The sequence below is a fragment of the Cottoperca gobio genome, chromosome 14 (assembly GCF_900634415.1).
Source record: "Cottoperca gobio chromosome 14, fCotGob3.1, whole genome shotgun sequence".
Lineage (NCBI taxonomy): Eukaryota > Metazoa > Chordata > Actinopteri > Perciformes > Bovichtidae > Cottoperca > Cottoperca gobio.
The window spans coordinates 10,247,263-10,514,543 of NC_041368.1; the positions used below are offsets into that span (position 1 = coordinate 10,247,263).

A 267,281-nucleotide genomic window follows, 5' to 3' on the forward strand; every position below is an offset into this window, starting at 1 on the left:
GTTACAGTTCATGTGCAGGAAAAGAGGAAATATTTTATTACAACGAAACCACTTTCAGGTTGTGAGAATCATTAACCCTTTATAGTCCTGGCCGTTAAATATTAGCCTGTAGTCCTGTGGTTGAAATGACACAAAACATTATCTGACATCGTGTCCCAGGAACATATTCATGACCTGATGGGCTCAGTCGATGGGTTCACGCATTGTCAACTCCTCACAGTGTTATCACGTCTGATGTCACCGTTATTTCTCAAAGCCTCCGTCAGGTCCTGACTTGCTCCTGTCGACGAGACCGAAAGAATGCCTCGGAGGGAGTGTCTCTCTTTTGTTGTCAAGGAAACCTCCTGGATGTACAACTGTGTGCTGAAACTAAACACAAGGGACAAGAGTCACTTCCACATGTCTGTATTTACATATTCAACTATCAGGGGGAAAATGTTGTGATGTGTCATGACTTGCTTATTCCTCCTCTTGACATGTGTCTTGACATGAAACTCAACAAAGAGGAAGAGATTTACATTCCACAGCTGCCTGGTTCACTTTCAGACACACAAACATTACCAGTTTGAATTAAGGCAATACATAATCTCCTCCATGTGCTTCACTGCTCTCTAATTACTGTAACTCCTTTCCTGTGCTCCTTCAAAATGCTGTTTGGCAGGATTTTTACCATCCCTCCCTCCTAATGCTGCCTCGTTCTTTAGTGGTAGAGGAAGAAATTTGGAGAATTCTTTTCAGTGACCACACCAAACTCTCCAGTCACATGCCCTCTTTTTCCCTTCCCGTCCTTCTCCTAAATAAGGAATTACAATCTGAGTGAGGGAAGAGAGAAAGAGAGAAAGAGGCAAAGTGGCAAAGGGGCGGGCCTTAGAGTGAAATAAGAGGACGTGAAGGCATATCTCTCTCTCTCTCCTTCTGTTGAATGTGGTGAAGTCGTATATTTCAGACAAGGGTGTTTGCTGTATTTGTGTTGCACTCTGTACTGTGTTGTAAGGAAGAAGAAGAAGAAGAAGAAGAAGAAGAAGAAGAAGAAGAAGAAGAAGAAGAAGAAGAAGAAGAAGAAGAAGAAGAAGAGTGTGAATACAGCAACACAAGCCTACCTGTGTTCACCTGAAAGCTACTACACAAAGTAAGCAAACATTTTTTATTCTTCTTGTTTTCTCTCGGCCTCGTTCATCGATCTCAGTTTTCTGATTTCCTGCTGGCAGTCAAAAGATTTCTTCTTTGTTGCTTTAAACTCGTGGCTAACTCTGTGCAGGAAACGTATGTAACATATCACACACCCCACCCTCCCTCTCTGCCTAAGTTTTTTAAATGTTCTGTGTGGATTAATCTACTAGTCTGTACATTCTTGTGTTATATAAGTTTCTTATCTTGGCAAAGGTTTTCTTTCTGCACTCATGTGTGAGGCTTCACAGCTTCAGAAGGAGAAATCTCACATTAGAGAGCCTTCATGTAGCCAGTACTGTCTAAAAGTCATTTTCTAGTTTACTACAGTCTCTGAACACCAGGCTGCTGGTTCAGGATATGGCAGTACAACTGTGCATGTATTTGTCACATATGTTGTCACATTTATGGACCATGGTAACGTTTTATGTGCAGGCGAGCGTGCTAGACATGTGAGATAACTTAAAGACTTGGTTGTGTTTGGGCTGGTCTCACTATCTTTAGTGATAAGGTGATAGATTCAAAGAATTAACAGTTAGGGTCAGAAGCAGCTGGTAAGAAATAATCGGTAATCCATTGTGTTCACATCACAAAGGTTTCCACATGACCTTTTTGCCTTTTGCTGGAGCGAAATGTTTATTCACAAAAGCTGCAGAATAATTCATTGCAACACATTTAGACACATTCAGTTAGACGTGGAGACTGAAGACAGTCATTTAGAAATATGTTGATGAGAAATGAAAATGTGCTACCGTATTTCTCTCGTTGCCAAAGCATGTATGAGCATGTTTATGATACTTGTTTAACCGTCTTCAACCTCAGCACACCTCTGATTATCGACATCTTGGTTTTTGTGGGGTGTTGCAGCTGCAACACAATCATTACTAGATGTAGGCAGTAACTACTAGGACACTCCCAGTTGATTTCTAAAGAGTACAGGAGTACACAATCTTCTAAAACACGCACTCAAACATCTTTACACACGTGCTGCTTGAATGGCTTGTGCTATCATGCTAGTTTGCAGCATTTACAGTTGCTTTCACAGTAAAAATCAGTTGTGCTAATGGTAGCTATGCTATTTGTAGAGTGACAGTTATATGACCCAATCAACAGTATACATGTGTAGTTCAGAGATCAGAGAGCTGGTAAGACTTAATCTAGAAGAGTAGACACACTGACTTCATGACACTTGCAGAGATAAGTCCTAATGTTTGTTTCTTTGTGCGTGCAAAGACAAAACAGATGGAACTCCTCATGTTGTTTGAGAGTTTCGAATGTTTAGATATTTACTTCGTCCTTGTAATTGAAACAAACTGGTGTTGGAGTCACTCAGAGACCAGGAAGTCGCTTCTTCTCCACATAACCACTGCAACCTCAGACAATAAACAGAGCCATAAGTGTGATACATGGCAGCAAGGGCTCCAGTGTGGAACTGTGTCGACACAATGAGGATTTGTCAGATTTGTGTAAGACTGAGAAGCTTCTGTTTTGCAAGATATGTATGAGGTTAACCTTTATGCCCTTATATTAAACCCAGCTTCAGAATTATAACTCAGATTCTTGCACAATCTTACATGGTGGATTTTCCTATCAGCTAAAAATATCTCCATATGTTATCTATTTCTCTAGTTTTTGGAAATGTCACTGAATGTTATGTTGCATAACTCAGATCTGCAAAAGCCATCACTGCAGCGCGGCGGTTAATACCGCTAACCGTCTCATACGTTCATGTTTTAACAGGCTCGATGGACTGTCTTGTTTTTTCTTTCTGCTTAAAGGATGTTCCCATAGTGATCAGCAGTGTGTTGTTTTGTTTAGAGTCCTGTATACACACATAGCTACCTTTGTCAGGGAGGAAGGAAGGATGTGACAGCCGAATGAGCAAACAGGATGCAGGGAGCGGGGTGGTTCTGCTGAAGCCAACAGGAAGCTCAGACTGCATTAATATGTGAGATAGGACAACCATAATTAGTAACAGCAGTGTTGTAATTCTTTAAGACATTAACCATGTTCAGCTTCCAGGAGACAAAATGTCTTTGTTAAATAAAGACACTGACATGGTGTGGATAATGGAATTACAAAGCTTTAACACACAAAGGAAGTATTAAATGTGCATATCGTATCATAATGGTTAATAAAGAAGATGGAGGATTCCATTAGAATTAAATGCCCTGCTGTATTATAGAAAAGCATTTGTTTGCAGGTGAAGAGTTAGAAGAGAACATCAATACCAGCCACGTGTAGGTTAGCTTATTTTAGCATAAAGACTGGAAACAGGTAATTTGGATCTGTTATCTTAACCTCATTAATTAACACGTAATGTCTCATTTGTTAAATCCATACAAAAAACAAAGTATAAAAATTACAATTTACAGTTTTACTGGAGATTATGTGCCATTGTTTGGCTGGGAGTAGTGACTTCCTGGAGTTGAATTGTAGGTTTTGAACTTTGTTTTTTTTGCAGTGATTAAAAAACCAGATTAATGTTCTGAGTGAGCGTTGGAACTGCTGGTTAGCAAACTTTGGACAAAGCCAGGCTAGCTGTTTCCCCCTGTTTTCAGTCTTTATGCTAAGCTAAGCGAAGCTGCTTCTGCCTTTAGCTTCATATTTAACACACAGATATGAGAGTGGTATCAATGTTTTCATCTCAGCCAGAAAGAGAACAATTATATTTCTCAAAATGTTAGACTATTACTTTAACCATCACCACTAGACGTCTGATTTCAACACTTATACCTTTGACTTAAACCTTTTTTTTTATATAATATAACAACCCAGAACAAGTGAGGACCAGCCCAAAAAACTAACTGTCCTCATTCGAAATTAATAGGTTCTCACAAAAAACAGGTCTAACGCACAATAAAAACACATTCTCGCACGCATCAGGAACAGAGTGATTACTATTTGTTCTGACTGCAGGCCAGGACTGTGGGTGTGAGCAGGGCAGGGACTTGAATGTGAATGTTGTATCATCTATCAGATATCCATATTGAATAGAATATTTGCTGCCAAGGAGTAAAGTTTGCTCAGCTACCTGCCTATCTAACACTAACTTTCCCTCCCAACAGGATCAGCATGTCAAACAGAGGTCCTGCCTTTGGTATGTCCCGGGAGGTTCAGAGTAAGATTGATAAGAAATACGACCCGGAACTGGAGGAAAGGTTGGTGGAGTGGATCGTTGCCCAGTGTGGCTCTGGAGTGGACAAGCCTGAGCCGGGCAAGACTGAATTCCAAAACTGGCTCAAGAATGGATGTGTGAGTGTTGGATTTGCATAGGTGTGATTACAGAATTGTAGAATTGTGTACAGTATATTTAGAGGGATCTGCTTTGTCATGGGTAGATTACTGAAGGGACTACCAGGCCCAGCCCATGCTGGCCTAGGTAGTCAGGGAGTTCCCTGGCCTAAACCTACAGAATGTCACTCAGAGACAGGTACAACCAGGATGAGACTACAAATCATCACAAAGAGACACAACATGACTACAAAGACATTACAAAGTATTACAAAGAGATTCAAAATGACCATAAAGAGACACAAAAAAACAACAAACAGAGACTAAACAACTATGTGTGTGTGTCTTCCTGGGGCAAATTGTCTCATAATCCGCCCATGTGCTTCTTCTAGGTGCTGTGTGATTTCATCAACAGCCTGTATGGATCCAACAAGCCGATAAAGAGCATCAAGAGCACCAGCATGGCGTTCAAGCAGATGGAACAAATATCCATGTTCCTCAAAGCTGCAGAAGATTATGGAATCACCAAAACTGACATGTTTCAGACTGTTGACCTCTTTGAAGGTAAGACAACCATCAGAACAGTTATGGGGAGACACTGCAGGTGTAAACATTATAACTAATAGATATCACTATGAAACTTCCCCAGTTGATTACTTACATTAAGACAATTATTTACTGTATTACAAGTTTTCCGAAATGTAATGTTTAAATATGCAAATGGAGCATTATCTAATACTATCTTTTGGTGAACTTAAGAGAAATCTAAAGACGCAAATAGACAAAGTGTAGTTAAATGTCTTATTTTTTATGTTTTCTTTCATAAAAAAAAAAAGACATGTTATGAAACTCAAAATTGACCAGTGCATGAAAGAAACAATGTTTTTTTTTGCCTCTTGTGTCTCACCTTAAGTGTTTTGCAAATTTCCTGCAATATAAGCGAGGATATTAAGCTGTATCTGGTGAAGAGCACGGGTCACTGTCCTCTTCCCTGTATTTGGTGTGTGCTCTGTTCATGTGAGATTGCTGCATGTCTTCAGGCAAGGACCTGGCTGCTGTCCAGAGGACCCTGATGGCTCTGGGATGTGTGGCTGTCACAAAGAACGATGGGTGTTACAAAGGAGACCCCAACTGGTTCCACAGGTGAGTTTGACTGATTTCCCCCCATGGAAGAAACATGTCTCTGAGTTGGTAAAACCTATTTCAGTGCTGAAGAATGAGATTGTGGACTGAGAGATGTCCGTATGTCTGCAGGAAAGCCCAAGAAAACAGGAGAGATTTCTCAGAGGAACAGCTGACCGAAGGTAAAAGTGTCATCGGCCTGCAAATGGGCACAAATAAAGGAGCATCTCAAGCTGGAATGACAAGCTACGGACAACCCAGGCAGATCAACCCCTGAATCCCAGCTGTGCTTTAACCCTCCTCCCAGACACTCCTCCTCCTGCCCTCTGAAAAGGCCAGCGAGGACGGAGAAACTCTGACTCTTACCTTGGCCATTAGGAGAAATGTTTCCTGAGTATTTTCAAGGCTAAACTGGACCGAAACAGGGACCAATGAGAACATATGCACATAAGTCAACTTGAGCACACATACATAAATAGATACCTTTACCAGTGCGAGTAAACAATTAGACAGAGCATTTAACATAGTAAATTGTAAATGATAGTTTTTCTTAAAGGACCATTCCAGTTGTTTTGCATGTTTTAACCCACTACCTAAAATGTACTTCACGTCACCGCAAACCTTAAGTCTTTACAAATTGTTTTCAAGGCTAAACTGTAAACTTGCTTGAGATAACTCACATTCAACTTTTAGTTGACTTTTGTCTTTATTTTAACACCTACACCATTGCAGCATGCAAAACCCTTCCTATTGGTTCGTTCAAGTCCGATATCTGACATTTGAGAATCTTTAATGGATCCATTTTGTTTTCCACAGTGTCCTTGTTTGCTTTTTGTTTATCTGCCAGCACTGCTCTCATGATAATGCAGATATCAATTATTGGACGTCAGGGTGGACTTGAATGCATCACTATGGAGAGTTTTGAAAAGGTTCACTGCTCACAACTGCAACACAGCTAAAAACAAAAAGTGAACACGTAAGACAAAACGATGCTAATTGTTAACGTGATCTCAAGCAAGTTTCCAGTCTCATTTGTTGCGTACTGGAATGAATTGAAAGTGGCAGCCTGGAGGGTAAGAAGTGTACGGAGTGGTGTGGTTTACAATCATGTTAAGCACAAAAATGTAAAGTTAATAGGTTACAAAAAAAACAAATCCACAGGTCTAGTCAAGTATAAGTCATTTTTGGAAGTGAATTGCCTGGTTTTAAAAAGCTTTTTAAGAAAAAGATAAAATGCAGTCGTGTGTGTTCATCATATATAGTGGAGATGATTTTGAAATAAAGTTTGATTTACCTGTAAAGACTACTCTTTTGTGACGAATAGATTAACCAAGATAGTATTAGGCTTTGTCCACGTACCACTATTGATCACACACGATCCCTGTGCTGTGTGATCCTCTGGTGGTACCATGTGAACAGTAACAGAGATTAACTAATGTAAATAGCAACCCAAAATATACATACCAGAGTTTCTCCAGGTAACATAACACCGCCTTGTTTGCTTTAAACCTGAGCTTTACTCCACAAAGAGATAAGCAGATGTAATAATGTCTGTGAAAGAAATACAATCTGCACACGTGGGAGGAGAGAGAACCTGAGGGAGTGATGATGGGTGGGGATAAAGCTCAGAGTTTTCCTGGCCGGGCTTTGCCTGGTTGGATGATATGAGAGAAAGAAGGGGGATTCAAAGGAGGTATGTCACTATCTCCTGCCAAGGTTTTGTTTATACTGTTTTAAGCTGTTCAGCATGAACTGACTCAGAAGAAGGCCAGAGATGCAGAAGAAAAGCAGGAAGGAGAATAATAAAGAGACAGAAAGAGAATAAGGTTTGAGGGGAGAAAGACATAATAAAGAAACAACAGGAAGAAGTGGAACTTAAAAGAAAAAAAAGAGAGAATGAAAAGAATACAAAATAAATGTCCATACACAGTAGATCAAGGTGGACGGGGTCAGAAGGAGAACAGGTCAAGACCAAACAGAGGACCTAAGAAATCAGAGAGCATTTCCAAAAAAGGACGGATCATTGCAGAGGGAGGGCGAACAAAAACACTACCTTTTCCTCTCCCTTCTTGTTCTTTGTCTGTTAACAGGAAGCTGTGTGTATACGTGTATAAACAAGTATGGATTTAAAACAAGTGGAAACAATACAGTAAACAGGTTTTCTGTCCAAGTGGTGGACTCCTCTCACCTGCTTGATCACTGTGCAGTCACAGTTATCAAACAGTTCATGAGTTTCTATAACACCTACTTGTCTCTCATGGACAGAGATCTGCTCTTTACGATGTCCTCAATAGCAAGCACATTCTGATCTTTGGTTTCTTTCATTTTTAGTTTATTTATTACAACAAGCATTAGAAAAGTGCTGCTCTTACTTTCTTGATCACTGTGCAGTCACAGTTATGAAAGAGTTCATAAATACCTTTTACAGCACCTACTAACCTCTGATGGAGCGAAATCATTTGCTGTTTATAACGTCTTCAATACTAAAAATGACTCTACTCTGGATGCTGCAGGACATTAGTGTCTGCGGGATGGCGGCTGTTTTTCTCAACGGCAGTTCCAATAACTATAATTATTTATTATTTATTTCAACACAATGTTTTATAACTTGTGAAAACTATACTATGACTTTTTTATTACATTTGTTTATTACACTTAATTTATGACTTTTTTTATTATTTAAAACTACAAACTACCCTTTCTGTTTATAATCCAGCTCTTCATATGTCCAGAGATATCACGGATTAACAACATACAGCTCCTGCTGCATCCGTTCTCTGAGCAGTGGTGGGCCGTCATCAGACTATACTTTTTTTTTTTTTTCACAAATATGTATTAAATTATTCCCCATAGTGTATTCTCTTCATTTCATAGCTTTCCTCTTGGTTGCGCTGCTTCCAGCCTCAGATTGAGATTTGGAGGTCTGGCCTTTATGTTAGAGATTTTATCCAATCATATTTCAGCCATGACGTGTTGCCAGGGTCCAAGAAATCTGCCCTGAGGCCTTCAGAATCAACAGTGCGGGCGCCTGTCGCTTAAAGTGAACGGAGACAAAACTGTGGCGTTAACCAATCAGATTTTGAGTTGGCGACACCTGATTACTGTTGTGAGAGACCATCTCCACCTTAAACCTGTGAACTGCACTGTAGACCTTTTCTCTGCACAGCTGGTTTCTGTGTCATAGCATTATTAGGTGGGGGAGGAAGAGAGCAGTAGATTTATATGGACATTTTAGGGGTCACAGTTTAGAAGAGTGTCAGAAGAGTGAAAATTGTGTTTAGTGTTTAGGATCACACTGAAACACAGCGCCTCCAAGAGGACCCCACTGCACACCACAGCTCATGAAAGAAAACGCATGTAAATTATGCTATTTCCATGTTAATTATATGTAAAAACAGTGTTTCTTTCCACGGCAAAGACTTTATACGTAAAATATGGAATCAAACTCCAACCGTAACCTTTACATAAGCAGTACTGGTATCCTTTTACCAAAATAGTTGAAAAAGTTCTATCAAATTTATTGCAAAAAATTGTGGCAACGACAGTTCTTTAAAGTGAAAACAACAGGGTTTCTTTACGGTGTAACTGGTATAATCAGATTGTCATCAAGCATGTAAAGAGTGTATCTTCTCTACATCTGAGGTCACACTGTACAGATGTACTACATCTAACCACACACACACGCTGCAGTGTTTTCCTGGTTAAAACTGCTGCAGTACTGTATATTGGGATTACTTGTCATGTACTTTTCTAAGAAGAAAAAAAGACTATAATATAGTGGCCACCTGGCACAGATTCACAGACTGAAAGTGGAGAGAAGGTTGTGAATAAATGAGGAATTTTAACAGATGTTCCCTGCTGAGTCTAACTGGTATTTTTGTCCTAAAGGATCAGGCACTGCTGGGCCACCTGTGGTCTTAATCTAGACTTCTTTATTCAACCACATATCTCATCAGCCCACCACCCACAGCCCACTGCTGCTGATGATCTGCGGCTGTGTGCATGTGATGTCTAGATACAAAGGTTTACCTGCACACTGGTTCAAAACATTGTCTGTTTATCAATACAACATCGACAGTGCAAAAGATCCTTTCTTTATTATGTGTTGTGCTGGTTGCTTTTCCAACAAGGACATGAAATATGAAATGTTCTGAAAAAGTAGAAAGGAAACTGAAATATTACAATTCCCCTTTAGATGACACACTGCTCAGGACTTGGAGACCCATTTTCAAAGTCCTAAAGTACAGAATCACGTTAGCATTTAGTTTCAAGCTGGCTTTTGGCCACAGGAGCTTTTACAGAAATATGCAAACATAATCAGGGCCTGCAGTCTCAAGCCTAATACAATGAATGGAGGCAATACATTACAATACATTACATGTCATTTAGCAGACGCTCTCATCCAGAGCGACTTATAGTGAACTAATTACAGGGACAGTCTCCCTGGGGCAACTCCGGGTTAAGTGCCTTGCTCAGGAGCACAATGGAGGCAGCTTCTGGTATTGAACTGACAACTAAACCTCTAGACCACCTCCACCACATTTACGAAGGTTATAAGCAACATCCTGGGCTTTCTTCCAAAAAATACAATGCTCTGTATTGTTTTCATATTAGCATCATGACATTTTATGCTAAAAGACAAACCAAACTCCCTTTGTTGTACAAATCACATTTCCTTATTATTTTTTATTTAATATTTGTCTTTACAGCTAAGCAACATAATAAGCATAATTTTATAAATGGGATCTTTTTATTCAGTCAGTAAAAACAAGTGTCACAGCAACGCTAGCAGCTATGTGAGCTAAATGCTAACATTCTCACAATGCTAACATTCTCACAATGCTAACATTCTCACAATGCTAACATCCTCACAATGCTAACATTCTCACAATGCTAACATCCTCACAATGCTAACATTCTCACAATGCTAACATTCTCACAATGCTAACATCCTCACAATGCTAACATTCTCACAATGCTAACATCCTCACAATGCTAACATTCTAAAGTTTAGAAGATATGTTTTCCATGCAATTTGCTTATTAGCATTAAAAACAAAGTACAGCGGAGGCTGTTAGGAATGTCATTAGTTTTGAATGAATTTGGTGGTAAACCAAAGTGTTGAACAATTAAAAAATGTGCATCTGATGGCGCTAGACGAAAGGTTATTACAATTCAACCTTTGGGGAACATTAATGTGTGCAACGAATTTCATGTCTATCCATCCAACAGTTGTTGAGACATTTAGTCTGGATCAAAGTAATGGACCCACAGACTGACATTGTCATAGAAAGCCTAAACCCTTACGGGAGAGTTAAGTCTACACCACAGAAGAAGAAGCCATGAGTGGATGTCTGCTATCTGCCCCCCTGAGCCACCAGATGTTGCTGGAGTGCGGAAACAGTCTGTTGAGATTCATCGCAGGGCCGGTCGGCATGTGGAAAGAAAAAACTGCAAAACAAGCTGTTTTTTATACTTCCTGCAAAGGCAGCATTTTGGAGGTGCGAAGTTTAAACAAAAAAAAAGTTTTGACTCATAACACAACACCATCAAGTGGGGGGACAGGTACATCTGTCTCCTGTGAGAAAAATGCAAATCCAGAAAGGACAAATTCTTAGCACTTTAGATTGGGGATGAAAAAGTATTTTCTCAACCACATGTGGAATTTCTCATCTTTCACCATTTACAAGTTTACTGGATAATGTTCCCATGTTCTCCCACACACACACAGCTGTCACAGTCAAATGGTTGAACATGAGCAATCCTCTAAGTAACACCCCTCTAACTCCCCACCCCACTGTGTCCAACAGTTCCCTGTATGGGTTGTTACCGCTCATGCAAGAAGTACTCAGATCCTTTATTTAAATAAAAGTAGGAATAGTGTACTATGTCGTGGCAACTTAAACTCAGTTGCTGTCCAGAGAGATGAGTAAGGCAACAAACCTATAATCCTATTCCAGATAATGCGTGCACACATGGTGTCCTTCTAACAAGTGACCACATACAGCCATTTAAAGCTGGGAAGGTCTATGTGAGGTCGCATAAGACAATAAAAAAGACCGCTCTTATGCTCCTGAAGTCTGCATCAGGGCAATGTAGAGGTGTAGTGACCAACACAGGTAGAAGGACAGGACGTTACATTTCAGAGTGTTTCAGAGTTTATGCTTTATATTTAAATTATTCGACGAGTTTTTGACCAATTTAACATGCCACTTTAGGGCCTCTATGGTATTTGCGACAGCATTTCTCACTGTATTTGGATTAAACGTTTTCTTAAAAACAAAACACATTTTAAAAAACACCTATACCTATTTGAAGCTAATGTACTTGCAAGATTCCCGCTGTTCAGAGTTGTATCCTCATGATTGTCACTTTGGGCAAAAGCGTCAGCTAAATTAACTGTAATGTAATGTGCAGGTAAAGGGTTTGCAAAGCACCTGCAGGGTGTGTGAGAACGCAACTCCTTCTCCCTGTTTAGGTATTAGCCTGTAGTCCTGTAATTTAAATGGCACAAAACATATCTGACACGATCGTGTCCCAGCTACATATTCATGACCGATAGGCTCAGTCGATGGCTTCGCACGTTGTCCAACTCCTCACAGTGTTTTCTCTCGGCCTTGTTCATCAATCTTAGTTGTCTGGTTTCCTGCTGGCAGTCAAAGTATTTCTTCTTTATTGCTTTAAGCTTGTGGCTAACTCTGTGCAGGAAATATGAAAAAAAGGTGTAATGTATCATACACCCCAGCCTCCCTCTCTTTCTCCTTCACTCTTGCTCGATTTTGATCATAATCACTGTCAGTTTTTAGTTTTTCTGTGTGGAGTAGAAACCTTCTGAATAATCCACATGTTCAGCTTCCAAGGGACAAAATGTTTTTGTTAAATAAAGACAATGACATGGTGTGGATAATAGAAACACAAAGCTTCAATAAGTGGTTATTTATTACAAAATTAGTTATTAAATGTGCACATTGTATCATAACTTAATAAAAAGATGAGGGATTCCATTATAATTAAATGCCCTGCTGTATTATAGAAAGGCACACTCACACGTGTATACGTACTTGTTCTGTCCCTGACTCTTAATTGGCTTCATTTCCTATCGTGAGTTGAATTTATAAAGATAAAGATATAAAGACATAAAGATATGTGTAGATATAGCGTGTTTATTTGTGAGCTTTGGAAGTGCTGGTCCCCCTGTTTTCAGTCTTTATGCTAAGCTAAGCGAACCAGCTTCTGGCTTTTCTGACCCAGTGGACAGGCCTGACACAAAACAACAACAAAAAGAGGCTAAACAACTGTAAAGTCTGTGTGTCTTCCTCCGATGTAGGAGAGGTGGTGGGGCCTTTTACATGTCTGTGCCCATGCCAACTGTCTCATAATCCGGACATGTGCTTCGTCTAGTTGCTGTGTCATTTCATCAACAACAGAACAGTTAAGGGGAGACACTACAGGTTATAACTAATAGATATCACGATGTAAATTCCCCAGTTGATTACTTACATGAAGACAATTATTTGATGTATTACAAGTTTTCTGAAATGTAATGTTTAAATATACAATTTAAGCATTATCTAATGCTAACTTTTGGTGAACTTAAGAGAAATCTAAAGACTAAGTGGCGTAAAATAAACACTTAAATATTTTTGATCATTTCTTGTCTGAAAGAATACATGTTACAAAATCAAAAGCCCAAACTCAAAATTGAGCAGTGCATGAAAAAACAATGTTTTTGCATGAAGTGTTTTGCAGATTTACCACAATATGATCAAGAATATTAAGCTGTATGATGGGTGAAGAGCACAGGTCACTGTCCCCTTCCCCTACACACTTGGTGTGTGCTCTGTTCATGTGAGATTGCTGCATGTCTTCAGGCAACGACCCCAACTGGTTCTGTTGAAATTCATTTCTTGAATGGTCTTAACAATATGTTGATGCTCAAGTTAAATAATCAACTGACAACCATGTATTTCTGTAATACAACATTTATTTTTATTATATAAGAAACCACAAAAATGTTCCTGTATAAACCCGATGTGAAGGTGGGAGGTGGATAGCAGGATTAACCATCATGGAAAGCGATAAATGTCTCGGGAGAAGCAGGAGGAGTAGAACTGGATGATACCAGTATTGTTTGATGACTCTGTAAGCAGGAGAAGGTAAAAGATTATCCATTGTAGGAGAAGTTAGAATATAAATGATGATTTTTATGTTGTATGTCAGCTGCTCTCCAGACCAAATTGGTGTATTGTACTCTGTTTGATCTACAGCAAACCTATAAACCACATCGAATTCTGAGACCGTCTCGTTTTTTAGTTACGCCTGTTTCATTGGTAGTGAATCTGAAACCATCTGGCCCAGTTGAAGATTAATTACCACGACAGTTCCAAAGGTGACGGTGCTCGAAACTGACTGGGAATGCTGGGAATGAAGTCACAACCGAGTTCACCGCGTTCCGGTAACAAGTCGGAAAAAACATTTAGCCTTGCTAGCTATTGTTAGCAATACCAGTTGATTACAATCATGAAAAACGCATTACGTAGTATTTTCTGTACATAAAAACACCATCGCTACATGTCCACGGATAAAACTTGGACAGTACTGTGTGTATGTCTGATTTAATGAGGCGCAAATAAGACAGAAGTGGTAATAAACAGTGTATTACTATAGCTTTCACTTAGTGGATGGGCGGTGCAGCTGAGGTCGGGGTTAGTGAGGACTTTCAGAGTCGGACATCAGACTTCAAGGGCCGGGAGGGAGTGATAATGGGTGGGGATAAAGCCTGGATTTTTCCTGGCCGGGCTTTGCCTGGTTGGATGATATGAGAGAAACAAGGGAGATTCAAAAGGAGGTATGTCACTATCTCCTGCCAAGGTTTTGTTTATACTGTTTTAAGCTGTTCAGCATGAACTGAGAAGAGAAGATGGAGAAGAACAGCAGGAAGGAGAAGACAGGAAAAGATTAAAGTTAGGTTTGATAAGAGAAAGACATTAAAAAGAACAGGAAGAGAAAAAAAGAAAGAAAGAAAGAAAAGAAATAATCAAGGTGGACGGGGTCAGAAGGAGGTCAAGACCAAACAGAGGACCTAAGAAATCAGAGAGCATTTCCAAAAAAGGACGGATCATTGCAGAGGGAGGGCGAACAAAAACACTTCCTTTTCCCCTTCCTTCTTGTTCTTCGCCTGTTAACAGGAAGCTGTGTGTACAAGGTTTGTACCCAAAGGGGTCAATTGGTATTTTGTAAATTGATGAGAAACAAGAACGAATTTAAAGCAAGTGGAAAGAATACAGTAAACAGGTCTTCTGTGCAAGCATATTCTGACCTTTGGTTTCTTTCATTTTTAGTTTATTTATTACAACAAGCATTAGAAAAGTGCTGCTCTTACTTTTTTGATCACTGTGCAGTCACAGTTATGAAAGAGTTCATAACCATCAAAGATCATTTAAAAATGACTCTGATGCTGCAGGACATTAGTCTCTGTTTTACTCAGCTGTAGTTCAAATAATTATGATTGTTTATTCCTTCAACACTAATATTTATTTCAACACTCACACAGTCAACACTAACTGATGTTCTTTGGCTTAAGTGAGCTCTTTGAGTATCACACTACTCAACACATCAGGTTTATCTCAAGGGGCCATTAACGTGCCAGCTTTGTGTCCTTGCGAGACCTTTTTGGGCACCAGTATCTACAGCAGACACACACATATAAATGCGTACAATAGTATTTTGGTTTGTATTAGTATTTAATTGTTACTAAGCAATTCATTATCATTGGAGGATCATTCCATCAAGGAAACACATTTCAGAATTGTATCACCTTTTATCTAAGAGGAAATAAGAAGTGATGCGATCAGATATGTGATTCCTTTATCATTATTTTTGTCAGGAGCAATGCTGCATTTAATCATCATTTATTGACTCACTGAGTTAACAACCTTTAGCATATTTAATTTACACCCTGACTTTACAATCTTATCAGCTATTGTTAGTCACACTGTAGCGAATGCAACTCGTTAATGATGAATTTATGAATCGGTTAAGTGACTCATGATTAGTTAAGTATTAATTTTTCATGAATTGATCTTTTAAACAAAACTATAATTCCCCTCTTTTGACACATCATTGAGCAAGGAAAAGCACTGTGGATGTGCGAAACTATCTCGTTTCTGCCTCACGGTTGCTCAGGTAGAACTGATAAACTCATATGATGAACTCATAATTCACTTCTGAGCTGCCGGTCTGGAAGACAACTGAAAATAATAAGAGTGAAGAACACATTAGAAATATTCCTCAAACAAGCTGAAGTAAAACATGTCACTCTCTGCTTGCATTCTTTTTTTTTTTATCTTTTTCTCACAGTCTCGATGTTTTAAACATTTCTACAGCTCTTTTTTTTTTGGTGGCTTTTTGACACAAGAGCAATTTTTTTACATTCCATCAGGGTTTTAACGAAAGCGTGGAAACACCAACACACCGCTGGCCTCACTGCTGTGGAATGCACTCTGCTGCCATACAGGGGCATAACAGGGGCGACGATTAGCCTCGAGGTTAAAGAAGTGGCCTTATGACTGGAGAGATGCCAGTTTGAATCCTTAATCTGTCTGTGAAAATGTGAATGTGGGAGCTGATGTAGCACCTTCTCCTAACACTGTGTTTTCCGGGCAAGGCAAAAGGCGGCTCCAGTAAAGGACTACGACAAAACTAAATTGTTACGGAGCTGGTGGAGGGGGGTTAATATTCAGAGAAATAAACTGTACTCTGTGGTGTTGTGGTCGATCCAACCTTACAAAGTGAAGCAATGTGGTTCCTTTACAAAAACCCCACAATTTTTAGTAAATTTGTGACTTTAATCTCAGAGAATAGTCAAGCGTTTCCTCATAACTTTGTCAGGGCTTTTTCTCATACATTTACCAATTTAATCTAAGAGAACATCCACGTTTTATTCTCATACATTTACGAGTCTAATCTTGGAAATTTAGAGTCGGAATATTACCCCCCTTAATTTATTAATTTAGATACAATGGCTTTAATACGCTGTCGTACAAAGATCATTTGAAGGTCATTTAAAAGTTCTCAAAATTAGTTTTTGGTTGTGTCCAAAATGGCCCAAATTTGAACCTGTCAGGATGAACTGAAGTAAATGGCCTTCAGTTTGACAGGTCTGGCAGGACACTGATCAAGGCATCTGAGTGACGTAGTGGAAAAAGCTGTCGCCTGGCTGCTGGGCTTCTGGCTTGACCCGCAACACAACCTATGAGAACAAGAAGGACTGCACCAGTCATTTCAGCAAGTTACCCAAAATGACATAGTTTATATTCAAGTGACAAATGGATGGTCCTGGCGTCAAATCAGAAAATGCGTCTATGTGTTGTTCTAGAGGGCATGGACACATTTTGTTGTATTTTGGAGGATGTATTGTTACTGGCAGTGTTAGTGTTAGTGGATTACAACAGATCTTTCCACAGATGAGAAGGCAATCCAATTCTAATTTTCTTCATAGGCATGCATGGTTTGTGTCAGGAAGAGCTGTCAGGCCTGAGGTTATAAGTGACAACCCCTGTTATGCTTGTACATAAACCTTAAAATGACGAAGGAGGACAAGTGAGAAAACCTGATTTGCAGGAGTTTAAATCCTGTTGAAGAACAAGACTGCTTAAGACACAGTGATTGGAGCCAGAATAGGCCAAAGGGCAGCTCGTCCTACAGAGTATTTAGCTCTGAACTATATTTAAACACAGAAAATGCAGCCATTAATTGACAGCAAAAGCAATGCCAGGCTGCTTTGGTTTGTACTCAGTCCAAAGTCATTAAGTGGCACAAATCAAGAAATGATTGTCCTGGACAGCCTGACCCTGACCTGAGACCTGCTGAATTAGCTTTGGGACAAACATAATGACTGAAAGGTGCAGTGCAGAAATCAATGGGACTTAATGAATTTTGATGACCTGGTCGCAGAGTAGTAAGGCCCTCTGCAATTCTGCACTGTTCGAGTGAGGTAGAGATGGTCTTACACCAACCTCAATGCAGGTAAAACAGCTCCTTTGGCTGCTCGAGTGGCAAATGATGAACCAGATTGGTTGTCATGTTTGCACTGTAAAGCTCAATGAGGTATCATGGACGTGTCATTTGCAGTGGAGATCCTCTATGCACGAGTGTGGTTTTTAAAATGGTGACAAGCAACTTTGTTTACAAAATAGAGAAATAGGTTTTGAGAGTCAGAATGGATGCATTAGAACATGGCTGTGTGTGTGGATGACTCATAGGCTTGAATATGGTTGATCCGGGGACCCACAGAGGAAGGTGCAGCGGTGTGACTTGCATGTGTTGTGTGGCTGCATTGAATGATAAAAGGGTGAAAAAGGTAGGTCACAGGAGTATCAGGTGTAAATGGTGGGTAATCGGAGTCAGGAAGCAGATGTTTCCCCTCGGATCTGTCGGTTTGAGGCCAAATATTCTGAGATCTGAAAGGTGAACCCTCCATTTAAACGCCATGAGAGGAGGACAAAGCGGTTAAGGCAGCGTGACAAGTTGAAAACTAAGAAAGTATAGTTTGATATTCACTTCAATCCCTCAAAGCTCACCTTGAGGAATGCTGCCTTGGTTAAAACCATCTTTCAGGTTTTGCTATAAGCTGCCAAAACCCACGTTTTCATTCCACTTTGTCCTTCAATTTATCACCTAATCAACCAATCATGACGGTCCTTATCTGCTGCAGTGAAGCTGCAAAGTGCTTTGTACAGGGGAGGGGGAGTTCCTCAGCGAAAGCGATGTGGCTTTTTGTCTGTCTTGTCTCGCTGTTGATTTATATAAATGCTTCTGTTAGACACCTAGGCCCTCACCTGGCTGATACTGGTTACTACCTCTGGCAGAAGAACATTTCAAACACCTGAGAAAAATCCCACAGTTCTGTGACAGCAAATGCACATTGTGTATGTAAAATAACTGTTCCTGCTGATTAGCACAAAAATGAAAATGACTTACTTCTTCTTTTATGTTGGTAACAACTTCTCTATTTAATTTCCTCTGAAATCATATAATCTGATTTTGAAGTGATTATGAAAACATGTGATGGATTTATTTGAACTTTCTTTCTTTCTTTTTTTTTACGGGTTAGGGTTAGGGTTAGGGTTATACGACAATACGACATCATGAGGGTTACAGCACATGGCCAAGGCACAAGCATGCACTTATCATTTATGAAATCATAACATCTGAGAGAAATAATACGAAACGATGCCTCACATTGCATGGGCATCGAAAACACTGAAACACATGAGGGAAATTGTGACTAATTTAGACCTTGTTTTCAAAGAAGTACATTTGATTATATATTACAATGTTTTATTACAGAGAATGTCAAGTTAGACACTAAATCAATAGTAGACCATGTACCGATGTGTGCAGCTGTTCAAATTGTGTTCGCTTTCCACTAACGCTTATTAACTTGTGATACCCGTGCTTTGTTATTGAAAATGTCTAAAGGTCTCAAGTGCACGTTGTAACCACTGCAGCATTTATTACAAACCCCGAGCCCACAGGTTCATACACAAAGTCAGAACATATATATCTAATTGGGATTTAATGTTTTCCTCTTGCCTTCGCTGTTCATTCAGGCCCTTGAGATGTTGTGTTTCAGATGGACCAACACTGCGCAGCTTGTTCACACTGAAGTACAGCCAAATATCAAACAGGTCAATAGAGCAGGAGCAACACACAAGGCCAGATATAGATTGCATCAGGGTGTAGCTAACTCGTCTCTGACGCCTCAGTCTCTGATAATGCCTGTTGGGATTAGAAACTTATCATTTCACATTTTGTGTGTTGATAAACAAAAGGGTTCACATATGTATCCACTGCCAACATGGCCAGCTGCAAGACATTTGAAAACATTAAGTGCATATTTAGATTGGGATTACAGGCAGTCTAAACATATTTGGTTTAGAAATGTACAAGCTGTGGACAAAGTGCCAAAGTGTTTTTTATTTCCCTAGATGTTTAATGTACGCAGAGAAAAGTGTCTTTTAACGTTTTACCATCTCATTATGTGACATAAACAGTTGTTTTCCTTCTTTTTTTTACAGCATATACTAGAAAAAACTAGTAAAAATAACAGCTTTAATTCCTCAGTCAATCCAGCTTTAAGTCGTTTAGTTTTGGGCTGAGCTCGAGGTGTTAACGGCGCTTCAGACTTCATACTCAGTCGACAGTACGGGCCTCCAGATGGACCAACTATTTTAGCTGCACTGGGACAGTTTTGGGTCATTTAAAATTAATGAGTAACATCAAACGTGAGCAAATGGTTTATTAACTCTGTATTTTACAACTTGCAACAATCATATAAACTCCAGCACACCTAACTGCGTGTTTAATAAGGACGTTTAACAGGAGTCTAAATTGCTTCTGTGATGTTGGTGAATTATTACATAAGAGATAAACGTGCTTAAAGCTAATTAATCAGGCAAGTAAGAATGATCTGGCTGAACGAGAGGAGGCGGGGAACAAGCAGTGAGCCTTGTTAGTGTCTCCTTAAAATGGTTTCCACTGCTGGTGAGTGTGTAACACAGCACTGCACATTCATAGCCTTGCTTCCTGTTTCTTTCTTTAAAATTCAGATATGATCACGATGGAAGCCCTGAGAGGCAAATAAATCTGTTTGTGTTTTCACAGATGAAAAACAAAGAAGCAACTTAAAACCTTTCACAGTTTTCTGTCCTGGTTTCATGGAACTTTAAAAAGATGATCCTGGTTAAAAACTTGTTTCTTCACTCGTTCTTAAGCTGCAATCACATGAGAGATCTTTTGTGTTTGTCCCTCAGGGCTTCCATAGCTAAGTCATCACAAGAGACAGCTTTAAATAAGGAGCAAACTGAAAAGATCACTCCCAACACATGATTAGATTTCATTTTCTTTAATGGAATGCTTTACCTCAATAACGTGACAACGAGCCAAAACAGTGCAAATGCTGTATCGCACCAAACAGACTCCCACAACCTGACCCCCAGTCAAACATCATTTCCTCAAGCTTCACGTCTTATATACAACGGGGGTCACTTCTAAAGACACTCATACGTCCAATTTACACAATCCAGTACCAGACATACTGTATACAACCGTCCCCATGAACACTTAAGGCACACACACATACACTATTTATATATAACACAGCACGCATATGTGCAGAGCTTAAGACAGCAGTAACGTCGCATAATTTGACTCTCAGAACCGAAACCATGAAGAAACAGTAGAAGCTCACAGACAAATTGTTTTCTTTACATGACCTGTGATTGCTTTTGAGCATTTAGCGCGAGCATATTCAGTATAGCTGTGTTCAGCAGCTTAACCATGTGGCTACTTTTTATTCCTAAAAATATTCAGTAGCTACAGAAGTGAGGGCCCGGGGTGGGAGGGCTGGTGAGAGTCGACTACACATACAACAGGGAGAGAAACAAAGAGGTGAGAAACAGAATAAAGAGAGAAAATACTGTATATTCATGTATTTAGGAGGGAGAGGGAGAGAGAGCTTGTGTCAAAGTGTCAGACTGTGAATATTTGGATATATTAATGTGAGATACACATGAAGAAAGAATTGTCCCAAATCAATCTGCATTTTCATAAGGAATGCCTCATATTACGATTAGCAATGTGATGAGAAAGCATTAGGACGTGACGAACACCAGATTATCACAACTGTTTTTACTTTTTTGTAAAATATTGAATCAAGTGCAGTGTTGCACTGTAAACCTACTGAAAACCAGTGCACACACAATATCATTGACATGTTTCTATTAAATAATGTCCTTCAACAGATACAGGACACCGTCTAGAAGTCGTTCGGAGCAGTTTTAAAAAGCAGGTCTTAGTTTTGGCAATACAAAACGTTTAAAACGCTTGTTTTAGACATCAAAATGAAATGTCATAGTAGATTTATCTGCTAAATGTAAAAGTAAAATGTAAATACACTTGCTGGGTGTGATAGAAGTTTTGCTTGAGGGTGTTTGTAAGACATCAGTAGATTATCAGACAAGTAGATTCAGCCTAACATCATCAATGAGTATGTATTCATACATGATTTTGACTTGATATTCACTCATTTAAAGACAGAAGCAGAAGTGTGTGTGTGTGTGTGTGTGTGTGTGTGTGTGTGTGTGTGTAGAAGTAGTTAACTCTCCCGATATATATCTTTTTCATATTGATTAAGTTTCAAAAAAGACATCTAATTGGTGACACACTGAATTCACAAGTGAACTGTTATCAGAGTAAGTGCTCCTTGTTTTGCTGAGTGTATGAAATAGTACTCGAAGGACTGAACAGACGAAACTATCAGTCAATTTGTGTAAATTATTTTTTATGACATTTACTTCACTGGATTATTCTTGAAGCAAAATCATCTAATAGTGAGAGATATTTTTAAATGCTGCTCACTGCGATACATAGTGTGCATCTCAGCAGTGGTTTCCAACCTTTGTAACTAGCGGACCTTTAAAAGCACACAATGCCTCACCCAAGAGGGATTTCCACTTTTCGGATTGTTTCGATTTAGCCTGAAGAGGTCATTTGGCAAGAAAAAATTAATCTGGGAACATGATCAGAAATATTTTTATGTTATTCCTTAAATTATCGTGTGACATCTTGTGACATCTTATGACATCTTGTGACATCTTGTGACATCTTGTGACATCTTGTGACATCTTGCGGTTGGGAACCACAGCTCAGACTCATAACAGTGTACAACGTTGTTTAACGTTCTGCCGACTGTGTGTGTTGTGCACTGGACTTCTCATGTGTTAACAGAGAGGCCGCACAGTTAACAGTTTTGCCGTCATCAAACAAAACACGGAGGAAAAATGTGATTGTTTTTCTGTTCTGCGTCACATCTCCGTGTGATCTCAGTATATCCGTCTGATTCAGAGAAGTCTCAATCACTGCAATCACAGTGTCTACGTCTGTAGTGAGGTCTCTCTCCCTCTTCAGCACCTCTCCACACCCAACCCTCATGAATGTGATCCCGCACCCCTCCGAGGCCCACTCACATCAGTGTGCCTCTTACCCCCCTCCCCCCCCCCGATAAGTAAGCCCTTCCTCCTCCAGATACCAGAGACATGTCTCCCCTGTCTCCCACAGCAGTGGGTGAGACATGCCTCTGGATAAATGTGCTGCTCGGCCACGGCCCCTCAAATCAGCGACGCCGGCTGCTCCTCTGGCTTCTCATCCAGTATCTGGAGCAGCAGGTCACTGAGGGGCTTCGCTATGGTGCGGTATCCTGTCTGCGTCAGGTGGAGGAAGTCAAACATGTCCTGCGGGCTGATGGCTCCATCAGAGTGAACGAAGTCCCCGCTCACATCCAGGACCTGAGCCCGACCCAGTCGCGGCAGCCAGGAGAGCAGAAACTCGTTAACCGCCGCGTTTTTCTCCCTCAGGGGGTTGGGTCGCTCCCCTCGAGGCAACAAACTCTGAAGGGCACAACAATTATATTTTTGACTCATTTATTCAAAAAGAAGGTTAAGAGAGGATTTCCCATCGACACCCGGGGAGAAGATAATCTGCCACATGATAAACAGACATTCAATACTTGATCTACATTTTAGTTTTATTTAGGCTTTAAAATAGCACCCTTTATCATTTATATTTATTTGGACTATTATTCTAATTATTAATCGTTATTGTAAACTACACTAACTAATCACACAGACAGTTTGTTTTGTTTCTTATATTCTACATTTCTTATTTACGGAAGCGAGTAAACTGTAACTGTGAGCTGGCAACTTGTTTTGGTTTTTTTATACATCATGCGAAGTTCATCACATTGAAGTAGTTAACTACTTACCAGTACAACTATCTTCGCCTTGGGGAGGCTGGAGGTGAGCAGCTTCGCAATAGCAAGAATTCCTCCAGCAACTTGCTCTGCTGTGTGTTGGTGATTGTTGGTTCCAACCCACAACACCACCACCTGCACAGGACGCAGACAGACGCTTAGTTCACTTTCACTGAACACATTTTAAGTGTGATCAAAGCATTATTACAGTAATAACTAAGCAACATTATGTTAGTTGTGTTGAGAGAATGAGCTGTTCCCAATGTCTATATTTATATAAATATCATTAGCACAAAAACTTAGTAGACGACTCCAATACCAGTGAAATGCAACGATTCTCGATGCCACGGTAAAAAAAACAAAAGAAAACAATAAATCCCATGTACTTCAACATACACTCCCACACGACCATTGGCATGCTGGTTTAGCTTCTTGTCAAAAACTATGTTTCACAAGACCACATTTGAAAACATCATGAACATTTTATAATTTTCCCGAGCCCAATATTATTTTTTACTGAATAGAGCATGAACGCAACTCTAAAGGAACCTCACTCCACCAGCTGCGAACAGCTGACGTGAACGAGCCGAGGTGAACGAGCCGACGTGAACGAGCCGAGGTGAACGAGCCGACGTGAACGAGCCGACGTGAACGAGCCGACGTGAACGAGCCGACGTGAACGAGCCGACGTGAACGAGCTCTCGTGGCGATTTCAAAACGGATTTTTTGTTCACAATGTTATATTATAAAAAGGGAAAAAATAGGCTGCGTGCTCTGGACGCGTCAATAGTTAGTTTATTGTGTCTCATACACATTTTCTATTGTCTACGTGACGATGGGGCGCCGCTGGGACGACTATCAGTTCTCGTGACATCCCTACCTGCTGCATCCAACCAGATGAGGAGGGCAGGGACAGCTACATGGTGTAAAAAAAAAAAAAAGGTGTATGCACATGGTGTTTTGTGGAGAACAGAAATAAAATGTGTATGTAGGGAGTTTGTTCTGCCCCTGAGATGTAAAAGAGTTTACTGTGTGTGAGAGGTCTTAGCAGGCTTGTCTCACCTTGGGACGGATGTTCTCCAGTTCTCCATTCTGCAGCCTCCACAGCACGTTACAGGTGGTGTCCCCTCCAATGGCAAAGTTGAGCGCATGAAGAGGAGAGAATAACTCCCTCCAGACCTGTGGACAGGAAACCAGAAATCTGCTTTTCATATGAGAATTTCTGACTTTTGGTGACTGATATCAAACAGCTCACTGATCAGCAACGAGACTCATTACAGCGATACGCATACCAATATAAGAATTGTAGCAAGGCAACATAAACATATTTACATTTACACTAAAGTATTGAGTGAAAATAATGAAATAATGTTTAAAAGATAGTCTGTTTTGCTTAGGAAGGTTCCTAAATGAGTGAAATGACCAGAAAGTATTAAGTGGCAGCCATGATAAATGCTGTTTTAATTCTCTAAATGCTTAGGAAAGGTGCTTCAATGCTTTCTTTTAAAATCGATTTTAGCATAGGGTACACTGGACCATCCTTTATGAAAGGATGATGCCGTCCCACAATCCAATATACAGAGAACATCTCTTTTAGGAGTTGTGCTACAGTTTTGGACAGGAATCCATAGTTGAAATGTACAGCATTCCCTATGTGTTTAAAAAATATTTTAAAAAGACAAAAACATCCACTCACCTCATACTGCTGCATTAGTTGTATCATAGAATCTCCCACAAAAAGCACGTCTGGTTCAGCATCCTTACACTCCTGCACAAATCTTGTGTGCTGTAAACAAACAAACAAAACAAATGCACAGCCTCATCACAACAGAGCTTGTGATATAGTCCATAAATGTGAGAGACAAATGAAAACAAACAAACATCCTACTCACAGAAAACAAGACAATGTATTCAGTTTAATATTAGGAATATCAGTCCGAGTTAACGCCTTTGTGTCTAAATCTTTGGATAATGCTCATATATTCAGATAAATCCTGCAACCTCATCACACAACGAGACACATCTGGTGCCTGGGAGTAAAAAGGAGACCGTCTCAGTCCTATTAGCTTTGGAGGATTAACCTTGCATAGACCTACCAGATGGTGCCACTAAATAAACAAGAGAAAGTGATGCTCTGAAAGAAACACAAGTCTTGGGAATGGTAACGTCAACCTTTACCCCACATTTGTGACAAAAATGATTAAGAATATTGTCAAAACTTCATCTCATGATAATGTGCTGTTCTAGCCTGGAGACCACAGGGTCACAGCACAATGGTGAACATCACTGGTAGAAATGAAATGCAATATGTTGTTGCTGCCCTAATAAATGTATTGTAATTGGTGGCAGATGACCTAATAAAGCAATCTAAGAATAAATTCATAAATTCTAACAAAATGTGATGATTTCCATGTCAATAACTTGAGCATACATAGCCATGGGAAACGTATACTATATGGAATAAGCTTTAATGTGTATTATGTATGATATATGAGTAGAAAGAGTCAGACAGCGCCACAGTGGGATGTTGTTCTCTGTTTTACAAAACTTATGAGGAATAACGTTAATCCTACAGGCGATAAAATGCATTATACATAGGGAATAAATATATTATTTATTAAATGACACATGGGAATAAAGAACGAATGTTTCCTAATAAAAACCACCAACCTGTGACATCCACCGGTCATCTCCATGTACATCCTCGACTGACTGTGCCACTGCAGCTGGGTTCAATGCATCACCACTCATCCTACAGGAGACACCACCACTTATTCACAAATAGAAAAACAACATATAGCTTTAAAGTTACAGTGACATGACGCCTATACAAAAACAGGAAGGGTTCATTTTCAGGTTGGTGTTGATGCGGTATGATGGGGAAAGCATCAGCACCAGCTAGCAGAAACCATCGCTGTGGTGCAGCAGCTTAACGTTTCAACAGCAGACAGACTGGCCTACTAGGGATACAAGCTAAAGTACTTTCGCTTTCAAAGCGGGTGCTTATGGATCACAGAGCAGATCGAAATAAACCGGCTGGGTTACTATGTATCTGACGTTAGCTTGTTAGCTAGCTAGCCTGCTAATGACTGGAGGCTGTTATGGCTGCATCTCTTGATACTTTGATTTGACACGCCCTTCGTTAATATACAAATGTTAAAACATATTTTGTTTTTAATTTAGAAGATAAACTACCTGGCAGGGTGTCGGCCGTCACTTATCAGCTCCCTCGGCTTCACAGTAACTCTGTTGCCCTAACTTCACTTCACCGCTGGCGGGTAGTCGAAGCGGGTGATGCTCGCTAGCTAGCAATGGTTAGCCGACTCTAGCTAGACGAGACAACAAAAGGTGTGTCAAGAAGGCAAACTACAGAGAGTCTATTAAGAGGAGAGCGCCGATCCGCTACCATTAGCCGTAACACTGTTGGAGGGTACGGCAGTGCGCTAAAGTGACGAGGGGTTTTTACCCTGAATACTACCAGTCAGGCAGCTATTTCTTACTGGCTGCATACATTCCCGGACTCAAACTCTTATCACGGCCATAACTAACCATCTGTAGCATGAACTAAAACTGTAAAAAAAATGTGACATTACAATGTTCTTCTGTACATTTTGGAGCTTGTTGAGGCCGAAACACAGCTTTGAGCTGCTCTTTCCTGGGAGTTAATCCGCAGGGCAAAATATACCTAATAACGCTGGTTCCGCAATGGATCATGGGGGGGTCGATGTTTTGAAAATGCTATAAAAACTTTATCAAACCTACAACGTTTTACTTCGGATTCCCAAACAACATAATACTTATTACTATTTTACATAACTTTAGTGTGTGTCAGACACTAGTTATGGATAAAAGTACCTCGAAGTGGGAGGGTATCATTTCGTTTCCACAACGTACAGCACTGTCGCCATCTTTGCTGTATGACATACTGATCTCTAACTTCCATCCGTAGCCCATTTTAAAATACTATCTCTGATCTCAGCCCAGCCCGTCAGCTGATCGCAATGCATCATGGTCAAGTTAGATCAAATGCTACATTCCTGTACTGTATGGAAATATCTTCCTATTTATTTTAACTCTTGACATTTGAAGGAAGTAATGTATGCTTTAAATGCAACCAAAATAAATTATGCATTTTTACAAGGTCATAACTATAGATATAAAACATTATGTCTGTGTTCACAGCATCTTCTGATCAACAACCTTAAATTACGGATCTAATTTAAATTCTTACGGTCAAGATTACAACAGTTTTATGCAAAAAAGAATACATATTTAAAAAAAAAAAAAGAATTGAACATGGTTGTTTATTACACTTGTCAGTGAATCTTAATTTAAACATTTAACAACCAGATTAGCACAATATTTCACCCAGACTGTTGAGTTCCTCACTCTGCCATACAGACAGGAACATCCAACCCTAAAAGAGGCCACACTACATAGTATGTTAGTGTAATTACTACTGTAACAATCTCATCAGTTTAGATTCTTTTTTCACTTATGGTACATTTTGGTTGCTGGTAACATCTTATCTGCTGCAAGCAACCTTCTTTTAATGATACAAATGAAGTGATATAAGCATATAACACTTGTCAAATAGGTGTCTCTATACCTGATTCATAGTGCACTAACATCACAAGAAGCGTTATGGTTTACTTATAGCATGCACAGTACTGAGATGCATTCAGACTCTGAAACAAGCCAATGTGTGTTAGGTCTCATGGATTAATGTGTCTTGTTTTACAGAGATGTGTGTGGCTAATAAGACGTATTTCAAATCTTTTAGACACTTTTTTTCAGCACAAACTGCCTTCAAATATGAATATGAGTTCAGAAACTGCATTATTTACTCTTTATGAAAACAATTAAATATTTATTTTTAAATGTAATCATGTATTTGTATGGCTTTATATATGTAAACATTTTCTATAATATACATTTCTTGGGCTTTAGTGCCTACTTTTGCCTACTCTTGTTTCTTCTGATTAAATCTAGCTAGTGTTTTCCTTTTGACAACGTGTACTGTGCTCTGCATTTTTTTTTAAAACTGTACGGATACCTGAAGATAAGTCTTGCATTACCCGATCATCAGCGGTGCTGTGTAAGTGCATGAGGAAATATGTTAGTATTAATCATGAGATGATCGTGATAACCGCCTACTATACGTGCACAGACAAGCCCTGAAAGCACAGTACAGTAATGAAGAAGTGTCCTTATAGGCTTAATGTTACTCCACCCATCAGTAACTACAAAACATTTTCACCACCAGCATTTAGTTCCCTCAGTCTGCGAAGATCTGCTGAAGAACTTCCAAGGCTACATGTTTAATACCATGTATCAGATGATTCTGCTTTTTGTTTTCATGGGAGGATTCTTGGTGCGTGGTAAGTTTAAATACCTACATCTCTCCTAAATGCTCCAACAGGTAAACAGTAATACTCTATGATAGTATATAGACATAGAACCTGGGGTCATTGCACGAAGGATGTAAGTTTAGTGCACTTAATAGAAAGGTTGGCATTTGGACTTCCATATTACTTACACAGTATTTGAGAGTATTATTTTAGAAATGTACACATAAAACCTAGTTTTGTGTAAAAATGTAGTAGTTTCAAGGTAATGTCATTTTATTGTTTTTTTTTATCATTATACTTATTGTTACTTATTGCACCTTTCTATATTTAACTACTTCATTTTAGAAATGGTAACAAAGCATTTTATTGCACTGTATTTGTACAATTGAGTATGTAACAAATACAATTTTAATTTGAATATGTATTTTAGGCTTTGATAATGTACAGCATACGAAAGATAATGTCTAATTCTCCTCGTGAATCTTCCTTTTGTGTTATCTCGTTCCACAAAGAAATGTACCAAGTGGACAGAAGGTTTTCTGACTTAAGAAGACTCAAATCTTTTGTGTGCACTTGATGGAGGTCATGTTACAAATGGGTGTGTAAATACAAAATGTCGCCAGGCTGATCAGTGTTATTTGTTAAACGTATGCAGTGTCCAGTCAATCATTAACCAGCAACAGAAGTAGAGCATTGACCAAAATGCATTGCAGGCAGTATAAAACTCCCCTGATTGTGTTGCTATTTTCTCAATTATGTTTAATTGTCACGGTGAATTCTACAAAATGTCAAAGACAAGTTATTACTTGATGTAAATAAGAAGATGCCAACGTGTTTTCTTGTTTACTTGCATCAATTCCTCCAAAACCGAAGGATCAAATTGGAAAAACTCATTAGAGAGCAGTAAGAAACGTGAGTTACGTTTCCCCGACCTTCAATGGTACTTACACCTGCAGGGTGCTCAACCCGCCCGACGTACACGGCTGAAAAGGAAAGGTTGTCCTCAGAGTGCTCAACGAGCCAGCAAGTAGGCTATTTTTCATCCCTAATGACACTTTGACATTCACAAAACTATGTATCAATGTGGAGTTCCAGTTATGCCACTGGTATTTACCAATTTGACGGCCATTCACTGCAACTTATTTCGGATAAGCTTGGAAATATCCAACTTTGGTCTCTGTAAGGCAGAGGGCAGGAATTGACTGTCATCATAGTTTTAATAGGAGGAATCTCCTGGATTGTGACATGTTTTACAACAGCTATTGTTTCCCAACTCTATTTCCTTCTCTTTTCTTACAATTGAAGGTTTTCACGCATTTGACTGGTTCAAGTATTATTATGACAACTATTATAACTATAAATGAGGCATTGGTACAATATCGTGTTCAGTGTTTCCCCTACCATTGTCTTGGCAGGGCGAAATTCAAGGTGTTTTTTCTCTCGAATAAAATAAATAAATATATTTTTTATTCACAACTCACTTTTCACATTGACAGGTGCTCTTCTATTAAATAAACTAAACGCTTATGCTATTGATCTAATTTATGTGCACGTTTCAGTTTGTGCTGTCTACTTTGCGCATTCACATTCTCTCCTTCGCTCTGTTTTACGAAGGGCGGGGCTTCGCAGCTGACACACGCACACATGTGCGCACACACTTACAGAGCGGAAGTAAGGAGAGGGGAGAACTAAATAGAAACCGCGCCGCGCACGCAATCTCCCCGCGCCACGCACGCGCACGCAATCTACCCGCGCCACGCACGCACGGTGAGCGCTCCTCCAAAGCAGTAAGGGGGAAACGCTGGTGTTATAAGTGGAGGATCTACTTTTCTCTTGTACAACGGCGACTACAAGCCTGTCAACTTTACTTCTAAATAAATATTCAGTTTTATGGAAATCTGTGCGATCTCCTTTTTATTTTTCCAATCCACTGTATTGTGTCAGTGAACTTCTTACCTTCATCATGTTCTTTGTTTTTACATACCCAGTGTTTATAAGATTGTATTAATTATTGATCTCTGAGGAATATTCTGCTTGTGAGCCGTGAAACAGGCAGATGATCTGTGTCATGCTCAGGAGCAGGTTGCATGCTTACTTGACCCTGAATCAACCAGTTGTAGGACTATTTGTTTAACCACTAGGACATTAGAAGACTGTTTTCACAATCATCTGCTGAAGGAGGAAAGTTTCTCACCTTCAATATGAGAATAAGTCATGAATGTACAATTTGTGTACCATTTGTACAAGTTTTGGAGTCAATCGTGGTTCAATATGCAACTAAGAATGGACTTTTCAGTGAGGGAGACATCCCGTGCCAAGCCGATAAACATATTCATATAATAAATATAATATTTGCATATTCATAGATTCTCAGTTTTCCAACAAGGAAGAGGGACTAGTAGCCTAATTCAAAAAAAGAAAATAAGGTGATTTAACTTTTCTTTTCTGTTATTCTAACATCTTTTATCTGTCTTGAACACATCTAGTGGAGAGGTAAATAATATTTGTGATTTCTTTATTTATTTACAGAGATATGATATGTCATATACAGGTGTGTGATCACTGAGAAAATGGACTCATGATGTTTCTTTTCAAGCCTAATTAAAGATTGTTCCTGCAGAAGGCGATATTATATATAAAGCATAGGCTACTTGTCAAATGAAGTAATTCAGAGTCTTGTGTTGTTTTTTCTTCAGAAGAATTCAGTGAGTGCCTTGGGGTGACAGATTTAGCAAATGACTCAGAATCTAATTATGAACTAAAAAGACTTAGACTAATAATTAAAATAACAGTGATGCTACGTATTATGACATAAGCTAAAATCTTGATAAGATAATTTATCTGAATTTTCAGGAATCAGCTGTAGGCCACTATTGTCATGCAAAATAAACACCTTTAGACACATGTTCTACTATTGACAATACTTGAATATAACTTATAGGCTACTGTCTTTGTTTTGAGTGAACACTTACTTTTTGTGATACGATAGTGTGGCCACAAGATGGTACCAGTCAGCAGAAAATTAACTTCATAATTCAAATTTTAACTTTACCCTCAGTTATGAGCGTTGACTTCTCAACCAAAACCCGAAGCTCATGTTGGTTAAAGCCCCACGTTCACGCTTCGCGAGACGTTAACAGCAGAGCAGAGCAGTGGAGGTGTTGAGTGGCAGGTCGTGTTGTGTCGGTGAGCTAACAGGTTATTCAAGAGGTGGCGAGAGTAAACGCCGCCCATCAGGTGTGTACGCAGAGTGACTCACATTTTCACCACCGAGACACGGCTCTTTTACTCCGACAGTCTGTGACGACATTTGCGTTCATGACTCCGTTCAATAAATGTGCACTGAGGAACTTTTGTACACAGGAATTAACCGCAGTATAAATGTTTTATCCTATGTATCGGATATGGCTTCTGCTTTTCCTGGGAGGATTCGTGGTGCCAGGTGAGTTTCAACAACTTCCTGTGGAGAGTAGGCTATATGTATCATGTGCCATGTCACCTGAGGCAGAACAACAATATCAAATAGTGTTTTTTAGGCTGGTAAATATCTTACCAGGTGTGAATTATAAGGAGTTGTTTGGACAGGCAAGACTGCGAACAGCTGTCGTGTTTTGGGCTATGGTGGTTGGTTGTCTGGTTGTATTATTTAATGGTGACTAGCTCTTCGCTGGCATTACACATGAGTGTATGAACTTGTGGTTGAGTTGTAGAACATCTACCATGTGAGCACTCCTGTAGATATCTGAACGTAGTTACTGTTGAGGCTCTCTGTGTGTAACACAAGTTATTCCTCCGGTTCCCAGGATCTTTCTGTTGAGGGACAGGGAATAACTGAAACTAAACGTCTGTTGCACGTAGCACAGACCTGTTTTTATTGGTAGCATTCACCTGTAAAGTTATGGAAAGGGCTGGAAAGCTTTTCATTTGAGCTATCCGTCATATTTATTTGGACAATTGGGGTTCTGAATGTATTATCTAAATCCCCAGTGGTGGAATGTCACTGGGTGCATTTACTCAAGTAGGCCTACTGCACTTAAGTATAATTTTGAGGTAATTATTATGCATGTATGTATGTATGCATGTACAGTATATATGTATGTACAGTATGTATGTATGTATGTATTTATGTATGTATGCATGTACAGTATATATGTATGTACAGTATGTATGTACAGTATATATGTATGTATGTATGTACAGTATGTACAGTATGTAAGTATGCATGTATGTATGTACAGTATGTATGTACAGTATGTATGTATGTACAGTATATATGCATGTACAGTATGTATGTATGTATGCATGTATGTAAGTATGTATGTATGCATGTACAGTATATATGCATGTACAGTATGTATGTATGTATGCATGTACAGTATATATGTATGTACAGTATGTATGTATGTACAGTATGTATGTATGCATGCATGTACAGTATATATGTATGTACAGTATGTATGTATGTATGTATGTATGTATGCATGTACAGTATGTAAGTATGTATGCATGTATGTAAGTATGTATGTATGCATGTACAGTATATATGTATGTACAGTATGTATGTATGTACAGTATGTATGTATGTAAGTATGTACAGTATGTAAGTATGTATGTATGCATGTATGTATGTATGCATGTACAGTATATATGTATGTACAGTATTTTTATGTATGTATGTATGTATTTATGTATGTATGCATGTACAGTATATATGTATGTACAGTATGTATTGTACAGTATATATGTATGTATGTATGTACAGTATGTACAGTATGTAAGTATGCATGTATGTATGTACAGTATGTATGTACAGTATGTATGTATGTATGTATGTATGTATGTATGAATGTATGTACAGTATGTACAGTATGTATGTATGCATGTATGTAAGTATGTACAGTATGCATGTACAGTATGTATGTATGTACAGTATGTATGTATGTATGTATGTATGCATGTATGCATGTATGTACAGTATGTAAGTATATATGTATGCATGTATGTATGTAAGTATGTATGTATGTACAGTATGTATGTATGTACAGTATGTATGTATGTATGTATGTATGTATGTATGTATGCATGTATGCATGTATGTACAGTATGTAAGTATGTATGTATGTACAGTATGTATGTATGTACAGTGTGTATGTATGTATGTACATTATGTATGTACAGTATGTAAGTATGTACAGTATGTATGTATGTACAGTGTGTATGTATGTATGTACAGTATGTATGTATGTATGTATGTATGTATGTACAGTGTGTATGTATGTATGTATGTATGTATGTATGTATGTATGTACAGTGTGTATGTATGTATGTACAGTATGTAAGTATGTATGTATGCATGTATGTATGCATGTACAGTATATATGTATGTACAGTATGTATGTATGTACAGTATGTATGTATGCATGCATGTACAGTGTATATGTATGTACAGTATGTATGTACAGTATGTATGTATGTATGCATGCATGTACAGTATATATGTATGTATGTATGTACAGTATATATGTATGTATGTATGTACAGTATATATGTATGTATGTACAGTATGTAAGTATGTATGTATGCATGTATGTACAGTATGTATGTACAGTATGTAAGTATGTATGTATGCATGTATGTATGTACAGTATGTATGTATGTACAGTATATATGTATGTATGTACAGTATATATGTATGTATGTACAGTATGTAAGTATGTATGTATGTACAGTATGTATGTACAGTATGTAAGTATGTATGTATGCATGTATGTACAGTATGTATGTACAGTATGTAAGTATGTATGTATGCATGTATGTATGTACAGTATGTATGTATGTATGTACAGTATGTATGTACAGTATGTATGTACAGTATGTATGTATGTACAGTATGTATGTATGCATGTATGTATGTAAGTATGTATGTAAGTAAGTTATGTATGTACAATATGTACAGTATGTATGTAAGTAAGTTATGTATGTACAATATGTACAGTATGTATGTAAGTAAGTTATGTATGTATGTACAATATGTACAGTAAGTATGTATGTATGTGATTTGGTGAAAGAGATGCTTCAGAGAAGGGCTGCAACTAACGATTATTTTCATTGTAATATATAAAATGGTGGAAAATGTTGATCAGGGTTTCCCAAAGCCCAAGATGACGTCTTCAAATGTGTTGTTTTTTCCACAACTCAAGGATATTTGGTTTATTGTCATACAGGAGTAAAGAAACCAGAACATATTCACATTTAGAAAGCTGGAATCAGAGAATGTTGACTTTTAAATATATATATATTACTCAAACCAATTAATCGATTATCAAAATAGTTGACGATTAATTTAATAGTTGACAACTAATCGATTAATCTCGTTCAGAGATGCAGTAGTTTTTGAGAATTGTAGTCATCATTCATCATGGCTGGCTACTGTACTGTAGAAAACTAATCAGAAGCTAATATTTTTGCCTATTCGACCACAGCCCCAAGCTATTTATTGGGGGAAGTAACTTCATGACGTATTTGTTGGTTTCCTCACAATGATATCAACACTTTAATCTTTGCTCCAAGCCAAGAAACATTCACATAACCCCCGTAAAACTGCATAAACGCATTTCACAAAATGTTGAATAATTGCTTTAAAGCAGACTGACACTGCTGCACTGTGAAATTGATTTGTACTCTGTATTCATCTTATTGTGTTTTCTATTCCCCTTCCTCCTCAGGTGTGTGGTCCGTTCAGTCCCTTGAGATGCTTGTGGGGAAGATTCCCTTCCTGCAGGCAGTGAATGGCAGCACAGTCATGTTGCCTTGCACGTACGCCAGCTGTATCGGCATCAAAGACCTCTACTTCAACTGGCAATTCAATGAGAACGGCACTATGCAGAAGGTAAGAACCCTCTGTTTGAGAGAAAGGTTAATGTTCAGGTAACTTGTTTGGTAGTTTAAGATGATTGACAGCTTGTTGGTCCCGTCAGGTGTGCGATTCAACGATAGTGTCAGAGTCGTCGGTGCCACATGTGAGTATATATCGAGATCGGGTGGAGTTTGTGGGGAACAACATTAAGAACAACGTCTCCATCCTGCTGTGGAACATCACCTTCGATGACGGAGGCCAGTACACTTGTTTTGGACGCAACCCTAAAGAGAAGGGCAGGAACCACAGTACCATCTTTACCCTCATTGTGGTGGACGAGTGTGAGTGGTCAAGGTCTATGTTGGTAATGTGTGCTTGTATATGTGAGGGAGGGGTATGATTTATCCTTTCCATATATAAACGGGGACTTCAGGCAAAATGGTATTCTTTTTAGTTGTTTGTATATATATGTAGTAGATAGTTTTTTTGAAACCTGCCCAAATTATGTTAAACCAGCACATCGACCTGTGCAAAAATATGCATCAGTTTCAGCAACAAAAATGTCCCTAATTATGTGGAAAACTGCCCAATTTGATAACACATCCCTATAGATATTATTAGTTTAACTATATGCCCTGACATACTGTATATTGGCCAATCACAAATGTGGGACAACTCGCTTCATGGCCCCAGAATGTGCATACTGAAGTGAAAATAAACTGGAACATGCATTCATTTGTATGTTGATAAGATAAATCAGGCCACATATACGGACAGTACTGCTGAGGAAATAAAAATTAATAATAATAACATACCGCAGAAGTATAACAAAGTATAACAAGGTATCCCCAAGGTTCAGTACCCCCTCATCTTCACAATCTACATCCTCCCCCTCGGTCAGATTCTCCGCCACTTCAACCTGGACTTCCACTGCTATGCCGACGACACTCAGATCTACCTCAGCACCATATCCCCCCATAACCCACCCCTCTCCCACATCGAATCATGTCTCACAGAAATAAAAAACTGGATGCAACACAACTTCCTCAAACTTAACAGCAACAAAACTGAACTCCTCCTCATCGGCTCCAAATCCACACTCAGCAAAACCTCTAACCTGACACCATTGACAGCACACTTCCCCTACTATTGTAAAGCGGCTTTGAGGTCTTGAAAAAGCGCTATATAAATTCAATTTATTATTATTATAACAAATTCTGAGGTGACAGTAAAAGATCAAATATAGAATGTGGAATTATTTTATGTCAGTTTGGATTGTATAATTGTATAGCTCTTTTGTGCATTTATTCACTTAAAAATAATGAGTCAAGTTTGGACCTTCACACACACACACAAATACACAATCCAGGAGAGCTGATAATCCTTCTTTCCAACTAAACCATAAGCATTCTCTAGTTTTTAAGCATAAGGTAGTTATAATCATGCAGTTCTTGTTCATTACTTTAAACGACCTTTGGTGCTCTTTTGATTAGAAGAAATAAAAAATTAATAAACCTATAAATAAGTCTCTCATCAAAATTGGAAACACATCACAATTTGTTTAAGTAGAAACTTTGGACAAATCAACAAAAAGGTTCCACCGCCCACACGTACACTTTTCTCAGCGCATTTGATACTAACAGCTGACAGGGTGTAGAAATTCAAAAGGTCTGAAAGGACCAACGGTCACCAGATATGAACTCCCTATCATGTTTATACTGTGTATATTTTAAGTCTATGTTTTGGTGTCAGGCATAGCCAGGGCCACACTCCAGCTCTAATCTCTCGTGGAGCCTCGCACCTTTCTGGAATTAGAAGGCATGTTAGTGGCACAAAAGTTGTAGAAAAGGGTCATTTTCTGGAACCTCTTCGTTAACTGTCTATATGTAGATCATCATTCCTCTGGTGTTTTGTTCATGTCTGCAGTGAGGGTGGTGGACAACACGCTGACCATCATGATAGCCTCAGCTGTGGGCGGATCCATCGCAGCGTTAATGGGCTTCATGTTGATCAAGAACTTCACTCTCTTTGTTCTTTCCAAGATTGAGGAGAAAAAGTGAGTTTTCACCACCACCTGGATATTGACCAATCATTTCATACTGTTTTGTCAGATCACATTGTTGGCAGCATGTTCGGATAGCTCAGATACTGTACATGCTGAAGTAGATTTTAAATTGAGTGAGCTCTTGATGTTTGTTTGAGCTGCCATGCAGGTACAGTTCTAACTGTGTCTTCTTTCCCCCCCCCCCAACGCCACTGCAGTAAAGAGTGCCTTGTAACTTCATCAGGGATCGACAACACAGAGAATGGCCTCTCAGGATCCAAACAGGATTCAAAACCAACACCAAAAAAGAAATGAGAAAGTGCACGTATATAAACCATATGACTACTCATATTTATGTACCTTCTTAGCATATATTTGTATATGCCCATGTGTTTGCACACAAGCAAATTCATTATGTTCAGGTTGGTTCCTAAAAACTGCCTGGCTGTGGCCTTCAAAGGGTAATATATACATGTGCACACAATGCTACTGCATGTGCACGGAAAAGTAACTGTGCAGATGGTATACAACTAAAGCAAATAAGTGTGCACATATTTATTTAAAATGTGCTCAGAATTGATTAATTTACATCTAAATGATAATTGCACCTACCAGAGACACTCCAGCTTGATTTATTTTAGATTAATGTCTTAATCTTATAATATTTACATCCCACCTTCCACCTGATCTCCCATACATCTACCTCCTTTGCCCACTTTGGTTAACACTTTACCAGAAACAAATATGTGTTGTTATCTTTGTATTTCTTTGGGTGAGGCCAGTAACTGTTACCTGTTAAACTTCTGACAATTTAAACTGGAGTGCACTTTTCTTAATGAAATGTGGCCTGGTGGCACTCAGAGCACGAATATCAAGTCCAAAAGGTCTCTATGGAAAACATTGTTCCTAAATTGTCTCTGGTTTGACTGTGGGACTGAGAAGTCATCTGACAACAGCTGTGCAGGACGTGTAATCTTAAAGGTACTTTCACGACAGCAAGAAAGCATGACGCTCTACACCAAAAAATCTGGAACCTTTTCAACTGGTTGATTTCCCACTGTTTCCGCAGGCTCTGTATAATATAAACATGAGCAATTTGGATGAGATTTGTTGATCTATTGGTGGATGTTTGGTCCTTCTATAGAGTCCCACTGGTAGTCATCATCTAATACATCCAGATCAAGCAAATAAGCAACATTTAGCCTGTCATTTCTCACTATTTTCTGTGCATTTTTAGAAAGACCCCACTTAAAATGCTGTGTAGACACAGGGAGCCGCTTATCTTGCTGGCAATGGTTGTTTGTGTCTACAGGTATTATGCAGTGAGTGTAAACTAGGGGAAAGCATGCTTGTTACTGCACAGTAAGATGCATGTCTCTGGTAGATGGTTTCTTGTTGAATTAATTACATTAAAACAAAATTATGTGCACATTTTATTAAATTATGGGGATGTGTGTGTGTGAATTTGTGTGTACACGTTATTAAATTGTGTGTGTGTGGGGGGTTATTTACCAAAAAGAAAAGTTGTATATCATTTTCCACATATATCAATAATTGTCTATGGCCACAGCCAGAGTGCATAAAACATTTTAAACTTGTCTGTTTTTCATCTGAAGTCAAAACAAAAATACTTTTTGTTCAAGTGCTTGAGACAGGATATAATGCAATGTAGTTACAGCTGGTCTGAATCCTTCTTTAACCAACACTAAATCCACAGTAGCCCTAAATCCAATGATCTATCTATCAAATCTCCTGATCAATTTGTGGCTACTTTCGACAAAACACTTTGCGTATGTTGTCTGATTTATTTAAACAACTGTAGTAAAGCAAAGAGTGCTTTGAATAGTGCTAACACAAATGGTACTGACAAAATGTTGTAGGACTCAACCCAGCTATTCATCCTGTACCTTCTGCTTCCTAGTGCTTCTATGCTCCTCTGCCAGCGAGGATAACTACATATCGCATAACAGTTTATTAAGCTCTGTAATAATACAACAAACTTCTGAACTGATATGATAGACAATCCCTTAGAACCTCCCCCCCCCACCCCCAACCCCTAGAAAATGAATGACCCTCTGATGCTGCTGCTTTTAAGACAAATAACCAATGCATTTTAAGCATGCGCAACACGGGCCAGATTTTAGATACAATGCTTGAAAACAAAAAGACTTCCTTTTTGGATAGAAAACATGCTCCACTGTACTAACACTGGTAGAGTCAGCTCTGAGGTTAACTGTAAATCTCATTGTATGCCATGCTATTTCATTGTGCTAACTATTGCTAAGGCTAAGCACTATTCGGACACTGTATGCCTGAATCAGACTCGACATAGTTGCGTAGTATGTGCAGCTTCATAAAAAATGGCTTGTTTTCCTAAACACTGACAAACAGTCAGTGTTTTACTCTTTGCAATAAATAATCTTTACCAGCTGCACTGCAGTGAAAAAGATAAACCTGGTAGCTCTGCCCATGCATAGAGTAAATGACCACCCATTTCGAATGTTATCAGCCCATTAAATGGCTGTTATCAGTTGTGATCACTGCCCTTTATAATGCTTCAGACGAGGAAAACTGCACCTACCCGCATGTTGTTTGCAGTTTGCAGTTTTATTCACGTGCTTAATGTTGTGAATTTAAACAAAACTGCTTACTTGTAGGTTTAGGAAACAACAATACTTGGTTAAGTTTAGGAAAAGATCATGGTTCATTTTAAAATAAGTACGTTTGTAAGTTAGGTATGTTATGTACGTTGGACAAAAAGGCATATTAACTTGCGTACGTAATTAAAATTAAGTCAACCTTGAGTTTTGGTTTCATACAAGACATGAAGAGGGGTTTCCTAGGTGAAAATCCTGTCTTTGCTTGACCCAACCTTCGCAAACTTTGTTGCTCTTTACACTACGTCGCCTGACTCCCTCTTTTGCTCCCTTCATAATAACTATGGCCAGTAGGTCGGCGCCTAACAATTTCGAACCTCCCTGCAGTGCTCCAACTTACCAATAGATGATAACGGCCTACTGAACCAACTAGGGGGTGGAGTAGGGCCATACCACCTGAAATCTATTCTCCTGATGAAATCTGACAATGGCCATTTAATCAACTGATAATATTCGAAGCAGGTCCACAATATTCATTCAGACAGTGTTTTACTCTTTGCAATAAATTATCTTTACCAACTGCACTGCAGTGAAAAACATAATCCTGGTTGCCCTGACCATGCATACAGTAAATGATCCATAAATGCATTACTTTAAATGATCATGGGATCAGGTCTCAGATAGCAGGCTGAGTATGGGGGCTGTAGTTCAAGTATAAACTCTGTTCAAGCAGGAAATAAGACATGTGGGGCTCTCAGTGTAGCCCACTGACAAACAGGGATGATTCCTACTGAGCATTATATTAGGAGATGAATGTATCTGCATCACACTCAAACAGTGAAATACAATTTCACCTACATTTAATGTTGCACATTCAAGACACTGAATGTCTGGCTTTAAAAAGAAATACCTCTGGAGAGTGGAACAGATGTGTGGGTGAGGTCCGGTCGGATAGGAATGTACCTCCCCAGTATCAGCAGGTGTTAGCTCAGCGTACTGTACAGTGTGAGTTTCTGGTGGTTTCTGAAGCTCACTGTTATCTTAACAATAATGTGCCTCCACATTAAAGTGACTCCAGTCTGTAGTCACTGGCTTGAAGCAATATTATAAAGGGGATGTGTTGGGCACTTTAAAAACATAAATATTTTTGTGTATGTATAATGCAAATCAGTGTCGGTTTGTCACATTGATCATCCAAGTGAGATCAGAAGAAACCAAACAGCACACATGAGAAAATATTCAGGGTGCTAAGATTCTTAAAGGTCCCATGAAATTATATTGTCAGCTTTTCAATGGTCTGGGAGTGAGGGATTGATCTTAAAGGAGATAATAGGTTAATACTTATCATATCAAATCATTTGACATGACTATTAGCTATGACACGTTTTAGTCAAAAAGGCAAAATTGCAGGAAAAGCTCTGACTTCGTCGTCACATTTCATGGGATCTTTGAGAAAGATATTGCTGGTAACAAGATGCAAGAAGTATTATGGGTAATATATACATTTATCATATGTGTGCGTTTACAATAACATGTTTGACTCAAAAGAGAAAATCCACCGTGGTGCAGAACTACTGTATGAATTGTGTTGTCAAGAAATCAGGTGTGACTTACAAAATGTTTTGCAGGATCATACGATCAGATAATTGAATCGCAATAATGTTATTTAACTGTGGAAGAGTTCTGTCAGTTGTTGTCTAATTAGACTTCAATGAATGAATGAATTGAGAAAACAATGCTTTTGGGTAATGTTGAGATTGTGGGTGAGGGCCTTATGATGACAACCAACTCTATGCAAATCACAACAGAAGTGACAGTTTGTCATGCTGCACCTTTGAGTTACTGTGACAGTTCTGTGAGCAATACAACAGTAGGAGATATCCTGGATCAGGAAGCTGTGATGATGGGATGCAAACTGAATGGGGAACATCCAGAGAGGAGCATAGAGTGGACTGGAGCCCCTGTACTCGATCTGACCCTGCAGAGCGTATAGACTCACCAAGTCATGCTCCACCGCTGTTCTCTGCACACAAGTATACTGTACAGCTTTAATGCTCTGGCTCGCCCTCAAATGATGTCTCCATTTCCAACTTCAGCTCTTAATGTCTTTATTATAGAAACACAAAATCTAATAAAGTTTTGAATGAAATGAGCTCTGTCATGGTGTTTGTATATGAAGGAATGCACTAGATCTTTGACGTCTGCACTGCCTCTTGCTGGGCTGAGGGAGGAAAAACAATGAAAACAGATGACACAGTTGAACCTTGTCAACAAAACAAATGCCTCTACAATGGTCACTTTAAAGCAACATTATGTAACTAATGTATCTTACCTTAGAATTACAGCTTTAAAATCATTTTGCCTGTTATTGCACTATGTAACTTTGGTGAGCGGGTTGTATTTCCAGGGCAGTGTTGGGGGAGCTACTTTGAAAGCATAGCTTTACAAGCTACCGATTACTTCACACTGGAAGAACTACATCAGGGACTACAGCAAAGCTACCCATGGGAGATCTAGTTTGGTTAAAAAGTAGTTCAAACTACTTTGTAAAAATGTTTTAGCAAATTGTCAATGTACATGTGATACAAAGTTATAACTAAATTTAAAAAGCCACTTGCCAGCAGAACATGTCACTAAATTGAGATGATTTCAAAAAGTGCCCAAAATGAAATACTCCACTAATACATATTTAGCTTTTATTAATAGAAAAGGGATGGGGTTTGTTAAAGGGTTACAGAAGAGGTGGTGGGTGGTGAATTAAAAACTAAATAATTGTGGGACAACATTGTTTGTAGTTTTAATAACACAAAACATGGCAAAAAAGAAGTAATTTAACTACTTGAATCACTATGCAAATATGAATACAGTTGAACTACCAGCAAGCTAATAAAAAATGTAGTTAAACTACTAGCTTAACTACATGTAGTTCACTACTCCCTAATAGGCTACTGCTCCCAGGAGAAGTGCGTAAGGCTTTACACTAAGTTGATTTTGGTGAAACTGGATCATATTTTATAGAGAAAATGTTTTCTGGTGTTTCCTCTGATGCGGTTAGGCTCCTCTGCCTCGACTCTCTGTGATTTATGGAGTTTCCTGATGGACAGAACATTTTGCTTGTTGATAAAGTAATGCTAACGCCGCTAACTGCTGCTAACAGTAGCTGCCGTCAGCTAGTTAGCTGTTAGCTGAGTTAGCTGTTAGCTGAGTTAGCCGTGCTGCTGGGAGGACTGGCAGCTCGGAGCACCGGGGGAGTGTTGGCTAATGTAAGTACCGTTAAGTAATACTAGCTGTCTTTACTTTGTCTCGTCTTGTGTTGATGCACTTGCTTGATGTTTGTCTGTGTTAGCAAAGTTGTCAAGTAGCTAGTTTTTGATCACTCATACAGTGTTGGGTAACGTTACTTTCAAGAGTAACTCGTTACATTACAAGGTTACTGCCGATAAAATGTAACTTGTTATGATACAGCTTTACCTACTGACAATAATAACTTTGTTGGAGTACTTTTGCATTACCAAAATTGAAGACCCCTTTTTATTATGTGGAGGCTCTGACAGCTGTTCCCGCCGTGTTATGGGTCTTAGGGATTTTATTAATGATTATACTAAAGAAATGGAAACTCCACAGATGCTTATCCCCCAGGCACAATTACAATTGTGTAATGTTCTTATTTGAAATCCCTACGAAATTACTAAATACTTCAATAAAAAATTGTTACATTTCTTGTTACAACAACAAATAGCCTACATCTGAGGAGGCCTAAAGTTAAAATTAACTTTATGGTCCACCGGCCAAATGGCTAGTGAATGTTCAAATTTTACCAGCCTGTCAATAGATTACCATTGTTGTTTTGGTTGGTGAGTGATGCAAAACTGCTAGCAACATGCATATTTTACCAACATTTGGTTGGTAAGTGGTGCCAATTTTGTACACTGCCCATCATCTGTCAATATACCATGTCAATAAATTTATATTATAATGATTGAATTACTTCAATTGGTAACAAGCAAATGAATTAGGTTTGTTCAAATTAAGAAGTTAAATCAACCAAATTGCTTTAGGTTGAAAATTAGCAATATTTGGGTCAATTTTATTCAATTCAATTGATTTGGAATAACTTGATTCTAGGTTGGATTAATGCAAATGATTTATTTGAAAGCAATACTATTATTAAATACATCTGACTTAATAGTATGGTTACAGGGAAACTAATTTGTGTGGTAACCCTACATTGAAATTTTAGTTTGTTAAATATTATTAAAATACTTTACTAAGAATTACAATTTGAAGTTAGCTGGAAGAAAAAAAGCAGATTCATATCAGATGGTTTTTTGAGTCTTTATTCTACAAATGACAAACACATTCGTAAGCATTAAACTGCATAATAAAATTTATTATTTATGCATTTAATTAAAAAAACAAAAACATATGTACAACAATTCTGAACCAAGTTAAGCATATTAGCACAACAGTCCCAACACATTACCTTAACACTATGGAAGAGTACCAACAGAGTTGAGCCACATATCTTATGCGCAGAGAAACCCCTTTAAACAACTAGTGCAAACTGAACTGTGTAATGTATGGGGCTATTGTCACAAAAGTATGTGGAGCGATATATAGCCGTCTCAATCCGTGTGTGCGTAAACAGATTAGTAAATGCGTGGAAAATCTGTAAATGCGTACTGAGATTTGTGAATGTGTTTAGTAATCTGCAAGGACATATATTCGATAGAATACAAGAATTAAAGCATATCCTAAAACAAACACATCTGCAGCGCCAGAAGTGTAGCAAGAGTCACATGTATTATTTTATTACAGAAGTATAATGCATTCACTTGAGAGAAAGAAAGTTAACTTTTCTCAAGTGAATGCATTATACTTCTGTAATAAAATAATACATGTGACTCTTGCTACACTTCTGGCGCTGCAGATGTGTTGTTTTAGGATATGCTTTAATTCTTGTAGTTATAATCGATAGTATGCAATTGCAGTTTACTCTACACATTTACATAGCTCAGTACAAATCTGTTTGTAGACACACATATTAAAACAGTTACACATCTCTACACACACGCAAATACTTTTGCTACAATAATGGCATCTAACCATTAACGCAGCATACAAAGGGCCAGCATGTTTACACATCACATATAAACACTATTGTTCTTCCACAATATGGCACTAGGCCAGACCAGGGCATTGTACGGCCCGCGGGCCACATCCGGCCCTGTCCGGCCCGCGTGAGGACAATCGTAAATTATAACATATATGAAAAAGTATATATATATTTTTTAACAGCACCCTTTTCAAAATAAAAGCAACACCATTGTATTGCGTGCATGGTGTAAATAACTTTCTAACTGTTGCTATTATTTTGAAAAGGGTGCTGTTTTTCTTTATTGACGTATGCGCACCGCGCGCGTGAACAGCTACAAGTGATGCTGGCCGGCTAGCCCTCAAAATGTCCGCTCACGGCAAAATAAGAAAGATTGATACAGAATGCCGCGTTTTCAAGAAGACATGGACTGCTAAGTATTTATTTACAGAAGTCAAAGGTAAAGCCGTGTGCTTAGTTTGTGGTGCGCAGGTCGCTGTGTTCAAGGATTACAATTTGAGTCGCCGTTCAAGAACTTGTCTGATGAAGAGCGGGAAAAGGAGTCGCGTGCTTTGCTAGCTAAACTGCAAAACCAACAAGGACTTTTTACAAAACATTGTACATCCAGAGATGCAGCTGTCAACACAAGTTATGTCTTATCTCACAAAATCGCTAGAAAAAGTTTATCAAGGAGTGTTTGGTGGATTCTGCAGCACTCATATGCCCGGAGAAAAAGGAGGTATTTGAGAAGCCATGCAGTCAATGAAAGGGACAACAACAGGGAACATGTGTTCACGGAGGTAAATGCATGTATGGACAAGTTGGGACTGAAATGGGACAAGCTGGCAGGCGTGACAACGGATGGTTGTCCAAATCTGACGGGGAACAATGTTGGACTTTTGAAGCGAATGCAGTATGAAGTGACAGAAATGAACCCTGAACAGAAATGGGTATATTTGCATTGTATTATACATCAGGGAGTGTTGTGTAAGTCAGTTCTACAAATTAACCATGTTGTTGATATATAGTTAAAATAGTTAACTTCATCAGGGCAAGAGCATTGAATCAGACAGTTTGTTGCACTTTGAGGAAGATGAGACTGAACATCGTGACATAGGCCAGGGTTTTTCAAAGTGGGGGGCTGCCAGAATTTTGAGGGAAAGGGAAAAATGGGGGTAAAATGTAAAAAATAAAATGTAATATGTTTTTTTTTTTAGATGTTATTAATAATTGCATATCTATCAATCTGTGTCATTTGATGCCCAATCGTTTAATATATAAAACATTTTTTAAACAACACGACCGCCCTTCAAGCCAATCAGAATCGAGCTGTCGCTACTGAGAGTGTACTGAGTTGCTGTGTGAACACTAGCTAGCTACCTCCTGCTAAAGGATCAAATGGACAAATATCTTAAAGAAAAACACCATCTGACGATCAGAATGAAGATGCCCCCGCTGCAAAAGATTCACAGCCACGGAATACCTGGCCGTCTAAAACTCGGAGGTATGAGCGATCATACATAAAGTTTGGCTTTACCGCGGCAAGTAAGAACGGCTGTGATGTACCTAAATGTGTTCTCTGCCTCGAGATCCTCGCCAACGAGTGTCTAAAGCCATCGAAACTTGATCGACATCTCAAACAAAAGCACCCAGCTGAAGCTAATAAATCAATAGACTTTTTTAAAAGAAAAGAAGAGCACCCAGTGATGCAATCGGCTACTTTTAAGCAGCAAGCCGACGTCCCTGAAGGCATCATTTTTAGCATCATACCACATCGCCCGTGCAAAAAAACACACACAATAGGAGAGGATTTAATTCTACCAGCTACAATTAATATTGTTCGAGAAATGCTAGGTGAGGATGCTGCCAGAAAAAAAAGAAAAAAAAGCGGAGTGACAGCTTTGATAAAGCAGAAGGCCCCAAATGTAGTGGCAACACACTGCATGCTCCATCGCGAGGCACTTGTTGCTAAACGAATGGATGATGAACTACATCAGATACTACAGGAAGTTATACAAGTAGTGAATTTCATAAAAGCTCAGCCCTTAAAACACCAACTGTTCGCTATTTTGTGTAACAAGATGGGCGCAAAGTTTGAGGGGTTACTGCTTCATTCTAACGTGCGCTGGCTTTCCCGTGGGGCGGTGCTGAATCGTGTTTTTGAACTGCGAAGGGAGATCGGTGAATTCCTCTCTTCTGAAAATCCTCAATTGGCTGGCCGTTTTTCAGATGCCTCATGGCTCCGGAAACTTGCATACATGTCGGACATATTCCAGCATCTAAATGTCCTGAATAAGAGCATGCAGGGGCGTGAGACGTACATATTACATGTGCAGGCTTTTATAAAGAAAATCGCCCTGTGGTCGACCAAACTCAAGGAGGAAGTGACAGAAATGTTCCCACAGCTTCACCAAGTGCTTCTGTCATCTGGTGTTGATCCAGGCACCATTTCACCACTGATCCAGTCGCACCTAGCGCACCTGCAGGGATATTTCAAAGAATATTTCCCTGACCTGGAAGACAACTTTAATCAAAACTGGATAAGAAACCCATTTGCCCCAGAAGTAGGTGAGAGTCTGGATCTTATGTCCCAAGAGAGACTCATAGACTTAGCGAATGAATGGGAGTTGAAGGTGAAATTTCAAGCTGTTTCACTCCCTCAGTACTGGCTTTATGTCAAAAAAGACTATCCTAGCACTGGCTGAGAGAGAGCTCTCAAATCCCTGCTTCCATTTGCTACCACATACCTCTGCGATCTGGCTTTTCTACATTGAAGGTATTGAAAACAAAGCACAGAGCACGTTTGCAAGTGGACAATGACATTCGTCTGGCACTGAAACCTAGGATTGATAAACTGTGCAGGAGCCACCAAGCCCACCCCTCCCACTAGTGAGGGAACAGGCATACACAAAGAGACACGCATAGGGAAATGACAAGTACTGTTTATAACTGAAGACACACTGAATGTAATGAATAAATGGCAAAACAAACAAACAATACTGTACATGTTAACTATTGATATTACTGTTATATTATTAAGACAGAAATCACTTAAATATGTACTGTTGATATTACTTTTTTATATTTTGTTAAGAATATTTGTAACAGAAGACACAATGAATGTAATGAATGAAAAACAATATCTGATTATTAATTATTAATAAAAAAATATATTAAGAATATTTAAGCTGTATGTTTAATTTCTTACATTTGCCATCATAATGTACACATCATTTAAAAAAAATTGCAACAGGGGGATTCCTGCCAGAGGATAATAATATATGGGGGTCCTTGGCATGGCAAAGTTTGGGAACCCCTGACATAGGCTACCACGCTGCTGTCAGGTGGCTCAGCCTGGGCAAAGAGTGTGGGACCTGAGAGAAGAGATTCAAGACTTCTGTGTGAAGAAAGGAAAAGACGTCCCACAGCTTTCAGATGCCGACTGGATAGCAGACCTTGGTTTTGCTGTAGATGTGACTGCACTAATGAATTAACTAAATGTCAAATTGCAATGCAAGGGCCATTTTGAGCATGTAATGTACAGCGCAGTGAAGGCTTTCATGAGAAAGTTGCAGCTTCTCTCAAGCCAAATGGAGGACAACATTCTCACCCACTTGCCAACACTGAAGGAAGCCACACCATCAGCTGATCACCTCCACAGGAACTCATCCATGTTAGAAGCACTGCATGGTGAGTTTTGGAGGCGATTTTAAGACTTTAAAACAGTTAAGAATGAAATGCACATGATTTTTCCCCATTTACATGCAATGTGGATGATGCACCCAGTGATATTCAGCTTGAACTCATTGACCTGCAGTCTGACACACTTCTGTCAGAGCACTTTAGGTCAGTCTCACTGTCTGAGTTTTACTCTTCCCTGAAAGAGGAGAACTTTCCACACATGACGAGACATGCTCAGAAGATTCTGGTCCTCTTTGGATCTACCTACATATGTGAACAGACATTCTCAGTGATGAAGGTCAACAAATCCAGATCCTCCATCACTGATGATCACCTGTCAGCTGTCCTGCACATATCCACCTCAGACATTCAACCAGATTTCAGTGCACTTGTTCAATCCCAAGACAGACTGGATCTTTCTCACTGAACAAGTAAAGTGAACTGAAAAACATCAAAAGCACTTATTGCTTTTTGTATAAAGTTGATTACTTGCTTATCTTTACATACTGTGAAACACCTTTTCAGTATTGGTTTGTGAAGAATACTGATGTAATGATTGTTTTTACTGTTTATTACTTCTCTAGGAGTATTTTCCTATTTGACCCACTCCACAATTTCATATATTTATTGGAAGATAATATCCTTATTCTTTTGATTACCAGTAGCAGCTAATCAAAATATATAATGTACTGCTTTTGAGAGAAAATTAATATTGAGCGGAATTAAGTTCAATTTATTGTTGATTCGGCCCTCCAACACAGCCCGGGTTTCTCATGCGGCCCCTTATAAAAATTAATTGCCCACCCCTGCACTAGGCCATAGATATTCAACTGGCGGCCAATATTTAAAAAATAATATATATACATTTCTTTTATAATAATTAGAATTAATGTAAATATATGTTCGTTATGATGTTATCAGAATTATATCAGCACAAATTACTACCGGGACATTCCCCGGAAGTGTGTCAACTTGTGTTTACCAGAGCCAGCATTTACCTCCAAAACTCTGCACAAAATGAGCGAGGAAAAACGACAGAAAATTGTCGGTATGATTTTGTTTGATGTATAGCTGCTGTAGGTTATTCTTATTTGGACTGTGGAGAGTTGTGATCTTAGAGCCAGCTATCGTTTATGCTCGTAGCAGATTAACAGGTGTGTGTTTCCCAGTGCGTAGTTTTGATAAAGTGGTGCAGATTTTTCCCTGGTAGGCTGTAGCGGCATTCCCTTTGGGTTTGTCGGAGGGATTGTTGTAGTGTTGTGGTGAACGTGGTTGAAGCGTTGCTTGGGAGCATGTCCGTGGTTTCGGGAGGGTTGCTAGCTTGCTAGTCGCCACCCTGAGTTAGTGCGTAAATACCCACCGCAAGTAGCTGCATGAAGACTAGGAGGGAGTTTACTTAGTGGGGCTAATTTGAGATAGTGGGAAATATCCAAACCGGCTGAGGGTAAACCTCTTGTTATATACAGGGAAACTTCACTGTGTAGCTGGTCTTGTTTTGTCGTAGAAGTTGTGTTTTGCTGGTTGACTGTAAAAATTTGGAAAACATGTTGGATCTTGAGGCCTTTATTGCTAGTCCATCGGAGGAGGCATTACAGAAATTTACAAAGGAGCAATTGCTTAAACTGTCTGAGCATTATTCAGTGGTTGTGAGGGACAAACGTCTTAAAGAAGATATTAAAGTGGCTTTGAGGTTAAAACTGATTGAGATGGGAGTTTTGACGGAGGATCAGAAAGAGCCTGTTCCAGAGTCCACTACTATGTCTGCCCAGACGCAGGGGTTGACTTTTGAACAACAACAGGAGCTTCTTGCATCGCAAAGGGAGCATGAAAGATATATGCAAGAGTTGGAAATTAATAAGCAAATTGAGATAGCGAGGATTCACCAGCAAACGGAACATGCAAAGATAGATCTGGAGATTCGTCGGTTGTCTATGGTAAAAGGTGGCAAGGGGTCCACTGAGGATCAGAGGGGAATGCATAAAGTTGGTGTGCGTCCTTTTGATATCAATCGTTTGCGTTTGTTGCCGCACTTTAATGAGAGGGACCCAGATGTGTTTTTTGCATTGTTTGAGCGAGCTGCTAAGGCTAGGGACTGGCCTGATGCGGACTGTGCTCTAATGCTCCAGTGCGTCCTTACAGGAAAAGCACAAGCATATTCGGCATTGAGTTTAGAGGATAGCTCTAGCTATGTAAAAATAAAAACTGCCGTGCTTAAGGCATATGAGCTTGTACCAGAGGCTTATCGCCAGCGTTTCAGGTTTTGGGAAAGAAGAAGTGGTCAGACGTAAGTGGAATTTGCGAGAGGTCTGACAACTCACTTTAAACGTTGGTTAATAGCCCTTGAAATCGTTAATTTTAATGATTTATGCGAGTTGGTGATTTTGGAGCAGTTTAAAAACTCGCTTCCTGGTCGAGTGGCCACCTACATTACTGAAAAGAAGGATGCAACTGCTGCTGATGCTGCTGTGTCAGCAGATGAATATGTGCTGCACCATAAGGGTTCTTTTCGAGAGCGCACAGTGCGTGATGACGTTGGCTGGAGAGGGAGTAAGTCTGACGCTGCATCATTTGATCCCACACGGTCTTGGAGGTCTGGTTCGTTTAAATCTGAAACCAAAACTCGAGGAAGTTTTGATAAGAGTAAATCATGCAACTATTGTCACGAGGCAGGACACTGGAAGGCAGAATGTCCTTTGTTACAGTCAAGGAATAAGGGTATGAGACCTAATGTTAAACCTGCTGCGTTCGTTGCGCCTGTGAGTACGACTGATGTCTCTGAGGTCCTTACCACTTGTTCTTGTGAGCCTGACATTTTGACTGCGTATGCTCCTTTTATTAGAAGTGGTGTTGTGTCACTGGTAGGAAGTGAGGTTAAAATACAGATAAAGATCTTGAGGGATACAGGGGCCTATGACTCGTACATAGTGGACGTCGGTGAACGTGTTCTCTGTCGTGGGATAGGATTAACAATTTTGCCTATTCCTTTGCATAAAATGATCCTTGACTGTGAGCTTGTGCAGGGTGAGGTTGCTGTGGGGGTTCGGCCAGCGTTGCCCATTGAAGGGGTTCACTTTATTTTGGGCAGCGGGTTGGCTGGTAGCCGTGTGTGGGCTGATACTCCTCCCTCACCTGTGGTTACACTCTGTCCGGTAGATGCTACTTCTGATGAGAGCTCTGGTGAATTCCTGGAGGTCTTTTCAGCCTGTGTGGTTACGCGCGCAATGGCGAAGTCAGAGTTGGATGCGTTATCTGACAGTTGTGGTGACGTCAATTTGGAGGTTCCGTCTGTCGGTTTTTCCGCTGTCAGTTTCACGTAGTGAGCTTTTGCATGAGCAACGGAGTGATCCCTCCCTTAAAGAGTTGTTTGATCGTGTATTGTCTGCCTCTGAAATAAATAGTACGGCTAGTGGTTATTTCTTGCAGAATGAGTTGTTCAGAAAATGGATTTCCTTGGGTGGTGATATTGTTGGAGAGGCCGTTTTCCAGTTGGTGATGCCGGTTAATTTCCGCTCCCTGGTGGTCAAAGTGCCCCATGATGAGTGGACACTTTGGCGTAAGAAAAACGTATCTGAACGTCCATAAACATTTTTTTTGGCCGTGGGTGAAAAGAGACGTCTCCGCGTACATTAAACATGCCATGTATGCCAGCTTACGGGGAAGCCGAATCAGGGCATTACGCCTGCGCCACTTCAACCTATCTCCGCTATAAATGAACCGTTTGAACATCTCATTGTGGACTGTGTAGGGCCGTTACCGTGCTCTAAATCGGGTTGTAAATATCTCTTGACAGTTATGTGTCAAAGTACCAGGTATCCCGCTGCGTACCCGTTGAGGTCAATTACTACGTTATTACTATTATTACTTTTCTGCATTACTTGCCGAACTCAAATCTACAGATTACATGTCACTGGCTATGGATGAAGCCACCGATGCAACAGATACGACACAGCTCTCGCTGTTTGTGAGGTACTTTAATGGTGACATTTCTAAAGAGGATTTGTTGTGCCTCATACCGCTGACAACCAACACTACAGGTGAAGTGATGTTCACTGCAGTTAAGGCTTTTTTCGAAGAGCATGGTTTGGATCTAGGCAAGATAAACCTTCTGGTTACTGATGTCTGCCGATGTCTGTTTTGCACACAAAACTTATTGGTGTATGATGCAATGCAACGTGTTCTTTCCCAATCATGCATCCATGGTTGGGAAAGAACGGGGCTTTGCATTACGCTTACGTGCAGAGTATCCGACATATCATATCACATCATACACCAATCAGTTTTGTGTGCAAAACTGTCAGGGGAGTTGAAAGAAGCAATGGAGACAGTCGTAAGCATTGTGAATCACATTCGCTTGACATCAACTACTGCAACACAACGATGTGCGCTGGCTGAGCCGTGGACGTGTTCTTGAATGTTTCTTTGCTCTGAAAGAGGAGGTGGGAGAATTCCTCTCTGGCCATAAATCCAGCAAAGCTAAAAACCTGCTTGCACACATGAAAACACCCGATTTCATTGTACAGATTGCTTTTTTGTGCGACATCATGGCCCACCTAAACAATCTCAACCTGCAGATACAGGGGAGAGGGTCGAGTGTGGCTGAGATCCTCGAGAATGTTGCTGCGTTTCAGGTGAACCTGGGTCTCTTTCTACCTGACATAACGGGAGGAAGATCCACTTCCCAACATTACACAACGTCCCTGTGAGCAGCGCAGCACTGGCTGGAATGAAGCGACTTTTGAAAAGCCTCGCTGAAAACTTCAGAGCGATTCAACGACTTTAAGATTCCCAAAGAGCTTCTTTTATTTGTGCGCAATCCATTTGCAGTTGATGTTTCTGGGTCATGTCCAGCCGAGGCCAAAGTCGTGATGCCCAGTATTGACGAGGTCGCATTCCAACTGGAGTTAGTGCAAATTCAGAGCTCTGATGTGCTGAAAGCTAAATTAGGAGAAGATGGACTGTGCGAGTTTTGGGCTCATTCTACTCAGCAGTTTCATCATTGCCGGAGACTGGCCATCTACCCGTTAACCATGTTTGGATCCACGTACATATGCGAGTCTGGATTTTCAACCACGAACTTGATAAAGAATCCGCAACGCAATCGACTCACGGATGATCATCTCAACCACTGCATGCAGCTTCCTTTGACCTCCCAACAACCTGTATTCAACAAGCTGGCACAGTCTCGGAAATGCAACATCTCACTGAATTGTCATGTGAGGTAAATCTATTATTTTAGTTATTTTTCTTTTTGCAATGAGTGATGGACAATGCATATGCATGCATAATCACAGGACATTGTTTGCACTACTTCAGTTCAGAAGGTATAGCTTTTATTTTTATTCAATATATTTTTTGTAATGCGTGGAGAATGCATATTGCATATTTGTTAATCTAAGTTGGGTAGAAACGTTGCATTACTTCAGATGGTAGCTTTTTCATTTGTTTGTAATGATTCATTGGACAATGCTATGTGTACCTTGTTACTCTCTGTTGAATAGAGATGTTTGCACTACTTTAGATGGGTAATTGTATTTTTATTTTATTTCATTTCATTTTTTGTAATCATTGGACAGTTCATATGCTCGTCACGGTAACCGGAAGGCTCACCCCCATTTTTTTCCGCTGACGGCACGTTGGGGCGGTTCTTGTATTTGTTTTACTGAGGATAAGGTTAGAAATACCTTTAGGGTTAGGCATAGTTTACTGAGGTTAAGTTTAGGAATACCAGGTAGAGACCGTTCCGAGGTCGCCGGATTTGCGCACGGGGCGACTGTTTTGGGCGAGCGTTTTGGTATTCCTTGTCACAATATAATTGTTAACCTCCGTTACATTTCCAACGGCCTTCTAGGGTCGTCTTATTTGCTAGGCCTGGCATTATTTTCAGTTTTCCTATCCAGCGTTTTGTATTGTACATACAGTATTGTCAATCTCTGTTGATGATAGAGAAGAGGACATTGCAATTCTGACGGATTTCTAGGCCTCTTCTGACCTCATTTGCTTATATGCCTGGCATCTGTTTTTCTACACAGCGTTTGGTACTGTACATTTGTCAATCCCTATTGTAGAGAGAGAGGACTTTGCATTTACAGACGGACTTCTATGCCTCCTCTAATTTTCATGCCATTGTTTTGTTTCCCAGCGTTTTGATATAATGCACAAATGTGTTATAATAAAGAGGCCTATGGTTAATATTTTGGTTGCTTATTTTATAACAGCAAACTGGCTACTATGGATTGAAATGCTTGTGCTCAATGCTTAATATAATATTCAAATAACAAATCTTGGTGGAAAAGTGGTGCTTGTACAATGCATGATCACAAAATTAACTTGCATTTCAAATAATATTTATTTATTTGAATATTATGTTTAGCATTTCAAATGACTCATATGCTTGCAATCCTTTTTTCTGATGAGGTTTGACCTTATAGCCGCCAGCAAGGCCTTCTCTGCTGGCCTAAACATCATCAGAATATACATTTAATTTTGATATATTTTTTCCACAAATATGTATTAAATTATTCCCCATAGTCTATTCTCTTCATTTCATAGCTTTCCTCTTGGTTGCGCTGCTTCCAGCCTCAGATCGAGATTTGGAGGGCTAGCCTTTATGTTAGAGCTTTTATCCAATCATATTTCAGCCATGATGTGTTGCCAGGGTCCAAGAAATCTGCCCTTAGGCCTTCAGAATCAACAGTGCGGGCGTCTGTCGCTTAAAGTGAACGGAGACAAAACTGTGGCGTTATCCAATCAGATTTCGAGTTCGCGACATCGGGGCCAGCTAGCAGGCGTACGAGAACGTCAGAACGTGCACGTCTTTTGATTGGATACGCACTATATATATATATACACTATATATACTATGCAATATTGAGAGGCAAATTATTTAATAATTATTATTTTTCCCAAATCTCTCAAGACAGTCGTCTTTACTCTTACGGCCAAACTCCAACACATACTTCATATGACAGTACATCAGACATTTGAAGTTTTGACACAAACTTAATGATGTAGCTTCGAGGAGCTCAAAACATTCCATGCATATTCCTTGTTATGAAGTGGAAAGAGATGAAGCAGAGAAGACAGAGGACAGGGGAAGAATAAGTGTATGGAAATGAGAATGAGAAATCAAATATGTACATTCTTAGTAAGCAGTGTTACACATAAAGTGATAGTTCAGCTCTTTTGAAGTGAGGTTGTATAAGGACTTAAACTGATGCTGGTGCTATGGGACCTGCTGACCACCAGCTAGTAAGACAATGACTATGATTAAGTATCTCATACAACCCCACTTCAAAATAGTAGAACTAGCACTTTAATTTCAGCCATATCAATTTCTGACTAGCTCACTTTAACAAAACCTGAAAGATAAAGACTGAACGCGTCAGTTCCATTATTACCTCTTTCTGTTGGAACAGTGCAGGCCATCTGTCCTTGAAGTCCTTAATGCTGGGTTCTTGGTTTACCACCTCCTGTCGTCTGTAGGCAAACGTGCAAAGCATTTTGTCTGCGATGACCCTTTCGTTGTTTCTTAAGGTGATCTCTGTCAGAAGTTCAAGTCTTTCTTTTTCAAGGCTTTCCAGCGTCTCACCAGTAGGGAAGGATGGATAAAAGTTTGCTTCAGCTCTTTTTGGCTTTTTTACTTTTCTAGCAGGGAAACAATCTGCAGAAGCTTTGCATTTTAGGGAGTTAAAAGACAGCTCTGGACACCCCTGCACTTTGAGCTGAGTCCTGTAGTTTCCCATCTTATATATTAATCGTTGTTTCCAACCGTAGCAGCCATTGAATGAGCCTTGTTCTCTCAAGCAAGGGTGCTTTTTGATAAAGGCCTCTGCAACTGCACAGAAATGTTCATCTTCTGGGTGGGCCTTGTATCTGTAAATGTCTTCTGCTAATCTATTCAAGATATCCGACTTCATTCGGGTCCCGACAGTCAACATTTTTTGGCTCACATGGTAATCGGAATTCCCCTTTACTAGCTGCAGCTGTGTCGTATGAAAATTGTGGAACTGTAACTTCCTCTGGCCACTGTTGTGTTCGACATGAAAACAAACTCAGGGGACAAGAGGATTAGTGTGTCGCTTGATGCCAAAGAAACACTATCATCAGACTCATGTGAATGAGATGAGGTGTCCCCAAATCCTGAAGGTCAGTGGTAGAATTCAAATTTAAAAATTGATGGGCAAAATTTTTATCCATATACTGAAGTCGGATGTCACCCTTTAACCTAAAGGTATGCTTTACCACGCTCAGAAGGTCCTCAAGTGAATCTGGTATTCCATTTTGGAGACTCAGTTTCTCAATGTTGTGCTGCCCCAAAATGACTCAGTCTTGCAGGTGCCATGTTAGTCTGAGAAAAGAGCAAAAGCAGTTAATAAAGGCTGCAGCGTAATCACAACACAATATAATAATTTTATGATTTTTACACTATCACAGGTTTGAAATACAGACCAGTCATTCAGCAGTTGTTAACAGATGTGTTGTTTTGATTACTTCTTTAATTTGTATTTGCTATTCATGCCAGACATCGTGTATTTTGGGCAGTTCATTCCATAGTGAGATTGATCTGAAATGTAGCAAGCCTTCTCTAAAAAATAAAAAAGGTATTTATACACACAGTTAAAGACTCAAATCCCATGCACTTCACCTTTACTGTTGAAATTACTTTCAGTTCAGTCTCTATGATCAAAAGTTGTATTCAATTCAGGACACAGACCTGTACATACAGCCGCTTTAATCTTATCAATAGCAAGAAAGCACTCTATTATAAAATGAGAACTTACCTTAGGTAACGTAATTCCAGCCCGGAATTATGTCCACCACAAACAACTCAAGGAAAAATCTTGAGAAGAACATTTTAAATACATTAATATTAGGTAGCAGGGAAATGTCTATTCAGTTTAAAGCTTTAATCAGACCTGGTAACTGGTTTAAGACCGCGAAGACAGTGGTGTCTGTAGCACGTGTTAGTATGTGCTTATTAGCACGTGGGAGTTCCACAGATCGTGGATGAAGCGAGGCCCTGACTAGCTATCATTTGCCTCACCATTTCTGATCTGTTTGATCTAGTGTGCTAATAAATAGCTAACTTGAGTTACACCAGTACAAAACTAGGGCTGTCAAGCGCGATTAATCTGCGTTAATTTCTTTGTCACGTTATTTTTTTTGTGATTAATTATTCAAAATTAACGCTCTAATTTGACAGTCCTATACAAACATAAATACACAGACTACCACCACCCTCAAACGAACTAACCTACTTAGCATCCGCTTGACAGTTTGCTAGCTCCAGGCTCGCTAGCAAAATGCTAACTGGCATTAGCGGCAGGCCACCATAGCGATTCTAATTAGCTACTGACTAACTTAAGTATCACGTTTAACTGTAATTGGTACACAGTGGATTTAATATAAAGTTGTACCAATTATTATTTAACAGAAAACCAGCTAAATGCATCCAAAATATGCTAATTTATGCTAATAAAATATGCTAATTTATAAAAAGCTAAAACTAAATTGACGATTCAGGTGGATAATTTTATGTCTAACACATTACGTTATTTTTAACTTAAATAAAAAATGTTTAAAACAAACTTGCATTAAACTTACCTTATTTCCAAATCCAAATGTAAGTGGCCCAACCAGTTGTAGTCACGAGGGAAAATCAAGATCTGAAAACGGACCTGACGTGATGACGTCACGACGTCAGGCGCACCTGATACGGGTTCACTGATAGTAGAATATCAGGTTGAGGGAACAAAGTATAATTTCAAATTGATATAATCCACAAACGTAGATTGCCATCACTAAAGCAGATATTTAAATTAAATTAATTCAAAATATTACTTTACTTCAACTACTACTGAAATACACTTTTTAGAGTGTAACAACAACATCCATGATTTATGATTTTAAAGTTGTCTTATCTTCATTTTTTTCCATGAACTGCAACCCCTCTGATATTTGGAGGAGTTTGCTCAGAGGTCAGTGATCATGTATTTGGTTGGAGTTGTTATGTTCAGCCAGTGGCAATAAATGGATTATTCAATACAACATGGTTAATCCCTGCATGCATAAGTAAAGAGATTTTGCACAAAGAAATATAAAGATTTGTTTAAAAAAAAGGAAATGTTCACATCATAAATATTTAGAAAAATGGCCTACAAAGTGACACACACATAATCACATACGTCGACAAGTTTATATACCACTAAATCATTGTGCAGAAATGTGCAAAAATGGGCCCATATGCACTGGCATGTTTGAGTCTAACCAGCAGATGTCAGCAGTGACCCGCATGTGGAGCCAGAGGCTCGACCTCCGGTCAGATCTCCAGACCGCAGCGAGGAGAGAAGGTGAGGCTAACCTTTTCTTGAAGTTATTTAAGTTTAAGGACACCCATGTTTTCAACGAGATAATTCTTACACACAGGCGTCAAAAACACATGTCTAGATATTATTGATTGCTATAAGGCTACAGTCATATTATGTGTTCTTAAAAGTGGGCAGAAAACGTTTGCTCCCATAAGAGTCTGAGCTTTATTTGACTTTGAACAAAACAATTATTAGAAGGATATGCTTAAAAGGAATTATTTTTATTTTTAACATAGGCTTTAGTTAATGAATTACACGTAAACCAATTAAATACACTTCTCTGCTGTTAATTTGATCATTTCTGTTAGTGGTGTAAAAATAAAATCTCCTTCTTCAAACCATCTGATTCAGTCCACATTCTTGCTTGGAGAATGGGGCGTGTGTACTAAAATTATATTACAAAATAATGCCAAATACTTATATTTTATTGAAGATATAAGAGTGACGGTCTTCTACAATGTGAGTTAATCGATCAGACAACTTTTCTCCTAAAATCACACTGAATTCATATATATTCCTTTTCGAAATGATTTTACTGGTCTTAGCCTGAAGGCTGTGCGGCTGGTACAACAGACGATCTTCTCAGATCCACCACTTGCATCCACAGTGACTTTAAATATTCTATGAACTGGGAGTGTCCTGCAACTTGCCGTCCTAATTTATGCTTATGCAGGGGAGCTTTTCACATCAGGCGCAACAGAGAGCTGGGTGAAATGGGAAAATAGCAATGTAGAAAGTTGCTCACTATGTGTTAAGGATTAACTGAAACCCTTTGGTAATTGGTTTGATATACCTGCTGTGTTATTCACCTGATGTGTGTGGAAGTGTCATGCCCCACACCCCGCTACTCTCTCTCTCTCTCTCTCTCTCTCTCTCTCTCTCTCTCTCTCTCTCTCTCTCTCTCTCTCTCTCTCTCTCTCTCCTCTCTCTCTGCAGTGCATATCTGTGTGCAAATGTCTAAGCACGTTAGCTCCGAAAGACAAAGAAAAACAGTCATTAGGTGGTGTAGCTCCAGGTCCCTGTGATTAAGGCCCAAACTGCAGTGAAAAATACATTAATACATTTTCGCAGCAGCCTGAGTGGCTTTTGTAGATCCATATTGCGCAAAGAAACGCGGTCATCAGGGGCGCACAGGTGGGTGCGCTCTCCAAGGTGCCAACATATCTGTCTACGCAGCTCCACCGCTCACACAAACTGGCAATTTGGACACAACTGGACCAAAATCCACTGTTGAGCTCACATCAACCATCGGCTTTGCTGTGCCCCCTCGTTCCTCGGTGTTTGATTAGTGTATGAAGGATGGATTTGCATGCACAGTAGTCTTGGGAGGAGAGGAGGGGACATGGGCGGGGCTGAGGCGCCTCTCATTTCCCCTCCATGCTTAGCGGGGCAGCAGGGCTGGAGAGACCTCCGGGGAGCACAGTCGCCAGTCCAGCACGGAGACCCGCCTGGCCAAAAAACCGCGCCTCACACTTGCCAGGATTGCCAAATATTCCTGAAAAATATACCTGCTATTTATGGCATGTGGCTTGTAACTTTACTCCTGCTGTACTCTCTCCAAGAAGGTAAGAGAAAAAAAGAAATGCTTGAAATATTTCCAATCCTGTGAACTGGGTGCTGGAGTGTTGCTGTGTTTTAAGTTGAATGAAAAGTGATAATTAATCGAAAGCTTAATTGATTTGTGGCGGTGAATGATATGTGTGGCTTGTGCTTTGATGTATCATCGGAAGCCTTATGATGAGGAATTGATTGAAAATTATTCTATAAATCAAAATGTGTAAACCTGCTGCGGTTGAACTAAATATCGTGAAAGTAAAAGGTGTGAAGTGATTTTTTTTTTACCTGACTGTTTTGTGGTTTTATGCAGTGGCCTCAGATGGTGCTGATAGCACGGATTGTTTTCGCATTACCAACTCCAGTTATGAATATGTAAAATGGCTGAATAGGGAGAATGAGGTGCAAATACAGAGGGAGGGTGAGAGAGAAATGAAAACATGTATCGGCCTGCAATTATAGCAATTGATTACCAATTTTAGAACAAATTCACTCGAAATGTGGCAGTCCTGTAAAGTTTTGATGGGAATTCTTGAGATTTATGTTATCTAGATGCTCTCGTTGTGTAGCCTTTGCTAATTGCAGCTGTTTTCATGGACTATATTAGGCACAAGCGCTCCATTACACAGAGATGCTCTTTTTTTAGGATGAGATTTGTTTTAGGGTTTTAATTATTTTCTGTGTGATGACAAATTGTTGCCTTTTTAAATTGGATGAAAATATAAGGCCCCCTTTTTTCCACAACGGCCTTAATAGTTTAATGGATCTACTCCCACATAAAGGCCATAATTGGTGCATTCAGATTTGTCCTCTTTATTTAATTAATTTGGTCTCCTCAGTTTCTTTCTTTTGTTAAATTGTGTATATACATATAAAAGACATGCTATTTATTTAAATGGATTCTCTCCTGTTCGGTGTATGCAGTAAATCCCTGACCCTACTGCAAAGTTGATCTTCTGCTATTACAGTGCATTATAATAATCCTGAACAAATCTGCGTCGAAAATAACAGAAATTCAACACCATCTCCCCATGAGAGCATTTTCTAAGGCCTTTGTGTTGCCTGCCTGTTTGGAGCCATGTTTACATATTGTTTTGTTCTTATTAACTCAGGGCCTGATAAGGTGTACATTTATTTAGCAAAAAGTCTGGGGTATGGTGAATATAAAGAAGGAATATGGCTGTTCTCGATGCAAACGAGTTGATTAAAATAGGCCATTTTAAGTTCTGGCATTTTCTCATATTGTTTTTTATTTTTATATCAATTAACAATTAGTCACATATGTACTGTGTTGTCCGTGCGGTGTTTTCTCTAACTCTTAAATTCACTACGCTTTCCCAATATTTGCTATTGATTTAAAGCAATTATTCAACTTGAAAGCTGTGAATTCAGAGCCTCTCTGGGTTTTGCGGAATCATAGTAATTTGCGCAAATTTATTTCACCAAATGAGAAACTCCAGGGGCGTGGGTGCAGATTATAGACTTGCCCGGTCATGTTTCTCACTAATAGCGCACCTGGACCCCGCGGACGTGTTCGCGCGTGCGTCACGGCTCGTGTGTGTGTGTGTGTTTGTGGGCGCGCGGATGAGGGGACGTGACGGGGACACCCCTCTTTGGTTTTGTTGTTAAACGTTGGACACTTTTGGGGTGTTATTTCTGCAGGAGCTAACCTGGATGTTCACTCATTTATTTATTTACAAGATTTTTGAAATATATACTGTTGATAAAAAATATTTCTAAATTGTGTCAGAGACATAAGGAGGCAATCAGGGTGTAGGGTAATTAACGGATTTTTAAAAAAGCTTGAAGGTTAATAACAGTTAACCAAATAGAGCACAATGCCTATAATTTTCTTAAGTGATTTTAAATATTATACCTGATTAAATGGTTGTATTGTGATTTTTAATTGGTCATTTATAAACAGAAACATGTGTTTTATTCTAGCTATCGTTTTAAATGAAATTCACAGACTAGTATTTCCTGTAATTGTGGAATAATTATCAATCAATAAAATCCACTGTAACATAAGGCCTGCTGTAGGCCCATTCTGAATTTTGAATTTAAAATATAATTCATTAAACGAAATAAGAAAGGATTTGTGTGACATTCAAACAATAAAACTTGAAATTTAATTTGAGGTGTGTAAAGCAATAAGGTGATCCCTCACCCTGGCACACTTCGTCCTCTCCACTGCTCACCCGCTACAAATAGAAATATGCAAAATCCATCCCCCCCCCCCCCCCCCCCCCCCCCCCCCCCTTCCCTCCCCAGTCCAATTCCCTGTGCTGCCTTTGCAAGGCTGCACAATTAAAGCTGCAATCTGAGCTATAGGCAGTACTCAATGACAAAGCCCTGTGGTCCACAGGGGTGCCAATCATTACTCAGGCAGGGCACAGGCCTACATTTTTTACCAGCTGAAACCCGGCATCATTTAATTTTACAAAAACACCCAGTTTAAAGAGGGTTAAAAGAGAAATATCGAGCTCTCTGTGTGCTTTTGGTTGTAATTTGGTCCTTTCAGCGATTATACATGATTTTGATTTATTTTAAAATGAGGGAATTGTTCTCCAACAATAATATGAAATATGGAAATGTCTAATGAACAGATGCTCTAATGTTGGCCATTTTTAAAAGACAATCATTAAAGAAATCAAGGTCTGATGATTGCTCAAACAATTTGCTTTGCATCTCCTACACTTTTCACTCTAAAAACCAGCAGTTCAATACAAGTTAACAACAAAAATGTCAGTTATTCTTCTGAAATTAACAAAGCAAAAAATATTTGCACACAAATATCGATCAATGTTGTTGCCTAATGGTGGGCAAAGTGTGCTTGTGTAAGAGAAACGGAGCTCATTGCACTTTGCAGCTCGCCAATAGGATGCCACAGCTCTGTCACTGGCATCCCTGCTCTCCCATTCGTCCTTAAATCTATTATAAATCCCAACGAGATTACGAATAAGAACTAATCATTTAAAACAACAACAACAAAAAAAGATGTAAATGAACACCGTAGACAGTAAGAAATGTTTTTTCCCAGCGAGAACTGCTAAATTGAGCCAGACCTCCTCCAAATTGTATTGGATGCTGGGGCTGCATTTTCAGAAGGAGGGTGCGTTCAGCAAATGTCAAATCTCTGAAGCAAGTAGTTGTTTTTGTTGGATCTCTCTCTCTATCTCAATCTCTCTCTCCATCTCTCCCTCCCTCCATCGCTTCCTCTCGCTGTAACTCCCCTCCCTCTCTCTCCCTCATCACTAGGCAGAATTAAAGGCTGGGGGAGGGGCAGTTTATGCAGACTGTGCTGGGACTTGTGATCCACAGATTTGATATTCACATTAAGAGAGAAACTGGCTGCTTTGATGTGAGGGGGAGCAGGTCCCAGGGGACTGCTGAAGTAGCACACTTTTTTTTTTACTGACACAGCACAGGCCGGGGGTGTGTGTGGGGGGGTGGGGGGTGTGGGTGTTAGTGGTGTTGGGTGGGGTGGGGAGCAGATTGTTGGGGACAGGGTGTACAGAGAGACAGTAGGTGGGGAGCGGCGATACCCCTTTGTTGATTAGATGTAACCCCGACAACCTTCCCCCCTACTTCTCCACCTACTTATGCCAGACCCCTGAGGATTATCCATAAGCTTACACCTATCTTCATCCTCTTGCATCTCACCAATATTCAATTCACACCCCTTCTTGCAACGCGTTTCCTCCCACTTCCTCATCTGCTGCTGTATGTTTCCACAATCCTCTTATTAAAAACGCAACTTTCTGTCCAAAAACACCTGACGGAGGTGGCAGGACAGGAAGGGACAGAACACAGGAGTTACAGTGGAAAATGAATAGCAAGCGCTTGAGGAGAGGAGGGAGAGGTTCTTTGACAGTTCTCATGTGCATGTCTTATCTCTGTTAAGTTGAATCCTACTTTTGACCTTTACTGTGTCTCCTGCACTGAATCCAATAAAGGTGAAATGCTGTAAAGATTTTATTTGACCATGATAAAGAATTTGAAAGACTGAGATGGGTGCGAGAAGAAGAGGCGGAACATGTGGAGGTATTATCCCATCCCTCTGGTCGGGCACAGGGAGTGTGAGAATGTGTGTATGTGAAACATTGAGGGGGTTCTGGTGTTTGTTTACCTCCTCATCACAATACAGTTGTGAGCGTTGAGGGTGTGTGTGTGGTGCGTGTGCACTCTTGTGCGCACTCACATCCTGGAGAGGCGTAGATCAGCTGCATTATGCATGATGAAACCTTGCATAGGTTATGACTTCTGCCTCTCCAACATACATATTCATGCGCAGCTCTCTGGCAGGATGTATAAAATAGTGGCTGCGACTCTGACAGCCTAAGCAGCGCCGTCAGTGCTCCAACACCTTCCAGTGAGGGCTGGTTTTCTCTCCGGGGCTGTGTCTGAAAGAGGTTTATGAAGCCTCCTGGGTGCAGGTGTGAACTGCTGCAGCAACACAGTAGCCCCTACAGCTTTGGTCATTTCAGTTATCAGGGCACTGACTGTCCACTCGCTGTTGGGGTTCTTCGTTGATATGCATCACTTTGAAAGGTGGTGTCACCGAAATGAACAGGGGCACCATGTGCGTGGGATGGAGTTGACCCAAACTTTTAAAGCCCACCTGCAGGTATCATTGTATTTGTATTTGGTAGAAGTAAAGCTGCAACGTTTAGTTAATTATTAATCATCTATTGCCAACTATTTTGATGATCCATTAATCGTTTCCGCTCCACATTCCCTGTTTCCAGATTCCCTCTTGGGAGGATTTGCCATGTTTCTCTGTTTTCTAACATTGTAAGCAGAATATCTTTGGGTTTTAGACTGTTGGTTTGACCTGACATTTCTAAGTCTAAATGATTGATCACATAATTGAAAATCGAAAGTATCAATAATGAAAATAAATTGTTATTTGCAGCCCTTGATAACATGTAGCATTATTTCTGTTTATTTAGGGTAACCTATGAGTTGATAACAATATATCTATTACATTTGTCATTTGATGTTATCTTATCATTAAGAAAACATTGACATATAACTGACAAGCAGTGTCTGTTATAGGTTGATTTCAGAGAGGAGTAAAACTCAGTACCTGCTGTATGTCCACTGTAGTACACAACATGCTTTTGTAATGAACACATATCTTGCCCATTACCCTAAAGATCTCTATCTAGCAAAGGTTTTGTAAAAAAAAATGAATCTTCCATATGCAAAAGTTCAATAATAGTTAGAAGACCATGAATTTAGACAAAAGTTTATGTTAAATTGATCTGTTTGGCTTAACTGTAACAACCTCACATGTCATCGATGTGTTCATTGGCTAAATGTTGCCTGAGCTGTCATTTGATCATCGGCGTGTGTTTGAGGCATATTATCAGATTCAACCATATAAACATGTTGAAAGGCTGTGCATTAGGGAGAGTGCATCTGGCCCAAGTTGAATTTCATCTTTGACATTGACATTTTAGTACTTTTCCATTTGGATTCAGCCACGACAGAGATGTGTTCACCATGCAGTCTCTGTCGTTTACCTCACTGTTGGCTGTGGCATTTTGTTTTCTTGGCACACATAGACCGCTTGTCTGTACAGGTTGGCACAGGTGGTATGTAGTGTTTCGACTGTTGGTTTTAAGTGGAGTGGAAAGTCCGCCAGTCTGGCACAAACCAGGACTGCGCCAGTTGAGTTTTGGAGCGTGCCCAGTGTGATATGCCTGACCACACCTAACCAAACAGCAATTTTTCTTTAAACACTATTTTTTACCAGTGGTGGAAGAAGTACTTTTACTTCAGTAAAAGGAGCAATACTACAGTGTAAAAATACTCTGTTACAAGTAAAATTCCTGCATTCAAAACGTTACTTTATTACAAGTAAAAAAGTTCAAGCATCAAAATATACTTAAAGTACGAAAAGTAAAAGAAGTCATTATGCAGAACGGCCCTTAAATAATATTATTACTGGTAAAGCTGGAGCTTTGTATACTGCTGGGTAGCTTAACATACTTTATAATGTATTAGTTGATATTTTTATTAATAATCTAAGTAAAACGCAGATAAATGAAGACGAATGAATGAACAAGATGTTTGAGATGTAGTGGGGTAGAACAATAAAGTAGCATACAATGAAACTACTCTACAAGTAGAGCACAATAACCTCAAAATTGTACTTAAGTAGAGTACTTTAGTAAATGTAGTTAGTTACTGTCCACCACTGATGTTTACCAAACCTGTACGGTGTGCACACTCAAATGCACACTATTTGCATACACTCATTCACCTCTACAAACATGTCTTCAGCATTTCTTTATTTGCAACTCGAAATATTTGGGACAGTGTGACAGAATTTGGGACTTAGTGACTTGAAGGTTTCTAAATGTAATATTGTTCATTGGGTCACTGTTGTTAGATTAAATTGTTGCATTGTTCTTTATTCAGTCACAGCTTTCAAGTGCCAGCGCCACCATGGCAACCCACTCTGTCTCCTCCCAGTGTGACTGAGCGCTGAGAGCTGCTTTTGGAGTGTGTATGTGTTTATGTGTATGCATGAGTGTGTATGTTTGTGTGTGTGTGTGTGTGTGTGTGTGTGTGCTGGGTGAGTGCACGTGTGGTTCGCCTGGTTTTGACAGGCTCTGAGTGGTGGGAGTTTGCTCTGATCCCCTTTCTATTCCACTTCCCGCTCCATCAGTCCCAGTGCTCCCCAGCCCCCCCAGTGCCCGGGCCCCCAGGCCATATAATCTACTGTATGAGAGGTTCTCCTGCTGCCCCCCCCCCCACCCCCCCACCCGGGCACTCAGAGTGACCCCCACACTCCTCCACTTTAGTCCTGTCCCCCCATTGGGAGATTATAGATATTGCAATCTTTAATATGGGCTTTATGCTCAGGGGCCATTATCAGTAATCTGCAAAGGGGAGGGAGTCTGACCTGGTTTTTGCAGCCCACCACTGGACTGCCAGACATATTTTCATATACCATCTGTAACATTCTGCCCAGCTTTATCAATCTCTAGTCTACTTCTTTGAAAGGAATTATTAACAAACCCTCCTGGATGGGACAAATCGCTGCGTCTTTCTTCGATCTGGTGCTTAGTGGCAGCACAGTGACGCTGTTGACGGTGGTGATTGATTCTGTTAATGTTTTTCTGTATTCATCACCCATAGCTTAAAGCCACATTTCTTTAAAGACATTGTCTAAACAAAGTCTAAATGGTTGGATGATCAGATACAATATTTTCTCTCACTCGTGATTCCTTGTGTTTGGTGTTAATGCTCCAGAAGGTCATATCTGATGGACTTTTTGATTCTCTGCAACAATATCACAAACTAAACTTAACGTCACTGTTCACACAGATGGTTTTGATTCTCACAACTATTTTGGGTATTGTGCTTTGTGGACCTGTGAAATCCCTCAACCTTACAGTTCATGATTATTCTAAAATGATGTGAACATGACCATCATTTAGCTGGTAATGACACTCACATATTGTAATGATCAATCTAAGTATTGAAACTTCTATCTGCAGACGTTGAATATGTCTGACTCTGTACAGTGTCACAGAACATAATAATGTCTTTGTACACTGAGTGCAGTTAACAGCTGTGATTGGTGATACTGCTGTTGTAAAGTCGGAAAACAGATAATGTGGACCACGGGGAGTCAAAACTTATTTGATTTTGAAAAAAACATTGGTCAATTATCAATTAGACAGAAATAACGGCCATCTACTTTGATAATCAATGAACCTTTTTTAAAGAAAATAATTCCCGGGTTGTAGCCTCTCAGTTGTGAGAATTTGCTGCTTTTCTTTACCTAACGTGATAATAAATGGAAGATCTCTGAGTTTTAAAGTGTTGGTCAGACAAAACAAGCAATTTGATGGCATCACCTTGGGCTGTAGGGAAGGGCCTTTTATCCACCAAAATGATTAATTGATGGTTTAATCATCGTCCTGATTTTAAAAAATCATAAATTCATATTGTAATAACTCATTATGCATTATCCATTTTGCATTCAATGATTCCAGGATAAAAGAAATTATCAGATATGTTTTGTAACCGCACCACAAAGAGTTTATGAAATCAACTAATGATCATTAGTAAGGATTAAACATAAAAGCACAAAGACCACCTTACAAAAAACCTTGATGTGGCCACTTTGTCAGAAGTAAGATGTTACAACATGTCAGTGATAATAATTACATTTTACATTAAATCATTAAATCAAATGCTATTTAATCAATTAAATAAAAGGTAATAGCATTATATTCAAACTGCATTTATTCATGTATAATAAATATTGGCGTGGTTTTTAAAATTCAGATATTTCTACAAGCATTATTTAATAGACGAGAAACAGCGGAAAAATCAATTTGATGCATTTTTTTAAAAAGAGGAAAAAAACACAGTCATGATTTAACAACAACCACAGTGTGCTGAGTGCTAATTTCATCCAATTTGGATCAAGATCCTGGATCTTTCAGTGTCTGTTAGTATCTTCCATGATGTGTTACAGACTTTCTGAGCTGAACATTAACAGGGTGAACATGTGGCGCTGTGGTGTTGTATTATATATCTTTCAGAATCAGTGATGGCAACGTCCACATCTGTCCGTCAGCAGTGTCCCCCCCACTCTTCTTTCTCTTCTAATCTTTCCTATTATGACCCCAAATGTAAGAGTCCCTCCTCCTCCTTCCCTCTTCTCACTCTCCTTTCTCTGATGGAGCTGTATGTGTTTAATCTGAGTGCCAATGAAGAACATTCCTGCATGTGAGTGTGTGTGTTTGTGAGTGTGTGCTTGCGTGTGTGTGTGTGTGTGTTAAATATGTAAGGAGATTAAATAGACTTAAATCTCTGCGTCTGGCATAGAAATTCCAATCACATAACCTATCATCGAGTTCCCTCTCTCTGTCTTTGTTTGTGTATGTGTGCACACACTGTATGGAGGTAACAGGCTCCTCCTCCCTCCGATCCATCTAAACCATCACAGGCTTTAGCCCAAATCCCTGGCTTTCTGGATCACATGACTGATGTTTGCAGCTGGACATTTGACATATATTTGTTATGATTATTTTGCAACACATTTGAAGGGCATTCCCACTCTGTCCATTTTATTGTCCATTAATGTGATGCCGATTGCTTTAAATCAGAGGCAGTGGAATCCTGTTTGTTAGCTTATACAGTGTGTGTGTGTGTGTGTGTGTGTGTGTGTGTGTGTGTGTGTGTGTGTGTGTGTGTGTGTGTGTGTGTGTGTGTGTGTGTGTGTGTCTGTGTGTGCGTGCGTGCGTGTGTGTATACAGCACATAACAAGTGCTCATGGATGTCCTTTCACCTCCACCTCGGCCTGTTGTTAAATGATGTTGTGTTGTCTGTTTGCCCCTGCAGTACACAGTGAGGATGTGGGCTCCACCAGGCTGTACTTTGTGAATGCCTCCCTGCAGAGGGTAACCTACTCCAGCTCGGTGGGGGTGTCCCTGCCCTGTCCAGCAGGGGGCACCCCCAGTGCCATACTGCGCTGGTACCTGGCCACCGGCGACGACATCTACGACGTGCCCCACATCCGGCACGTGCACGCCAATGGCACCCTACAGCTGTACCCCTTCTCGCCCTCCGCCTACAATAGCTACATCCACGACAACGACTACTTCTGCACTGCCGAGAACCAAGCCGGCAAGATCCGCAGCCCCAACATCCGCATCAAAGCTGGTGAGTTGGGACCGCTGTAGGGAAGGGGAATAGGCCTCAGGCCTGGTCCACACCTACACAGGTATTTTTGTAAATCCCGTTCACAAAAGCACTGTTGAAAAAAATTCTCTGTCCAGATGATAATGCAACAACACAATCAAAGAGCTATCAAGGCCAATGTGCATATTTGACCACACACACACACACGCACACTCACACGCACACGCACACGCACACACACACACACACACACACACACAGACACACACACACACACACACACGCACACGCACACGCACACACGCACACGCACACGCACACGCACACACACACACACACACACACACACAGGTTATTTTGCCATGTCCACCAATCATGGATGTATTTATTCCGCCGTTGCACAAAATGTTGCCTTATTTGTGACGGCCAACAAAGGAGATAACGGCGCACGGTCTGATGGTACTAGACAAAAGAAATCAGGAGGTTTTGAAAACCTTCACCCTGGCTGGAAGTTTTCAAAAGCCCCTTTTTTTCAGTACTACACAGTTTTGAGGCAAAAATGCATAGAACAAGCTACATTCGCAAAAATACCCACTGCACGTGTGGACTAGGCATAACAGTAAAGCAAGACTTGTAATTGAGTTGAAAAAAGTGGGGTTGTGGTTCAAAAGGCCAAAGTGAGTCACAACATGATGAGGAATGGAGCAAAATGAGACGGTTGTGAAAGCATAAAGTAGAGCAGATGTGATTGGCAGCTGCAAAAAAAGCCCTACCCACACACAGAATCACCTGCCCTAAAATAGCCCGTCTCGACCTGAACACAGATTGACCTAGAACACAGTCTACAGAGAGAACATCTGCATCACATACTACACCAGGCCTCGGCCTTCGCTCACACCTATTTGACTGAGCTGGTGATGAACCGCTGCGCTTTATACCGACATAACCCCTTCAGCTCCATCTACAGCATGGCACCATCTGTTAGGATGAAATCCAAAACGCAACCCCTGCAGTACTTCGAGTTAAGTGGCAACTCAAATGTGATTTTTAGATGATATAACCAGATCAGATGAGAAGAGAAAAGTGTGACAATAGGTTAGATCACATTACCGGATCATCCTCATTGACAGTCTTTCACTTTTTGAAAGGTCAGTACAATAAAGTCCAGCAGGAACTTGATGGGCCCGTGGATATTATTTGAGGAATCGTTTTTAAAGCTTTGCAAGTTGGTAAAAGTAATTCCTCACCTAGTGATAAGGAGATACTGTTCTAAGTGTCAGTGACCTTATCACCATCTTTTACAGGGTATAACCTAGACAGAGGAATATTTATTTACAAACTCATATTTTTATTATACTGTTACCATACATACAAAATATCTCCAGCCTATTGTAAGAAAAAAAGAGAATAAATGAGTTATTATCATGCGTTAAAGAATAAAGAATCAATTGATAAACACTACTAGATATTATAGGTGTTCTATTTTTGGACATTTTGACCAAAAGCTGCCTCTGTTGCCATCATATTCTCTTTTCTGTCCTCCTTCTACTCCCTGCTCCATCGTTCTTCAAACTGTCCTCTTGTGCCAGACTAAATATAGCCACAGCACACTTCTTTAATTATCTCTCATTAACAAACCTAATTGGCGCTTTCCGTTGATTGGACCGCGTGAGGCTGCTTTAATAAGCGAGACCTCATCTAAAGTAAAACAGTACGTCTGGGGGTTTGGGTTCCTGCAGCTCTAGAACCGGCAGAGATACTTCACCAAACAGCTCCATCAAACCGCAGCTGGAACAAAGCTACAGCTGGATGTTAGTTACACTGCATCTATTGTCCCGCCCCCTCCTCCTTCCCATCATTCATTCAGGCCAGTCGGTCCCTCCCCCCTTCCCTCCTGCCATCAACATCTGTTTTCATATTCTGCCTCCCAACACCGACATGAACTAATACTCATATTCATTCTAATACTAATACTAGCGCCAAGTTGAGGATTTGAGCCAGGACCCTGAGCTGCATGCCAGCCGGTTGCTGCCTTCATTCCCACATGACCCAAAAGCCCAGCCTCAGGAGACGAGGGATTAGCATGAACCAAACATCCTGCAGCCAGCGGCCTCTGTCGGGCCGCGGCAGCTCTGGTGCACAGGTTATATGGCCATACAGGATGCGGACGCTTTGTCTTGGTGTTCAGTCTTGTGGCCGTGGTGTTGTACTTGCCCTGCCTTCGAACAATAATTGACAGTTGTCTCATTTGAATGACCGTCAATGAACAACAATGTTCAAACAAATTCAGTGGTGGTTCACTCCATGTTATTTCAGAAGAACTTGACAGATCTACTTTATTCTACTCCTCTGTTCAAAGAAGATGTATATTTTCATGCACTTGCATGTGTTTCCCTCTCGCAGCGGGAATGTATGCATGCTGTCATCGTATCTGTTACCAGGGAAGGGATTCCGAACCAGTTTCTTAGCAACCTTCGGATACGTCCTAGCTTTCATGTGATTTTGCTAATGAGTCCCTGCTCATTCACCAGAGTGTAAAATATTGCATGAACCTTCATAAACTGAGCACCAACAACCCTTCAGTTTACTTTGAATGTGCAGCTCACTCTGTTGCATCCTTATGAAGTTCTGTGCAAAGAAACAGGAGAAAACAGTGTTTTGAGATGATGTCATGCCAAAGCTAGAAAATAATTTCCCTGATTATCCTGCTTAATGGCAGCTAGCGCCATTTATGGTAAAAGCGGAGGCAGAATTAGAATAGTTCAAACAACACAAGAGAAGGCCAGTAATTCCCAATGAATAAATGTGGAGTTCTGTGGTAATTGATGAAAGGGCGTTTTGTCTCTGGAGTGTTAATGTGTTGTTTCTGAGGATGTAAACACAAGTAGATTATTGTTTCTGTCTCAGAACCAAAAGTGTCACATTGTGACAATGTCGTCATGATGTTCATCCACATCTTCTGGATAGATAATATCTTTAAAAGTAATAATATGTATGAAATGCATTTGTGTCTGGCTGGAAAAGCTTCTCCAACAACATTTACACCTCAACTATTCAATGGTAGGAAAATAAACTTGCATTTTGAAGCTTGAGATATCAGCTATCTAAATATGAGTTGTGCGTTTTTTTGTAGTTTTCAGGGAGCCCTACACCGTGCGGGTGGCGGACCAGCGCTCGATGCGGGGCAACGTAGCTGTGTTCAAGTGCCTCATCCCCGCTGCCGTGCAGGAGTACGTCAGCGTCGTGTCCTGGGAGAGAGACACGGTTTCCATCGTACCAGGTAGGACATCACATGAGTGAATCTGGATTATCCTGGGGGTGGGCAGGTTGATTCATTTCAAAGGATTTAGGTATGTCTTTATCTCCTGTGTGTGTGTGTGTGTGTGTGTGTGTGTGTGTGTGTGTGTGTGTGTGTGTGTGTGTGTGTGTGTGTGTGTGTGTGTGTGTGTGTGTGTGTGTGCGCGCGCGCGTGCGAGCACAGCGGATGCACCGCTGTGCTCTATGTTTGACCGAACTCTTAACTCGTGTCTTCTGTCTGCTCACTGTTCTGGATCACTGATCTGGTCCTCCTCCTCCTCCATCCTCCCTGCTTGATATCTCCTCCCTCACTCTCCTTCGTCTTCCTCCTCTCTTCACAGACATTTCCCTCTCTACTATCATTGCTTTTACATCTCATCACATACATTCCCCCCCCCATGTCACATTGTGCCTTTAATTGCGATTGACACTGCATCAGATCTGCGTTACATCTCTTCCAAATCGCATGACTATTCCACAGTTTCTCCTCATCAGATCTATTCCTGTCCTCTCCCTGCTTTTTCTACCACCATGTCCTTGAAGAACAGGGCCACAATTATAGAGACATAGGATGTCAATAGGACTGTGCCCCCACATTCATCTTCATTAACCTCATTTGTGTGTGTGTGTGTGTGTGTGTGTGTGTGTGTGTGTGTGTGTGTGTGTGTGTGTGTGTGTGTGTGTGTGTGTGTGTGTGTGTGTGCAAGAGAGAGAGACATTTAGTGTTCAGTCTTTTCTGTTTTAGTTGTTTGTGAATACATTATGAGTGTTTTTTATGTGATTATATATTGTGTGTAATGTATGTTTTGAAATGTTTATTTTCTGCATTTAATATGCTTGCAATAACAATGTGGGAGAGAGGGATGAGAGGTGGAGGAAAAAATGAACCAAAGGAAGAGAAGCAAGGAGGGTAGTAGGGCAAGAACGGCCTCGGGTCCTGGCAGATGGCGTTTTATATTATATGTATGCAAAACACACTGACAGTGTCACACATACACATGCACCAAGGTTGCAGTAGTTTGTTTTTGTCGGACATTTTAGTGTGTTTTTCAGTTTTCACGTACAGTACGGTAGTGTTTTACTATACTTTGTATTAGATTTGTGTCTTCAGATACCTCCTGGCAGAAAACTTCAACAATGAGGAACAACACATTTTTTCGGAATTACCAAAACATTGTGTTACTGTATTAAAAATCTGATCAATGTGTTACATACATATATGTTGTAAAAGTTGGCTACATACACACCTTTTAAAATTCAGTTTGATCAGACATTCACACACTACTTCTATTTATTTGTTATAGCTAAAAGTTTTGCTTAACAAATTGTTAAAATTTGATTTGAGTTGTTGTTGTTTTCAAATCTAAATTTTTTTCCCTTTTCTGATTTGCTGTTTTCACTTTAAAATCAAGAGTGATTCTTCATTTACCTTTCCTCTGCTGTCCCTCTTTGCATTAAGAGCTCCTGTCACGGTTCACAGTGACTTCCTGTGTTTTCTAAACATAAACACAGTTGATCTGCTGTGGACGGGCCAGTCCTCTGTGTGTGTATTTATGTTATTGTTTTATGTATGGGGTGTTGCTGTGTATGCTGTCATGAGGCTGCTGTGTGTAATTAGGGGTATATAGGTCAGTTGATGAGCAGTGAGTGTGAGGATCAGATGTTGAACATGATGAGCTGCTCACTGAACTTTCGTTTCCCTGCGACAGCGGCGCACACAAACACAACGAGCTCTCGCAATGTGGACGTGTTCGACCTTGACCCACGACCTCCGCGCTAATCAACACAGTGACCTCGTCGTCCTTAAAGCCAATCACTGAAGTCACTTATCGCAACATAAGCTCTAAAACACAACACGTCTGCAAAACAGTTCAGAATCTGAATAGTGTAAGCGTACTCTCACATGGGTGCACAACAACTACACACATACACATACAGTGAATATCAATATACCGTGGGTACATGTGGTTATATAAACATTATTGATGTTGATATCCAACGCCTCAGTTAACCATCTCTTTGAGTTGCTCTCACATCACAGTCCAAACTCTCTTTTCTACCTCTCTCCTCCTACTTGGCCAGCAAAGGACTGTCTGGATAGGTCTAATGAAGATGTGAAAATTGAAATTGATTTTGTGAGTGATTTTGTGGTTGCCTGTCTGGCCTGTCACTTTTTTTTTGCTTAAGAAACACCGCGGGGAGGAGTTGCAGTTGATTTTGAGTGAATTAATCCATATACGTTACGGTTGTGCACACATGTACCCATCTTTTTTAATCAAAGACTTTCATTCCATCATTTTCCATACATGCTTGTTCCTGTTCCTGGACCATTCACGCAGTCTTTTATTTTGATCAAATCCCAATTAGCTTTCTCTGTGGTAACAAATACTCTGCCTGGGATGTTGTCTGGTATCGTATCGATAAAGATGGACATTGTCTGCTGAAATCCACTGCAAACAGCAAGTCGAAGCGCTCAACCGTCACTGAACTGTCTTTGAATTTCAAAAACAATACTCTCGTGTGCTGCAATTGGCTGGTCGATCAACACAAAAGAGAAATAGGATCGTTTCTATTTTCCAGCTGCGAGTGTGTGCAAAAAGGATTTGTGCTGGAGATTTAATTAGTTTCAATGCATAGGTATTGTTTTTTTAGTATTGATTTTAAAATTTCAATTGACTTTTATTTGAAGTGTTGATGCCAAGTCATCGACCTTCAGAGCAACATTTGTGCCACCTCGGTTCCTTCCTGTGTGTCTGCTCTCTGATTCCCTGAATACAAAACAACAATACAAAAGTGACTAGGGGTGTAAATCACAAGTTTCATCACGATACGATATTATATTGATTATTTATACAACGATACGCTGATATCACACGATACAATTTCTATTCGCTTCAATTCAGAGGCCTGCGATCGATATGAGACGATATCATATATATATATATATATATATATATATATATATATATATATATATATATCATATATCATAACTCAATCAGTGACGTTTATATCAACTCACAAAAAATCTACTAAAATATGATTTGACAATTTTATTACTGGGCTCTTCCAGACATTTAAATGAAAAACAATCTATTCATTTCTCATGTTTAAGAACTGTTTGAATATTGGAAATGGTGACACAGACGTGCCATGGGAATCCATATTAATGTATCGCTACACCCCGAAAAGTGACAAGACGCTGAATTTGAGTTAAAAAAGAAAAAGTGAATCTAAATTTTCTACGTCACCTTCACTTCGTACCTGAAGCACGGAGGAATCATTATGTATCAGTAGCACAATCACATACCGGTCTGAAGGTTGAGTTGATAACACAACGCAGTCATGCCCTCTGAACCCCAACAGGTTCCATTTAGTCAAACACGCATGTTACCCATCTGGAGCCGTGTGTGTGTGTGTGTGTGTGTGTGTGTGTGTGTGTGTGTGTGTGTGTGTGCGTGTGTGCGTGTGTGCGTGTGTGTGTGTGTGTGTCCCCTTGCCTGCCCCACTTTCCTGTCCAGCCAGGACAGTGAGGGGGTTTAGGAGGGGAGGGGAGCAGGCAGACTGACCTATTTCCCTCTCACTTCCCCGTCCCATGCCATCCCTGTAGTTAAGCTTTGTGTGTGTGTGTGTGTGTGGGTGGGTCCGCGTGTGTGTGACCCTCATGAGACAATGGAGGCCTGCGAGTCTGAGCAGTGATCTGAAGGAGGAGAGCTGGAGCGGAGACAGAGAGATGGAGGGTCTGTGGATGGGAATAAAAAACAACAGTGGGACACAGAGAGGGTTCAGCTTGCAGATCCAGGCCGTCAGTCTAACCAGCAGAAAGCTAATGAGTGGCTCCGATGAATAGAGACTGGACCAGCAGATGGCTGCGGCCACATGGTGGTCCATAGAAGATGCCCAACCATGCTCCATCTAATCCACCTGCCACACAGTTACGCCTTGTTTGTGTATTTGCACAGTAATTTGATACACATGCTCATAAAATCCAACGCTGAAAAGCTATGTTGGAGGGGAAAAATTGCAATTTATGGACGAGATTAGAAGAAAAACAAGGTTAGAAAACTGTTCTCGCACACATCAACACTTCACCTACTCATCGTCAGTACTCTGTGTACTCCTTTCTCTCTCTTGTACACTTTTTTTGCATCTTTTTAAAATTCCATCCCTTTATTTTCTCTCCAAACTTCCACTCCATCTTGTTTTATACCCTTTAAGTCAAATGACACAAGACACACATGTGTTTTTTATTGCATATAGACCATTGACAGATGCTGCTTGTACTCATTATTTTGAGAAAACTGGGAGGAAATGCGCCTTCATAGGTGTAGTTAAGTCCCTGTTGTGTTGAAAGTGAGGTGGCTTTAACCCGTGTTTAACCTGTCAGTGTGTAAATGCTGAGTTATCAGGCCTTAATGTGAACCTGGATCCTAATGGGTGTCACCGGGTGGTGCGGTCACTTACAGGCTACATTACAGATCAATCCTCTGCCCCTGGGGTCCCTGCTGGAAGTCAACCGGTTCAACAGAGACACACACACACACACACACACACACACACACACACACACACACACACACACACACACACACACACATAGGGGTTCATTGGGAACACCTGGACAGTCGAAATGATCCATTTGTAGGATAAGTTAGTTAAAGGTTATATATAAAATAAAGTTATAGTAACTAACATAAACTTATTGTTGTGCAGTGACCTGAGTTTGAAGATGATGAATTGAGTGGTGCTCCATCTCTCCATGTTTAGTGGACTATATATTAATACATAACTAGGATTGCAACTAACTGCAGTTATCTTTTCATTATGCTTTTATCTGCTGATTATTTTCTCGATTTTTCGTATTGTGTAAAAAAAAAGCCAGAAAAATGGCTGTTATTTCCCAAAAGGGACGTCATCAAATGTCTTACTTTGTCCAACTTCCAAAACTCAAAGGTTTTCAGGTTACAGTGATATAAAACAGAGATAAGTATCAAATCATTGCATTCCAGAAGCTGGAAAAATATATAGAAGATATTTGATGTCGAGATATCAGATTTTTATCTAATTCAACTCAATCAACTAATTGTTGTAGCTCTTGTCATTACCAGTACATCATAAGCAAATAATCAAAGTAACTGAATAACATTTTTTATAAAAAATAATTACCAAGAAAAGCATATTTGATCATGAAGTTCATATCTTAGGCCATATTCTGCTTCTTAGTGATGTTTATGACAAAGTGCTCTCCAAACAGCAAGTTCAGTTTTAAGCCACAATCCATGAATAGTTCACAGCACACCACGGTTTAGTCAAAAGTAGTCTACTAGATGGGTTATATAATTTATATTGAGATGTATCGTTACACATGTTTACATGCTCTCTCTCTCTCTCTCTCTCTCTCTCTCTCTCTCTCTCTCTCTCTCTCTCTCTCTCTCTCTCTCTCTCTCTCTATATATATATATATATATATATATATATATGGCTCCGATATGAATTTGAAAGTTTTTATACAATTGTATGTCTATATTACCTCTTTCTTCCCACTTGCACATATACTGCAGCTTTTCCTCTTACTAATTAAAAAGTTAGTGCCATCATAAGGCTCCGCACAGGTGCAGTGAGGAGAGAGGTGACAAAGGCAGAGGGACCTCATGGAGAGTTGTGGTGTGTTAGGACACGATGTCTGTTTGTAAATCTGTGCTTTTGCACTCAGAGCAGGAATACATTAATAGATACACTTGTCTGGGACACAGCAGACTCTTGTAAACACCGGTCTGACACACACACTCGCTTCTGCAAAGTACAAATGTACAAGCCTGCCCCCTACACACTCGCACACACACACACACACACACACACACACACACACACACACACACACACCCCTCTCAAAAGTAACACAATAAAGCTATTTTCAGATTTTGCATGAAGCTGCCTGAATATGGAGCGCTCATTAAACATTAACTCAGGATACATTAAGGCTCTGCTCTGCTGTGTAAAGGCTGTCCTGTTGTTGTGCTCGGGCTGCCTGCCTGGGTGCAGCAGGACGTGCTGTGACAGAGGAGGACAGGGAGCACGTGGCGTCCCCGGGGCTCATTGAACACATCGACTGTTGCCCTCTGTCACCCCCACCCTGGAGTCTCACACCATCCCTCCCTCACCTCGCCCCCCTCTGCTTCTGCCTCTGTCCCACATGGCACACAGTATGGCCATGGGGGTTAGTGGGGGGCATTAAAGACCAAATCATGCATCTGACGGTGCCGCTATTACTTACATACACATGCAAACATATGGCGGTAACACCAACACAATGAGCAGCTTCTTGCTAAATGATAATGACAAAACAACATGGAAATGTATTCATGTTTAACCTCTTAAATCCAGGTTCCAATGCAACTTGCTCTGCAGCTTGTTCACCTCTGTTTCTTCTTCTTTCACTTTTTCTCGGATATTTTTGCCCCTGCCCCAGTGTGCTGAGAGCGACTGAGAGCCGGGCAGGAACAGATGGGGTGCTGGCAGCCATCTTTTACTCAGTTAGGTTGAGTAGGCACGTGGGTGGGTGTGTGAATTAGCACAAACAAGTGTGTGTGTGTGTGTGTGTGTGTGTGTGTGTGTGTGTGTGTGTGTGTGTGTGTGTGTGTGTGTGTGTGTGTGTGTGTGTGTGTGCGCAAGGGGCACAATAGACATAATTATCTCTGCTTGAGAGGCCCAGTTTGGGTGGGGGGGTTTGGCTGGTGTGGAGCGGCGTGGAGAGGCGGAGTTCAACAATGGCTCAACCACGGGCTTTGTGTGTACAGAGCAGAGGGCTGACAAGTGTCGGCTATTATTGACTATTTACACACTACTACACACGCCTGCTCACGTGCACGTAACACAGGAACGTACACACTCTTATCGCTGCCATCGTCGCTCTCCCATGCCTCTTTTCTCTTTTTGTCTCCATCAGACCCACTCAGGCTGGCACACACACACATGCAGCATGAGCATGTTTACAGTGCATCAGTGTATCAGTGTCAATCAGTGTAAGAGGGAGAGATGGGGAAGCCCCTGCAAGCACATCACTCTGACAGAAATCTGGCCACTATCTCACCCTTTAAGCCAGCCAGTGTGAGAAATATAAGAACTGGGAGTTGGGAAAGTCTGGTTTGGATTCACACACGTCTTATTATGTGGCTTAAAAGATAATTACAGTTTATTATTTTCTACTTTTGCCATCATTTCTTTTGTTTATGATAACATGGCACTTGCTGATATCTGGGAACACAACAAAGTCTGATGGGACAAACCTGCTAAAATAATAAGGAGTTGTAGAAGAAGAAAATAATTATGTTGTTAGGTGAGTTTTAACTTTTTTATTATCCTTGGAAAGCACTTTGTAACTTTATCAAGAATTGTGCTTCACGAATAGTTGATCATTATTATATTATTGCAGAAATCAAGACGTCTTCAGGAGTTGATGAGTTTGTCAGTATTTTAAAGACATAATCAACACTACAACGCAAATTGTGATAATATCGTTTTAACACGAGATAGAAAGCACATGCGCGTATGAAAGTTTATTTCTATCAAGGTAACATGATCATTTATCGTCACACAGATTTCAGGTCATATTGTCTGGACTTTCTCCTGAGTGATCATCATATAATCATTGGTGTGATTTTTATTTTTTTGTATTTTATTAGATGAGAGTTACCAAATAATTTCCTGGCTCTGTGAAGGATAGTAGTTTATTCTGCAGTGCTAACCACATCCAGAGTCATTGAGGAAAAGTGAAAGCAGGCCGGCTTGTGTTAGGGCTTAGAGTAAAGAGTCGGAGGGTTTACATGTCCTGGATTGGGTTAAGAAATAGGATTTCAGTAAAGAGGTTTTACCACTTTCCTCCCACTTTCTTATACTCTTTTGTTTAGGCTAGCGAAAGAGGGATTAGTGCGAGGAGATTACAGCAGGCTCTACTAAGAAATTGTATTTAAGTAAATGCTTCTTTACTCGCAGCACCAGCAAGAAGTTGGATTCTAATTTCCCCCTCAGTCTTCATTTCTCAGGATGAAAGGCAGAGATTTTCTCTCAAATCTTGTCATAACTTGTTGGTTCTACAAATTTCCATCCAATTTCATGGAATTATTACAAATACTCTTGAGTATATATATGATTGTACTAAAAGTATAATTCTGACTAGGGTATAATTTAGATAGGAAAAGAAAAGGAAATAAACGTAAATGCCAGAATCAGATATTCTTAAACCCAAAGTAAATGCACTCCATATTGTGTTTATCCTGCTATAGAGTGATAGATTTTCACACTTTAGTCACCCAAATGAAGAGTACTTCTTCACGGTGTTTCCGTGAATGCAGCTGGTTGTCCGGGGTCCGTGGGAAGACATGATCGTGGATCAAATGGGATCCCTGGTGGTCATCCAAGTGCCATGTTCCTACATGACCTCTCAAACAGCCCTATTGATCCGCCTCACTATTAGCTGTCCAAACACACATAAAGGCCAGATCAACAATCAATCACAGCGGGACGTGATTGACGGCAGCGGAGCGAGAAGATGAGGGAGGTGGGACGCTGCTTTGGGGTTCAGAAAAGGACATTTGAGGAAGAGGTTGTGATGTTTCTCTGTGGGTTAGTATGTACATTGTAAATATCATGTGTAAGCAAGTCAATAATTCAACATTAGAGCATGAGAGTTGTTTGCTCTGTGCAGTAGAACTCTGTTAATACTTCAGTCAATAATTCAGCGTGTTGTATGTACAGTAGGGATGACACAGTGCAGGTAGCAGTCATTACTATTTTAACAGGGTCAGTCTGATTGCAAAACAGGGTCTTTTTAACTTTTTCTGTAAATAGTTTGTGTGTATATGAATATACAGAACTCAAGTTCTCAAGGCACACCTGTGTTCATATCCGGGTAAACCCCCTCTCTAACACATAGTATCACTGTTATCGCTCTGTGGACATTTATTTAGCCCAGTCCTTGTAAGAAGCTATTCTCCTTCACACTAGCAGAGAGCCTTTGATGTGTCACACTCTAATATTTCCCACCATGCGCAAATGGCTAAAACGGGTTCGCTTTAACAGATTTCTTTTTTTTAATGATTGTTTTATTTATATTTAGGCCAAAGCATATAAAGCCTATTGTTTCTATATTGTGAAATAAGTGTGTAGGACAAAGTACCGATAAAGTGCAGTGCTTCCCTGCCCTCCCTATTTTTTCAATTAATCAAATTGTCTGACTTCAAATCAAATCAAATCAAATCAAATTTATTTATATAGCCCAATATCACAAATTATACATTTGTCTCAGTGGGCTTTACAGACTGTACAGGTTACACCACCCTCTGTCCTTAGACCCTCACATCGCACAAGGAAAGAAACCTCAGGGAGAGCAACTGAGGAGGGATCCCTCTCCCAGGACGGACAGACGTGCAATAGATGTTGTGTGTACAGGATAAACAACATAGTACAAATACAACATTTGACAGAAGTATGGATGAATCCTGGAAAATGTCAAAGAGGCTTCCCGGTGTCCAGCAGGACCAGGGCAGCAGACGCAGCCACGATTCATGATCCTGACCTAAACTTTATCAGTGGCAACCTGCCACATGAGAGACAGACACTCCGGGGATGATGCCCCGGATGATGAGTTAGTAACATACATTTACATAAATGCATACAGATAGAGAGGGAGAAGAAGAGAGAGGGAGGGGAGGAGAGAGGAAGAGAAGGAAGAGAGCAGGCTGGTGTCCCCCAGCAGTCTAAGCCTATAGCAGCATAACTAGGGGCTGATCCAAGGCAAGCCTGAGCCAGCCCTAACTATAAGCTTTATCAAAAAGGAAAGTCTTTAGCCTGCTCTTAAATGTGGAGAGGGTGTCTGCCTCCCGAACACAAACTGGAAGCTGGTTCCACTGGAGACGAGCTTGATGGCTGAAGGCTCTGGCTCCCATTGTACTCTTAGAGACTCTAGGAACTACAAGTAACCCTGCAGTCTGGGAGCGCAATGCTCTAGTTGGTTTATAAGGTACTATGAGATCTTTAAGATAACTGGACTTCTTCCTGTTTGGCAGATTCCAACTGTAATGTCAGTACTTTTATTGCACACACTTTTGAGGTACTTTCCTTGGGTATTTTCTTATTCTTCTACTTTATACTTCTACTACACCACATTTCAGAGGGAAATATTGTAGTCTTTACTCAGAATACACAAAACAAATTATTTATTTTTTCTTACATACATTATTATAGATTAAACTACCCAACAATGCTTATAGTGGTTAAAACGATCTCCCACATTACACATTAAAATGCTGCTTATGTGTTGAAATATCAGTCATAATGTCGATACAGTAAGTACTTTTTGCTGATAATACGTTCTTTTACTTAAGTAAGATTTTTAAGTCTGTTACTTGTAATCGAGTAGTTTTACATGTTGTGTTATTGCGACTTCTATCTCAGTAAAGAATCTCACTACTTCTTACATCGCTGTACCTACGGGATGTTTGTGATTGTGCAGTAACCACTTTAAATACCAACTTCAAATCAGAACATTTTGCACCCCACTTTCCATTGGCAGGTTACAGTTGATGTCTCTGTTGGTGGTGATGGTGTTGGTTTCTGAGGTTTAATTTAGGTAAATGGGAGATTGTAACATTTCATACTTTGATTCAGAGTGCATTTATGGTCACTTGGCGTGCTGTTAGGGATTTCAACTGTGGTAAACAATGTAAATGTGTGTGTGTGTGTGTGTGTGTGTGTGTGTGTGTGTGTGTGTGTGTGTGTGTGTGTGTGGCAGCATTTAAGCTCTCCCTCTCTCTCTCACTCTCTTTCTCCATGCTGGACAGTGACACTCCTCTGCCACCAGCACTCTAATAGGGAGGGACCAGGCCGCACGCTCAGTCCCGCTAATGCAGCTCACTGCCCCGGGCCGTGGGCTAAGCTGGAGTACACAGCATTACACACACACACACACACACACACACACACACATATGATGGCAGACACACACCGTATATCCAACTCTGTCTCTTATCTACTGCTAAATCAAAACAAGGTGGAGCTTTTTGCCGTCAGATGTTCACTTTGACTGAGTGACATTTTTTTAAAGAACAGTTACTTGAGCCTAAGTTCACATGCGATTAACAGTTCAATAAGAGGTAATAAGATATCCAGTTGAAGGTGTTTGGACCGCTGTATGGTGCGGTGCATCGGGATGTGTGTGTGTGTGTGTGTGTGTGTGTGTGTGTGTGTGTGTGGTTTCTATCTCCCGGGACTCTCATTATCACTGCTGTCCCAGATGTCACCAAGCACATGAAACACACGTCATGAATAATGGAGTCCTATTTCTACATCTCTCCCCATTTCTCTCCTATCCTCCCACCCTCTTCCCCTCCATCCCTCGTTTCCTCTGATGCTTCTACTGATGCTTAATCTCCTCGGCGCTCCCTCTATCTGAGATGGTCCATTTAGCTTTATGCAGCATCGTCGGCCTGTCTGGTTAGGATGGGTTTATGGGGGGGAACATGGCGTCTCCGCAACATTGCGTTGAGTTATATCCACGCAAACGACGTCTTTTGCATACGATCAGTTTTATGTCTGTCCTCGACTGGCCATTCAGCAGATAGGTCGCTCCCCCCCCATGCATCATCCCCTCCCCCAGTGTTTACTGTTTAGAGTCACACAGGGCAAATTGGGACAGAGCAGTCAAGTGAAGCAGAAGAGACGTGGTCCCATTGCACTGGACTCTGCTCTGTCTGTCTCTTTCTCATCCGTCTTTCTCTCCTCCACCTCCACCTTTTGTCCGCTCCTCACCTCTGTCCCCTCAACTTTTCTAACATCCTCACCACTCAGGGTGAGTCGATGCACAACACAACACAGTGGCGAGGGGCAGGGCAGGGGGAACGTGATTGAAGGACGAGGTAAGCAGTCAGAATTGGTTAGGAAAGAGGACAGCAGTTAGGATTAGACAGTGAAGCGTGGCTTTTTAATGAAAACATGACAGAGCTATGCGGCTCCTTCTACGTCTTGCATCTCGTCCCCCCTTCCAGAAAAATGAACAAGCAGGCAGAGGAGAAGCGAGAGGGGGAAAAAGAGAGAATTGAATGTTGAGATTCAGATATTGCTCATGCAGTGTTAGTCTTAACTGGCAGCGCTACTCGTGCTCCGTCTGAACAGTTTGGTCGTGTTAACAAAGTCTCTTTTATGGAGGAGATGCAGCGGGGTGGGCTCCCATTGCACAATTAGTTGTTACACATCAGTTGTGCCAATAAAACCTGCTTTGAATGTGAATTGAAAGGAGTTAAGAGGGCGCCATTCATAGATGTTAAGTAAGTGTGCATCAGAATAAAAGCCAGGAAAGTGTATATATTTAATTGGCTGACACCTGCTTCTACTTGGGCTTTTTAATGTACACAGCAGAGAGAGGGGAGAGAGCAAAGGGAGGGTGGAGTGGTTACTCGCTTTGAATACAGATGCAACACCCCCTTTTTTTGCATAAAGGTTTGAAAGGAGGGCAGAACACAGACGTGGACTGTTATCTCCTCCACAGTTTACCCTCAATCTTTGCTTTTCTCCCCTACTGTCTTTTCTTCCTTTCTCCTCTCATTCCTCTCTAAATCAAGTCATTCAGCCCGACACTGCCGATTTTCATGCTTTAACACATTCCTCTGCTGCATAACTGGACCACCGCCATTCACTGACTCCGCTGTGCTAATTTTATAACATAGTTTATTATTTTTCACTCCAGCCAGGAAATATTTGTTGTCCTATTTTAAGCCCGGTAGGTGTTTCTGTGTGTGTTTTTGCCTGGCATGTCTGCATTTGTGAGCACCAAGCACATTCCAGCACCGCAGAGAGAGAATATCTCCGGAATATGCTGCCTTTTTTTTTTTTTTCTTCTTCTTTCTTCTTCTTTCTGTGACAGTCACAAGTCTTTGATCCGCTCCTCCTCCCCTGTCTCTTCTCACCTTCGTTCAAATTCTTCTCTGCAACTTGCCGTTGAGAGCAGGGATATAAGGCAGAGAATACAATTTTTCTAATGTCAAAGTCAGAATATCGGCCACTTTTTCTATCGCAGTGTTGAGAGGAATAGGATTTATTTGCTAAATTATCATGACTAACTTAACTTTGACGTCCATGTTCTGAGTTTTGCGGGGTATTTGGAGCTCAAACCAGGCAGCTATAGCCATACACAGGAGGACTCAAGTCTACTGGAACAAAATGTTTATAATCTGTTCCCTGCTGCCAAATTCGTAGATGTATTATTTAGCGTTAAAGTTACACCTTCAAGGCAGTTTTTGCTGTACTTGTCCACTCTTCCAACGGTTTATGGTTTATTGGAGAACATTAAAGAGTTTAAAGGTTCAATGTGTAAAATATGACAGAATTTAAATTAAAACATTAAAACAATGAACTAACATTATCAACAGAGTGTGAAGAGGTAACAGTGATGACGTTATGCCAAAGACGTCTAACTGAAGTTAGCATGCTAACAGCTAGCTGCGCTCGGTCCAGTCTGTAATACCACTTGTTCCTCTAGAGGTGATAGTGAGTCACTGTAGCTCCAGTCTGACCTCAGACCAGAGGGAGAAGAAGTACAGCAGCCTGAATATTACAGCCATATTCCGTCTGTTTTATAGTTATTTTTACGGTTTTAGTCCAATAAACAGCTAAAGTAACGTTACACGGACTACAGCCCCGGTTAACATTAGTGACCCAGTAAACACAGAAGATCAGCGCCACATGAAGATTATAAGACAGCAGTGTTTTCTGACCGGCTCTCAGAGTTTCAGCTGCTTGGTGATATTTATAAAGCTACTGTACATATAGGAACAAATTTCAGTAGAGAATAATTACACATCATCTTTTATTTTATATTCACTCTTCATGTCAGTAATCCCTGCAAAATATGTGTGTATTGGCTCTTATTAAAGCCTCAGATAATGTGTAGATATTTAAGCTCACATTTCAGCGTGGACAGTGAAAACCCCTTCCCCTCTTTCTTTTGCAGCATAATCATTAAGGTAACCTTTTGCACAAGTTTTTTGAGTCAATTTCCTTCTAATCCTCGAACTTTAGACCACATCTCTTTAATGGATAAACATTTTGTGCTGCAGGCATCTATCTGAGGATTTGTACTGTTGTTGTTGTGGTGGAGGAGTGAAGCCTCTGACCCTCCGTTGCTTTGGCAGATATTCTCTTTGTGATAGCGTATAGTCATCATAATGAGCAGTGAAACTACGTTAACCTTTGTTTAACTGGGAGAGCCCTTCAAGGCAAGGAACCACTGCCTTTGACCGTCAACAGTGTTGAAGATGGAGACTCCAGGGATCAGATTGTACTGCTCTGCAAGAAGGAAAACAGGGATGTGAGTTCGATAGCTCATTAGCCTTTTCCAAACTGATTAGGTATGGGGTCCATACTGGGAACTCCCGCAGGAATACCAGTGATTTCACTCAGAGCTGAGTACTGCACGATCATACAGTCGATTTGTATTGTACAGTTGTTTGCTTTGTACACAGGAAAATCTGTATTTTAGATACGTTGGTGTCATACGATAATTCCTGCTAAGTGAGGAAATATTTTAAAATAGACATAATGTGGAAATGTGCTCCTCTGAAGCATGTAGGTCAGATTCCCTTCCAAGAGCTAAATTAGTTTCCTGTTGAGAGTAGATAAGTCCAACTTAGTTTCAGAACTGCACAAATAACTCCCATTGAACAGGCCCCAAGTCAGTCTTTAACTACTTTCTGCTAATGCAGATCCTGTTATTATCTTAGATTTAAGGCACACGATTGTAATGAACTGCCTTTCAAACCAGCAAACTCCAGACTGAGACTCAGGGAATGGGAGAACTAAAAGAAAGAGTGTTATTGTCGATGTTGTTTTGGAAAATATTTGTGATTGGATGCAAAACCTACTTGCATGTGAAAAGCTATATTTAGCAACTTCATACTGATGGTATTTATTTCCCATTAATTTTGCTGACTTCTTCCACCTATTCACCATTATGATTTTACCATCACACAACGCAGAGGGTTTCACTGTTTCGTCCTCGATGATTGCAAACACGTTGTGTGTCAATAATTGCTGAAAGTACACCGAAATCGTAACAGGATGGCAGTGAGAAGACCCTAGCAACAGGGAGAGGAGGAAGAAAGCGTGAGAGTGGGAGGGAGGGGGAAAGATGCAGAACATCAATAAATAATGGCCCCACTGAGGAGGTGGAAATATGGGCCTCGTTATCTTTGCGCCGACGCCTTCATTTGCATGTGAGAAAATGAGGCTGCTACTAACTCACACACACACGGTGCACTCACGCACACAACTCTTGGACCCACACAAGCTACAGTATGCATCCTATTTATAGACTCTGTCAAGCTTTTTCCCCCTATTCTCTCTCATTTATACTTCCATTATTTCCCCTAGTCTTTTCCTCCACTTTGGAATTTGTCATAGCAGCAGGTCGGGCCTGTTGTGACTGCAAGGCCGTGGGCATTTTATTGGATTAAAAAATAAAGCGAAAGAAACCCTTTATTACACAAGAGAGGTTCTCTAATGACATACAGTATGATTCATTTGAGTAATGGCACTTTTTGACATTACATACAACAACATGGCGTACAGCTGCTGACCACTTCTGCCGCTGAGAAGTCACGAGAGCAGTTGGACTTTTCTCATTTACTTTAGCACATTAAAAATGGATATAAAAGTTGAATTAAAAAATAAAACTTCTCTAAATATAAACAAAATCTTGGAGGGGTGTAGGGGAAATAATCTTGCATTTGTTGAAACATATGAAGTATGTTTAACATTTTGGTAAGAATTGAGAATAATGATTTTTCTGCAGCTTTAACATTTCTTTTCCTGACAAAACCACATGACTCTCCTGATCTAGTGCTTACAAGTTAAGATTTCAAAAGTTCCCCGCTGGACCCCATCTGCATCAGGAATACACAAACAATTCTGCTCAATTTCTTCCATGAATGCGTCTCATTGAGACCCTGAACGAACTCATACAAAATCCAACAATGTTGACATCCTCTAGGCAATACAGCTTCTTTCAGAAAGCTTCTTTCTGGATGAAAGAACTCTTTAAAGAGCTATTTATAGTTGATGCAAAATACTTAAACCTCTAAATGGTTCCTTCAGCGCTTTTTCGAGGATCCATGAGTGAGTCCATTGTTTACCTAATGGTCCTTTTTTTGTCTCTAAGTTCATGGTGTTTTGCAAAAGAGAAAGCTTGCATGATGGTTTTACAACTATCGAAAGCTCACTATTAAAACGTGGGCTTTTAGTCCTAATGAGTTTTTAGGTGAGATCTATCATGAAAATGGTGTCATGTGAAGTACCATGACACAGTTGATCAGCTGTTCCCTCTGTGGCCTTAACAGGAAGCCTTTGCTCTGTGGAGTTTGTGTCTTCACATGTCTTTCTTCCATGTTTGAGATGCTTAGTGTTTATGGATGAAAGTGGAGGATAAACTACAGTTTTGTGTACAAATGTTCAATAATTTCCAAATAAAACTCTTAGGTAGGATTACAGTCATGTGAATGTGGCACAATTAAAACATTTTGAATTAAGCTCCACTAATAACTGCAGCCGTTTTCTACATGGAGCGCCGGCATGTTTTGCTGCAGCTGTGCGTTCATGTCTATATGTGTGTGTAAAATGCACATTGGCTCAGTTTCTCGTTATCTAGTCAAGTCAGCATGAATAAAAGCTGAGGGAGCACAGTGATTTAGTAATTAATATTTTACTCTGTCTGCCACTCTGCTTAGAGACTGAGAGAGAGAGTGTGAGTGAAACGATGAGAGGGTTCACACAAAGACATGGAGGGAGTCGACTAAAGATAGACTGATAGTCTGATTCTTTGTACAAGCCACTCACTTAAGATGAACAGATAATAAGGGAAATAATGTGATGTGTTATGTTTAATCACTGTTGTTTCAGAGGGATGAATCCCGTCCCCTGCTGTAGACAGAAAGTGTGGCTTTGACAGATCCAGCTGACTCTCTCTCTCTCTCACTCTCTCTCTCTCTCTCTCTCTCTCTCTCTCTCTCTCTCTCTCCCCCTGCCTATGTCAGAGTGTTGTGACAGGCGAGTCGTCGGTGTTGTGGGAGTAGCAGTCTTAAAGTGCTCATTATCCTGTAAGGCTTCATTCTAGGGGGGGCAAACAAAGGCTGCTGTGAAATTGCAGCCTGTGCCTCCCTCTCGGGTCATGCGGTATATTCCATGCAAACACATGCAGTCCATAACTGCTACCTTTAGTATTCTTGCGCAAGCCCTCCGCAAGACCCCGACAAACACAGAGCTCGTAGATGAAATGTCGATGCTGATAAACACACAGGTGCACCTGAACGCGGCCAATCCAGTTACTGGGCCTGTAGTTTAGATGCTCAGAGACACAAGTGTTGTTTGTAAACTTAAACTAACCTTATCGTTTTGCAGCAACCATTTTGGAATATGTCACACTTACAGTAAACTGTGCCGATCGCTCGTTTTGCTGGACATTTGTAGGAATGCATGAAAAATAACTTAGTAAAATGTCATACGAACCGTTTTATGAGGAAATGTTGAGATGTGAGACAATTGCTGTTGCAATATGTGAAATAATACGGCTTCATTAATGTGCCTCCGGTTTCCCTCTCTTCCTCCAATCAGTGGGCACAACATGAAAACCTTGGATTATTTACAAAACCGCGGTTCTCTGAGTAGCATAACACTCTTAAAAGAGAACAGGCAGCTCTCATCACACTTGATCTTTGGCCCTCTACTTCTGACACCACCACACTTGAAAGGAAGAACATTTTACATAGTTTGGTGATGATGGTGCATAAGAGCTTTACATTGTGTGTAGAGGGGCAGTAAATCTGTCTCTGCTCTGTCTATGGGTGGTGTAAGTGACCGCTGTGTGTCCTCCAGGCCTTGAAAGAGTGCCAGGTTTTGGGAAGAAACATTATCAGGCAGGTACTGCCAACTGTTCAGGCAGCTGTTTGTTCTTAGCACAATACGGTTTTGCGATGAGCACAATGCATTTGTACCAGAGCGATCATCTTGGTGCAGGTTTTTTACTGCGTGTTTCTGTCTGTCAGCAGCTTTCTTTTGGGGTAATTAATGTAAGTCTTTACTGGATGTGTCTTCCTCAGGTAACAGGTTCTCGCTGACCTCCTTTGGGGCTCTTTACATCTCTGATGTTCAGAAGGAGGACGCCCTCTCCACATACCGGTGCATCACCAAACATAAGTACAGCGGCGAGACGCGCCAAAGCAATGGAGCCAGGCTCTCTGTAATGGGTGAGCAGTTTGCCAGTTTACTCATGTAAGTCTGATATTTCTCTTTGTCTTGACAAAAAAATGACCCCCATCTCTTCACTTCCAGACCCCAACGAGTCCTCACCAACCATCCTGGACAGTTTCCAAGCAGGCGAGGTGAACGCAGGCCAGAGTATCGAGCTCCCCTGCATAGCAGGAGGGTACCCCAGCCCCACCGTGCGTTGGCTGAAAGATGGTCGCCCGCTACCCTCGGATGCCCGCTGGACACGGCGTTTGACAGGGCTGACCATCAGCGACCTAAGGCAGGAGGACAGCGGCAGCTATGCATGCGAGGTCACCAACAGTTTTGGCTCAAAGGAGGTGTCTGGACTGCTTCACGTTATAGGTGTGTGAGCACGACCACACACACACACACACAAAATCGCTAAAAGACTCCCACGCTGTCTTCACAGTGAATCAGCCTGGCAGACGGACACATTTACAAACTCCTCTCCTTTTGGTTGGAGGCAAACATATAAGTCGCACCTCGGGTGTGTCTGTAACAAACATGTGTGTGAGCTGTATGATTGCCCCGTCATATCAGGTCTCAAAAAGAGAGACAGGGCAGTAATTCACTGAGACTGAATCCGTAACACAGCTGCCAGCACCGTTCACCATCAGAGAGGAGGATGAGGAAGACGGGGATAAATACGAGGGGTCACGGGAGGGACAGACATCCAGACAGTGCTGGAATGACATTATCTACAATGTAATAACAAGATAATAATAGAGGCGGAGATAAATGTACATTGTGTGAAGTATACAAAGAAACAAAGAGCGGGAGAAGGCGAGACAGAGGGAGAGAATAGAGAGGCGGTAGGCTTTGCCAGTGGGCACATCATGGCAGCACACTCTGTGACTCTGACAGGGTGGGGGGGAGGGGGGGGGGGGGGGGGGGCAAAGCAATGCCCCCCAGCACACACCACCAGCTGCCTTATTGCTCACTGACATTTGCACACACACACACACACACACACACACACACACTTACATACACTCTCTCTCACACACACAAGTGGACGGAGATGTGAAGAGATATCTCCAGCTGCTTTTTTAATGAGTGCGTCGAACTGATTGAGTCACTACCGCTGATTGTGCGCTCTCTCTTTCTCCCCGTCTCTCTAAACGTAAACGCCCACTGTACGTGTGAATCCATGTGTCACACTTTGGATCCAGTTGAAAGATTTTTAAACAATTGGTACCTGACAATAAAACATACTTATAAAGAATTAAATTGTGTTTAGAATTCTATTAAATCATTAATGTTTTGCAAATGAGTAAAAACTTTTAGGATTTGTAAATACAGGAAGTTAAATTGGCAGAGTATAATTTAAATTTTTACTCACACAATGTATCTGTATTTGTATCTGATGGATGATTACTGGTTTATGAACCCAAGTTATTAACCAACGATAAATTAACAAATAACAATTTATAAACTGTTTATAATTACGATTCACTGCATTTATGACAAAAAACACAACAGTTGTGGATATCAAGTCTAATTAAATGATATACTGTACATTTATTTATATAGCAGTTTTACAAATAGTTTTTCAGTGAACCATAAAAACAGAAAAAGTATTTTTGGGATATCTTTTGTTAACAAACAACATGATTCCTTCTCTCAGATCCACTACGAGTGACTTTATCCCCTAAGAATCTGAAAACTGGCATCAGCAGCACACTGTTCTTCACCTGCACTGTGGAGGGTTCTCCAGAATACACCATCAACTGGTACAGCAACACAGAGCCCATCGTCCCCGACCAGCACATCTCCATCCAGGGACAACACAACGACACCTTGCAGATCACTGCGGCACAGAAGTTCCACTCTGGGGCCTACCAGTGCTTCGCCTCCCGAAAGGGCCACACTGCTCAGGACTTTTCCATTATTCTGCTAGAGGGTATGTCGACGGAAACTTTTAGGGACCTAAACAAGTACACATTCTGTATTTACAGGGCAGCAGCCATTTTATCTCAGCAAAATGACAAATTACTTTGAATTTGAAGCTTCTACTTTTACTGGTGACTGTTATTCGTTATCTAAATACTGCTGCATACATTTCCATTGCAAATGTCATTGATGGATGCATAAGTAGGACACCACAGAGCTCTTTGTCTGGAACAAACACACACAATCAGTTGGCTTTAAAAATAAAGCAAATAATGGTAGCATAAACAAATCTAAATGATGCTTTTCTCACCTCTCTGTCTGTCTGTCTTTATTTGTCTCTCTCTATCTGTCTCCTCTCAGATGGTACTCCTCGTATTGTGTCTTCCTTCAGCGAGCGCGTGGTAAACCCCGGCGAGCCTTTCTCCCTCATGTGTGGCGCCAAAGGAGCACCGCCCCCCTCCATCACCTGGTCGCTGGACGACGAGCCCGTGGTGCGAGACTCCACCTACAAGACCAGCCAGTACACCCTGTCGGACGGCCTGACCGTGTCGCACGTCAACGTCAGCAGCCCGCTTATCCGAGATGGGGGAGTGTATCGTTGCGTCGCACGCAACTCGGCCGGTAGCGCCGAGTACCAAGCGCGCATAAACGTAAGAGGTGCCTGTCTGCTTTTCAATATAAATGCACTCTACACCTGACTATACAAACACACGAGGGCTAGTGGGAGGCATAGATCACTTTGGATTTCACACACAGTTACTATCTATCTATCTATCTATCTATCTGTCTGTCTGTCTGTCTGTCTGTCTGTCTGTCTGTCTGTCTGTCTATCTATCTACCTGTCTACCTGTCTACCTGTCTATCTGTCTATCTATCTATCTGTCTACCTGTATATCTATCTATCTATCTGTCTACCTGTATATCTATCTACCTGTCTATCTATCTACCTGTCTACCTGTCTATCTATCTACCTGTCTACCTGTCTATCTATCTATCTATCTATCTATCTATCTATCTATCTATCTATCTATCTATCTATCTATCTATCTATCTATCTATCTATCTATCTATCTATCTATCTATCTATCTATCTATCTATCTATCTACCTGTCTACCTGTCTATCTATCTACCTGTCTATCTGTCTATCTATCTACCTGTCTATCTGTCTATCTGTCTACCTGTCTATCTGTCTACCTGTCTATCTATCTACCTGTCTATCTGTCTATCTATCTACCTGTCTACCTGTCTATCTATCTACCTGTCTACCTGTCTATCTGTCTATCTATCTACCTGTCTACCTGTCTATCTGTCTACCTGTCTATCTATCTACCTGTCTACCTGTCTACCTGTCTATCTATCTACCTGTCTACCTGTCTATCTGTCTATCTATCTACCTGTCTATCTGTCTACCTGTCTACCTGTCTATCTGTCTACCTGTCTACCTGTCTATCTATCTACCTGTCTACCTGTCTATCTGTCTATCTATCTACCTGTCTACCTGTCTATCTATCTACCTGTCTACCTGTCTATCTGTCTACCTGTCTATCTATCTATCTATCTATCTAGCTGAGGGAAATTTAGAAAAATACACACAACTACTTAGATACACAGAATATTTGATTAGATTACAATCAACAAATATCCTCAATCAGTTTTTAAAGGGAGCATAACTAACCTCCCTCTCCACCTGTCAACTTGCCCCAATCACTCTATCCCTCAAACTTATCTCTTCACCTCCTCTCGTCTCCGTGGCTGCTCCCTTACTCTGCCATGACCTCCCTCACCTCATCTGCCCCTCTCTCCGGCCTCTGTCTCTCTTTCTCTGTCTCCTCCCTCCATCCCCTCCCTCTCTTCCCTGTGTCTCCAGGTCCACCCCGAATCAGACCCATGCGGGACATCACCGCAGTGGCGGGCAGGAACACCTACATAACGTGCCGTGTGATTGGCTACCCGTATTACTCCATCAAGTGGCTGAAGGACAGCATGCAGCTGCCTGATAATCATCGTCAAGTGGTGTTCGAGAACGGCACCCTGAGGCTGACGGACGTGCAGAAGGGCGCGGACGAGGGCACCTACTTGTGTAGCGTTCTGATCCAGCCCCAGGTGTCAATCAACCAGACCGTTCATGTCACTGTCAAAGGTAAGCTAAAGAGAAGAATGGATTCAAAGGAATAAAACTGCACTGGGCAATGTTTTTCGGTCAAATGCATCCAATCAATCCAAAGTGACCCAACAGTGACGAACTGATTGGGATGTACTGCGGCTTCACCCTATTTTCCCCAAAGACAGATTCCTGCTTGTTGTGGGCATCACAAAATATCTCTAAAAACAGTAGTGAGAAATCGTTCATTTTTGCGTATTACCGTATGATATGTACATGACTTCAAACATTTTTGCTGACATGGATTTTGCCCGTTGTGTGTGCTTACATTAGAATGTCACCAACATTTTAACCACCATGATGCCAGAATAAACAGGAGGCTTTCCCTGCCATTATAACACTTGGGCATTGCACATTTTTGTTAAGAGAGTCCATTTTATTTATTGTTTTATTTTATTTAATTTTTGTTTATTTAGGATATTTGAATATTTTTTTCTTGAAAAAAGACTTAAAAGTGAATTGCTCATTGAAAGGTTGTACTTGCATTTCTAATGCTATTGTATAATCATTATATCAGTGGCATAAAATTGTCTTAAAAAAAAAAAAAAGATTTATCACAATTACTTCTGGGATAATAAATAGTCCAACCAAAGTAGTTATCGTGACAGGACTAGTGAAACGCAATCAGTCTGAAGAAAGCTGACAGAGCCGAGATTAGTTCTTTGCCTTTTTAAAGGAAAAAGCAACAACAGACGGGTTGCTAAAAGAATAACCCCACATGTGTGCAGTTTACATATGTTAGCAAAAGAGATTTCTGAATATCAGAGTCCCTAACAATCACCAATCGGAGGGACCAATGTTCAAAGTTGTGCAGTATAGCTTGACAGAGGTAGATGGTGTTTTAGGACAGAGTTATGTTTCAGTGTGCGCCTGCATTTTGTTTAGTCTGTGAGTGGGGTAACGATGGTAGTGGGGCAGCTGCAGAGGTGTTTAAGGGTGTGTGCATGTGCCTCCGTGTGAGTGTGCCTCTGATTTAATTAGATGAATAATAATGAAGCCTAGATTAAATCCCCCAGATGTCTCAGCTGTAGTACCCCCACCCCAACCTCCATTACTATGGCAACGTAATGACTTCCTCCTGCCAATTGGACTCTAACCAGAGCAGCTATTATGGGCTGCAGGAGCTGGGAGCTGAAGGGGGTGGGGGTGGGTGGGGGGGGGGGGGGGAGAGGGGCCCACTGGCCAATGACCTTCCCTCTATCTCAGCATTGCTCCAGATGGCCACACTGCCACTCTTCCACGTCTATCGCTACCTTTATTCCACTGACTCTCCGCACTCTTCCTCTCTCCCCCAGTGCCGCCGCTCATCCAGCCCTTCGACATCCCCTCTACCTCAGTGGGGAAGCTCATGTACATCGCTTGTGTGGTGTCATCTGGGGACATGCCCATACGCATCACCTGGCACAAAGACGGCCAGCTCATCGTGCCAGGCTCCGCCTCTGGCGTCGCAATAGAGACCAAAGAGTTCATGAGCTCCCTGCAAATATCCAAGGTGACACTGAAGCACAACGGAAACTACACCTGCATCGCCAGCAACGCCGCCGCCACTGTCAGCTGGGAAAGACAGTTGATTGTTACTGGTGAGGGACTGAGCGAAGGGAGAATGATGATGAATTAGGTCAGATCAGATGTGATATCTAATGTGCATAGGGAGCTTTTAGAATTGTACGTTATTTTAAGAACAGTCCCGTTTTCTACCTTTTTACTGTAAGACCTTCTTTTAGTTCTTCCATTTAGGTTAATCACATCTTTTTGTTTCTCAGTGCCTCCACGTTTCGTGGTGCAGCCCAACAATCAAGATTGTATCTACGGCAAAGCTGGAGTTCTCAACTGCTCTGTGGAGGGTTACCCACCTCCAAAAGTCATGTGGAAACATGCCAAAGGTAACATGATCCCTCCTTACAACATCATAAAAAACAAAAACAAGGAAAAACCAAGCACTATAATACATATTCTTTGTGCGGTGCAGGTGTAGGAAACCCTCAGCAGTACCACCCAGTCCCTCTGACCGGCCGCATCCAGATCATGTCAAACGGCTCTCTGCTCATCCGACACGTGCTTGAGGATGACCGAGGGTACTACCTCTGTCAGGCCTCCAACGGTGTGGGCTCAGACATCAGTAAGAGCATGATCCTCACTGTCAAAAGTAAGTGTCAATCATTCTCTCTTTCACTTTCCTGGATTGCACATATACTGTACACAGAGACAAGCCTTAGCTTTATAGAGGGGAATCAGTTCTTCTAAGATGCACTTCTGCCCCAGGCTAGTGCGGCCTGTACTGAACCTCACAAAATCCTGTCTCCGTCCTGCACAACACTAACTGGGGGTATCTTTGTTATCGATTGATGTGTTCCGGCTGCCGTCTGTGTGCTCCTGAATGTTTGGTGGGGAAAGGGGCTGATGAATTAGTGATGAAAACAAAACCGCAGGAACCCCTTCAATCAATAATCTATGTCTGAGAAAAGGAGGTGTAAAAGAATCAGGAGTAGAAGAAGAAGGCAGGGAGACGGGGAGGAGGGTCAGCAGGGCTTGAAGCGTGAAATGAAAATGGAGAACGCAGCGCAGAAATAGAGATGTCTATACATCTGTAATGTATCCTCGCTTTCCAATACCACATCCCCATGTTCCCTCGTCTCATTACTCCATATAATGCCATCCGTCACACTGACATACGTCTGCAATTCTGCTCAGTTCCTGCCATGATCACCAGCCACCCCAACACCACCATGGCGAGGAAGGGCCAGACCAAGGATCTGAACTGCACGGCACGGGGTGAGCAGCCCATTATCATCCGCTGGGAGAGAGGAGACACCGTCATCGACGCAGAGAGAAACCCCCGTTACTCCATAACCATCAACAAGAAGGGTGACGAAGTCATCTCTACGCTAAAGGTCAGAAACTGATTACAACACCCAGCAGACCCTGAACTCAGCATAATGTCCACACAACAAAACTGAGAGGGATTGTTTGATGCTGTGAGGAGAATATACATTAATAAATGATTGATAGTTAATTACACTTTAGTTAATAGTTATTTTACTGTATGAAATGATAATTAATAATGTTTAATTATTATTATTAATGACATTTTATTTTAAGTTTATTTTTACACACATTATAAAATGTTATATATTATATTAAGTGTTTGTTAATTCTTTTTAAATGATTTGTAAACCTCTAAACATTATGGAGCAAATATTTGTAACTTAATGTTGTTAATGGTTAATAATTGGTTTGTAAACTGTCAATAAACATTATTTATATAGCTAAAGTTGCAACTGATGATTGTAATACCTTGTTAAATGATTAATAAATATTTTTTGAAAGATCTATAAACATTATTTAAGCAGATAGTTAATACTTAGTTAATGGTTAATAATTGGTTTCTGGTCTGTAATGTTTAGAAATGGATTCTTAAATGTTTACAAATCAATTGGTAATGATCAAATACTTAATATAGTATGTAAAATGTTATAATGTGTGCAACAATAAACTTTTAATAAATAGTTTACTAATGTAGTCACAATATAATTGTTATCGCCTCTCATCAGCTCTAATAGCTCTTAACTTTCAGTACAAATACGCAAAATGTTGCATCATTGTGTGAAAGAAGATGAATGTGGCGCATTGTAACCTTTTTTTCCGTTTGTGTTGATGCTCACAGCTGAACCCAGCCGAGCGAGGAGATTCTGTCTTCTTCTCCTGCCACGCCATCAACTCCTATGGAGAAGGTCGAGGGCTCATCCAACTCACTGTGCAAGGTATTTCTACCACATACTCTGTGCGTCTCAAAATCTTCTTTAATTTACTGAAACAGGAGGCATCATAACGCAGCACATGTAATAAAATCAGATCTCCAACGCTTCAGTTAGATATTGCAGGTAAAAAGCTCTCACCTCTTTTCTCTCTCACACACACACAGAACCACCAGATCCCCCTGAACTGGAAGTGAGGGAGGTGAAGGACAGGAGCATGAACCTGCGCTGGATCCAAAGGTTCGACGGAAACAGCATCATCACCAGCTATGACATCGAGTACAAGAACAAGTCAGGTGGGTATCCTAAATTTAAATGTCTATGTAAGATTTTTTTAAAGATAAATGTCTTTAAATCTCAAATCTTTTTGTATTTCACAGACTCCTGGGATCACATGTACACAACCAGGAACATTTCCCCCACCAACAACCAGGCCAACATTGTAGAGTTGCACCCGGCCTGTGTTTACAGCATCCGCATGTACTCCTACAACAAGATAGGCCGCAGCCTTCCCAGCAAAGAGCTCACTATCAGTACTGAGGAAGCACGTAAGTGATCGGTTTCTCCTATATAAATCACACTTGTCTGTTTGATTCTCTAAGAGAGCTAAGAATATTGACAGTAACACTTAATCTTCCATCAACAGCGCCGGACGGGCCGCCGATGGATGTTATCCTCACACCGATGACATCTCAGAGCATACGGGTTACATGGAGGGTAAAATCACTACTATACGTATTATTATACCCAGAGAACACGTACATCTGTCTGCACCACAGTTCATTTAAATGTTACCCCTTGTGCCTTTTAATTTTTAATTTTTAATTTGATCATTTGGGCTGTTTTATTGCATACGGCATATATTTTACCATTTATTTAAGTTTCTTTTCTGAATTTTGGAAGTCCAGCTCTTATAATAAGTCTGTAATTAACAGTGTAGCCAAAATACAAACACTCTAAAAACTACAATTTTTCCACAGCATAAAGTCATGCGTTCGATCTAGAGCCTTGGCTTCAAGATTTTACTTTTTACTATTTTCCACCAGATTGAGACTTTTTCTCATGTTTGCCCGTATTGGCAAAATACATGCTTCATGCAAAAAAAATACAAATGCATCAAAATTAATGTTTAAAAAATCCCCCCTAGCATTTAATATACTGAAAGTAATTAAATTAATTTGTGTTAGTTTTTGTTTTGTTGTGTTGTTGTTTTATACGGTATTAGTGGCATCATGTAAACAGTCACAGTGCTAGTGCGACTTTCTGAAGATGAACGAATATTTGGTAGTGATGACTGGATTTGGTAAAAAGATTTAACTCAAAGAAAGTGGAAATTATATTAATAATAATATATAATACCATATAAAGGCAGTCTTTTTGCACTGCACAGTCCACTAAGGACATCAGAGCAACTCTTTTAACGTGAGGCACAAGAGTTAACACTCTTGACTGTACTCTATATAATACATCTGCTGGAGGCCTTAAATTAATGTTAAGACATACATGTTAAATGTATTAAACTCTGCATTGTGACGAGCTTATGAATTCATATATTGCATTCTTGAAGGTTAGTACAAATGTTAAAGCGTTTCCTGTTAGTAGTGCCCTATAAGAGACAAGCACATACACAAACTGCTTAGTTGGTTCAAAATGACAAAGGATGCCAAAGACATTTTTGCTTTCATTGAGATCTGGTGTTTTGTTTTATTTGTTTGTTATTACTGTACAAATTACTGCCAAATTCCAAAATAACTCACCAGTAATCTTTAATGCAGCTAAACAGAGTTAAAGTTTGACATGCACTTCATGATTAACTTCTATCACTACGTTTCTTTCAGGCTCCGAAGAAGGAGCTGCAGAACGGGGTGATCCGAGGCTACCAGATCGGTTACAGAGAGAACGGTCCGGGCAGCAACGGCCAGTACAGCATAGTGGAGATGAAAGCCACGGGGGACAGTGAAGTGTACACCTTGGACAACCTAAAGAAGTATGCCCAGTACGGGGTAGTGGTCCAGGCCTTCAACAGAGCCGGGACGGGTCCATCCAGTACTGAGATCAACGCAACCACATTGGAAGATGGTAAGAGGAGCCAGGAGAGAGAAGGATGGATGAAAACGTAGATGAAGGAAAAGGAGTGTGGATACGACTGAGAGAGCGGGATGCTAGACTGCGTGTATGAGAGTGTGGGAGTATATGAGGGTTAAAGCAGTGGTCCCCAACCACCGGTCCGCGGTCAAACATGAACAAGAAGGACATAAACAATTACTGATGGCAGCCACATCAACACATGCGAGTGCAATGAGAGAGTCATACTTAGTGACTAACTGTATCTCTAAGAGAAGAAACCTTTTACTATTGGTGAAGAATTTATAGCCCAATATTGTACCGGTTCGTTGCAGAGACACATGCTCAGGGCTCCCACTAATTCAGCGTAATGGTGAGTTTTTTATGCACTTTTACGCCGGTCGTATCATTTTATTTCGTCATATTTATCCCCCCACACTTTGAAGGCCGGTCTGTGAAAATATTGTCTTACATGAAACCGGTCCATGGCGCATAAAAGGTTGGGGACCGCTGGGTTAAAGGATCCATAAAACATGTCTCTTTGATTTGTCAAAAAGAATAGAAAATATGGTCAAATTCAGCAACAGGATGGCAGACGCATAAATTAACACACACACACACACACACACACACATACAAAAAGAAAAGAAAAGGTATAAATGAATTTGCAGCACATCCCCCATTCTTCTTTCGTCTTTAATTAGCACCCTCATTAGGCTGGTAGAGAGCGAGAGAGGAACAAGGAACCCCATTACTTTCTAAATGTCTGCCCACTCTGCCTCTGCTTTTCTTTATCTTCCTCCTCATCCTCCCTCTGTCAATTTACATCTTTTTATTTCTTATGTTTTTCGGACACAGCTGATGCTTAGACAGAAACATCTTTGTCCCTTCCTGTCTGTGTGGACAGTAACGACTGACACCGTGATCATAGTAACAGTAATAGTGATGGTGATTTCAGCCGCAATTACCTTAAACACGAACATAGTCTTCCTTCGGATTTTATCCTCCACCTCTCAGCCCACCCCACCTTCCTCATCTGCATTTTAACCCCTTAAGGTGTAGCTGTTTTGCTATTCACGTTGCTCTCTCTCAGTGTTTTTCCTCCCTTCCACTGACCCCCCTCTACACCTCCCCTCCGTCTCCTCTCTGTGCTCTAAAAGCTAGCACTGAACAAGGAGCCATTGAGATCTAATTTGAGCTTATTTGACTGATTTGTCTCAGCAGAGATTGCCTGTGGGTTGTTGGTGTTGAGTAGTCATTAATTATCTGTGCTTCAGCCGCCATGCTAGATCAGTCTGGTCTTCTTAGCAACAGCAATAACCAAGGATTTTTGACAAGTAGAAATCTTTAAAACAGTCTCAAAACTTATGTGTTTAAACTAGGGATCCGATATTCAGTATCGGTCCGATACTCCGAAATCACTGGGTTAGATATCGAGGGGGGAAAATCTGTCTGTCAACTGTCATTGAGGTATAGGCTACATTGAGTGTTGAGTTACACCCGGTGTTTTACACTGGAATTATAATAAAATATCTTTTTCTATATGCTCAGTTTTAAACTTTTGCACAAAGTTGCACCAATCAGAAATGCTGCTGAAAGTTCTGTGTGAGAAAACTGTTTAAATAACAAATCCCTGTTTTGAACCCTGCAGCACTAACACTCTCCCCCTGCTCTCCCCAGTGCCCAGTGAGCCTCCGCAGAACGTGCGAGCCATCTCCGTGACGTCGGACGAAGCGGTGATCACATGGGCAGAGCCTCCACGGCTGACGCTGCACGGTGTGCTGAAAGGCTACCGGGTTGTGTTTTGGTCCCTCTTCCCCGACGGAGGTGGGTGCTGTGGGGGCCAGGCCCAGTGGCCGATGCAGAGTAATTATCACCTATCTCATTCTAAACGTCACCAAAAACCCCAACCCCCCACCTGCTCTCTGTCAGTGTTGTGAGTCAGAATGTGTGAACGTGTGTCCGCACCTTTCGCATAAAGCACTTCCTGTTCCTGTGTGTCTTTGAATTTGTCCACGTTCGTTTCTCTGTAATCTCATCCCATCAGTATTGATGTATCTGATCATCAGTATCATATTCAACTAACTTGCTGAAGCGTATATGTTTTGTGACGTCCAGATAACGGTAAGAATATCACAAATTAAAAAAATTATGGTTATGCTTAAGCGAATAACACACTTAAGGTTAGAGAACGACTGAAGCGAAACAGGACGCGTTGACTTTTTCAATATTTAACCAAAAACCACAATCTTTTCTGAACTTTAACCAAGTGCTTTTGTAGCCCATAAACAAAACATGTGACACAGCAAATACAGGTCTCTGCTTTATCTAACCAATTATCCACCCAACGGCTGCCTTGTTTCCTCCAAAACTTATTTAGCAAAGCAAGTTAGTACATACATGTATTTTGTAGAGGACAGAGTTGTTTGTCTTTCCACCAGATCACCCACAGATTCTCTCTAAAACCTTGTTTTTCTGTCCTGTTCTCCTCAGAATGGGGAGAGATGCAAAACATCACCACCACACGTGAACAGGTGGAGCTGCGAGGGCTGGAGAAGTTCACCAACTACAGTGTTCAGGTGCTGGCCTACACACAAGCCGGAGACGGGGTCCGCAGCAATGTCCTGTATATCCAGACCCGCGAGGACCGTGAGTATACACACGAGCAGAAAATGTCAGTATTTAACTTTGGGAAAAAATCCAAACAGAGGAAAGCATGCTTGCACGGTATATGGCATGATGGTAAAGGGGGTAGGGAGATGGGGAGGGGGGGTATATTAAAAAGAGTGCTAAGCTGTATCTCAAACCATGACAAAAGCTCATTTATGCTGGGGAGCTCCATTAGCAGTGCTAATGAGAATTAAGAGGCTTTAGGTCCTCGGCTCAGGGCTGAGGGAGGCTAACAGGAGACACTGGGGGGAGAGGAGGGGCGCTCCCTCAGAGAATATACCATGCGGTATCAGCCATCACCCCGGGCCCGCGTCCTCTCCTCCATCCCTCTTGCCATAGGCGTAGGGATTAACTCCTCTTGGATTAGAGAAAATACATTTTCTGCTTACACCATTGGAGGCGGGATTACAGACGGATCCTTGTCTCTTTATAGAGGAGGGGGAGGAGGAGGTGCCTGGGGGTTTAAGATGGAACGATAGAAAGGTGATCACACAGCCTGATCTTGGCTGACAAAAAGAGTAAGCCCCCCCCCCCCAAAAAAAAAAGATATCGTAGAAATTTCATAGCCAAGAATATATTTTTCTCAGCCAATTTAAATTAGACTTCTGCATATTAGCCCTTCACTGTGACACACCCTCCTCTGGTTGTCACAGTAGTGCATAATATATTAAAGTAGGTGGGGAGGTTTGCTCAGCTTCATTGTGCCTCGCTCCCTCGTCATCACATGGGCCGTGCTCGCTGTGCAGGCAGCAGACTGTCTGTATGTCTGTCTCTCTGGAGTCCTGGGCAGATTTTGGGCACCAGATGGGACTTAACTCTCCCCCCTCCCACTGCCACTATTACTTTGACATGGGGGTCCAGTTATGATAATGATGACTGCCTCCTCGGCCCCTCCCCATCATCACTCCCCCTCGAACTGCACCCATCATTCTCGCCATTCTTTCATCCCTCTTTTCGAAACCTCCCTCGCTACATCTATTCTTTTTGTTTTTATCCCTGCTCATGTAAGGTGCAAAATAAAGGAGTCTTAGGGCACGGGCTGGGTGAATGACTGGATCAGGGGGCCTCATGTAAAAGAAAAAGAGGAATTGGGGGTTGTATTTAGAGAGCTGGGTGTTACACTGCTTCTGTAGGCCCCAGATGAGCCCCACTGTCAAGTGCAAGTCATATTTATGGTGGGGGTTGAATAGGCTTGTCACTATGAACCCAGTACTGTAAAGCCAAAGCGACAAAAGCCTTATTGTTCACCTTCCACAGTATCCAGTGTCCTGATGTGTTTTGTTTTTGCAAAGTGCGCATCCATTTTAAACCCTTCTTACGCCTTTAGATGGCAATGAGGGTATTAAGTGGTGTCCAGTGTCAAGCTTAAGTGGCCAGCAGAGGATCAGACACTAAGTGTCTAATCTGTTTGTGGGTTTGAGAGTTAAGAGAACGCTGGGTGTCACAGAGTCAGAACTGCTGACCGATGTCTGAACAAACATATGTCACCACCGTCCACCCAAAGGGAGTTCTTCCAAGTCCTCCCAGAGCGGCTTAGTGCGGGATAAGACTAGCAATCTGCAAACAAGCCTGCTCACTTTAATAGGCATCCGACACCAGCATGCACACACACGAAAACACACACGGCCGCTTTGCTGATGTTCCTATCTGTGTTTTCTATAGTTCCTGGTCCACCGGCTGGCATCAAGGCAGTTCCCTCCTCTCCGAACAGTGTGGTGGTGTCCTGGTTGCCTCCTCTCAAACCAAACGGTGTTATCCGGAAGTACACCATCTACTGCTCCAGTCCGGGGTCTGGGCAGCCGGTAAGTCCTTCCTCTGTGGGCGTGACTCATACAAAGGGCCAGTAGAAAGTGCTCCAGGTGATTGAGAGACAAGGAATTTGTGAACTTAATAAAAACCTACCAGTGGAAATAATTCATTTGTAACCACTTCTATTAATTAAACCTGTGTGTGTGTGTGTGTGTGTGTGTGTGTGTGTGTGTGTGTGTGTGTGTGTGTGTGTGTGTGTGTGTGTGTCAATCTTTACAAGTGTCTCTCTTTCACCGTGTTTGCACCATCGCTTTATTTCCTGCCCTCCCAGATGAACAGATGAGGTTGTCTTGGCAACGTGATGAGACGTAGATATGCAAATGAAGCTGAGAACAAGCTCACACATGCACACTGCCGCATCAGAGACACACACACACACAGACATCACATTTCAACATTTTCTATTTATACACGCGTGTGCGGCATTTCAGTTGTGGTTAGATCATGTGCACACAAACACCAGCACGCAGTGAAATCTGATATCAGCACAGAATCTCACTTTCTTATTATTCACAAATACTCCTCCTTCTCTGTGCATGAGTGCCATGTAAATGAGCACAGGCAGGGAGGAGGGAGGGAAGGAGGGAGGGGGGAAAGGAGGTTGAGAGAGAGAAAGAGAAACACCATTAGAGGTAGAGAGAGACTGAGGGGGAAATGAGAGAAAAAGAGAGAGAAGAGGGAGAGAGTGAGAGACAGGCTGGGAAGGAGGGAGGAGCAGAGGAGGGTATCAGTCACATCAAGATGAGAGTGCTTTTGTCTGTCTTTTCATTATCTCCCTGTATCGCTCCCTGGTTCACCACAACACCACCGCTATGCTGGAGGAATGTTCGAACGCACCCCCTGCACACACACACACACACACACACACACACACACACACACACACACACACACACACACACACACACACACACACACAAACACACACATCCTCCCTCCTCCCTCCCTCTGTCCCTCCATCCTCTCCTCTTCACTGAGCTAGACAGAGGGGGATAGAGGGAAAGAGGGGGAAAGCAAATGGTGAAGGAACTGAAGATGAACACTGAGAGATGAACAGATTAAAGAGATAGAACAGAGGATCGACTTGAGAGAGAGAGTCTTGTTTTGGTGCGTGCGTTGGCATGTGTGTGTTTTTGTGCCTGCAGGTGTATGTGTGAATGTTTTCTCAAAGATGAGTTTGTAGGAAATATATCCACAGGAACACATAATTTATTCCAGCACTGAGGCCTAAAATGATTATTTTCTTAACCCACTGACTGCTAGGTGAAATAATTTCATTTGTGTAAAAATGAAATTGGACTTGTGGAGTGAACATCTCTATTCTGTCTTGTTCCAAAAATCGATAAAAGGGAAATCCACACTCTTATTCTTGATGCATTTTTTTATTTCGTTTTTTTATCTTAATGTTTTTCTTAATTGATGCTTAATTGTAACAGTTTAAATTCTCAAAACATTAAATGCAATTACCACATTCATTAATACTGTGTAGCACTTAATGTGTCCTGCAAAAGGTCATCACTCACTCAAAACATTTAATTTGTGTGTCAAAGGTAAATAAATTCATCAACGAGCGAATCGCTGCCATCAAAATGACATTTCCATTTGTCATCGTTTCAGTGACGACAGTCAATAGAGTCCATGGAGAGGTCATCCATAGCTGACACAGGCCTCCAACATCGACACGTTCCCATTTCTAAGAACCTGCAAATAAAAACGAAAGGAATACTTTAACAAGTTAGAAAACATCTGGATGATTAAATTCAATAAAGCAATAAGGCCTTTCATGAGGAAGTAAATACATCAGAGTTACACATACAATGATTAAGGTCAACCAAAGATAAAGACATTGAAACACCTGACGTACACACTAGATGTGTCAGATCATTTGATCTCAAAGAAGGCAAGCTGTGCTGATATGTGGATCTATAGAGTTTAAAAAGACCAGTTCAAATGTCTGCTGTGAAAAAAGAAGTGAAAGTGTCTTTCAATACCCTTTTGAGAAGTATAACCTGTAACACATCTTTAGTCTGGTCGAGTTTCTAGTACAGGAGCTGCCACCCAGCCTGCCGTGTCACTGTCTCATACTTTGCTAACATGACATTGCGTGCCCTCTGTCCCAGGCACCCAGCGAGTACGAGGCCAACCCAGAGATGCTCTTCTACCGTATCACGCACCTTACCCGTGGTAAACAATACCACATCTGGTCTGCAGCCGTGACAACTGCCGGCCGAGGCAACATCAGCTCAAAGGTCACAGTGGAGCCTGCTGGGAAAGGTGGGTCCTCCGGGCGAGCCTGTAGTGGAGGAGAAGGGTAAAGAGAGCTCTGTAAAGGTTATGAGGGAGAGCGCTCTAAAGATGGCTATGAAGCGGTGACATGATCTCCCGTAACACAGATCACTTTCATCACTCGTTCTTCTCCTTCTCTCCGGCCGGCTCTCCGCTATTGATTGACAGCCGTAGTATTGATTGAGTAACGCCTATGTTGCAAGAAACACTGTTGTTAATTATGTGGTGATGAACAGGGCCTATCCAGTAAAATGACCCTTGGGGAGAGAGGTAGCTGGCGGGAATCAATAGAGGGGAGGATCTATGGAGAAAAGATAGACTGAAACTAAGAGGTCAGAGGAGGGTCTACGCTAAAAGAGCTTTTTATTCCCTCAGCAGTGAGTTAAGGCCTTTAGGCAAACTGGGCCACTCATTCAGCGGAGACTGGCGGTTAGACATCTGAAAGTACGAAGAAAGACGTCTTTGTGAGAGGCATGCCGAAGCAGATTTTGTTTTGTCTTAGTGTTTTTATCATCATTTGTGTGAGAGTCAAAGATTAATCTTTATTTTATATTTGTGCAGTCCCGGGTAAGATCCTGTCCTTCGGGGGCATGGTGACCACGCCCTGGATGAAAGAAGTGCGTCTGCCCTGCGGCTCCGTGGGAGAACCCGCCCCCACAATTAAATGGACCAAAGACAGGTCAGACCTCATCTTATATTGCTTATATGTCAGCGCCATGACTCACTCAGATACTGCTGCTTGTGAGAGAAAGAATAATTTACGTCTGGGATGAGATTAATAACAACTGTAACCTGTCTGTGCTTCGTCAGTGAGGACTCTGCCATCCCGGTGACAGCTGACAGTCAGCGGCAGATATTATCAAACGGCACACTAGTGCTACGTTCTGTCAAAGCGGAGGATTCTGGGTACTACACCTGCACGGCTACTAACACTCTGGGCTTTGACTACCATCATTGTCAATCTGGTGGTGCAAGGTGAGGACAAACAGAAGATGTATTTGAGTGGAACTCCAGTGGAGGACGTGTTTGCTTTGTGATGTTTCCGCTCTGTTGTCTGAGTCACTGTCTCTCTGTGTACTCCCAGTTCCTCCCGATCAGCCTCGTCTGACCGTCTCCACCACCTCCACCTCCTCCATCACCCTGGCTTGGATCCCTGGGGACAATGGGGGAAGCTCCATCAGAGGTAAGACTTTCTGTGAACAGAGAAACACCTGCCCACCATGCAGCTGTCTCATGAAAAAAATACCCTTGACATACTAGCTGATTTTGTGATAGATCTTTTCCAATGTGCCTCATCCCTTGCTATCAGTTGTACTAATACTGCAAATAACAGTGTAAACAATGTTTCTGGGTAATAAGTAGTCAAACTAGAGCTGATTGTAGCTGATTGTTGCCCCCTGGTGTCCAACAGATGTAGCAGCAGCGGTGAGGATTCTCTACAGTTTTATAATTTCTTGGATCATCAGTAGTTGTGCTAAATGACTCGTACTGTGTGATTCTGCAGGATTTGTGCTGCAGTATTCTGTGGACAACACGGAGGAATGGAGGGACGTGTTCATCAGCTCCAGCGAACGTTCCTTCAGGCTGGACAATCTGCGCTGCGGAACCTGGTACAAGGTCAAGTTGGCCGCCAAGAACAGCGTGGGCTCAGGGCGTATCAGTGAGATCATTGAGGCCAAGACACATGGAAGAGGTGAGGGGTGGAAGCAAACGTGTTGTAGACATGAGTGAAGAAAAGTGAACAGACAATAACTCTGGGGCCAAAAAGTTCCATCAATATATGTGAACATGAACTACTCTCTCTCTCTCTCTCTCTCTCTCTCTCTGTCTCTCTCTCTGTCTCTCTCTCTCTCTCTCTCTCTCTCTCTCTCTCTCTCTCTCTCTCTCTCTGTCTCTCTCTCTCGCTCTCTGTCTCTCTCTCTCTCTCTCTCTCTCTCTCTCTCGCTCTCTCTCTCTCTCTCTCTCTCTCTGTCTCTCTCTCTCTCTCTCTCTCTCGCTCTCTCTCTCTCTGTCCTCTCTCTCTCTCGCTCTCTCTCTCTCTCTCTCTCTCTCTCTCTCTCTCTCTCTCTCTCTCTCTCTCTCTCTCTCTCAATGCCAGAAACCAGACAAGTAAGTCTCAAACTTGTGATGTCAACAAGTATAAAGTCTGGAGCTGTGTGATTTTGTGCTAATGAGCATTATTCTGATGTAGTGCTCTCAGGTCAATGTGCCCATATACCCAGAACATTCCCCTGGGTGCTATCTTTGTCATCTATAACATCTTTCCCAATTCATTGTCTACGGAGCAGCTTCAGACTTCATACTTGATGACATCACACATTTGAGTTTAAGCACTGGATTGGATTTGGGAGTGTACTTTTATTTTTGGATTGTCTTAGACCATAGGAAGAACATGTATGAATTTAGAAAATGGACGCAGTTCCACTTTTAGGTCATATAAATCTAAAACACATATGATTGTAGTGTAGTTTGTGTAGACAATTTGTTGGCCGATTGCGACGTACTTAATACTAATTCAATTCAAAGATTTCTCCTAAACCTTAAATGAATACAACAGAAAGACACGTAATGGCTCCAGAGTGTTGCTGGGCTATAAAATGAGATAAGCCTTTACATGAAAATATTTAGAATCAATAATGCAACAAGCTGGACACTGGCTTGTGGTTCTCAATCTTCCTGTGTCACTTTGCATAATATCAAACTGAAAATCTTCACTATGACTAAAACCTTGTATTTAGCTCAAAATGATGACTTAAATCCTAATGTGAAATCATCTATAATGATAGTATTCTTCATCATCATTACAGATCACAAATAAATACAGACACATTCAATTGCTTTGTTGGCATTACCTCCCTCTTTCTAACCTCCTGTTGTTCTGTGTCTTGGCCACTCTTCTCCACAGAACCAGTGTTCAATAAGGATCAGCCGCTGCTCACACACATCAACTCCACTCATGCGGGGCTCAACCTGCAGGGCTGGACCAGCGGCGGCTGCCCCATCACTGACATGATGCTGGACTTTAGGCCCAAAGGTACCTGGGCGTGGCAAAGCCTCAAAGCCAACTCCACCACTCAGCTCTTCCTCAGTGAGCTGCGTGAGGCCACCTGGTACGAGCTCAAAATGAAGGCCTGCAACAGCGCCGGGTGCGGCAACCAGAGCTCCCAGTTTGCTACTACCGACTATGACGGCAGTAAGTGCATCCTACATCTTTTTCCATCTGAGTGCCTCTTTGCGCAGAATTTTCAGTTCTTAATATTTTCCTCCTTCCTTCTTCTCTCCGCAGGTACAATCCCTCCCATTAAATCAGCTCGTGGAGAAGGGGACGACGTGAAGAAGCTGTTCTCCATCGGCTCTCCCGTCATCCTGGTCACTCTGGGGGTTGCTTTGCTTTTTATTATCCGCAAGAAACGCAAGGAGAAGAGGCTTAAACGACTTAGAGGTAAGAGAAAAAGGAAACGAGAGTTCAGAGAGAGATTGTGTGATGTAATGTAACAGAGAGTGACCAGTCGAAATGATTATCTTCACAGCCAACTATAATCTAATTGAGATATTGTCTTCTTATAGATGCTAAGAGCCTCGCTGAGATGCTTATCAGGTAAGAGACAGATTTTATGGGCATAGTTTTTATGCCTGCTGTGTAGACAAAGTCATATTTTACAAAGGTCAACCTCGTAAATGCTTAGAGAATCATTCAAGAGTCTGACTATATGTGTCATTTCCACGTGTGTGTGTGCAGCAAGAACAATCGCAGTATAGACACTCCAGTGAAGGGCCCTCCTCAAGGACCGAGGCTCCACATTGACATCCCACGTGTTCAGCTACTCATTGAGGACAAGGAAGGCATCAAACAAATAGGCATGTGTCAGCAACACACACTATCATTTATCAGGGTGATTTTCTAGTAGCTTATATTAGATCATTCACACCTTTGTTTGTCTAACTGTTATATATCCTCATCTTTTGCCTGCAACAGGGGAGGATAAGGCAGCAGTGCCAGTGACAGACACTGAGTTCAGCCAATCAGTGAATCCGCAGAACTTCTGTACCGGCGTGTCTCTGCACCACCAAGCCCTTATCCAGAACTCGGGGCCTTTGATTGACATGTCCGACATCCGCCCAGGCACGAGTGAGTTTGTTTTTCTTTGCAAGAAAATGTCAGAGCTCTTAAAGTGACTTGAAATAGGTAGAGCAGGTAAATATTATAGTGATGCACGATAGATAATGGGCCAAAAATGGGAAATTTATATATTTATTACATTGTATTATATTGTATTACTCCGATAATAAATGTGTAGCCGATAAATTATTGGCTATAATAAGAAGAGCAGCATCTACTCACTCTGATGCAGGAGGTTAATGCACCTTTAAAGGTGGGTTGTGATCCGCCAATAAACACAGAGAAGAAGAAACACACACTAATGTCTGCTGGTGTGTGTTTCACAGTTTCAGACGAAGACAACACGATTGCAATTTGCAATACAAGTTTTTTGATGTACTTTACTAGAAAAACTAAACATTTAAAGAGTCAGAACTGTTCTTCGTTGTTGTTGAGTAAACAATAGTGATGCCAGTTAGATTTGGTGAGAGAGAGCTGTGGAATATTGAATCATCCATCTTTGCTCACTACGTCTTAGCCTTTCTTACCCTCAGGTGTGCATGAACTACAGATTCTGAACTTCTTTTTTAAATAAAAAAAAGGGAAATTATCGGTCGTCTTATGGGTATCGACCATGAGAAGCAGGTAATTATGGGTAATCGGTATCGGCTGAAAGAAATTCATATCTTTCCTCCGTAATCTCTTATTGAATTGCACTTTATCCACTTCACGAATCAATACATGGATACACAGCATTTGTAATACCAAGCTGTTCTCTGATCCTCTCTCAGACCCCGTGTCCAGGAAGAGTATAAAGTCAGCCCACAGCTCCAGGAACAGATATTCCAGCCAGTGGACGCTAAGCCGACCGAGTCAGAGCCAGTCGACGGCCTCCGCACGGACTCTGACCTCCGACTGGCGGACGATGGGCTCTCATGGCATCACCGCCACAGAGAGTGACAGCTACAGCGCCAGCTTGTCGCAGGACACAGGTGGGTCAATCCCTGCCAGCACACCTGATGACACTACTACACTTATGAATTACAATCGCTTTATGTATTTAAAAAAGAAATTACACAAAGAAGCTGTTATTTTATGAAAATAATGAAAAGTTTTTAGTTGTTTCATAATTTCTTCCTTTTAAAAATCGGCTTATTAAAATAATGATATAGCATCAAGATTACAATTTCACAAAACAATGATATATTTGCCCAATCACCAAAGTTCAGCGACCAAACAACAGGAACTCCCAACCGACATTTTCTCTAAAATACCCAATCAAAGGTCCAATGTGTTTTTTAATCAATCAAACCAGCTACAGAATTACTTTTTATGTTATCCACTAATTATTTTGTATGTTTTTCCAGACAAGGGTCGTAACAGCATGGTGTCGACAGAGAGCGCCTCCTCCACTTATGAGGAGCTGGCGAGGGCCTACGAGCACGCCAAGCTGGAGGAGCACCTGCAGCATGCCAAGTTCACCATCACAGAGTGTTTCATCTCCGATAGCTCATCTGACCAGATGACCACAGGCACCAATGACCCGGCAGACAGCATGACTTCCCTCAGCACACCTTCTGAACCAGGCATCTGCCGCTTCACTGCCTCACCGCCCAAACCACAGGACTACGACCGCGGTAAAAATGTGGCCGTGCCCATTCCCCACCGTGCAAACAAAAGTAAGTAGGAAAAGATGCGTGAATACCTGCTTATTCTTGATTCAGCACCTTTGATAATGCAGTTTGCACTCAATTCATCTGTAGTGCTACATATTGTTACAGTTAGATACTCTTACTTGCTTCTTCTACTTATTTATTATGTCCCTGCGATACCCTGACACACAAGACTGAGAGTAAAGGGAAGCCAGAGTATCCTGAATCAAAAGGAATTTTATTCCCAAAAAAGGACAAAGACAAAAGTGCTGGAATAGATGCCATACACATTTTACCACACAAACAGAAAGTGGGGATAAAGTGGACAAACACTAAATTACACAGGATAGTCTGTCATGATGTAAGTGGTGGGTGATGGAGACGACAGTGTCACATTCTGTTACGCTCGTACCTCCTGGCTGTCGCAGTCTGTTACTGAACCTGTACTGTATTAATAAAGGAAATTATTCAGCAAAGCTTTAAACTCTCCTTCCGCCTCTCTCAGGTGAATTCTGCAACCTACCCCTCTACATGAAGACGGACCCTTTCTTCCGCAAGCAAGGGGAGCTGCATGACCCGTGCCCAGCTGTGCCACCGCGGGAAGCCTCAATCCGCAGCCTGACGCAGCGAGCGTATCACACCCAGGGCCGTCACAAGACTCTAGACCCTACCAAGCAGCAGGTCCTGACGCTGGGCCATTCTGGGCTGGGCAGCTTGGGCGCGAGCTCGGGCACCGCCACATTGCCCCAAAGGACTCTCACCATGCCCAGCTCCAACACCGCAGCGACAGCTTCCACCTCCAGCACGAGCAGCAACCCCACCAACAGTAACAAGGTGGGGGGCTCCAGAGACTCGCTGCTCGAGAGCAGCTCCTCCGCTCTGGGGAGACTGCAGAAACAGAGTGCGGGGGCTTACTCCAAGTCATACACGCTGGTGTAGCCCGCTCTCTTGCACAGACTTGCATTGCTGTCTCGCTCCTCAGCCAGCCCCACTCTGCTGCTCCTCAGTCTGGGCCAGAAAGGGCATGCAACCATCTTTCTTTAAACCCGACTAATGGTGAACTGCCCAGCGTTCTGTCTAATTCTCCTCGGGATAGGTTTTTCTCCCAGACAGAGACCCAGCTAACCCTTTTCATGCTCACCTGGGACTCTATAAAAGAATTACTAACTCCAACTAACAGTTCCAGCCGGCTGGTGCTCAGCTCCGCTCGCGGGAGTAGCACAGCAAAAAAAAAAAAAAACAGGAAGTGATTCTGTGGTCATTTGGAAATATTGACTATAATTGAGGAGCTCAAAGCTCCGTGTTCATGATGATGAAGACTACGATAGCCAGTATGAAGCTGTGTGGCCATCCTGTCTCTCATACGCACACACATACTGTCCTCCATAGTTTGAGTATTATTGTCAATTTGCAGGACTTCCAGTTAAGTTCCCTATTCTTACTGTATCTTTCACCCTCTATGTGTCTCCTAAAGTCCCAAATAGCTATTGGCATATTTTCTCTTAATGGTGATTCCAAAAGAAATGATTCAGGTTCTCTTCCAAGAAGGATAAACTATCTATCACATTCACGCTCTCCACACATCTCTCTCCAGCTGAACAGTGTCTAACTTTTTAAACAAATCACGACAACCCAAATGAACCAGCTATAAGTTCTCACATCACAAATAGAGAATATTTGGTATTATAAAGAATTTACATATATATTTCTATGTAGGTATATTATCGACATTTAAGTGAAATTATGACAAAGTATAAATTGTATGTACTACGATAGTGTAGTGGTATATACAGCAATTTAATGTTAGTGTCAAATTTAAGAACGAGACAATCGCTCAATCATGAAATTTAACGAAGAGAAATTTAAAAAAGAAAAGGTTGGACTAATGAAAGGAAAGAAGTTTAGTATGTATACGGGATGTTCTGTATGTTACTGTATGTAGACCGACTAAGAGAAGAGTGTTTCGCTCCTGTATGGACAGAGAGCGGCCCTTTCTAAGCCCAATGTTGAGATGGGAAAAAGCAAGATACTTAGTTTTAGTTCATTTCCTATAAAGGCAGGCTGGCCGGGTGAACAAATATTAACCTCCCTGGTTTGAACGCCCGCTTTGCTGTGTGTGTTTAAACATTCAAGCCTTCTGTAATATTATTTAAGTCTGCTCAGGAGAACAACGGGCTCTTCGACTCTATTAAGCTTGTCGAGAGCCTGAGTGGTCGCTGAATACATTGACGTTCAAAAACCACATCAGTGTCACAGAGGATCCACAAATAGGTTTTATGTTGGGAGGAGGCTCGGTTGCAGACTTGAGTTATGATACAGAGTTGAGGTTTCAGTAACGCATCGACTTCCCAGCCTGCCTCGCTGTCACTCAGCTCAAAGAATGCCAAGCTGAAAGAATCCCAGTCATGATGTGAATGAAGTAAAAATAATATAATGTTGAGCGATGTTATATGTCAGGGAGTTCAGTTTTGAAAATTATATAATGTTCACTCAATTGATATCTTTGTTGTTGCCCTGTCTGAAGTACTGTATATGTCCCGCTTTCTTTATCTCCATACCCCCTCCATTTTGTACATTCACACAAGAACCTATTGGAATGTCTTTTTCAAGCATCTCCACGATAGCGTTTTGTGGTTTATATTTATTTATCCATTTGCTTTGTTTGTTTGTTTGTTTGTTTGTTTGTTTGTTTGTTTGTTTGTTTGTTTAGGGGACGGCGTGTCTGTTGGTTGTCATTCATAATATTCATTTTATTTTGTTTGGGGTTTTGTCAAAAAACAATTGGTTCCAGAGGCCAACCGGTACTAAGGTCTGTGGCCTGTGGGTGAAACCAGTTCAGCCAAGTGAAATCAGGGACTCGTAGCTCTTTTGGTCACACAAACTACTGTTGTGTAAATACTGGGCTGGAGTCGGTCTGCAGACCTGAAGCGTTCTGGCTCCAGTCCTTTTCCCCCCGTTCAGATAAATTAAAGTAAAAATTCACCACCCTAAACATACTAGATCCATCATCTCCACTTCTGTCAGTGTTGTTTATAGATTAAGTCTTGTACATAAAACACAGTTTTGTATGAAGAGCTATTTTCGTCAGAATAAATCAGGGGACACATCAGGGTTGAATGCCCCATTTTCAAAATTGAAATAGTATCAAAAATAAAATATTTTACTTCTGAAATGGGCAAAAAAAAAACATTTTTCTTTCCCTTTATGTTTTTGATACTGATTTGTTGAATTTTTATTCTTTTTTAAAGGTCGTTTGATGTTGTCATTTGTCCTATTTACTTTTTTTATTCTCATTATTTTGTATTTTGTTCATCCTCAAAAAATCATTGCATGCTTGCTAAAAGGGAAAAATTGAAGGAAAAAACGTATGAAAATCAAAAACAAAAAAAAATGTTGAGGGTATCCCAAACATTTGTTTGAGTTGCTTGTTATAGCAATTGCTTGTGTTCAAAAGTACATTTTCTATGAAAAGAAAGCAAAAACTAAAAAGATCATTCTAACACCTTGTGCAATAAAGCTATCTTTCATACGTCACGGCTTCTGTCATTCTCAACAGGTTTGTTTGCATATCATCTGAAAATGTTTTTTACTGACATTCATATGGAATTAACAGATGACCAGGAGGGGAGAGTGATATGTACATGGGGCATCATTGGACCGACCTGTGAGCAGAATAAGGTACTTAGTGTTGATTCATCAACTGATAATAGAAACATAAAACGCTATGAAATTGGCCAAATCATTGTGAAAAACAGATATGAGAATCCAATGAAAGCAGATGTGAATTTAACATGAAGAGTGTAAATGTGTCAATTATACCGACTTATAAGGGTATGCCAGCTATTTAGCATTAGACCCTCCCTGCTTCATAAACTGACATCTCTTTAAAAACTCCTCACCAACCGTTTGTAACCATTTATGTTATAAATTTGAAGTATCTAGCAAAACGGAAATAATCCCGATGACCAGGGTTACGTTCTCAGAAAGACGTCCATATAAAACTCCCAATAGTACTCCTCATGACAAGTAAATTGAACTACATGTGTAAAATTGGTGGAGTGCTCCTTTAAAAGTACAGTAAATATATCTACATTAAAGGCCACTGTGGGTACAGAATAATAGGTATTAACTGTATGTAATCTGATGTGTACAAGTGCAAATGAAAAAAGGGTAACACTTTAGATTACAGCTCATAATGTACAACACACAGTATTTATAGTGTCCGTGAGTGTAGCATACAGTACTGATACACATAGGTACAAGGAAACAAGTTAGGAAGTTAGGAAATAAGGGGATATCTGGGAAATTTAACTTAATATTTTTCACAGTAGTAACTGTTAACTATTCTAATAATATGGGGAGAGTACCGCCATCACTGAGCAACAACGCTGGAAGTTTTAAGGAAGATGGGGCAATGAGTTCTGTACCACTTTATACATTTGTGTATTTGTGCTGTGTTTTATATGAAAATTGACATATAGGCTTACTATTTACCAACACTGGAGGAGTAGAGTGGTTCGACAGACACTATTTAATTTATTTTTGTTAAGGTGTGGGGCACTTATTAAATAACTATGAGGTACATCTTCTACTTTGGAACAAACGGTATAGTAAGGAACATACTATGAGCCTATAGCCTGCCCTATATGTTACTGTGTGTGTTGTAAAGAAGGTTTTGTTGTGGGGTACAACATTGCACTTACAGGGAACTCCCAGGGAACAAATGCAAGAACCACATAGAATAATCAGATTATACATTAAACACAATTGATAATAATAACAATACTGAACAGCATAAAACTCAACAGTAGCATGAGGGAGGTTTGACGGGCCCTGTGCACGCTGTATCTCACAGAGGAGAGCACATTCAGGTCTGTAAGGGACTTTCTCTTGTAAGCGCTTAATGTGACAACATCAATAAAATAGTCTGTGCTCAATATTATCTTTCTCACAAACTGAATCTCGGGCTGTAGATTCCCTTTATGTTGAAAAGACACATTTGCCTTTGTATTGCTATCTAAAGGTGGGTGATACAAAAATCATCTATTGAATGTGTGAAAATGTACAGCAAATATGTCTAGACTGGAAAAATAGCACGGCGTGCGTGAGGTATAACAGTAAGGGGACAATAAATGACTTAGAAATCCACGTCACTTCTTAATCAAATGACGCATAATAACCACAGTGAGCAGTGACACGAAGACTCCCCCCTCTTCTTAATGTAGCTCTACAGCTATGCAGCCACAAGATGGCGTCATAACATTGTAAAGTCCAACCCCTCCGCATAGGTCAACAGATTGTGTGTGTGTGAGTGTGTGTGTGTGTTCCATCAAAAGAGTGCAGTCACTCATGAAGGATATGCTGTGAATTATTGATGTATTTCAGAGTCACCTGCACCAGTGCCAGAGGTCTTTGTGCATGAAATGTGTGTTGTGTAGAAATAAGAAATAAGGACTCTTCAATGAGAGAAAAAAAAGAAATGGTGTTTTAATTTAACTTGGCCCTCTGATTATCTTTAGGGAGCAGCAGCCACTCATTTATACCTTGTTGTTTAGCAAGCCGTCAATCAGGAAACTAGTTTGAACTACTATTCCCCTCTGAAAGAATGTAGATAATAATAGCCCGTCTAATATTTTGTCAGATGACAGCAGGGTGCTGCTGGGGCTTTTCAAAAAACTAATGGGCCCTCCCCTTCATTTTCACATAATAGCGAGAGTTTTAAGCAACAAAATGATATGCTTGATGTGGCTCCATTGTTGTGACTTTATTAATCTAACTGCTGTGTGGCGTCGTAAATTAGAATAACCCAACGTGCCAATTTAATGTCAACCTTGAGGCTCGCAACATTGTGACGTAATGAACAGAGGTGCCTCTGGAAATGTAAAAAGGCTCAATGAAAGACACAAACACATACACCACAAGGAAGCTGAGGACAATTTTACAAGATTTAATTTATTAACTATTATACAGTTCACATAAGGCCTTCATCTTCAAACACTAGTCTCAGTCAGACAAATTCCATGGTTCGCTCTTGGTGCACAGTACATAAACTTTCACGTTTCAGCTATTTCACTTTAGCATTTTGTTTTTGTTCTCGTACTAATTTCATGTTTTAAAATGGGGAGAGGCTTTCATCCTTCTCCCTTGGTGTGTTTTTTTTTCTTTCTTTTTCTTTTTTAATCATGCACTAAACTTAAGTGGCCTTGAACCAGTCACAAAAATTGTAAAAATGGACTTTCAAATCATTGAAATACACACTAGAAATGTTTTCTACCATTGACTAACGGGTGGTGTTCCCCAACATACAAATAAACAACCATTATAGAGTAGTATGCACTCACTTTTTGCTCATTGAACGGCACATTTTACCAAAGGTTGTATCACAAGTGATGCGGTAAGATTATATAGTCCCGGGAGTCGTGTTATAGTGGGACAGTTGCTTGGTTGCTTCTGTGCCGGTCTTACAGCTCACAGCTCTGAGACGTTCGCGAAGAGCCCTCGGTTTAGTGCGACGAAAGTACCAGTAGGTGATGATCCCAAATACTACGACGAGCAACTAGTCTGATCACTGTTGCAACCAAGAACCGCCAAAATCATCCAGAACTTCACTCTCTGGGGTCAATTTTTTCACTTGTCCCTATTGATAAGACAGAGCTTCCCCTCATAAGTTTAATAGCTAAAATGATTAACAGTGCTGCCACTTAAATCAGCTGTTTTCCATGAAAAGGGAGCACAAAACTAATTCACTAGAGCAGGTAAACGGCCGGTGGTGCTTCCTGAATGTATCCCATCCACAAATATTTTAACTTCTACTGGTCATTGTATTGTATAGCAGGACTAGCAGTAACAGTGCGTTGAAAATACTAAACCTTCTGAGTTAAAGGTCCTTAATATTAGATGAGTACAAAGAGCTTTAGACAGACAGCCACAGCAACACGTCCAGCAACCTATCATGTTTCAAGCGTTTCAATAGACACCAGATGGCAATTGTGTTGTGTTGTGTTATGGTACAATTAGGTTACACATTCAAATGTTTCTCCTTCACTTGACTGATAAAGGTAAAGTCTTCTCTGATATTATATTGGTCTAATTAAACCAAACGTTTCCCTAAACATCCACTCTGATCAACCGACAGCTAGAAAGAGGACGAACTCTAAAAGAAAACTATTTTTCACATGGCTGGGTGAATGAGGAATACGAGTAAATTCAGATTTCCCGTCGACCTAAAATGGGACGTCTGGATCAACGTAACGAGAACGTAAGTTTTTACAAAAAGGATCTTGTTTCACAAGCCTGCACTGATGCCACATTCAGCCACTAAAAAACAAACAATATGGACAATTAATCAATGTGGCATTTTCTTTAAATTTTAACACTACACTATCAAAGAAAAGTGCTTCAGATACGTTTGTGGATACAAAAAACAAGTTTGATGTAAACAAAGTTTGATCTTCCAGAGCTCTGTAGAGGCAATGGGTTATGGCTGTTTGAGCTGTGAAATTAAAAACACACAAGAAAACAGTATGTCAAAAAAAAAAGAAAAAACCCTTTTGAGGGGAAAAACAACAGTGATCATTAAAGTGCATCCCTGGATGTGTAACCCCCCTCCCTCCCTCCCTTCCCTCCCCATGCTGACCTCTCAAGTAGAGCCAATGAGAGAAACCCCAAAGGCAGACCTCAAACTGCTGCCCAAAGGACCGACAGGTCTAAAAATCCAGTGGCAGTACTTTCATGAGAGAAAAAAAACAAACTAAAACAGTTTTACACAGATAAAAACATGGTGGCCACAAATCAATTCTTCCAGCTTGGCGTATAAGGTTACTATTTCTTGGTAGTGTAGGATAAGTGGAGGCTGTTGACGGATGAGAGGCTTTCTGTGACGGCGACCTCTGTCCTCTGCGTCTGACCTGATGTCAAACGCCAGCCGATCAGGGGCTCAGAGGGCAGAGGAAGAGTCACTGATAATGGTCGCCCCATGCCCTGATGCACACGAGTATGGTTACAAATGGCAGGTAAGGGAAGTTTCTCATACACTTCCTTATCTCCTCTCTTCATAACCTAGGTTGTCCATGATCAGAAATGTAGTGTGCAAGTGCACGTTTCTTTTTTTTATATTTTCTTCTTCTTTTTCAGTGCGTTGGTGATAAGGTCCAGCATCATCATGGGCACACGTGGCGTCACTGTCTCTCACAGCGTCTCTTGTTCGGCAGGGGAATGGTGGGAGTGGGGGTGCTGGTGGAGGGGAGGGAGCAGAGACTGCAGGGGGGACTGGGGGGTAGTGGGCGGCGACTGCTGCAGGGGGCTGAAGTGTGCGGTGGTGTGGGGAGGAGAGGAGCGGTAACAGGAGTAGGCAGAGCTCCCACTGAGGGTGGTGGTGGGGGAAGCGGGGAGGCCTGCGAGGCCAGTGGGGGAGTCGAGGAGGGGCTGGTTGTAAAAGAAGAATGAACACTGGTGGATGAAGCTCTCGATGATTGTCTGGTAGGTGCGTGTGGCGGTTAGGGCGTCCATAGTCGTAAAGTCCGGCCTCATGAGTGTGGGCCAGAAGCAGATGGACAAGTTTTCACTGGTCATCAGGTTCAGCCGGTGCAGCTGACCCACCCTGGGAAAAACCACACAAACAGACAACACATTACTCATCATATGCAGAAAAAACAGATGGGTGTCTACCATGGAAGACAACAAATCCATGGAAGAGTTTTAAAACTGTGGACTTACTTATGCAAGTGGCTCACTACATATTTGAAGACATCATAATTCTCCCTGGGGAACCTCCTCAGGACATCCTTCATGGTGTATAGCCTCTGTTCTCGGTCATTGATTTCTGCACACACAGAGAGAAGCCAACATTAAAACTCATCATCACGCAGTCATTTGAAACTAAAATGTCTCTCCACTACCATGAAAATTATTCTTGTCAACACTTCAACAGAGCAAAACAGGTCTCCCAAAACCTTCCCTGTCCTCTTCCCTCCTAAAGAAATAATCATTGTTCATGTTCTTGTGAAGACCCTCCCAGCCCAGCAGTGTTTGCTTACTGAAAGCATCCAGTAGGTCCACCTGCAGAGCACAAGGCACCAGGGGCTCAGGCAGCTCGGAGAAGAAGCTTTTGAGGCCTCCAGCCACAGTGTTTATGGAGAAGTCTTTCTCCACTAGGTCTAATCCGTGGTCTACACAAGGAGAATGAGAGCGTTAGAGGGATCAGAAGATAAGCCCATCAGTAGTAGCTGTCATCAGGAGCAAACAATCAGTTGCATGTCACTTTCATTTGGTAACTCTCTGTTTATGTTTTGATTAGGCAGCTACATAATTACATGTCAAACAGCTGGTTCAAACAAGTCTGATGATCAGCTCACCGTGTTCAAACTGCCTCTGCATGCTTTCCATCTCTGACTTGTTGCCGCTTACGCGGTACAACCCCTCTGTATTCAGGCCTGAGGAAAAATGAGCGCAGCAGAGAAAAAGGGGGAAGACGTGGGGGGCACAGTGGGAAACAAGCAAAGCACAAACACTTCATTAGCTCCATTTCAAACAGATGCTGGCAGTTTCTAGGGAAATACTAAGCTGAATAAATCCTTGTATAAATTTCACATCACATCGTGGTCATGAACAGCTAACAGCAAGTCATTTTCAGGTGACTTTATTTATGAATATTTATAAAATGACCATCGGCTGTAATTCTCAGAATAAAAACTGTAATCAGATTTAGCATACATCACATGCACAGCAGCTCAACATGGGTAAAATACAAAACAATGTACCTGTGGTTTCAATGAAGCGGACACACTTTTCAATAAAGAGTGGGATAGGTCTGTCTGGAGATACCACACTCACTAGGGGGACCCCAAAGTAACTGCTCTCTGGGGGCTTGGGAATAGCTGGACGGGCCTTTGGTCTTGTTTTCTGAAAAGAAAAGACAGAACAATAAGTATCTTGCACAGGGATAATCATGTTGATACTAAGTGGCACTCATTGATTTCTAACAAATTGTGTTGCTCTCCATCCGCAGCGAATCAGGAGTTCCTCACATTCAGTCACAAACTTAATGTCTGTATCCTTCCCAAGACATTACCACAGCTTAAACATGCTCACTGAACAGTGACCTCCACATATTGTATACCATCTGTATCAATGATATTAAACCTATTATGGACAAGTAAATGAAAATGAGCGACTTTTTTATGGACTAAAACAAAAAGTTGGTATAATACACACCTTGGCTGTTCGTCGTAGGCTCTTCAGAATGTTCCTCTTTTTCGGGTCTTCACTCTCCTCGTTCACAAGACTTTCGCCTTTTAGGGTCCCAAAGTCATCCTCCTTGGACTTTAGAAGAGCTCCTATCTCGTCATCACTGCCTATGAAGCTTGTGCGGAAGCTGCTGAACTTGCCGAGCCTCTTGGAGCGGTCGCGGTAAAGACGGGGCTTCACCCCCGCTGCCGAGAACTTCCTCCTTCGCTCCAGAGAGCTGCTGTCTGCTTCACTGTCTGAGCCATTTCCATTGGAGTGCATCCTGTTGGAGTTGCGGATGGTGATGATTTTGCCTTGCGTGCTGTCGTGTGGCACTGAGTAGATGATCTCTTCATTGCTAGGGCGGGGTTTTGAAACAGCGTCAATAGGTTCGGCGTAGTCTGAGGGATCATAGCCCACATCCCCTCCAGGAACCCAGGTTACAGCAGAGGGCAGGGAGCGACGGTGACCCAGTGTATCGATATACGGGTTACGGCTCACCTTCCGGAAGTCAAATGTGACGCCCGGTTTAACTCTCACTTGGGGGGGCATTTTGTTGTTGAGTTTGTTCTCAAAGTCTCTGATATCTGAGATGACAGTGATGTCACTGGAATCTAAATCAGGCAGGTTGTAGCCCCCACTATGAGAAGTGAGTGTGCCATCATAGTACGGTGGCGATGGCTCTACGTCATCTTCTGAATCCAGGAACATGGTGACAGGACTAGGAGAACTGCAGCGTGGGGAGTACACGTTTTCGTTGGTGCACGCTTCGGCTACATTATCGTACATGTGCGTGGCCTCCACGATGTTGCGTTTCTCTACCACCTCCATCAGAAAAGAGTGGAACATTTCTATCCTGTGCAGGCCCCCCACCACCCCTCCGGTTCCACAAACCACACTATTGAAACGGCCCTCAATCTCATGGGCTAGCTCCTCCCCCTGGATCAGCTGCTCACAGGCATAGTCACTGTCGGTGAGCTCCGCCTGGCTATCTCCTACTGCCAACAGCTGAACTGGGATGATGTCCTGAACCTCGCACAAGAATGCACACAGGGTCTCCAGGGAGGCTTTTCGGGAGACTGAGTACACAGCAATGTAGCCGTGTACTAACCTGCTTTTCCGCAGAGTGAAGGAGGCGTGGTATGAGAGCAGAGAGAGCTCTATTGCCAGTTTGTGTCCACCAATTGTCTGCTCGAGCAATACAGAGGTTCCACAATTAGACATGGGCCTGCAGTGCTGATGCATTAGGAAAGGGGACAGGAGCTGCTCAACGTCATAGGAGTCTCCACACATTAAGCACATGACAATGCGAAGGTCTGCCTCTTGCGCCGGCTGATGAGGAGAGTCTCGGAGCCCTGTAGGCTCAGGGAGGAGGGGTGGAGAGCTGCTACTAAAGGATGTGCTCCTCCTAATATCTAAAAGGCCCCTCAGCACCTGGTTGATTTGAGTCTCATTGACATTATGGCCATAGCCCACACCAGGGGAGGCAGGGTCTAAAAAGCTACATTGCAGCCTCCTTGCAACCTGCTGTCCCTGTGTTATTAGGTTTAAGGCAGTTTCTCCACCAATATCCACATATGTTCCTACACCTCTTTTAGTGACTAAGAGCAGTGACGTTGGCAGCTGCGCTAGCTGGCTATCCCTTCGACCTAGAGTTGATTCCCTAAGTCGTTCAAGGCTTTCAATCACATAGGAGAGGGACTCTTTTGAGTTATACAGACACAGACACCCATGAGGGATGAAAGTGGGGGTGTTGAAGGAATTAACTGGAAGACGCACATTTCCCTCAATCGGCCGCAGAGTTAATTCATACATCTTCCCGTCCAACACATACCAGTCATCATTTGTGCAGAGAGCCCTAATCTCATTGGCAAATTCTCTGGCCAGTCCATCCTTCCCTAGTATGACAAGGTTAATTCTGTCAGCCTTGGTGTCCCCGAAATGAGCTTTCACATCAAAGAAGGGGTAACACGTGGGGAAACGTGAAACTAAGAGTTGCTCAATCTTAGAGTCTCCGCAGTGAGGACTGCTGGGGCAGGTTTCCTTGGTAGGGTGATAAACAAAGTGGATATGCTTCAATACCAGAGCATCTCTTTCAGCTGGAAGCTTTTGTAGCACCTTGAACCTCTGTTCCTCGCCCAACACCTCCTGAATTGCCCCCATCTTTTCCTTGCTTGGCTTGGCATCCACCTCAAGCTCATAAAAAAGCTCACAGTACTCCAGTAAGAGCTCCTGGAAGTCTTCTTTAGCGCGGTCAATGATCTCCTTCTGATGGCGGTTGTACAGGTCCAAGTACTCCGTCTCCTCGAGCCACTGGTAGAACTCTTCATTCATGATAAAGCTGCGGGCCTCCTCCCACGGTCTACCAGGTGTGACAAAGGGGGAGGAAGTTAACTTGCGTTTAAACTCGAGCCTCATCTCTGCCCGTCTGCACTCGTTACGCAGATGCTCCAAGTGGGCATTAAATATATCCTCTGCTTCAGCAGTCTCCAGCAGGTCTGAAGGGATTCGCTCATCTTCCATGTTATCAATGTGAGATGTATCCTCCCATGGTGAGTCCTCCAGAACAACAAACCAGTGGGCAAAGTGCTGCTTGGACTCCAGTACCTTCTGTACCCCAGACCAGCTCAACTGATCTATCTCATCCAGGTCAGGCACCAAAGAACTAAGTGCTAAAGGAAGAGTGCTTAAGTATATTTTGCGACGCCTTTCGATGTGCTCCTGCTTCAGACGGTAGACATGCTGTTGAAAAAGCTTCTTGCATTTTGCCGTTCCCTCCAAGAAGACATATTCTTTGTACTCTGGGGAGGTGTTCATGCGTCGACTGGTGTTTAACCAGGTTTCATTATGATTCTTGACTATGCGGTTGATTAACCATTCATAGCGATCCTTGGCAGAAGCTATCTGCTGACTCTGGAGCTTTAGAGCTTCAAAGTAAGGTATGATCTTGGGCTTGCCCCTGCTCTTATCGATAAGCTGAACCAGAGTGAGGAAGGCAAGGTCCACATTTATATTTGAGCGTGCAGATGTCTCAACTACTGGTAGACTCTTTTTTGTGATGCCGAAGGTATGCGCATCTTTGATGTAGCGTTCAACTCCTTCATCACATTTGGTGAGGACCAGCACAATGGGCTTCTTCGTCTTGCTAATCTGAATATATAGGTTTGTGACAAATTTCAGCTGGTCATCAAAGTTGCGGTTCATGCCCCGGCTGACATCAACACAAAGCAGGAAGCCATCGACCTGCAGTTTGCCCTCTGGCATTTGTTTTTGTTCGAAGTCTTGTTCCAGGCCCAGCTGATCTGTACAAAAGTACATGAGCTTCTCTGCTGAAGCCAGCTTGGTTCCGGCTGCCCGTTTGATATAGGGCTGCATCGCAGTACTGCGGTGTGGCTGAAATGTCTGGTCATCTATGAATTCAGTTTGCTCAACAACATGCATCCTGCACTCAGGCCCCTCCTCCAGAACCCGTGACACCTCCCCCCAAAACAGAAAGTGGTCATTATTAACCACTCGACCCCCGAAGTCACTGGTGCTCAACACTGATGTGTGATCCAGGTAGAAGTCATCAGCACTAGGCCGCACATACCTATTGCAAAAGCAAGACTTGCCAACCCCACATTGCCCCTTCTCTTTCTCTGTTCCTGACAAACCCACCACAATGAGGTTGTAAATGGGCGACCGAGCATCTTGCTTTTTCGCCATCATAGCCTGTTGACGCTCATCCTGCCATAAACAGGCACTGTATTAAAGGAGTTCACTTGAATGTTTATCCATAAAGTTGCTGATCCACAGAGGAGATCAGACTTCACTTTCTTCTGCTGGGATTCGATTTTAATAAATGGCAGTGCAGTGATATGAGCAGAGGGTTCTTTCATTCACTCCTGATATGAGATCAGATCCTGTCAAAAAAAACAACAGAAAAACAAAAAAGAAATCAGACAAACTGGGCAATAAACAAAAATACATTTTGAATTAAAAAGGGATTACAAATGTCAGACCCTTAACCCTAACTATGATAACATAAAAACCTATTGTTAAAACATACTTCTTCATGTAATAATGGATAATGTTATTTACAGTATTTTTGCTGACAACAGTTTCTACAAAACCATAAGGCCTTATTTTCTATCCTTCATAGTAATCGAGTTATCTCAAATAATAATAATAATAATAATAATAATAATAATAATAAGTGAATATGAGAATGAAAAGGGGAACATTGTATTCTATTTTGTGACCATTTCCTTTATATACCAAATGATATTGAAGGAATGGACCCTCTCAGTCGTTAAGGTGGGGGCGAATGCTAATTAGCAACTAATGCCGTTTCATCTGGTTACTTGGCTCTAATAACTGTCCATGACCAGGACTATGGCCTTGAGTGTGTATCAAGTCTAAACATATCTCAAAAGCAATATATTGTAATATGTCTGAAATCACTGCATAAATGTTATCACTATATACACCAAACACTATTATCAAACACTGTCATAGTTTTTGGCATCATATCAAGCCAATGAAACAGTGTTACAGGAGCAGTCACTATGTCTCCTAACAGGGGCCATATACATTGGTTGTACAAAAATAAAGTAAACTCAATTTCAAATGATGACATACACTGTTGTTTCATTTCATAAAATGTCCCTCAATCTGCTGACTATTTTCTCAAATGTTTAAAAACTGGCCATCACATTTTCCCTGAACCGCAGGTGACATCTCCTGTTCTGACTGACCAAAAGTCCAAAACCTCAAAGTATTATATTTACTATCATAGAAAACTTAAGACAATCTGCAACTACACACATGTGAGAAGCTAGACCCGTTTCTGGCATTTGTTTGGTTAAATATTACTTCACATTTATTATCAGAATTGTTGCCGATTAATCTTACACCTATTGATTAATCAACTAATTTCAGCCCTGGTCCATTCATCTCAAGATAAATCCATATAATATCAAACCAGTATCAATCATTAATCCTACCAGAAAACATATTGGGAGTGGTTCTCTTTAAATGCCAGCTGATCAGTGAGTGGGGTGACGAGCATGAAAATGACTAAATTGTAGACACCACAGTCTTTCAACCTAAATGAAACAGCAGCCATCAGCCCAATCTCCACAGACCAAACGGTGACTGAATAAACAACTTATTAACACACAGTACAATCTTTTCCAAAGGACACTGAACTTGCGCAACCCATTAAAGACACTTAATGCTAATAGGTCTACTTCCATTATTATATCATTGATTAATGCCTCCATTATAATAGCACTGATGCAATGCTGATATAATAATCGGCTCATACGGTCTAAAGAAGAGCAAAAATGACCATTTGCAGAATTTCCCTTGTGTGTAATATGAGTCACTGGAGTAAAACATCATAACAAGTGGAATTATAGTCTTATAATGAAATTAACGACATGTCACATAAAGTGACCACACATGAGAAACAAATAGCTCCGGCAGGGTTAAAAGCAACCATGGGCAGTCCACACCGCTCAGCTGAGCTAGGCCTGATACCGAAATAACCAGACAAGTTCTTTACGACTAAAAACAACCACACTGCTCAGTCTATCGGCATTAAAAACAGTTTACTAAAGCACGCTGCCAAGCAATTCCATTCACATAACCTACGTACTTCAGATTTAGTAACGTTATATGTTTTGCAAAGGATTAACAGTTAACATGGGCTTTAGGGTGCACAGAGAGGGGCTGACTACGCCAGGCCTGCTGCTGTCTATAATGAAATTGCAGAGCCGAAATGTGGGATAGCCTACCTTCTCCACACCGACAATGTTTAAAGGGAATTTATTTACCCAGCTGTCTAGGGTGCAGCACTCGACAGCTTCTCCAGGAAATAGCACATAAAGAAGAGGATAGAGTGTAGGGTACATACCATCGCAATTCTCCCTTTCTCCTCTTGCATCTGTCAGGCCAGCGCTTGCCGCAGCCCTCGCCGCCTGATGTGCATAAGCATAAAGCTGCAGAACACACCGTGGGTCGTCCCGATTCACGAATAATACTGATAATACTACAACTTGTGCACTGGCGTAATTTGATTTAAATATTCATTACCCATGCCTGGATTCTCTTGTTCAGCATCACTGTTTTTGTTGCAATTAAACACGGGGAAGGAATAAATAAATATCCCAAATGATAGAACAATCCAATTGTGTTCTTGCAAGGGGTTTTCCTCGTGAGAAATTCAGGCGTTTAAAAATCTGTTTAGCCGTCTTCCTCTCGGTTCACCACGTTGCTTTTTCAATAATTATTCTGTCCATTGTTGTGCCCACATAATGCTGGGCCGGTCGCGCACACGAGACAACGGTGAGTTTGTTGCAATCGCCGTGGTTTATCGTCTGAAATTATTTTTCTACTGCAACAGAAATTGTTTATGTCCTGGTCAATTTATGAGCAGATTGCGTGTGTGAAAGTGGTATTTCTGCCAGCTTTCCGATAATGGCGGCGGCCCTCCTCCCCGGACCTAGTTCTCCTCTTCTTTTCTTTAGGAAAAGGGAGCTGTGGAGACAGAAGCAGCGGAGAGAGGGACTCACCCAGCGGCGCCCTCACACAACTGCAGCAGGTCGGTCCTCTGCTGCCTATGCGGGGCTCGTTACTCGAAAGTAATCTATTTCTTAGCATTCAGACCCTATTTAAAAAGTATTACCACACTTGTCCTTGAACCCTTCACACATACGGAGCACATGTCTCAGGGCTACACAAACTCTGTTTTCAAGAGGTTATAGCAACTTTAAATGATTTGTGTGTGACGTGTAACGTTAGCGTTACCCGTATGATAATAACGTCAGTTTAGTCCTGTAGATTAGCAATACAAATCTTTAATTTTGAATTATGAAAATGCATAAAACAAAACAAATTTAGTTCAATAAGATATGTAATTACGTAATATCGTATGACAAACAAACTGATTAATAATATTTGTAAACTCAATGTTAAGTAAACAAACCGTTAGAGGGAAATATAAATAGGCCTAAATAATAATAAATAAATAAAATAGAAATAGAAACATGCAGCATGTACAGGTACCTTGAGAGTCCTAGAGTTTCCCACAACAAACAAGGCAAATCATTATACTAAAATATCAAATATACTCCAAAACATGTAGACAGCCAGATGTCAATGCAACTATGTATACTTTAATATACACATAAATTGGCCCGTGTAAGGTCACAGTACACTGCCATGCAGCTCCTCCACCTTTAACAGAGGCTGTCATCAGCATCATATCTGATTACTTTGATGATTAACTTTAGCGTTGCTGCCTCCTAGTGGATTTATGGGCTATAAACTACCTGAAATTTTATATCACCTTTGCAGTGAATGCTTAATGCAGTCACGTTTACTCTCTATGAAGATTTCAAGCTTTTTTTCTAGCAAGTACGCATGCTGTGTTATTTCATCCAACTGGATTCAGCAGTTCCGAGTGGGAGTGAATTTAGTCTAGGCTGCTGGGAAAAGAAAAAAACCTGGCAATGGATTGTATAGTCTACGAGCTTGTGGCCACTACCACCAGACGGCTACTGGAGAAGGATATGGGAGAAAGTGTTCCCTGCTCAACTCCATAGAGGATGTTCGTGCACTCTGATGATTAAGGAGCACCAGGTAGGCATGTGTTTATAGTATATTACAGTTTTGCATGTGCATTATATTTGCATGTATGTGTGTATATTTCTGTGATGTGCAAGATGCATACACATTTGTCGTGCTTGTACTGCATTTCAGTTAAATTGATTAATGCTTTTGTGCATGTCGAAGGTAGAAGAGATATTATAATTCTTCGCTTAAACAAAAGTAGAATTTTCACAGTGTAAAAGACAATACTGTGAAAGGGAAAATTCTGCATGCAGATATGAGTTCTGTTATTGGTTTTAAGAAAAGACAATGGACAATTCTATCTGTTTGTGGCACAAGATGAAAAGTCAAGCAGTTTTCAAACTCATTAGTATTCATCTTCTGGGAGCCAAATGTAATGGTAATCCATCCCTTTCAGAAAAAATAGAGACATAGGAGCCAGTTCAGTGTCATTGATATTACTACCACTAGGCAGAGCCCTAAGCCTTCCAATAATTCAAAACATCAAGAGTTAGTGATAAGATCAGGCTTGTTATTGTCCCAGTGATCATGCAAGGGAAGCAAAAGCTTTCCCCTTAAACCTCTTCCTCATCCTCATGTTGACTGTGCTTATTATATTAAAGAGGAAAAATACTTAAAATGACATCCCTAAGTAGATATTTGTTCCTTTTTGTGTTTTTGTTTCTAAATTCCTGCAACATATACAAATGTGTTTCCACAGCTTGTAGATTCACTGGGTTTTGTTTTACACCTTGATCAGTTTAGTAGCCCTTGTGGTGTAACAGGGATCTGAGGGATGAGAGGCCGTAGAGGTGAGAACGGGGTCAGCAGATGGGTGCCGATGGAGCTCAGTGCAGATGGACGATAGGTGACATAAAGGCGTCTCTACCAAGGACATACCAAAAAGTTTGGAAAGCTATGTTAGGTAACCCACACAATATTCAAATGTAAGAGTTAGATGAGCTTGATATGTGCGCTTAAGATTATATCTGATACCCACTATCTCATTTATTCACAGAAGTTGTCTATGTGTATGTGTGTGGGAGAGACAGAGGGACAGAGAGGGAATCGGAAGAAAGTGAACAGAGAAACAATCCATTTTCCAACCCGCCCAAATAAGTCATCCTTCCTCTGTGATTCATTGTTGCATTGAATCGGAAAACCTTAACAATTTAAATACAAAATGAGGGAAACGATTACTATACCTCAGACTCAAACACTGCACACACAGGCAGGCGGTTTAGGGAGGGTGGAGGGTTATGCTAGAATTCTTTGGATTTATTCCATGTTATGTCAGATGTTCAGAATTAGTTTTTAGTTTTTAATGTAATTATCTGAAATTGAAGTCAGGCTCAGGGTTGCATAAAAAAAAAGGATATTTATTACAGTTTCTTTTTTGGTACTGTGTTTGACAAAAGTGGATGCAGTGACAGTTAAGTAAGTGGATGTACTGCTGAGAGGAAGTTGGTTTAAAGCAATCACTCAGTCCTATCATCCATGTTTTATCAGCAGTTTCACGTTTGGCAAGCGTTTGATTCCAATTTAGCACATTGGGTTCTCTGCATTTTCAACCAACTGAGGAAGGAGACCATTTAATAACAACTAGATGTACACATGAAGGACATACTGTATAACTAAGAATGTGAAAGGTATAGGTCACATCAGAACAGAGCTCAAACAAATGGTCATGGAGGAAGACCCTGAACATCAGGAAACCGCTAGGAAGGAAATCTTTCTTACAGGAACTGCTAAACAAAGATAGGAACACTTATTGAAAAAACGTCAGCTGGAAAATAATGGAGGAGGATACATCACAAGCTCAGGTGGTGAAGATGAATGCTACCGTGGAAATGTAGTTTCTTTCTGGTTGACTTTAGGGATCTTTTTGATTTCATTGGCAGTAAGGTTCTGCCAGATGCCGCTATGTGTGCAGAGTAGACAAACCAGATGTGCTAGGAGAGCACCCTCATGTTTTCCACATGCATGTGGTTACATATGCTATGCCTTGGATGCCCTTCAAAAGTAAATTGAGTAAAAATGCTGCCAGCAATCTATCTGCCGTATATTCTGTCTGAGACGTCTGGGCAAGGTTTTGACCTCAGAAATCTTCAAGTTGACTTTTCTGATGACTGAAGAGTTAATACCAAACATGCCCAACTGTGGATTCTGGAACAGATCTGAGGGTTCGATAACGTCTTTCAGAGGAATAGATGTGTACTGTATTTCAAAATGATGTTTTATTATGTATTAAACCAGGATTACAATTTAGACAATACTTGTTTATTTCTTCACCTTACATTTGAGGATAATAAAAAATGATAAAAAATAGAACAAGACAAGTATAAAATGCAAGAATAAAAGTTACCATGCAGTGTAAGAACTTAATAATTATTTGATTTAATAAAAGGCAGTGGCCAATAGGAAAGTCTGAAGCCTTGATTTAAAAGAGCTGAGAGTCGTAGCGGACCTGCAGTTTTCTGGGAGTTTGTAACAGATATATTTATGGTGCATAAAAACTCTTCTTCATATTCATCTAACTCTTGGGACCGGAACCAGACAACTTTAGAGGTCTCGATGGTTCATAATGTAGCAGAAGATCAGACATGTATTTCTGCCCTTAACCATTTAGTGCTTTATAAACCAGATATATTATTTAGAAATCAATTTGTTGGCAGACAGGAAGCCAGTGTAAAGACCTCAGGACTGAGATGTGATCCACTGTCTCAGTGTTAGTGAGGACTCGAGCAGCAGCGCCCTGAATCAGCTGAAGCTGTCTTATCGATTCTTTTAGTGAGACCTGTAAACCTGTGACACATGTCTTCTGAAGATAAATGCATCGACAAGAGATCAGTAGCTGCTGGGGAAGTCTTCCTTGCTAAATATGTTCATAGAGACTAAAGGCACATATGACACATGACACCCAGTTGACAAGTTGGCAAACGAGGGCCTGAAGCTTAGCCTGAAAGAAGAGCTTGGGGAGGCCAGGAAAGGACGCATGGTGCTCCTATGTACATAAACTCCTATTTAACATACTCTACTCATATAAAAAAAAAAAACATTGCTCCCAACAATAGGCACAAATGTTCAGCATGCATTCACTTTCATATGTTTACTTGGGAAGCATTTGAAACGCAGACCACATTAACTCATTGTCCAGAATATTTCCTTACAGTTTGGCTTTGATAGGGAAACACTTTGCACTCCATACACAATTAACCTTCAGTGACAGATCATTTGAGATGATGCCGGTGGAAATAGAGCACATACAATCGGGGAGGAATGCAATGAAGTAACCGAGTAAACTTTACGAAAGAAAAGTTGTGAGAGAACATTTGACTGCAAAGGTTCAAGTGAGGGAACATAGGGGAAAAGCCCCTTGAGGCAAATGTGTGATATATGTAAAATTGTCTTGACTAGGGTAGACCTGGTTACTGCTTACTATATATAGTAAAACAGGCAAGGCATCAAAATTAGGTTTTGAGTGACACCAATTGGCACAAGATCTTCTAAATAGTTTAATTAACGCAGCAGTGTCAATTCTCCCCTAGTTGTGTGAGGGGTGTGGAGGGAGCAGCATGGAGTGTTTTCCCCTCCTTGCTTTCAGAACTATTTAGACAGTCAGAGACGGAGAGAAAGAGCGAGAGGCTCTCTCCATCTGGGTAACATTATTCAGATTCCTCTGCGTTGGATATTTGATGATGCTGGCAAAGGAAAGGGAGTGAGGCGTGGAGACAGAGTGGGGGGAAATGGGGTGAGAGCACACACAGGGGGAGGGAAACCAGCGGAGGGCGCTGTTCTCTCACAGAGACAATGTGGCCTTGACAGCACTCCCCAAAAATGCTTAGAACGGGAGGGGGAGGGAGGGATCTGACGGTCAACGCAGACGACACATTTTATGTAAAATCATTATCTTGTTCCATATATGAACGTTACCTGGAAGACACCATAAAAGTTTAGGAATATGACAGCTCAGACTAATTGATTTATAACAGACTTTCACATATCTGCAGGGTGAGATGATGACGATGATGATGATGATGATGATGAGGAAAGTCATTTCATCAACAGTGGAAGACAGCCACCAGGAGACCGTCAGTGTTGCTGGTGAAACACTTCCATAACTCACATCCCATGTCTCTGTCTCAGCTTGTGGGAGAAAAGGGAGGGAGCAAACTAAACAGGGAGGGAATGAAAGAAAGAATGTACTGAGATCTCATCATGTGATTTCTCTTTTTTTTTCCTTTTTTTTATATAGCTGCACAGTGATTACATGTTTTTAGTTCGGGGCTCTTAGCAATTTTTTCCAAACCCTCTCGGCTCTGTGTTTCTCTGGCTCTTCCCAGCAGCTTACTTTCCCTTGACTTTTCCAGTTGTGTGACGTGTGAGTGGAGTTCCTGCCCTTGTTTCATGCAATGCAATTTAGAGGGACTCACGGAGAGGCGGACATTTACTTGAGCTGTCAAAGGGGGAAGATGAATTGAAGGTATAAACAAGAGGGGCTGTTTGTGTTTTGGCCTGAGTGCGTATGCTTTGTCCTCACAGGGGAGCCAAACGAAGAGGAAGAAAGACGTGGTGAAGGAGACCGAAGCTGAGAGAAAGTGAGAAAGTAACGTGACGTGGAGGAGAGAGAAGAAAAGTTACCTAAATCTGTCGCCCATGGGCAAAGGTGGATGAGAAGTTACAGTTGAGGATTCTGTCTGACACGGGAGGAGGAGCGCCAGCCTGGGGGGGACCACCAACTCACCCTTCCAACAACAACAGGACAGGATGAGGTACCAAGGCAGGGTAAGATCCTGACTACCATGATGCTCCTTGTGTTTTCATGTTTAGTGCTGCACACACTGACTGGATTTTGGATGATCTGTTCTTACACAGTGAAGCTCAAGATCCAAAATCCACCAATTCACAGTCTCGCTCAGGGAGGGAAAAGCAAAACAGAACAATGAGTCACTTAGAGAGTTTTTCCTTTTTCTTTTTTTTTGTGCATGAGTCAGTGTGTATTTTGGTTTGTGTATAAGCTTTACCCAAGCAGCCCAATGAGGATAAACTTGGTATTTTTCCACCATATCCATTACGGGTATATCAGTGTTAGAGAGCCAGCTGTGGTACCAGAGCAGCTCGCCCTGGGACAGAGTGGTGGGGCATGCCTTATAAGGAAGACAATCCGAATGTAGTTGGCCCAGCAGAGCTTAGTCATGGGGCCTGGCGCCAAGTCCCACTGCTGGGTTAGCCTCCTCTCTGGTTGTCACTGCTGCTGCACCTACAAACCTGCAGATTTCACTGAAGCTCCCCGCTACTCGGAGTCAAATCCCCCATAAAGCACTCAGTCAGTTAGATCCGACTCACTGCTGTAACAGCAGAGCCCCACAAAAACAAAGCTGCAAGGATTACATTGTATTCTGTTTATATGTCCAGACCTGTAGCATTGAACGTATCTCAGCCACAGTGTCTCCATAAAAAGTATTTTCACATCCTTTAAAATGTCCTCTACCCCAGCGGTAGAGGTAGAAAAGTTTTAGACAAGGCTTCTCAACATTTAATGAATCTGTTCCACATGTTATGGTGATAAATCCCTGGGATAAAAGTAAAACATATAACCCATGACGGCTGAAAGAGATCCTTGAAAACAATGTTGGCTGTGTTTTTATGTCCTAAAAGAAAATAGTGTTTTGCTGCTTGGGAGGTCTGATGTCAGTTCACATGTAATGCTCTCTTTCTTAAGTAGAATCTTTCCCAAAGAAAGATTATTACACACATGTGGATGTTTCAGACATGGGAAAGGGGGACATTGCACAGACACTGCCAGCACAGCAGCTACTGTACTGTACTGAGTGTTATAATATGAATGGAGGAGATCTGAGGAAGATGGAATGAAAGATTCATGCCAAAGGAGTCTGTTACAGTTCAGAGCCATGTAGTGCTGGTCAGCCTCATCTACTGTGAAAGGTTGGTGTGTAATAAGTTTCATATTAATGTGCAAGCCTACCTTCAGCTGTGAAATTATATGTGATAAGCTGCAACCACATGCACTAATACAAAAGTTAGTATTCGTGTGCAAGTCAAGTAGAGTGATAAATGAATCCGCATCGCCTCCATACATTTTATGGTCAAAGAATTATGGGAAATGTTTCAATTAGGGCTGCAACTAATGACTATTTTCATTGTCGATTAATCTTCTGATTATTTTTGGTCTATAAAATAGTGAAAAATGTCCAAAGGGATGTCTTCAAATGTTTTGTTTTGTCGGTCCAAAACCCAAAGATCTTTGCATGAAAAATGACTTTAACAATTTATCAATTATTGAATTAATTGGTGATTTGTTTTCTGTCGATTAGTCGACTTATCGTTGCATCTCTAGTTGCAATAGGTCACAGTTCATCACCTTCATGGCATCCTCAAAACCTAAAGCTGTTTAAGGACAATTTCTGGTCTGCGCTGCTAGTTATACCACTTTCGCCTTTCAGGGGTCACAAATGCAAATTTCTTGTCAACCATTCATGCAAAAAACACACCCAGTGTCCTCAGCTTTGGATGTAAAAGCATGCAGAGCTGCTGACACACAGCACAGAAACATTAAGTGGCATCCACTGAGCGGCTGCCCTAAACGTGACCCTGACATTCCTTAGTTGTATCCTTTGGAAAATCTCACTGTGAACTGTAATTACTAACTGTAGGAAGCCCACCTGCAGGAGTGGGAGAACAATACTCCAAGGTGAAGCAGAGAGGAGGGGCTGCAGTGGAAGTGTCCAGTGACTTTCCTTTGCTCTCATTTCTTGGCTTTCTTCCACTGTTGTCCTCTTGTTTTTAAAAGGATTTTCCTGCATCCAGTGCACAGAGATAATGACCTTTTTACCGGCGTTAACCAGCCAAATGAGACCCTTGAGAGGCTCTTGCATTCAAGAAAAACAGAAGTCCTGTGGAAGTCTATCCCCTTTGTTCCACTCTGTTTTGTGTGTGTGAGTGTGTAAAGAAAAACAGCAGGGCTTCTCTCATGAATGTATCTTTGATACTGGAAATCGAGAGCAGCTGGTTACACACTGAACTGTGTGTCTGGATATTTATCATCAGTAAGTATTGACTGCTGACAGCTTTATCTCTTTGTTTGAATGTGCATGCGGCTGTGTGTGTAATATCTTACCTTAGGGCATATCTGAGAATTTCACTCTACTTAGTGCTTATTATTTCCTGTCTGCACTATGATGTTTGCCATCACATTGTGGTTGACATGTACACACACTTTCCTTTAAATCCCGTTTAAATATAGAGCTGTGTGTACTGTACATACATCACAATGCTATCGTACGATGGAGGAATCCTGTCTGTTTATCATTCGGATTCCTTAAATGTCTTCATTGTTTAATCTTGGCAAGGCCTTGTGGAGCTGTTCTTACTTTGAGTGTTGTTTTGGTGATCAGGTCAGTAAGTCTCGAGACATTTGCCCTGATATTTCGAAGATGTTTTTTGTCTCTCTTGATACATGGATTCTGTCTTGTAATATAATTCTGTGGCAATTATTGTTATTTTGAGCACCAGATGTTAATCCTTTCGTAACTAGGTGAATGTATCATGCATCAGATGAAATGGGATAAGGCCTGTTGTACCCCCTGCTGGTCAACAGAGTGTAACTGCATCTATTGGAAGTTAACAGTGAGAACAGAAATCTGTTTGTCAGGTGCTTCATTATTTATTATGTTTTACTTTTTTTATTAATTTTTTTTATTTTACATTATAAGTAATGTAAGCAAAAAGCAAATAAGAAACAAAAATGCAAACCAATAGGTCATGGGATGATCAGTAAATCAAGTCAAATGTTCAAGTCCCAGTTCTTTTTGGAGTCGTATGGAGTCGGTCATTTGTCTAGAAGATGTAGGTTAAACAATATTGACCAAGAGGCCATCAGTGGGCCAGTTTTCCTGAAGCCAGTATTTTATATGTTTTACTTGCTGCCAGACAGATCTTTAGGAGGTAGGTATCATCTTTATTTAGTCTGTCAGGAATATGTCCAAGAGGGATGTGAACGTTGAACTAATACTAAGTCTGAATAAAGTGATCATTTCTGTACCTCTCTTTAACATTCCTCCATGTCCCTCTCCCTGTAGGAGGTGGATGTTGAAGGAAGAGTGCGCCTCGTGATGGAGAGTGCCCTGACCGCCCGGGACAGGGTCGGGGTGCAGGACTTTGTCTTGCTGGAAAACTACAACAGTGAGGCAACTTTCATAGAGAACCTACGGAGGCGCTTCGGGGAAAACCTCATCTATGTAATGAAGCCAATTTTCTTTCTCATGTTCCAAAACATTTCAGCTGGTGTGGTGAAACATATTTGAATGTGTTCTAATGTTTTTGCCGCAGACGTATATCGGCTCAGTGTTGGTGTCGGTGAACCCTTACAAAGAGCTGGAGATTTACTCCAAGCAGCAGATGGAGCGTTACAGAGGGGTCAGCTTCTATGAGATATCGCCTCACATGTGAGTCACTTCATGCTCCTCACACATTTATTTATCAGCCCTCTGCTGTCAACTGCCCATCGAATATTCACACGGTAGGCTGAGAATCCTATATTGCTAAATTGATTCTCTGTGAAACAGGATTTATTGAGGCGTATGCTTTAATAGGGAAACCTCCACACACAGCTTCATAAATATTCTGTATAATGGTGCATAACTTGAGGTGCGCAACTATTTTCACTATCAATTAATCTACCTTTTCTTAGGTCATATATTAAACATGCAACTGTCAAAATACAACAATTCTGTGTGTTGATTCTTTTTATAAATCGATCATAAAGGTTGATGGATTTATACGATGTGTAGGTGAAGGAAACTTTACAAATAGATTTGATATTAACAAGCATGTAAACAGCTGACTTTAAAGTTTACCTCTGTCATGACCATTTTCATTGCATTATTTTGACTTAAGTGTACAACTTTAACTTCAGTTAAACTTTACCTTTAGTTTATTTAAAGTGCACATTATCCAGAGATGCTCTGTACACTCAGTCAGTAAAAAAAAGAAGGAAAACCTACGATATTAAATGTAAAAGTACACACACATATAAACATACTCATGTCATAAGGTTAATATGACAACAAGGTTGAGGTTAGTCATTTTAAAAACAGATCATATAAACACAACAGGATAAGGATGGCTAACGAGCTAAAGCAGTCAGTGATTTGAGTGACGCAGCCAGTAAAATTAAGAGATATCATAGTACATTTTCAGCCTGGATTTTAAAATCTCAACCAAGCTTGACCTTCATAAGAGTTATTTTTAAAACAAGGAATGGTTTAGTGACTTTCTTCCCCCACTAAGTTTCAACTGTATGTTGATCAGTATTTGAAGCTGCTTTTGTTTCCCCCTCAGCTACGCCGTATCAGACAACACTTACCGGGCCATGCGGACCGAGAGGAAGGACCAGTGTATTCTGATATCAGGTGAGAGTGGAGCAGGTAAAACAGAGACGTCAAAGAAGATCCTCCTCTACTACGCCGTCACCTGCCCCACTAATGATCACATGGCTACCCTCGGGGACCGCCTGCTGCAGTCTAACCCTGTTCTGGAGGTATTTCAACAGTTCGAACTCAACGGCCTCTGTCACAGTTAAAAGCACAGTGAATTTAGATTTATTTGTCTTTCACAATTTATGATATCATCTGCCTGATCTGAGGAATCTGAATGACATTTGCATGTTTGTTATTTGTAAATACTTTGAAAAGTTTTTTCCTGATTGTTTGATTTTGTTATTCTCTTAATGTCCCTTCCTCTCTCTAATTTCCTGGCTTTTTTGTTTTGCACAGGCATTTGGCAACGCCAAAACATTCAGGAATGACAACTCCAGCCGCTTTGGAAAATACATGGATGTCCAGTTTGACTTTAGGGTGAACACTCCCTCTTTGGCTTTCTCAGTCTTTATATAAATAATATGTGCTTACACCAGACTTGTACAGTATTATGTAAGCTGAAACATTTAAACCTGTTTTTAACAGTTGCTGTTTTTCTGTTACTCCTCTTAAAGGGTGCACCAGTGGGCGGTCACATCCTGAACTACCTGCTGGAGAAATCCCGTGTAGTGCACCAGAACCACGGTGAGAGGAACTTCCACATCTTCTATCAGCTTCTGGATGGAGGGGATGATGACCTGCTTATCACACTGGACCTGGAAAGAAACCCTCAGAGCTACCACTATCTGGTAAAGGTGTGTGTGGTGCAGACAACTTATTTTCAAACTGATGCAATTGTACCATCAGTTGTGCTGTAATATTTATTTGTCTTGTTCAGGGAAACTGTCCCAGACTCAGCTCCGTCAGTGACAAGAATAATTGGAAAGTCGTGATGAAGGCCCTGTCTGTTGTTGGCTTCAGCGAGGAGGAAGTGCAGGTGTGTAGCAATCACAGCCTTCAATGTTTTTTGCCTGAATGCCGGGAAAAACATTACTATTTGTAATTGAACTATTAAAAAGATATTCGCTCATAGTCTTTGGTTCAACACATTAACACCTTTGAAGAGCAGCCTGCAGGTTGATTTTCTTTCACTATATTTACATTTAACCTCGTTTGAAAATTACCATTTGAAAAGGTGATGCAGGATTTTATTTTATTTTGTTTTGCAACACATAAGGGCAGAAATGCAGAGTTGAAAGTAGCTGTTTTTTTAGCAATACTTAAAGCGGAGTCATAAGTATGGATCCTATACGAGCAATGTTCTTACAATTTGCATTATACTGGAAATATTATTTACCACCATGGCTGTTTATTATCCTTCATTTTTCACACTGGCCTAACATTACATCTCTTATTATCATAAACACATTCAGGACAACTCCAATTAATCAAAAAGTTGTATTACAAGTTTCAAAATCTGTATTCTTTACCCTCATTGTTTTAGCTTAGCCATTATTAATGCAATTCTTACTTTTTACATTTTTATTTTGTTAAAGTTTTGTGTCCTGCACTGTTAATTTGCTTCCTCAAGTATTTGTAGTGATCACTTAAATATGAGGGTTATTTTGAAAAATACTTTACACATTAAGTACAATATCTCTGAGAATATGATCCTTTAAACACAATCAGAACCCGTGACTGTCCAGACATTGATATGAGTTTAAACCAGATAGAACATCTGTGAGGTTGTTGTTGACTGTCTTTCCTGTCCCTGACCTCAGAAATTGTTGAACATCATCGCCAGTGTTCTCCATCTGGGAAACACTCAGTTTGGGGAAGGCGAGGAAGGAGAAACTTATATCACCACTGAGACTCAGATAACAAATCTCACGAAGGTCAGAACAGTCCCACTAGTATTATTACATGTTCAAATATGCAAAAACACCACAGCTGAGAGCACATGTGTATTTGTTTTCCAGCTGCTGGGTGTCGATGGCTCAGCCCTCGGGGAGGCACTCACTCACAAGAAACTCACTGCCAACGGAGAGGAGGTGACGGACTTGCAGTCCTTGCTCCTCATGTTTTCACGTGTTTGGTGTGTATCGGGTGATTTGTTTTATAATTATGTGTCGTGCTTGCGTTCATGCATTACAGATGATCACCCCACTAAATTTTGAGCAGGCAGTGTCTGCCCGCGATGCCTTAGCCAAGGCCGTGTATGGTCGGACCTTCACTTGGTTGGTGGAGAAGATCAACCAGTCGCTGGCTCTGAAGGTGCAGTAACAGTTCTGATAGCAACTCAAAAACAACTTCCATCATCATGTTGTGAGGCTGTTAGTATGGTAGCTCATAGGGGACATAATTAAAATGATAATCTAAACTTGAAAATGAAAATGTAATTCCACAATAGCCATATCATTTTCCACATATGTATGTGTTATTAATAAAGTAAAACTTTAATGCAATAATTCATTTTCATTTCCACATACTCAAATGGGAAATCTTTGACCGTATTAAAATGGAAATGGCAAACGTGTAAATGTTAACTTTCAAAGTCGCGCCCCGCTGTACAGTGGAAAGGTTCATTCAAATTGAAATGCAATATAAACAATGTAACCGGATTTTCCGTTAATGCAAGAAATATTTCAATTAAAATGTAATTTTCTCCGAATTCAATATAAATGAAAACAGCATTTGACATGAACCTGCTGTAATTATAACGTGATTGTGGAATTACATTATCCTTTTCAAGTTGATATTATTATTTTAATAAAGACCTCTATGGGCTTCCATACTGTTGGTGTGTTTTTACCATTAATTGCATGCTGTGTACTTTATACGTTATGCAGGATGAAATCTTCCATAGTGGTAAGGGCTGCTCCGTTATAGGGCTTCTAGATATCTACGGCTTTGAGGTCCTCCAGCACAACAGGTATGAGTTATATTCATTTCAATTTTCAGTCTCTAAACCAAATTCTTCAGTCATTGTCTCTAATGCACATAGCGTTTGGCCTAATTCCCTTATATTTCTGCCTACAGTTTTGAGCAGTTTTGCATCAACTATTGCAACGAGAAGCTCCAGCAGCTGTTTATTGAGCTCACCCTGAGATCTGAGCAGGAGGAGTACGAGACAGAGGGAATTGCAGTGAGTTGTTTGGGTAGTCAAAACAAATGCATTTGATATATTTATTATTATATTTATACTACCATGCTAACACAACATTGTTCTTCCTCTAATGTCAGTGGGAGACGGTGCAATACTTTGACAACAAGATCATTTGTGACCTGATAGAGGAGAAGCACAAAGGCATCATCTCCATTCTGGTGCGCATGACAACTCTCAGCGTTTAGTTTGTCTGTATGTGGTGATGTCTCTGTCACTGTAGGTGAACTTAAATAGTGCCACTGCTTTTTTCAGGATGAGGAGTGTCTGAGACCTGGAGAGACCTGCGATGTCTCCTTTTTAGAGAAGTTGGAAGACACACTGGGCGGCCATCCCCATTTTGTCACGTAAGCATTGTCTTGTATCAGATATTATTTTGACGTACAGTACAAATACTCTTCTAACCACAGCTGTGTGTGTGTGTGTGTGTGTGTGTGTGTGTGTGTGTGTGTGTGTGTGTGTGTGTGTGTGTGTGTGTGTGTCTTTTAGTCACAAGTTGGCAAACGGAAAAACTCGCAGGGTAATGGGAAGGGAGGAGTTCAGGCTGCTGCACTACGCAGGAGAGGTCAACTACAATGTCAATGGTAAGCTGTAATTTATCACTAGATAGACCAGTTGACTATTTTCATTCATGCTTTCATTCCACACTTATTTCAGAGCATGACCCACAACCAACTGATTCTTTGATGACGAGCTGCAGTGTTTTATCTCATCTCATTCAGGTTTCTTAGACAAGAACAATGATTTGCTGAACAGGAACCTGAAAGAGGTGAGCATAATGAAGAGGTAGAGTCTCACTACAACCTTTAAAGAAACCTCTGTTGACATGTGGTCGTGTGGTTTTGTCTCTGTTCAGGTCATGTGCCAGTCAGACAACCAGATCCTGAGTCATTGCTTCCGCAGAGAGGAAGTGATAGACCAGAAGCGGCCAGAGATGGTGAGAATGGATCTCTCTCTCTGTCTCTGTCTCTGTCTCTCTGACCCAGATACATACCCACACATATAATGAGAATTTCCCATAGTTTCATGATGTATTTTATTTTTTTGTCCCTTAGGCCGCCATTCAGTTTAAAAACAGCCTGACGAAACTTATGGAGATCCTCATGTCTAAAGAGCCATCGTATGTGCGCTGTATCAAACCTAATGATGCCAAGCAGCCAGGTATATGTTTACATCTTATACTATGAATTTAGATAAAAATCTGTTTTTGAAATAATGTTACCTATAATGTTGTACATGATACATTTAAATCTAATTTCCACACAGTTATCAGTACAACATAGTTAATTATGCCCACTGAGGCATTTTACTGCGTTAGTATTTAACACAGGGAATACAATCAGAAAACAAGAAGGTTTATCTCCAAAATAAAAGAAAGACCTATAAAAGTACGGAAATCAAGGCAGTTCTAAAACAACACATTTCAAATATTTGAGGTAAATAAAGTGGGAGGGTATCTTTGTTCCCCAGGTCAATATCTTCTTAATATAACACTTTAAGGATTACAGGTTGTAGCCTACTGATGTTATTCTCCTTGAAACCAATGCCCTTAAATCTGCAGGCAAGACAGTTTTGTTGACCTTAGACATTGAACGGACTTTTACCATTCAAACTGAATGTGACACTCCAATCTTCTTTTGTGCTTTTGCTATTTCAACTGCAAAGATAACCCTTAGCAATCTCTTACAAAGAGGACCCTGGGAACATGGGGATGAGCCCGATAAATGTAATAGTATAGTATGTGTTTCACAAGATTTGCCAGTCAGTGTATTATTGTCACCAGTGAATAAGATCTCTCCCTGCAGGAAGGTTTGATGAAGTTCTGGTCAGACACCAGGTGAAGTACCTGGGCCTGATGGAAAACCTGAGGGTCAGGAGAGCTGGCTTTGCCTATCGACGTCGCTTCGAAGCTTTCCTGCAGAGGTGACCGACCTTCTCTCTGAATTGCTTACAGACTCTGTGACTGTTCTGTTTACTCTGTGTCCAGCCTACTGTCATTATAATGATGTATAAATGGCCTTAGGTATAAGCCCCTGTGTCCTGAGACGTGGCCCAATTGGCATGGCAGACTCTCAGACGGTGTTTCGACACTGGTCAACCACCTAGGCTACAAAGCAGAGGAGTACAAACTGGGAAGGTAATGTGTTGTTGGGAGAAAGCTCAGTGGATACAACAGATAATAGGGCCACACTATGCATGCAAGCAATTTGGATTGAAGTGTTCATCAAATTTCTTCGTCTACGTTCTGCAGGCATATTTTTAATTTACATCCCACTTGTGTTAGCTACCTTCCTCTTATCTTTCCAGTATGTTATATGAGATTAAAACCAGAAGAGAAAGTGCCTGTCATCTTAAAAGATACTTTTGTTTTCTAATATCTTTATTTACCAAAAGGTTTTGCTTTTATTGTCATTTGTTATTTGTGTGCTGCCTTATGTGAAGCAGCTTTGAAGTTCTCCTTAAATAAAGATGAGGATATTAGTGTCATGTGTATGTGTTTCTGTGTCTGCAAATTAAAGTTGATGTTGTTACTGGAATCTACTGACGCATCACTGCTGCCATGCAGAGTCATCATTATGTGGGAAATAATGACCTAGTCATTGTCACAACTCCTGCTAACTCTTCGTAGACTTTTATGAATCGATTCTGTTTTCCTGCCATATCACTAATGCCACTCCCTCCTGCCCTGCGATCATCACCTGAGCTTCCCCACCCATCACCGCTCCACACAAGCTCAGTGATGTGATGTTTGAATGTCTTGTGTGTTGTGTGGACCCCAGTAAGAATAAACGCTACTGCAGTAATAACTCACGGGGATCCCAACTGAAAGAAGCAATTCTCATTCCCTCATCAGCCACTCTCATATACTAATGCCCAGAGCCTTTGTTCCTCTACCAGATTGTCTCGTGTGCATTGCTTTTGAGTTTTTCTGCCTGATTCTTAGACTTTAGATTCCCCTGCCTGCCCCTCGTTGGATTTGTTGCCTGGTCTCCTGGTTTTAATCCTTTCCGGCCTTGGACTAAGTAAAACTGAACTTTCCTGTTACGTTGATTTCTTCTGTGTCGTGCTTTTGATTTCGAGTCTGCCACTCGTCCAGAGTCATTACAGTCATAACTTCTACATACCATTTTCTGCAGTATTCCTGGCAGTATCATTTAAAGTGTTAATGAAAGTAGCCTAGGGTATATTTGTGGTTTTCATTACTGCTAGGGGAACAGTTCTGTCTTCCAGAAATAAGCAAAATGATTTGGAGGTTGATAAGTCTTTGGAGGTAAATTCCCAACCAGACAGATCTAATGCGTAAAACATGGGAAGTTACCAAACATTTCAAATGATTACAACTGGAAGGGATCCTGTCAGCACACTGAACATTTAACAAAATACTATGTATATATATATATATATATATATGTATATGTATATATATATGTATATGTATATATATATTATAGATATATATATAGTATATATATGTATATAGTATAGAATAGATAGAATGTATAGTAGATACTAGACGAAGAGAGATTGAGAGTATAGGATATGGAGAGATAGAGAGACAGATGAGAGAGAGAGATATAGACAGATAGAGATACAGAGGAGAGAAGAGAGAGAGAGTAGAGAGATAAGAGACAGAGAGAGAGAGAGCGAGAGAGAGACATGAGAGAGACACAGACGAGAAGAGCACAAAGAGAGAGAGAGATAGAGAGAGAGGACAGGAGAGATCAAAGAGAAGATAGCGAGAGAGAGAGAGAGAGACATAGACAGGATATAGTATATGAATCGAGGCAACGGCTATATAGATAAATAGAATGGGATATATACGAGATAATATAATATGGGATTATAGTAGAGTATAATCTATATATTAATTACTAATATAGTAAGCAGTATCACTATATAGGTATTTCTATGGTTCTTAATAGAAGAGTGTCACTGGCCACACCTGATGGGAATCAGATGGGCCAGTTCACACTCAGAGAAAAGAGAACGAAAGCCTAAATAAATCTATTAAAACATCCTCAGTGTTAAATATCTCATAGTAAACATATGAAAGTATATTGAACATTTTAAATATATATTCTTTATTATATATTTCTACCACAGTAGCTGTTAAATGCTGTCCTTCTGCCATGCAACATTTTATTGAATAACACTTCTGTTAATAAAAACTGCTATTTAAAAACATTTGTGTTGGATTGTTTCAGTCAGTGGAGAATTGTTTGTATCTTTCTTTTAGTTCAGTGAAAGTTAAAACGCTCAGCTTATTGAATGGTAACAGTTACATTTAATGACAGAAAATTTCTCATAGTTACTTTTTGAAGCTACATTTTCACACCAAAACAATCTAAAACTCAAGCTTGTTGTAGGAGCTTACTTTAGGATCAGGTGACTGAAAAGGGGGGGATTATTTATCTGGATTTAACTGGTATGACATAATATACATAGCTCATTGTGGCAACAAGCAAAGTTACAGTGAGACTAGAACAAACTGTCAGGGCAAAGATGAGATCTGAGAAAAGCCCGATGCTATCAGTTTCAAAATATCAAACAATCTGCATAAAATCCTTGAAAATTCCTCTTTCCAGAAGCACTAAACAGCTGGTGGTTTACACCTACCTCTTTGTGGTGTTGGTGACAGTTTCACTTAAACACATCAGTGGGCAGCAGGAACGTGTAGACGGTTCTTTGTACTGTACTTATGCACCGCTGAGGCCAGAGGTTGTCAAGATTAACCGTAAGTGTTGAGCAGGGTTCAAAGCTCACCCTGTCATGTAATACTATAACTCTTTCTGTGTCTGGTTGCAGTTAACCTCTAACCCCAAGACATTTATGATCCAATTTGTTTAATTAAACTACATTAACTGTCGCTTTATAGTGTTATCATTGGATACATTACTCTAGTTTAAGTAATAATTAGTGAATAAAAATGTATTGCTCCAAAGTATCAGAGAGAGCAACTGCATGCCATATATCTGCATGTTATTATGACTTTAAATCTAAATCATGTCAATCACTTTAGTTATTTCATTAATACAGTAGACAAACATACCAGCGTTTTGCAAAATCTGTTCTGTGGAAAAAAGAAGAAAAGTAATATCGAATAAATACAAATTTCAAAGGGGAATACAAAGCAGTTGTTTAATAGTTTTGACTAATGTGAAGGTTCAAATTGTTCAAGTTCTGACTGTTGTTGCCAACAGCTTAAAATCAAGTCAAACTGTTGATAAATGTGTCCCACAAGGATCAATGTTAGTCCCACTGTTAATTACTTTGTACATAAGCATTACTTATGTTCCACCTGAATACCATCCTGTATACACTGTACCAGGCCTGCTCCAGATTACAGTGTGCTTTTGATGACCTTCAAAAAGACAACGTGTATGCATTTCACAAAAGCTCTGATGATCCCTGCTCTCAATGGAAATCCAATCACTACCAATTAAGGGACTTTATTTGATAGGGGAGTGTCCTGCAACACTTAAAAACTAAAAACTCAAATTGGATTCTTATACTGTAACTGACGCCGTTTACCTCATTGTCATTTGAATTCATTACTGTGAATCATTACATCCTGAATGCATCCGCATATACATTTTCATTTATAAGGCCTTGCTATCTGTAATCTTGCTTGTGTGACGACTGTTTTGTGTGACTGAATTGTCTTTTTGTGATGTTGTATATTCAGGTCTCTGAAATAAACAAAGCTTGATTAACAAATTATATTTGATAATATGATACTGCCATTATTAGTCATTAAATGTACAAAAAATATTCAATAGACTGCAGCAGGCCACCTCTATACGTAGTTTCCAACTTTACTTTACAGTACTTTACAGAACTTATAGAAACTATGAGATAATAATTGATGAGTCACGGCTTTATGAATGAGCTGGCTTCCTCAGAAAGAGAAAATGCTGAGTTCTTCTTGACCTGACATAATATGTTCAGTAAAAGGGGAAAGAAGAAGGGCTTCCCTCATTTTCATAACTCCCGCCCTCTTGCGTATTCCCCTCATACAGTAATGTTAAATTTCCCTTGTAACAGGCATACTTCACTCTCAGTCTCATTCATATACGGTTTCAGACATCCCTTAGTTTTGTTACGTCATATCTTTCCCATTTTGAGACTTGTTCAAAAAACAGCACTGAAACTCGGTTCCCTTATTTGGTTTATGCTGAATTATGTATCTTTTAATCACATGTTGCATGTCAAAGGCATTTCCTGTTATGATAAGTAAAGCTGTAATAAAAGGGCTATTAAAAATATATCTTTAAAAAAATAAACAATAAAACCTTTAAAAATCCCAATCCTGATTTATAATGCATGACATGTGTAGTAAACATTTAGGAAATATTTCAACAGTTATTGGCTGTGTTTATCTCTTGGTATAAATCAAGTGATTTAAAAATACCACACCAAATTGAACAATTTGATTTTAACTGGGTGAAATGATTGAGTTTTTGAAATTTGAAATTATTTTTTGAATAAAGAGGGGAATGTAAAAAAATTATACAAATGATATTGCACGGAGAACACAATAAAAAGCATATAAACAAAGGGAGGTTAGCGGTGAGAACACATGCCACATAGCTGCAACTTCCTCACTTCTATAAATGGAAGATCTTAAGGTCCTGTCACACATATCCGTATGACAGAAAGGTATGCTGGCGCATACAAAATATCGGCAATACGTTTATATAAATTAAGGGTAAGTTGTGATCGTTTGAAGGACGCAGACGATACGCCGAACACGCCAGACATACGGCCCTGTCTCACAGTTCCGTATTAGCTAAAAATGTGTCAGAGTCCAAATACGTCCAACTTTTCCACAGCGGTGTTGTAGCTGACGTATACATAACAAATACATAATGAATTATTATACATATGTCAAACATTGATAGCGTATCACTTACTTATTTAAAACGTATCAAAGCTTCTGGCCAACGGAGCTGGAAAAGTGCCATCTGGTTCACGTCATGCTGATGCTGGAGAACGGCTAACATGCTGAACGCTAGCTGTACTGTAGAAACACGTTTAATAAGTTACTCCGTCGTCAGGCATCATCTTAAGATAGGGTAGGAATAGGTTATCCTACTCGTTATCAATACATTGGCTGTAGGATTCACCGTCAGCCGACGTAGCCTATATCTAACGTTCCTCTAATGTAGTCCACGTAGGTATTCACGTAGGTATTCACGTATGTCTAACGTAACGTAACGTCTGCATATCTTATGAAGCACATGTCGGGTACGTCCGGTAATTTTGAACATGCTCAAAACATCAGCGTTCAACAACGCACCCCAGCGTAACACAGTGAGCTCTTAACGAATACTACTTATACCTTACCTTATATCAACGTACACCAGCGTGTTGCCGATATTTTGTATATGCCATATTTTTGTATATCTTATGCATTTGTTGGGCATTCGTCTGATACATTTTGTATAAGTAAGTGACGCGCTATCAATAGTTTAGACATGCGTATCTGTATACGTTCACTTTTCCGATCCGATCCGATGAAAAGTTGGACGTATTTGGACTCAGACAAATTTGCGTATGCGCCGGCATACATTTCTGTCATACGCACATGTGTGACAGGGCCTTAAAATGTCTAACTATACCGTAAGTTAAATTCAAGCTAGGGACTAGTACTTATATTTTTGTTCATTCAACTTTTTTGAAAGAAACCAGTGCCACTAAAGTACAGTAACATAAGGAGTTGTAGATGTTGTACATTTTATATACTCAGATAAATCATATGTTCACATGCAGACACAAATTAGTTTCACTGGAAACTTGTTTTTTGCTTATTTGTTTTATTTTTTAGAAGTTACAACATGTACATAAATGCAGCCTTTTAGAAAAAGAAAAGAAAAACCTGCGCAGTAACATAAAATGGATCAAAGAATACAAACTACAGATGTAATACATATACTATCTTTTGGTCAGATAGAATAAGTTATAGACTGTGAAAACATCTGAGGTCATTTCAGGCCAACAGAGTTGCAGCACACATGAGATGAACACGGACACGACGGGGACATTTTGATGTGACGAAGACCGAAAGACAGCTGCACAAAGTGTAGTTATGACAACAAAACACTTTTGATCCGGCTTGTGCAGTTGACCTGATATAAACAGGCTTTCTATTTAGTTTGGATCTCTTTCAAGAAAGGGTGATTTAGGAGGCCGGGCTAATTCACTGCTGGCCATGACTCTTCAGCCTCTTCTGTACAGCTTCATATTTTTAATGTGTTTGTCCCTTATTACATTGTGAGACATTATGCCTACACCTGACTGTTTTCTTTATTGTATCTTGGAATACCAAGGGTCACAACATCACTTGTTTTCAAGAATCCAACATATATATTTTTAATCTTTGGAAGCCATTTCTCACTGTTGCTGGTAATATTTAGTCCACATGAAACAATGCTTTGGCCTTTGGTGTCTATAACATGTTTATTTTGGAGATGATACAGGGATGTATGGTGTTCCCTTGTTTATTTATCCAAGAGCAGGCTCTCTGTTAAGTTCTTTGCGGAGCAAACAAATATTTATTGATTCAGTTGGGAGATGGTAAAAGTCTTTGTTCTAATTAGCCATACAGATGATTAAATAACTCTTTAAATGGTCTGGATTCTACTTAAATATCCACTTTGTACACACAGAGTTAAGTAATAACTATAACATTTCAGTTCATAAAAGGAACGTCTCAGTTGACAGATGACACCGATAGATGCCAACTTTTATTTCTTTATAAAACCAATTTATTGAATAAACACATCAAATCAAGTTTGATGGGATTTGATTGCACTCTTGAATATAATTGACTTCTGACCAAAAAAAGAAAATGATGTGATGATATAAAATGTTCGTTGTGAGATGACACATACATTTAAATTTAAACTAAATTTAAAATCCCCTTAAACTTAGAAAAGAGTTTTGCTTTTAGTTTCTTCACTTGGACATTACTGTAGAAGATTATTTTCACATTCACCTGCTGAAGGCAGAAAGTTTTCTTTGTGCTCAACTTGAAGACTTGCACATACAAGATCATTTTGTGACATCACGACTACTTTGGAAGCCAATCATCGTCCAATATGCAATTTATACAAATGTGATGTGGAAACTTGAAGACTCCTGAGAATGGACTTTTCCCTGAAGTAGGAGACATCTTGCATCTAATAGTTTGACTTTTAAAATATTTGATTTTCATAGATTTCTGATTTGTCAATGGGAGAGAATGAGTAAAAAAAAAAGGGTAATTGTACAAAAGAAAACCTTTGTGACAAAAATATTATTCAAAGCACAGTATTTTAGATGTCTTTAAACATGTCTGGAGGGGACCTTTAGAGGTTATTAGGGACCTGCAACCATCCTGCATTCATACCAGCTACAACTAAGTAAGAAGGAAGTAGTTGAACCTCAGTGGGTCCGTTATGGAACAGAAAGTCATGTTTCAAAGGAAGGTTTCAGTTTCTGACAGACACCGACTGCATCCATGTGGATCTAGGCTTTTTAAAAACTACATACCTCTAAACCATATCCACATTGTAAATGGGAAGTTATCACTAACCATACAGTTAAATAAAGATTTGTTTTTATATTCAGGCTGTCAAGCGATTACTTTTTTTAATCTAATTAATTACAAGCTTTGTGATTAATTAATGGCATATATCAATATTTGCTGTGAGAAGCATTTCAAAATATTCAAATGGATTTTGGAAGATGAGTGAATCAATGAGTAGCATTATAAACTTAAAGGTCAATATGTCTTTTATTTCAATACTCTTTCTCCAACATCTTGTTTGCCACAATTATCTTAGACAACACAGACCAACAGTTTGACATAAAGTACAATTTCAAATCTGGCATAACATCTTTCATTGCACAACAAACAATAAGTTTAAAAGTTGTGTCATTTGAATCATCTGTAAAGCCTCCGTTAGCCCCCTGTCCTCTGCCACATGCAGTCCATTGCAATACGTTTGGTGATGGAGTTGTTAACGTGTCTCAGGTAGACCGACTCATGCTGCGTCTGAGAGCATCACTTTAGCATCAGCGGCGGTGCTAGCTAGCTCCGAGCTGCTCAGTGCTTTATATTTAGAGTATATAGATGATATATAGAAGACAAGAGAGATAGAGATAGAGAGAGATAGAGAGAGAGAGAGATAGAGAGAGAGAGAGATATATAGAGAGAATAATAGATATAGGATAGATATAGAGGAGATAGAGAGAGATAAGATAGAGAGAGAGAGAGATAGAGGAAGAGGATAGAGATATAGAGGAGATGAATTTATATAGAATGGAGAGATATAGAGAGAGATATAGATAGATATATAGAAGATATATTATAATCTCTCTATCTATCTCTCTAGTAGAGAGAGAATCTCTCTTATATCTATATATCTATCTATTACTATATCATATATATAGATATATTATATATCTCTTACTATATATCTCCTATCTCTCTATCTATAATCTGATTCTCTCGCTCTCCTTCCTCTCTTATATTTCTTCTATATCTCCTATAATTATTTTCTCTACTCTCCTATATTATATCATATCTTATATATATATATATCTATATATCTATTATATATAATATTATCTCTATATAATCTATATATATATATATATATATATATATATATATATATATAATATATATATATTTCAGCTTGAAGTTCTCGGTGGTTCAAACATTCTTTGCTGCAGGAATCTCACAGAACGGAGCATCAACAGTTACATCCGGGACTTTATTAATGTAAACTTTCCATTCACTGGGCCAAGTAACGTTTTCTCATCCGCTTCATGATGTTGACGAGGCTGCTGTGGCCGCGTCGTGACGTAAAGAGTCAAGGGGCATCTAAGAGCGTGATTAATCTACGTTGATTGTTTTGTCCCGTTATTTTTTCTGTGATTAATTAATCGAAATTAACGTGCTAATTCGACAGTCCTAGTTATATATAACCTCCGAAAGGCTCAGATATAAGCGATGCACAAAACATATGAGGACAGCTGCACAATCAAAAAGGAAAAAAATAGCTTAAGAAATATCTTTTATTGGGTCACCACCTGCTGCGTTTAATTTGTTTGGACAGCTTGATGTTTGAAGTCCGGGTCCTTTTATGCAATACTTAAGGACTGCACCGGATTCTATCCCTATATAAGCTGCTAAACTTTACTGAAAGGTAGATGCGTTTAGGGTTGTGATTTGCCATCTCGAATTTGATTTTGTGACTCCCTCTCTGGACCGGAAAAATGTATGCAGCTATTACGCTCTTCGTCTTCATGTGCTTGGCTGCCACCACCCATGCAGATCACCATCAGCCTTGCCGTAAGAATTTGTAGTTCCTTCATTTTAATTATTATTATTATCTTATTCGATTTAGAGTTGTTTGTGTGTTAGGTAGCTTTCGAGATCACCACATTTCCTATTTGCGTCAACAGTAAACAACAGTCTATGTTTGAATTAGTTTAAAATGTGTCTAATATTTTATTGTCATTGTTGTCTTTCAGATGCACCCAATATGACAGGATTCATGTCCGTGGTGAGTTTTTAAAATGACTATTCCAAGACCAATAGTTCTTCTGGTACTTTATATCATAGCATTTTAAAATATGCAATTAAACTTTCTCTTTTTTTAATGACACCAGCTAGCGCTTAAGGGTGAGCTGAAAGCATACGGGGCATTCACTTACGATTCAATGGGCAAGAAACTACGGTTCAGATCAAACGAGAGCCACCCCGTGAACACATCAATGGGTTTGGATCTGCTGATGTTTTTCGATGAGGTAACTCATTTCTTTCTTAAAAAAAAAAAAAGAAGAAGTTAACTTTATGTTTGTCGCCTTTTGACATTTGAATCTGTATCTACATCCTGCAGGGAATCTTCTACGAGATTGACAGCAAAAACCAGAGCTGTGAGAAAAAAACATTGCAATGCAGCCAGCACCCTCTCGATATCCCGGATGATGCAACATTTATGTCTACAGCAAACGGTGGCAGTCCATCCATCGAAGGGGAGGGATTAAAAGTCAATGTATGGACAGGATCAATGGCAGACCTGAAAGGTGAGAGAGATGCTTACAAATAATATATGTACAATAATATGTGTCTTTCTACATGACAGAGTTCCTTACGATTTCTTTTGTAGGCCATTACTCCATGTCTGTAACCATGGGATGTCTGCCTGTGTGGACGTTCTACTTCCATGAGTCTTCTTCATTCTTTGTCAGGTTGGTGAAATGTTTTTTTTTTTAATGCTTGGGGGAAATTAAAACTTTTCAGTATGTGTTAGTAGCACAGGCTATATAGCGACTGTCCTTGAAAAATCTTCCTTTTTTGCATTACTTTCTTACAGTCTCACGGAGGTTGAACTCGAGATCAAGGATCCTGACCTGCTCGTGGTGCCCTCCTTTTGTCTGGCCCAGCCTCTGGAGGAGACACCTGAAGGGACAGTCAATAGCTTCCTCAATGAGTTCATGTAGATGAAACCTCGCCAGCAGAAAACCAAACCCCTATCCAAGTGTGGCCAGAACTTTAGACTTTTCTCTGCTTTTCATGTGTGACTCGAATTTTTCTTGTGACACTGCACTACATCACGTCTGTTTCCATCACATCTTCCACTCCCCTGTATGGCTTTGAATGGATCATCATGTATACATACACTTTGATGTAAAAGAAAGAGATATGTCATGGATTATAGAATTAGTTATAATTACTAACAGTTTGGTGGCTTTTCAAGTTGGTACTGCTTACAAAACCTGTAAGATATGATTAATGGAAAAATAAAATGTCAAAGCTGTCAACGGTGTGAAGAGACTGTTTTTTTTCATTCATGATTATTTACCTATTAGGTGTTTTTGACCTGACTTTGTGCAACTTTTGAACAAGCAGGTTTTGCATCAAGAAACAGCAAACTATTAAAGAGCAGTATGTCTGGAATTTACAGGCTGTACACATACGTTAGGGCAACAATCGACTTCCTGTTCCTTCACCTCTCTGTGCATTCTGTACCCTATCACCTAAAACATATCCATCAAGGAAAGTGTATTACAAATGGCAGATTAATTACGTTCTTTCCAGAGTTACAGTAGCAATTAGGTTTTGGTAATTTGATTAAACACAATTTTTGGAATATGCAACTCGTACACACAATATCAGCTGAATGAACTTTAATAGTTGTATAAATAAGTTTTATTTGTATAGCACCTTTCATACAAGAATTGTAGTCCAAAGTGCTTCACAGCAAAAACACAACATAGTACAAAATTAGACAGAATAAGAGCATTTACAGTACAATAATCACATTGTTGATGTAAATGAGTGTGAAATAAATAATTTAAAGTGGCATAGAAATAGCATTAAAAATAGTATGAAATAGAATAAAAATAGTAAATGAGTTTAAAGTGGCAGAGTAGCAGCATTACATTTTTTTATAAATAATATCACCATTAAATGGCTAATAGTAAAGAGATAAAATAACAGCTTTAAGTGTTTTCTAGTCTAGTTATCAATTAAGTTTTATGGTCAAAGCAGTCATGATAGCATGCTACTTAAAACTGTAACCATAAATAAATAAATACAATAATTAAATGATCGTGTCCATTGTCTTCCAGCATATTCTACTGGTTGAAGAATATATATTTAAAATGGTTATTTTTAAAACTGTTCTTTAAAGGTATACCATTACCAATATTATTAGTGCTATTAATAATGTACTAAACTCTTGTACCATGTACATTCTGATACAACAGTCCCAATGAATACTATCTGCAGTACTGGATGTTTTTCCTTCACATTTACATATGTGGTGGAGGAAAGAATATCCCATTCAGATGCAGCTAAGCAAAAATGGAGAAAAAAAAAGATGGAGATAAAATACTTAAAAGATTAATTTCTTGCACTGGTCTGCTTTGTTTCTATATGTAACCATTGTAAGAAATATATTTTGGTGTCGTTAGTTAATATTTATATGGGCAACTCCTGGCAGCTTTCTATATAAATGTTTGAACAGACAAAATGATAAGTCAGACTTTAAACTTGTTCTCAGTCATTTGTGCTAAAACCGAAAACAATACATTTGAGTTAAAGACCACGTATTAGGTGCTAAAAAAACAATATGAGCTTTTGTTGATTTGTTTGCATCAGATGATTTTCTAAATGATTTCACTCTTTGTGCAGCTTTTTTTTTTTTTGGAGGGGTGTCGGGTAAGTGCAGTCCATTTGTCCATCATGTTCAAACTTTACCCTGAGCGGCTGCGGCTCGGGAGGTAGAGTGGTCGTCACCCGCCTCTGTATGAATGTGTGTGTGAATGAGTGAATACTGACATGTGTTGTAAAAGCGCTTTGAGTGGTCTCAAAGACTAGAAAAGCGCTATATAAAAACCATTTACCCACATTATCAAACAGACCCAAATCTTCAAGATGTAAATTAGTATATATTATCATTTATTGATGTTAGTTACCAACAATAATGTTTCAAGTACAGACTACTTTTGTTTGCATCGCAATAGTGTATCCACCTATTACAGTACTTCATATGAGCACACACAATGGATAAAACAAAAGGGCGGCTTGCTCTTTACAACTAATGACTTTCATCTATTAATGATTCATTTCAGGCATAAAGGGGTGATGGCGTGGAAATGTTTGGAGAACATTTATTCCTCCTGGTTTCTGCATTTTACTCATGTTATACTGTATTGTTATATTTATTTTGTTTATTCTACTACCCATGTTCATATGTCTGCTTATATTTTGCCATTGCTTGTCAAACCACTCATGGTTTACCAACTCAAAACAGAAGAAAGGAGTTCCTAGTATTTAGGAAATTAATGTATAATAGCAATAATTGCATAGCTTATATGTTTAGCTGATTTTATGTAATCAATGTATAAACATAATAAGTCACCATTCATCTTCCAAAGTGGTCACTTCAATTGAAGTTATAGGTCTCTATCTAATATGTGCTTCTCTTTGAATTGCTGGTGAATTCAAGATGTTGATCTTTACATGCACTACATCTAGGTAGTTCCAGTGTGTCTCCATTCACAGACATGCAGATTCATTTCAGACTTAGATGTTTTTGCTTGAAATGGAGATTTTCCTAGACTGTGAAGTCTCTAGCTAACAGGAGAACAGTCAGAGGCTCGAGAGCACTGACAGACATGATGTGGCTCCTCGCACCTGCCCTTCACGGAGACACCGACAGGTGGTGTGTATGTGCTACATGCATAACAACGAAAATACAAACTGTACCTTGCTAGGTTAGCCACCGAGGAGCTTCTCAACGTTAGCTAGCAAATAAAACTATTATTTTTTGAGTTTTGGAAAATGACAGTTTGTGCAGGAAATTAACGAAAGCATTCTCTTTGCAAAGTTCGCAACGTTTGGATTATATGGTTTCAGTCCGTCTTTGATTTAAAACGAGGTAAGTAAGTTGTAAAATGGCGGATAGCTAGCTAACGTTAACATCCAGGGAGTTTGTCATTGATGCTGCTATACTGGCTACCTGACCAGACACTTGGACATTTGCGTTAACAGGTGCCATTAACATAGATATACGACTTTATCAGTATGAATTTAAATCATCGTCAATAATAAAGACAAGGTAGCATTCCAGCTGGTGTTAGCCGAGTAGTTGTCCCGTTACCTAGCTAGCTACAGCTAACGCTACTGCTAGGCAAGCTAGCAACTCGTCTGAAAATGTATCACAATCCTAAAGTAAATCCTAATCATAAAGTTAGTTGCCCGGTACGGATAATCAAGGAGGGGGTCTAAATGTAGCTAACTAGATAATGTATCGGCCAACATCACAGAACAGTAAGGTTAGCTCACACTAGCCAGAGAGCTGCTTTGCCGTCGTAGCAAAGACGGCACGTCAGGAAGAGATGAGTGGATCATAGGAATCGCCAGCTTGGGAAACATCTGTAGTTGCGTTTGTAGTTCGGAAGTAACAACTGCGCCTGTCAGAGTTGTTTTGGGATCTACTTGCTTTATATTCTAAGTAATATTAGAGTTAAATATCCCAACGACCTAGCAAAATACTTATGAGGATATTGCACTACTTGTCCAAGAAATTAACGAACGTTAAATTGAGGGACTTGGACTCGGTACATGTTCCCATTTATGCTCATCAAGGAGTCCCAAGTCAGGCCCCTCGTTTGTTTAGAATAAGGTCAATCATATCATGTTTACGTTGAAATGCCCGTCACACTTATAATGTGCTGGTGTTGTGTAAACACGCCCCCAGTGAGATCCCTTCTCTGACAGTTACGTACCCCACTGGTGACAGTAGATATTGTCAGAGAAGGGATCTCACTGGGGGCGTGTTAGTGGAAGTACATGTACACTGTATGTATGTCACATTCTGAGGTACTTTTATGCTACTTTATACTTCAGCTCCACTACCATTTTGAGGCAAATGTTCTTTTTACTCCACTACATTTATTTGACAGTTTTAGTTATTTTGGAGATTTAGATTATTAATACTTAATGTAAATCAACTAATGAATGATGATGTATTATTATAGATTAAGTTACCCAACAGTATATAAAGTAATTTACCAGCTGCAACATTAAAGTGATTTACAAATTATAATAATCCAGTAATATTATAATATGAGTATATTTGTATGCTAATACTTATATACGTGAGTAGGACTTTGAATGCAGGACTTTTACTTGCAACAAAGTATTTCCACACTTACTTTTACTTAAGTAAATTATCTGAATACTTCTTCCACCACTGAGTTGTGAAGCACAGGCATCTGCAGTCCTTACGTTATTTGTCCAGTTGAATGACATGACCTTATAGAAAATCACAGTGTCCTACAGGCATCGTTTGGAGGAGTTTTCCTTAACTTAGACAATTACTGATAACTTCAGTCAGCTCAGGGAATTTGTTAAACCAAACAAAAATAGGTTTTCCATGTTTTCCAGGCCCATGTATGCATGGCAAGTGCAACTTGAACACTACACTCATTGTCCTAGTTTGGAAGACCACTCAAATGCGTCAGTTAGTGCAGTGTGGTTGTAAATAATGTGGTGGGCCCAAATTAATAATCATGTCTGCAGCTTTATGCATGCTGGCATTCATTCATTTCTGTCAGTTAGCAGGAGCTCAGTTGTAGATTTAGCATCGGTTCTTCAGTACAGCTGTCATACTGCTCCGTCAGATAACCGCCTGGCAAATGGTAGATGGACAATTTTGCTTAAAGAAAACAACCTACCTGTCTCGCTCAGCAGAATTTGTGACCAACTTTGGATCAAGAGGTAAATACAGGTCTAACAGGAGGCGAGAATTAAGACACATTACCGGCTGTGAGTGTGGCTGCCAAGTTAAGCGCTTCACAAAATCTCCATTCTAATATCCCTCTTTATTTTTATAGAGTCATTAAATTAATTTTTACTGCCCATCTGCAAATACTCCCACAGTGCCCTCAGTCCCCACATAAAATATCCCTGATTAAAATGTGCTATGCCACTACAGAGTCTGCACTGGTTATTTATGTCAATTGCCTCCTTTGTTCTACCAGTAACTTCATTGTAGGCTCTTTACACCATCTCTTTTGCGTTTGACTTGAACATTGCTGGGTCCTTTTACAAACACTGACTCCACCACTTACGGGTGCTTCCCAAACGTGAACTCTGATGGAATCAATCATTTGTCACCAAAGGTTGAGTCCAAAATTGCTTATTTTCTTTGAGCAGCAGTCAATAAACCCAGACTGTAATTAGCAATGATAGGAAATTAATTAAAACATCCATACAAAACATAAAATGTATGTGATATATTAGTTAGCACATTTTTGGTACTTTATTTGATGAATGCCAACATTTTATTCAGCTGGCAAAATTGACCAGTCATCATAATATTCTTTAACTAATTGAATACATTTAGCACTAGGTAGTAATACACCATAGATATGTGATTCAGAGGATGACAAAAAAGATAATAAATATGTATATACATATATATGTATATATATATATGTGTGTGTGTATATATATATATATATATATATATATATATATATATATATATATATATATATATTCAAGCTCTGAATTATCTGCAGTTAGAGATAAAAGCACAATCTATGAGTTTTCAGTGTGTAAAATTGTAGAACAGAGAAGTGACTCTGCTGCAGTGACTGAGGACATTTCCGTATGAAAAAGAGAATACGGGTTAATTCGACTGTATGTATTGTGGGAAATCAGTCATTTACCAACATTTCCTTTTTACCTAAGTAGCTAGACAGCTGTTTCTTGTCACCGAGTTGTGTGAGTGTCGCCATTAATGAACACACTCTTCTCATTTATCTTATTTTCCAGGTGCAGCTACCTTCTTGCTTGGGGCCCAGAGCAGTAGAAGCACCCACTCCAGCAGATCCAGAAAATGTTAAAGAAATGATAGCAGCCCAGGATTTGCACACAGAGTTTCAATTTCCTCAGTAAGGAGTGCATCATCACATTCTCAAATCAAACGTCTTTGAAATGTTGTTTTTGTGTGAATGCATGAACAATGTCATGTTATCCCTTAGGAACTTGAATCTCATTTTAGAGTGTGTTTCGTGGTTGTAATGACTTCATCTGCTTTGCACAGAGAGGCAGAATCTCAGTGGTCTTCAGATACTGACCTTGAGGATCCTGATGGCAAAGATGCAAAGCCAGGAAAGGGCATGGTATGTTTTTCAAACCTTGGATCTTCATTTATTGGTTTTCAATATCTGTCCATGTGTAATCAGCAGATGCGTTTGATCAGAAAATACGTTAATGCCGCATCACCGTCTGTAATGGGATTTAGTCCCACACAGTAACAGCTTTTTAATTCCCAGTAACCTGATCAGCTCATCTACAGCACATGTATGCACCGTGTCAGAGTTCTGGTAACACAATGACACACTCTCATCTTCTATCTTTCTCCCCAACAGGCAGCCAAGAAGGGGAAGAAGGCGCTTGGAGACAAGGCCAAAGGTGGGGGAGCAAAGAAGGCCCCCGGTCTTGGCAGGGTGAACGGCCATCATCAGGAGAACGGGATGGAGAATATGACGCTGTTCGAGGTGGTGAAAATGGGGAAGAGTGCCACACAGGTGGGTACACACGAGCACACACGAGCCTGATTTAAAAATGACTTATGAATTATCATGTAAGAAAGAACAAACTCACACAATGTTGCTTTATTTATTTATTCTTTATTTATGTAGGGGGGCCTTATGATTTACAATGACCTTATTTAGGATTGTTTGTTTTTCACTCAAATAAGATGTGTCCTATCTGCGATGCAAACATGACAAGATAAAGTTATTCCATGTGTTAGTGCCATTTTAATGGTTTTAAGTATATTTTGATGATTAGATCGTGGATCGCAATTATTTTGGCCAGAATAATCGTGCCATGAAATGTTCACTTCGTCCCACGCCTGGGGCAGCATCATCATCCCCAACATGCAGTAATATTCTGTATTAGTCATGGTTATGTTTTATGTTTTAGTCTGTTGTTGATGACTGGATCGAGGCATACAAGCTTGACAGGGACGTTGCTCTCTTGGACTTAATCAACTTCTTCATTCAGTGCTCCGGCTGTAAAGGTAAGTAAGTATCATGATGTGTGTAAATGTGCAGCCGGTCGGGTAAATGGAAGCAAATGAATATGCTCAACTTTCTTCACACAGGTGCTGTGAGTGGAGAGATGTTCAGAAATATGCAGAACTCTGAAATAATCCGAAAAATGACCGAAGAGTTTGATGAGGTGACGCAGGCTGTGTTTCTACCTTCATTTACTTTAATTCATTTTTGAAATAAAAGAAGAATCTAAGCTTAAATCTGTGCGGTTATCAGATACCAGCATGTGGCAGACATAAAGATTAATTTAACGAAAGTGATCCTGCTGACCTGAGCCTGATCACATGTCTGCTATCCTCCAACAGGATGGCGGTGACTATCCATTAACTTTGACAGGACCACAGTGGAAGAAGTTCAGGATAAGCTTCTATGACTTTATTGCGGTTCTGGTGTGTCAGTGTCAGTACAGCATCATCTACGACGAGTATATGATGGACACCATCATCTCGCTGCTCACCGGCCTGTCTGACTCGCAGGTCAGGGCGTTCAGACATACAAGCACACTAGCAGGTTAGTTGTATTGTGCATGTTTCACTTTGGCGTTTTGCATTTCTGCCTGCATGCTCACGGCGTTATTGCGTAGCGCTGTTTTTCCTTCAGGCGTGTTTATGAATTTTGTGGGTTTTTTTTGCAGCCATGAAGTTGATGACGGCCTTGGTGAACGTCGCTCTCAACCTGAGCATCAATATGGACAACACGCAGAGACAGTATGAAGCGGAGAGGAACAAGGTCGCTGCAAAAAGGGCCAATGATCGGTTGGAGCTCCTGTTACAGAAGCGTAAAGAGGTGAGAAGAAATATAAGTTGTCTAACATTTGCAACTACACATTGGCCATCCCTCCAAACGCTTTAACAGTAAGGCTTTGGGAATATATTCTTAAAAATGGGTCCGTTCTGTATATCGTAGTTTCATTAAGGATGTCATAGCTGCACATTTGATATATGTGTTTATCGTTCAGTCGGTAAATTATCCATATCTTTTCATATGCACTTTCAGACCATCTGGTCTGAAATCATAATGCAATAATGTGATGAACTTCATGCAAAAATATTATTCTGTTCACAATATCATCATCATCATCATCTTCATGGCATTGTATTTTACTAAGAGATTATTTTTTCCAAAGTTTATGATTTTATTGGCATATTTTGTTACAGCAACTAATAGCTTTCAGTAGTTTTTAGGCTGCTCTGATGACATTTCGTTTGCAGCTGCCTTATTAATTATTTCTACTTGTTTAGGGTCCTGTACTACGACAGTACGGACACTGACAAACGTATTTGCTGACTCTGTTCTGGCAACAGAACAAACGTGTTGAATGTTGTTTTCATTGCTAAAATGACTTCTAACATTTGTTTTTTGGCAAATGATTTAAAAAGCATCACTTTTTGTTTTTCTTTCAGCTTCAAGAAAATCAAGATGAAATTGAGAACATGATGAATGCAATCTTCAAAGGAGTGTTTGTTCACAGATATCGGTACGTGGATCCTTGACTTACTGTAAGCTGCCTCTAATCACGCTGAGTCTCATCACAAGCAGGAACCTTTCAATGTTCATTGCTGGCTTTTTGGCGCCCTCTAGTGTGAAGTCAGTGTCAGCAGCATTAAGAGTGTATGATTTTAGTTTGAGACCTAACAGCTCTGAACAATTGTGTTTACACATGGGCATGTTTTATTATATGAATGAACTCAATTGAATCAAATCTCTTGTGTTTGCCAGGGATGCGATTGCTGAGATCCGAGCTATTTGTATTGAGGAGATTGGAGTGTGGATGAAGCTGTACAGCGACGCCTTCCTCAATGACAGTTACCTGAAATATGTTGGCTGGACAATGCATGACAAGGTGAGCTAACAGACAGCCTGTCTATAAACAAATGGAAATAACGGAAGAAACAACATGTCCACATGTATCGTCCAAACTTAGACCAAGTTCTAACCTCAGTTTAAATCAAACTATCCAATCCTATCAGTCAAGACTTCTTGCAGTCATACGTAGTCCTCTTTGCTGTAAGCTTTTTGGCAGTGAACAGCAGCTACTTACAGTATCATCACAAAAGGTCCTGTTTCCTCTCTCTTATCCCTTTCCCTCAGCTCCACTGGTGCTCGGTGCTTGTTCTCAGTTGTTGTTTTAGGATAAGATTATGACATATGATGTTTTTACCAGCTAAATAATAAAGAGAAGTGCATCCACATTTGAGGTCTAAAGGTTACGGAGTCCATATCATATTTGTATCTCTTTGAAGGACTCTTTGACGTATATCATTATGTTTAGTCAAGGTTTAATTAGGGTAATTGCAAAGTATCACCTGAGTTTTGGCATTTAAATATGGTAAATATTTGATGCATTTTTCCTGTGACTCCAGCAAGGTGAGGTGCGACTGAAGTGCGTGAATGCCCTACAAGGCCTGTTCTATAGCCGAGAGCTCGGCGCACGACTGGAGCTCTTCACGAGTCGCTTCAAGGTGAGACAGCAGCCGCAGCACTTCAGTGCTAGTTAGTCTTACGCACCATTGAAAGGTGTTACACATTTACAGGCAAAGTGTAATAACATGATTTTGATTTCAATATATTCATGCATGATATGACAACTAATGTTACGGCAATCGTCTCGCTAAGCTTCTGTATCTGAAACATGAACCTACTCTCATTGACAGGACCGCATTGTGTCTATGACTCTAGACAAGGAATATGATGTTGCAGTACAAGCCATTAAACTTCTGACACTTGTCTTGCAGTGAGTAACTTCCTTTCCTCTTGGCATTCTGCATTTATTCTTCTTTTATGAGGTCGTATAATGTGACTCTAAAGACTCATAATCATTTGAGTTAAGATGATATATCTCATGTCAGATTGGGATTTGACATATTCTGGCTCAAATTAGAGGCATTTCTTTTGTCCATTAGTGTTCACAGATGTTATATATTTATTTTGTTAGATTTGATATTCATAATTTCTCCCTGACCCTAAAAGCTTCTTTGAGAATATTTCAAACAAACCATTTCACACATTTATTTTAAGTCTAATTCTAAATGCTCATCTCTGATTGGCTAAATCCTCTAACAGGAGTAGTGATGAGGTTCTGACAGCAGAGGACTGTGAGAGCGTCTATCATCTGGTTTACTCAGCACATCGACCCATCGCTGTTTCAGCAGGAGAATTTCTCTTCAAGAAGTAAGTGTTATGTTTGGCCTTTTGAAACAACTGAACTGTTAATGGAAGTGGTAACACATTTATGTTAGGTCACATTACTTGATTTAAGTGTTGCAGAAGAGGCAGGTTTATAGTCGGCTTCGTTTCATATCCGCTCACATTGGATTCCAAAGTTTATTTTAAAGTGCAAAGAATGGCCTGCCAAGTTAACTGTGTGAAATTACATTGAATATAATAAAGTAGAAAATAGGCATTAGGAGTTATGTTAAATCCATTCAACAACCCCTTCAACAGAGCATCTAAACAATGTATCCTTGTGGAATGTACATATAACCTGTTTACTATTAAGAAGCATGTAAACAGTGGAAAGCTACTTTGTTATTGTATGTAAATAAAAACCATGTGAAACCACAACATCTGATAATGTGTGACTCTTGGTCTTTATGTGTGTGACACTCACAGCGTTCCCAAAGGTACTGCAGGCAGAGCAGTTATTTGTTCCACTTGCCTTCACCACAACTTTCTAACAGCCTTTTGTGTCGTACTGCTTAAAGACTCTTCAGCCATCGAGGTCCTGAGGAGGAGGGGTTACCCAGGAGGGGCAGGCAGAGCCTCAATGGTGGCCTTATCAAGACTACTGTCTTCTTCTTCTTGGAGAGCGAGGTAACCGGGCCTTTGTGTCTCACTCCTGTGCTCATTGTATTAAAGTAAAGATGTCCATCTTAAGAAAACGTATTCTATTGTTAAGAACTTATTTTAGTTTCATTCCAATTCTTAAAATCAAATGTCATTAACGAGATGCTAGACAAGTAACCTACAGTGTGTTTTTATTTGATTCAATAACATTTCGCCCTTTGATGTTTTACAGCTCCATGAACATGGGGCCTACTTGGTGGACAGCTTGTGGGAGTGTGGGTCCGAGCTGCTGAAGGACTGGGAGACTATGATCAGCCTGCTGCTGGATGAGCCCATGGCAGGAGAGGAGGGTAAAGATCCACTCTTTCACACAATTACTGCTCCGTTTCCGCCTCCAGTGTGAGGATTAACAACCTTTCTGTTGTATTTCTTTGCAATCTTTTTTTCTTTAATTGGTACTAAGTAAGTTGGACAAGTGTTTTCACTACATTGTCAGTAACTGACTGCGTCTGCAATCTTCAGCCCTGACTGATCGCCAGGAGACGGCTCTGGTTGAGATCATGCTCTGTGCCATTCGGCAGGCTTGTGAATGCCACCCTCCAGTCGGCAGAAGCACAGGGAAGAGGGTGAGTGTTTGGCCGTAATGCTCGACATAACATAGCATTAGCCTTGTTTCTTAAAGGATTTCATGTTATTAACATTGTTACATTTGTGTGCATGGAAAAGGTCATGACTGCGAAGGAGAAGAAAACACAGCTGGATGATCGGACACGGATCACAGAGATGTTTGCCGTGGCTTTGCCTCTGTTATTGGCAAAGGTGATTATTTAAAGACAACAGCTGCAGGGTTGACAACAGGTTTGATTCCTAACGATTCAACCTAACTGTTTTCTCTTTTCAGTTCTGCGTCGATATTGATAAGGTGACCAATTTGCTACAAATACCAAAGTACTTTGATCTTGACATCTACACAACTGGCCGGTTAGAAAAGGTTTGTAAATGTATACATTTGTTCTAGGACGAATTGTCAATTGCATACAGTGTCGGTTAAACAAGGTTTTGTGGTATCGTGTTCTCATTAAGCACTTGGATGCCTTGTTGCGGCAAATCTGGGAGGTCCAGGATAAGCACACGGACACTGAGGTCCTGGAGGCATGCTCCACCACCTACCACTCTCTCGGCAACGAAGAGTTCACCATCTTCAACCGCGTGGACATCAACCGCTCGCAGCTTCTCGACGAGCTTGTAGACAAGTACAATAGACTCCTGGAGGACTTCCTGCAAGAGGTGGGTGCTGCAAGATTTCTCTTTTGCATAGATTGTTTGAAAGCATGGCAACAGGTGCCGAGGCAACGGTGAATGTCGGGGATTTCACAGGTTTGATCTCTTGTTTGTCAGGGTGAAGAACCAGATGAGGATGATTCCTACCAGGTTCTATCTACACTCAAGAAGATCAGCGCTTTCCACAAGTAACGCCTGTTTTCTTATGATTTCAATCTATTGTTAGATGTGGAAGAATTAGTAGCATTTCCAGTTATAATATTTGGCATTTGAGTTGAATTCTGGTTTTATTATACGGGGTAAAATGTGAATAATGACATTGGAATGAATGATGTTATTATTTATTATTTGTGTTCTTTTTGCTTGCAGTGCACATGACCTCTCTAAGTGGGATCTCTTCACCAGCAACTACAGGCTGCTCAACACAGGTCTGCAGAACGGAGATATGCCTGAACAGGTAACAGCACTTTGTCAGTCATTTCCCCAACATGTTAAACCAACAATTTCAGTCAATCAGTGCGTTTACTGTACATGCACTTAAGTATCCAGCTTACAGTCGGTGTTCTCCACTAAGCTAATTTCGTAAACATCATGTAAACAAGGAACAAGATACATCTCAGCCATGTATACGGTAACTGGGTTTCTAATCAACTTTTTACATGACATTAAAGTGCAGACAGGGAAAGTAACAGAGCAAAAAGGAGAGCTAATTACATGGAGCAATACATTCCATCCAATATCCGACTGAGACTGAAACTAACACAAAGTAGCCACTAGAAGTCTAAAGAAGTGGAACTTTGATTATTGATAAAGTTCACAGACATTTGTGCTGTGAGCAAGTAGCTTCTTCTGTACAGTTAAAGTAAGGTTGGGTAGGGGAGAAATATGATAACTGACCTGTTGCATTGATAAGTGTACTTCCAATAGTTAGGTTACTACAGTAAGTGTGTGATAAGATGACGTGCGTAACCGGACTTTTCTGAGTAACCTTGGTTATTAAAGCACATGTACTGTGGGGAACAGTACGGCTCAGCTGATCTGCTTGCCTCCTTCCCCCCCCAGATTGTGATTCACGCAATGCAGTGCACACATTACATCATCCTGTGGCATCTAGCGAAGGTTTCAGACGGCAGTTCATTAAAGGTATTTACATATTGCTCATCACGCATGTTTGGGACACTTGGCAAATTAAATCTGTTTAATAAGAATATCAGTTAAAGAAATAAAAAATGTCTTTGCATTTGTCAAATAGATACGTTATTACAGTATAACAGGCAGTTTGAAAGTACACTACCTCTTAATGGGCGAGACAGCTGATAGCCATTTGAATTAGCCTTCTTGCTCAAATTTGAGAATCATTTTTTGACCTTGATAATCGTTTTTGTCCGCTCTGCTCGATGTCTGCTGTCATGATGAATATCTACAATATTAAAAGAACATTACCACTGAGTTCTTCTGAGTCTACACGCCTTGCACAAAGCACAGGGGAAAAGTCCAAAAGAAAAGTTCCAGTTTTCATAAAGCGTAACTAACTATAGTTCCAACAATCCTAACTGTTAACTGTTTGATTTACTCCTTTTAGGGTGACATGGTGACCTTGAGAAAGCAAATGAGAGCTTTCTGCGTAATGTGTCAGCGTTACCTAAACAACATCAACAACGCAGTGAAAGAACAGGTGGGCTTACACTGACAGGACTGTTCTTTTATTCCTGACTTTTCTACTCTTCAGTACAACTGAAAATGTTCATAAATGCTGAAGTGTTGTGTTTATTCCAGGCCTTCACCATACTATGTGATCTGCTATTGATCTTCAGTCACCAAATTATGTCTTCAGGACGGGAACAACTGGAGCCTCTGTTCTATACGCCAGACTCTTCTTTGCAGGCAGATATGCTCAACTACATCCTGGATCAAGTGTTCATTGATCAGGATGATGACAACAACAGCACAGGTCAGAGTGTGTCGCCATTGTGTCACCAACCACACTAAAGGCCGTGACACACCAAACAGACATTAAAGAACAAGAGGCAACACAGCAGACGGTTGTGTTGCCTCACGTTAAATGCGCACTGATTCGCTGAAGCTGAGCAGCCAATCAAAGTGATTTCTTTTGCCGACAGTTTCCGCCGCCGATCCAACATCTCCAATCTGTGGCGGAGACTGTCGGCAGGGCCGAAAAGTGCTGACAGTGCGGGACACATCGTGAAAGCAAGGCCGACAGACGCTCACCGACAGCCAGACATTGACCGACGGCCGATATCGGCTTGATGTGTCACGGCCTTAAAATGTGAAAAGGGAGGAGACATAGACTGCTGATGATTTATTTTTTTAATATTTATTTTGTATTTTCCAGACGAACAGCAAGATGATGAAGCCAGTAAAATTGAGGCTCTGCACAAGCGAAGAAACCTTCTCGCTGCCTATTGCAAATTAATCATTTACAATGTGGTGGAAATGAACACTGGAGCAGATATATTTAAACAGTATATGAGGGTAGGTTTAAACCCTTTAAAAAGATCAGTTATAAGGAATTCTTCCTATCCTGCTCTTCTTGTTAACAGTGTTCCTTCTCTTCCTCCTCAGTTCTACAATGACTATGGAGATATCATCAAGGAGACGATCAGTAAAACGAGACAAATCAACAAAGTGCAATGTGCAAAGACACTCGTATTGAGCCTGCAAATGGTGAGATTCTTTGCCCAGGACCAGACTTCATCATTTGTGAAAAGACTTTCATTTTTTTGCCTTGTTTCATTTTGTTTGGATACATCAGTAGATGCCAGCAAATCTTCCAGATTATGTTATCTATGAGGCAGCGCTGGTACAAAAGCTTGCTCCAGTGTGCCACGTAAACAGAGGAAGACGGTCTTACACTGAATTATAATAACAATACATCACAGCCGATCACTAATGGGTTTAGTCTAGGATTTAGTCTGTGAAACCATCCGTAATGAGATGTGCAAAAAGTGTATTTCTGTTATTTTCTTTTTGTAGTTATTCGATGAGATGTTGTCTGAACTTGGCGTCAATGTCGACCGCTCCACATCAGCCTTCTGTGGCATAAAAGAGCTCGCCCGACGCTTCTCATTGACTTTTGGCTTGGATCAGTTGAAGACCAGGGAGGCTATTGCCATGTTACATAAGTAAGTAACAATCCTGAGACAACACCTTATGGTTTACAGCTTTGCATGCAACTCATCTCTTATAATGCCACCTGTGTTTTAATGAGCAAGGCAAATCATTGTCTCCTTCTGTGTTTTAGGAATGGAATTGAGTTTGCTTTTCAGGAACCTAGTCCCCAAGGACTCGGGAGTCCACCTCTCAATCTGGCTTTTTTGGATGTCCTGAGCGAGTTCTCCAGCAAACTTATTCGGCAGGACAAGAGAACAGTGTAAGTTTGAGCCACAAGACGTGTGTCGTGGATTATGTTTGCGTTGAGCATGGAGCTGAGGAGGGACTCGTAAAAATGTCCTAACTGTGACCGTTGTATTCTGACACTTCTACAGTCACACGTACCTCGAGCGGTTCATGACGGTTCAGATGGCCCTGCAGCGAGAGGACTGCTGGCTGCCGCTCATCTCATACAGGAACTCCTTGCAGGCTAGAGGGGACGATGACACCATGTCTGTCATCAGTGGCATCAGCAGTCGAGGCTCCACCAGGAGTAAGAAGTCCAAGACAGTCACTGCTAGCAAAAGGAAATTACCTGAAGGTAATCATTATACTTTGGTAGATCAAGATTTACTTTGTGTACTATTAGAGATGCACTGATCGTCTCATATATCCATTTTTTAGCCAGTCAAATTTACACAAATGTGCAGCATGATGGTTTTAAGTTGCACACACAGACGGTAACGTCACAGACGCACACACACATGTCGGCGGTGTGGAAGTTCTTAAGCGTGAGTGAAGAAGACATGTAGCTCGCAATTTGTAACACCTGCAAGTCCAAAGTAAACTGTGGAGGAACATCCTTAAAAACAGCAGGTCCCGTTACTTTATGCAGTTTGGAAGAACATGTTTAAATTGTCATACATGTGCATTTCAACAATGTGTGTCCGTCACAAGAGAACATTGATCCTCTTAGGAACCTCCTCTACAAATACAAGAAGTTCTGTCATTTTAATTAAATGATTTTCTCCAGCAGAAGAGAGCAGCTGCAGCAGCAGTGATGCAGTTTTGATGAACCGTGAGCAGAACGTGCAGACGCCAGTGATGATCCATTCTCCCCACCTCACCTCCACTGTGCTGAGGGATCCAAAGAAGTTGAGGCCAGAGGACAGCTACACGGCCTCATTCACTATGCCAACAGAGCAGCATCCCCATCAGCCTGCGCCGCTCCAGCAGCAGCAGACGCACCATCACCACCAGGCTGCCATTGACTACAAGTATGACAACCTTTCTAAGCTTCACCTTACCTTGATATGAATATATATATATATATGAATATGAATATTTGAAAATGTTGTTGCTACTTTTGTTAAATGAAGGGCATTATGAAGTCATGTTTAATACTGAACACTGTGCCCACAGTACCCAGGTTACTTGGATGTTGACACAGAGGCAACAAGCTGAGGCCAGTCAGCAGCAAGAGCGTGTGAGCATGCACTACGCCAAGATGAGGAACCACATGCAGCAAGCAATGTAAGATGGCACTCCTCTTCAGATGCATTAAATCGGTTTGAATTGTCGAGAAAACCTGGGAAACAATAACATCCAGACAATAGAACGTATGTGAGAAAGCAAATCTCCTAACAAGTGTGTACTCCTCAGTCGTCGAGGCTCAGGGCTCATGGAGGATGACGAGGAGCCAATAGTGGAGGATGTGATGATGTCATCAGAGGACCGCTTGGAGGACATCAATGAGGGCATGGATTTTGACACAATGGACATCGATTTGGTAATTTAAAGCTGCAATCATTTGTTGGTTAATTGGGAGACAGTTGCTTAGTTACACTTCCAGCACTTACAGAGCAACATTAGCCTTCATTTGCAGTCGTGTTTGTGTCCACACACAGTGAACGTAGGTCCAGTATTCACACTCTTTTAGCTCTGAGGGAAATATCTGGCTCGAGTTGCTCCATTTTATTCATCAACTATTCACCAACTGTGTCAGTCTGCTGTTGGAAACAAACAACAAATATTATAATTTGCACATCAGCATAATTGTCAGCATTTGAAAGTTGAGAGAATATTTTTTCTTCCTGTTTTATAGACTGAATTTCAATCCTTTTTTTGTTGCCTCTTTTACATTTTGTGGAGCATTGTTCTGACTGAGCTGTTATTTTTCAGCCGACCTCAAAGAATCGCAGAGAAAGAACTGAACTAAAAGCCGGACTACTTTGATCCGTCCTCCATCATGGACGACTCGGTAAGGATTTTCCACTTCTTATGATGCCATTTACGTATTTGTTTCTTTTTATTTTATATGTAAATGTGTTTACATAGAAATGTCTATAAACTGTGTACTACTTCTTCTTTCTCAATTCTATATTATTCTATATTTACAAAATGGAAAACTCAGTTGACATTCACTTAAATGTATGAATGTCCAAACAGTAATGTGTCCTGAAAATAAATCTTTCAATGTTATAAATTGTGCCGGAATATTGTTTATCCTCTTTATAAGATTGTGTATTTCTGAAAAACGTTTTTCTATGTCTTTAGGTTCTCAATGTTTCAATGTTCTAAAACAAATCGAAGCATCAAGGAGAATGTGTTATGAGAATCCTCGGAAGATAAGATGGACGACTGTTCTCTGTGAAAATCTAAATGGAGCAAAATGGACTGCTATAAATGGTTTGTGAGACACCAACGTTTGCCTCTTTAACACTTTGTTAAAAACCAGAGCGAGAGCTTGAATTTGAATTTTATTCTGATATTTTCACACACACAGGACATTTGTCCCACTGCAGCTGCAATGTTTCTGCTTTTGTTCAGTTACCCTTAGAACAACTTGATGTTAGCTTAGCTCACTGAGGTGACGCACGACAGACGTTATGTGGCAGGTGCATGGTGAGGGGACAATAACAGGCTGAAATTCAAATGAATAATATATACCTTTAATCTTTGTAATTCAGTAGACAAAAATTGTCTGATGTAAATACATAGTGGCCAATATACAGGAGGGGTGAACACAATTTCATGAACACCAGCTGATAGAAATATAATAACCCTGCAAAATAATACTACCTTTTGTGATGCTTGTAGCGTTCAGTTGTTGTTGAACTATATAATGACACTGCACTTTGTCACAGAGGTATTGATTCAAGTCTATGGTCATTTTACAGCCATATTTTTAGAAATGATCATATGCTCCATTCAATGTCTCTCTGATGCAATCTTAACAGAAATTGAACATCATAAGCTTAGTACATACAGCATTAATTGCAGGGCTATTGAATTGGACTGCGTTACATTGTAAAGGTGTCAGTGATATTGCGTTTACCTGCTGTACTTTTAAACTGTAGACTTTGGCATGGCATGTAGCCATATATCGAAACATGTACACAGTAAAGTATAATGTGAACTGGCGTCTCATACTGTTCTAAGGCCTTGCCAGAAATGATGTACGACATTCTCAGATTTCTTTGTGATGGTATTTTTTAGAAATGTATGTGTTCTGCTTTTATACCTTATAGATGACTTTGATTTATAGATATTTTGTAATGACAATCAAATGTAAATGAGTGGTTTCTAATCATGTTATTTCACATAGATGCTGAAATAATCCTTTTTAATGAAAATGATTATGTTACTATAGATATGGCCAGCTGTTTGTATTTTCTTTTCATCTCTCTATAACGAATGGGTGCAAAAGTTGATTGATCAAATCTAGTAATTTGACAAATCTGCATCTAAAATGATTTTTTAATCCGTCTCATACATACAATTTTGACTCAACCATAAACATGTAATCTCTCCTATATCTTGACTATTTTCCCCACTGTATAGTCTCTAATAATATCTAATAAAACAGACATGCCATAGTTTCAATCTTTAATGGAAAGATAAAGCATAAAAAATAATTGGTTGATAAAAGGTGTGTGTGTTGTTTGTTTTGGGGTTTTTTCAGTTTGAAAGTGTGCAGAGGATTTTTCAAAAAGCCAATTTATTTGATGAGCCACTGTTGTGTGTGTATAAGAGTTATAGAATTATTCTAAATGACAAAGTTTTAGAATTATTTAGTCATCTGTCATAGTGTCAGAAGTGTATATTATACAATTATAGATGTGTAATATATTGTGAATCGGTGCTCATTATATATTTGTTTCTGTTTGCTTGACATTTTAGGGAAAGTTTAAATAGAATGTAACTATTTGAAGTTAACCTACTACTTTACAAGTATACATACAGTACATTGTTTTGTTTGTCTTTCAATGGATTGTTGCGATATTTCTTTACCTCTGTGTATTGGCCTGGTTGGCAGATATAGATTTGAAAAATGGTGTGTTCGTATTGTAGTTGAAAACAAATCCCTAATTTCCTCAGAATCTCACTATTACCTGGAGAAACACGGTCTTGAACATTACCGTATACATACTGACTATTCATATATAGCAGATGAGAAAAAGAATCTTAGAATTGTCTGTAAATTTACATTAACCCTTCATTTTGAATCTTTTCTGTTTTGCATTGAACTGCTGAAAATATGCATACATCTGTATGTTTACACATATTTAAATATTTGTGTATATTAAATTTGTGTTTTTATTCTATTTGTGTCCCATGGCATCCTTTACGATTTGTATTTATGTCTGAAGATGTAACATGAACCATCTGCAACTGTGTGATTTTAATCCATACGTCCATTAGGTGTACACATGAATGAAAGGTTGAGGGATGTACAGAAATACTGTTTTCATTCTAGTTTGTCTTACAAATATTTTAAGTAACTGACAACATTTACCCATGTTTCACACATTGCTTAAACAAGCAAACGCTAATTGACTTATTCAGATGACACAAAAGTGAGGTGCACATTTTGGAAACCATAGCTGTACTATGATTTGTTAAATTTGGATAACTCTCTTACGCTTAAAAAAAAAAAAAAAAGTACTGTTGGTTTGCAAATATGTTATTTAAGAGAAGTCAAGTGTATTTTAACTCGTTGAAATTACCACGTTAAAGTAGGTATACCAGACAGTCTTTTCCAGTCACGGAACACAACGTTCCGTATTAACAAAGCCCTCAGCCAGCCCCAGTGTCCCACCATGCAACACTGAGCTAGCAGCGGCAGCTAACCACCACATTTGACCCTGTGTGTGCTATGATGAATTAGACATCCGGGCTGTGTGTATGGAAGATGGCGACACTTATCCTCCCTGGTGAATGGATCAAAAACTGGGAAAAATCAGGAAAACACGAGTTGTGAGTAGATCTGAACTTCAACACAATGCCAGAGGTTACAGTAGTTTAACAGCCGTTGGCTGATATAAGCTAACTAAAAAAGAAATGCGTAGCTAGCAATGCAATTTAAGGCCAGTCTTTCAAGTGTGTTCGCTAGTGCGAACATAAGCGGTACGTTAGCAAGCTAAAAAAAACACTTAAAGTGGCTTGCTAACGTTAATTAACGCCGCTATTTTAAAAATAAACGACTGCTGTAAATAGTTGCACGGTAGATAATTAATTATGTCGATTTAAATCGTTTCATGGAATGCAGTCGTTACCTAAATGTAACTAGCTAACGTTGACTGCATGCTAGAAATGTGGCTAGCTTCCGCTCCCTTAATTTGTAAACACCTTGGCTATCAAAGCTAAGCTAGTTAGCATCCATGTAGCACACTCCCCGCTCCATCTATATAGTTCCAGGTTTTTAATTCTAGTTGTTTTGATTGCTAAATTCAGGTAGTTAGTTAGTTAGCGTTATCTGCCAACATATAATCGACTAACCGTTGGCGAATAAACGTTTTGCACGTTAACAGGAAAGTTAATAGTAATCAAGTGGAGGGAAACGACTGATCTTGACATAACGCTATAGCAAGTTAGCTGCAACGTTAGCCACGGCATCTGTGATGTCGACTGTCTTGTACGATGTTGTATTGCCTATGCATGGCAGCCTGAAAAAACAACTGACATTTCATGATTATGTTCGATTACAGTTATCTTCCATAAGATATCAAACCTGCTCGCACTTAACCTTGTCAGCTAACTTTAACGTCAAGCTAGATAATCGTGTCACCCATCAGCTGGCTAACTAACTGACAATGGTAAAACGTTAGCTAACTTACATTTCGAGACACAATTATGAGCTCGGTGCAAAACGACGATATATGTACAGCCAGCATCAACTTTATCGCCACAGCGTAAAATCCACTCGCCTAACTTGAGGGAACAACATATATTCTTGCCCCAACAACATCTGGAAATCAAAACCTAGGGGAGAATGGGGTTGCTAGCTTTATTATTCTGATATATGGGAAAATGTCGCGTGTAGATTTTCACTAATTTTCTTGAGCGCAGCCATCACGTACAGGCGGAGACACAATAGGCGCCCATCCATAGTACTAGCTACTATTAGTAGCTGTAGGCCTTGCATATTTAAGTAAGGCCTGCAGTGAGATGCACCAACTCAATCTACTCCATTCTTAGTCGTGTACATAACACTTGTGTCTGTACCACTTTAACAGAAACTTGTTTCAGAGAATTGCAACAATTTAGACGCCTGTAAAACGTTCCCATGTAGAGAAACGGCCATGCATGTATTTTCAAGATGCTTAATATTCCCCTTGTGCATGTCTCTGACTCTGGTACAGAGCCCTTCATGCACAATCTCAATTGCGAGCTGAGATGAAGCTGTTAAACTTCAGTCAATCCAGTAGCCACATAAAGTGCTAAATAAATGTTATGTTGAAGGAATACCTATTTGCCTTCACACAAAATGGATAAATACTTGATCAAAGTGTGTGTCTGTTAGGGCAGCGGAGTTTTAAATGCTCAAGTTTGGGGGTCATGGTCAGCCAGCCCTACAGACTCACTGTCACTTGAATAATGCCACCTTGTGCAGTAACATCACTATGGTGGGAATCCAGTGAAAGGGCAAGTTCCATGTGCTGATTATCAAAGTGTCACATTGTTATTACATAACAATTTTTTAGGTCAAATAATTTTTTTTTCACAAGCCGTCTAACATTATTGTGGACATTTGGATGTGTATGGGTCTGATATCAGTGAAACAATGGTATTAACCAGAGTCAGAGAGACTGTCCTCCCTTTTTGCTTTAAGAAGCGAAAATGGCCTCACATGCATATCAACCACACTTTGACCTCCGAGCCCTGACATCGCTGTCAGTTTGGTCCCATTGAGCATCTCTGACTGACTATTGCATGTATAGTAGTTCTGTAGCATCGTTTGTTTTAATGGAAGACATTGAGGCGGCACAAAGTATCTGATCAGTCTGCCTTTCTCAGTGCTTGTTCTTTGAGGCCAGTTGAGATTTCAACAAGGAGAGCCCTGAGTTTGATCTTTGGTTATGTAATCTTGGTAAAATACAGTTTCAAAAAAATGTTCCTGATAGTTTCGAAATATCAATCGTTTCTCCACCAAATGTATAATTTTCTCCGGGATATTGTAGAAGGGGTATGGTCTTGGCGTAGAGTTAAAAGCACAAGTAAGCCAGATGTTACCAGAACAACGGTGTGTACTAATGCGTTTCCATTGGTTTGTTCAGGAATTTTAAATAAGCTGTACAAAGCAATGTAACAGTATGTTAAATAAAGGCAGTTTCAATAGCTATGGATTGTCAAGTTTGAGTAGTCTAACTGACCATAATTGTCTCTTTATTTCATAGCGTACAACTCTGCAAAGAACTTACAGAGAAAACAGACCATGGAAGTGAGATTAGAGGTAAGTTGAAAATGACCATATATCTGTTATACGCTCGTGTATTTAAATTTCCCTGTGGTACAAGACAGACACACAGCCATCATTGTTGTACTTCGAGTTGATCAGCTTAGTAAGAAAATAAATGTTTTTAAACGAATGCACTTAAGTTAGACCAAAATAGGTAAAATGTATATCAAGTTGAAAGAAATTCTTTGTTGTCAATTTACAGCTGAAATGTTTATGATCACAAAAGTGACAACAATACATTTGTATTGATGTAATGATATGGAGATATCAGAAATCTATCCAGTTATATTTGTTGACCGTTGTATTATGTTAATTTGAAAATCCCGTAAACAGATACAAGTTAATATTCATCCACAACATGCTGTTTTGCTTTATGCTACAGGGGAACTACAACACATGTCTTTATCACCATTACTAAATGCATGTAAATCTCCTTTTTAAACAATATCCTCTTCCGTTTAATAATTATTTATCGCAGTGATAAATGCGACCAAAAGACCTGGTGACTTGGCTGTTTTTCCTGGAAAGTTTGGTTTCCTTTGTCATTGTTCACAAACAACCCACTTCTTTTATTTTGCAGCTTCTCAAAACATACTGCCACACTGCAGATAGCTTTTAAATAATATGACAGCTTTCAGTCAAGCTGTGACTTGCAGATAGCCCCGTCACACCAGTGCTTCAGTGTAATACGTTGCTGAATGGCACCATGTCTCTGTTGTTGCACAACATTAAATTAAGTGTTAATGCAAACTGAAATGTTTTGAATAAGTAATCAAAAAACAGACATGCATGAAAGTTGTTTTACATAGTGATGATTATCCAGTTATTAATTTGTGGTTCTAGCCCTCACGATGCACATCTGATCCCTGCTGCCTGTCTGATAGAATATAGTGTCTCAATGCCATTCGACTTGCAAAGTGGGATTGCAGCGTTTAGTTGTGCAAAGCTAACACAGACCTAATCCACTTTTAATTTGATATCAAAGAGTGTTTTCCTGTCAGCTCGTGAACTGTGTCTTGTCTGTTTACCCCTCCAGACATACAGGCTGCCTTATACGAGCTCTGCTGGCAGGTTGTACAGGGGAACCTGAAGTTGGAACTTGTCGTCAGCGTCCTTGGGGACATGATGGTACGAGTGCTTTTTTGTTTGAGGATTAATATTAAACATATAGAAGTGTCTATGCTGTATATTTAAAGAGACTAAGCTTTTATTCTTTGTTCATTACTTGTTTTCATTTCGTTATGATTGGTGTCTGCACAGAAGCGTGGATTTTCTACATAACTGTATGTCTGTAGAATTTGATTTGACTTTTGTTTTTCTTACAGGAACTCCGAGATGACATGCCATCAATTCTAGCTGATGTGTTCAGTATACTAGGTACATTTATTTTAAACATTGAATTATTGTATCTGAAGTACTGCATTATAAGTATGTCAAATATCGTATGAATATTATAATAGCTTTTAGCGTTTTAGCAAACTTGTCTTATTTTTACTGTCTTAATGTTTTTCTAAATGATACTTTTCACAGATTTAGAGACTAGTGCACTTGAAGAAAAAATCAAACGTGACCTTTACACGCAACTTGTTGGAGCATGTTTGGTAAGAACAACATCAAATTATTTTATATAACAGACACTTCATGCACTTAAAATAGAATACAAAGGCTGCCTGAAGAAAACTATTTGTAACATCAAAATACGATAGCTTGTATGACTTGTATGAGCATTTCACTTTATTGTCACTGTTGCAGCACAGTAATATACTCAACAATTGCATTTGTCCTGAATGTGCGATAATGTAATTGGTATATAAGGATTTTAGAAGGATATAGAATTTTGGATGAAGTTTAAATCACTTTCTATTAGTGTCATTGTTAATGTTGATACCCAGGTCTGTAATGAGACTGCCTGATTAAATATGGAATCAATAAATAAACTACCCCCTTTTTCTTTCTTCAGTTTTTTGTTCCGGATGCCATCCTGAAAGAGAGGCTGGATCCAGAAACCCTTGAATCTCTTGGACTTATAAAACAAGCCCATCAGTTCAATCAGAAGATTGTAAAAATTAAGACTAAACTATTGTAAGTAGAGTGCGCAGTTTAGTAGAGATGTAGACATGAATACATATAAGAAGTGCATTTCATTTTTTGTAATCTTGTATTTCTTCTTCTCCTCAGTTACAAGCAACAGAAGTTTAACTTGCTAAGGGAGGAGAACGAGGGCTATGCCAAACTAATCACTGAGCTTGGCCAAGACCTCTCGGGCAACATCACCAGCCACCTCGTCCTGGAGAGCATCAAGTCCCTCATAGGTGCCTAACTAGTCCTGTTCAGGGTGATCGTATTGAATGTGGTGCTACTATGTCTTTAGCAAATCTTGCATCTACATTCATGGTGAATGTGCTTGTCTGTTTTTTTGGATTGTATCACACTGGATTTGATCTCGCCCCATTGGTCACTTGTTAGATTCAGCATTGACTCTAGTGTGTTGCATTGCCAGGTACCTGTATATCACAGAAAGTCCGTCCCCATGTACTACGTGTCTTCTGACACTAAGGAATGCTGATGGTGTCGTCTGTACTCAAAGCTAGAGTTGGCAGGTCTTTGGCCTCTTAGCACAGAGGCAATGGAATAACCTGTTCTTTATAAAACCCCATGTGTTCTTAAAACTAAACCAAAGTCCTTGTGTTTCTTTAAATTCTCTTTATTTAACTTATTTTTACTTTTTTACAATTGCCTGCTCAGTCCTCTTTTTTCTTCTGCCTGCAGGATGTTTCAACTTGGACCCTAATCGTGTTTTGGACATAATCCTGGAGGTGTACGAGAGTCGATCTGACCAAGATGAGTTCTTCCTGTCTCTCATCAAGTCCTACATGTGTGAGCCTCTCACCCTTTGCCACATCCTGGGCTTCAAGTTCAAATTCTACCAGGTGAGAATTACAAGAATGGGTAATGAAGTACTGGAAGCTAGAATGTGTCCAATGTCTGCTTGTGTATTTTGAAATGTCTTCTCGTAAGTTTCTAGGCTTTGTCTGTCCAAACAATCCCAAACTATAATAATTATAGCATGACTCGTATTTAATTTGTCACTTTTATTTGATTATAGATAATGGTAATTATTTCTTTTGTCTTTTTATTCAGGAGCCCAATGAGGAAACCCCCAGGTCACTTTATCACATTGCTGCTGCTTTGCTCCACCATAACCTGATAGAGCTGGAAGATCTCTACGTACACGTAAGGAAAAGTAGCGGCTCGATTCCAGCGACTCGACATCAGTCAGAATATGAGTTTTACCTACCTAAAGCTAAAAGCTGTAATCCTGTGATGTCTTCAGGGAGATTTATGTGATAAATGAAGTGACTTCATTATAAATAATATTTCACCTACATAAAATATGAAGCCGCTGTAGAATAAGTTCTCCATAGACTGAAAACGCTCTTTTGTTGCCTCTCTTCATTCTAGCTTATGCCAGTAGATGCCCTCATCGTAGAGGAACACAAACGGGATATCTCAGAGGCCAAGCAGATTGCCCGCAAGCTGGTCATGGTTGTGTTGCCCTCAGAGAAAAGTGAAGACAAAGACAAGGAGAAAGAAAAGGAGGAGGAGAAGAATGACAAGGTATCAAAGCATTTGTAAAGAACATACTAATATATAAACTGTTTCTGGAGGAATGGATGGATGGATGGATATTTAGAGCCAGAGAATTGAGAGTGACAGATGGCCAAAAGAAAGTTAAGCAGGACTGGGGGAAAAGCTTTTAAAGCTTATTCTGCATCACCTGAGGTCAAGTTAACCTGTAGAGGCTACTGCATAATGATACTTAATTATGATTTACCTTAGATAATGTAGCACGTTGTCAGCCTTTTAAAAACATGATCTAGATATATAGATATGAATGGTTTTAAAAATCACTTTGTCGTGTGACAGCAGCTGTGCTCATGTTTTGCCTCTGCTCTAACTACCCTTTGAGTGTTATTTAACTTTAAAGTGTTAAATAACACACAGGTACTCAGTTGCTTCTCTGTTCTGTGCCCACAGCCACCTGACAACCAGAAGCTTGGTCTGTTGGAAGCACTACTTCGAATTGGAGACTGGCAACACGCCCAGAGTATTATGGACCAGATGCCGTCCTTCTACGCTACTTCTCACAAGGCCATCGCGCTGGCACTCTGCCAGCTTGTGCACCTGACTGTGGAGCCTCTTTACAGAAGGTGCTGATTGTTTGTTTTTGTTTTTTTCATTTTTCAGTTACTGCCCAGTATGTCTAGTCGGGCCAGAAAGCATTCACAAGTACCTCTTACTACACGGCTTGATCTGACTTTCTTTTTTTAACTCTTTCCAAAGCCAATATTTCATGCATACAAGAACAAATGAATAATTAAACTACAAAAAGAAAATGCAGACTCTGACACACTGGTCTGTTCTTCGCAGGTCCGGCCTCCCAAAAGGGGCAAGAGGACGAGTAATTCATCCACTGAGAAACAAGCGAGCCCCTCGGCCTGCAGAGAGCTTCGACGACCTACGCAGGGACACATTCAGCATGATCTGCTACCTGGGCCCTCACCTCTCCCATGACGCCATCCTCTTCGCCAAGATTGTGCGTCTGGGCAAGGCCTTCATGAAAGAGGTACGCAACGGACACCACAACATTGCTACATCTGCACTACAGCCTAAATCTCCTTTTTTGTTTTAACTCATATTTGGTGTCTTTTTTTCTTCTCAGTACCAAAGTGATGGCAGACCTGATGTGAAAGACAAAATGGTATAAAACTAATAACTCTTTATGACAAAGTATAATGGATATTTAAAAGAGTAAAAACACTGTTGTTTTGCTTTAATGGATCTGGCAATTTATCTCTGCACTATATGTAACTGTGAGGACCGTATTCATGTTGATTTGTATGTTTTTTTTTGCAGGAAACACTATTGAGTTGTTTCCTGAGCATTGCAGACCAGGTGCTACTTCCTTCTCTCTCTCTGATGGAGTGTAATGCTTGCATGTCTGAGGAAGTGTGGGGTCTCTTCAAACTCTTTCCATACCAGCACAGGTAAAATATACACACATACACACACACACTCTCACACTCTCACACTCTACATGTGGCTCTCTTTAATTGAGCTGTCGGGTAGTAAACCCTCAGGCACTGCTCCAGGATGCTGTTTACTAGCTGGCAAGCTAAACGTAGCACGCACGATCACACTGAGCTCATCAAACCATGCTTGATTGTTTAAAATGCATTTTTTTGTGTTAATCTAAAAACCCTCTTTCCTGCTTGCGCAGTAATGTTAGAATTTTATTTTTAGATTCTTTGTTTTAAATACTCTAGGACACTGCTGATGAGCAATGACACTCTGCAAGATTTTGTTTTCCTTTTGATGCCTCTGTCAGTTTGTCACAGCTAATATTGCATCGTCTTTAGTTACTGAATATAGTAGCACTTTGTAGTCTTATACATCAAACCACCAAATCAAAGGAAGGATTTAAAATGAAGGGAAAGGGAAGTATTGCAGTTCATTCATGCTCTGGATGTGTCTGGATTGCTCTTTGTGCTGAATTTGTTTATGCATATTAAGGTTTTTTTTTTTTATTCCTTAACATTGCGAGCTCCAAATATGACTCTCATCAAATTATTAAGGAGCAGATGTTTTTTATTAAACTCAATGGCTGACTGCAAATGAGGCAGAAATGAACCCTTCTTTTATCTGGCAAATAGTCCCACACCTAACGGCAGTTTACCACAATGCTTGACAAGAGGTTGCTGCTTACCATTCAAGGACGGCTTTGATTATTTACAAGCTTTGCAAGCCAACATGTTTGGTTTATGTTAAAACTGTTTCCTTTATGGTTACTGTGAGAAAGTGTGTGGATTTTTACAACTGCTGCTAATTGTCCTATTCTGCCAATGTTTCTGAATGCTGCAACGCTAAACCTGTTTATTTGTGCTTCTTCTATCTTTGCGCAGGTACCGGTTATATGGACAGTGGAAGAATGAGACGTATACCAGCCATCCGCTGTTGGTTAAAGTCAAAGCTCAGACTGTGGAACGGGCCAAATACATTATGAAGTGAGTTATTTTTCAAAACCGTTACTTTGCCATCATCTGTCTTTCTCTAGCTTTGGTTCACTTTGTCTTGTCTTGACCAGGTCAGTACATGTGTCCATGTAGGCTGTGTTATTAAAATGTGTAGCTATTCGTTTCCCCAGCTAGGTCAGTGCTGTTCGATTCAGCAGAACTGGTGCAAGGTTCAAGTAAACCTTGAATAAATGTGCAACCCTTCCCATCCATTCAAGTCAAGTCTCTATTGAGTTTGTGAGTTGCCATGTATTCTGGGATATTGAGTAGAGAGCTTCACATAATGAAACATTTTGGACAATAAATTCAACTTTGAACACACGACACTATCAGCAGAAATGCATCACCACCAGGACATCAAAGCCATTTGTTTTCGTTCTTTGCGGAGCGCCAAAGTAATTTTCAGGTTAACTCTGCTCACAGTAACCGGCAAGAACATATCTCATATATGACAAAAGTAATTAAAAAAATGTATGTATATGAAGTTGCAATTCTTATAATATCTAATTTAATAAAACCTCTGAGGGATTAGATTGGATGGTAACAATGCAAAGATGTAGACATATTGTAATGATTCTTTTCACCCGCTGTATTGAAAGGACCGTTAAACACGGGCATCAAAATAATTCAAAATGGGACTTTGAATACTTTGTTTCTGTGCTGGTCAAGTAATTATTAAAAACACTGTTAAAAATACCTTTGTTAAACTGACAACCATAAGCATTTTCCACGTGCTGTGAAGCTTACAGAAGTGACGGTCTTACTAAAGGCCGTGACACACCAAGCCAATATCGGCTCAATTGAAGACCAACTGATCCGCACGTTAAAAATGGAAGGAAAACGCTATTTCCTGTTTGTATATACGCCGTCCGAGGTCTTCTAGTCGTCTCGTTTAAATGACTAATACAGAATACTGCCGCCTGCTGGTGTGGAGAGTTATTGCCACCCATGCAGGAGCAGTATACATACATGCTTGTTGGTTGCTGGCTGTAGTTGTTGCGGTGTGTTCAAGTGCGACCTTTTGGCCAAGACAAAGGCGACATGAGGCGACACAGCGAGTTGCTCCGTCGCCACTAGTACTTTTATGTCGGCTTGGTGTGTCGGAGCCTTAACGGTGCTCTTTGCTTCAGCTTGTTTTTAATCCACTGTTTCCCGTCTTTTGCTTTTTTCCCCTTCTAGGCGGTTGACCAAAGAGAATGTGAAACAATCTGGAAGGCAGATTGGCAAACTGAGCCACAGCAATCCCACCATCCTCTTTGATTATGTAAGTGTATTTTACTCAAGTTGCCTTTTGAATGACGTCAACAAACTACAAAGACAGATAAGAGAAAATAATGTAGTAATGTAATGTAGCAACCTGCTCGCTCTGTATACCAATTATTATATTTTTCTGGCCCTCATAATATAGCGTCTGATCTAGGAATGGCTTACATATCATGATTTTATGAATCAAAAGTAAAAGCCACTATAATATTACTTTGCATTTGCAGTAATGGGAGGATGTGCAAAGTGTTGACGGCATTTATACACATACCTACAGTTATTTCAAACACGCCTCCCTTTTGTAATTGAGTTCCCTCCCTGATCTGTGGCTGCACATATACCATGAGGATGACTTCAGCAGATTTGTTTTGCCTCGTAGTCGAGGTAAAGTTGAAGTGTTGGGTATAATGTTTACGGCCTGTAGTTGGTGATGTTTTATCTCCTCTGTCCTGTCGTACATCAGATGCTGTCTCAGATCCAATGGTACGACAACCTCATCGTTCCAGTGGTGGACTCCTTGAAATACCTCACATCCCTCAACTACGATGTCTTGGCCTGTATCCTACTCTGTTCACTCTTTATTCAGTCAGCTAACAACAAAGTGTGTTTGTGTGTTGTCGGCAGTAGTGGGAGTGTTAGCGTAAAGGGCTTCTTTTCTGTTTTCTATGTTGTTCCACTTAACTCTGCCTTCAGATTGCATCATTGAGGCTCTGGCTAATCCCGAGAAGGAGAAGATGAAGCACGATGACACCACCATCTCCTCGTGGCTTCAGAGTATGTGGCTTCACAGTTACTCTACAGCAGTCACGTATTAATTTGCATGCAAAACGAGAGAAGCTGTTTGATGTTTTAATGAGTGTCTAACATCCACCTGTTTGTCTTGTCAACCAAGGTCTGGCAAGTCTGTGTGGAGCCGTGTTCAGAAAATACCCGATTGAGTTGGCTGGCCTTCTTCAGTATGTCACCAATCAGCTGAAAGCAGGCAAGAGGTAAGAAGCGACAAATAACAGGCACCAGGCCTTTTTATCACTGCAAATCACATCACAATCTACAGCAATGATGAGTAACATCTCCCAGTGATGACACCGTATCCTGCAAAGTTGGTCTAAACACATTAATACGATAGTCTTTGGGTTGGACAAGCAGTCACATTATTCACATTGCCTTGAATACATCACAGATTAAAATAGAGCATTAAAACATGTTGACTAAATAATATTTAAAGATGTTCTGCTTTATATTTTAAATGTGTTTGTTTGGAAGAGCACAAGGTGTTTTTTTGACACCCCGTGTCTGACTATTGCTTCACTCCTTTTAATGTGTCTAAATGCTTCGCTTCAATACGTCCCTGTTCTTCTGGCAGTTTTGACCTCTTGATCCTGAAAGAGGTGGTGCAGAAAATGGCTGGCATTGAGATCACAGATGAGATGACATCAGAGCAGTTGGAGGCGATGACCGGAGGGGAACAACTCAAAGCTGAGGTATACAGAGTCGAGTACAGTTATGATTCCCTGATGCAGTCTCTTAATTAGGATCTGAATGACTACCCGGACCAGTGCTCCACCTGAGCTCACGTCATTCTCATTATGGATGTGACTGTCAACAGGGCGGCTACTTCGGCCAGATTAGGAACACTAAGAAGTCGTCACAGCGTCTGAAGGATGCACTGCTGGACCACGAATTGGCCCTGCCTCTGTGTTTACTCATGGCCCAGCAACGGAATGGTGTGGTTTTCTTAGAGGGTGGAGAGAAACACCTTAAACTAGTTGGCCACCTCTATGACCAGGTATGCTGCCTCTCAATATATTAATGTAATCTATCTATTTTGTTTCTTAGCAGTAAAGTAAACAATTGAATGTCACTGAATGTACACTCTAGCCAGATACATCTCTTTCTTTCTTTTCTGATATGATTATTTGTATTCCTGTAGTGTCATGATACTTTGGTGCAGTTTGGTGGCTTTCTGGCCTCCAACCTTAGCACTGAGGACTACATCAAGCGGGTTCCCTCCATTGACATCCTTTGTAACCAGTTCCACACTCCACATGATGCTGCCTTCTTCCTGTCTCGACCAATGTACGCCCATCAGATTTTGGTGAGTGGACTACTCCGTCAGCCCCAGAGTGCATCATGTGACATCTGCTATTGAGGGAGATTCTTGTGTAGCCTCTATTTTTTACATTTTATATCACTTAGTTTTTGTGCTATTTGTATCTATTTGATTTTATCACTAAGAAACTATTTAAAATCAAGACATAAGTTTACTGATTTGGAGAAAATGGAGCCCTTACTTAATTCTTTCTTCACACAGTCTAAGTACGATGAGCTGAAGAAAGCGGAGAAAGGCAACCGGCAGCAGCAGAAGGTACACAAGTATGTGGCCGCCTGTGAACAGGTGATGACTCCGGTGCATGAGGCTGTAGTGTCCCTCCATCCAGCCAGGGTCTGGGACGACCTCCGCCCTCAGTTCTACGCCACCTTCTGGTCCCTCACTATGTACGACCTGGCCGTTCCACATTCTGCCTACGAGCGCGAGGTCAACAAGCTCAAGGTCCAGATCAAGGCCATCGAGGAGAACCCCGAGATAGTGAGTAGTTGGTCCACCGCTGTTGCTAAGCAGCCCACAAAACTCGTGACCATTTTTACATATTTCAATTCACTGAAGCGTTTGTGTTCAGTCTTGTGGCTAACAGTATTCACAGCGGCAGAATCCCTGTTCATTTAGATCACAAAAAGCAGCTAATGCAAACGCTGTGCAAGACTCTGATTGTGTAAGAGATGTAAAGTAGTTTGGCAACTATAGGTTAGTGTTGTGTGTATTTACGGTGTGAATATTCTTTCATTCCAATCCAGCCCATGAATAAGAAAAAGAAGGAAAAGGAACGCTGCACCGCCCTGCAGGAAAAACTGCAGGAGGAGGAGAAGAAGCAGCTGGAGCACGTCCAAAGGGTTCTACACCGCCTCAAACTGGAGAAAGACAACTGGTTGTTGGCCAGTAAGTATCCTAATTTTGGTGCCAGTGAAACTATTGATGCATCTTACACTGCGTATGTACAGTCTTCCACAATGCTGTGACTTCTGTTGAGAGAAGAAAACAGTGCAGCCATTTGAGTATGATTGATCTTTGAAGTGCATTTATAGACCAAACATACATATGCATTCAGCCACGATAATTACAAAGCGCAAGTTCGGTTCCTCCCTAAAGAACATAAAGCAACTACATGAATGGAATTAAAGGAATACTTCACCCACAAAATGACCATTTCTATATAAATGACTTGCGTTACCTTGAATTTCGTAAGGAAAACTTGCTCACTACTTCCCGAACACGCATTTTCACTGAACCCTTACTATTGAAAACTCTTCGGACTCACACAGACGAGTTGCGCGCAAGTGTGAGACTGTTTATACTGAAGTGTTTGAAATACTAAGGTTTTAGTGAAAATGCAGATTTCTTTAGAAGTAATGAGCATACGACGGGATGAATGAGACTTGGATTATACTGCACGAGTTGTGTGAGACTTTGTAAACGGATGTTTTGATATAGTTCTGCTGTTGTTAAACGTGGCCCCCAATCACTTGAATTCATCAAGAATTTTCTCCGTTTTTGGATTTCATCGTTCACCGTGGAGGCATACGAGAAAAACAAAGTTATCTTCAAGAATTCAAGGTAACACAGGGTGAGTAATTGATATAAAACATGGTCATTTTGTGGGTGAAGTATTGCTTTAAGCTTTCCGAAGTATATAACGGATAGATAATAATAATAATATATATATATATATATATATATATGGAAGCATAAATATGTAGTTGGGACACAATGTTCATGCATTTTACAAGCGAAGAGAAATTCAGTTTCAGCACAGACACAATAACACTGTTAACGTAGTAAAGGGAGACATCCAGTCAAAGCCCACGTCATTGCCATAATCACAGCGTCAATATTTGAAGTAAATCTAATGTCTGAATGTTAATTACCCATCCGTCTCTGTTATTAATTAATCTTTAAATGTTTACTGACAGAATCCACAAAGAACGAGACCATAACAAAGTTCCTGCAGCTCTGTCTGTTCCCACGCTGCATCTTCTCCTCCATCGACGCTGTGTACTGTGCCCGCTTTGTGGAGCTGGTCCACCAGCAGAAGACTCCCAACTTCTGCACCCTCCTGTGCTACGACAGGGTAAGATACAAATGTTGCTCTTTTGCTCATATTATCTTTGCTGTAACGAGGTACATTTCCCTGTTCTGGGACTAATAAAGAAATTCTGATAATAAATATATAAATGCAGACTTTGTAGTTTTTTTTTATATGCAACTCATTATTTCAAACATACTTTGTGTCACCCTGCAGGTGTTCTCCGCCATCATTTACACTGTGGCGAGCTGTACGGAGAATGAGTCTCACCGCTACGGACGCTTCCTCTGCTGCATGCTGGAGACGGTGACCCGCTGGCACAGCGACCGTGCAACCTATGAGAAGGTGTCTGTTTCTACCGCTTCTCTTCATCTGTCACTTTGATTTACTTTTAGCTAGAGATGCACTTATTGCAACTTGGCGAGTTCCGATTTCTTCATTTTTAAGTCTGACCTGCCAATTCCATTTTTCTGTCTCAGAACGATAATGGACAGCATGCACAAACATTTTTGTAAAGTTTCTTTCATGGAAAATTGAAAATCAATTGTATGTTCAAAATAAAATGTTGCTTGTCAAATAATTTACATTTTCTCCAACACTTGAGGTTTTTTCCTCCACAGCTTATTTTGGATTTGTAGGCGTTACAAATGACGAGCTTTATGTCTTCTCCTTGTATGGTCATAGGAGTGCGTTAATTACCCAGGCTTCCTGACCATCTTCAGAGCCACAGGCTTCGATGGTGGGAACAAAGCAGACCAACTGGACTATGAGAACTTCAGGCATGTGGTGCACAAATGGCACTACATGCTGACTAAAGTGAGCTGCCCTTCCTGATCAGTACCTCCATTCTTTAAAATTCTGTCTAGATATTGCCAGTCTGAGCTCTGTTGAAGGTGTGTATTTATGATCATGTCCTCTGTCTCTGTTCCATCCAGGCTTCAGTTCATTGCCTGGAGACGGGAGATTACACCCACATCCGGAATATTCTCATCGTGCTCACCAAGATCCTGCCCTGCTACCCCAAAGTGCTGAACCTGGGCCAAGCGCTGGAGTGCCGTGTCCACAAGATCTGCCTCGAGGAGAAGGACAAGAGGCCCGACCTCTATGCCTTAGCAATGGGGTAACACAGCATTGTGTGCTGTTCAGCACTCTGTGGAGCAATCAGTTAACATACAGTATATTATGTGTGTGGTAATTAAAGATAGGAAGATGGGGTTCTGAAAAAAGAGTTGTGGGCGTTATCTGATTTGTTGAATATATATAGATATAGATAGATAGATAGATAGATGGATAGATAGATAGATAGATAGATAGATAGATAGATATATAGATGGATAGATAGATGTTTTATTATAAATATCTGTTCAGACACAGAGGAGTAGCAAGTGGTGACTGTAACGCAGATGTTTGATATTCGTTATGAAAAGGGATGAAGATTTGGACGATTTACACGATGGCCAGTGCCTTTTCTACAGTGTCAATATTTCAACCTTTTGAGTGTTGATCTCGGGCCAGCCACTGTAAATTGGTAAAACCTGAGATTCCTAATGCCGTACTGAGTCTTTAACGCCACTGTACGTTGCAATTCCAGTTGCTCACACCATGGATTCCTGAAAACATTCAGGGACAAATCCTTTTCTTGGTGGAAATTTGTACTTAAGTAGAAACTGATCATCGTCTATGAGTCACCGTACTAGTGTTTACTAAAAGCTAAGTCTGCAGCGGTTTGGAAATGTTGTGCAGGGATGATTTACCTGAGTTTACCTTTTTTTGCAATGTGTTCTTTTGAGGTTTTGTTTCTGCCTTGTGCAAACCCTTTATGCATCTTGCAGTTATTCAGGTCGGTTGAAAAGCCAGAAGGTGCACATGGTCCCTGAGAATGAGTTTCACCACAAGGAGCAGCCAGCACGCAGTGCCACCCCTGCCAGTCAACAGAACGGCCCCGGCAGCACAGGCAAGCCTGCCACAGGCACAAGCAAGACAGAGGAGGGGACGTCAGAGGATGGTGGTAAGTGATTAGAAACATGGCGAGGCTGTTTGAAATACAGTGTATAACAATTTAATTTAGTTTACAAATAAGGAACCAGATACAATATGGTATTGTTGGGTCATTTTGAGTGTAATTTGTTTCGGACTTGTTGTTTCATCACATTTGATAAATATTAAAGGACGTTGTAGTTGTTATCTATCTGCAATGTTTTTCTCCCTCCTGAAAATATAAATAATAGGTTCAATGCCATAAAATGTAAACATTGGTGCTACAAATCCTAATATGCATGTCAGTTATGTGAATAAATCCTGTGCTCATACAGTTCTTGTTGTGTTTCTTTGCAGATAGGGGCAAGGATAAATCTCAGGGCACCACAAAGCCAGTGAACAAAGCCAACAGTGCAGCGGCCAAAGTGACCACCAGCAACGGGAACGGTGCTCTCAACAGGTATATAACTCAAGAGCTGCTGTGAGAATAAGTTATCTGAAACAAAGCTTTAAAAAAGCATCAAAACCTACTGTGTCAATCTACACCTCGAGTTGGTTTTGCCTGTAAGTCTATTAATAATACTGTATTAGGATCAACAGAGTCTCGTATGAAGCATTTCGTTTTAATAAAGAATTTTGAAAACTCATCACTTTGCAGCACCAAAGCCGTTAAAGAACGAGACGACAAAGAGAAGAGCGGGAAGGAGAAAAAAGAGAAAAAGGAAAAGACACCAGGCAGCACTCCTGAGACAAAGGCGGAGAACCGTCGGGAGAAGCTGAGAGACGAGAGACCAGGGAAGGAGGAGCGGGCGGCACGTGAGGGTAAGGAAAAGACCCCCAAGGCAGACAGGGAGAAAGTGAAGGCCGAGGAGAAGAGCAGCAAAGACGACAAGGCCAAAGCCGGCAACGGAGAGCCCATGGAGCCGTCCAGGGAGCGTGATGCCATCAAGGAGTCCAAGAGCAAGGAGAAAGGAGACAGGAGCGCTGTGACCGGGTCCATCAAGTCACCGGTTCCCAGAGCAGAGTCAGCCGAATCTGAGAGGGGTAAGGAGCCTCTCTGGTTGTTTTTACACTGCTGTGTTCCGCACACTACTCATAAAAGGACAAATGCACTGAGTCCACATTCACTCTCTATAAAAGTATTACCCTTTTGGACTTTGTGTTTTCTGGTTTTACAATATTGAAACGCGTTGAATTAGGATTGTAAGGAGAAGCCTGATGGTCTTTATTAGTTTGACATTTTCTTGCCCCTTGCATCCTGTCAGTCAAATGGGATGTTTTTGTTTAACGTGCAGCTCAACATGCATTCATCGCAGCTCATTGAGAAACTTGATTTCTACTCTTCTTGTCTTTGCAGATCACAAAAGACGAAAGCTCGACAGTCACACTTCTCCGTCCCACTCCTCGTCTGTTAAGGTTAGTATGGCTTGAGGAAGGCTGTGCCAGTTTCTTCTCTATCTGCCGGAGCGTTCCCTGCCGTTGCACATTCCAGCAGCCCCCGAAGATCACCAAGGAGAGTTGTCGTACATGCAGGCACGACATCTGGAAATCCCAACCAAATCCATAGGAGTTGGAAAGCATTCCATGGACATCAGCATAATATTTTGCAGAATTGGGAGAAAACCCCCTCAAAGACTTAGCCAAGAGAATATTGTGTATATTGAGTATTTTCATATTGAAATATTTATCTATTTTTATATTAATGAAAGCAGTCAGTGTGCCTTGGGAAGAAAGAAATTTTCTACGCATTTCTATATTCCTGGTGGATTTTTTTGCTTTTTGAGAATTATATCCACCTGAAGTTAAACGGCTTGCCAAACCAAGAGCTTTCGCCTTCTCCTATGGCAATATTTTTTTCTTTTAACACCGAAAGCAGTGTTTTACTACTTGAAATGGTGCCCAAGATTTTTTCCCCCACGTTTTTGCGAGCTGAGAAGATATCCTGGTTAAAGTGATGTAAAGTATTTTTACTTTCCCCTCAACGTTGCCGGATCTAAAGTCGAATGATGTCCAAACCTCTGCTGCGGCTGAGTCGTCGGTCCCCCTTCTATCTCCGTTTGTTAAAACGGCCTGCATGTCGCCTTCACGTCGTACGATGCTATCCAGTCAGAGGTGCCGGCCCCTACACCGCTATCCCCACAACTACCAGCCGTCGGCATCAACAGTCGTACTACCTCCTGGCAAGCCACCAGCAACTGAGATCAACGGAGAAAATGAATGTTGCAGTTTTGAATCAGCCAAAAATGCAGCGGAAAGTAAGCCTGCCTCTACAAAGAGAGAGAGTGAGGGAAAGAGCGGGCGAAGCCTGAATCGTCTGGAGCGTTGCCCAAACCACTGGAAGCTTGTGATGATAGGTCTTTATTGTACCCTTCCACCAGAGAAATAGGCTCCCTGTGTCTTATCCATTCCTGAACTGTAAGTGACAGCAACAGTTACTTATGTAGGGATGCAGCCAAGCACATAAGAATTAAGTGATTTGTCTTACACACACACACACACACACACACACACAGGCACACACACACACACACACACACACACACACAGGCACACACATACACATTATTCACAGCACTTGCACTTTAGATGTATTGAACACCAGCTGCTCTGTAGGACTTTTTTATATTATGCTGCCTGATATTGCAGACATGTCTGTAGTAATATGACTAGCAGTTATCTCATATATGCTCAGGGTTTTATATTTCAATTATTGACATTCCAGATGTTGAGCTTATGAACTCTCCTTTATGTAATAACCTTGTCAAAGCCTTAGTCCTTGAAGGTCAGAGGTCAAGGGAGAAGTACGCTGTTGGTCCGGCCAGCCACGACTCCCCCCCACCCCTTCTTCCAACTCTCTACTGCTGTCTGACAACCTCCTTCCAAACCCCCCACCCCCTCCCAGCTCATCTGTCATCTCCATTCATCCCTACAGGACAATAGCAACGAACCCAAGGAGTCCACATCCAAGGTTTGAACCGACTCTGCTACTCTTACCTTCTCAGATTTTTAATGTCTTTTTTTAATTAATTTTTTTATTCAATGTCATTTAAAAAAGAAATATTCTCACAGTTCACTGCCCGTCCCAAAAAAAAGCTGCACGCCTTTAGCTTTGAGTACGGCACGCATTCGCCGTGGCATCGTTTTGATAAGCTTCTGCAACTCACAACATTTATTGTTGTGAGTTGCATTAATTTTCCGCCAAGATCTTGTATTGATGATGAGAGAGGCACTAGGCATGATGGGTGCATCACTTCATCCACCTCTCTTCTTACCCGGATGCGCCCATCACTCTGGAACAGGGTACATCTGGATTCATCAGACCACATGACCTTCTTCTTGCTCCAGAGTCCAATCTTTATGCTCCCTAGCAAATTAAAGCCTTTTTTTCCCATTAGCCTCACTGATCAGTTCTTATGGCTACACAGCTGTTTAGTCCCAATCCCTTCAGTTCCCTTCGCATTGTGTGTGTGTGGAAATATTCTATTATTTATCTACTGTTAAACACAGCCGTGAGTTCTACTGTTGATTTCTTACGATATGATTCCACCGAACGTTTAAGTCTCCGATCACCATCATTCAAGAGTTTTTTCCGAGCACATTTCTTCCTGAAGACGATGGTTCACCTCGATCCTTCCAGGTTTTAATAATGCGCTGGACGGTTCTTAACCCGATTTTGGTAGTTTCAGGAATCTCTTCAGTTGTTTTCTTTGCTTGATGCAGGCCAATAATCTGACCCTTCTGAAACTGATTCACATCCTTTCCACGACCACAGGATCTGTCTTCCCACACGGTCGTTTAAGAAATGAGAAGCTGCTCAGCGCATCAGCTCGGGTTAAATAATTTGTTACCAGCAGAAACATATTAATCACTGCAGTAATTATCCAATGGAAGGCTCTCACTGATCTGCTTAGTTACATCCAGGTGGTGACTTTTCTTTGGACCGGCAGTGTATTAAGGACAGTGCTATTATTCATGCATCATCATTACCAAGTTGCGGGATATAAAAACTCAAACAATGAGCCAAAAGAGACTAAAAGAGTGTGACTGCAGTTGCGTGATGATCTCTTTGGCTTCTTCAATACAAGCAACATTACAATCATTTGATCGATTCTTTTTAAAATAAAGAATATTGAGTAGCTTAACTTTATCTTAATCTTTTGGGATCTTTAACAGTTAATTTAGAGCCAAATTGAATAAAATATCAAATGTATATAACAACATACACACTGGATGTAATCAGGTGTTTTGACACTGATTAACAGAAAAAGATAAATCGCAACCAGCTGTACAAATAGCAAGAAGCTAATATTTAGTAGAGACAGCAATCGTAGCGTTGTGTCTGTGGATGTCTGCGTCATTTCTTTACATCTGGACCTGACACTTCTTTCTGTTGATCGGTGTGTAAAGCGTTATGTCCTAGCGGGTTACACATTTAGAAAATCTCCATCACTGAACTGCATGTGAGTCATCTCTTACTCCCACATCAACATTTTGGCAAAAAGGAGTGCACATGTCCTGCATGGTAACATATTAGTTCAACATCAAATATGAAAACAAGTTTTATGTTGTTACAGCTGTGTTTTTCATTATTATTTGTTTATGCAACAGCCTGCACTTATGGAGGCGTTGTATCCATTGTTATATCTGTTTCTAACAACATTATAGTTCTAATTTCATTTATTTAAATGTTTGTATACTGCTTATAATGGCTTAATAGGGCGAATTAAACTGAAGTGTAGTCCACTCATATTGACATATTATACTAGATTATGGACAACTTTGACTTCAGTTTTTTGTCCTGTTTTCACTGGTGATACTGATCCTCCAGTGGAACTCAGTCAAAGCCTGTTGTGATGATACTAATGTCCTTTATTTGTAGTGATTTTAACACCTTTAGAAATGCACTCCTGACAACATAAAAACATATTTTTCTCTCTCGTTCTGTTCATATATAATTGCCTTTGCAGCACCACGCCAACTACAATTCAGTTGCCCGGTCCAAGAGCAGAGAGAGGGAGACGGAGAAGAAAGATTCAGACAACACACAAGGCCGATCCAAAGAGAAGAAGGAAGAAAAGGATCGCAAAGAAAGGAAAAGAGTCAGTATTCAACAAGAGCGCTGCACTTTGTTCAAATGGGTTTTTGGAAATGTCCTTGTGATCTTTTCTTTCTCTTTTTCTCCTTTATATAATTCTTGCTCTAAAGTTAGCCAATGTTCAGAGTAGCAACGATTGACGTACTGCATGTCATGTCGTTTCTCTTTTAGGACCATGTACTCAATGAGCATGAGACGAGCCTCGAGTCCAAACGTAGAAAGGATGAGAACGGAACGAGTACGTTTGTTCTTGACAAAACTGAAGTGGCCATTCGCAAGTACAGTTTAAAAAAACAACCAACATCCATCTTCTCTTCCCAGATTCCTCCAAAAACCGCAAGAGTGAGAGTCCTTCCTGTGACTCCCCGCTTTCAGCTGAAAAAGAGAAGAGCAAACGATCCAAATCTTCCAGTAAAGAGAAGACGGAGTCTGTGAAACCTGAGCGAACGTCCTCCGGAGGCAAAAAGGTCAACTCGGCTGTCTCACTCTGTCCTGATCTGTTGTTAGACTGCACGACCTTTTCAATTCAGCAACTCCAGTCTTATCGCCCCTCGTCTAAGAAACCTTTTCAGTTCAAATATTTAACCCGTCTATTGTTTGAGTAATACATTTAGACGTAAACCAATGCTTAATATTCATGCAGCTTTATTTCCATTACTTCTTTTTAATTCATACTTCTTTGTGTGTTTGTGCCACAGGAGTCCAGACACGATAAAGAGAAGTCTGAAAAGAAAGAGAAGAGGGACAGCACCGGTAAAGAAGAGAAAAAGCAATATCCTTAAACGTAGAGTGCCACATAAACCATAAATCTGGTTGATTTGCTCTGTTAAGTGAATATTTTTAATACTTAAAGGTACGGACTCTTTCGAAATTGTAGGTTTTTTTTTTACTTCACTGCTTGTGTGTGTGTGTGTGTGTGTGTGTGTGTGTGTGTGTGTGTGTGTGTGTGTGAGACACTAAAAGCACTGCAATAACTGTTCAAGACTGCAGCAGATGCTATATTGCATTAAGAAGCCAGCCAACAGGACCTTCTTGTAAACATAATTAGTGCTCTAATCCTCAACCATATAACCGTTGGACTTTTCTAATTTGAGCATTTAACTGGAGGAACATTTCTGTCTGGCAATAACTCCAGCGCGCTCTTTAACTCGGAGACAAAGAGCCGTTGTGTGGCTGATACTGTTGCTCTCTCTCGCTTTATAGCAGCCAGTTATTTACACTTTAATCAGATTTTCTCATTTCCTGAAATGGAAAAAAAGATTATTTTGGGGATCCTGTTACTGTGTTGCCTCTCAATATCACAGCTAGACGAAGAACAAAAATCGGCATGGATGTCTCCGTTATATGACAAAGAAAACCATTTTTTGGACCATCAATAATTTAGTACTTGTCAGTCTTGGATTAATTGACCATTTCCCTTAACGATCATACTCATAAATCCTCCGACAAGCACAGATAATGTGCACTAATCGGTGAAGGTAAGACACACTCAACGTCTTCGTGAACGTCTCTCAATACGACATCTCTGCGGTCAGTATTTCATGATTTCTCTCTCTCTGATCCACAGCAGAACTGGAGAAGCTGTGTTTTTATCTGCGAGGCATCTGCAACTCCCCCTGTACTTTGTTGTTAACTCGTACTCTCATTTCTGCCTGTGTTGTTTTTGCTGTAAACTTCCCCCCCCCCCCCACCAAGTGTCGTTAGCTGTAGTTATCTCAACTTACACAACACCTCATTATTTTTCCGTTTCAGTCGACAGTGAACCAGCTGAAATCAGTTTCTTTTTCTCTCCGTACGGGCACAGTGTGCTGCTCTAAACACAATGTTATTATTCTAATTGGAAATGTGGTTACTGTATGAAATGATCTGTTGGTTACACCTTGTCATGGATTCAATAATCTCATGGTTGAAAAATGTGTATTTTTTTGTACGTTGTCAGGCTTTGCTTTTTGCTCGTTTTATTGGAGTTAACATGCTTTCCGTACTCACTTACCTCATATCCTTTTGAGATACTTAGATAATTTTTTATTTATTTATCTCCACCTTTTAATCCAAGTAAGACAGTAGACGTAAGTGAGGAAAAATAATACATAGGACCAGTTTGTATATTGTGTACAATAATAAAGAGGGTAACATGAAATTCACATCATGTTATTTCTTTTTTTTCTTTTTTTGATGTCCCTTACAGTCCTTTTGTGATTTTGTGTTAATCAGGTTTTTACATAATTTATAAAATGCCACTTTGACCTTGATTCAAATGTAGAATTGTAAAGTAAAATCTGACAAAAACAATTCTGACACTGTACTCCAAATACAACTGTTTCGAAATTACTTTTGGAGATTTTATCTGCTGTACTCAATGAGTGTAAGCTTTTTAAAAAAAAAAAAAAATGAAAAAGAAAATGAAAAACAATAAACAATAGTTTTCCTAGTGTGTCACTTTGATATTGTCTCCTACCTTTCTTTCTTTCCCTCTCCACACACTGCGGATTATGCACTGAAAGGTTACTGTAGAAACACTTTGTACCTCAGATACAGTTTACATTTCCCGTTCTTAGTGTCGCCTGTTGACCCACGACACTGAAAAACATTTCGCTGATGTCTCTCAACGGGCCGAGCTTGAGACTTGACTGACACCTTTTTTATTGCTATAAAGTATATATTTAAAGCCCGATCATTTTTGTTTACTCTAAATCAACTGTGTTTACTGGTCAAAATGTCTCCTGCCGTCTTTGTCTCCCTGAGATGAAACCAGAGTAACACTTCATGTTACGGGTCCCACAGTTTCCTAAGAATGTCTTGAGGGTCACAGGACGGTTTCTGGGGGGACACTAGAGTTTGGTAATCTCTAGTGATTTGTGGCTGTAGACTGTTTTATACCATTATTATTATTGATGACTTCTTTATAACAATTCTATGAAAACTATTTGTTACTGACTTTCTTTTATGACTTAAAAAAAATATGACTTAATTGAAATTCTCTGGAGTACTATGAATGTTGATACTATGTCTTTTATTTATGTATTAAATATTTACCGTATACTATACAATTACTTTTTTTATGGATTTATGAAAACTGACTTTTAATGCACTTTCTCATGACTTAATTTTAAATATGGTTACTATAGTATGACTTCTTTCTGACAAACTGAACTAACTTAAATTCCATATTATACTATGATTTGTTTCTGACCTATATTATGTCATTCTTTATGACTGAACTTATGGAAACTGCCATGACTTGTTAAATTATATTTTAATGGAATATTATAGTATGACATCTTTTATATTTTTCTGACTTACTATACTATGACTTTTCTTATTAAAGTTGCTTCCTATATTACTTTTTTATAACATTATTATAGCATAATATACTTTTGACTTTATGACATGCTATACTATGACTTTGCTTTATAACAGTTTAAGTCGTGCTTAATGGGATCAAAGTAATAAATGTGATTGGCCGTGGTTGACACAACACGGCCACCTATAATGTATAATAATATATTCTTTCTGATCCCACTTTGTATCCACCTCCTTATAATGTTATCACTTTTACCATAAGTCATTTTTATTTTTATCATGTCTAACATCTCACCTCTTTATCTCGTTTCCTGGCACCAATGGGTTTCCATACTTACAGCATTTGGAGAAAAGTCCTGTTTCATTTCAATCTGTGGAAGTTATTATAATAAGACTTACATGACCTGCAGGTGAACAAACACACTGTTCTATTTAATTAAATTACAGTTAATTAATTTTTTTCAATGGCAGTTTATGTCATTTTATTTTTACATGTAAAAAAGATGAAAAGTCCAAAGGATGAATATAAACCTGCTTTTATTAAGGAAATGTAATAAAATCCTTTGTACATGACCTCTCGGCAGAGGTTCATTGTGTCCATACATGCAACTCTCATGTTTGAGGTACTGTTACAAATGAACTGGAAAAAACTAAAACCAAACGGGATCAAGTGTCGTTATGGGACTAAACTAAACCATTTGGAGTTGCAGTCTGGTCAAACTATCACCAAATTCACATGCACTTTATCTGGGGATGAGAGATTCCGATTTACTAAACAAATGTAGGCGTACATGGTTTGTAGCATTTGTAGGATTTTTTCCCTTTAGTTTATAAAAAGTTCACTTATACAAACAGACAAACGTTTCATGTGTAGCTCTTTCCTCAATGTACAGTTCACCTTCTGCATAATGCATAGACACAGAAAGCTTATCACAACCAAAGAAGCTATGGTGTGTTATCGTTTACCAAAAAATGTAGAGATTCACAGCTGCAGATACTGCATTTACATGAGAACGGCCTCTAAGAGTACAAAGTGTAAACCATAAGCTCAGTTAAACCATTTGAATATGCTGTCACATAGAAAGGGGTCATAATGCTTTTTGATTTCAACAATATGGCACTAAGTGATTAAAAGCGGACCTCATTTTAATAAAATAAAAAAAAAGAAATATGGTCTTGTTTCCAAATGGTGGCAGTTGAAACAAATGCAGTCTTGGTTGATTTAAAACAAGCATCTAAGTGAATACAGTCAGGTGTATACGATGTCCAACAGGCTTTGAAAATAACACCACCTAAGCAGTTTGATGTTGACCTCTAGTTTCATGTTGTTGATATTTTCTGAGTAAAAACTGGGGTACAATGTCGTCACTTTAGTTGATGCTTAAGCCTATTGATTGATGCTTGTCCTAAATATTATGAAACTGAAAATAGTCTTATAATAAAACAAGAAAAATGACTTTACTTCACTAAATATAACATTTATCCAACTTAAGATTTCACCACAAAAATATGTCTGTAAAGGATTCAAATGACTTAAAAAGTACTCCAGGAAGTTTTGATTGCAAATCATGGCTTTTTTTTTTTCTTCTTCAAAATAGAAAACAACTGAAATTACAACAGTTCATCTAATTGTCATTTGAAGCAATGTTTTCCCCTATAGTTCCGCAGATTAGGTTTAGTTTTTTTTTCAAGTGAATTAAATTTTAAATGCATTGCCATGACGCCGAAAATGCTCCATAAGGCACTACAAGAGGCAAATCTCATGTTTCCAGAAGCAAAAAGTCCTGCTGCGTCATTGCCCTGTTAGTGTGACGGGGCTCACAACCCAGAATGAGCACTTGTTGACTTGTAGGCTTGTGTCCAAGCTGATGACAAAGAAGGCTGTCGCTTTCAGGATGCCAGCCTCGGGGTGTCGGGGTCACACAGAGTGGCTGTTTCCATTCAGACGCACCAGTGGGAGTCGACACGTCTCACCTCTGCAGAAGAGATGTGCAAAGGATCAGATCAAATGAAAAAGCTGCCTCTACCTTTAAAATCATCTGGCACGGAAGCCCTGAGAGGCAAGTGAGGAAAAAAAGTCTGATCTAAATAGTTTTCTCTATGTTTATGATTCAAGAACAGATGAAAAAAAGAATAGGTTTTGCCTTTTGATAGAAATATTTAGTATTTTAGTTGTGACCTCTCAGAGCTTCCTGGTTCAACTCCAAAAACACAAGTCCCCCTGCTGCCTGAGAAAGACGAGTTAAATGAACTTAAATTTAATAATTAGTTTAAAGTTAACTCAGGAGTCGTGAAAATGTAAAATGAATTTAAGAAAACAAACTGGATAAACTCAAGTTATTAAGGTCAATGAACAATGTTGGTTCACACTGACACCTCAGAAGTTACTTTGTACTTTTAGGGATTGAATTCCATACAAACCTTCATCATGGTTCACTTTTGTTTTTCATTATTATAAAAAGAAATAACATGTATGAAAGACAAACAGTAAGCTTCCATAATATATGTTTTCAGACTACAGTATGATCTCTGATTTAAATCTCAAACAAGGCATGCTGGGAAGTCTGCTAATGAGCTCAAATCAGAAGAAAACAACTCGTGTTAAAAAGTACCAATAAATAAAACTTCTATATTTACGTTATGTAATGCACTGTATTTCTTCAGGCTTAAACTCACAGTCATGGAAGCAACAATAAAGGACGTACCCTTTAGATCTTAACGCTCTCTGTCCCGTATACGTTGTAGCCTTCACGGTACGTGGCAAAATTCTGGGTGTTTGCGGGAGGGGCTGGCTTAAAGTTTTGGGCATTCTTTGCCAGCTTCAGTCTTTTGGTTTCTTGCCTTGACTTATAGCAGAACTCTATCAAAGCCACGGTCATAGCCAGGCCAAGCCCTCCAACCAGAATATAGAAGACTCCTGCCACGTTGCTCAGGCTTAGAGCACTTGTCTTGTCCTGGGGGAGGTAGAGACCACCGTTAAGACTTTTTAAAGTGGCACGCTGAGGCTGACCTCAAACAACACCAACACAATGTACATCCTGCTGCACTATGACTAAACACTTGATAATTGTGTCTACAAACCCTCTGAGATACAGAAGCCTAATTTAGCCTAAAGGTGAGATCAATTGGAACTGAAATAAGTCTAATTCCTCCTCAAGTTATTTCTACCATTAAAAGCTGGGAAGGTGAATGTAGACAGAGTTGCTATCTCTCCTGCTTTATGGCCTCTTTACGAGAGCACGTCTAGAGGAAGGCGGTCGTGGTCGTACAGGTCTACAGATTAAACCCTCAATTCACTATCATAGTTGCTTCAACACACTTCAACACACTGCATTTGTACAATCAAAGTGGCAAGCTTTGGAGGGCGAATTGAACCATTTTATTGCTATTAAAAGCCAAACTGTGATATTGAAATTAATTTATGTGAGTTTTACCATTTGCATTCCAACCCTTTGGGACATTTTGTAGCCATAAAGGCAGTACATTTACATTTTTATATATAAAAAGTCAGTTAACTGGCATATAAATGACTTTACCTTATTTAAATATGTTAAAAAGAAATGTTCCCTACTCTGACGCTCCACGTACGAGACATGACTGTTAAGTACTATTTGACCACTTTGTGCTCACATGGTATTTAAAGGTCAGTTTGGACTTTCAGAGCAGGGATGTCTTTGGCAAAGTAGCCGGTCATATGGAGTTAATATACGCAGTTTGCATACAAATGAAAAACATCAACGATAAACTAAATTTCAATAAAGGTTTGGACGACAAATTAGCAGTATAATGGTTACAATTCTATGATTCAACTTATAAAAAAGTGTATAATCATGCTGCAATTTTACAAATCTGGAGTTGTCTGCATACAGTAGTAATGAAGTCATGTTAATGTCATGAATTATGATCAGTGTAAAGACTATGTGTGACGTAAATCTAGTTTTTAATGTTTTCCACATGCTATATTATATTCAAATATAAATCTATGTATCATGTCCTGATCAACATGTCTGGGAGAATGTATGCTTTAGATGTTTGCATATGAACAGTTAGGTCAAAATGCATTTTTCAATCAGTATAAAAAGACCTGCAGCGACTGACCTTACTTCCAGAGTCCTTGGTTCCACATTCACCCTTATCGTACCACCATTTGTTTTTCAGCTTGTCTAAGATGCCTTGTTCACTGAGTTTCAATACTGCAAGGTTTACAGGAGTTCTTCACGTGGGAAATAACATAAATAACATTTTATTATGTTATTTTATGTTATTAAACTTTTTAAACTACTTAATACTGTGCAAAGCGATAGAGTAGGGTCCTGGCCAACACATCACAGATAGCAAGCAACACTACAGTGTATATATATATATATGTAAATATATGACCTTTCATAATCCATGACTACCCTAGCATGCCAGACCCCACCTATATCGCTTTGAGTAATCGGCACACACTGATCACAAGAAAAAAGATTTGAAGTTGTACACTAAAGCAGCTGCTGCACAGTTTTCACACAATGAAAGAAAACAGAGGCAGTAATTTCTGAGGGCACTTTTTTGTGGGCAGCCTTCATGTTTAGCAAGGTGGATCTAACAGGAACCCTTTCTTGACTAACAGACAAAACACAGCAGTCCAATTTCATCAACAGCTTTTACAGGCTAATGTCTCACAATCGCCCACACAGAGAACCGTTACAAGGTCAAGAAAATGTGGTTTCAAGAGTCTCTAAAGACACTTTTTCTGAGCCGAATACCTGATGTGGGGAGTCATAGTTGTGGGGTTTTTGTTTTGCAAGACATTATGTTCAATTTCCTTGACTGATAGATTTCCAGGCTTAATAATAAAATCAGTGTTTGTAATCCAACATCATCAAATATATTGTATTCACCACTTTGTATGTCGAATAGAATAAAAAATGATTGTGTTTTGTGATTTTTCAAAATAAAAAACATTAAGAAGTCATGCATGGTGTTAGGCGGATGATCTGCAGTCCTGTTCTCCAGTCAGAGCGCTTTGAAAGGCAAAGTTATGATGAGTGTTGAAACTTTGATGCATGAATTTAAATACAACAACAAAAGAAGTGAGCGATGTAAATATACATTTTGAAATAAATGCTTGTTACACTTTATGAATGAAGCTAGATGCAGTGAAGATCCTACACACAGTGATCTGTAACTCTATTATTTGGACAATGACACATTTTGGATGTAATCTCTGTGTTCTTATGATGCATTTTAGACACACTATGAGGATGAATTACAGACAAACAAAGCTTTCATGTTGGGTCTTCGATTTGGGAGCTAAAAATAAACAATTTTTTACAATAATAATTCTAAATAATTCTGTTTATTCATCGCAATAAAAGGCACTTTTTATAAGTTAATTACAGATTAGCATCTAATGACAAATATATTGTTTTTGTCTCTCTGTGACACACTGCTCTGACCTTTGACCTCCCTGAACTCAGAGTAAAAATGTGGCTACAGTAATTGATTCTGTATCAAATTTTTTACATTCATACTCTTTGTTTTCCTCAGTTTCATAACTTTTAGTCAGATAAAAATAACTACAGATGGTTAAAGATTATGATTGCTTGTAATCAGATGATGTCTGTCCTACAGCATTGTGGGTAGTATGATCTCTACTGACTTGTCTCTTCTCTGGTTATTATAAAATATACATTCTTTCTGCTCTAAGAACAAAAAGGACGAACTGCAACAATGTGCTGTCGTCACATCAGACACACCACCAGGTGGTGGACATGGACTTTAAATAATACACTGATGAGTACTGTCCAGGTTCACAGTTCAAAACACTCAAATATTTCTCTATCTTTTCTAATCTGAAAAGTCTCAATCATACACCCGATACATTATGCATAGAAACAGATTATAGCAGTAGCTGGAGGGACACGTTTGATGCTTGGTTATACACTGGAAATGTGATCATTGTATGTGGATACAAATACCTTAAATTACATTTATAATAACAGTCATCATCCCTGCTGGAGCCTTAAAGAGAAATCAAAGGGACTTCAGAGGTGAGAAACACTCAATGGTCGTAACAGAGAGAGAAAAAAGAAAAAGAGTCGCCTGGGTTTGTAATTATTTTGTTCAGGGACATAATACTGCAAATTGCAGTTTGGTCTGTTGGTGAATAACTCCACCGTGCACTGCGGACCCAAACCTGTGATGTTAGAGCAGTTCACAGGAGATTTATCAGACCTGGGTTCACTCACATTTACACTAAACTGAAAGCATGTCCACCCTGCACAGCTCAAATTAAAGCAAAAACTAAAAATAATAATAATGCCCTGCCACTAACTCAGTTTCTTACATATATACCATATATATTATAATATGTTATAAGTCGATTCTGAGTTGTAGTAACACTGAACCTTCTCCTTTCAGTTTTCTACGCTTCATACTTCATATCGTTCATATATTTCATATTTCTTTGATATAAATTAAACAATAAAATACAAAACATATACATGTAACTATATTATACTTATTTTTCATACTTTATATATTTATAGTATTGTATATTAAATAACACTTTTTAAAATATACATGTATATGTATATGTACATAAATTTGTTTATCTTTGGATTTATATATTTTACATTCCTTTGTCCTATTCATCATTATTCTTATTGCACACAAGGCTTTCAGCCCTGCATATCCCTGCACATATTATTTGAGCATGTGTCAAATAAAACCTTTAGTGTGGGATTTATAAGTATAAGTACTAAAGGTCAATAGGGAGCTCATTACAACACCACACACATTATTGACATGTAGTCAATAGTTATCAGCACCAGCTCACATCAGCCACCTCGGCCTCTGTTTCCTCTCACTTCTGCTTTCTCTCTGGTGACTGTCTGATTATTCAAAGGCTCATTAATTATGCATCAAGTCGACCAGTCAGATTTTATTCAAATCTATCCGTATCTGACATCATTTCCTCCAGGCAGCAGATAGACGTATCTAATCTGAAGTGCCTTCATTCTCTGGAGGACTAAAGCTCCTCAAACGCTTTAACACTACTCACTAGTTTTGACAACTGTCTAACTTAAAAAACTTCTATGACTATATGAAATATGATTTCCATTGCATTGGACCTTTGACCTAGAGATGTCTGCAAAACATTTTTTTTGTGAGGCTGGTTGTAGTCAGCATCTTAATCCCAATGTGGCACTGATCCAACCCTCTGGTTAAGTACAGGGGGCGGACATCAAGGACACCTGTACAATCTATTGCAATGTAATGCCCCTCTATAATAATCTTTTAAAGTCGGGGTTTGTGTGTTATTACCTCACATCTGTAAGCTTCGCAAAGATAGTATTTATTATTGTGCTGGATTTGATACATTGTATAGGTGCACTGTGTCCACCCCCTGTACTCAAGTGTCGACCTTCGCGCCATCAGATTTAAGTCACATGAGAACTTTACCCTTCAGTCTGTCTGCAAAACAAGAAAACAGCATCTAAAAACACGAACACACAAAATAATTCACGTGAAAAACCCATGCACAATAATCATTACGACATGAATCGCATTATGTGTGATGTCAAATGAAATAAAGATCACACAGTATGAACATAAATTATCCACAAGAATGTAAGTTATGAAAAATATCTCTATTGATTTCTAATATATATGAAAAATAAATGCTGAAATTGATTCCAGCAGCCTAATGATGATAACTTTTAAATGATTGAATGTTCTGCTGTGAATGTCATATGTTCTCAGTGGTAGTTACATACAATATATTTCCATCTCATTGTTGAATTACCCGCACGTGCCTCTGAAAGTGAAATAAGGACAAAGAAATGTAGCAGTCAGGCAGTGATAGTGTTACACTGATCATCTATTCTCTCTCTCTCTCTCTAACCAAGGGGATCGAGGACAATTGCCAGCGAGAGGAGACAGTTTCTTTGTGTTATCCAACCTGGTAGTATCCATGTCCTGCTCACTCAGGAATGGATGACTAGAGTCGGTAACCACAAAGTTTGCCTCGTCTCGTCTCTCGCAATATGCCCAGTGTACTGTGGTCATGATGCAGAGGCAGAGATGGATCCACAGTAGAGGTCAGTTACTGAAACAAAAAGATCAGGGGCCTCATTTATAAAAAGGTTGTACAACAGATTTGATTGAATAAAATCCTGGAAAAGGTCTGAGCCTGATGTGCACAGTTCTAAAATAGTGTAAGTAAGGACAGATTATGTGCACTCAGTATGAACATCTTTGACATTTAAAGTGAGACTATGTGACTTTTGAGAGAAGAAATAACACATCTTCCTCTTACAAATGAAAAGTTCAATTCATAAGCAATAAATCTCAGCCCTGCTTCAGCATTCAGTTTGCTGCCAAAGCCTCGCTGGTCCGCTGCGAGCAGGAGCTAACGGCGGCTAACTTCGAGTTATAAGTATTGTCAGAGAGTTCATGACTCTTTTCTACTTGTGTAACTGTTACACTATGTTTCTACCATGTAGAAGATAAACATTTCAATGCTTTTGATTAAAACATAAAGATTTGCCATTGTCCTTGTCCTGCAATTATCGCGTAATTAAGCGTCATAGTCTCACTGTAACGGCCGAATACGTCTTCACTCATTTATTTGTACATCAGCTTTATGCTCAGTATAACAAAAATGATCACAAATGTAAGATCTAAATCAAATCCTGTTGTAAAAATGGAGCCCCTGGTCACATCTTACACTCTACTACTGCAGGGTTTACCAGGTCAGGGTGGCCATGGATAGACTTTGACTGGCCTTGATGTCAAGACCAACCAAAGATTTCTGTCAGTCTTACGCTGGATTTCGATGAGAGGATGTTGGACAAAAAGGTTTGGACCGTTAGTCTTCACTCTGTCATTAGAATTCTCACGTTTGCCTGCGATGCTTAGTCCCCTCAAGACAACGCTGTTCCCCGTGCCTGCCCTAACGCCGAGGCGGTAGATTAGGAGAGTGCATACATAGTTGGACTCTGAGGTATTGATCATGGATTATAATTAGACCCTCGCTTTAATCCTTCTGGCATTAGTTTGCTGCATATGAAGCTACAAAGCATGTTGGCCTGTAAATATTAAAAACAGAGGGAAGGATGGTTTCCGTCTTTCATAACTACAAGCCAAAGATATAGAACTACTCTGTCATGAGCATAATGTTAAGCACTTAATAATCTGATCTTCCTCTGTCCTACGTCTGCACTATGCTTTATCTCACACTATTTAGCTTTGTTCTCCTCTATTAGCCAAGTAAAGGGTTCCCAGTTGATCACAGTTGCACGATTAAAAATATAAAAACATATTAATCTGTAACTTATTCACAGATATTTAAGCCCAAAGACTACAGTCAGTGACGACAGCCTTGCCGATTACTCTGTTCTAGGATACCCGACTTAGGTGACATTGAGGCTGACCTTAGAGTCACCTCCCCCGCTGCCGCACTCTCCCTTGTCGTACCACCATTTGTTTTTCAATTTGTCCAAGAGGCCTTGCTCATTCAGTTTTAACACTGCCAGGTTAACAGCATTTCTTGAAACGATAAAACATAACTTGTAAGAAAATGAACAGGTCCGTGAGAAATCTAATATAGAATATTAGTAAAAAATAGTGATAAATATCAATGGTTCATAAAGGGGAGCACGGAAGGGACAAATTGGTAAAGAATTTCACTGGTGTGGAAGGGTAAGAAGCATTTTACAGCAAAGAAAATGTTAAATATTAGAGAGGTGGCATGAAGGGTTACATTGCTTGTAACTGAAGTGTGCGGGATGGGGACATTCTGTCATTGTTGAATTAGAAATAAGAACATCCAGCATGCAGCTTAACATTCATCACAATCGACAGACCAGCATTGTAACTAGCAAAAAACAAAATATCTCAGTGTTAAATTAGATGCAATGCAAAAGGGCACCACAGAAACCAGGAGGGAGGAGAGGTTGAGGGGCAAAACAAAGAAGGATGGGGATAGTGACACATCGACATTCAAATGGATGGTGTGACTAATATACCAATAACCTTAAGAGGAAGAAGAAACAGAGACACAGACCAGATACATAGGACAGAACAGAGTATGGCTGAACGTGTGGATTAAACTCATAATACTGTTCACTCAGTGATGCACTTGGAATAAAACAATAAGAATAAAGGAGTGAGGAAGAAGAGAATGGCAAAAGGGAACATCAAGGTAGGTGGAATACTATAACAACATGGAGGATATTGTTATATTATCCCACCCACCCTAATGCAGAGCCTTTAGGTGTTGCCACACCATAGCCCTTAGAGTCGAGGTTGCCGCCCACTTTCATCGTGTCGCATGGTTTCCGCTGCTCTATGTACTCGTTCATTGTGGACTCGAGTAGAAAGGCGAACTTGCCCTTCGACTTTCGTACTCTGGCAACCCCGTCTGGTGTTGTCTTGGCAAACACTGAGGGTTCAGCTGATTTCATGTATGACCACATTTTCTCATAAACTCCTATTTTGGAGCGCTGCATTTAAGGACACAGAGAGAAGACAGAAATAGTTTAGTCATGCACTTAATAAGAAACCGACAACCATTAAAACATTTGAGCCGCTGTGGGTTTGCAACGTTTGTGATTTTGGGAAATACTTACATTAGAAGATTGAAACCACTCTCACATGAGAGAGGTCTCAATCTTCTCATCCGCCCTACAGCAGGACAAAGAATAAACGTATTTTCCAAAATGTGGAACTGATCCTTTAAAGCAACTCTGATTCAAATGGAAAATAACTTGTGCTGCTGCACTTCTTTATTGTAAAAGTCTGGCACTGATTGTGAATGTTCTCGCAGCCAGTGAAAGAGACTTTTCCTCGGCTGGATTCCTGATTAAAGAATGAAGAACCCATCTTAAATAAAGCACTTCAAATTGAGAGTCTGGGTAGCCTGTGTTATTAAGAACGGGTTGCAGGACTTATATTAAGGAGTCCGGATTTGACTTGGAGATAACTGCGGGAAAGACTCTGCCGCTGATCCATGATGTATAAGACATCACAGTTTGGGGCATGGCCAGAATTGCAATATGCTTCAAGATTTCAACACATAGGGACAGTTTTCTGCCTCTCGTCATTCAGAGTGGATTCATCCATTAAAAAAAATAAAAAGAAGTGCAGCAAAGGTAGTGGGCATTTTGCCAGCAGCCTGAAGTCTGACAATCTGGCAGCTCAGCAGAAGCAAAACGCCGGCCATGTTTGGTATCAATATTAACAGGCAGAAGCGACGTCCCGACCAGCAGGCCACAGCTGGAGTCACACTCTTCCTGATTTAATTTATATTTAAATATTTAAACTTCATTTGATTTGACTATTGTAAGTATGCAAGATTTAAATTTGTGCAATTAAAATGTGCAGCTTGACGATTCTTTAACTTGAAATATGGTATGTAGTTTATTGAAGACATTAGAAATACACCTGCAGCTTTTCCACTGAAGGTTTAAATGCAAAGACTTCACATGCACACACTTATGGCTACAACACACCAGGGCCAGTGTGCATTCATGTAAAGTGCCTCGGAAGATAATGCAGCCAAATGCGCCTATTTTGGCATTTTGATCTATTTATGGTGGGCTGAGTTTATAGTAATTTGTATTTTAAAGATTATTATTGTTTATTTTGTTATATATAATATATAACATCCTGTGCAAGTTGTTTTCTCTCTTCTTATTGCTTTTGAGTACACCTGTAAAAGCAGCTGACTGATTGTCTTCGTCATTTTACTCACTGTTTCCAAATGATTTCCCAATTTGAACCTATTTTCATCTTTATTTTTTAAAGGAGATACAATTCTCAATATTGTTTTTCATTTGATTTGGTATTCCACATCAACATAAATCAATACAACTCAAATTGATTCGGCACTTATTGTTGTGTAGTCATCTATTTATTCTAATGTGATGAATCCACAGGATGTAAAGCCAAATAGCAATTCAAGTAGTTTGTGTTATTTGTTGTTTGGCAGTAATGGCACTGTCTTTAACACATTTGACCTGCATGCTCAGAGACTGACAGCTTCACCTCTGTGGCCCAGTCAGCTGCCAGCTGGAGCGGCTACAGACATGCACAGCACAGCCCCGCTCTGACACTCAGTACGCTGCTAAAAATGGCCAGCGAGAGGCTGATCGCCGGTCACCGGGGAGCTGGAGTACACAGCTGTCTACAATAGAGGGGAAGAATAGAGACGCTGCAGTAAACTGGGCTAACGTGACCTTCTGCTGAGCCTGGCGAGGGAGAAGCGCCTCAGAGGAAACTTTAGGTTGAAACGTATCGTAATTCTACACGTCTTCAAGGGGCTGCCTGTCAGGATTGTGATTAGGGCATGACAGGCAGGTTCATAATCACTCGGGCAAACAGGAAGTACAAATGTGAAGAAGCATCTGACGTCAGAACTCCAAGTTCCAGAGAAAATGGGATTATTTTACATGATTTAAATCTTATTTTATTTTTGTTTTATCACTTTATCTGTGAAGATTTTTGAACAACAGCTGAAAACCTATTTATTTATTTGTATTCTTACATTTGTATTTAAGCATCACCTGGCTATTCATTGTCTAATTTTATTTGACCTTTAAATGTATTGCTTTTAATAAAGATTCTGTAAAGAATTTTCAGCCACATCTCTTGTATGATTAATTGATTGTATTATTAATTGTATTCATGGTCCTACATATTTGTTAACATTAACAACACATATTGTTTATTTATTGCACACTTAACAGTCTGAGTTGTCCTTACTAACAGGGCACTATTGCCTGTATTTACTCGCTTATTTATAGTACTTGAGATACAGAAATCAAGTGTGCGCGACTAGTTTTATCCAGATTGCATGTTCAGTAGTCGTGTGTGTCAGTCCCACGTCAAATATGTTGGGTTAAAGTAAAGGAAAACATCAGGGTGAATTGACAAATTGTGTCAGCTCGGCGGTGTGTGCGGCCGTGTTGTGTAAATTATTTACCGGAGATGTAATGGATTGTGGGCTCAGGCTAGTAAGTGAATCATTCTTGACATATGCACAATTTCAGTTCAGTTGAGTGTTCATGTAAACACTCTTAACATGACAGTAATAGCTGATGACCATTGTGTGAAAACAGCGATTCCTTTCTGGGTAACATGAAAACGCATGCTTGTCAGGAGCAGGTTGGTCGCCTGCATTGAAATCTGTCCTACTCCTCCTTCTGTCATAATTCTCACTACAGCAAAGACTAATTATTTAATAAATTATTTTAGATAAACAAGTTGTGTAGCCTCAACACTATTTTAACTGACGAATGGGGCAAGTGAGGAATATGGGTTTGCTTTCCTTTTTGATAAAGCTTATAGTTAGGGCTGGCTCAGGTTTGCCCTGGATCAGCCCCTAGTTATGCTGCTATAGGCTTAGACTGCCGGGGGACACCTCCCTGCTCTCTTCCTTCTCTTCCTCTCTCCTCCCCTCCCTCTCTCTTCTTCTCCCTCTCTATCTGTATGCATTTATGTAAATGTATGTTACTAACTCATCATCCGGGGCATCATCCCCGGAGTTTCTGTGTCTCATGTGGCAGGTTGCCACTGATAAAGTTTACGTCAGGATCAGGAATCGTGGCTGCGCCTGCTGCCCTGGTCCTGCTGGACACCGGGAAGCCTTTTTGACATTTTCCTGGATTCATCCATACTTTCTCTTTTTCAACACAACATAATTTCTGTCAAATGTTGTATTTGTACTATGTTGTTTATCCTGTACACATGACATCTATTGCACGTCTGTCCGTCCTGGGAGAGGGATCCCTCCTCAGTTGCTCTCCCTGAGGTTTCTTCCATTTTTCCCCCTTTAATTATGGGGTTTCTTTTAGGAAGTTTTTCCTTGTGCGATGCGAGGGTCTAAGGACAGAGGGTGTTGTACCCTGTACACTCTGTAAAGCACACTTGTACAAATGTGTAATTTATGATATTGAGCTATACAAATTCATTTGATTTGATTTGATTTGCCCTTCATCCATTCTGGAAATAAACAAAGCATGTGTAATCTTTCTGCGGTTTTATTTTTATCAGCGAGCAATTCTTAGTCAGGGGCATGATGAAGTATGTAATTAAAGTTCCCATTTACTGTATGTTCAAGATCACTGAAAGCAAATCAATAATGTAACTAAATAACAGCGTGGCTCGTTTAGCAGCACCGCTGTAATTAAAGTTTAAAGATGATCACTGACGGTTTTGTAATAGAAAGCAAACAAACTACTTCCCACTTGTGTCCCCCTTTAATCTCTTTATATACAGCAAAGCACATGAACTGAATGATCATAATACGTTTTCAGCAGCTTGTTGAAAGTAATTCTGGAACATGTGAATTAAATAAATGAGATCTTTAGAGGTGCTGGTACGCTAATGTTGGACAGAGCCAGGCTAGCTGTTTCCCCCTGCTTCTAGTCTTTATGTTAAGCTAAGCTAAGCTAATCACCTACTGGCTTCATATCTAGTGTACAGGCGTGATGGTGGTATCCATCTTTTGATCTGTCAAGAAAGCGAAAGGGCGTTCCTCCCAGAAGTAGAGCTTTTATTGAAATATGATGTAAACATATTCTGAACCAGATATGGTACTTATGGTCTGAATGTTGCATTAGCAGAAAGAAATCTAGTCGAGAATAAAAGTTGAGTAAAACTACAACTCCAAGGATTTGCAAAGCCCAGTGGCTTGAGAACAAAGCATGTTTTAAATCCTTTCTTAAGAGAAAGAAGTGAGTTATCATCGTATATGATGTGCACTGAGGAAGCTGTATAACTACTCTTTGAAGCTCAATGTAAAAAGGTATTTACAACTCGTATTAATCATTAGCTTTAAATCGCTAAGTTTCAATAAGCGTTTCTCAGAATGGCTCATCTGCACTGACATTTCCAGTTCAGTGGAAGAAAGGCAGAATATTTGTCACTCAGGATGAAGTCACTACACGCCTGTCAATTATCTCCCCAGAAACACCTTTGACAAATCACAGCCTGCCAAATACACTGTGAATAAGCACATCCACCACTGCTTATGTGATGATTCACCAGGAAACCTCAGAAATTATTAATTTGATGTATTTGGATTTTAATGTCAAAGAGGTATTTTTAGGCCTGCTGCATGTGCCAACCACCTTAAAATCTTCTTCCTTAACTTGAACCTCTCTTTTATATCGTTAAGTTAGAAAGACAAATGGAGAAGTGCTCTGAAAGGTTTTTGACGATTGCTCACATAGTCGCATAATTAACTCATTTTCAATTTGAATGTAAAAGCAAAGTTTAATATTAAAGTCCATTAAAGTTAAATGTCCTGTTTAATATCTGTTGTCTGTCCCTGCAGGCATAATAACAGAAGTCTAAATTATTACATAATAAAAGAGGAGAATATCAACTTAGCTCTGTGACTCAGGGTGTGCTGTATTAAATACATTTATTTTGTGATTTTGGAGAAAACTACATCTAATATGAAATGCTCAGACTCCCCTTGATGTTGTATTAACTAAATCTCATAAACAGAAATTTGAAACAGTTAAAATTCGATATTTTATGGTCAGGTTGGATTCTCTTTGCGAAATCTTTTCTAAACAGCCACATAAGTACACAGAAGTAATGTTTTTTTAAAAACTGCAGTGTAGGAGGCAGAGAGTTACAGATGAGCTGCTCTGACTGATCATGTCGATTGCTCCAATTCAATGCTTTTAAACCTGCGTTGAGCTTCGCACAGCGGACCATGCACTCTGCTTGACCAGCTTATAAATGGAGCGGGTCACAGAAACGTTACACGTGCCTCCCCTCAGTCACATCCCTGCAAAATCATTCCTCTCTCCACTATTAAACACACTTCTCTCTTGAGAGCTACGATTATGTTCGGACTGACTTTTTCCTAACAAGAAGGCCGGCTGTGAGTGTAAAATGGAGCAGAAAACCAAACCTAACAGACAGAAACAAGCTGTTCACTGTGTTTAAGCATATTTACACAAGCTATCTGTAAATCCCAGAGGAGACTGGAAGATGTGTTTTATAACTCCCTGTCTGAAACCAATACCCAGTGTCTCCCTGATCACTCCAGAGTGTAACAGAGTCCACAGGGTTTGCATTTATCAAACATCTCAGACACACTCGGAGCACTCACTCCGAGAGACCGACTAGGACTAAAAATAGACGCCGCTCAGAGCCGGACACAGGATGTGAATGACATTTCCATTTCCGAGGAATAAGAGGACGTTTTCTTTGAGATTGCGGTTTAGTGACAGAAGCCCGCAAATTGGAATTTTAATAACATCTTGCAGTTTCTTCTTGAAAGTATTTTGCTCTAAACTTTCAAAAACAGAGCAGAGCTGTCGTTTCACCGCTTTCTTTATGATTCGCTGAGCAAATCAGAGATGTGTGCGGCGGTTACATCTTCTTCACAATTTGATGCGGTTCAAAAATTGATACATAACTTTCAAAATGATTCACTTATTAAAAGATCCACAAGCTAACACAATCTGTCAACTGCTTTTCTGAGCGGCCAACATCAACTGGAGTTGGATTATTTGTGTTTTTAAGGCTGCAGCTTCATCTGTTTTTTATAAGAAGATGTTTATGTTTACGTTCCTTTTGCAGCACATTTTCACAGTGAATATGAGAACTGTTCTGCACATTGGTGGAGGCTAATCAAAGTTTGGTTTTATGACTACTGATGGTTAGACGAGGGAGCATAATTGTTGCCCAGCTGAATTATTCCTGTTGCCATAAAGAGTAAAGCTGGAAAATAACTTGATTTTGAATGAGAGATCCAAAGTTCATTTTGTGGGCAAAGTGGATTTGAAACCATAAACCATAAACCATAATTTAGTGGTAATCCCAGCAGCACTGGTGTTCTGCTCTTACTACGGCTATCCATCTCCAAGCAACGACTTTTAAATCACTTAACAAAACTAATTTATGCTATTTTGCTGTCACTGTTTATTCCTTTAGTTATACTTAATTATAAACCACCGTGTACTACTCTTGTATGATATTCTGAATAAATCAAGTGCAGTTGTAGTATTAGTACTTTGGATGTGTTGAATGAAGGGAACAATTCAATTCTAGACATTTTATTATTGATTATTCATTCGATTTATGACCTGGCAGGTAATAAATCAAAGCCCACGGGAAAGCTCCAGGGACTTATTCAGCTCTGATTTTTTGGCCAACATTAAGTACAGTTGGAGTGGCTCTCGTTGTGCAGTGCATCGACAGCATGGATGACAGCCAGTGGAGACACTCACCCTAAAGAACTCCTTAGTGGAGCCTGAGTCTAACGTCCCATAGGCGATCTCTGTCTGCTTGGCCAAGTCCTCTGCACTCTCGATCGGAGAAACCATCCTCTCCACAGTGAGGAAGGCAGCCAGGTTAGCCGTGTAGGAGGAGATGATGATGAGGGTGAAGAACCACCACACTCCTCCAACGATACGGCCGGACAGAGATCTGAGAGGAGGAAACAGAGCAGACAGAGAGAACGTGATAGCAGTATTAACTAGCTTTCCCCAGGTAGCGGAACTGGAGTAATGTCAACAGTGGAAACTACCCGTCGAAAGAGCCCTGTTGACGGAGGAGAAGGAGCTGAAGGGGGAGAGTGGTAAATAATGTTCTTTCTACTAAGCTAGACTTAGTAGATAGAGATAGACTAGCAGATGTTAGGATGATTGAGTTCATCCGTTGTAAAGTAACTCTCTCCACCACAAACTTAGACCGGAGATGAAATAATAAGTCTAAAGTAAAAGCACTATGAGACTCTGTCTGCTATTCATGAGTAAAAAACGCTCCGCCACACATTTACTCCCATCCTGCTCACTGGTCCTTAACCAATACGTCACAGTTTCCACATCAACATTAAGGCTCCGACTTTAAATATGTGCCTTGCAGAGACACCCTGGGTTCATATTTTTTAAATTGAACTGTTCTCTCTAGTGCCACCCCCAACTTTCACGATCACACAAATTCCACTAAATGTACCGCGCTCAGATGATCACATTTCTCATTTCAAACGAGGATCCATTTGCACCGCATCACTGCATGGCAGATGTAGGGCTCTGGATTCATCCTAATATATTGTTTTTATAGCTTATTTATGGATTCATGCTATCCTTGTGGAACTCCAAAGTTGTAAATATTTGCAAACTCTACGGTATGTTCTGACTCCATCATCAAGGTTTCAGAGAGGCTATTATTCTAGGCAGATTTTATTAAAGTCTTATCTGTAAATGTGTTATAATTGGGATAATTACCTAGAATGGCATCATATTAAGGTCAATGACCATGCTTGAGATGAGTTGGGTTTAAACATGGTTGAGCCAGAGGCAACGTTGTATACACAAAAGAGTACAAAAGATCAGTAGAGAAGAGAAGGTGTGATTAAGGTGTAGAAATCAGATAATACACTTCCCCCTTTGGAGACTATAGTGACTAGACACTGCCGGTCTATAGGGTTATATAGTACTGTTTAGCAAAAATGACAGAATTAGCAGTTTCCATTCAAAAACTGCATGTACTTTGGAGCCAAAATAAGATCCACAATTTGCTATTTAATTGATTTTTTTCCGCTGCATTATTGAACTGTGCAGACCTACAACTCTTCCTCGATGCTTCTTCATGGCATTAACTAGAGTAATGCTCAGATATAGACCCGGGTACCTGAGCTTACAGTACGTTTCGCCTGTGCAATAAAACCTGTAACTGTCAGACGCAGAACTCATCTGTCTCAATCCGCTAATGGGACAACTCACCAGGCTGACATCCCATTGAGCAGCTGAGGGTTTAAACTTGCATATAATTTGTCCCTATCTTTCAGATGTTGCTTCTTCATGTCTACTAATAATTAAAGGGTTGCTTGTAGCGTGTTTCAATAAAAAAAGAATAAAACCTGAAGGAATGCTAAATGTCCCACCATTAAAAGCCCACATTTTTCATCAATCACTCCATTTAAGAATAATATGAATCTGTGAAAACCTCTCCTTCTATACAACCTTACAAAGTCCCGGATGAAAGGATGACGGAAGCAAGAATCCTTGAAGAAGAGGTCAGGGACACCACAACAGCGATGAGTCAAGAGATGGATGGATGAACAAAGAGAGGGGATGAATATTGTACTGGGAAAATACTTAATGTAGTGATGGCGCTGATGATGGTTGTTTCCCCACAAAATGCGTTATAAGCACCAATGAGATGACCGTAAAATGGGACATGCAGCAAAAACACGGTAGCCCTCCAAGAGTCATGAGGAATTGGAGCAGCTACTTTGAATGAAATGTAATGACCCCTGTGCATTTTACAGCCCTCAGCATGGTGGATATAAGTTATTTTGTGGATGCAAAGCATCACTGCCCGCATGCAGTTTTAAAGCAAAGGTTTGTTTGGTCAAAGAAAGAAATGGGAGGAAAGTGCAGTGAAGTGAAGATGAGGTAAGATGGACAGCAAAGCTCAAAATAACCTATATGCACCATGGCAGGAAGGAGATGTATGTATGGGACTATAAAATGCAGAGAGATGATGAGGACAACTGAAGGGTGGTGGAGAGTGAACACAACAACCAACCTTGGTGAGATATCGCATCCTTGCTGCATGAAGGCACCCAGGGAGAACCACAGGCTATTAAAAATCCCAAAGTCGTTTGGAGGGTCTGGCGGGCTCTGAGGGTCTTTGGCCTCATCGTTCTCGTCCAGATGCCACTCGTAAGGGCTGAACCGGCTCACCAGGAAGAGCACCACACTGACGCCGATATAGGCAAAAACTATACACATCCAAATCTCATAGGCAAGTGGGTCCAGGAAGGAAAACACCCCAGGCTTGGACTTTTGAGGCTTCTTAATCATAATGGAGATGCCCAAGCTCATAAAGGGCTTCGAGAAGTCTATCACTTCTTCCCGTACCAACGTTATAGTTAGAGGAGCCACGGCTATGTCAGCTCTCTGTGAAAATGGGAACAGGCACACTGGGAGTTAGTCTTACAGAACAAATAACCAACCAAAGTGTTACATGTTGATTTAATAAAGGAGATTCTGATAAACTCAAAGTCAAACCAACAACCATAACTAATATAAGTCACACTGTCTTATAATCACATATACATGCGCAGGCACTCAGCTTTAAAGTGAATTCATGGAGAAAAGGGATTGGATACGGTGAAATGTGACAGCTGAGAATATGCTGAATGGCAGACCTGCGATAATGCCTGTGAGAGGGATATCTGCCATTTGAAAGTGAGTCACTCAACATTTGTGTTGGCTAATTTCTTTGTCTCGATCCAAATCTCAAGCAGAGGGTTGGAAGACAGAGGTGGAGAATCTTATGTAAGCAGTCCATGAAATGTGAATCAGCCTGTTTAAATTCAACTCCATCAGATCCTCTGCAAACGCCTGACAGGCTCGTCAATTAGCATCTCACTGCAGTGACAAACAGTGAGATGCTTGGTGGTATTGTAACTGAACTGAACATCATGATATGGAAATATTTAACACAAAAGATTCATATCTTAGATAAAGTAAGAAGGGATCTCAGCCAAAAGTGTACAGCATTCATTCTGGATGCAATAAGTATCATGGCAATTGTACTTATTACAAGAGATCATTTCTTTGTGTCTGAGCTATTAATACTGGGAATACTTCTGCAGGAGAGCAGAGCGGTCTGTAAAATAGCCATAACAACAGAAACTACAGGTGTTATAAATCTGCACTGAAGCACAGTTTGCATGCAGATTTATTTTTTACATTATTCATTCAGCAGCTGAGTTCTCATAAAAGATGCAAGTCGTCTCGTTCAAGCCAGTTCAAATGTGAGTGAGCCACGAGATGCATGATAAAAAACAGTCGACGCAATTTTACAGTTACTGAAGAAGGGCTTTCCAAAACCACTCAGCCAACTTTGATTATCAGGTGTAACATGGCTGTAAAATGATGATGACACAGGGGGATTATTTAACAAAGATTCATCATCTCCATGAAGAATCTCCATCTGTACTGCCTTAAGACAACAGCTTTCACTTTCGGTAATCATGGCATGGTGTAATTCACTTATGTTAGAGAAGGGACAGAGTAGTATATTCACTATAATTCTTACATCATATTTGGACAACAAATGGGCATTGTGAGTTTTATTAAAACCTTTCTTATGTTGAAATGTAGGGGATACATCAAGACAGTTACTATGCTTCACAATAATCTGAACAAATCTGAGGGTTAAAGCTGGGGAAGGCGGGTTTTTTGCCGTCATTGGGCAAAGATTCCATAATGACCTTTCAGCATATTGTAATTCAAGTGTGAGAGAAAAATAGCCTTCTGCACCTTCTTGGCTCTGTTTTCAGGCGAAATATACTGCAACAAAAAGTTGCTATTCCAGCATTGGCAACAACTGCCTATTCTGCAAAGCAACCAAAAAAAGAAGAAGATGACTTAGTCTGACAATAAACGCAAGAGAACACATGTCAATATCGGTGAAGTATTTCAGAGATCAAATCGTTTATTCTTCTTCTAACCGTAGCAAAAGGTTCGCGGATAATTCAAGATCGTGTTTATGAAGAGCCTCGAATCCCAGTATGTCATCTCAAAGTGCTTTACAGGCCCACGAGTTTGCAAAGAAAACAAGACGGTTATTCTCATAGAGTTTCCGCTTTATAACTGCATCGGGATCACAATCACGATGGGGTTGATTTTGAAAAGAATGACGAGAACTCCTTCAGGTTACTGTGTGAAGCGCGAGCATATACTCATCTGGTAGCAGGGGCTTAGTACAGAGCAGCGGGATGAGCGCTGTATTTTCAATTTAATGATTTTCTTTTTGCCTTTTCAGGAAACTGCCTACCCCAGCTTTAAGTAGAAGGAAAGATAAAAGATGAACAGTTAAGCCCCTCTCCCTTATGAGTTCAACAGGCGGACTGACACTTACCCCGTAAACCAGTTCACCCACCATCCCGTTCCACGTCTTGGTCTCTGGATCTCTGGCTCCGTACTTCCCATCGGGGACTACTGACAGCTTATATCTTATCCCCACATGTTTTGCAATTTCAGAAGCTAAATCGACACAGTAGCCTTCATATCTGTCATTCCCATCCATCTGCATATGGTTTTTCTTGTACATCACATACGGAGCTTCCTGTTAATTAGACATCATTTTAAGTTCATTGTAAAAACACACACACATCCACAGTGGCCACACCAAGGCCGTGATTGGTGCGGAAAACATGCACACATGCTTGGGTGACAAACAAAACAGATGAGGGGTACATAAAGAGACAAACAGCAGAGGTTAAAAGGAACTACGCAGCATCAGTTACAGACGTATTTTTGGGGACTAGACAGACTAAAAAAGCGGGCCACTGCTGGAGTAGAGGCCAACTGGGCCAGCGGGAGGAGCAAAGCATCTAACACATATAAAGGAGGCAAAGCAGGATGTCAGGGCTCCCACATGCTAACCTGATCCGCAACGTAAATCTGTGGAGATGGGTGATGGGGGGGTTGGGGGGGAGGGGGGGGGGGTGCATGTGCTTTGCATCAGCGTAGCACAAGGAGCAGGACAAGCTGAATGGAGCACTTTTCCAGTTCATAAAGTAAACGGCAGTGACGGCAGAGAGTTACATCAAAAACATTGAGATGAATTAATTAATCGAGCAAATATTAAGTGCAAATAACGTGCGGGTCACGTCAGAAGAGTAGTTTTATGAAGGTCATACTGATTCCTTTCTTTCATTACTATCATGACAATAAAATAATCTGCTTGTTGACTTGATTATATCATTTGACTATTCCACATCACCTCTGTGCCTTGGATTTCAATAAAATATGTATTTCCTCCAAAATGGAAAACATGTTTGCCATCAAACCTCTTACCGATGAACTAATGTCACCTTGAGGATAGTCAGCAATGGTGATTTACTTTGACATACGGCATGAACATGTTTTTCAGAGGTTATTTGACTTCAGAGGAGACTGTTACGTGATGCTTTCACAGTTTCACTCCTTTGCTGTTAGAACTAGTCCCTCTTTGTCTTCTTCTCTATTCTGCAGTCATGTACAATGTTAAACAAAACAAAATGAAAGAGTCACACCCTATAATAATAGGGTGGCCTTTCATTAATTATGGCACTTTACTTTAACGTTATGGAATGTAAGAAAAGCAACATGAAGGTAATGACATGACTGTGATGTTTTTAAAACAATAGTTGTCTTTATTCAAATCAAAGGCATGCCTGGCAGTGAGAAAATAATGCGATGACTCTACTCTTCTGTTTTCCCTTCCTCACTATTGTTGTATTTCTTGCCTGGTCATGAGGACAATGAGTTACTACACATTTAAATGAGAATGTATGACTATTGCATTCTGAATTTGTCTAAGATGAAAACATAATAGGCAAAGTCAGAAGGAACGAGAGGCCGTGGTTTTAAATGTAAGATAAGGAGCACCTTATTGTACATTTAAAAATGGCTGATGATTGACCTGTGATAACGGTCTGTGACTAGCTCTGCGTCTAACCCTGATCCTGGCATACTGGCAGCACTGTGTTCTTTTGATCGATACATTACAATTCAGTGCCAAAGTAAATTTGAACAAAGAGATAAGCAGCCAAAGGTTGCAGCCTTTAGTTGTTTATGTCCTCCTTGTGTGCAGATCATTTCATGTCTCCAGTGAGACACAGCTAATTTACCCCGGCGTCACTGACACTTTACTTAATGAGAGGGAAACATGTTTACTTACGTATGCACTGAATGTGAATACGATGGTGTCTATCTTTATAGTTATCATTACCAAAGCCGTTATTGTGACGTCACTACTACAACAGCCCACTGTAATATAAAAAAACTAAAATGCTTTGGCACCCACACGGATACAGTTGAAACACTCTTTGTGAATCGACTGTTTCAACATGTAGTGAGTGGATGGAAAGCAACTCAAAATAAAATTATTCTACCCTCCCAGGACAGATTGCAACAATGGACACCTTGACCTTGAGTGGCAGAAATCTTAAGGTGAAACACTTAAAACCTGCTTGAAAGTGTACCATAATAGTAGTGACCACAATTGTTCGGTTTTCCACAGAAGAGGACTCGTTGGTGACTTGCGGATCCATAATATAAACAAATTTTTCGTACTCATTCCAGTAGCCGATCTGAAAACAACACAAAGGTTCACAGTTATTACAAGAAGCAGAGAGACATCTTTTTACAGTAGAGTCTCCAAGCGAGTTGGTTCGGCTCTATCTGCACAGCAGGAGACAGTATTAGTTTTGCCTGATGTAGGATTTTATTAAAAGCATGTAGTGGTGCTTCTCACTTCACCTGGGCTACACTTCAGCAGAGTAGGCGTAATCTATTCCTGGCTCAGCAAATGTTCTCTTACATAACAAGAAAGCAGCACCAATCGAGTACTCGACGACTGATCAAATTAAAACCAGCAAGACAAATCTAATAGTCTAAATGTGCCTTATCTAGCGAGTGCAGTAGGTTGTTCTACTGTTCTATTAATACTACACATAGCACACACAGAATAATGTAACACTAAAACAAACACTGGCCTGTATCTACTGAACCTGAGATGATTCCAGTGGCTGTGTTGTGTTTATTTCTGTTACACTCTGGTGCATTCGGCCAGGGAGAAGTCAACATCTCCCACTTCTGGAATCTACTGTACGATGCACAATACTCACTCTGCTGTCACTGCGCATTGTCTCACAATGAGTTTGGATGTGTGGACCGCTGTGATGTATGTTGCCTTGTGAGCTGAACTATGTGGACAGTATGGGGCCACTTCCTTTTTGGTGCCAGCTTTTGCAGGGACCTTGTCAGAGTTCAGGGTCGGGAAACTAGCCAGGCCACATCACTGTGTGTGTGTGTGTGTGTGTGTGTGTGTGTGTGTGTGTGTGTGTGTGTGTGTGTGTGTGTGTGTGTGTGTGTGTGTGTGTGTGTGTGTGAGAGAGAGAGACAGGATAATCTTTCCCTTTGGCCTGCCCAGTTATACAAACCTCAATTACAGCACTGAGGGATTGCAGTGAGACCCGCAGTATCTGGAGATACTACATCATTGCAAAAGTCCACCTAAAATGAATTCCTTCCAATAATAATGAAGACTTTTTTAATATTGAAAAAAAGAACAACTTTGGACATATATCAGGAATGACCTTTTAGCCTCTGAGCTTGCAAGGCAGGTCGATGCACCTGTGTTTGTGAGCAGACTTGCTCTGTTAAGTGTAGTTTACGAGCTAATTAGGGGATAGACAGTGTTTGGTTAGTGGCATTGAAGAAAAGGTCCAAATCATTCCTCATCTAAACGAACAGACATTGACAAGCATCACAGCTGTCAAGTTAAATAGCTTAATGACTTTTCTGAGCGAGTGCACTTCTCTCCTGGTTATTTGCTAGTTCGTTTAGCAAGCCAAGGTGCAAAACAAACAAAACAAAATCGACACACTGAAAGCTAATGTGTGCTGCGGCTTTGAGTGCTAAGGACAGAATATTTATCCATAATCCATTCAAATGTATAATTTTATATTTGTATCTACCCTCTTTTACTGTGCTTTGACCATTGTATTGTATTGTTGTATTTTCATTGTATTGTTAAGCACCTTGTAAATCGCAAATCTGCATTAAAGATGCTAAAAATAAATATCTTTTATTATATATTCAAATATAGTGTTAAAGAAGATGTTATTATTGGCTACATGACCAAAAATCTTTCACAATTTCTTCCATTTTGAATACTGATTTCTTTAAAAGAGGAGAAAGGATATCTCATTTACAGAGCAGATCTGTACGCTGTGGCACAAAGTAAACATGCAATATAATTACAGGTGCACTTTAATGCCACAGAGACAGCTGTTGTTTGGATTTAAGCAGTTAAACCTGCCTTACACAAACTGCTAACCCACCTAGCAGCTTCATTATAGTGAGGTTTAATCGAGAGTTTTACTGTGATGGTGGTTTAAAAGCCATGTCGGAGGTTTTTCTTGAGGAAAACGCTGAAAACTGGACTAAACTTCGAAAAGTTACATTTAAAAATTCACATATACATCATAATAAACACAAAATATCAGATACTTATAATCTTGCTTAGCTCGATGTCTGACTACACTCCGTAGACATTTGCTTGATGTCATTTCAAGTGATCGACAATTCATTCAGGCATCAGCATGCACGGTTCAGATGCCTGATTGGACTGATGCACCTGGGCTGTCAGAGGTTTTAGCATCATTTTAAAGATGGAAACACATGGCAGCTCTTTCGGAAACACCAATGTTCTTCTCAATTATCCACTGTAATCTGTTTCTGAATAAGCGAGGCAATAAATAGGCCCCTGCAGCAGCAAAGTAATGCCTGACTGTGTAGCTACAACATGTAGTTTAAATAGCTGTATGTGATGTTTCCGAGTTTTGAGCTATCTCATCATCTTAACTAGCGCTCCCCAGAGATACACTGGTGCGAGGTTCATTGGTTTAGCTTCCATCTGCAGGGCTAGATTGATTGTCAGTGGATGTTTTCCAGATTAAAATCTCAGAGGGGATGTGAGCTCAAATGATTTGGTCTGGTTTTGCAAGAATGGCTACTGACAGCTTCCTTCCAAATCAGAACTAACCTGACTACACATGAACCAGCAACATGCCAAGAGAAAGACAACTCCTCGTCAGAGAGCTTCAAACATTCAAACATACAGTGCTAATATCTACATGATATGTTAATCCTGCTGAGAGTATTTTTATTACACATGAATTCAATCATAATAGATGTTTCCGAGGCTGTGTGCTCACTTACCTTTCGGGGGCCTCCAGTCTTCATCTCGTACACATCAATTGTGTAATTAGATCGTCGGCCAAATGTGTCAAACTGGATGTTTCCTGTCATACCTTGTACTTGGACCTGCCAGGCATCAAGAAATGTATGATGACACACAGATTACACATGAAAAAACATGCATTAAATGGTCTTGATATATGATGTGTTTTTATATATTTACTCTCTTACTAATATGCTATATGGAATGAAATATGAAGCTGGAGGTAACACTTTATAATAAACACCATTAATAAATGGTGAATATTTATTAATAGCTATTTTACTGTTATCTAACAATTAAATGATAATATTAAGAATAATGTTTACTAATCATTAGTAATGCTGTAACAGGAAATAATAAGTTAGAAATGATATTGTTCCACAGCTTATGAGACATTATGATTACATTAGTAAACTATTTTTTAACAGTTTATTGTTGCACACATCATAACATTTTATATATTATATTAGGTATTTCTTAATGATTACCAAATAATTTGTAAATGTTTAAGAAATCGCGTGTAAAACATCTATAAACATTACAAAGAGCGATGGATCAGAAACCAATAAATAACCATTGACAAATAATAACTATATATCTAAATAATGTTTATAGATGAGAGCAGAATAGAGGGAAGAGTGATATAAGGCAAAGATTAAACTGTAGAGTAAATAAAATAAAATGCAGAGCTGTTTAGAGAGACAGTGAACGCCCCTGGTCTTACCATTTTGAGGGCTCTCTCTATATCGATGCCTTGGCTCCAGGGCACAGCAGGGTTGGCGAGGCAGTCTCCCGCACTCCCCCTGCGAGACACGTCGACTCGCTGGCGTCGAAGGTACCGGAAGGCCTCCGCAATCACGAGGATGGCATCGTGGGTCAGTGCTGATGTGTACTGAGACAAAAGGCCACAAGAAACCCCAATGACGCACTACTGACGTCATGCACAACAGCACTGCTATCAAAGCAAGGTTATCATCTCCGCAGCAGTACTTATGTGCACAGAGAGCAGTGCTACTGATGTAAGAAGGGAAAAAAATCAAAGCCTCGCATTTTGATTGACATCAAAATTGTGCGAGTATGAAAGACGCCTCTATTCAAGGGCAAGCAGGCGACAAGTTATTTAAGCAACGTCTCATTGAAAAGATTCAGATTGACATGTTTTTTTTCTGGTTTCAGAAGAGTTACTACCTTACAACTTGGAGGAAAAAAAGTGTCTTTGAAGATATTTAAGAAAATGTAACTGCAGCTTCGGCAGCTATGCCTCACTGACCTTCAGTGGAGTGTTTTTGGCTTCTGGAAATTCTCTTTCATCCAGGCGCTCCCAGCGCTGGAGGAACTGCTGGACGATGGGGCTGTCTGGGTTGATGATCTGGAAGCCTGTGATGTTGGCTCCACCAGAAAACACCCTGTCCAGGCTCATGTTGGAAAAACCCTGAGAGCAAAAAGCACAAGTTGCTGGGAGTGGAGCGAGGGATCATGAGCAGCAAAGAAAAAACGGATTTAGCTTGCCCATCATTATGACTTAGTTCTGTGTAATCATTGCACTCAATTGTTAGTCTATCAAAACTACATGTTGAGAGTGTTGCATTTATTTGAACTGCATTGCATCACAGTGAGCAGTGTTGTTCTGAGCTTTGTTGGGTTGTTTCATGTTGCGAGCTCTCACCAGGTTGGCGAGGATATAATGGTATCCTCTGCTGTTTTTTCCCGAGGTCACCACCTACAAGTCGCAGGAGGAGACACACAGTGAGTCATATCTCATAACGCCGAGAACATTCAGAGAGGGCTGAGAATCAGAAATGACAAAGACCTTTAATTTCATAACACAGAGTAGTTGGTAGACATAAAAAGGAATAAAATATATATATTTTTTAGCAAGGGCGAGAGGGAGCGCGTGAGCACATTTCTACATTTGTGTGTGTTTGTATGATACATACACAGAGAGGGGAGAAACTGTGATGACAGCGCTTGTTCCTTTCCATTAACTTCAACATGTAAAATAAGGTCAAGGCTCCAGCAAACCTCTCTCTCTCTCTCTCTCTCTCTCTCTCTCTCTCTCTCTCTCTCTCTCTCTCTCTCTCTCTCTCTGCAGCTGCCTGTGCTCTGCAGTGTGCGTCTTCATGTCGCACACTAGACTTAATTAAACCCAAAACGTTGTACAGCACCTGTCTGAGCGAGCAGACACACACAGAGCTACACTCGCTGATTTCTTTAAACTTCTTCACCATCAAAACCTCCCCCCCCCCCCTCTCTCTCTCTCTCACACACGCACTCTCTTTCTCTCTTTGCCGAGTACGAAGCTTCAAAAAGATACTGTGGGGGTGGATAGTTGCATTCTTTTTTTCCCCTCCCTGTCTTTTCACTTTCTACACTCCCCCACAGTTTTGATATAAGTGTACTCAGGCACTGAAATCAGCTAAATGTTGAATGTAGTGATATCATGTTGGAGAGATTTTATAGAGAACTTGAATACAGATGAGACATTTTCCAACAGCACTAAAACAAGGACATGCATCCCTGCGGTATATTTTGAGTGCTATTTCTATATTTTTCAATTTCTTATTCAGTGCATGCAGTCTCACACCTGTACACTTTAAACTCCTCTCCTTACTCCTGCCTAAATGTCTTCTAATTGTCACTAGAAAGGGAACGTCCTTGATGCTCCAAGGTTGGCTCTCCGACCAGCTTATGCACGCTCACAAATTTCAACAATAAATCCAATTACCCTCGTCGGAAATGCAAAAATTATTTCATTGTGTTCGACATTTTACACCTCTCACGCGGAGTCTGAAAGCCCCGCACATCCTGCATTTTAACCTCATAAGCCAAACACATTTCTGGAAGCTTTTCTTCTTATTGTCTTGAAAAGCTTTTCATTTGCTTTTCACCCATGTGAGAGGGATCCGCAGTGACCCAAGTGTAGCAACACAGCGAGCACTTAATGAAGCTGCAGTGCCTGGAGTGACTGGCTACAACTCCCGTTTGTCACCAGCACACTCAGGCAGAAAGCACAAGACTTCACACTTCTATATGAGCATCCAAAACTGACACCTCAACTGCTGTTTCTGACTGAAACCGTGTTTAGCTGTTAGAAAATAATCAACTGTAAACATGTAATGCTTACTGTAGCTATGAGGCACATACAAACAAATAACACTGTTTTATTTGGCTTTCTACTGGAGAGAAACACGAGAGGTAAAAGTTATATTGAATGCTGAGGAAGTTCATAAACACATAGTATCTTCCTTGGTTTATTAATCCACAGTTTAGTGTTAAATGCTACAAGCTTCTGCAGCCAAGATTCAACAGATCTCAAACATTTTATTCTTGGAATTCAATAATTAATGTAAAGCAAGGGAAAGCAAATTTATTTTAGCATCCTAATGGTACATAATCAATCAGTGATTACACCAAACTAAAAGTACATCGTAGTGTAGCTACAGTACATAAAACAGTTCATGATTATACCAGAGTGAAATGAATTAATTCCTTATAGATGCAAAAACACAAAATGTGTGTAAAGGGTTAGGGTTAGGTAACTGTTAGGTAATCAGTGAAAATAAACTAAATCAGACAAATACCTTCAGAAACACAAACAAACTACATACCAAGAGCAATTGTTCCGCCACAACATGAGCAGTTTTTGTAAATGATTATTTCATTTGATTTGCTGTGGGATTTGCTCCATCCCTCTTTTGGCAGTGCTCTTCTGGAAAAAGCATCTGGGCATAACAAATATTTTTAGGATCCTCGAGGAAGAGGAAGAGGAAGAGGAAGAGGTCAGGCCCTACCGTCACTGAGAGGCTGACACTTTTATTGTCACAGGACTCATCTCTTCCTCTCTGTCAAAATCCATTTCTCACTAAACAGCTTCTTCAAACAGCTCGGGGGAAAAGAGGACCTGCGGGCTGCAAGCGAGAAGGAACCTGCAGCACTGATTGTACTGACTGGCTCCTGCATTTTCAAAGCTCATTAAATGGAAAGGATAGTAGTCTAAGTGCCCTATCATCTTTTATTTCTACAGTAAATGCTCTCATCTTGCATCTGTCTAAAGTGGATCTGTGATGAGTCCAACCAAGAAGGATGAATCATATAGACATCTGCCACAATATTGTTTGATTTTAGGATGGGTAATTAGTGTGCCCAAAACATGACATGGCCTTATGCCTGAGAAAAGCTCAACTGTTATAAATATTTGAAACCTAAAGGTACCCTGTTGGTTATTTGCCCACTAGTAGCGCTATGGAGAGATGTTTTTAAGAGTAGGTGCCTATTTTTCTTTACATACACTCACATGAGTGCCGTGATACATTCCTGCATGGTTTCATCATGCAGACTGTGAGATAGCAAACACAGATGTAAAACAATGCAGGTTTTAAAATATGCAAAACATCGGCTTTGCAAATGTTTTACGGAGATGAAAATAGAGTACATTTAACAACTCTGTTAAACCTCAAGTACATAAAAAAACTCCATAGAGCACCTTTATAAGTCTTTTTGTTGTGAAAGAACTTTCTGTGGCATTATGTTGTAGGAATTGGACGTAGATATTTACCCAAGTGAGATGGGTTGTTGTAACACAACTGTGGTGATTTAATGGAGTAACACAGGAAATACCATTGTTATTTTCATCTGTAACTGACCTTGCTCTGCAAAATGTCAAACCATTACTGATTTAAGACCCCAAATCCCAAATTGTTGTTCAACCTTCAAGCCAAGACTGAGTCAAAAACTCTGTAATTAAAAATAAATCATGATCTTCCAACCCGCTCCAGCGTAATGCAATCAAATTAATCAAATAAACCCAGCACTCAGATTTATACAGCTATGCATTAGTATTCACCTCTCTCTGTGGAGGATATAATCAGACATATGGGACCATCTCCTTCTGCTGTGGTGGAGACAGGAGCGGAGACAGACAGAGAGCAGTGGTCTCGGGTCTCAATTATCTTTATTTGTCCATCGTCAGGGCTCCTCCTGCCCGCCTGTCTGCATGAGCAGGCCTATGCTGTGCCGTTTGAAGCAGATCCGAGCCGTGCCGAGCTGCAGGACGATCAGCCTAAATATTCCTGCGGGATTCGACTCTAATTAAGCAGACTGGAGCCACAGTCCTGTGCAGAGCTGGCTGTCTGCCCGAGTGCCTTCAAGAGGATTTGAGTCTCTGCCCACTGATGGAGGCTTCTCTTTGTTACATTGATTTGTCATCTGCCGTCTTCAGAACTGGAACGGGCAAGCTAAGGTTGATGACTGTCCCCTTTCACCAGTCAACTCATTATTGTTACGCTACTCAAAACAGGGCATAATGTGAGGAGGGATTGGACTGTCAAAGAAGTGCATTAAAGAAAGAAAATAAGGACATGGCTGTGCATCAGTCAAACATTGCTCAAAATGCTCTTTTGTTCACCCATTCTCACCACAAAGCTGAATCTTTGAATGGATAGTAGTTGTTCCTAATAATGAATATTCTGTCCTGCACATAATACACAATTTATATAATATTTTTGCAATATATAAATAACCTTGAAAATGTTGTCTTTTAAAAAAAAATCTTATTATATGTAAAGAAACTTTATTATTATTATTTAACATTATTAAATGAATTTTGTACAATACTAGCGCTTAGTTTATGATATTTGTTTTGCCGGTCTGTGTGCAGTCTGATGGTTCTTCCACTTTCAGCAGCCTTCAGCTACACACTTTTGAACACAATGTTCTTATTAAATGCCAATTTAAAAAAAACTAAAAAATGTGTATGAAGTGTCCTTACTATCCTTGTTGCAGTTGTGCACTTGCCAACTCTCCTGCTTACGCATGTTTGATGTTGTTTTTCATTTTGGGTTGCTTTTAACTCAGACTTCTCTAGGGTCTCATTTTGATGTCTGGGCTACAAAGAAGATTCTACAAAAACTTCCTGTTTTACAGTCAATGTTTTTCTTTCTTCAGATGCCATGTTTTCTTGTTTATAATGGATATAAACAGGAAATGAAGGTCTAAGCACAGATAGGTGTCTTGTTGTTGTGGTTTATTTGCAGGGAAATATAGTTCCTGCTGTTCTTTCATATTATTATGTGAACGTGAAACAAGGAACAAAGAAAAGAAACAAGGAAAACAACTAAATGTAAATCATCTATCAATCAATTATTTTAGTATAGCCTGAGGTCAGTATTTACTGATATGTTCTTGGTCTTTATTTTATTTATTTATTTTTAGTTAGTACAGTCATCCAGAAAGGCTCCAAAGAGTTCACTTCCTTTAAAATGATTTAACATACCTTTACGTTCAATGATTCTCACCATAGCACCGTGCATCTTTAAAGCCTTACAAACACATTGAATGCATTTCCCAGTTCTTTAAACATTAGCTAAATATTTTTTGAGTGTTTTAAAAACTGCATCGTTGCTTAATTTTCTTTTTCTCCTTTTGTATTGATGCATTGCTAACCATTATGGCACATTACTGCCACCAAATAACTACTGGCCTCCGTAGTCTGCACTGGAGTGCATCATGTGCATCCTCATGCTAACGCAGAGGAAAACATGAAACACAAACACAAGACAGGTGTGAATCCTAATGACTTTGGTTATCCCCTGACGACAATTTCTAAGGAAACCCAAAGCTGTACTTTGGGTTTCGTGCTAATTAGCAACTGTTAGCATGCTAACAGGCTAAACTAGGATAGTGAACATGGTAAATTTGAAAATATAACCTGATAACCTTAGCATGTAAACATCGTTACTCTGAGCTTGTGAGCATCCTGATGTTAGCATTAAGCTCAAGTGGTAGCTGTACCTAATATATGAGTAGTAGCAGTAGTAGAAGTAGTTTTAGTAACCTCAAACAGCTACTAGCATGGCTATAGATTCTTAACACTCAACCCAGTATAAAAAAGAAAAGAAATCCAGATAAAATATCGATGCTACAGAAACCATTTGTCATGTCATGGCCTTTAAAAATCAATGCCCACGCAAAGCAAAGTACAAAACTACAATTCACATACAGGATTAAGTAATACAGATGTAATCTCATCCCTAACGCAGCATCTTGTTTTACTATCCTACTCACTGAGTGTGGAATTCCAGTGCACCTCTGGGTGTTCAGCACTTCTCCTATTTCCCTCCGCAGTACTAGACAGGGAGACTCACACTACATGGCTCAATTCCCACAAGCTCTCTTTTTTTCTCTGTGTGACTCTTTCACTGTCTGGCCACTGTGCAGAAGGAGGCTGGAGGTGACTGGTCCTCTGGCAGCGATTAGAAATCCACTGCACTTCTATTATTGATGAGAAGCCTTAAAGGTGTTTGTCGCTCCGTCTTGACTTTAGTGCAGGGATGAGCAGACTGATACTTTTTAAAGGCAGTGAGAGAGCCAGCAGGGGAGAAAGAAAAATAAAGCCCTGTTACTACCTTGACAACAGTAGTTAGCAAAAAATGAATGATAGATGTCTGCGTATAAATTAATTTATAATGCACTGGGTAAAAATAATAGCCTAAATGCAGGTATAAATATAAATCAAATCATTATAGTGTTTATGAGGTCTAATCCTAAACACTGGTTATGAAATAAATCCTGTCCAGAATGGTTGCTTGCTGATGCCTGAGTGATCTCGGTTATGTTTGCTCACTCCTGCCTTTGTGAGAGATCTTCCCTCAGGCTACGAGGGTAGGCTATTTATAGTAGGCTCATTGTTGTTGCTGTTATGGGACAGTGTGTCCTACTTACACTGGGAGCTGATATTACATTATAGCAAGTGTTGATGTCACAGCTTGTATAAGGAATCGTTCTCGAGAGACGCAGGCGTGTCTTGCTTTGCCGCTATCCAGCATCGGGAGAGACACTCGTCTGAAAGACGCTGCCTACAAGGCCACCACTCACATTAATCCGTCACAGTAAAGAGATTACGATCGGATCGGCCTGACGTGACACCGAGTGACCGCCATTATCTGATTCAATAACTTAAATCTAATATGTAGGCAATATGAGAACATTTGAAGAAACCTTCCGATTTAACATGAAGGGCAGGAAAAAGAAAAACTTCTCTTAAATAATGAAAATGTCCTGTGCTGTCACTAAAGAATATTCCCCCGCGTCACAGGAAATGAAGACAGATGTGCAGTGAAGGTCAGAGTAAAACTCGTAAGGCCAGCAATAATGAAGATCATTACGTAGAGGGCAGAAGCACTTACACACAAATATCACAGCAAAGAACAGAAGGTAAAGATGTGGTCGGATTAATGCTTTAAATGGGCAACACACACACACACACACACACACACACACACACACACACACACACACACACACACACACACACACACACACAGAAAACTGTACTTGTGGGTTTAATGGTTTTTGTAACACATTACTCTGCTGAGCAGCTGTGACCACAACCCTTGTATGCTCTGTTACAAGTGAAACTACCTTGACAAAAATCTAATAATGAAAAAATAATGATAGATATCTGTAAATGTATTCATGCACTGGTAAACGTAACCCAAACTGAAGGTAAATACACGACCTTTAGCTGTCCTATTGGTCACATTTTACAAGTCCTCATACAATAAGATCTGTCATTTGTCAGTGACAACAAAAACGACTCATATGAATCCTTTACTGAATGTTTAAAGATGTGTTTGGATGATTAAAACTAGGTGGTTAAGGTTAATGAAAGATTGGATTCATGGTTTAAATAACAAACTGTACAGTTTCCTTTGTCAAACGTGATATGCCTAACAATCCACTTCTCCTAACCTCTCAGTAAGTACTTATTGCAGCAGTATAACAATGTCAAGCGACTGCCATTTTTCCTTCTAAGTGAGGACAGTAATTATCTGTATGATGTAAACAGAGGTTGATTTAAGTAACAAATCCTGTACATTTTTCTGCAGCCTCATATTTAACAAGTCAATAGACCTTTTAACCAATTATGACTAGTGATTGTAAAATGGCTATGCGGTTTCAAATCATACATAACTATGTAGTTATGTATGACTTGATGTTCAGTGTTAGCGTAAGCTTCATCTTAAGGCTAACAGTTATGGCAGACACATTTAGGTTAGGATCACATTTAGTTAATGAAGAATGAGATTTTGTATATCACTAAAATGTGCATGCCTTCCACCGTGTAGTGTTGCATTGGAAAATAAAATAATATATACATATCATAGGTGTCAGACTAACATGAAACATGGATACATTCACATACATACTTCTGTTATCACAGTCATTCATCTCACTTACTCACATACACAACTCAACCCCTACAATGATATATTATCAACATTCATCTATCCAAGTAAAACTTCATCCATTTCCTTGAAGCAAATCTTGAGAAACAATACACTTTAAAATATATTTACAAGATGAAATGTGACCATGTGCATCATCTTCTAATCCTCCAAATGAACAGGAATGATCTTCTGATTAAGTAAGCAAATTCACAGTTCTTCATATTTAATATGTTTTTGATGATAAAGCACTCTCTACGGTGCAGCCACAGTGAGCAGCACGCATTAGCAAACACTGAGACTGAATCAAGACTCTTGTGGGAAAACTGTAGCTGATGATCACCTAGGAAACAAGGATGAGGAGGCTGTTTAATTTTTTCCTCGTGAATCAAGCCCATGGTGACCTCAAACAACGTGCACACAAAAAACAACAAATAAGAAGCCTTAATTGAGTGTAAGTAAATGTGTCTTCCTAATAAGACGTTGAGATCTGAGGCGATCATGATGCACTCCATGTGTTTAGGGTAATAACAAAAAATAAATCAAAAGTGGGGAGCAAACAAAGCCAGGTGAGTGCCTTATAGCATAGTGTTTAGACAGAGAAGGCGTTTACTGAAACACTGCAACATGCAGAGCCATGAGGCTGAATACAGAATCTGAGGATAGAAATGTTTTTCTCAAATAAAGCTGAACTAGTAGTGTGTGTTGCTCAATACCTGCTCCAGTATGGAGTTGATCCTCCCCACCTCACAGTCAATGAGAAAGCGTTTCTCCTGCCGGCGGTCCATCTCCTCGATGATGCGTCTATACTCTGTGGGATCCACAATGTTCCCCACCGAGCGAGCTGTCACCTGCCAGTTATTTGCAACAGCCGACTCCATGATGGCCTGGAGGATTGCAAAACCTGGAGGAGCAGAGGGAGAAGAGCTCCATTACACAACTGTCTGTTGTTAGTGATCAGCAGGTAAATGCTCTGCTGAGAATCCAAATGGCTGTAAGGAAGAGCTGTGAGTGCAATCTGGCTTTCCACATGCTTAATGTCTGAACAGCTTTTTATTACAACTATTAACAAACTCATGATGCAGTGAAGAAATATTCATCTCCTAAAATCCTCTTGTAGGAAAGAAAATGAATGTTTACAGCAGGTAAACAAGGTAAGTGGTTTCAGAATAAAACAGGTCGCATCTGTATCCATGTGGGTGTTATTCAAACAGTTTCTAGACAACGTAATATGGACATTTGTTGGAGTAGATGGATAGGAGAAAGAATGGGAAGAATCTGCTCATATGCTCTTGTATTGTAAGTGTATGTATATGTATATATCAGAGAAGCATGACATAAGGGAATAAGAAAACTTCTGCAGACAAAGCAGATTCAGGAATTAGAACGAGACGGAAGAAAGAGTGTCGATGTACGCACAAAAGATTAAGTTAAAGCTGTTGTGCCCAAAGGAAGATGGAGAGGTTACACAGCATAATTAACTAACTATTATAACTGCGAAATGGCTGTGTCCTATGCTGCCTTAGCAGCGTGACACAGTAGGTCATCGCACTTATCTCTTTCCTGCCTCACTGAACAATTCAAAACTTGCATATTTAGGGCTAGAGTTAACACAAGTAGGGAGCAAAGACACAACGATAAGACGTAGAGCCCAGACTCCAGCAGATGTAGTGAAACGGACTGCTAAAGAAGCAGTTTGGCGAGCACAATCGTCAAAGCAGAGCTCACTGTGCCGTGGGATGAATCAGTAGATGAAAGGAAGAAGCTGAGCTGACGGTAACCTGGCCTGAGCAGCGACACTGAAAAGCCACGATACGGCCGCAGGAATTTGGATGGTTCCACTGATAGTTCACTAAGGGGGTTAAAGATACACGGTCAGCAGTCATGATGGGCCACAAAGGCACTTTCTAAATCAGCCAAGAGTCTAGTTGAAAAGATACAAAAAACAGAAAGCTTTTGTTACATTTATTTGAAGTAGTTAAGGTCAGGAAAGTGGCTTCATTCTCTTTAGGAAAAAGTGTTTTGGCTGTGAAAAGAACGAGAACAGTCACCAGCTTAGTCATTTCCCTTCAGAAACAACAGGTTGGGGTCATTTTATGCACCTTCAATCGTAGAGCTTGTTCATTTTATTTATTAATCTGATGTTACAGTAAACTCAGATGTGCTATTATCAGCTACTGGGTGACATTTGATAGATATGGATATGTAGCTGCGCTGTTGTTAAAAGGAAGGTGAACTGTCTGATTACTGGGATTGTTCCAGTAAACCAGAACCTCCTGCTGAGCGATTTGAAGCTTTCATGGAGCATATTCAACAAAACATCTGTTACGTGAGGACAAACACACACACTGTCACACACACTATCCTATTAGCTAAGTGTCATATAGATGCTGACAATCTTATGGGATAATAAAACGTCTGTCTGGACACTTTCAGATTACACAGTCAAAGCTCTTTTTAACGATTTAAGTTATCTATTTTAAATGTTGTACATTATTATAACGTTTTTGAGTCTACAGTTAATTTTTTTTACAATCTTGCTTCTCCCAGTCCATAATTGTAATTCAGTGTAACAGGCAATTTTACATCACAGCAGTTCAAGTTTAAACAGTTATGTACACTATTGAATACATTTGGTGTATTCATACAAATAGGTTATGTATTTGCATTTACATTATGTGTATTCTTGTGAGTAATAGGTATAAGAATATTATTAACAGTGTTTAGCTGATTGACAGAAAATAGGGCAATTAAAAAGTGCATCTCGTACGAATACCAACGGCTCTTTATAAGGTAATAGCTTATCAAGCAGAAACATGAATAACAACACAAAACAGCAGAATAAATAACAGCTCCCAAGACCGATAATGACAACCTACATCAGAAATTTGCATATTTCCATTATCTGAAGTACAGTGCACACAATATGTTGAGTGCTGGTGACAAAGCATGGTGGCGGGAGCTCATTACGTGGGTCATAACTAACGGTTAGAAAGAAAATGGTTTACCACAGCCAACACACAAACTGGATTTAACCGGTGTTAAATGTGTTTATGTAAAAACAAGTCAGATACAGAGCCTCTCTACTGGAAGCTGGCTTTACGAGAACTAAATGGAAACTGGTTCTCACTTTGAATCTCAGTCATGTGATGCACGACCTCCCTGCAGCACAGACCAGACTGCTGTTAACTATCATGGCTGCTGAAGCTGTTTTATCACCTCCTGCATGTATGCTTTATTAGGTTATGGATAGAAGGCAGTGCTCATTAATACCTTAGGCATGGTTTGGGTGGGTTACACAGTTATCCATGCATTATTTGTAAAGGTTTGGGTATTATGAAGCCCCAGTGAGGCTGAAACATGCCCTTTCAATATCAGAGTTTCTCATTTCTTGAATTATTGAATTGTTATTGCTATTAGACTAGAATTTTAAAGTCCCTCTCCACTATTTTTACTTCACTTCGATGTTTGACCTTCACTGTGCAGAATAATGTATGTGCAGAGTTTGAGAGTATAAGGCTGTTTTAACATTGATCTGCTGAAGGAGAGAAGTTTCTCTGTGTTGATGTGCATGACTTTATGACACCACAGCTAGTTTGGAAGCCGAATACGATTCAACTTACACAAGTATAATGTGGAAACCTGATGATGAAACCTCCATATACTGAGAATGGACTTTTCAGTCAAGTAGGAGACATTTTGTGTCCAGCAGTTAAACTTTTGAAATGAATAATATTTGCATATTTATAGATTGATGGGCGAAGCAGTATGTGTAATAGAACTTTTTCGTGGAATAAACCCCGACAATTCAAAGCAGAATGTCTTAAAATGTGCCTGTAAGGGATCTTAAGTAAAACATCTCCTAAAAATTGTATATGATTTGAAATTGTATAGCAGTTAATTAAGCCTGCAGCAGAGATGAGGAGCTACAGAGGTCTGGTTCACTTCTTTCTCAATCCAGGGTTCTTCAGGCTCTTTTACAAGCCATAGTCTGGTTTGGCTAGTCCTAATCAGAGTGAAATTTATACTTTTAGTCAGTTTTGCTGAGGGGCGCGTATGAAGGAGCAGGCCCAGAAATGCACTTGCAGAACAAGTGCGGTACATTCTAGCATCTACCAGAAAATTAATCAAGCAACAAGGAGCAGAACGCGCAGCACATCTGTTAGGTGATATGGGTCTGGCAGTAATCCTGATTTGGTGTTTCTACCAAACACATCTGGAAAGTATTCAGAACGAACAACTTCTGCAGAAGTCCAAGTCCATCCTCTCCCCGTGTTCATCTCAACAAATGTCCAGCAGGCAGCCCATATTCCTACGTTTTGGTTCACTTCCTGAAATTGGGTTGGATTATGTTCCCAGTGCCATCGAACCACACTAGGGTTCGCTTGGAAGCGTTGTTTTGGTCTGCACCAGACTAAATGGTGTGTTGTGAATACTTGACTATAGCATTGATGTGCTAAGTATTCAGAGCACAACGACTCAGCTGACATGTCCGCCCTCCTTTCCCCTGCTGGTGACCTTCACACTGAAGTGTTCAGCAGACAGCACTCAGATCAGGTATGGCCTTTAAAGACAAGTGGCTCTCGCAGGGCGCCACTGCATCAGCCACTCAGGAGTCTAAAGAGGCAGAGGAGATGTGTGTCCGCATGTCTGATGCTGAGGGAGGAATTCAAAATGCGTATAAGTGCATTGTGATGAGTCTGATCGACTGCATCTGGCTCTGTCGTCATCCAGACTTTATCAGGTCAAAGAGGCAGAAACATGTTTCTTTTTATCAGCTCGGCGTTATCAAAACAACAATCCAGCACAGTGTATCTCAGAGGGGAAATGAAAAGGCAGAAGCTGAGTGTCAGCTCTCCTCCCAGTATTCTGACACATAGTACTGAACACCATAAGCTGGGATATGCATGACATTTAGAAACATGTTAGTAGCTGCTTGAGAAAAAGGATTTGGGGGGATTTACAAATGATTCCCCTGAGAGTTTTATTTTCATTCCTTTTCTGTCACTAAACTAAGCTGGATTTTTTGGATTTAAACATTTTTATGAGCTTGTCGATGTTAAGCTATTCAGTACGCCTACAATTAAAGATATGTGGAAATAAAAGCTTGAAGTCCGAAAGTAGTGAACTGAAGGTCTTTTCTGAATGTGATATTTAGTGTACTCTAACTTTAATAACCACAAATGTGAAATATGGATGTCAAAGGACGTCCAAGGTCTCGTGGTGAATATTAACACTGGAGTCTTTTGGTACAAGAGTTTTCATTGACTTTGTAAACAGATGGTATGTTTTACAACAGCCAGTAGGCAGGACAACCATCAAGGGCATTTTACAGAGTCAATTATTCAATACCATCCTGAAAAATAATACATATTCAAACATTTGGAGCATATTGTCACAAGGCTATATATAGCAGAGAACAATTATTTAATTTCTCATACAAGTTAAATGTTTTACAAAGACAGCCTTGACAAAACATGCATAACTAAAGTGCAGTGTAGGAGTATGGAAGTACAAAAACAACTCCAAATGAATGCTAATGTTGTTGTGTGTCTGCTTTATGTGCAAATAGGCAACTGTTTTGCTTAAGGCACAAGCCAGATTTATGTTTGTGTATCTGTCAGGTTGTTTAGAAGTTCTTCTGTCCTCAATAGCCATCAATCAATTCTACTTTAGGGTGACTATAATCAATATTTTTACATTAACAATGGATAACATGACTACTTTTATGTGAAAGAGGTCCCTTGTACAGATGAACCCACAGAGAATTATCATCTGACTCAACTCTACGGAACATTCTAGTGTCTTTCAGCTCATTGTTTTAGTTTTCTGGCCCTTCTTGGTTTTACTCTCTCAGCTTTCTTCTGTGGCGTTATCGACCAACAGGCAGTTGTTTTTAGGGAAAAAAGCTCTAAAAACCCACTGTACACTACCTGTCTAGCACCAAATGGCAGAAGGACAAAGTTAGCGACTAGCTAGCGAACATAGCTCATTTAGCAGCTAAAGATAAACTTCCCCTCCTGAAGTTCTTGGAGACCAAAAAGAGCGGTAAACGAGATTTAATACCAGGTAACCAGAATCATGACTTCAAATAAATGCTGTTGGATGTGTAAATAGGCAAGTGTTTGCTACCAAGAATGCCATATCAACTTAAAAGTAAAAGTTTTCCACTGCTCCCAAGTAGCCCAAAAAAACGCTAATACAGAGTTAAGTAAATAAGAAGTCCGGCTATATTGAAAGTAAAGAATAACTTTGATAAACTAATGCATAATAACATCATTTGACTATTTGAAATATAATGTAATGTTTCTTGGCTTTTAATAAAGTGTTAAAATCAGAAGTCCATAGAGAGAAACACACACACACACACACACACACACACACACACACACACACACACACACACACACACACACACACATACCCATACATATGCGTACACATACAAAACCTGTAGGCTAAAAACAAAAGGGAAGAAAAAGCTTTGATTTATTGCAACATCTGTTTCCTCTGCGGTTCATTCTGCACCAGTACTCAACTGGAAAGCTTGCTCTTTCATCAGCCCACAACTGAAATCCATTTTTAGTGACTGTTTCTCACAGACAAAGAAAAGACCACAAAGACCTGAAGAGATAAGTGCTGACATGACCTGCCACATGGTGACCATGTTTTAAAAACATGCAAATAAGTGTGACATTTGCAGTGCAAGAACCAGCTGCAGTCAGGCAGAGGGGCAGACTGGCGATGTAATGTAATGTGTAACATGAAGGTGGACAAAATACTCAGAGCAACACTCATATATTATGTCTCAAAAACGTTTTTCTTTCAAGCTACCATACCATAAGCACAGCGCTGAGATTATTTTCCATATTGTATTCATGATGAAGTCTACAAACACACTTTGCTTTGAAGTTTGTTCACAAAAGGAACCCAAAGCAGAGTTGTCCTCAATATATGAGCTTAGTAGCCCACACAGCTGCACTGCCCAGGAGATCAGTATGTACTCCTCTGATATGGTGTTCTTTGCAGCCCAGAGGATTGGTCTCACAGAGGGGTTACAGTGCTATTGGGTTCAACTGTGAAATAAATAATATTGTAGGTTACTCACAGCCATGTAAAGCACGTTGTAACAAAGCATCTTCTAGATGGCATATTGTATCAATTTTGCTTTACTTTAAATCCTGAAGGACAAATAATTGATCAAATGTAGAATAATACATTTACCAAGAGATTTATTTCCTCTGTGACGGACAGAGTTGGAAGAAAGAGACTTGGCTCTGCTGGCACCTGGTCATGTGTTTCCTATGTTTGTCTTGGGCAGCGGCTCGCATGACGGCCGAGTGTGGTGCGCAGTCTCAACTGTGACTCAGGCGTCTCTCCCCCTCCCTGGAGAAGGTGACCTCTTTAAAAATTCTCTTGCAGGCATCTCAACTGCGCCGTCGTCATGGGATGCCCAAAGCTGAGCGCCACACCAAAGGGGACTTAGACAAAGAACCTACTTCAGAAGAATCTCCCAAAAAATCTCAAAGCTTATATGTGGCTCCAAAAAGAAAACTGTTTTCAGTGGGAAATGCTTACAGAGCCGGCAAAATAAAAAGGATTAAAGCTGCCAAATGACAGTAAAAGGCCACTTTTGAGTACAATTAGCCTAACGACGCCTACTCCCAATGCAGACCAATGCAGATAACAGCTCCTTATTCCAAATTAGCAGAACTGCAAAGAGCCCTGCACCCCCACACCAATCACTCCTGCTGCCAAATCTCTGATCAGAGCTAATCAAACAGATTATTTCTTATCTAATGACAGCTGCACATTAGCTAACAGAATGTTGAGCATTTCTCTTGTTTCTTTCATCTTTATGTAAGTTCTATTCACATTTCATTGAGTCATTTGTGAAGTTTTGTTGCAGGATTCAGATTTTGAAGTCATAAATCATAAAGACAGGCAGAGTGAGAGACTGAAAAACACACACGTATGAAGCACAGATATTTGTATTTGAAACACATACAAAGAAATGGAGCATGCTGGCCCGTGCCCATCAGTGAGAGCTGCACTAACAGCCTGTTATTTTTCATCTGCCATATAAAAAAAAGCAAGTAAAAATGGCGTTTTCTCTTGGGCAGAAAGGGAAGCGCACATCACATCAATCTCTTCATAATGCAAAAAGACTACTGTTGTAATGGCCTTGTGTCATCCTGAAAGCAAGTGTCCTGAAATAGATGAGAGACGTTTGAGCAACACAGAGACAAGAGTCGAAGCATAAACAGAGCTGTGCGTATAAAGCAGAGGGGCGCTCTATTAGTCACCTGGTTTCTTATACGGCCAAGTGGTGAGGTTACAGCAGATTAGATAGGACAAGATGGATCTTACAGAAAATGGAGGGGAGGAGGGGGCTCCGAATTCACGGAGTAAAAAGCACTCGGTGCATTTGACAGCATGTCTGACAGTGCTAGGCCCCATGTGCCATTTGCTGTTTTCTGACGCAGAAGAGGCACAAAGGCTTTGCTGACTCCTCCGTTCCTTCCCTCACTCCTCGTCTCCGTACAGCTTCATTTTCTTTTCTATTCATTTGAAGAGTTGGCCATTTCTGTCTCACTGCGAGCAGCTGAGACAACAATGTTAAGCTGAAGGAAAAATCTTTACTCTAGCCAGAATAAACCTCATGCTCCTGAACTGATCGCCCCAGGGATCTCCATGAGCCGACAGGATTGAATAGACATTTAAAATGAGAGCAGAATAAGTGCAATCACACCTTACAAGCAGCTGATTAGATAATCAATGATTAAAATTACCTTGGTAATTGTTTGGTGTTGCAGCATTATGAGGAGGGGAAAGGGTAACCATTGATTATATGATGTTAATAGAAACAGATATGGCAAATAGGATTGATTAGTTTTCAGGCTGCTTGATGACAAGATTTCAAGATGTCTCAGGTCTCACATTAATTGTAATACCTCAAATGAGACACAGCTTAAAAAACTATGTGGGAAGTAGAAACTGTCCATGGTCCTGAAACAAGGATCTCTTTCACTGAGATCTTTTATTTATACGGGAGTAGTGGTTGTTTTAAAGATACTATATGTAATATATACTGTGTCACACTGTCTCATCGCAGTATGTGCAGATGAAGGCTTCTCTCCACTCTTCAATGCATGCATCCTAGATTGGTGCAGTGTAGGCTTTGCTCACATGTATTGATCTGGTTATGTGGAGCTGCCCAGAGTACAGTAACTCCCATTTACAAACAAAGAACAAAGATTTACAAAGCAATGCAACTGTTTGAAGTTATGTAATGTCTTACTGAAGGTTGCTGTAGCTGCAGTACTGTGTTACATTATCCGCAATGCAAGCCTGTCGGCCAATCTGTTCTTTTCAAAAAATGTGTTTTAGTGTTTGAAAGCAAAGAATGTCCATAACAACGGACTGTGTTCATTTAACTCTCAGGAGTTCATAACTTGCAAATTGTCTAATGTTGAGAAATACAAGAATAAGATTTTATAAATTCTCCCTTCTTAGTCTGCAAAATGTTTGCTATTCTGCATAAGTAATTCACATACATGATTATTTAGATACAATGAGCTCGACACTGCAGTGTGGAGCAGAAAGTCTGCAGCTTGCATGTCGTTTGATGTTGTTTTTCAAGCTGCACTGCCTCTGCATGCGTGGATGTGCATGGATCAATTGGTGCCATTTTGGGCGTCTGGCAAAACGGAGCTTGATAACAGAGGAGGTTTGGTTCCTGCACAAACACTACAGCTAACGCCTCAGCTGTATCTGTTCAGTGAATGCACACCGCTCTTTGAGGTTTTCACTAATGACGTCACCTCACACACACACACACATAAACATGCTCTCCTTAGAAAAACAACAGAAGAAAAAGGCACTATGAAAGTTTATCAAATTTGACGCAGTCCTGTGTAACCTTGGAGATTCTTTTCATTTTTTAAGTGTTAGTCTTGAGCTTTCTCATTTGCATCTCTATATTATTCAGAATCCTTTGAAACCCATCTCACTAAAAAGTACCTTTCAGTCACTACTTGGCTATTCTGTTACATGTGTACCCCAGTTAGACTCTCCTTTGCACTTTCTATGTTCTCCATCAGGCATAATAGAGTCCTTGAACAGGGAGGATAACAGCTCTGTTGAAGCAGAAGAGCTTGATTGATAAATCTCTGCCTCAGGCAGGTCCAACATTAGAGCCTAGGAGGGAAACAACATTTACCCACAAAGGAGAGGTCAAGGCCTATTGATATATGCCAATCTCGAAGTGAAGGTGCAGTAAGGTGTTCACAGAGGCAAACAGCTGCTTTGTGCCATTCGCTCTCTCTTGCTCTCTCTCTATCTCCCCCACTCCCTGTTAATGAGCCTGCATGCCTGACTGCTGAGAGCAGCTCTTTAGCAGTTTGCAATTAATCAGACGTTTCCTTGCGAAACCAAGCAGACATTCAGCAACAGGGCAGCGTGATTGCACACCGAATGCAAATTCTCCACCATCCCGACCCCGTCCCCGTTTGTCAGAGGGGCAGGAGGATACAGGAAAAGCTACAGTTAAGGTTGTTAGATTGTAGTCCTTCATTTCATGTAGTTTGCATTATGTCAAGTTCATGAATGGGGAGGACTACATTAAACAGTGAGGATTAGATTACACCGTGAGATCTCATCTCACACAAGTACATTCACTCAAGTGCTGTACTTAACAGTACTTAAATTACTAACGTACAATTTTGAGGTACTTGTACGTGAGTATGTCCATTTCATGCTACCTAATTATTGGCTACATTTATTGCCTAACTAACAGCTGAGTTTACGTTACAAATTTGATTTTACATACAAAACACATTATAATCTCATATAATATAATATTTCCATTGGCCACCATTTTGAGAAATTTGCAACCAATTGCCATCAGTGGCAACGACTTTTTAACATCTAAAAAATAGGGACAGCATATAGCATACCATGCACCCCAAAATAAATACAATTTTGAGTATGAGTATATTTAAATACAGCCAGAAACTGACAACGCTGTATGTGCGTTGGTGCGTGGGGTGAAAAGTTCGACTAACATGTCAACGGCGAAGTATCTCGGCATCTTTGAGCTGGATGAAAATTATACTGCAAAGCATGAGCAACATACACCTTGTTAAGTGACACATCAAGTTCACTAGTTCAAGGTAACACGTTCTACTGAACCTCAGGGCCCTGAAGCAACACGAGCAGCTCGAACTCAACTTACTCAAAATATTCAAATGAGCCGTGATTAATGTGTTATAGAATAAAGATAGACTATGTAGCTGAACACTGTGGGCACACGTGACTATTATGGGATAGTTGTATATATTAAATAATTTCCACAACATCAGCAAACGGGTTATTAACTCTTCATTACTGCGTCAGAATACTGCCAACGCTTAACGCATGCTCTACTTCTGTTGATATTTCTTTATTGAAATGACGGTTGATTTTTTTACAACAGCAGTTGGACTTTGTTTCTCATGACATCCGAACAATGTTAGTTATGTCAGAGCCAGCCTTCAGAGGTCATTAACAGAACTGCCGATCAACAAGGCGCATAGACAGATTTTAACGCTCGGCCTCGGTGGTTTCTTATTGGTTAAAAGCAGCTACAAGCATTAGAATTACCAAAACACATTTCTATACACAGCTGTTCTGGTAATTATAATACTGTAGCTGCTTTGAACCAATAAGGATTGGTTAGTTATTAAGATTATTTTGTAAATTGTCATAGTTTTGACGATGACTATTGGACGATAAAGTCCTAATAACATGAACGGTATAGAGTGCAACTGGATTGAGTCCCTAAAACCTGGAAATTAGCAATGTTTTATTCTGCAGTACGTGGTGGTAACTTGAAGTCATACGACTGTGGTGTAGTTCGTTTATAGTCTGACGTTAGCCTTTTACTTTATGCTGATTGCATTTAAACTTTAAAAATCATAAAAGTGGTGTTCATTTGTGAACAATCATAAACTTTTGTTTGCCGCAGAGCTTTTGTTGAGGGTACCAGGGTGATGCTAACTTTTCGGGTTGGCCTACACAACCTCATCCCTAGAGCACTCTGTACCGTGGTACCTCTTGTAAATTATTTAAGCAATATATGCAATTAGTAGTAAAGTATGTAAATATGAAAAAAACCTGGTGTGGTTCTACTTTTAGTGGCCAGCTGGTAATACCCAGATGTTTCTCGGTTCAAGAGGTCTTTTCTGCCAGCAGCCATTAGTCTGTTTAATGAGGACATTTCATAGCGAGTAAGTCCAGGATAAATAGGTGGTGTTGCACTGCAGCAGATTAACATGTCTTTAATGACCCTTGTGTGTAAAGGCTTAAAGTCTGTGTTGTACTTTTCTTGGATCTGTGTGGTTCCTTTGGTTCCCCAACTTTGTTTTGTCAAACAATTAATTTGGGCTGCATGAAACAGTAACTCCCGTTCTGTACAAAACAGCTGCGGGAAACAAACTCTACTCGTTATTTGATCAGCATTACGAATATGTCAGTTAAATCAGGTTCAATCAATACTGGTGCTAGAGGAAGGCATCTCCAACATGAAAGAGAAGCTAAACCTATTTGCTGGCAATACTATTTCCGATTTAAAAATAAAAACTTAAAATTACTAAAATATTGTGCGCTTTATGCATGGGTACATTAAGTGTCATCCTTGGGCGTTTTATTTTCTATTATAGTCAAAATCCTATCATACAGATACTGTTTTGATGGTAGCTATGCCTTCAGGCTACATCCCTCTTATGGTGTGGGATGAAAGGGAACACAGAGTCCACTTCCCCAAGATCGACTGTTTCATTTGAATGATTTTTCCAATTTCAAGCTGACTTTAAGAAGCTTTTGCTTTTGTTCTGATAAAAAGCCCTGTTCAGATGTAGCTTGTTAAGGGACAGGCATTACACATGTTATTGTAAAACACCTCGACACAGCCTATTACTGTCATATCGTCCCACAAACTATCAACAGTCACTCACACAAGCGTCTCTCAAGAGCCCCCTGCAAGTCCCTCTCTGGCCTTAAATAGAGATTTCCTCCTATAATGAATATTAAACTGACATTTGGATTATTGTTGGCTATATTGCTCCGAAGCCTTGACGGGGAGGAGCAGGCTGGAACTGGCAGCCAAAATAGGATGGCTAACTACCCTCTCAACAAACACAAGCTGTGCAGCATGTGGGAATCCATCCTAAACTACAGTGTTTACACTGTGTCACACTGTGGAAATGGGCAGAGTATTACAGATGGTAGCCCGTCAGCATCGACGCAGCAGGTGAGAGAAGCCAGAAAAGTCGAGAGATCTGAGGGGCAACATCAGGAAGAACTTCTGAGGTTGATTGTCCCCCAAGAGAGGCTATTAACTGCTTAATGATTTTTGTCTCAACCACGCCAGCCAACCAATACTATCTGCCACCAAAACAGAGACACATCAGCCAAAGCCTATTTATATGTTGATTGTATTGTCTGCAATTATCTTGTGGAGGACCACAATGAAAATAATATATACTTTAACATGACTGCATTGCAGTGTTATATGTTGTTAGTGTTGTTAAATCATCAAAGAATCCGTTTCATGAGCCTTACAGTGGATTATAAACCCACCTGAACAGGAGATATATAAAGTGAGGCGGGGGGAAGTGTAAAAAGAGTGCACTTGTCCTAGAAATGCTCTATGTCAGTTTAAAAATACTTTGAATGCACAATTCTGAACAGTTTGGCACATTTACCAGCAGAGACTGCACCCAGAAAATCTCGACATCTGCCGAGCAATTTTAAACACAAGTAACACAAATGGAATCACATCACACATATTTTTGCTGCTATAAACAGTCCACAGCCTGTGGTCCAATCTACATCGACAGATCGTTGCGGTCTTTCTTAACTCTGCCTCTCAAGATGCTGACCCTCAGAGGACGACAAAGACCCAAGTCTGTAAATAGTTGGCCTACATGCGGGGAGCGGGAGGCCATGAAACACATGCAGAAGTTACAGTATGTTGTGTTCTGTCTTTATATAATCCAATTAGAGCTAAATGATAATCAGAGAGTGTGGAGGATTAGAGGCTCAGGCGGCTGGAGTTGCACTACAGCGGCGGATCAGCAGCACCTGTGAATGACTCATTCCTCGGAAGCTATTGACTTCCTCTGAGAGCAGCATTCAGCCACATAGTGAAGCAATTTAGGATCATTACTGACATAGATTAAAATGTAACAGACCACTTAGAATGAGGATTGAGGATGAGGATTTACATATTAAAGACTGATCATATAGGCTGTATAATAACACCTGTGCATGAGTAGCGCTTGGCAATTACTTTTTCCCCCTTTCACTAGCAGTGAGATGTTCTTCACTACTCATCTGTCTCCTACTGAAAGCTTGTGGTGTTTCCACGGCAGTGTGTGTGTTTTACTGTCCCAGAGGGCCGCTCTTACCTCTGTCAGTATCGTAAAGGTAGACAAACTTCTCCCACTTGTAATGGTCCAGCAGATTGAGAACAGCTCCCCGCAAACCAGGCCTCATCTGGATGACAAACTGCACGTCGGCGTCGATGGGGAAGCTGGGAGTAATGAAGGAGGTGTGCAGCGCCCCGCAGAAGGAGGTCAACGTGTTCATGGACTTCCTGTCATAGAAGCCCAGGATGGCGTAGACTCCGCGGGAGAACTGGGAGCAGACTGGTGACGAGGACAGAGAAGCAGGTTCAGGTCAGGGACAAGCACACAGTCAAAACAGAGTCATCTATGATCAGCTATTCATTCAGTCAGGAGGGGATGCCAACAGCACTAAATGGCCTTGCAAACAAAGTTAAAGTCAAAATGTCACGACACACTGAAAGTTAAAATAGCTGAATCCCATTATAGACAACGTAGGGGTAAAAACATTAATGCAAGGTTGAGACGTGGGAGGATCCACGATGGCATTAATCTTCTGAGTGAAGCAGTGGCGATCTGAATAAATGTGTGCCATGTGGGATGTCTGCTCCCCATGGCCATGCTCTGCTGCCCAGTGCCCTTCACTTCTCCTTGGTCTAAATGCAACTGCTTGGGTAATCAACTAGAAATAATAGGGAAATCAGTGCATTGGCCACAGCTCTTAATGGACAAATACCCTGAAACATGAGCATGCAAATGTGCAAGCGCCGGGTTGTGCTGCAGTATAAAAGATTTATAGCAAACCCTATCTGCTGCCATCTGCGGGCCTATGGAAATGAGCTTCGGCCATAAACGCTCAGTACATCAGACACTTAGTCTTACAAGGCGTTAACTATTTTATTTTATTTGTACATAATAAATGCTTTTAAACACCAAGCAGGGCTGAATCAGGGATACGACCTTGTCAAATGTTGGTCAAAGCAGTAGAGCTGCTCTGATATTTCTGATCCCTCAGCTCAATGCAGATTCTAAACTGTTCACTGAAGCCACTCAGTATTTCAAATCAATGTTTGATTATGTTATTATACTATTATCTGGATTTAATGAGGTGTCATTTTGGGGAATCTGTAGGTTGAAATCCAGTCACTCTGAGGAAAGCTCAGCCTGTAACATACTGTATGTATTTCTGGTAACACTTTATAGTAAAGGTACTTCACGGATTTAGAATTGCACTCAAAATTGTAAGACTCACGTTGGACAGATTTATTTGTATTTTTTTTTTTAAAGACTCAAAATTGATGCAGCAGAAGCAGACTGATCTCTTTTTTTTATTCCAATTTCTTTCAAAAGCCTGGTGACCACATTACCCACGATACATCTCGGCCACCGACAGTTTGGTCTAAGATTCGGGTGTGTTGTGCTGTCAGGCAGAGATGGGGAGCGGAGGATAGTCTGGTAAGATCACTTCTTTCCAACTCCACACCCCAAGAATTCATTGTTGTCATTGAAGAAATTAAGTCTCTTAATGCTTATCATGAATTAATAAATGTTAATGATACTTGTTGTAAATCATTCATTGAACATTCACTTAATGAAAGAAAGTATTTGCTAATTATGAGTGTATCATTACTTAAAGTGATAATCTCAAAGATTTTAATTTTAATAAATGTCTGTTAAGTCACTATCTATCATTGAAAGGCAAAACAACGATTGATGGTGTGGCGACGTTCCTGGAAAAATGTGCTGTATTAAATTACTGCTAATGCAACATTTACTCACATTAAACGCATTAAACTGGTGAAACACAAGTGGAATTGTATTATGAAGTAGCCATGAAATGCAATGTGTTTGTCAGTGAGCCTGACACTAACCGCTAACTTTCATCAAAAAGGCGTCTACAAAACAAGACAAGGGGGTTTTTTTCCTGCATTTTTTGACAGTGGATCAGTTTGAAATATTGCAGGACGTAATGGAAAAGTCAGGAGCAGCCAAAATAAGCTGATAGATGAAGATCTGCAGGCGACAGGCTGAACAACTTCTCAGCCAGGTAACCAACTACTTTCACTTTTGCTGTTTGCAGACTCATGCTGTGTGCAGCATGAAATCCGATCACGAGTTGCTTACAGAATGATGGGAAAAGGTCGATTATTGCCTTCTTTATTTAAACGACAATAGTTTGTTTTGCTGCTGTCATTATTCTGGGACCTGTTGTATTAAACATCATTTCCTGTTACCACATGTAAATAAGGGTGTCGCCAAATCGACCGGGGATGAAATCCCCCGTTTGGGAATTTGCATTGGTTAGATAACACACATTTATGTCTGTGTATGCAAAAAATATTTCACAGTTCTGTGATTTCTTCATGTGTTAAATTGGGGTTCAGTGCTGTATGTTTGAACGGGTGGTTCCGTTTAGCTTTCCTTTCAGACGTTCACACACACGTCCTTGATAGCTTTGTTCAGTCATCTTTCCCCCTGTGATTTTATTATTCCTCCGTCCCTTCCATTTTCTCAGCCTTCAACTTAAATCACATCAGATCTGCTTCTTCAAAATACTAAACAAATACTGGCATCCACAGAAATAAAAACCTACACCTGTTTGGTGTTACTGTTAAAGGATGATGCTGTTATCAAGGCCACTCCTGCACCATTGTTTTTTATCTGATGGACAATTTTTCAGCTTCATTTCAAGGACTCAATGGGCCTTTCGTAAACAGTTAAATAAACCTCCCCCTTCATAAATCAAAAATGTTAGAGCGGATGATCTTCTATTCAGTTTTTCATTCAGGAGGCTTCACAGTAGCTCTTTCAGCAGATAACATTATTCAACACAACATGGATCCTCCTCAATTTACAGATTCACAAATATCAGTCAGACAATATTTAGCTTGTGTTATCCAAAAAGAATAGAGGGCATCAATACAATTAACACTAGCTTTTTGTTTGTCAAGGTTAAATAAGTAGCCAGACTGTTATGCTCAAGGAGTAATGAAATCATATATTTGGGCTCATGAAGCAGTAAACACTAATCAACTACGGTGCATTTCCCTGATCACGGTCAGCAATGAAGATACGCATCATTTATTTTATTACAGAGGAGAAGTAGAGCTGTGTTTTTGCACTGCGGGCTCTGTGCCTTTTTGTTCAGAATACTAACACGCTTTATATGCATGATTATATCCAACTGGAAAAACCCACCTGTCTTCACTTTCAATCAACGTCCATCTTATTTCCTCCATCACCTATCACCCACATCATCGCTGTTTCTCATTTTCTCCCTCATCCACGTCTCTGCTTCTCTTCAGCTCTCGCCATGTCGTCAAACTCAACAGGAAGATACAGCAGCTCCACTGTCATCAACACTGTCTTACGTCTTCCCAAAACTTGGGCCTCTGCAGCTTTGAGGGTCTCTCCCGCAGACAGCTGGGGAATCTTTTTTTGAGTCTATCATAAAACTCGCTGATGTAGGGATGAACCTGTGGTGTATATGCACAGCAGGGCTGAGTCTACAAAGTGAATTCTTAAAGCTCTGTTGCTGAGAGGGGAACAGACAGGAACTGCTGTCCTCGCCTGAAAGGGGAGCACCGCACGCAGTGAGGAAACTTTATTCATTTAAGAAAGTGAGAATGAGGAGAAGGTTAGAGGAGGACTCACGCTGACATGAGGAGGAGAGTGTTCTTGGACTGAGTACACGGTGAGAGCCTTGAGGTTTGGACGAAGTGAGGACAAGGTCTTTGCTTTTTGTGACGATTACAAATAACCTGTTTATGTGTGTGATGCTGCCTGGTGGGAAGGTATTTTTCTACTGCTGTCAGAGAGAGCAGTGCCTGCAGCGATACTATAGAAGACTTCAGTTTGTTTTCCTGAGGGAGAGGGAGGCTGTGTTGGTCTCAGCATCATGGGAATACCTGTACTTTGTTCCAGGGTCATATGTTCAGCAAGAGAAGGCAGAGGACACTGCAAACATGCAGCTGCTGTCCAAAAAGCACCAACTTATAAAGGATGGGGTTAAAAACAAACTAGAAGCACGGAATATATTCATCAACTATAGAAGGAATTCATACTGCATTCAGCACGTAAACCATTCAAAGCCTTACACAATACATTCCCTATATACACATATACACTATAGCCTACTAGCTATGTTATGCAAGGTCTGTTTACTGCCCTTGAGCTCGAAAATATTTGAATAACTTGCACCTTTCAACATATAATAGCATGAATCATAGACAGAGTCTACAGCCACGCTCGCGGCTGTGTGAGGATGTTGCACAGTGGTGCTTTGAGCAAATTGCTAACGCTAGCATGTTGACATGACACAATCGCAATGACATTACTAACGTACTGATGCTAAGCAGCTGTAATGCTTATGATGGTCATCATCTTAGTTAAGCATGTTAGCATGCTAACGTTGGCTATTTAGCACTGAACAAAGTTATAAACCAAAGCTAGCGTATTATTCTTTCTTCTTTTGCCCCAAGCGACTTTGAGGTCTCGAAAAGCGCTATATAAATTCAATTTATTGTTACTATTATTATTATTAGATGAAGAATCAGGGGATCACCAAACATATTACAATTAATCCTGAGGGGGAAAAGATGTGTTGAGCATTTCACTTTCACAGCTAGAAATGTCAATAGTGGCGTTAGAGGAAAAAGTCAGGGTATCACCAAAGTAATTAGAATTCATCATTTGGGAAACATCGAAGTTTGTACAACATTTCATGGAAACCTGTCGAGAAGTTGTTGAGATGTTTCAGTCTGGACCAAAGTTATGATGACTGCATCTCATTAAGGTCACTGAGAACAGCAGAGGCCAAACGCTTGGACAGGATGAAGCTCATAAGCCTACAAGCAAGTAAGTAAACTCATTGAGCTATACATCTGCCCTTCAGGACGTTAAAGCATAAGACAAATGTAACACACTGCAGCACATGTTTAGGTCGCTATTTAAAGATACTGCACAGAGTTTTTAAGTGGTTATGAAACTCAACTTAGTAATGATGCTTCTATATGACCTACATAAGCAAACAAGACCATTAGTGAGAAGATTGGCTATTTCTATATGATTATTCTCAATGCCGTGGCTCTGATTCCCTGCAAAATCAGACAAAACGATTTACACCACGCAGAACGGAAGAGCCTTTGTTTACATTTTCACAGCAAAACTTTGCAGTGAGTAGTACGTTAGCCAGTTCAAAGGAAGCCCGAAGATCATTTTGTTTTTCACATTATATTTTGTGTTCATGGTTGATACTGGGGCAGGATCAGCAGCCAACACAAAAAGAAAATAATTGACCGAAGACAATATTAAAAAGCTAAAAGGGGCATTGATAGGGCACAGGGCGAAAACAGGATTTAACCTTCATCGGTCAATCAACAGATGGAAAGAATAGAAGGATTTGAAAGGATTCAAAAGCGATCGTGAATTGGCTTTCTTTCTCCGGGACTGGTATGTGTAATATGTCTATTTTTATTGGTTTCTTTCTATAAATGTATCACAATGTCAAAGTCATACTGGAAGGGTTTATGTATGTCCTGTCCCTCTGTGTCTTACATGAGGTTTCATGTGAGACCATTAACCCCTGATGTCCTATGTGTTATGTAACCTCTGCATGATTTACCACTGTAGAAAGAACTATGGACTATAAATCAAGGTAATTCATTTTCACATCATGACACACTTGTGTTTCTAGCCAGTCCATTCGACTTCTTATGGCGTATTCCTGCCAAACCATCAATATTGACAAACTGTATAAATAGTTGTAGGTTATATAAAAAAAAAAAAGGATCAAAAATGTTGAGTCACAAAAATTCAAAAGTAATCAAGCTCTCTTTCCACTTATGTTTTAAAGGGTATTTTCAAATGAGACAGCATTACTAGGCTGGCCGGAGGATGCCAACAAATGTCGTAAATGTGCTGACTGACAGACACTCAGCAGATTCTGTGTTTCCTCGTAGAAACGAGCTGAGCGTCTAAACTGTGCCCGTCTTCTGAATAATGTTTTCCCAGCCTTTGCAGGGTCAGAACACACAGTCAGGGAATATCTCAGGACTTTGTCTGTGTCTGACACCTGAGCAAAGACACATTCAAGTGCGTCACAGGTGTTTCCAAACATTACCACAGCTGTAGTCATGTTATAAACACATAGAATCTCCCATGGTGTTGTATTCACAGTTATCACACTATATTCTGTAGATTCTTTCTGATCTGCATGTCTTTGAACTGTGAAAGACAAACCCATTCAACAACTTCCATTTGTTACAGCTCATAATGCAGGAAAACCTTAATAATGTATAACCATCAAAAGTATATTTTATGTTTTAATTGATGTCTGTTTCTAAAGCATGAAATTTGATTTCTGTCCTGCGCTGATCCAATAACTTTCACATTACAGTGTTTGCCCTTTAAGAACGCTGTAATTCAAAAGACTCGTTCCATTACATTTGTACATTTACTCCTTCAAGACTTTTTAAGCAAGTTAGAATATGTAAGTTAGAACACACCTGAAAGTACATTTCCGTCATCTTAATTTAATTTCCATATTTGAAAATCCATCGCAGTTGTCAAGATGAAAATGGAAACTTCACTGACATACAGAATAATTCATCACAATTCAATTTTCAGATAAAACATTTAAACTGATCTAGGCGCTTACCGCGTTTACCACCTTAGCTAAGTGTGTTAGCGGGCTATCAGTTAGCACTTAACACAAAGTACAGCTGAGGCTGATGGGAACACCATTAGCTTTGTAAACAAATGTCATGGCAATCCATCCACTAGTTGTTGAGATATTTCAGTCATAACAACAAGTGTAAACCTGCAGCTGGCACTAGGGGAAACATTAGAGGATCACCAAACTCATTAGCATGGCTAATAAAAATAAAAACATACTCAATACATTATGCATGTTTCTGAAATTGCACATGAGCTTCTGAGTAGAGACTCAGCATCTCATCTAGTTTGTGTTTAATAAGCTGCACTAAATTATAATGAAAGGCTTGTTAAGATTTGCTAGTTCAATTTCACCATAAAACCACAGTAAATGTTCACTGTGGGCAAAGTGCACTGGGTTTAAATGATCTCACTGTTATGACATTTAAGCGTTTTATATTTGTAGCCACATTACAGCCTGCATTGTTGTGCAATTCATCCCAGTTGACCAACCGCGGAGAAAGCAGAGGGCATATAGGGACTGAAGCTTGAGTAGGTGTTTCTCCTCAGGCAGTGCGTTTCATGTTGGCTGGAATTCCCTCTTCTCAACAGATTACAGTTTTGTAGAAGCACATATTTTCTTCCGGCGGGTTACCCCCAGCAGATACTCATTATACGCAAAGAGCGGGGCAACGCTGTTGGATTAGCCCTAATCTGGGAAATACGACTGGATTCAGCCCACATGCTAAAAGAACACGACAGAAGGAAATCTACAGCAGCGATACACAGACATGGCCTGTGGCTAGTGGAGTCTTTGTATGGAAGAATACACTTTAATACTTCACTGCACCGCAGCAAAAGCGCTGCTAACACTCCACCTACACATGCTTTGCATATACTGCAAAAACATCATCCAAGGACTACTATCACAGGAGACAACAGAATACAACACACTTTAAGAAGGTTGTAATGCTGCAGAAGACACTGGAACATGGATTTACATCAAAAACACATCAAGAAAAGGAGAGAGAAAAGTGGAAAATGTTATGACTCTGTATGCACAGTAGTTTCAATTAACTCATTAAAACATCCACTCTCGTCATTATTGCCGATGAAATTAGTTGATTTTAATGGATTAATTATTACAAAACACTTTTTTATTTCTTTACAATTCATTAACTCTAACTATCCGTTCTGGAAAGAGTATCACATATGAATAATAAACTAATGAGGTACCTGAAGTACATTTAAAACCCTGAAGCACTTGAAGTGATTTTGCTTCTTTGCATTCAACAGCTGAGACCGATACAACTTTCCCACATCTATGAAAGCAGCCTCTGCTAAATTATTCACTGCCCCGACGGCATCTTTGGTTTTCTTTCGTCTTATTCCGTGTAGTTCACAGCTTGTTGTCCTTGGATGATCTCAGGTAACATTTAGTGAAAAACAGCAGAGCTCTCAAAGGCAGCCTCCCTGAAGGACGTTGTGTAAGACTGCAACAAACTGCTGCAGCATCACTGTAGCTTGTCAGTAGTGATCACCGTCGCTCCGTTACAGCGCTGACATGTACGCACATAGTGATGCACAGGAAGAAAAACTAACTACATCTCCAGTGGCTTGCCCCCGAACCTAGTCAGTACTATTCCGCCATTTTATATTACATTATGACCAACCAGGGTTGAGGAACTCTGAATGAGAAAAACAAGAGATAAGATTATTTCTGTGAGCTTTTTGCACGTCTTAAGTGAACTGATATTGCCTCTATTGTAGATGTGGCCATTTCTTTAGCATCAGAACAAATAAAGCAAATGTACTTTTGCTGCATATTGATCCATGACTGTTGTGCTGCCCCACAGCAATAAACCCTATAAGCTCTTATTAAACGAAGGATCAAACCATGTGCTCATGTCAGTGGAAGTATCGGTTAGTCAACGGCATTGCCTGCAAGTGAAATGACGCTTTAGTGAGAAACAATTATTCTAAAGACATCCTGAAAGCATTTATGTTTTAAGTATGCTCCCCAATGAGAACGCCATGACAAATCTGAGGATGAGTGCTTGTCAACTTGGGGCAGGTCATCCAAACTGACAGGACTGTGGCTGCAGTAGCAGATATTTTTATCAGTGAGTCGTGATAAAAGGACATGCTTTTGGGTAAGTGTCTCTTTCAGTTCAAGGGCTCCCAAATCGAGAGGATTCATTCAAACCATTCAAATGTAACACAAAAATACAAGATGTATGGTTCTCCAAATATCTAGGTGGGGGAAAGTGTTTTCCATGCTGAACAAGTCTTGATGATTGAATTCAGGCATGCACTGTGTTTTCTGATAATCAGTGACACCACTGACTCTGATGCTGCTATAGAAAAATAAACGGTTTCAATAATAATTTATTCTGCTTGTATACACATTTATTAGTCTGGCCAAAGAGTGTGGATTAAACTATCATGCAGAATGCTCTCCCTCAGGCCAAACAGTTTGACAACCTTGTCTCTGGTGCTCATGCATCATTCATGACCTGTCGGTTTAAATGAGTTCTCAGAGTTATGATGGATCCAAGGTTGTTCTGTATTGTTTGGTTACGGTCCAGCATATTTGTTTTACTACATTGACTACAGCTAGAATTATGTAAAGCATTGCTAAATTGACATTTATCTTTAGATATTACAATCTTTTCAAAAACTCAAATGATTCGACGAGTGAAAACATCCTCTGATGAGATTCTTTCTGTTTTCCTCCAGAAACGTGTTAATTCACTCGAGAGACTACGGGCAACACATCGTTATTCCATTGACTGCTCCATTTTGAGAATCTTCTAAAATGTTCTTATTTCAGAATAGTGGAAAAAACATCCAAAATACACATGTAGGTGGTTATTTTGTTACACTTTCTCTATTTGCGTCTGTAGATTTCTCTTGAATAAAGAAAACAGCGTTAGATAATGCCTCATTTGCATATTTAAACATAGCATTTCAGAAAACTACTAATACAAAAAATAATTGTCTTAATGTCCCCAGCTGGGGATGCTTCATAGTGATATCTAGGAGTTAACATTGTTACCCTGTTCACCTGTAGTGTGTCTCCTCTTAACAATTTCACAGGTTGCCTGGCAACCTCACAGAGATGACAAGACAAGTCCAGCATATTTATATACATATACAAATATCACAACGTGTCATTTTAGCATTGCGGTTTCTGTACGAATCACACAAATAAGATACAACATGTCAGCGATGTTTAGATTTATCTTTGGACAGAGCCATGGTAGCTGTTTGTCGCTGTCGTCTGAATGCTGGCTATAGCCTCATATTTAGCGTACATACATGATAATTGCTTCAATCTTCTCATGTAACTCTTGGCAAGAAAGCAAATATGCAAATTTCACAAAATGTCTATTGTATTCCTTTCAATAATGCGTTCCTATTGAATACTACACCATTAGAGTTAGAGAAGGTGATCCTTTCCTTTTCCACTTTACTGAAAACACATCTTATCTTGAAGTTGTTTAAATTACACATTAGAAATGTGAATGTGCTGATGTGTGCTGCTGCTCCTTTATCCACATACTGCACACTTCCTATGAGCTTAACAAGGCAAAACAATTGTGTTATAGTTTTAGGTCATACCATCAGTTTTGTAAGCATACTTTTTCCCTAAATTTGCATACAAGTACTTCAAAAACTAAAATGTCCTTATTTGGACAAAGCTTATGAGTCAATGTATTCACTGCAGTCTTAATAATGCAAAAGAATAAGAAGTAGAAGAAGAGGGGGAGGAGGAGGAGGAGATCTGGCTACATAAACTGGTCTATGTTGCATTAGTAGGACTGTCCATTGCCTACACAGTGAAGTGCTCTAACATTAGCCTCTGTCTGAGCAGCATCACACTGGTTGAGTGAGTCACAGCAGAGGGAGGATAGGTGGCTATAATAAACGCTGTAATAAGAAACACACTGTCACATTGACATTTGATCAAATTAAAAGATCATCTCTGGAAACAATTCTGGTCTGAGCAGATTCATGCTGCTGCAACTTTAGACAAGAGAAGTGAAAGAGGGACGTCTTTAAAAATGCATCATTTGGCTTTCATAGACAGGCAACATGTACTGTAACTAAATGATAGACTGTTTATAAGAAGTGGATCTCGTCACCGAGACGTCACCGATTGGTTTGTGGACTACGGTTTTGAAGCATCGAGTTTGGAGATGTGGATTTTGGCCGTCACCATCTTGTTTTTTTTGCGTGGAGCTAAGTGTAACCGAGCGCTGAAAAGGTCATTGTTAAGGCAACCAAAATGTTATGTTACTTCAATGAAGTGAAAACACAGATAACACCCAGACCCTGTCGCTGTGAGTGCGACATGTTAAATAATAATCACTAAAAGTTACAGAAATTAAAATTAATTAATTTTACACTCCTGTAATTAATTCAGTAAATGATTTGGAAATAAAGATATGAAATGATCTGTTCTCACTATCTGCCCTGTCACCTTATCCAAAAATGATTTAACAACATGCACTTGGTTTGACTTCTCCCTGATTGTTCAGCCGGGCCAGCGGCTCTGTATCCGCTGTCTCTTCCTGCCCTGACCTCAGTCTTAATGGATATAACCTTCCCATTTCTGCATTTCTGCACACAATCTGTCCTGGCCCAGGGCAAGGTGTCACATCAATACATCCTGCAGCTTCAGCCAGCCACAAATTGGTGAGATAATAAACACAACAGCACAGTGAAGTGCTCTTTGTCGCAATCAATTCAATCAAGTTGTAATGACTGGAAATAGTTTGCTGCAATGTATCATTGTGTACAGGTTTGTTTGTTTTTTAATGTTCATAGCTACTATGCAAGCATCAAAGTGAAGATTCAGCGTCTCTGGCCAAGGGGAAGTTGGAGAACAGCCATATATTAGTAGAGAGGGATTGGGAAAGAGAAAATGAAAGCTTGGTGAGAATTGATTTTTCCATACTGGAGAACAAACAGGAGCCACACACACACACACACACACACACACACACACACACACACACACACACACACACACACACACACACACACACACACTGCTGGACTACAGCCTTCCACCTATTGATCCACACTGCCAATAACACAGTCATTTGCCATCAGGGGATTTGTAACAATCATTATATACTGACCCAGCTGGAGGACAGCAGTGTTGTCCTGCTTTACTCCATTCAGGATCCGCACAACAAACACAACAAATACAACAAATGAGCTTTGAGCAAAAACGAATTCCTCTCATTTATAAAACAGATTATTTTTACAATTTGTTTCACACAAAAGTGGAAGTTTTGTAGACAATCCCAAAGCTCACGAGCAATAAGCAGATTTAAAATCTTAACACTTGCTAATCTCATCAGAATTAACAATGTGAGCTGTAGGAAAGCACAACAGTGACTAACCTGTCATTCTTGCTAGAATAGAAATGTGTCAAATCATAATCATCACATCCATTTGTTACATCAATACCTGCCAGGCAAGCAGGGCATTATGCAATCCAGACGACTAAATAAGAATAATGGAGTTTGGTGCATTTTCAAGCAATGTCTTACTCACAAACTGGCCTGGCTGCTCCGCACAATGAGCTGCTCGCTGGTCTTTTAGGAAGCATCTAGCTTAGCTTGCATCAGCTTATCTCGACAACTTTAATCCTCCTGATTATCTTCTTTTTATTCTTATCCTTTAGGAAGAAAAACTTTAAGCTTCTTTCAAAAACAATGGATTCAGGTTTACTCAAAAAAGCCAAAGAACGCTGGCTATGGTCTGAATCTTTAATAGGTGCACGATCCAAAAATATATGGTAATAGTTTTTGTAATTCAACAGGCCTCTATCTGTTTATCTCTACAGGGCTCCTCGTGTGGCAGGAACGCATCTTTGTGGTTTTATTTAGGGCTGTGGCAATAATTCAATATGATAATTTATCATCTTTCAATGGATCCTATCGTGATGAAGTCCTTTATCAAGATATCGTGATAAACAATTACGTACATTTACCATGTGCGTTGTATTATCAATTTAGAGGACGTAATGGTATAGTTTCTCAGAAATTCTGATGTGAAATATTTTCTGTGCATATTTTCAGGCCTTAGAAGATTGTGGTTTTGTTGTTACATCACATTTCATACTACCACTCAGTTTAATGCAAATAACAAACTGGACTCAGCTTTATTGTTCAACTCATACGCCTACACCCAAGGATTCTGATCATGGGAATACCACAGTGTAGTTAAATCAAATGATTGTCTTAATCTGATTACTCTGTATTTGCGTGCATGCATGTAAACATAGTCAGTGTATAGCTGGAAATATTTTATTACATTGTTTCTGTATTATTTCACTTGAAACTGTTTGTTTTCCACAAACGTTCTTAATAATATTAGAAAATGCTCACTACTTTTCATTTGTCAAATAATTAACCCCCACAGGAATGTACAAAAATAGGCTTTAGCATTTGGTTATGGAGATATGAAATGACCTATATTGTTATAGAAGATTCTGGCCATATTGCCCAGCCCTAGTTTCATACAATAATCTGTTGGAAAATGGGATAACAATAAATCCAAAAGCGTAGCATTAGAAGCATTATCCTGTAGAATAAATGCATAGGACCAAAGACAACCCAAGGGTTGAAGATGACTGTAGGGGAAACAGCTAATTGACACAAGAAATGTTTCGGTGGATGAGTAATTTTACATAATGGCTTACTTTTGGCCTTCTTGAAATGAAAAACAAGTAGGACAGTTTGTGCTTCATGCCTGATCTTGACAAGCCAAGCATCTAATATTCATCTCTTCCTCAGTGACAACTACTGAAGTGCCCTTGAGCTGAGCACTGACCCCACAACCGTCCCAGTGTAATCACTCAGCATCCGACAGTGCAAGGCTGTGGTCGAACTACGTCAAGGTGTGAGCGTGTAAACCTGCATCTCACTGCAACTTCCCACCAAGGCTGCTGCATCCTCCCCGCTACACTCTCCAACAACTACATCACCTCAACAGCATTTTGCAGGTTTATCATAAAGCAGAGCCCTTGATGTACGAGGAGGACTTGTGTTCAATTTTCCTTTATTTTTTGGGCTTTTTCTCACTTCATTAGGTTACACAGACGTCTCTATGGCAGCTGACAGAGTTTGGAGAGCCGCAGCTGATCGCTGAGCGTGAAGTGCGAAGTGCAGTTGGTGGGAAGAAGGATAACAAATTAATTCTCCAGGCAGAGCTTGGTGCCCTACATGGCAGAGGAGTGACTGGTAGACCAATTATGAAGCCATCTCACACTCCACAGCCCTTCCTATCAAATCCATCACGTTTGTTGAGATGACTACATGGATTATAGCATGTTACAGTTGATGCAGTCGGCTATTTATACATCAAAAGGTGTAGTAAGAAGAAGTATACCACTGTGCTGCTGGTATAACTTTATGTGATATTTAAAATCATTATCAAGGGGATTCACAAGCCTGATTTGGACCCAAACATACCTAAAGATGGCTACTAATCTGCATTATATTTGACTAGTGGTTACAAATGAAGGTTAGGAAGAACATAAGGCTAATTATCAAGGTGCAGATGTTACTTTAGGGACATTTAATTGTCCAATTTACTGTGGAGAGACGTGAACATTTAAAGAGAAAGACAAGATCAAATGCAACAACTTGCTTGATACAGCCAACATGACCCGTAGCTAGCTACCGCCATAATACACAATGTAACTGGCAACCATCACCTGATGTCACAGCCAGATACGACAACAACCAGAATAACAATGTTTGTTTTCCCTGCAGTCATCTAAAGTGCTGCTCATCAGCGTCTCTGGAATTACTGAATTACTCAGTTTACAAAATCACCGTGTTTGGCCAATTACAGGCCATCATGCTCCATCATCCAGCTGGTGAGATTGGATGGCATGACTGAGGAGG

General features: G+C 40.3%; 10 protein-coding genes and 1 long non-coding RNA gene across 25 annotated transcripts in view; 7 read left to right on the forward strand and 4 right to left on the reverse strand.

Moving 5' to 3' along the window:
• Positions 1-897: 897 nt before the first annotated feature.
• Positions 898-6,824, forward strand: LOC115019298 (transgelin-like). Its single transcript, XM_029448793.1, has 5 exons — positions 898-1,129; positions 4,236-4,422; positions 4,794-4,965; positions 5,442-5,544; positions 5,656-6,824. The coding sequence occupies exons 2-5, from the start codon at positions 4,243-4,245 to the stop codon at positions 5,798-5,800; spliced, it is 600 nt and encodes a 199-aa protein (XP_029304653.1). The 5' UTR covers positions 898-1,129; positions 4,236-4,242; the 3' UTR covers positions 5,801-6,824.
• A 13,591-nt stretch (positions 6,825-20,415) lies between these two features.
• Positions 20,416-31,809, reverse strand: pafah1b2 (platelet-activating factor acetylhydrolase 1b, catalytic subunit 2). Of its 3 annotated transcripts, none has more exons than XM_029448735.1 (6): positions 31,739-31,809; positions 26,006-26,087; positions 25,032-25,121; positions 24,398-24,514; positions 23,348-23,470; positions 20,416-22,973 (listed from the first exon to the last, which is right to left on the reverse strand). In XM_029448735.1, exons 2-6 carry the CDS (start codon positions 26,084-26,086, stop codon positions 22,695-22,697), a joined length of 690 nt encoding a protein of 229 aa, XP_029304595.1. In that variant the 5' UTR covers position 26,087; positions 31,739-31,809; the 3' UTR covers positions 20,416-22,694. The 3 variants fall into 3 exon arrangements, with proteins under 3 accessions (XP_029304595.1, XP_029304594.1, XP_029304593.1); XM_029448734.1 differs by lacking the exon at positions 31,739-31,809 and adding an exon at positions 26,531-26,869 and having other exon boundaries at positions 26,006-26,105; XM_029448733.1 differs by lacking the exon at positions 31,739-31,809 and adding an exon at positions 26,531-26,864.
• Positions 31,810-32,079: 270 nt separating this feature from the next.
• scn4bb (sodium channel, voltage-gated, type IV, beta b) lies at positions 32,080-39,332 on the forward strand. The gene is made up of 5 exons (XM_029447955.1): positions 32,080-32,128; positions 35,412-35,575; positions 35,664-35,883; positions 37,469-37,598; positions 37,805-39,332. Exons 1-5 carry the CDS (start codon positions 32,080-32,082, stop codon positions 37,899-37,901), a joined length of 660 nt encoding a protein of 219 aa, XP_029303815.1. The 3' UTR covers positions 37,902-39,332.
• Positions 39,333-55,946: 16,614 nt separating this feature from the next.
• LOC115019177 (uncharacterized) lies at positions 55,947-58,600 on the reverse strand. The gene is made up of 4 exons (XR_003833434.1): positions 58,563-58,600; positions 57,740-57,798; positions 57,408-57,543; positions 55,947-57,306 (listed from the first exon to the last, which is right to left on the reverse strand). It is a non-coding gene; the product is annotated as an uncharacterized LOC115019177 (long non-coding RNA).
• Positions 58,601-60,668: 2,068 nt separating this feature from the next.
• LOC115019174 (Down syndrome cell adhesion molecule-like protein 1 homolog) lies at positions 60,669-115,831 on the forward strand. The gene is given in 34 exon segments (XM_029448602.1): positions 60,669-60,891; positions 70,253-70,573; positions 73,686-73,832; positions 91,990-92,136; positions 92,222-92,500; positions 93,786-94,061; positions 94,412-94,708; positions 95,920-96,192; positions 97,509-97,793; positions 97,977-98,096; positions 98,183-98,359; positions 98,905-99,104; positions 99,878-99,974; positions 100,136-100,264; positions 100,349-100,516; positions 100,615-100,685; positions 101,807-102,047; positions 103,713-103,898; positions 104,526-104,681; positions 106,365-106,504; positions 108,632-108,785; positions 109,359-109,476; positions 109,608-109,743; positions 109,745-109,772; positions 109,882-109,980; positions 110,302-110,490; positions 111,703-111,990; positions 112,084-112,239; positions 112,365-112,395; positions 112,537-112,655; positions 112,774-112,926; positions 113,688-113,888; positions 114,264-114,575; positions 115,054-115,831. Coding segments are annotated over 34 exon segments (6,351 nt in total). The 3' UTR covers positions 115,488-115,831.
• Positions 115,832-122,148: 6,317 nt separating this feature from the next.
• arhgap35b (Rho GTPase activating protein 35b) lies at positions 122,149-131,358 on the reverse strand. The gene is made up of 7 exons (XM_029447798.1): positions 130,672-131,358; positions 124,761-128,674; positions 124,307-124,448; positions 123,902-123,979; positions 123,584-123,715; positions 123,264-123,369; positions 122,149-123,147 (listed from the first exon to the last, which is right to left on the reverse strand). The coding sequence occupies exons 2-7, from the start codon at positions 128,478-128,480 to the stop codon at positions 122,736-122,738; spliced, it is 4,590 nt and encodes a 1,529-aa protein (XP_029303658.1). The 5' UTR covers positions 128,481-128,674; positions 130,672-131,358; the 3' UTR covers positions 122,149-122,735.
• A 929-nt stretch (positions 131,359-132,287) lies between these two features.
• Positions 132,288-147,154, forward strand: LOC115019127 (unconventional myosin-Ic-like). 4 transcript variants are annotated; one of them, XM_029448503.1, is made up of 21 exons: positions 132,288-132,398; positions 136,911-137,153; positions 140,468-140,626; positions 140,718-140,833; positions 141,729-141,927; positions 142,163-142,243; positions 142,381-142,560; positions 142,644-142,742; positions 143,527-143,640; positions 143,725-143,796; positions 143,900-144,019; positions 144,595-144,677; positions 144,785-144,890; positions 144,989-145,069; positions 145,164-145,255; positions 145,398-145,492; positions 145,631-145,677; positions 145,765-145,845; positions 145,964-146,069; positions 146,714-146,831; positions 146,932-147,154. In XM_029448503.1, the coding sequence occupies exons 2-21, from the start codon at positions 137,136-137,138 to the stop codon at positions 147,047-147,049; spliced, it is 2,085 nt and encodes a 694-aa protein (XP_029304363.1). In that variant the 5' UTR covers positions 132,288-132,398; positions 136,911-137,135; the 3' UTR covers positions 147,050-147,154. The 4 variants fall into 4 exon arrangements, with proteins under 4 accessions (XP_029304363.1, XP_029304364.1, XP_029304362.1 ...); XM_029448502.1 differs by lacking the exon at positions 132,288-132,398 and adding an exon at positions 136,580-136,749; XM_029448504.1 differs by lacking the exon at positions 132,288-132,398 and having other exon boundaries at positions 136,577-137,153; positions 142,381-142,554.
• An 8,937-nt stretch (positions 147,155-156,091) lies between these two features.
• Positions 156,092-157,727, forward strand: epd (ependymin). Its single transcript, XM_029448891.1, has 6 exons — positions 156,092-156,252; positions 156,435-156,466; positions 156,573-156,710; positions 156,803-156,989; positions 157,073-157,154; positions 157,280-157,727. Exons 1-6 carry the CDS (start codon positions 156,177-156,179, stop codon positions 157,404-157,406), a joined length of 642 nt encoding a protein of 213 aa, XP_029304751.1. The 5' UTR covers positions 156,092-156,176; the 3' UTR covers positions 157,407-157,727.
• Positions 157,728-160,059: 2,332 nt separating this feature from the next.
• On the forward strand, positions 160,060-177,331 carry stag2a (STAG2 cohesin complex component a). The gene is given in 35 exon segments (XM_029448063.1): positions 160,060-160,135; positions 163,258-163,376; positions 163,529-163,607; positions 163,857-164,015; positions 164,416-164,512; positions 164,597-164,673; positions 164,852-165,056; positions 165,181-165,332; positions 165,950-166,023; positions 166,266-166,389; positions 166,910-167,008; positions 167,201-167,280; positions 167,610-167,717; positions 168,251-168,359; positions 168,565-168,682; positions 168,855-168,958; positions 169,059-169,151; positions 169,234-169,323; positions 169,416-169,619; positions 169,731-169,801; positions 169,983-170,070; positions 170,676-170,756; positions 171,196-171,288; positions 171,390-171,564; positions 171,967-172,106; positions 172,197-172,298; positions 172,608-172,756; positions 172,876-173,004; positions 173,120-173,325; positions 173,761-174,001; positions 174,147-174,257; positions 174,387-174,513; positions 174,906-174,941; positions 174,943-174,984; positions 175,281-177,331. Coding segments are annotated over 34 exon segments (3,831 nt in total). The 5' UTR covers positions 160,060-160,135; positions 163,258-163,332; the 3' UTR covers positions 175,305-177,331.
• A 455-nt stretch (positions 177,332-177,786) lies between these two features.
• thoc2 (THO complex 2) lies at positions 177,787-201,458 on the forward strand. Of its 5 annotated transcripts, none has more exons than XM_029447561.1 (40): positions 177,792-177,983; positions 180,404-180,459; positions 181,502-181,593; positions 181,791-181,842; positions 181,996-182,066; positions 182,426-182,547; positions 182,644-182,777; positions 183,235-183,395; positions 183,607-183,699; positions 183,928-184,083; positions 184,504-184,676; positions 184,897-185,092; positions 185,189-185,227; positions 185,383-185,513; positions 186,429-186,530; positions 187,719-187,803; positions 188,266-188,359; positions 188,496-188,576; positions 188,695-188,791; positions 189,166-189,283; positions 189,409-189,588; positions 189,733-189,897; positions 190,114-190,389; positions 190,656-190,797; positions 191,435-191,482; positions 191,829-191,986; positions 192,158-192,286; positions 192,626-192,757; positions 192,877-193,061; positions 193,774-193,949; positions 194,276-194,378; positions 194,577-194,962; positions 195,276-195,334; positions 196,851-196,886; positions 198,886-199,017; positions 199,185-199,251; positions 199,335-199,480; positions 199,712-199,785; positions 200,445-200,491; positions 200,584-201,458. In XM_029447561.1, the coding sequence occupies exons 1-39, from the start codon at positions 177,919-177,921 to the stop codon at positions 200,470-200,472; spliced, it is 4,740 nt and encodes a 1,579-aa protein (XP_029303421.1). In that variant the 5' UTR covers positions 177,792-177,918; the 3' UTR covers positions 200,473-200,491; positions 200,584-201,458. The 5 variants fall into 5 exon arrangements, 3 of the variants coding, with proteins under 3 accessions (XP_029303421.1, XP_029303420.1, XP_029303422.1); XM_029447560.1 differs by having other exon boundaries at positions 177,793-177,983; positions 200,581-201,458; XM_029447562.1 differs by lacking the exon at positions 191,435-191,482 and having other exon boundaries at positions 177,794-177,983; positions 200,581-201,458.
• A 1,377-nt stretch (positions 201,459-202,835) lies between these two features.
• Positions 202,836-267,281, reverse strand: part of LOC115019253 (glutamate receptor 3-like) — a 66,019-nt gene continuing 1,573 nt past the window's right edge. The window contains exons 3-16 of one of the 6 annotated variants that reach the window (XM_029448724.1): positions 252,760-252,999; positions 239,026-239,213; positions 230,752-230,805; positions 230,356-230,517; positions 229,810-229,977; positions 229,064-229,168; positions 226,321-226,428; positions 224,211-224,417; positions 221,865-222,238; positions 219,560-219,758; positions 212,562-212,809; positions 206,415-206,529; positions 205,022-205,270; positions 202,836-204,292 (exon numbers count right to left, since the gene is read on the reverse strand). In XM_029448724.1, coding sequence (XP_029304584.1) covers positions 205,025-205,270; positions 206,415-206,529; positions 212,562-212,809; positions 219,560-219,758; positions 221,865-222,238; positions 224,211-224,417; positions 226,321-226,428; positions 229,064-229,168; positions 229,810-229,977; positions 230,356-230,517; positions 230,752-230,805; positions 239,026-239,213; positions 252,760-252,999 — 2,414 coding nt within the window. In that variant the 3' untranslated portion in view covers positions 202,836-204,292; positions 205,022-205,024. Of the gene's footprint in view, positions 204,293-205,021; positions 206,530-211,738; positions 211,854-212,561; positions 212,810-219,559; positions 219,759-221,864; positions 222,239-224,210; positions 224,418-226,320; positions 226,429-229,063; positions 229,169-229,809; positions 229,978-230,355; positions 230,518-230,751; positions 230,806-239,025; positions 239,214-252,759; positions 253,000-267,281 lie in introns of those variants that run through there. The other 5 variants (XM_029448722.1, XR_003833451.1, XM_029448725.1 and 2 more) reach the window with 5 other exon arrangements.

What these genes read in the sequence shown, in the direction of transcription:
- thoc2 (XM_029447561.1), top strand. Translation starts at nt 177,919, where the DNA reads ATGGCGACACTTATCCTCCCTGGTGAATGGATCAAAAACTGGGAAAAA. An exon ending in TGATGTGTTCAGTATACTAG is followed by an intron (nt 181,843 to 181,995) that starts GTACATTTATTT and finishes TACTTTTCACAG; the next exon opens with ATTTAGAGACTAGTGCACTT. An exon ending in AGAATTCAAGGTAACACAGG is followed by an intron (nt 191,483 to 191,828) that starts GTGAGTAATTGA and finishes GTTTACTGACAG; the next exon opens with AATCCACAAAGAACGAGACC.
- LOC115019127 (XM_029448503.1), top strand. An exon ending in TCGGGGAAAACCTCATCTAT is followed by an intron (nt 140,627 to 140,717) that starts GTAATGAAGCCA and finishes TTTTTGCCGCAG; the next exon opens with ACGTATATCGGCTCAGTGTT. An exon ending in AGTCTAACCCTGTTCTGGAG is followed by an intron (nt 141,928 to 142,162) that starts GTATTTCAACAG and finishes TGTTTTGCACAG; the next exon opens with GCATTTGGCAACGCCAAAAC.
- pafah1b2 (XM_029448735.1), bottom strand. Translation starts at nt 26,086, where the DNA reads ATGAGTGGTGATGCATTGAACCCAGCTGCAGTGGCACAGTCAGTCGAG. An exon ending in AACTAATGCAGCAGTATGAG is followed by an intron (nt 24,515 to 25,031) that starts GTGAGTGGATGT and finishes TCCTGTCCACAG; the next exon opens with GTCTGGAGGGAGTTATTCTC. An exon ending in TGGAGAACATCCGTCCCAAG is followed by an intron (nt 23,471 to 24,397) that starts GTGAGACAAGCC and finishes CGTCCTGTGCAG; the next exon opens with GTGGTGGTGTTGTGGGTTGG.
- scn4bb (XM_029447955.1), top strand. Translation starts at nt 32,080, where the DNA reads ATGTATCGGATATGGCTTCTGCTTTTCCTGGGAGGATTCGTGGTGCCA. An exon ending in AGAACGGCACTATGCAGAAG is followed by an intron (nt 35,576 to 35,663) that starts GTAAGAACCCTC and finishes TGGTCCCGTCAG; the next exon opens with GTGTGCGATTCAACGATAGT. An exon ending in TCCAAGATTGAGGAGAAAAA is followed by an intron (nt 37,599 to 37,804) that starts GTGAGTTTTCAC and finishes ACGCCACTGCAG; the next exon opens with TAAAGAGTGCCTTGTAACTT.
- epd (XM_029448891.1), top strand. Translation starts at nt 156,177, where the DNA reads ATGTATGCAGCTATTACGCTCTTCGTCTTCATGTGCTTGGCTGCCACC. An exon ending in TGCTGATGTTTTTCGATGAG is followed by an intron (nt 156,711 to 156,802) that starts GTAACTCATTTC and finishes TACATCCTGCAG; the next exon opens with GGAATCTTCTACGAGATTGA. An exon ending in ATCAATGGCAGACCTGAAAG is followed by an intron (nt 156,990 to 157,072) that starts GTGAGAGAGATG and finishes TTTCTTTTGTAG; the next exon opens with GCCATTACTCCATGTCTGTA.
- LOC115019298 (XM_029448793.1), top strand. Translation starts at nt 4,243, where the DNA reads ATGTCAAACAGAGGTCCTGCCTTTGGTATGTCCCGGGAGGTTCAGAGT. An exon ending in ACTGGCTCAAGAATGGATGT is followed by an intron (nt 4,423 to 4,793) that starts GTGAGTGTTGGA and finishes TGCTTCTTCTAG; the next exon opens with GTGCTGTGTGATTTCATCAA. An exon ending in GACCCCAACTGGTTCCACAG is followed by an intron (nt 5,545 to 5,655) that starts GTGAGTTTGACT and finishes GTATGTCTGCAG; the next exon opens with GAAAGCCCAAGAAAACAGGA.
- arhgap35b (XM_029447798.1), bottom strand. Translation starts at nt 128,480, where the DNA reads ATGATGGCGAAAAAGCAAGATGCTCGGTCGCCCATTTACAACCTCATT. An exon ending in GCAGAGGCAGTTTGAACACG is followed by an intron (nt 123,716 to 123,901) that starts GTGAGCTGATCA and finishes CTCCTTGTGTAG; the next exon opens with ACCACGGATTAGACCTAGTG. An exon ending in GGACCTACTGGATGCTTTCA is followed by an intron (nt 123,370 to 123,583) that starts GTAAGCAAACAC and finishes CTGTGTGTGCAG; the next exon opens with AAATCAATGACCGAGAACAG.